The sequence below is a fragment of the Symphalangus syndactylus genome, chromosome X, assembly GCF_028878055.3.
Source record: "Symphalangus syndactylus isolate Jambi chromosome X, NHGRI_mSymSyn1-v2.1_pri, whole genome shotgun sequence".
NCBI lineage: Eukaryota > Metazoa > Chordata > Mammalia > Primates > Hylobatidae > Symphalangus > Symphalangus syndactylus.
In genome coordinates, this window is record NC_072447.2 from 63353198 (window position 1) to 63641555 (window position 288358).

The 288358-nt window shown below is 40.1% G+C and overlaps 2 protein-coding genes and 1 non-coding gene across 6 annotated transcripts; 2 read left to right on the forward strand and 1 right to left on the reverse strand.

The window, feature by feature from the left end:
- Positions 1-8403: 8403 nt before the first annotated feature.
- USP27X (ubiquitin specific peptidase 27 X-linked) lies at positions 8404-12031 on the forward strand. Its single transcript, XM_055267426.2, has 2 exons — positions 8404-8412; positions 8730-12031. Exons 1-2 carry the CDS (start codon positions 8404-8406, stop codon positions 11064-11066), a joined length of 2346 nt encoding a protein of 781 aa, XP_055123401.1. The 3' UTR covers positions 11067-12031.
- A 40855-nt stretch (positions 12032-52886) lies between these two features.
- Positions 52887-215140, forward strand: CLCN5 (chloride voltage-gated channel 5). Of its 4 annotated transcripts, XR_010119611.1 has the most exons (16): positions 52887-53104; positions 53718-53793; positions 55493-55636; positions 164610-164768; positions 185762-185913; positions 188377-188476; positions 191753-191940; positions 196541-196663; positions 197581-197787; positions 201914-201994; positions 202262-202804; positions 204630-204816; positions 206075-206473; positions 206629-206845; positions 208085-208241; positions 213592-215140. XR_010119611.1 is itself a non-coding variant. In XM_063634724.1 (15 exons), exons 3-15 carry the CDS (start codon positions 55621-55623, stop codon positions 208173-208175), a joined length of 2463 nt encoding a protein of 820 aa, XP_063490794.1. In that variant the 5' UTR covers positions 52887-53104; positions 53718-53793; positions 55493-55620; the 3' UTR covers positions 208176-215140. The 4 variants fall into 4 exon arrangements, 3 of the variants coding, with proteins under 3 accessions (XP_063490794.1, XP_055124016.1, XP_055124017.1); XM_063634724.1 differs by having other exon boundaries at positions 208085-215140; XM_055268041.2 differs by having other exon boundaries at positions 164610-164756; positions 208085-215140.
- LOC129476534 (U6 spliceosomal RNA) lies at positions 77109-77216 on the reverse strand. Its single transcript, XR_008654971.1, has one exon. It is a non-coding gene; the product is annotated as a U6 spliceosomal RNA (small nuclear RNA).
- Positions 215141-288358: the final 73218 nt, after the last annotated feature.

The window sequence follows — 288358 nt, forward strand, 5'->3', positions numbered from 1 at the left end:
CATTTGCTTTCTAGCAAAGCAAGATGTTCCAGATTCATTTTGTATTTTTCCTGTTACAGACCTGGAAACCATCATTTCTCCAAGGAGGATTGGCTCCTTTTGGTAGGAAATGATATGTAGAGACCATTCTGCTATGTCTTTTCAGTGGACAGAACTAGAAAATATGTACTTTTTAGAAAAAGAAAAATAAATTATAAGTTCACATGGATATTTGTATTTTAAAAGTAAGACTATAGAGTTTTTTTCTTTTTAAATTTTATAACTGCATGATTTTACTTACTTTATGTTAAAAATCTTGATTCCTGACATTATCATAATTACTTATTTGTTTTATCCTGCAACATACATTTAACAGTTTCAAAATAATAATACCAATAATACTACTAGAAAAAGACTACTGAACACAGTTCCTTTTTTCTTTGGGGTATATCCCATGGGAGATGTATAGTCAGAACATTGTTTCTAAGTTACTTGAAATAAACATTTTCTCTGTGTGGTTATACTATCAATTTGCTACACAGTTAGGGTCATTTGATTCAGTTTGCTTGTAGAGATTTTTTTTCTTTTTAATTGACAGGATTCTAAAGTCAAAGCTGTAAAACAAGGGACTTTAGAAACATCTCATTTTCTTGCCTATTCCCTCCACCCTATTTCCTCCTTCCCCTATAAGTAACCATTTAAGTTAATTTACATTCCATTGTACCATTTATTTCTAAGATGTAAGTAAATGTTTCTGTAAATATTTGTATTTCCCCAACTTTCTTACACAAAAGGTAGCATACTATATACAATGATCTGTACTTGGTTTGTCCACTTAACAATATATTCCACCTATTAATCCTAATCTCACTACATAGAAATCTGTCTCATTCCATAGTACTTCATTTCATGGCTCCACTACAATTTATTCAACTACTCCCCTAGTGGTGGACATTTATTTTCCTCCAGTCTTTTGTTATTACACATAGTGCTGCAATGAATGACCTTGTGCATATATCATTTTGTATCTTTGGGTTAGATTCCTAGAAGTGGGATTACTGAGTCAAATAGTGAATATTCATGTAATTGTGGAGACATTGCTGAATTTCCTTCTATTGAGGTTATATAATTTTATTTGTATTGCTTTTTGTGGTTTTAAAAGGATTAATATTTTGAAAAAGAATTAGAAGTGTGATTAAGATTTTTATCTGCCAATTTGGGTGCAATATACCCTTCCCCACTCTTCAAGCTTGAAAGAGGCATTCAGGACAAGCACAAGAAGTCAGATTCCACACTTCGGTGAGTAAAATTGCAGAATGTGTTATTCGTGGTGCTTCTGTCTAAGCTCAGGCCCAGGGCCAGCTATATCCCACAGGGCTAACTCCAGCACTGGACACAGATTTGGAGATTCCAGGGTTTTCTTAAAAGGCAGGGGCAAGATAGATAGGCAGTTTTCCAGGTGCTGTGCCAGCATGCAGGAGGCTGATACAGAGCCCATGTAATGCAGATAGGTAGAGAATGAAAAGTATAAGTCAAATGGGACATCATTCTGAAGTGGTACAGTCAGAGGTACTGAAGACTGAGGGATGCTAAGAAACAGACTAGCTGGGGGCACCATGTGGTGAAAACTGGGGAAATAGCTGGTCACAGTATGATGCAGTATAATCTACATCATTGCTGTCATCCCTTACAACCTTGACTTTGCTGTCTCTTTGAGCTTTTCCTTTCTTTCAGCCAGAGAAGGGCTTGGGCCATTGGAATCATATGGGTGCAGGCTACCTAGGGCTAGATGTGTGCTTGAAGGAAGGCTTGGGCTCCTCCATTCCCTGCCCCTTCCACACCACTAGCCTTGCTTCTTCCTTCTGTAGGGCTGGAATCTCCTGGAAGCCTGTGGTAGATCCTGATGATCCCATTCCTCAGTTCCCTGATTGCTGGTATGGCTACAGGAGTACAGGATGCAAGGCCTAGTCCTGCTGCAATAGTAGCAGGGGTTGCTGAGCTGACTCCCTTGGTAATCATGAATGGGCCAGCAGCATGGCTATTCCTAAGCAGTTGGGCATGGTCCAAATGGATGGGAGGAGCCTACCTGATCAACTCTTAGACCTAGGGGCCCCGGTGCTAAATAGATTTGCTCTTTCCCTTTTCTTTACCCGCGTGAAGACTTGCAGGCCACTAGTGAGACATCAGTGGCCTGGAAAAAGTAGGTATCAGACATCTCATTTTTGAAATTAGGTATATTCTGAATGGGAAGAGGCATAGAAGCAAAAAGTAAGCACAGACAAATTGAAGGTACTTAAGGTTTTTGTGCCTCAGTTTCCTCATCTGTATAGTGAGAATAATATTAGTACCCACCCCATCAGAGTGTTATAAGACACTTATAAAACACTGCCTGGCATATCATAAGCAATTAATAAATGTTAGTTACCATTATTATGATTTGATTACAATTATTGTATGTAAACCATAAATCATTTCATGTCATTTCCTTGCTTAAAACCTTTCAAATGATTCTCATTGCAATTGAGACAATATTCAAATTCTATATAATTGTCTACAAAGCTCCAGGTAATCTGGTCCCTGCCTGCACCTCTATCTTCATCCTCCACTTATGCCACTCTCCTCATTCTTTGTCACTAAGCTCAAGCCCTTCTGGCCTTATTTTCGTTTGTTGAAATCATCAAGCCCCCCTTTTTTTGTCTCAGGCCCTTTTCCCTTGCTCTATACTTCTGTAATCAGGAAAAAAAAAACTTTTTCACAAATACGACACCAAAATTCAGGATCCATAAATAAAAGTTTCAGAAACTTGTTTACATAATAATCTTAAACATCATATGGTAAAAAATAAAGTAAAATACAATAGCCAATGATAAATGGGAAAAACATATATGTACACTAGACTCTGACACATAATGGGCTAGTAGTTAAGAGCCCAAACTCTTGGGTGTCTCTCAATCTCTCTGTGCCTCAGTTCCTTCACATGTAAAATGGGGATGATAACAGCACCTACTTCTTAAAATTGTGGTGAGGGTTAAATAATTTAATAGAGCAGCTTTTGGCATACTTCAAGTACCATACAAGTGTTACTTATGATAATGATTAATGAGAAGCCACAAGAAAAATAGGCAAAGGATGTCAATAGGCAGTTAGCAAAAAAGGTAATACAAAATGATCAATAAACATACGAAAATATGGTTGATTTCATGCATGATGAAAAACATACATTTGTTCATTTTACAAATATTTAAACATGTATTAAGTCCCAAGGAGGCATTGGGAATAGAAAACATTTTACTCTCATGGAGTTTATATTGATTATGTGTGTGCGTGTGTAATATATAATATATCATGTGGTGGTGATTTAACATATCACGTGGTGATGGTGTTTAAGGGAAGAGCTTTCCAAAAAAAAAAAAAAAAAAAAAAGAAGAAGAGGAAACAATAAGGGCATAGGCCTGGAAGCAGAAGCCAGCTTAGCTTATTCAAGGAACAGCAATAAATCGAGTTTGTTTGAGGCAATGCTAAGTTGATAGAAAGTGAGGTTTAAGAGTCTAAGGCCAGATTCAGTGGGGCCTTAAAGGCCAGGAAAAGAACTTGCAACTCCACCAGGAGTGAAAATAGGAAGCCCGCTATCACCTAGGAATATTCTATTCAGCTACATGTAACCAGGATCCAAATAACAAAGACTTAAATAGGGACATTTTGAGCATTACACTGATCTTAAGACACTATTGCCTGTGAGACACTCCAGAATATTATGCGCCACCAAGAAAGAAAAAAAATGCTGCCAAATATAATCATAAACTGTCATTTAAAGATTTCAGGGATGTTGAAAATCTTTAAATGATTTTCATTTAAGATGTACCTCTTAGAGTTGACAAAATATGACATTTTTTTTCTCATGTAAGAATAGGTCCAGAGGTGATCAGCTTTTTGGTCTTTCCATCATGATTGGTTGCAAAATGGCTATCAGCTATAGCCTTTAAATCCTCATTTCCAGAAAGGAGAAAGAGAAACCAGGAAGAGGGAAAATGCCTTTAAGTCTTTTATGGTAATTTAAGGATCACTTTTTAAAGTCTACCCCAAAAAACTTATTGGAAGTTTTTACTGGCATTGCATTGGGTGTGTAGATCAATTTGGAGAGAACTTCTATATATTACAGTCTAATTTATATTTCATTAAAAAAAATACAATTGGACCTCCATATCCGTGGGTTCCGAGTCGTGGGATTCAACCAACCACAGATGGAAAATATTCAGGAAAAAAAAATGGATGGTTGCATCTGTACCAAAGAGGTACAGACTTTTTTTCTTGTCACTATTCCCTAAACCAGGGTCTCCAACCCCAGGGCCACCTGTTAGGAACGGGGCCGCACAGCAGGAGGTGAGCAGCGGGCGGGCCAGCATTATGGCCTGAGCTCCGCCTCTTGTCAGATTAGCAGCGGCATTAGATTCTCATAGGAGCACGAACCCTGTTGTGAACTGCGCATTCGAGGGATCTAGGTTGCACGAGCCTTATGAGAATCTAATGCCTGGTGATCTGAGGTGGCACAGTTTCATCTGGAAACCATCTCCCCGCCCCTGGAGCCCCCCATAAGTCTTCCACAAAACGAGTCCCTGGTGGTGCCAAAAAGGTTGGGGATCGCTGCCCTAAACAATAGAGTACGGCAACTATTTACATAACATCTGCATTGTATCAGGTATGATACAAAAAGTAACCTAGACATGATTCAAAGTAACCTAGAGATGATTCAAAGTATATGAGGGGCTGTGTATAGGTTATATGCAAATACTACACAACATTTTATATCAGAGACCTGAATCTCTGTGGATTTTGGTATCCACAGGGGTCCTGGAACCAATCTCCCACGGATACCGAGGGACAACTGCATGTATAAAACATGCTTGTATCTGCACAGACAATTTCTTAAAGGCTAAATGTGAAACTGCTAACAAGTAGTTATCTCAGGGGAATAAAAATGGGTGTGATTGGCGGGGGAGGGAAGAGCTTTCACTTTTCATGTTATGCTTTCTATACCTTGTTATTTAAAAAAACATGAATATTGTATATATTACTTTTATAATAATAAATATAAACTAGCAACTTTTAAAGTGGAATGTGCATCACCCTGGAGTACAGGAATTTTAAGGGGATCAGTTTCTATATCCTCAAATTTCCTGTGTAGTCTTTTAAAATTGATCTGCCAGAGAACACACTTGTAGTGTAGGAATCAAGCTGGTTCTCTTTTTCTATCTCCCCTTTCACAATGGTCCTTTTTGCACTTTACAAAAGAAAAAGCACATCTTCTACCTATCCTGAATCTTAATCTGGGTGTACTGCCCTGTGATGTAAAATCCTTGGGGCACAGGAGAGACCATTTCAAACAATGCTGACGATGGTAAACAAACAAGTTGCTTTAACAAATGAATGCAGATCAAATCCTTTTGCAACTCAGATGGTTTCCAATTCTTTGCTTCCAGTAGAATTGAAGAAAAAACCTATGAAGTTATCAGCTGATAAATCATGAGAAATAATTTTGAGGATAAATCATCATGTAATTTCCCCCCATATATCTCCAAATGAATTCATAGACTTGCATGCATTGCTAAAGCAAAATGTCCATTCCTATTCACTTATTCATATAAATGAGGTTTCTGTGTGCTAACATTTAACCAAACAAAAAATAGGAAGAGAATTGATGGTGAAGCCTATCTCATTCTAGCAAAAAGCAATGTTTATCCATGGATACATCCATTAATTTTTTTAAAAAAGCCCTATCTACAATGAACTTTGGTTTTATGTTTAATAATTACCTATCAAAATTTGTAATATATTCACAATGTTTTGATCCATTTTATTCTAATACTAATTGTCATGATAATTCAAGCAAGAGCAATTTTTTAAACAACACTTAGAGCCTTATAATCAGAGGAACATTTAAAGAGCATTTAAATTGAAAAATATATACATATTTTTGCTGCAGAGAAATACGATAGGATAATCAAAAACACTTCAAGTGCAAAAATAGACAATCATTGAGACAAAATTCTGTTGGAAAAACAGAATGGAATTAAGAGCTGAGAAAAGGGAAAATGTACAACTTCCAAGTATCAAAGAAGAGCTCAGTTATAAATCTTTAAAACAGATGATGGTGGCTCTCAAGTCACTAAGGTATTTAGGTTTCACCGGATTCATGTGAAATAGTGACATAACAGTTTTATTTTTGAATATTAACATTTGTCACAAATTACATTATTTGTAGCCAATTGACATTTATGATGCAAAATGTCAGACATCAACCCAAAAATGTGTGAAGGAGCACACGTTTTTCTTAATATTTTTAGAGAGCATTTTACATAAACCAATAGTTTTATATAAACATACAAAACATATATGAGGAATTGTCATTTACTCTTTTGCCACCTTGTGGTCAGAGTTGGATTTATCACCCAGGTGCATCTACTGCGAAGGAGAGCTGTCTCTCCTAAGGATAGCCCCAACTGCCTGCATTCTGTCAGATCTTTGTGAGGCAGAGATGGTAACATTTGCCAGGATCTGGGTCCAGATCCACATAAGGACAAAGCATCTAAAGATTTTGGTGACACCCTCCACACTTGATTCAAAACAAAAGCATCATGTAATCAGGAAATGAAGGTAAGGAAGTACAACAAAGTTCTGATTTTTCCCACGAGGACTACTTAAAAAAAATCAAATGTCAAACTGTTTCTGGTATTTTTTCTCTTTTGATGTTTTGTTTTTGGTGCCTCTTCTCTGCTAATGACATAGACTTTCCTTAGTGTGCCTTTTGGGGAAGCCATCCCTGATTTCAGTAGCCCTGGGGTAAGTTGGAGTGCTATGTCCATAGCTCTTAGTACATCTGGCCCTCGGTCCGTGCAGAATAAACATTTGTTGAGTGAATGGTGACAGAGCCCTCCATTTTCAGAACACGCTGGCCTGGGCAGAGTCCAGGTGGACCTATGGGCTTCTGCAGGAAGCTGATCACTAAGTCAACAAGTTACCATGGCTAATCTTCAATGGTAGACAGTCCCAGGTACATACAGATCTTTAGGTCTTTTTGTTGTCAGTCTGGAGGTGGGATGAGAGTATCCTCCACCCCCTCATCCATGACCTCGGTTGTTTTTAGCAGCAGCAGGATTCCTTCAGTGAGTGTGCTAGTTGCAGTTCCTCTGGTTGCAGGCCACAAAGGGCAGGCATTTATTGAAAGGATGCTGGGGTGCTTCAAGGAATCGAAGCAAGAGCTGACTCAGGAAGGGGGGGGCCCAGGGCGACCCTCAGTTGTATGGGAACCACGCATCCTCCTTTCAAGGGCTCCTGATTCCTGAGGACCAACTCCTGCTGCTAACCCTAGGAGGCCTCCCCGTCCCCTCTCTAGAGGAAGGGGCCAGGTGGAGAGCTGATGTCCCGTGCTGAGCAAGAAGAATGTTGCTAGGGTATGTATAGTCAGGCAGCACAGCCGCACAAGCCAGACAGCGTGCACTAGGCTACAGCCAGCCACCACCAGGACTCGGGGACTGGACTCTTCCTAGAACACTGTTTCTCCTCCGACTCCTGTCCTGATGCCTGCCCTGGGCTGCACTCTCTAGGACCAGCAGCTACAGCCCGACACCCTCGAGCCATGCCCCAGGTCTGAGCCACTTGCTCTGGGCACACTCCTCGTGGGCTTTGGGGTGCTGCTGCCCAGTGCCAGCAGCCTCTTGGCACAGGGGTTCCCAGAGCCCCCTCAGCCTCATGTCCGACCCCCTCTCCCTGCTGGCAGCTCCACAGGCTTCTTTCCACTTCCACCTGCTGCCCACCCCGGGATGCTGCCAGGGCTTAAGGGTCTTGGGACTGTGTCCTGTAGTTTAGGCCCCCTCTCAGCTGTACGGAAGTGCCAGCTGTAGGGATGGCCTTGTCGTGCCTCGTCCCTCCAGCTGGCCTTGGAGAGAAGAGGTGGATTGTGCCCTCGGGCTGCTCAGCGTCTGCTGGGCCAGGAGGCCGGCTGCCAAGCCATCAACCCACCCGTGGCCTTGGGAGCCCAGGAGGACGCGAGCAGCAGGCCCAGACCCTGCAAAGCGCTGATAAGATGGGCTAGGGACGCGCCTCTCCAGGCCCAGCGGCCTTGGTAGCCCGGCCCCTCCGGAGCTGCGGTCCAGGCCTCCCCAGAACTGCAGCTGGAGCTTCATCCCTTTCGGGAAGGGCAGGACCTGGCGTGGGAGGGGAGACTGGGACGGGGCTAGAGGCAGGCTCGGCCGCCGAAATGATGGCCTGTCACGGCTTCTGCCTGCGCTCCCCAGGACCCCCCTCAGAGGGGACATTTCACAGCCTCAGAAACATTTCTGGACTTGGCACCCGCTCGGCCCCCAGCCCCGCAGTGGCCGGGGGAAGCCTGCATAGACCAGGGGAAGGACGAGGAGAGGGGAGGAGACGATGAAGGGGGTCAGAGCAGCGATTGGAGCCGAGAGCTGGAAGCGCCTTAAAGAGACTGCGCGGTCCCCGCCCCCCTTCCCGCCAGCCTCAATGAATTAGAGCTGTGTTTCCCAAACTTGCCTGATCATAAGCAGCCTCTGGGGCCCTAGTTAGAGATACAGGTTCCGGAGTACCTCCCTTCGAGATTCTGATTCAGTAGGCCTGCGGGTGGAGCCGAGGAATCTGTAATTTTAACACGCTCCCCACGTGATTCTCGTGAACAAGCAAGTTTGGAAAATACTGAATTAAAGGAAACGGGGCCTGGCTGCAGAAGCAGCCTCCACTAGGGGGCTTCGGCGGGAGGATTCCCGGGGGCGTCGCCTGCTTCCGCCGCCGCCTCCTTCAGTGAAAGTCCCTTTTGGGTCCAGCTGCCACAGCCACCGCGCTCCCTCAGGCCGGGCGGGGGACACCCCAGGTCTGCGTGGCCCCCGCGCCGCCACGCCCAGTGGCCGCCCGAGCCCTGCGAGCAGGGGGAGGAGCCGCCGCCAGTGGAGGCGGAGGAGGTAGAGGAGGCGGAGACGGCGGAGACCGCGGAGAAGGCGGAGAGGAAGGTGGAGGCGGAGGCGAAGGTGGAGGGGAAGGCGGAGGCGGCGGGGAAGGTGGAGGCGGCGGGGAAGGTGGACTCCACCGAGAAGGTGGAGACGGCGGGGAAGGTGGACTCCGCCGGGAAGGTGGAGACGGCGGAGGGTCCGGGCCGCCGGGCTGAGCTCAAGCTGGAGCCCGAACCCGAGCCGGTCCGGGAGGCGGAGCAGGAGCCGAAGCAGGAGCTGGAGGATGAGAACCCAGCGCGGAGCGGCGGTGGCGGCAACAGCGACGAGGTTCCTCCCCCCACCCTTCCCTCCGATCCACCGCGGCCCCCCGATCCCTCTCCGCGTCGCAGTCGTGCGCCGCGCCGCCGACCCCGGCCCCGGCCCCAGACCCGGCTCCGTACCCCGCCGCAGCCTAGGCCCCGGCCCCCGCCCCGGCCCCGGCCCCGGCGCGGCCCTGGGGGCGGATGCCTGGATGTGGATTTTGCCGTGGGGCCACCAGGCTGTTCCCACGTGAACAGCTTTAAGGTGGGAGAGAACTGGAGGCAGGAACTGCGGGTTATCTACCAGTGCTTCGTGTGGTGTGGAACCCCAGAGACCAGGAAAAGCAAGGCAAAGTCGTGCATCTGCCATGTGTGTGGCACCCATCTGAACAGACTCCACTCTTGCCTTTCCTGTGTCTTCTTTGGCTGCTTCACGGAGAAACACATTCACGAGCACGCAGAGACGAAACAACACAACTTAGCCGTAGACCTGTATTACGGAGGTATATACTGCTTTATGTGTAAGGACTATGTATATGACAAAGACATTGAGCAAATTGCCAAAGAAGAGCAAGGAGAAGCTTTGAAATTACAAGCCTCCACCTCAACAGAGGTTTCTCACCAGCAGTGTTCAGTGCCAGGCCTTGGTGAGAAATTCCCAACCTGGGAAACAACCAAACCAGAATTAGAACTGCTGGGGCACAACCCAAGGAGAAGAAGAATCACCTCTAGCTTTACGATCGGTTTAAGAGGACTCATCAATCTTGGCAACACGTGCTTTATGAACTGCATTGTCCAGGCCCTCACCCACACGCCGATACTGAGAGATTTCTTTCTGTCTGACAGGCACCGATGTGAGATGCCGAGTCCCGAGTTGTGTCTGGTCTGTGAGATGTCGTCGCTGTTTCGGGAGTTGTATTCTGGAAACCCGTCTCCTCATGTGCCCTATAAATTACTGCACCTGGTGTGGATACATGCCCGCCATTTAGCAGGGTACAGGCAACAGGATGCCCACGAGTTCCTCATTGCAGCGTTAGATGTCCTGCACAGGCACTGCAAAGGTGATGATGTCGGGAAGGCGGCCAACAATCCCAACCACTGTAACTGCATCATAGACCAAATCTTCACAGGTGGCCTGCAGTCTGACGTCACCTGTCAAGCCTGCCATGGCGTCTCCACCACGATAGACCCATGCTGGGACATTAGTTTGGACTTGCCTGGCTCTTGCACCTCCTTCTGGCCCATGAGCCCAGGGAGGGAGAGCAGTGTGAACGGGGAAAGCCACATACCAGGAATTACCACCCTCACGGACTGCTTGCGGAGGTTTACGAGGCCAGAGCACTTAGGAAGCAGTGCCAAAATCAAATGTGGTAGTTGCCAAAGCTACCAGGAATCTACCAAACAGCTCACAATGAATAAATTACCTGTCGTTGCCTGTTTTCATTTCAAACGGTTTGAACATTCAGCCAAACAGAGGCGCAAGATCACTACATACATTTCCTTTCCTCTGGAGCTGGATATGACACCGTTTATGGCCTCAAGTAAAGAGAGCAGAATGAATGGACAATTGCAGCTGCCAACCAATAGTGGAAACAACGAAAATAAGTATTCCTTGTTTGCTGTGGTTAATCACCAAGGAACCTTGGAGAGTGGCCACTATACCAGCTTCATCCGGCACCACAAGGACCAGTGGTTCAAGTGTGATGATGCCGTCATCACTAAGGCCAGTATTAAGGACGTACTGGACAGTGAAGGGTATTTACTGTTCTATCACAAACAGGTGCTGGAACATGAGTCAGAAAAAGTGAAAGAAATGAACACACAAGCCTACTGAAGTGACACACAGACCTACCTGCAATGGAAGATGACGACACCAATACTATGACTGGCATCGAGATCTAAAGGACCTACTTGACCATGGCCCATGGGCCTGACAGAGTAAGAATTGAACAGTACCCAGTGTCCAAAAGGTCCCGATTGGAAGAGAAATAGAAGGGGAGGGAGAAGAGGCTCTAGTCTAAGCAGCTGATGAAAGGGAAATTAAATGGTAGACACACTCTGGGTGAGGAAGGCAGGAGCAGGAAAATGCTGACACTGGTACATATCCTATATTCCTCCAAAAGATTGTGTGGGAAAGTGTGGGGGGGAGGGGGGTGGTGGGGGGTGTGCCCTTGTAACCCTAAAACATCTTTCTCCATGGGTGTTTCAGCTTCAATTGACCAATCACATAACAGTTATATGTTTGGGGGGAAAAAGAAAAGTTTCTAAAAAATGTGGCCCATTACATATATGGGTATGAAAGCAGAAAAGTGGAGGAGGCAGGGATATCATTGACAAACACCTTTGCCAGTTTCTTTGTATTCGTGATTTTTTGTGCTATTAAATGCAGTATTAAAACAAGAAAAGCCCACCTGGGCTAGTGAAAGGAGAGGAAATAAGGGGGCTTGTATAAGGGGAGCAGTTGCTCCAAAAGTAGAGAAGACAAGAAATGCTGTAAGATAAGCAACCAACGCAGACAGGCCTCAGCTAAGAGTATAGTGTGTGTGTGTTTAAAAAAAAAAAAAAGCTGTATGATATACTTGAGCAAATCAATGAACTTGCGATTGTTTTATCATCTGTAAAATGCAGATAATTCCTACCTTAAAGGGTTATTGTTGAAGATTAAATGATATAAAAATGTGTCAAAGTATAAAGTAAAAAGGCTTGGAACTTTGTAGGGATTCAGTAAACGTTTGTTGGATCCAAACCTGAAACTTCTTTGGACCAGGCCCAGAATGCATCAGAGGTGGGGGTCAGTCCCGCCTGAGACCCCTGGACAGAAGGGACACACATCATGTCACATACAGTCACACACACATTCTCCACAACTCCCTCCCCAATGCTGTCTATTTAGAGTACCAAGGCAATGAACTCCACTTTTGTCCCTTGTGTGCAGGGCATCACAGTGGGTACCACCTGGGATTGGGGGTGGAAAGGACCACAGCTGTCCCATAAGGCCATTATTCTGTCCTTTTGGAGGACGGTCATGTTGCTTTCATGATTCAGATCCCAGTGATGGGACTCTCATGGCCAGTAGGCTGCCAGGCTTGCACACGAGAGAATTTGGTGGTCTTCGTCTTCTAAAAACATTATGGGTTCAGTTGCTATGTTTACTCACAGGCACAGATCAGTAGAAAGAATGTTTTCCAAAGTTCACTGGCCCATCAGCCCAGGGATATTGATAGAGTGGCTTGTTGGCCCCTTCCCTGATACTGACAGAGGGCAGAGCAGCCTGCAGAGAGCTAAGCCGAAACAGATGGGATGAACCCAGGATGGCGTAAGCACTATGAGTCCTTCTCTCATCAGCGTCAGGTACAAAAGTAATTATTACCTAGATAATCCTGGAGGGAAATTGAACGCGTATCAGATCCATGGGGCTTGGAAAGGCTGGGCTCCCCATTGCTTCCCAAGTCTACTTCATGCTCAACTCATTTGGAAATATATGTTTATTTACGTGGCTGTGGGCGCATCACAACTAGCTCATGGGCTTTTTTAGGACAGGAGTTGTGTCTCCTCTTGTACCTTGGGATGCATTCTCATTCCCTTAGCTCCTGTCACATGGTAAGTAGGTATTCAAAACATTTACTGAATGAATGAATGGATGGATGAGTTAATGAACCAATACACCTTCCTTTCATAACCAAGATTTCATTAACACCTAGGGCTCATGATTTTCAGGAGAAAATGTAAAAAGTTGTTATTTTTGATGTCTTGTAGGATGGGGGAGATCAAGAGATGGGTGGCTTTGGATGGCACTTGGCAACTTCATGCAGGGTGTCTGACTACCTTTTGGGATGGGTCTGGTATCCCTACCTGGAAGAACACAGCCATGTCCTCATTCTTCATCTCTGCCAGGGGAAGAGTCCAGGCAGGCCTGTGCCACCAGATCCTGACTGCTTGCACAGAAACTGACCTGTAAAAATTTTAAACATTTTTATTTGGAAATCATTTCAAACTTACAGAAAAGTTATAAAAAATAGTATAAAGAGCATCTGCTCTTTACCAGATTTACCCGTTGGGAAATTTTATCTCATTTGTATTATCATTTGCACATGTGCACTCTTTTATAAATGGGGGTGTGTATTTTTGAACGATATGAAGATAAATTAATTACATATATCATGGCCCTTCATGCCTAAATACGTCAGTGTGCATTTCCTAAGAATAGGCATATTCCCCACATCACTACAGTAGAGCTTCAGAAAATTTAACATTGATACAATACGTTAATCTACCATTTGTATTCCAATTTTGTCTGTTGACCCAGTAATGTCCTTTATAGCATTTTCCCACTCGATTGCAGGATCTAGTCTAGGGTGAAGTTTTGCATTTAGTTGTCATCTCTCTTTAGCCTCCTTTAATCTGGAACATTTCCACAACCTTTCTTCATCTTGTATGGCATTCACATTTTTAATAGCACATTCCTCATTTTGGGTTTGTCTGATAGAGAAAACCCTTTTAAATACCCTGCACGCAACAATAGTTCTAAGAGGAACTCACTGAGAGCTATGAATGGCACGAGATTGCTGAACCTGACCTCCCTGTCTCGGCTGGTGGAAGGCACAGACCGCCAGGGGGAGCAGCTGTGCCGGGCACTTCCTAATTGAACCTCACGCCTCCTATATCTGGAAAACACCATTGTCCCTTAGCAACAGGGCAGCCATTCAAGGCCAGTCCTATGCCCCTACCAGTCACTAACCCCCAAATTGAGCAATGGAATGTAACAGCAGCCAGAGCCTGCCTTCAGATCATACCATCGTGGAACCCAAGGCATCATGTATTCAGCAGGTATGTGTTAACCTTGAGCTCAAACTGAGATCCAGGCATGTTTGAGAATGTCTGGCACATGGTCAGGCACCTCCACGATTAGGGCCTTTAGGGGTATCAGGAAGTAGCACCCTTGGCACCTTCACCAACATTCCCACGGTGAGCACAAATACAGCAGTGGCAGGGGTGGGGAGGGAAGGGGTAACTAGTTCTTAAACAGCTTCATGGTCAGAGTACACAAAGATAGGGGCCCAGAATAAGTAAGAAAGAACATGGGAGATGGTGAAAACGGATTGGTTTGTAACCTACTGGGGACTTGCAGACACAATTGGGTTATTTTTCATGTGGGCTGGAGTTCCTAGATGAGCAGATGGGGCAAGAACCGGTGAAATTTAAGCTAATTCTTTTTTTTTTTTTTTTGAGACAGAGTCTTGCTCTGTCGCCCAGGCTGGAGTACAGTGCAATGGCGTGATCTCGGCTCACTGCAACTTCCACCTCCTGGGTTCAAGCAATTCTCCTGCCTCAGCCTACCAAGTAGCTGGGATTACAGGCACCCACCGCCATGCCCAGCTAATTTTTTGTATTTTTAGTAGAGACAGAGTTTTGCCATGTTGGCCAGGCTGGTCTCGAACTCCTGACTTCAGGTGATCCACCCTCCTTGGCCTCCCAAAGTGCTGGGATTACAGGTGTGAGCCACTGCGCCGAGCTAAGCTAATTCTTTAGCAGAGACTTCATTTACATCCACATACTGTTAGGACTGGGAGACTTGGTTCGTATGTAGATTTGTGATCTGGACTCAGAAGGGCACAGGTGAAATATGGGTGCTCACAACTGGGGGCATTAACCACCCATAGAGTTCAGAACCATGTACCAAACAATGAGATACTGCCCTGTCACCCATTACACATTCCTTCCCACAATTTCGTGGCATAATTTGATTAGAAATCCAGGGCCCTGCCATTTACCATTTCTTGGAGTAGCCAGATGCTAAAACTGACTCTGGCCTACAGGTCACATTGGTAACGGTCTCACTTATTCACTGTCTACAGGGAATTCTGACCAGGGACGCCATCAACCAAAAGGCCTTTTTCCAATCAAGAAACAGAGTGGCCCCCATGCAACTCTTAATTTCAAAATGCAGTAGACCTGATGCCAGAAACCTGTGTTTCTTCCAAATGTATGTTTCGCACCCAGAAACGAAGGCCCAGATCCTCTGAAAGTATGTAGCCTGGCACTCACCACAGTGTGTCATTACACACTTGGTCTGCAGGTGACCCAGTGCCATTTTTAAACTCTTATATTGAAGTATATCAAATATACAGGAAAAGTGCACATATCATATATAACTTGATGAATTTCTACAAGGTAAACATATTCCTGTAAACAGCATCCAGATCAAGAAACAAAACATTTCCCAGAACTCAAAGACACCTATCCTAACTTCTTTCACTGTAGATTAGTGTTGTCTGTCTTTAGACCTTCTCTAAATGCAATTGTTCAGCATGTACTCTTTTATGTCTGGCTTCTTTTGTTCGATAGTCATTTTATGAACTTCAGACCTCGAGTCTTTAAACAATTTATTTATTTAAATTTTTTTTAAAAGTAATACCCTCTCGGAGAGGAGAGAGTGGGCTGGCCTCTGTGAAATGAGATCAGTCTTTTTGTCAAGAAAAATTAGGAGGAACTTCATTATTTCTGTCTAATGAACTAAACGTAGGAATCCCTACTCGTCCCTGTGATTTGTTTATTTATTTATTTATTTATTTTCTTTTGAGATGGGGTCTCACTCTGTCACCGAGGCTGGAGTGCAATGGTGCGATCATGGCTCACTGCAGTGTCGACCTCCTAGGCTCAAACAATCCTCCCACCTCAGCCTCCTGATGTTGAATCAATTCAGAGGGACTCAGGCCATTGCAAAGTTGTGTCTTTGCCTTGAGAATGTCTATAATCTCACTCAGGTACAAGAAAGTGTCTCAAGAGTGTCTGTAATATCACTCAGGTAAAAGAAAATGGTGGATGGAAAATAACCTTCCAAAGAAGCTTGGGTTAATTTAAGCACCCAAGAAATGTTAATCTTCGGCAACACTTCAGCCTTGTTCCAGTAGCTCCTGAATACAATATTCTGGTAATTTCTCAAACTTTAATATGCATCAGAGGTCCTCATGTACCAAGAGGGCTCATTAACACACAGATTGCTGGGTCCCACCCCCAGAGTTTCTGATTCAGTAGATCTGGGATGGGGGCTTGAGAATTTGCATTTCTAACACATCCCCAGGTGATTCCCATACTCCTGGTTCTGGGACCACAGTTTGAGAACCACTGACCTATTTGTTATCTCACCTTCCTGGAGTCCAAGGAGTCTATGAAGATGGCCCAGGGAGCACCTTGGAGAGCACTGCAGGGAGCAAGGAAAGTAAGTCGGTGAGATCAGAACTCTCAACCCCACTTCAACCAGAGAAGCTCTCCTCTTATTTGTTTGGTATTTGGGGGTTCCAGGTAGTACTTGCAGAAAGGGTTCTGCTACTAAAATATTTTAAAGTTGAAACTCACTGTGGTAAGAAATTTTAGACCCCAGGGGAATGATATACTTAAACGACATGGTGGTGTGTCTGGAAAGTAATCCAGCCTGCTACAGAGGCCTGGCCTCATGTGCACTCACAATCTAGATGGTCCTGAGGGGAGACTTAATTTCTTCAGAACTTAAAGAAGTGGATATTTATGAGGATGGAAATTATAAGGAAGAATGCTTAATTATAAAAAGGTGCCAAATTGTGTGTATAAAACATGGTTTCTTCTGGCAACACAGCACACTAAGATGATATGGCCAGTGCCTCGTTCCCACTACAAACAGATTAACACTAGATCAACTAGAACAAAACTTTACATTTCTAGCTGAACTTTAAAAAATAAAAAGCAAAATCTCTAGGGAAACAAAAGGAAAAACAAAAGGCAGTGTAGTAATTGTAAACAGACACTGCAGTGTCCTGTGTGGTATTGGTTCCAGATGATCAGGCCCTGAGGGCTAGGGACTTGCAGCTGGGAGTCCAATATCCATCCAGGTACTGACAACACAGCTTCAGGTCCACCACAGGCAGAGGAGCTATAGCTGAAACCTCTGGGTAAAGCATTTAGTAGTTTCTCTTGTCCATTAAAAGGGCATTGGAGAATAAACAATGAAAGGACTTATGTTGTCTCTGGAACCACAAGCAGAAATAAAAATCCCAGGCCTATGTTCTATGTGGATGTGGGGTCAAAATTTACTGTGTGGTATGGGAACCACATGCTGAAAAATTAAAAGTTGGGACAGAACCATTGAAACCTATAGAATCTCAGCAAAAGCAAATGCAATACATTTTTATGATCCAGGGTAATGGAACCCCACAGATAAAGAAAAGATCTGCTGAAGATGGGCTCAGAAATAAGCAACAATAAAAATTAAGTCCTTGCATATAAATGATACGCCATGAAGGAGATTCACCAGTTGCCATAAGGAGAATTAGTACCCCCAAGAAATACTGCTGAGAAGAACTGCTACTCTTTTTTTGAGAGTGAAATGAGGAAATTTTCAGGGAAAAAAACCAAAACTAAACTAAGAAAGTTTAGCAATAATAGCTTCTCACAAGAATAACTACCACAAGAGATACTTCAGGAAGGAGGAACTTGAAAGTAGAGAGAAGGGGTGAATAGGAGGCAAGGAACAGGGAACAAAAATTGTAAATGTGGGGAAATCTAAATAAGCATTAATTATATGAGGCAATAAAAATGCTAAAGAATATGGGAGTATAAAAACAAGCTGGCACTAAAAACACAGAAGTACACAAAAACATGTAGGACACACCCCATAAATATGTGCAACTATTATGTATTCATAAAAAGAAAAATAAATAAATAAACATGTAAGACAGCAGGGCACTATTCATATTTAAAGCATTCTAAGGTGGTTGTATTGTTTGGAAAGACAGTAGGGATATTGCCTGAATTTAGACCTTGTTAAGTCAAGTATGAATGTTTAACCATTTAAGACTATGGACTTCTAGGTTCTGGCAATGGCAGAATTAGTTATTTGATTTGACTTTATTATTGAATTAATGAAGAAATGCTGAATAAAATATTTCAAAACTACTTTAAAAGCACTGAAGAGCTGAGAGGACAAAGGAAAACGTCCAGGCCAACTTTTGGATGACAGCTGTAACCAAACAGGTAAACAGAATATAGAGGCATCAAAGCCAATTTGCTTTAAGGGCATTTGCCTACACTGCCCACCTGAGCTTTGATTCAATGGCCACACAGCGTTGGGGGAAAGAAGGCAAGGCTCGGGATCAACCCAAGGTAGGAGTTTAACAGGGGACCCTCTCCACATTAACCTGAGACCCCAAGGGACTATCTCTGCAGGCTGAGGGCCATCCAGAACTAAGCCTATTATAGATTTAGTTATAATAGGAGCTTCTGTTCCCGATAATCCCTGAGAACTATACAGAAGGCTGCCTTGGTGCTAAGTAGAGCTCTCTTGCTAAAAAAGAAAGGGTTAAAACGAAGGCTACAAAATCTATTCCTGAGAAGATGAGGCCACACTCCAGCCCTCAGACAAATTGACTCCCCTATTATGCATGGCCTGGGTCAGCTACAGAACTTCAAACCATGAACTTAGTTGTGGGTGGCTGCCAGACAGGTGGCACTCCAAGGTGCTCAGTAGAAACAAATACAAAATCTCTGGAGGAGAATAAATCCATCTCAGGCCTCAGGGAACCCCCACAAATAAATTGTCATGGGCAATGATCAGAAAGCAGGCTAAAATAGTTGCATAATGAAACAAGGTAACTTGACTTAGAACCAGCAGGGAAAGGAAACGACAGAAACAAACTTGCACAGGCTTCATATCATAGAGTTCTTAGACACATTTTAAAATGACCATGTGTTGTATCCTTAAAGAAACCGATTATTAATCTGAAAATATCTGCAGAGAAGAGGAAACCATAAAAAGTGACATGGCATATTGTGGGGAAAAGAGGGGCAAAAGCTTCTAAAAGTGAAGACATGAAAATATGGGATAGAGAGGAGAGATGTGGAGGATGTAATGAGGAAATCTAGCATACATTGATTACAATATGAGAGGAAGATAATATGACTATGAAATACTGTTACTATTCATAGACTTAATATTCAATAATTCAAAAGTTGACAATGTTAATATTAAATAATAATAATGGTTGAGAATTTTAATAGACCTAATGAAAGAAATCAATCCACACATTTAAGAAGCCCAACAAATCCCAAGTAGGATAAATAAAAAGAAATCTACACCCAGATACTGCAGAAAAACAAAGAGAAAGAGAAAATGGAGTCAGGGGAAATATGACAGCTCATTTCACGGGAATAGCAAACTGACAGCTGACTTCTCAACAATCAGAAAATAATGAAATGATCTTCAATTTGATTATTGTTAACTTAGCATTCTATACTCAGCAAAAATATTTATAAAGGATGAGAGTAAAATAGAGACATTTTCAGGCAAACATTAAGATAATTCTTCATCAGCAGGTCTTCACTAAGGGAAATTCAGTAAAAAGCAGAAGGAAAATTATCCCAAGTAGAAGGTCTGTGATGGGTGAAAGAATGAAAAGTAAAGATGATGGTAAACATGTGGACAAATGCAAATACACACCGAAGTATAAAACAATCACAATCATTGCTGGTGGGATTTGAAAAAGCAATGGAGACTTGAAATACAAGACAACATTAGCATACGAATTTTAAGTTATTGAATTATCTAAAAGAAGGGTAAAGGAATTTTTTTTCAAATTTTAGACTTTTGTAAGTAAATTATGCATATTGTTATTTCTGAAGTAGCCATTAAAAAATAGAAACAGAGGGCACAATGTCCTAACTTACACACTAGTAGAAGGGGGCAACGGAATGATAAAAAGAGATATATAACTTCCAAGCCACCAAAGGATAAAATCGGGGGAAACTCCATCAATCAAGTTGAAGGCAGGAAAGAAGAGGAAAAATAAAGAAGTATTGAAAAATTAGGGTAACTCAAGGGTTGAAGAAAAGTCATAATGTAAATTAGAAAATACTTAGAACTGAATGATAGTAATATAGATATAAAGGTTGTGAGATAGAACTAAAGCAGAACTTAAAGGGAGCAGTATGGCCTTGAATTTTTTTTTTTATTAAAAAGCAAGTTAAAATTTAATGATTTAAACATCTAATTAAAGAAGTTAGAAAACCAACAACAAATTAAGCCTAATGAAAGTAGGTATAATCTATATAAGATCATAAATTGATAAAATAGAAAACAGAAGGTGAGGCCCAGCACTTTGGGAGGCTGACACCTCACTCGAGGTCAGGAGTTTGAGACCAGCCTGGCCAACATGGCAAAACCCCATCTCTACTAAAAATACACATACACACACAAATTAGCCAGGTATGGTGGTGGGCACCTGAAATCCCAGCTCGGGAGGCTGAGGCAGGAGAATTGTTTGAAACTGGGAGGTGGAGGTAGCAGTGAGCCGAGATCGCACCATTGCACTCCAGCCTGGACAACAGAGGGAGACTCTGTATAATAATAAAAAAGAAAGAAAGGAAAGAAAGAAGAAAGAAAGGAAGGAAGGAAGGAAGGAAGAGAGAGAGAGAGAGAATATCAATACAACTAAAACTTGGTTTTTTGAAAACAAAATTCTGTGAGAACCGAACAAGAAAATTTTTTTAAAAGGCTCAAGTGAATAATATTAAGAATGAATAGAGGGGACCAGGCGCAGTGCCTCATGCCTGTAATCCCAGCACTGTGGGAGGCCGAGGTGGGCAGATCACTTGATGTCAGGTGTTCAAGTCCAGCCTGGCCAACATGTTGAAACCCCATCTCTACTAAAAATACAAAATTAGCTGGGCGTGGTGGTGTGCACCTGTAATCCCAGCTACTCAGGAGGCGGAGGTGGGAGAATTGCTTGAACCCGGATGGTGGAGGCTGCAGTGAGCTGACATCATGCCACTGCACTCCAGCCTGGACGACAGAGTGAGACTCCATCTCAAAAAAAAAAAAAAAATATATATATATATATATATATATTGCAAAACTTATTTAAGAAAAATTAGAAAGACTGAAAGATGTATATTTTTAAAAATTGAATCAATAGCTAAAAATCTACTCTCCCCTAGAAATTTTTAAAAAAGGTTTCTAAGGTGAGATCTACCCAAAGCTACCTGATACAAACTGTTCTAGGAAATGTAAAACGAAGAAACACTTCCACATCATTTTATGCAATTAGTATATAATCTTTACATGAAAACTGGTAAGAATAGTACAAGACAAGAATATTTTCAACCAGTCTCACAAACCTGGATACAAAAACCCTAAAAATACTTGCAAACTGAATTACCAATGTATATGAAAAAGCTATATCATGACCAAATTATATTTATCTCAGGGATACAAGGATGGCTTAATGTTAGAAAGTTTATTAAAACTTTTGGTTAAAGATGGAGGGCTGAATCCCACATTAGCTTTTCCTCTCTCTCAATACCTCACTAATTTGCTAGTAAAGGGACTTTAAAATGGAACAAATCCACAGAGACAGGAAGAATGAGTTTGTATACAGCAACAATAAAATTAGGGTGTCTAGAACCAGCTCTGGTTTCAGCTCCAACGTGTAAAAAACTTGGAAATCATCATGCCTGTCCTTACAGTAAGAAGGTAGTGTAAACTAAAAATAGATTGTTTTTCCTAGACCCATCAGAGAATTGAAGTCACAGAGCAAATTACTACCCTGAAATCTAGAGAGACAGGGAGATCCAAAGAGATTCAGCACCTGAGATGTGCTTACCTAGAATAAGAGCTGGTGACAGCCATAAGTGGTAGGACCACTTAACTTGACTAGTGATTTTGACAAGTTGCTGGAAACTGAGTGAGGACTAGCATGAGACTGAGAAATACCTGAAGGCCACACTCACAGGAGAAGTTCCACACTTTTGAGGCCTTTCCCTCCAATAACTTCACCAAGTTCTCATGATAAGGATCTGAGAAAAATCCCCCTGAGGATCTGGCTGATGTAGGGGGAAGTGTAGCTATTGTGTAACCCGTAGATACTTCTCCATAACAAAAGTCTATCCTTGGGTTCCGGGATCCTTCATCATAAGGTAGTACTGAAACTTTATCCCACCTGGAGAAGGGATTTCCACACCGCTCCAGGCTTTCCGTATCACCTAAAGGGAAAAAAAACAGTAAATAGGGAACAGGCTTAAGGCAAATAGATTGGAAATGCTGCAATCAGGAAGGGGAGTAGGGAGAGGAGTTAGGCTCCTGAAGGAAGGATAGAAACATTTGTGTAGGTTACAACCCCCGAGACCCAGGCACACTCAAAAACTGATAATTAATCAGAAGATTATAGACCGATTCCCTTCCCCCACACCCTACCCAATCTCTCATATCCTGGCACTAAGATATTAGGATTGTGGCACCATCTTGGTGGAAGACTGGGATAGGTCTGAAATACTATTACTGGTGAAATGAATTATTTCACACAGTTCGTGGACAGAGTATTTGATACAAAAAACTTTTTTTTGAGACAGGGTCTCACTTTATTACCCAGGCTGAAGTGCAGTGGTGCCATCACAGCTCACTGCAGCTTTGAATTCCTGGGTTTAAGCAATCCTCCTGCCTCAGCCTCCCAAGTAGCTAGAGCTACAGGCGTGCGCCACCATGCTTGGCTGATTTTTGTACTTTTTGTAGAGATGGGGTTTTGGCATTTTGCCCAGGCTAGTCTCAAACTCCTGGGCTCAAGCGATCTGCCCACCTTGGCCTCCCAAAGCGTTGGGATTATAGGCACGAGCCACTGCGCCCAGCCTTGATATAAGAAACTTACGTTGAGGATGTGGACCACTTTATAGTATTTTTCAACAGGTAGCCAGCCCATCAAATTATGAGTGGGAATTGGAAAAGAACCAGTTCAAGACCTACGCATAGAAACTGGGAGAAAATGAAGAAAAGAGAAAGGAACATAAGCAAAGAGCAAATGAGAAAGTTTACCCAAGGAAACCCTGGAAGTATTATAAATATCAGGATGGTGTATAGATATCATACTATCATAATGAGTCAGAGGCCATAATGAAGAAATATAAGAGCTCAAAGAACACAATTAAGATATTTTAACCAAGTTTGTAAATCTCAGAACAAAATAGAAAAGAAAAATAAATTACAAAGCCACATGAGAAGCAAACAAACAAATCTCACAGCTAAAAAAATAGATACACTGTGAAAAAGCTCAAGAAAATCACACCGAACAAAATGGAAGAGAGCAAATAGCTCCATAATTATAGAGAGAACTACAGCCTATAAGGTAGGTAAAGCTGGTGTGAGAAATCCTTCATCTCACCCCAAATAAAGAAATCCTTCATCTCACCCCAAATAAATACATTCTGTATAAAATGTAACAGAAATAAGATAGGTATAGCAACATTCTGTCAAGAAAGGAGATCATGAGTACCAGGGACAAAGAGGGAAGGCAAATTTAGATCAATGACCCTGAGCTGAAGCTGAACCATCAAAGAAGGGTATGGCACTTAGGTATATACTAGCAGTAATAATGAAAGGGAGGACTGGGGACCCCTGGGGGGAACCTTTTGGGGGTTCACAAAGTCAAAACTATTTTCACAATAATACCGAGATTTTATTTGAATTTATTGATTTCTTTATTAAGTACATAGTGCAGTTTTCCTGGGGCTATGATACTACAACAGGTTGAATATAGAAGGAGATATGAGAATCCAGCCAGATTTGTAAAAATGTAAAACAATGCAATTAAATGTTTTGCATATTTCAATATATACTTATTTTTCACTAAAAGTATGTTATTTATGTAACATGTAACATGTTTTCAGTGTTATTTTAAATGAATTAACAAATTAATATTTAAAAATTTTATCACTTTTAAGTTCTATTATGGCAAATATTGATAGATGTAACCCACCTAAACAAAAGTTCTTTAGGCTGTTCAAAATAATTTATTTTTATGTTAAAATTAACATATAGTAAAACTGAGTTTGTTGGCATGCAGTTTGATGAATTTTAGCACTTGCATAGGTTCATGTAACCACCACCACAAACAGAATAAAGAACAGTTCTATTACCCTCAAAATCCTTTATTCTGTTCCGTTGTCACACCTTACCCCAACCCTAAGCCCTGACAACTGATTTGCTCTCCATCACTACAGTTACAACTTTTTGAGAATGTCATATAAATGGAATTATATAATATGTCACCTTTTGAGACTTTCTTCTTTCCCTTAGCATAATGCCTTTGAGATCCAATCAAGTTGTAAGGTGAATCAATAGTTCCTTTTTATTGCTGAGTGCTACTACAGTTTATTTATCCATTCACCCATTGAAGGATATTTGGGTTATTTCCACTTCGGGGCTATTACAAATAAAGCTACTATGAACATTCATGTACAGGTTTCATTTGAACATTTTTCCAAGGTGAATACACAGGAGTGGGATTGCCAGATCATATGGTAAGTGTATGTTTAATTTCATAAGAAACTCCAAATTTCTTTCCAAAGTGGCTGTGCCATTTTGCGTTCTGAAGAGCATTGTAAGAGTTCCAGCTTCTCTGCATCCCTGCTAGCAATGGTTTTGTCTTTCTTTCTTTCTTTCTTTTTCTTTCTTCTTTCTTTCTTTCTTTCTTTCTTTCTTTCTTTCTTTCTTTCTTTCTTTCTTTTCTTTCTTCTTCTCTTTCTTCTTTCTTCTCTTTCTTTCTTTCTTTCTTCTCTCTCTCTCTCCTTCCTTCCTTCCTTCCTTCCTTCCTTCCTTCCTTCCTTCCTTCTTTCCTTCCTTCCTTCTTTTCTTTTCTTTTTTTTTGAGACAGAGTCTCGCTCTGTCACCCAGGCTGGAGTGTAGTGGCATGATCTTGGCTCACTGCAACCTCTGCCTCCCGGGTTCAAGTGATCCTCCTGCCTCAGCCTCCCGAGTAGCTGGGACTAGAGGCGTCTGCCACCACGCTTGGCTAATTTTTGTATTTTTGTTTGTTTGTTTGTTTGTTTGTTTTACAGAGATGGGGTTTCATAGTGTTGGCCAGGCTGATCTCAAACTCCTGGCCTCAAGTGATCCACCCACTTCAGCCTGCCAAAGTGCTGGGATTACAGGCATACCTGGCCTGGTTTTGTCAGTATTTCTAATTTAGGCATTTAAATAGGTGTGTAGTAGTATCTCATCATGGTTTTAATGTGTATTTTCTTTTCTTTTTTTTTTTTTTTTTATTTGAGACGGAGTCTTTCTCTGTCCCCCAGGCTGGAGGGCAGTGGTGCAATCTCGGCTCACTGCAAGCTCCGCCTCCCGGGTTCACACCATTCTCCTGCCTCAGCCTCCCGAGTAGCTGGGACTACAGGCGCCCGCCAACACACCCGGCTAATTTTTTGTATTTTTAGTAGAGATGGGGTTTCACCGTGTTAGCCAGGATGGTCTCGATCTCCTGACCTCGTGATCCGCCTGCCTCGGCCTCCCAAAGTGCTGGGATTACAGGCTTGAGCCACCGCGTATTTTCTTAATGGCTATTGATATTGGTAATCATTTTGTGTGCTTTTCTTTTTTTCTTCTTTTTCTTTTTTTTTTTGAGACAGGGTCTCAGTCTGTCATTCAAGCTGGAGTGCAGTGGTGCCATCTTGGCTCACTGAAATCTCTGCTTCCTGGGCTTTGGTGATTCTCCTGCCTCAGCCTTCTGAGTAGCTGGGACTACAGGCATGTGCCACCATGCCCAGCTAATTTTTGTATATTTTTATTGGAGGGACAGGGTTTCACCATGTTGCCCAGACTGGTCTCAAACTCCTGAATTCAAGTGATCCTCCTGCCTCAGCCTCCCAAAGTGTTGGGATTACAGGCATGAGCCATTGTGTCCGGCCTCATGTGCTTATTTTCATCCATATACGCTCTTTGTTGATGTGATTGTTGAAGTCTTTTGGCCATTTTTAAATGGTGCTTAAATTTTCTAACTGCTGAGTTGTAAGAGTTCTTTATACATGCTGGATAGAAGTCCTCTGTCAGATATGTGATTTGAAAGTATGTTCTCCTGATCTGTAGCTTCTCATATCCTTCTCTGAACAGTGTCTTTCACAGAACAAAAGGTTTTGGTTTTGATGAAGTCCAAATTATAATCTTTTTTCTTTTATAGATCATGCTTTTGCGTCATGTCAAAAAATTTTACCTAATTCCAGATTATAGAGATATTTCTCCTGTTTTCTGCTAAAAGTTTCACACTATTATATTTTACATTTATATATGTTGTTGATTTTGAATTAATGTTTGCATAAGGTGTAAAGTTAAGGTTGAGGTTCTTTTTTTGTATATGAAAGTGCAGTTGTTCCAATACCATTCATTCATTTGTTGAAAATATAATCCTTTCTTCGTTGAATTGCCTTTGCACTTTTATCAAAAATCAAATGGCCATACGAGTGTGGGGCTATTTCTGAACTCTCTGTTCTGCATTGATCTACGTGTGTGTCCCTTCACTAACACCACACTCTCTGGACTCTATAACTTCATAGTAAGTCTTACAGTCAGGTAGTCTGATTACTTCAGCTTTATTCTTTTAAAAATTGTTTTAGCTATTCTCATTCTTTTGTCTTTTCATATAAATTTTGGTATCACCTTGTGATATGGTTTCGGTTTGTGTCCCCACCCAAATATCATCTCAAATTTAATTCTCACATGTCGAGGGAGCAACCTGTAATACCCACGTGTCAAGGGAGGGAGGTGATTGGATCATGGGGGCGGTTTCCCCCATGCTGTTCTCATGATAGTGAGTGAGTTCTCACAAGATCTGATGGTTTTACAAGTGTCTGACAGCTCTTCCTTCACACTCTCACGCTCTATCCTACCGTCTGGTGAAGAAGGTGCTTGCTTCCCCTTCTGCCATGATTGTAAGCTTCCTGAGGCTTCCCCAGCTATGTGGAACTGTGAGTCAATTAAACCTCTTTCCTTTATAAATTACCCAGTCTAAGGGAAGTTCTTTATAGCAATGTGAAAACAGGCTAATACAGTAAATTCATATCACAGAGAGTGGGGTACTGCATAAAGATACTTTAAAATGTGGAAGCAACTTTGGAACTGGGTAACAGGCAGAGGTTGGAACAGTTTGGAGGGTTTAGAAGAGGATAGGAAGATGTGGGAAAATTTGGAACTTCCTAGAGACTTGTTGAATGGTTTTGACCAAAATGCTGATAGTGATGAAGACAATGAAGTCCAGGCTGAGGTGGTCTCAGATGGAAACGGGGAACTTATTGGGAACAGGAGTAAAGGTCACTCATGCTATGCTTTAGCAAAGAAACTGGCAGCATTTTGCCCCTGTCTTAGAGATCTGTGAAACTTTGAACTTGAGAGAGATTATTTAAGGTATCTGACAGCAGAAATTTCTAAGCAGCAGAGCATTCAAGATGTGACTTGGAGTATTCTGAAAGCATTCAGTCTTATGTGTTCACAAAGAGATAATTTGAATTGGAACTTATGTTTAAAAGGGAAGCAGAATATAAAAGTTTGGAAAATTTGCAGCCCGATGATGCAGTAGAAAAGTAAAACTCATTTTCTGGGAAGAAATTCAAGCCAGCCGCAGAAATTTGCATAAGTAATGAGGAGCCAAATGTTAATCGCCAAGACAATGGGGAAAATGTTTCCAGGGCATGTCAGAGACCTTCGTGGCAGCTCCTCCCATCACAGACCCAGAGGCCTGGGAGGGAAAAATGATTTCCTGGGCAGGGCCCAGGGCCCCTGCTGCTCTGTGCAGCCTTGGGACTTTGTGCCCTGCATCCCAGATGCTCAGCTCTAGCCATGGCTAAAAGGGGCCAAGGTACAGCTTGAGCCATTGCTTCAGAGGGTGTAAGCCCCAAGACTTGGCAGCTTCTGCCTGGGTGTCCAGGCAGAAGTCTGCTGCAGGGGTGGAGTGCTCATGGAGAACCTCTGCTAGGGCAGTGTGGAAAGGAAATATGGGGTTGGAGCCCACACACAGAGTTCCCACTGGGGCACTACCTAGTGGAGCTGTGAGAAGAGGGCCACCATCCTCCCGACCCCAGAATGGTAGATCCACCAACAGCTTGTAATGTGTGCCTGGAAAAGACACAGGCACTCAACACCAGCTGGTGAAAGGGATGCCCAAGGCCATGGGAGCCCACCCCTTGCATCAGCATGCCCTGGATGTGAGACATGGAGTCAAAGGGGATTATTCTGAAGCTTTAAGATTTAATGACTGCCCAACTGGATTTCAGACTTGCATGGGGCCCCTTTGTTTTGGCTGATTTCTCCCATTTGGAATGGGAGCATTTATCCAATGCCTGTACCCCCATTGTATCTTGGAAGTAACTATTTTGCTTTTGATTTTACAGGATCCTAGGTGGAAGGGGCTTGTCTCAGATGAGACTTTGAACTTGGACTTTTGGGTTAATGCTGGAATGAGTTAAGACTTTGGGGGACTGTTGGGAAGGCATGATTGGTTTTGAAATGTGAGGACATGAGATTTGGGAGGGGCCAGGACTGGAATGATATGGTTTGGCTCTGAGTTCCTACCAAAATCTCATCTCAAATTGTAATCCCCATGTGTGGAGGGAAGGACCTGTAATACCCATGTGTTGAGGAAGAGAAGTGATTGGATCATGAGGGCAGTTTCCCCCATGCTGTTCTCATGATAGTGAGTGAGTTCTCACAAGATCTGATGGTTTTATAAGTGTTTGACAGTTACTCCTTCACATGTTCACACTCTCTCCTGCTGCTTTTTGAAGAAGGTTCCTACTTCCCCATCTGCCATGATTGTAAGTTTCCCAAGGGCTCCCCAGCCACGTGGACCTGTATGTCATTTAAACCTCTTTTCTTGATAAATTACCCAGTCTCAGGGAAGTTCTTTATAGCAATGTGAAAACAGGCTAATATACCTTGTTAATATTGACCAAAATATTGCTTGGATTTTGACAGGAATTGCATTAAGTATATACATTAACTTGGGGGAGAATTTACATCTTTACTATGTTGAATTTTCCAATTTATGAACCTGATATGTCCCTCCATTTATTTAGGCATTCACTTATTTCTTCCATCAGCATTTTGTAGTTTTTATTATACACTTTTGGATTTGGGACTGCCATGAGTTCAAAAGAACTCTTGAAAAAATAAAGTGGTAAACTCACTGATAATTTAGAGTATTATGAAATCTAGTCTTCTCCAAATTCAGTCTTCTTTCTTTATTTTCAAAGTACTCAAATAGCTGCTCCATGTGTTCTGTCTATGTTTTATAGCTGTATTTAGTAAGGGAGACACTGTGTAGTTTGCTCACTTCATTTTACCCAGAACAAAACCCAGTAATTTTTAAGTTAGAGAATGATTACATTTTAGGGGCTGAAGTTTTAATATGCTCACAGAGACAAACAATGAGGCCATAAAGCAGGAACTGAGTTCCATCCGTTAAGTCATGAGCCACCCTTTTATACAAAGAAAACTGATAATGTTTCACCCACAGGGCCAGAAATATGGCAAGAAAGCTCACCATTTGTTTAGGACAATAAATGGAAAAATAGTCATGTCTAAAAGAAAGGGCATATAATTAATCATTTCAAAATCATTAGGGAAATAGGCAGGGATTTTTAAAATGTGATTAAACCAAGAGAGTCAAGAAAGGGTGGTGGGAGAATAAAATATGTTTAAAATAAAACAGAAGAACATTCTTTTCTGCTCATGATGAAGCAAAAGGAACTGAGTTCATCTTCTTGTCTTAAACAACTAAAAACGATGGATGAAATATATATAAAAAAATGGTTATCAGGCTTTGGACATCAGGCAGCAAAGGACACTGATCCTTGAAAGAATGGAAACAAAGTAAGCCCTATGATCATCTCAGCTCACTTTCAGGTCACAGCACAGGCATGGGGAATCTAACTAGAATCTGGCGGACTCCCTGAGTCAAGGAGACACAAGTGACCAAGTACTGGAAACTTCACTTACAGCATAGTGACAATAGTTAATAATGTTTACTTGAAATTTACTAAAAGTGGATCTCAAGTGTTCTAAACACACACACACACACACACACACACACACACGGTGAGGTGATGAATATGTTAACCGGCTTTATTATGGCAATCATTTTTTAACATACACACATATCAAAACATCATGTTGTTCCCATGGTGTGACCACTCTCCCACTCCCTCCCTGCCCGCAGCGAGGAGGTGCATGGGAGGGGGCAGGGAAAAGTTAAAAAACAAATTTAAAAAAAAGAATAATACCAACAACAAAAACCAAAACATCATGTTGTACATGCTAAATATATACAATTTTTATTTGTCAGTCATATTTCAATAAAGCTGGAGGAAAAGGAAGAAAAAAGCAAATTCAAGAAGGAGGACAAAGTGATGAGATTCACAGGATAGGATGTGGGTGGTGAAGAGAAAGAAAGGGGGTGAAGGAGAGCACTCTGGAAATATGCACAGGGTCCCCTTGAGTCTTTAACTGATTGCCAGTCAGCACATGCATGTGGGAAAATTACCCAAGGCCAGGGAACGGATCACAAAAGACGAGCATGGAGGACACGTTTTGGAGCTCGAATAGGGCTGGTTCTTTGGGTTGAGTACTCAGAGAAGTACTGCTTCAGTGGAGGGCAATATTAGCCTTAAACTGCTGCTCTAATCTGTTAGGGAAAAATTAAAAGTAAAATTTCCTGCCAACCCATGAAATTCTCTCCATGAATGGTAGAAAAGAAAGAAAACAGTTTTGCCATTGAATGAGCATTAAACCAGACTCTTTTGCATCACAGGCAATCTGCTAATGAGATTGCAAAAACAAAAATAACCCCATTCTTATGTATGCAATGTATCCATTATAAACATGTTCTTAAGATAAATGATAAATTGTTCTTATGTAAGAGAACTTGACAGCACTGTTTGCTATACATTCTTTTATAGTTCATCCTAAGTTCACCTGGTAATTGGAGTAGCCATCTGTGCTAGTTAATTGCCTTTATCTGAAGGAAATATGAAACTTCTCATATCTCTATGACAAGCAGGTGCTTACAGCTTAGAGCAAGGCACCTAGGCTAAAATCCCAGGATGACAGGGAGATATAGGGCTGCTATCTTCCTTGATGTTTACATTTCAAAGAGATGGCTTCCAGTGCCTTAAGAAAAACATTCCTGAGTTATAAGGCTGGCAAGAGACTTATTTAGTCTTTAAAGAGATTTAATACATGTCAAAGGGACAGAGGAAGGATTCACAAATGAGAAGTTTCTCAAGGAAATATTACCGAAAAGGGAGAGAGAAAAGGTCTCTTTCTCTTTTTGGCAACAGGAAAAGTTCAATTTTATTTTTGTTTACTCTTCCAGAGTTCATCTTACAAAGATCAAAAGCAAGCTTCAAAAGGATAAAATTCTTTCCAAGTAACTTAACTGCTTCTCAGAAAAAGCTAATAATTATTAAAAGAAATATAAAAAAATTAGTACCAAACAATATAAAATTCACAATGTCTACCATCCAACAAAAAATGATCAGGTATGCAAAGACACAGGAAAACGACTCATAATAAGGAAAAAAAATCAATAGCAACAGACCCTGAAATTGCACAGATGATATAATTCATAGACAAGGACATTAAAACAACTTATAAATATATTTCAGATATGTAGAGGAAAGCATAAGCATGTTAAGAAGAGAAATGAAAGATATAAAAAAGATCCACATTGAATTTGTAAAGATGAAAATACAATGTCTATGATATAAAATACACTGGATGGGATTAACAGCAGATTAGACACTGCAATAAAAAAAGATTAGTGAGCTTGAGGACATGGCAATAAAAATCATCCAAAAAAGAACATTAACAGGAAAAAGTCTGAAAATAAATGAACAGGACATTAGTGAGCTGTAAGATGACTGCAAACAGCCTTATATGTGTGTAATTTCCAGGAGAGGAGAAAGAGGAGGGCAAAGAAAAATTACTAGGATAAGTGACGGCCAAAATTTCCCCAAATATGATAAATATATAAACCCACAAATATAATAAACTCAACAGACTCTGAGCACAAGAAATATAAAGATGTGAAAATCAAGTTGCTCAAAAAATAGTAATAATGAAAAAATCCTAAAAGGTGTCAGAAAAAAATACACATTATGTACAGAGGAACAAAGACAAAAATGATAGTATATTTTTCATTAGAAACCATGTAAGCTAGAAAACAATGAAGTGGTATATTTAAAAGAGTGAAAGAAAGTACTGTCAGCCTAGAATTATCTACCTAGCCAAAATACTTTCAAAAAGAAGGAAAAATGGAGACCTTGCAGACACACAGAGGCTGAAACAATCATTACCAGTGGACCAGCACAAGAAATGCTAAAGGAAGTCTTTCAGGTAGAAGGAAAATACCAGGTCTACACAAAAAAATAGATAAATACCTACTTAAAGAAATGAATCTACATAAAGAAATAAAGGGACTGAAAAAGGTAATTACTTAGATAAATACATATTTTTTCTTATTTAAAAAATATCTTGATTTTTTTAGAACTCACATTATTTAGCTTTTTTTTTTTTCTTTTTTTTGAGATGAATCTCGCACTGTCCCCCAGGCTGGAGAGCAATGGTGCGATCTCGGCTCACTGCAACCTTAAGTGATTCTCCTGCCTCAGCCTCCCGAGTAGCTGGGATTACAGGCGCCTGCCACCATGCCCGGCTAATTTTTTGTATTTTTAGTAGAGACGGGGTTTCACTATGTTGGCCAGGCTGGTCTCAAACTCCTGACCTTGTGATCCACCTGCCTTGGCCTCCCAAAGTGCTGGGATTACAGGCATGAGCCACCGTGCCCAGTCAGCATGTTTATTAAATAATAAAAATGAGGGGGAAAGTCGTTAGTCGTTTAAACTCATGCAAAATTTAGGAGTGGAGTTTAATATGTAAAGCATAAACTCATTTCTATTTTAAAGTTTTAATTCATTAAACATAAATATTTGCCACATGCCATAATCTATGCTAGATACTAACAGTACAAATATGAAAATATATGAATCTTGACATCTATGAACTTATATTTCAGATACTACTTATCTTCAGTGAAAATAAGATTATTTCATATTTTTCCTTTATATTTTCTGTTGTATCTTAATTAAAAAAATCCTCTTGATTTTAAAATAAAGAAATCATAAAGGAGATTAGAAAGCATTTTGGGCTGAATGAAAATGAAACTATGACATATCAAAAATTGAGAGTGACAACTAAAGCAGTGCTTAGAGGAAATCTTTTTTTTTATGGTCAATAGTACTTTATTTTTAAAATTATTATTATACTTTAAGTTCTAGGGTACATGTGCACAACGTGCAGGTTTGTTACATAGATATACATGTGCCATGTTGGTTTGCTACACCAATCGACTGGTCATTTACATTAGGTATTTCTCCTAATGCTATTCCTCCCCCAACCCCCCACCCCACAACAGGCCCCAGTGTGTGATGTTCCCTGCTCTGTGTCCAAGTGTTCTCATTGTTCAATTCCCACCTAAGAGTGAGAACATGCAGTGTTTGGTTTTCTGTCCTTGTGATAGTTTGCTGAGAATGATGGTTTCCAGCTTCATCCATGTCCCTGCAAAGGACATGAACTCATCCTTTTTTATGGCTGCATAGTATTCCATGGTGTATATGTGCCACATTTTCTTTATCCAGTCTATCATTGATGGACATTTGGGTTGGTTCCAAGTCTTTGCTATTGTGAATAGTGTCACAATAAACATACGTGTGCATGTGTCTTTATAGCAGCATGATTTATAATCCTTTGGGTATATACACAGTAATGGGATCGCTGGGTCAAATGGTATTTCTAGTTCTAGATCCTTGAGGAATCGCCACACTATCTTCCACAATGGTTGAACTAATTTACACTCCCACCAACAGTGTAAAAGTGTTCCTATTTCTCCACATCCCTTAGAGGAAATCTTATAGCATTAAACTCTTACATCAGAAAAGAAGAAAAGTCTCAAATAAATGACCTAAGCTTCCATCTTAGGAAACCAGAAAAAAAGAAGCAAGTCAAACATACATTAAACGGAAGGATAGAAATAAATAGTAGGGCAGAAATCACTATAATATGAAATAGAAAAACAACAGGAAAAAATCATTGAAATCAAAAGTAGAGTCTTTGAAAAATTCAATACAATTCATATATATCTATTCAGACTAATCAGAAAAAAAGAGTAAAGTGCAATTTACTGGTATTCAGTAATGAAATAAGGGAACATCACTATAGATCCTAGAGATACTAAAAGGAAAATGAAGGCATATTATGAATAACATGATGTCAATAAATCCAGCAACATGGATAAAATGAACAAATAATCTGAAAGATCTAAACTACCAAAGCTCACTCTGAGGAAACAGATAATCTGAACAGCCCCAATACTAAAAAAGAAATTGAATTTTTATTTACAAACCTTCTCAAACTCATGTCACAGATGGCTTCACTAATAAATTCTACCAAACATTTATGAAAAAACCCCACAAATTCTACATAAATGCTTCCAGAATATAAAAGAGGATGGAATGAAGTGAGCACTTCCTAACTAATGGGATGTGGCCAGCATTACTCTAATACCCAAATGAGACAAAAAATTTAAAAAGAAAAACTATGGATCACTATCCTTCATGAACATAGATGCAAAAATTCTTAACAAAATTTGAGTAAATCACCAAATACATTATGAACAAGAGATTTAATCCAAGCATACCAGGAGGGTTTGACATTAAAAAACCAATCAACATAATTCACCATATTAAAAGATTAAAAAAAAACAAGCCATATGGCATTTCAACAGATTCAGGAAACGCATTTCACAATATCCAACATCTTTCATAATAAAAAACATCTCAGCAAACTAGGAAACAAAAACGAGAACTTCTTCAACCCATTATAGAACATCCACAAAAAATCTACATGTAGTATCATATTTATGGTGAAAGCGTATTTTTGCTCTGCTCCCAAGATCAGGAACAAAAGAAGAATATGGGCTCTCCACTTATATTCATTATTCTACCAGAGGCTGTAGCTAGTGCAATAAAGCAAGACAAAGAAATAAAAGGTATACAGAGTGGAAAGGAAGAAGTAAAACTCTCTTTATACTCACATGACATGACAGTGTATGTAGAGAATCCTAAGGAATTCACAAAAGAAGCTGCTAGGACTCTTAAAGGAGTTTAGCAATATTGCAGTATACAAGATCAATACACAAAGATCAATTGCATTTCTATATACTAGTTACGAATTATCAGATTCCATTAAAAAATCTATGCCATATACTATAGCTTAAAATATATAAAAACCTAGAGATAAAAATCTAACAAAATATGTGTAAGATCTATGCACTGAAAACTACAAAACATTGCTGAAAGAAATTACAGAAGACCTAAATAAATTGAGAGGTGTATCATGATCATGGAGCTGAAGACTCAGTATTGTTAGCATGTCAATTGTCTCCAGATGGGTCTATAGATTCAGTGCAATTCTAACAAAAATCCCATCAGATTTGTTTGTAGAAATTGGCAAGCTGATTTTAGAATCCATACACCAATTACAGGAACTTAGAATAGTCAAATATAATTTTGGAAAAGGAGAATAACATTGGAATACTTATAATTGACTTCAAGACTTGTTATAAAGCTACAGTGATCAAGACAGTGTGTTACTGGCATGAATACAGGTAAATAGATCAATGGAATAGAATAGAGTTCAAATATAGGCCCACAGAATTGATTTTTTACAAGAATGGAAAGGCAATTTATTACATAAATTATAGTGTTTTCAACAAATGGTGCTCAACTGATTAAATATCCATATGGAAAAAAATAAATTTTGATTCATGTCTTTTTCCATATTAAAAAATTAACTCAGGCCAGGCATGGTGGCTCACGCCTGTAATCCCAGCACTTTGGGAGGCTGAGGTGGGTGGATCACCTGAGGTCGGGAGTTCGAGACCAGCCTGACCAACATGGAGAAATCCCGTCCCTAGTAAAAATACAAAATTAGCTGAGGAGCATGGTGGTGCATGCCTGTAGTCCTAGCTACTGGGGAGGCTGTGGCAGGAGAATCGCTTGAACCTGGGGGGCGGAGGTTGTGGTGAGCCGAGATGGCACCATTGCACTCCAGCCTGGGCAACAAGAGTGAAATTCTGTCTCAAAAAAAATAAATAAAAAAAAAAAATAAAAATAAATAAATAAATAAATAAATAAAATTTAAAAAATAAAATAATTAACTCAAAATGGTCATATGCCTAAATGAAAAAAAAAAGCTATAAAACCGCTGGAAGAAAACATAGTAGAAATTTTTTTTTAACTTGGAGTTAGGCACGTATTTCTTATATGTAACACCAAAAGCAGAGTCCATAAAAGAATAAACTAATAAATTAGATTAAATCTTCTGTTTTTAGAAAGACACAGTAGGCCAGGTGCGGTGGCTCACGCTTGTAATCCCAGCACTTTGGGAGGCTGAGGCGGGTGGATCACGAGGTCAGGAGATTGAGACCACGATGAAACCCCGTCTCTACTAAAAATACAAAAAATTAGCCGGGAGTGGTGGCGGGCGCCTGTAGTCCCAGCTACTCGGAGAGGCTGAGGCAGGAGAATGGCGTGAACCCAGGAGGCGGAGTTTGCAGTGAGCTGAGATTGAGCCACTGCACTCCAGCCTGGGCGACAGAGCGAGACTCCGTCTCAAAAAAAAAAAAAAAAAAAAAAAAAAGAAAGACACAGTTAAGAGAATGAAAATACAAGCCACAGCCTAGTATAAACTATTTAAAAATCTATACTCAGTATAAAGGATTTGTATCCAAACTATGTAAAGAACTTTCAAATCTGAATAGACTAGTAACCATTAAATAAGTCAGATTGTTAGAAAATAAAAATCCCCTCAAAGAAGGCCGAAACGACTTCATCATAGTTTTTTTGTTTGTTTTGTTTTTTATTTATTTATTTATTTTAGTGAATCTTCAAAAAATATCTAACCTCAGCTTTCTTGGTGAATAGGAAAATGTTACATATTTTTGAGGCTAAAATGATCTTGATGCCCAAACCTGACTGAGACAGTACATGAAAATTTTATGGGCCAATCTTGATTGTAAGCATAAGTGAAAAATCCTAGCTAAAATACAAGCAGATTTATTCCCTAATGAATGTTTTTTAAAATATATAAACAAGTAAGGTTTATTTCAAGAGTGGCTTAATTAGAGAATCTGCTAATGTAATTCACCACATTAATAGATAAAAAGGAGAGAAACCATATGATTATGTTAGCTGTAGGAAAGCAACTACAATTCAACATTCATTCATAATTTAAAAACAACAAAACATAACAGACACAGAAGTGAAAAAGGATAGCTACTCCAAACCCACGGCAAACATAGTGCCATTATTTTCCAACATGATACTGAAAGTTCTAACGAATGCACTAAAATGACAAAAAGAAAACAAAAAGAAAAAGAATATAAAAATATAATTCACAAATGATATGGTTATGTATAAAATCTATGAGAATCTATAAACAAACTATTAGAATAAGAGAATTCAACAAGGTTGCTAGATACAAGAATTTCATAAAGTATCATTAGAATTCCTACATAGTAGCAATTAGCACTTAAAATGTAATTGTTAAAGAGGGATCTCATTTGCAATAGAATAAAACTCTATAAGGTATCTGGGAATAAGTCTAAAAGTAATATTTTACTTAATATATTAAAATGATCTCATCTAAAATGTATTTGATCTATTTAATTATTTATACTTTAATCTCCATTCAATCAAAATTTTGAGTTCCCACCATGTGCCAAGTACTGTTGTTAGGACATGTAGTGATGAATGAGACAAAGTTCCCACCCTCATGAAACTTATATTCTAGTGAGAGAAGGGGATAATAAATAAAATGAGTAAAATATACAGCATTGTAGAAAAATAAATCAAGTTTAAAAATGGAGGACAAAGGGGGGTGGTATTTTAGAATAAGTGGTAGAAAGAAAGGAGAAGACATATAACAGAGACCCAAGTGAAGTGGGGGAGCTTGCAAAGGTGGGGGTAAGGGGGGATAGCTTTTCAGGCAGAGAAAGCAGCAAGGGTAAAGGCCCTGAGGTGGAGAGAGCATGGCAGGTCTAAAAACAGCAGCATGAAGTCACTGTGGCTAGAGGAGTGAGTGAGGTGGAGAATGGTGGAAGATGAGGTTACAGAGTTAGGCATGGAAAAGATTATAGGGCCTTCCTTGTAAACTATCATAAGGACATGAGGAATATAGATCTTGAGTAAGATGGGAATGCCACTGGAGGGTTTTGAACAGAGGAGTAACGTAATTTGATTTGTGTTATAAAAGGATCATTTTGACTTTTGTGTTGTGAATAGAATATAGGGTGGTAAGGCTACGTAGACTGCAAGATTGTCAGTTAGGACAATATTGCAGCAACAAAGTGAGAGATCATGGTGTCTGCGAACAGTGTGGCAGTGGTAGAGAAGGTGAGAAGTGGTTCAGTTCTGAATATGTTCTGAGGAGAAAGCAAAGGAATTTGCTGATACAGTCGTCCCTCTATATCTGCTATGGGGGATTGGTTCCAGCTCTCCCCTCATCAAAATCCATGGATGCTCCAGTCTTAATGGTGTAGTATTTGTATGTAACCTACACACGTCCTCCCGTATACTTTAAATCATCTCTAGACTATAATATCTAATACTATGTAAATGCCATGTAATAGTTGTTGTACTGTGTTTTTTATTTTATTTGTATTTTAATTGTTTTCTTCCTCCTGAATATTTTCAATTTGAGGTTGGTTAATTCGCGGATAAGGGCTGACTGTAATTTCAAGGTATTCTGGCTTGAGTGATTGCAAGGATAGTTTTCCATCAACTGAGATGAAGCGTGCTAGGGGTGCAACAAGTTTTTAAGGAAAAATTAGGGATTCAGTTTTCAACATGTTAAGTTTGAGATATCTGTTAGACAGCCAAGTTGAGATGTCAAGAAAGCAGTTAGATATATGATCTAGAATTTAGGGGAGAAATTAGGTCTAAAGAGGTAAATTTAGAAGCCATCAGCTTCTTGATGGTAATTAAAACCAGGAGACTGGATAAAGTAATCTTAGGAATGAACATAGAAAAGAAAAGACAAATAAGGACTGAGCACCCTGAGTAGTTAAACAGCATGTAAACCATTTTGTTCTTGACCACTTAGTTTTTTTGGATCTAAGTGATGGATCCTGTTCTTTCTCCTCTTAAGCTTGGTATTTTCTACATTTGCCAATGTCAATGTGTTTTCCTATAGTTTATGTGGGAAACACCACTAAGTCTCTTGTTTCTGCCAACCTTAGCTTCTCACAACTAGGTCAGTTAATTTCCTCACCTGTAGTCAGTCCAGTCCCAGTTTTTAAAACAATTCATACTGGAAGCATGAAGAATTTCAGAAATATCTAGATCTTCTCAGCAGGGCTTAGGATCACATTACTGTCTTTATCGGCTAGGAATAGAGCTCTCCTCTCCAGGACTCTGCATTTCCATTAACAGAAGTGAAGAGCAAGCCTTGATCACCTACCCGTTTCCTCCCCATCGACAATCACAGAGGTGCCATGACTATCTGCCTTAAGATCATAGAACTAAGTCCTTTATACCTTTCAACTTTGCTTATGTCAGTCATGACAAGAACCCTGGAACTCCTTGGCCACTACCTGTGTGTCTCATGTTCTAATCCTCATACAACTTTGTATATTTCCCTATTCTCACCTCTTAGCCCTCTCCAGATGCTGAAATCCTTCTATTGTGTCCTCTAAAACCACAGTCCTGGTTTGCCCAGTACAATTTCAGTCTACACATGATGTACCACTGTCCTGCAGCTGTCATTCTCTAAAGTGTCCCAGATTGGATGATAAATTATACAGTCCCCTCATCTAGAACTCAAAGTCATCAGCAAAATCCCCTGTATCCATTCCCTGTTTGCTGAATGCTCCCCTCACCTTCTTGAGTTAACTGAAATCTGGATCCACCCAAGGACTTTACAGCCCTTTCAAGCAGTGTTTTTTTTTTTTTCTCCCATATCCTGAGGCACCTCATTGCTGCTTCCAGATCATTCTCCCTTTCTCCTCCCTAAAAATCCCCAGTCTTTGAATTTCCTGTCACGGAGTATATTACCCACCATCCTACCTTGCTGTTATTTATAGACCATCAGTGCCCCTCCAGTTTCTCAAAAGTTTTGGCTTCTGTGTCACTGTCACTCTCTCCAATTAATCTTGTCTTAATTCTTTATGATCCTAATATCTCAATACCTGATACTTCCAACATCCCAACCTCTCAATTCCTTGAAACTCCCCCCTTCCAGTTTCATCCTCCACCTAGTCGCAGCTCCTTGCCTCTCTCTTGTCCTTATCAATAACTCCTTCTCCTCTCCTCCAACCCCAGAGCTCAACATGGCTGGGGAAAAACACAAAATGACACTCTCACTTGAAATTCAAGCCCACAAACCTCAAGTGGGCACTTAATGTTGCCAGGAAATCACATAATATTATCCTAGTCCATTTACTCTGCTGGTTTCCTAGACAACTATTTTATACCTTCTCCTCTCCCTTCAAGCCTCTAATGCCTCAGCACACATCCTCATTCTCAGCCCATGACCTTGCTTCCGGTTTCACTGAGAAAAGAGAGGCAATCAGAAAACAAAGTTCACAAATTTCTACCACCGTATCTTTTCACCTACCTAAATCTGTGTATATACTCTACCCTTTCTCCCATTATGATGGATGAACCGTCTCTGGTCCTAGCTAGGTCAACCCCACTACTTGTTCACTAGACCCTATCCCCTTCTGGCAGTCCTCTCCTCTGTTGCTCTTGTAGTATAAATCCCACTCCCACTCCCCCAACCCTGGCCACCAACAGGTTATATCTCATCAGCTTTAACCATGCTATTATTGCTCCCATTCAAAAATTTTAAAAATCTTTTGAGCTACCATCGCTTGCTCACTATTTAGCCCACATCTCCGCTCCCCTTTACAGCAAAATTACTCGCTAGAATTTTCTATATTCAATCTCTGCCATTTCTCTTTGCCCATTTTTTGAACGTGTTATTTTAAAATAATTATAAACCACATGAAGTTGCAAAAATAGTACAGAGAGGCCCTTTGTAAACTTTACCCAGTTTTCCCCAATAGTCACATCCTACAAACTATAGTATTTCAAACCCAGGAAATTGATATTGGTACAATGTGTGTGAATAATTCTATGCCATTTTATCATATATATAGATTTGTGTAACCACCATAGCAATCAAGATACAGAACTGATCCATTACCACAAAGAACTCCTTCCTGCTACCCCTTTATAGCCACACCTACTCCCCTCTCACCCACCTTCCCTATTCCCTGGCAACCACTAATCTGCTCTCCATCTCTGTAATTTTCTCAAACAGAAAATATGATATAAATGGAATCCTATAATACATGACCTTTCGAGATTGCCTTTTTGCACTCACTGTAATATCCTTGAGATCCATTTGTTAATGTATGTGTCTATCATTTGTTTTCTTTCTCCCACTTTCCTTGTGTTTTGTACAAAAAGGGGTTGGGAAGCAGTGTACAGGGGCAGCAGCGGCATCCATGGGCTAGAAGTGGCAGTGACACTGTATGCCTCCTACAGTCATTCAGGAAAATGTTAGGCGTGGCGTGGATTTTTTCCATCAGCTAATCACACACACCCCATGGTGGTGAGGCAAAGGCAAAGATTGAGCAGTTCTTGGTTGAGGGCACTCTACTTGGTATTCTCTAGGATGCAACGGTCCATGTGCAGCACCCGGAAGGCATAGGAGGTTGAGGCCGGCAAGGTGAGGCAGCATGGTGGTTGGAGCATTCTGTAGCATCAGCAGCCCCTGGGAGGTTTTCTTCACCAGCAGCAGACGCCCAATACCACCAACCAGTGTGTTCTCCCCACCCCCACACCAACTGTTTGCTGGGCCTCTGGGGGACTACCTGGCATAGGGTCCTCCAGAATGTGTACACGCAGGTGGCTACATGGAAGTCTGCCCAGCTTAGCAGTTTCTGATGGGTACATGTACACCATAAGGTTGCAGTCTCTGCTGGACACCAGGATATTGGCTGGGCACTGCCTGCCATGAAGTCCGTGCTGTACACCTTTAGGAACTTGGCGTCCTGGGACATGTGGCTCAGTATCTTGCTCCCCTCTTGGTAGTGATATCTGCAGCCAGATGAAGTTCTTCACGCTACTCATCTGGTGGATGTATAGCTGGTGTCCACCAAGGCCATGCCTGTCAGCTCACTGGCCCTCAGGATCCACAGGAAGCTCTTCAGGCTGATGACTGACACCAGGTGGCCATTGCAGGGCACAGGACAGTCATGGGCCCCTTCAATTTCTTCCCGTACAGGATCTGGAACTTGTTCCTGACCATATAGTAAATGTATGTTTAGTTTATTAAGAAACTGCAACGCTACTTTCCATAACAGTTCAGTACCAGCCTGGCCAAAAGGTGAAACCCCATCTCTCATAAAAATACAAAAATTAGCCAGGTGTGGTGGCGCATGCCTGTAATCCCAGCTGCTCTGGAGGCTGAGGCAGGAGAATTGCCTGAACCTGGGAGGTGGAGGTTGCAGTGAGCCAAGATTGCAGCACTGTACTCCAGCCTGGGCAACAGAGTGAGACTCCAGCCTGGGCAACAGAGTGAGACTCCATCACCAAAAAAAAAAAAAAAAAAAAGAAGAAAGAAAAAAGAAAAGAAAATTCATCAGTAAACAAAAAGACAAAAGTTCAAGCCCTCACCAAGCTTACACTGGGGAAGGGTGGAAGTACAGACAGATGAGAAATAAGATAAATAAGAATATTATATGGTATATGTAGGAGGTACATGCTATGAAAAAAATAAGCTGTGAAGATGTATATAAGGAGATCTGGAGAGTTACAAATTAAAATAGTGTAGTCAGAGAAGGCCTTGAGGGAAAGTGACACTTGAAAAGGTGACCTATGAGAAAGCACTTGCAGGAAGTGAAAGTTCCTGGAGGTACCTGGAGGAAGAGGGTTCCAGGTCAAGGGAAAGCAAGTGGGAGAGCTCTTGGATGGAAGCATGCTGGCGTGACTGGAAACAGCTGGTGTGGTGGAAACAGTATGAGCGAGGAAGCTAGCAGTTGATGATGAGGTCAGAGAACTAACAGGGACCCGATCATGTACAGCCAGTGGAAGGACTTTGACTTTTGCTCCTGCCTGAGCCGTGGCTTGAGAGCCATGGGAGGGTTTCATAAAAAGGGTGGTAGAATCTGACTTCTCTTGTAAAAGGATTGCCCAGGTTACTATGTTAAGTAGGAAGGCAAAGATGGAAGGAGAAGCAGCAGTTAGGAGGTGATTTCAGCATGGTAGCTTGGACCAAGGTGATAACAATGACAGTGATCAGAAGGAGTCAGATTGTGCATTTATTTTCAAAGTAGCACATCAGTATTTGCTGATGGATTGGAAAAAGGTGTTAGAAAAGTCAAGAATGACTTCTCCTGTGGCCTTAGAAACTGGGAATAATGAAGGACAAGCGAGTCTGGGGAGGGTAGAGATCAGAAGTGTCATTTTTAACATATTAAAATTTGAAATATGTACTAGGTATACAAGTGTAGAGATATTAAATAGGCAACTAGATGTACAAGATGTAATTTAGAGAAGAGGTTTGGCCAGAGATATAAATTTGAGAGTTGATGGCAGATGGTGTTTAAAGCCATCAGATCAGATGAAATGACCAAGGGAGAGAGGAGAGATGAAGATAAGACTGATTCCTCGAGCACTCCCACCTTAGGAGATCAGGAATCCACGGAGGAACTCAAAAGAAAACTAAGAAAGTAGCCATGAGATAGGAGAAAATCCAGAACAGTGTCCTGGAAACAAGTGAAGAAAAATGTTTCAAGAAGAGAGAGATCAGCTGAGTTAAATTCTACTGATGGGTTAAATAAAATGAGAACAATATTACATTTGGCAATGTGGAAGTCACTGGTGTCTTTGACAAGATCCATTTTGGTAGAGTCATGGAAGATGAAAGCTTGATAAGAGTGCATTTAAAAGAAAATGGAAAAGAGGGAACTTCTGATTGTGCACAAGATGGAAAGAATGCACTCATCCCTATTCCTCCTGCTAAGAAAAACCCTGGACATTATATGTAAAACAAACAAGATGATTCTGAACGATGAAGAGAAGGCAGACCGACTAGGGACCTTGGAACCTGAGGAATGACACAGTGCTTGAGGGCTATCAGTGGAGGCCTAATGGAGAGGTTGGATTTTCACCCTTTCCCAATAGGAATGAGGTGCCTCTCCTGTCCCATGGTGAATACATGGTCTTCCATCTCCAACTGGAAATAACATGGTGGTCCCCTTCCTGGCAGGGTGTCTGAGAAGGCCAGTTAAAACAGAAGATTTAAATAAGATCCAGAGTCTCATTGCATAACACCTAATATGTCCAGGATACAAACAAAAATCACTTGTCATAACAAGAACCAGAAGAATCTCAAACTAAAAAAAATCAACAGACATCAAAACCTATGTGACACAGATGTTGGGATTATATTACAAGGGTTTTAAAGCATCCAACATAAAAACGCTTCAAAGAGCAATTATGACCAGACTTGAGTGAAAAAATAGAATGATGAGTGAAATAAATAGAAAAATCAGTGAAAAATAGAAAATTTCAGCAAAGAAGTGATATAAAGGAGAACCAATCAGAAAGTTTATAACCAAAAAATACAATAACTAAACTTTGAAAACTCATTGGATGGGCTCAACAGCAGAATGGACAATATGGAGGAAACAATGATAGAACTAGATGATAAGACAGTAGAAATAACCTAGTTTGAACAACAGACAGAAATAGACTGGGAAAAAAAGATGAACAGAGCCTGTGGAACTATAACAACAGATATAGCATTCATGTTACAGGAGACCCAGAAGGAGAGAAGAAAAAAAGTGTGGTACAGAAAATGTATTTGAAGAAATCATGACAAAAATTTTCCAAAATTTGAGAAAAGACAACTTACAGATTCAATAACTGACCAAACCCCAAGCAGAATAAACCCCAAGAAACCCAGGCCAAGATACAGAATTTTCTGTACCTGGAACAGTGAAGGACACATAGTAAGTGTTCAGCATATAAATAAATGCATATATCACTTAACTCAGGTTGTGGTGTCCCAGTACTATTGGCAGTGGCCGCTTAAATCTACATAGGCTTGGAGTCATAAAGATTTATTTTAAGTTGTCATTATTTTACCTGCATTATATTTTAGAGTTAACTTATCTACTCTTGTATCTATTGTTAGATTACAGAGGTTGCCATGATAACAGACCAACAAGAACAAAAAATAGAATATATTCTTGTCAAACTTTAGTTTAGTAAATCACTATTCTACATATTCTAAAGGGTATTCAAAGTGACTACAAAATAGATTAAAAAATGAGATAATCTGGTCAATAAAAAAATAAAATGGAAAAATAAAATGGAACAGTATGAGCAAGGAAGAGAGTAGTTGGTGATGAGGTCAGAGAACTAACAGGGGGCCCGATCGTGCATAGCTGTGTATGCGGAAGTCCTAGGGTAAGGACTTTGACTTTTGCTCCTGCTTGAGCCATGGCTTGGGAGCCACGGGAGGGTTTCAGATAGGAAAAATAAAATGAAACTAGAGGTGAGTTTAACATAAAACGCAATCTGTAAAATCCTGTTCACTTGCCGGGGGTGGGGAATACCAAATATTTGGCTCCAAGCTTTCTAGCAGCCAATGCAAAAAAAGAAATAAAGGGCATGATTCCTACGGAGAGCAAAGCTTCTTCCTAGAGCCATGTTCTCTGCTCTACCAGTAGATGGCGCGCATTCCATGTGATGAGGATTAAGGAGCAACCCCTTCAAGGCAGGGATTCTAAACTGAGCCTAAAATTAATATCAATCATTCTTTCTGAATTACGTGCCTGGCTATTTAATTCACCATATAGTTCTTAGTACAGCTTTGGGAGAATCTGCTATTATCCCCTTTAAAGATAAGGAGACAGGATTACAGGTAAAACTGGCTCAAGCCCAGATTTGAGTCTCTACTCTTTCTATTGTACCAGGCAGGCAACTTGCTATTATTTGGAAAACCTAAGGCAGGTTTTACTCTAATTGGTGGGACTCTTTGACTGGAAGGCTTTCTTAGTGCCACTGCCACAAGATGCAGTAAGAGTCGGAGGCGAATTTGGGGTTCTGAAATAAAGTAGCTGTTTCAGATCAGGGAAATTGTTTAATCTGCGTGACTCAACTTCCTCTTCTGTCAAATGGGAATGACAAAATCTGCTCCACTTAACTCTGGAAGTGGTGTGAGGATAGCAGAGGGAAATAGATGTGAAAACACAAAGTAGAAAACATTTTATAGGAATGCTGTATTAAACCCAAGATTTATCGAATTCCTACAATGAGCTGGGTGCTGCGGTAGTCCTGTCAGTTAGTATTATTCAAAGTGTGGTCCATGGCTCACTGCTGGTCCACAAACTGTTTGTTGTTGGTTTGAATCGAATGGGATAAAATGGAAAGAAAATGTTCCAAAACCTTAGCAATTTGTCATAGTAATTTTATGTCTGTTGAATATAATCATGAAAGAGTTGCACTTGTATTTTGTGTTTTTGTTTTTATTTCATTTTTCTAGTAATTTATTGGTATTGTATTTTATAAAAGTATTGATACACAATATATTTTGGGGAAAATGAGTTTTTCCTATGAATAGTTTGAAAAGCCATGCTGTAAGGAATATAAAGTAGAATATAGGACATGGGCCTGCCATCAAGGAGCTTGCAGGCTAGTTGGTGAACAGGTAGCAGAGTGGTTCAGAGACACCACTGCCGCTTTTCCACTGTGCTTTAACTCCTCTATGGAACAGAAGTCTATACAGAGCTGATGAACTTACAAGTGAAAGATCTTCAAATCCTCAAAAACATTCCCTAAACAAACCCTCATATCTGCTGCCATACAGTAGTAGCGACTCTAGCTAGACTTGGACTTCTCTCACATGGAGGGCAGCCTGACATGGGATTTTTTTTTTTTTTTGAGACACAGTCTCACTCTATTGCCCAGGCTAGAGTGCAGTGGTGTGATCTCGGCTCACTGCAACCTCTGACTCCCGGGTTCAAGCAGTTCTTCTGCCTCAGCCTCCCAAGTAGCTGGGACTACAGGCGTGCACCACCGTGCCTGGCTAATTTTTTGTATTTTTAGTACAGACGGGGGTTTCACCATGTTGGCCTGGCTGGTCTCAAACTCCTGACTTCAAATGATCCACCTGCCTCGGCCTCCCAAAATGCTGGGATTATAGGCATGAGCCATCGCACATGGCCTGACGTGGAATTTTTAAAAAGTAAAATTTCTCATGAAAGTCACTTGTCAAAAATTATCCTTCAGTCAAACACTATTCTTGTTTTTCTACATTACTTTTAAAGATAAATAATTGAATGGGTAATACACATCCATGGCACAAAATTGAGAAGATGCATAGCTCTACATCCACATACTGTATTGTAGAGAATTTTGCATATGAGTACATAAAAAAGCTTTCTCATTTTTTTTTTTTTTGAGATGAGGTATCACTTTGTTGCTCAGGAAGGAGTGCAGTGGTGCAATCAAGGCTCACTGCAGCTTTGGACTCCCAGATTCAAGTGATCCTCCCATCTCAGCTTCCTGAGTAACTGGGACCACAGATGTGATGCCACACCTGGCTAATTTTTGTATTATTTCTAGAGGCAAGTTCTCACTACGTTGCCCAGGCTGGTCTTGAACCCCTGGGCTCAAGCGATCCTCCCACCTTGGCCTCCCAAAGGGCTGTGAGTATTGGTGTGAGCCACCGCACCCAGCCTTTCATTCTTTTTCTTTTTTTTTTTTCCATTGGAGAGATGCACCATTATTTATTTGATCAGTCCCCTATTGAGGGACATCTGGTTGCTTCCCAGTTTTTATTATTACAAACAATGCTACAGTGAATAACCTCGTTCATATAACATTTTACACCCATGCAAACATAACTGAAGGAGATATTTCTGGAAATTAAATTTTGGGATCAAAGTCTCATATATTCTTAATTTTTATAGTTATTGCAAAATTGCCCTCAATTGACTAATTGCACTCCCACCAACAATTTATGAGACGACTTACCCTCCCACCCCTGCTTTGTCAACACAGTGTATTATTATTACTATTATTATTATTATTACTATTATTATTATTATTATTTGAAGCAGTCTCATTCTGTCACCCAGGCTGGAGTGCAGTGGTGCGATCTTGGCTCACTGCAACCTCCGCCTCCCGGATTCAGGTGATTCTCCTGCCTCAGCCACCCGAGTAGCTAGGATTACAGGCATGCACCACCACACCCACCAAATTTTTGTATTTTCAGTAGAGATAGAGTTTCTTCATGTTGGCCAGGCTGGCTTCAAACTCCTGGGCTCAAGTGATCTGCCCACCTTGGCCTCCTAAAGTGCTGGGATTACAGGCATGAGCCACCGTGCCCGGCCAACACAATCTATTATAAATATTTAAAACTTTGCCAATGGTATCTCATGGTAGCTTTCAGTAGCATTTCTCCAGTTATGAGGCTGGCTATCCATTTTTGGTATAGAAGCCATTTGGTAATTTTGATACCCTGCTCTCCAGGCACAGGGCAATTACAAATGACTTCAGATCACTTTATTCTCAGGATTTCCTAACCTACTGTTTTGATAGATCCCCTGAGCTAGAGAACTTTGTTCATTTTCTTTTATTCTGCCCCATTTTTTGTTCTAGAACTATCCCAGGCATTTCTTAGGCACGCGGGAAATTTTGCTTTAAAATCAGTATTTCTAGCGGCTAGCACAATGGCTAGCATAATAGTAAGGGCTCAAAAAATGTGAAACAAATAAATAAGAACCATACAAGAAACCTTCACTTACTACTCTACATGGCTACGTACTCATCTAACTATCTGTCTCTATTCGCAATGACAATTTTAGAATGAAAGTTAAAGCTGCATTTAGACATGATAGTTTAGGTGTCACTGTGATCTATTGTTCTAAAGCTTTTTCTTTTGCAATATTAAGTCTAAAGTGCTACCTTTTACTATACAGAGAAATTCCCTGTTTTATTTTTTTTTAAATAAGCTTTAAGATCACAATGTATTTACTCTTTGCTCTGTAAGACCTGAAATGGCTCTTGACTTGTTAACAGTTTGTTGACCATCATGGGAGGTGGGGTGGGAACATCTTTTCAATTTTGTCCAGGGTAGGGGGAGGAGAGCAGAGGACTCATTATGTTGATCTATCTTCACTCTCTTGGCCAAACCCACTCACGACCATGGGCACAAACACATGGGACACCTGGCTGGATTTCTGTAGAGAGTGGTCTGAGCCATGGGAAAGAAAACAAGTTAACAGTCAGAATCTGTACCTCTTGATTGAACTGTTAATTTTGCCACATTAGCACCACACTCTCACCACTTCACTTGGGAAGGTATTGTACAGGCATTTATACTCACCACACAAATAGCTTCTGAAAAACTTGGGGATCCAAAGGCTGAAGGAGCCTTGTTCATTATCATCATTGTCATTATCAATAGTAATACAAGCTAGCATTTATTGAGTGCTTAATCTGTTCTAACTGTTCTACATCTGTTAATACATTTACTCCTATTATCCTATTTTATAGGTAAGAAACCCGAAACAGTGAAGTTAGATAACTTGAACAAGGTGACACAGCTAGTAAGCGTCTGAGTATGGTTGGCTTTGAGCCCAGGCAGTCTGGCTCTGGAGCTCACTCTCTGTTTTGTTTTGCAATTCGCAAAAGATAAAATGTTCTTTTTTTGAAATGCACATTTTTTGGGGGGAGGGAGAGATTTCGTCCCCAGCTGGAGCCCTCCAAGCTGTCATCCGTCAGTGGCGACACCAAGTGGTAACCTGGGTGTACTGCAGCCCTCTTATAACTCCCAATTCCCCCAAATTCCTTGCTCCCTCCCACCCTCTCCTACTGGCTCCCCAGCTCTCCCAAATAAACCTGTATGTACTTTAAGTAAAGCCAATATGTTTGCTCTGCAGAGGCAGTTTCGTGACATGTCTCCTTCCAACCAGACTGCCATACTTCAAACCGTTTTTTCCTGTATCAGAGGAAGAGGTGTCCGAGATTAGTTTGTGTTTTGAATCTCATTTCTCGCCTCTCAATTATTTTACTCCATTAGTTATCCCCTCCTTTTCTTGCCTCTTTTTTGTGTGTATGTGAGACAGAGTTTCGCTCTTGTTTCCCAGGCTGGAGTGCAGTGGCGCGATCTCGACTCACTGCAACCTCTGTCTCCTGGGTTCAAGTTATTCTCCTGCCTCAGCCTCCTGAGTTGCTGGGATTACAGGCGCCGGCCACCATGCCTAGCCATGTATTTTTAGTAGAGATGGGGTTTCATCATGTTGGCCAGGCTGGTCTTGAACTCCTGACCTCAAGTGATCCACCCGCCTTGGCCTCCCAAAGTGCTGGGATTACAGGCGTGAGCCATTGCACTCGGCCTCTTGCCTCTTTATTATTGATGTCACCAGTAGTTTTTCTGCTCGACCTACATATAAGCTCCAGTTTCTTCTACTTCAATGACAGAAAAAAAAAATCAAGCAAACAATCAAACCTTTCTTTGAACAGTTACTCTAGATTCACCTTTTAAAAGATGAATTCCAAAAGAGGATTGCCTTGCTCAGAAACCTCAATTCTTTCTCAGTCACTTTTTGAATTAAGTACAAGTCTTAGTCCAATATTCAGGATCCTCCAAAATTGGGCCCCAATTTACCTTCTGGGTATTATCTTCCACAATTCCCCTGTACTTCCCTACCCTGAACTTCAACCACATAGGACTACTCACGGGTCCTCACATATAACTTCCTGCCTGCTCACCTTTGCCAATGGTGTTACCTCCACTTGGATTTACCTTTATTAGAGGCCTGTACTGATATTTTCTAGTTATTTGTGGCTATCCCATACACCATGAGTGCCTGAAGGAAGGGACTGAATGTTACCAGCTCAGAAAGCAAAAAAATTTTGGACTGAAAAAACAAAAATCCGGCCATTCATCAGGCTGGAATAACACACAGAAAAAACCAGATGCAAATTTAACAGAGAACAATATTTCTTTGGCCGACATATTGCAGCTGTAAAGTGGTAATGATGTTTTTATTTCAGTGACCACCACTTTTTTATTCACTGAGAGACTTTGTTCTCTAAAATCATAGATTATCAGAAACTTTTCTGCTTGAAATCATATCAGTAAGAATGAAACATCCCACATGCATCTGGAGGACATAAGTTTCTTTGACACAGAGAAGCAGCCTCAATTTCCAACCCAGGTGCAGAGCTTCAGATAAGGGGTATCTGGACACAACATTCCACATCTATCTTTATTTTGTGGTTCCTAAGGAAACACAACTCTGGGTTCACTTTGCAGTTCAGACCTGATGGTGATCCCAAATGACAGTGCTGCTTTACTTTGAGCTTACCAAAAACACTGCTTTGTTTAAAATTCACCTAAACTCGGTGAAACCCCGTCTCTACTAAAAATACAAAAAAATTAGCCGGGCGTGGTGGCGGGCACCTGTAGTCCCAGCTACTCGGGAGGCTGAGGCAGGAGAATGGCGTGAACCCGGGAGGCGGAGCTTGCAGTGAGCCGAGATCGCGCCACTGCACTCCAGCCTGGGTGACAGAGCAAGACTCCGTCTCAAAAAAAAAAAAAAAAAAAAAAAAAAATTCACCTAAACTCCACTCTTCTCTCCAATCCTATAATGACTCTATGTTTTTCTGTTTGATGAAATGCCCATGTGCAGTCTCTCATATTGCAATGGGTCAAAGCCTGACTAGGTCGGATTACAAATTTGTCCCTGGTAGCCTTATGCTGATTGGGCTAGGATAGGGGTTTTTAAATCCCTGACCACTTAGCTTGTCCAAAGTAGGCATTCCAAATTGTTCACTGCATTAGAATACCCGGGTTCTAGTTAGATTACTTGGATTGATTATATGGATTCCAGTCTCAGGTCTGCCAAGAACTAATTAGCTGGATCATCTTAAGTGAGTCAGTGCACCCCATTTGGCCTAAGTTTTCTCTTCTGCAAAACTGGGTGCTATTTCTTTCGAACCTAGGGTAAGGGCTTTGGAGTAAGTTAGACCTAGGTTGGATTCCCAGTTCTACCACTTACTAGTCCTGTGACTTCTGCTTTTCTGAGCCTCTGTTTTGTAATGATTAATATGGAGATAATACAGTACTAATAACTGCAGTATAGTTTTTGCAGCGTTGCTGGGAACATCAAGTTGGCTGTTAAAAGTATCACTACGTTCGATCACTATTCCTATTCCTACTATTATACGAGCTTAGACAAGTTACTTAACCTTTCTGTGCCTGTGTATTTTTATGGGTAAAAATGCAGAAATACCTCTCGGGGTTATTGTGAACACCAAATGAGACGAAAAAAGTAACGGGCTTAGGAGAGTGCCTGGCACATAAGAAGAAGCTCAAATTATGTGATCTAATGTTATTAGTATTAGATTTCTACTACTAATTACTCTGTGGGCCGAAAGCTCAGGATAGACAGTTTTATTCTAAGGACAACCCTTCTCCCCAGCAAAAAAGGCACTGCAAGCTGGAAATAGTGAAACACAATGGGGCCTTGCGTTTTCAAAGGCAACTGACACGCCCAGCACTGGGATAGGACCCGCCCGCCCAGTCCTCATTAAATATGGCAGCGAGCGGGGCCAACGTACTGCGGCTGCGCAAGTTGAAACTCCTCCTGGCAGCTCCTCCCCGGCGGGCCTCCCCTCACCTCGGCTGGGCAGAGGTGCCGGGTGTGAGCCCGCCGTGGCGCGCACGCGCAGACGCTGGCTGGGCTGAGCCGATACTCGCGAGGCGCCCTGTCACATGAGCTGCGCGCCCGCTTCGCTCCCCCTCCTCCCCGGCTGGGCTGTGTGAATGAAGCTCTGCCGGCTACGTGGGGCGCGCACTCAACTTGGTGTCCTGGACGCCAGAGCCGACCGAGCGCGCTGCCCACCGGCGGCGGACACGGGCTCCGCCACTCCTGACCTCGGCGACAGGTAAAGGCAAACGGGCTGTCCCTTCCCCAACAGGTCCTTGGCGGGCCGCTGGCCCCCGGCCCACCCTCGGAGCACCCACTAAGCGCAGCGACACAGGGGAAGCGCAACGCCGCTGGCTTGGACCCCCGGAGATGGGGCTTCCCCGCGCCCGGCGGCGGCAGCTCGGCGCTTGGAGGAGGTAGACAGGCTAGTTCCAGCCAGTGCGGAGCGGCGTCTTCCCGGGAGCCCAGCCCTGTTCTCCGAGTATGGTCCCTGGGCTGCCCGAGCGAAGTTTCCTTGCGGAGCGGCGCCAAGCCCGCCCCGCTTTTGAATCGGAGTGTTTAGCCGCCTGCGTCCCCTTTCCCGGACTGGGGTAGGGTGACTTAGGCTGGCAAAGCTCAGCCGAGGCCCGGCTCTTCTCCCTCCGGCTCTGGACTTGCCGCTGGTTTTGTATGGGTCTTAGCGAAGTGGAGAAACTCTCGGAAAAGTAGTTGCTGCGCTGTTTTCCTTTTGCCACTTAACGCGCATAGCTGGTTCTCTCCAGACTTTCGAGCCTTGCTCTTGAGCGCCTTGACCCATATAGGAAAAGCTTTACCTTTACATTGATGCACGTTTCCTTTGATTAACATTTCAGAGCAAATCAGTTGCCCGGAGTTCCAAGCGAAGTTGTACCTGTGCCCGTGCGATAACGTCAGTGGAAGCTGCCCAGAGTAAGTGAGGGAAATCTAGAAGTTTGGAGCATAAAAAACCAGCACGAATCCACTTTACATAAACTTCATACATTTATTAGCAACTGCTCGGGTTTAACTTCAGAGATGTTAAATTTCGCCTAGTCCCACGGGACGACGATCATTACTTCTTAACTGCACGCGAAATAGGAGAAGAAAAAAGGCAAATCAAAACAGACTGTCCCAGGTCTCAGATAAGTCATCGGAGCGCATTTTCCTGCTGAATTCACCCTAGGAGTTTGTGAGTTCCTAGTTTTTTTGAACTTCGCGAACTTTTCCTTGTCCAAAGCACTGTCTTTTCTCTGTTGGTGTTTTGGGACTGGTGTACACATTAACCCTTTTGTCATTAAAGAAGGACAACACGATTCTCACGTTAGTGTTAGCCTTCAGTGTTTGTGCTTTAGCGCTTTCACTTAGGAGGTGGAGGTGTTGGTTGTATAAAAGATATGGAAATAGCAATCTACTTTGATGTTCACCAGGTCAAAAAGGTGAAGACTTTTAGAAAAAACAGATTGGTTTGTATGCTAAGTAGGGAAGACCAGTTTATTAACTGAGATCTTGTTTAAATGGACAAGCAGAGTGTTAAGCCTCTAAGTCAAACTAAGTCGTCAGACCGCTCATCATTTTTTCTCCCATTCCTAGCTCCTATTTTTTTTTTTTTTTTTTTGGTTTGAGCCGGCTCTCGTTCTGTCACCCAGGCTGGAGGGCAGTGGCACAATCTTGGCTCACTGCAACTTCCGCCTCTCTCCTGGGTTCAAGAGATTCTCCTGCCTCAGCCTCCCGAGTAGCTGGGATTACAGGCGTCACTTGTAATTATAGTGTACCACCATGCCTAGCTAATTTTTGTATTTTTAGTAGAGACGGGGTTTCACCATGTTGGCCAGACTGGTCTCGAACTCCTGATCTCAGGTGATCCGCCCGCTTTGGCCTCCCAAAGTGCTGGGATTACACCGCACCCGGCCCGTAACTCCTTTAATATCTTTGCAAATAGTATTGTCCTAGGACTGGATTTGAAGTTTTAACAACAGGAATTAGCTGAATTAATTTGGTTTTCTTTAAACTGGTATTCCATTTTTACATGTTTCTTCTTCTTTGGTTCATTTTCCCCCTGATTATAAAAGCAATATATGCTCACTATAGGAAATTTGCAAAGGGTGGGAAAGTATAATGACACAAGGAGAGAGAACTACTACTCAAAGGGTATCATCACTCTTCACTTTTTATTCCGCTTCCTTTTTTTTACCCTATACAAGATCTGTTTCCAAACTTTATTCATAAACTTTCCTCTCCTTCTACTGGTTTTTAAATGTGAAGTTGGGTATTTTGGGGGTTGGTTAGGGCACTGGATATTAATGTTGCTCTTCAGTCTCCAAAGCATGAAACTTCAAGGTAGGAAAGGTGCTTAACGGTGATTTCGTCCAGCAACTCCTCAACTGAGACTCAGAACTCATTTACTGAAGCTCTAGTGATTCATGCAGAACTGTATAGCACTGAGTGGCAACATTAACTCACTCCAGATCTCTCTCTCTCCAGAGATACCTTGCTGCTTAGAGGGAAACTTGACACTACCCATGCCTGCATATCTTTGAAAGAGAGGTTCAGAGAGGAGCAGGAGATAATTTTCAAGCATTTGAAGTGTATAGTTTCTTTTAGGTATTCATTTTTCTGTTCACATTTTCAGGTTTGGGGCTTTAGTCCCTTGCAGAAAACAGGGCCACATAGCTGCCTTTCTATCAAGTCTCCCTACAAAACTGAGAGGCTCTGGGAAACTCAGCCTGTGACCCCAGCGTGGGTGAAGATAGGATCGAGATGGCCATGTGGCAGGGTAAGAAATTAGCGCTTATTCTTCTAACTGGTTTTTCCTCCTACTCTATTCTCTACCCTCACCCAACCGTTCCCCACCCAGCCAATGGCAGGCAGCCAGCTCTTCTTTAATTTAACCCTTTGTCTTTGCAAGGACAAAACACATTAGTTTAAAAAGAAGCTGCTGCTAGCTATAAGTTTAAATTATTTAAAAGTGGGGTTGGAGGAGAAGTAGGAAAATGGCATGCCAGCAGCATTTAAAAGAACTCTCTTCATTTAAACAAGTGATCGTTGGGGGTTATATGCCAGGAGACAGGATATTTTTTTCCTATTTGTGTTTTTCATTTGTTTCTGGCAAATTTCTATCATAAGATTCCCCACCATAACGTTGGGGAGACAGATGTCACTGCCTCTCCAGCTTCATCTTCCCAATAAAAACTTTGTGATGTATGCAGTTTGAAAGAGCATATTTAATGTTACAGTGTTTATATTTGATGCAATATAAACATTAAGAAGGAAAACGCCTATTTTAATGATATGAGCTACCTGAGAGCAAAGCTCAGTAGTATCTTAGCTGATGTATTACATCTCTCATGAACTTGTGAATTCCTACCCCATACAAAGTTATGTTTTATTTTTAGTGGGGTTGAGGTTTGTGCCCTTTGGAGGGTTTAAGAATCTCCAGGGGTATGTGGGATTTTTATTGTTATCAAAAGTGAGTGTGGATTTAAGAAATGATAGACAAACACTACCAAAATTGGCCTGTGACCCACAAAAAGTTAAAGACCACTTAAATGGAGTAGAATGAAATAGCTTGAATATCTAGAAATATTCAGCAGGTTGGTTAGTTGGTGGTCTAATGTATCTTTTAAAAATGTTTCATTGTGTTGGTTGTGACTTTATGTAGGCACACAAATGTAATAAGTAGTTTCCATGTATAAAGATTATCAATGTGAAGACATTTATGGAAACGGGATTTGGCCTGTATGCTTCCTTTGACTCACACAATGGGCATTTATCAAGAGCAGTTTGGATATTCTTGCTTAAATCCTGAGACATTATTTCATTCAACAAACGAAATACAGAGATGAATAAGTTGCAGGATGCTAGAAGATTCCTTGTCATCTAAAGACAGACATATAAACAAATAATTTTGCCATGTTGAATAAGTGTTAGAATAGAGAGGTACAAAAAGCAAGGGAAGCCCCGAGAAAAGCTTGATGAAGTCTGAGTTTTGAGCTGGTCTAAAAAAATGAGTAGGAGTTTGCCAGATGGGCAAATGAGAGAATTGCATTCTGGGCAGACAGAGCAGCACTGTTTGGGAAGTTCCAAGTTGCTCTGTTTGCCTCATGTGAGATGTGTAGGGGCACGACCTCAGACGAAGCAGGGAAGGTAGTTGGAGGCCAGATAATAAAGAGCCTTGTATGTTCTAGGAAGGATTTTACACTTTATCCTGAAGACAAAGATTCTAAACAGGGAAGTAACATAATCAGATTTTGTTTTAGAAAGATTACTTTGGCAGCAGTGCCGAGCTGGAAATGATGAAAACTGGGAGTCAGTCAGGAGGTTTCTGGAATAGTTGAGGGGAGAGATGGTAAGGGTCTGAGCAGAAGCAGGGGCAGTAAGGTTAGAGAGAATGGAATTCTAGAATGTTCTGTGACTGGATGTGGCAAGAAATGGGCCTGGATTAACTACCAGCTTGGGTGCCTGGGGGCCACTGGTGCCATTCTCTGGGATAGGGAGCATGAGAGGCAGCTGATGGGCATGGGGGTGGTGCACTGGATTTGGATGGCCTGTTTGGGTTGAGACACCTATGGGCTGTCAGGTCAGTGTTTCAAAGACAGTTTTGAAAGTACAGAACTGAGACTGGCACAGATGGCGATCTAAAGTTTTGTTCCTAATGATGCATAAAGAGCCTGTGTTTTTTTTCTGTAGTTAATGGAAATGTCATTACTAGTTAATGATTTATTTTATAATAAAAACATTTTAATGTTTGACAACTCTTAATCAAAATGTCATATTTTCGTAGTAAATAATGTATTTTGCAAGCCCAGGCCCTGAAATCAGATGTGCTTAAAATTACATTGAAGTGAAACCTCATTTTTCCAGCGTTAGTGAAGAGGGGAGTGTTCCATATAAGTAAGCTCTTTGGATAACTGCAGCTTATCCTTTGTTTTGGCTAACCTCTGAAGTAACCAGCAAAGTACAATGATAGTTTGGAAGCAGTGTGGTACGATAGTTAAATGTGTGGGCCTGAGTTCCACTCCATTGGTTCTGTTACTTGGTAGCTACGAGGCCTTGGGCAAGTCACTTAATCTCTCTGTGTGCAAGTTTTCTCCTTTACAAAATGGAGATAGTAATATAACTCATCCCATTGCTGAGTATATAGCCAAAAGAAAGGAAATCAGTATTGAAGAGAGAGCTGCACTCCCATGTTTATTGCAGCACTACTCACAATAGCCAAGATAGGAAATCAACCTAAGTGTCCATCACTGGATGAATGGATAAAAAACATGTGTTACATATATTCAACAAAATATTATTCAGCCATAAAAAGAATGAAATCCTGTCATTTGCAGCAACATGGATGGAACTGGAAGTCATTATGTTAAGTAAAATAAGCCAGGCACAGAAGGATAAATACTACATATTCTCACTCATATGTGGGAGCTAAAAAATGTGGATCTCATGAAGGTAGAAAGTCGAATGGTGGTTTCCAGAGGCTGGGAAGGGAAGGAGGTTGGGGAATGAAGAGAAGTGGGTTAATGGGTATAAACATACAGCTAGAGAGAAGGAAAAAGTTTTAGTATTCAATAGTACAGTAGGGAGACTACAGTTAACAATAATTTATTATATATTTCAAATGGCTTGAAGAAAATATTGCAATGTTTCTAACACAAAGAAAAGGTAAATGTTAGAGGTGATGAATATCCCAGTTACCCTGATTTGATCATTACACATTGTATACGTGTATCAAAATATCGTATATACCCCCCAAATATGTACAGCTATTATATATCAATTTTTGAAAAGGGGGAAAAGTAGAACACCTAATAGACTTGGTGTGAAGAGAAATTAAGCTAATATATGCAGAGCACTTGGAACATAGTAAATGCCATATAAGTGTGTGCCATTATTATAATAGTAAGACATTTAGAATATTGTGTAGCATATAATAAGTGCTCAGTAAAATTTAGCAATAGCCGTTATTACCACTATCACTATTATTTTCTTATAACCTGGGGTGGGACTGGGACCTTGTTCTGTGGAGGTAATTTTAGGAAGCCCTGTCCTGTGGTTGTCTGTTTCGGTCTTTAAGTAGAAGTTTAGACTTGAAAAGATCCTTAGAAAACATCTAGCAGCCGGGCACGGTGGCTCACGCCTGTAATCCCAGCACTTTGGGAGGCCGAGGCGGGCGGATCACGAGGTCAGGAGATTGAGACCATCCTGGCTAACACGGTGAAACCCCGCCTCTACTAAATATACAAAAAGTTAGCTGGGTGTGGTGGCGGGCGCCTGTAGTCCCAGCTACTCGGGAGGCTGAGGCAGGAGAATGGCGTGAACCCAGGAGGCGGAGCTTGCAGTGAGTCAAGATCGCGCCACTGCACTCCAGCCTGGGCGACAGAGCAAGACTCCATCTCAAAAAACAACAAAACAACAGCAACAACAACAACAAAAAACATCTAGCTCAATCCCTAGAGGTTAAGTGATATGCCCAACGTCAAACAGGTAGTAGTTGATCCTAGAGCTAGTATTAAAATCCAGGTCACCTAATTCCCTATTCCAGTATTCTTTCCGTGGGCTCATGGAAGAGGGAATGTGTGAGTCTGTTCTCAGCTCAAGGAAGCTTCTGAGTCAGTCTCTAGAGCTTGTTGAGGAACCCTAAGGGCTACAGGAACCCAAATCTCCTTAGGTTCTTGGCTCATTGCTGTCTGCTTCCTCCATGGGGAATTTGATCTGAATTCCCATACCTCTTAAATGGGGCCAACATTATTTTGACTTCACTTAATGGAGCCCTCTAATATATTTTCTGGCCACTTTAAACAGTGTACTGAGCATAATTTAATATTTTTGATAACTCAGGGCTATCATTAATAACCTCCAGCCAGTTTGAGGGTGGAGACTTGTGTTGTCAGGTGTTATTTATTTATTCCGTTAACATTTATTGAACACTACTTGTGCAGCAGGCACTCTGCTGGGCCCTAGAGACACAATGGTCAGTGGAAACAGATATGGTCTCTACTGTCATGGAACTTATCAACCAGGATAAAGGTAGCACTTCAAATTAATGAAATGATTTATTTAACACATGTGCTGAAGTAATTTGGAAAAAATGACGGCATAAATTTAGAAGGGTTAATATAATGTTTCTTAATAAAGGAGGGGGCATCAGAATTAACTGTAGTGCTTTAAAAAATATTCCTACTCAGGTCCCCATTCCCCCAAATTGTGATTCAGTCTTAAGACCTGAGTATTGCAATCCTGTTTTAGAACTGCTGCAGTAAATATAGTTTTTGTTTTGTTTTGTTTTTTTTTTTTTTTTTTTAGAGAAGGCAATGATAAAGGAACTCAAAAAATATGGAAGACTATGTATATAATCTTGGGGATAGGGAAGATATTTGTGTGCATAATATCAAAGGTAGAATAATAAGGAAAAAGATTAATATAATCAATTATATGAAAATTTAAAATTTCTGCACAAACCATAAATAAAGTTAATGAGAAAACTAGAAACAATTGCAGCAAGATTCATTATCTGTAATACACAGACTTAACAGGGCGATAAGAAAAAAACAAGTATTTTACTAGGAAAATGTACAAAGGACGAGGGAAAATGTGCAAAGGAAAATACATCAAAGAAGAAATGCAAATGGCCAGTAAACATGTATCTCAGTAGTAGTCAAATAAAGGGGAATTAGAATGGCATACCATTTTCTCCAGTATAATTTGCAAAGATTAAAAAGGAATGACAGAACTCACTGTTGGCAAGGACGCAAGGAAGCAGATGTTCTCATACACTTGTGGTGGGAATGTCAGTTTGGCAATATTTATTAAAAGCTTTAAAAAGTATGTTTACCTTCTGACCCAGCAATTCATTTTCTTGGAATTTATCCTAAGGAAGTAATTAAGGATGTGCACAAAGATGTATCAATAAGGATATTAATTGCAGCATTTTCCTTAATGGGAAAAATAGAAAACACTTGCATTTTGATGCATCTGTACAATGGAATATGGTAATTACCAAAAATAATAATGTAGAGTTCTATTTAGTAACATAGAAATGGGTTCATGACATAATGTTAAACCCAGGGGTCAGGGAGTGGGGGAGCAGGGAAAAGCAGATTCCAAACTGTTGATACAGTCATCCCTCCATGTACTCAGGGGATTTGAAGACCCCAAGTATACTAAAATCCTAGCACACTCAAGTCCTGCAGTTGGCCTTACAGAACCTGCATACAGGAAAATTTGGCCTTCCATATTCATGGGTTTCGTATTCTGAGATTACCGTATTTTCCATCTGTGCATTTGGTTGAAAAACATCTGCGTGTAAGTGAACCTGTGCAGTTCAAACCCGTATTGTTCAAGGGTCAACTGTCATTAAAAGTGTGGACTCTGGGCTTAAATCTGAATTCAAATCCCAGCTACACCTTTATCAGCTGTGTGCTGTTGGGTATATTACTTGTCTTAGTGTTCCTTGATTTCCCCATCAGTAAAATAGGGATAAAATAGTAGCTAACCTAATAGTTCCTATCTAGTGTGCCCAAAGATCACCTGGTGATCTTTCCAAACTTCCCAAGCATAGGCCTCACTCAGCCCAATTAAATCTGAATCTCTGGGGATGGGACAGAGCACAGTATTGTTGAAGTTCCCCAGGTGATTCTAATGTGCAAACAAGTTTGAGAAAGCCGAGCAGTTGTTGAGGTGATTGTTGAAGGGATTAAGTGAGAAAATCACAGTGCCTGTCATGTGGTAAGTACTCAATACATGGTAACTATTATTATTATTGTTGCAATTTAAAAATTATTAATAGTATGATCCCATTTTAATTTATGTGTTTATGTCCATGTATGGATAGTATAAAAAAAAGTCTGAGAGGATATATGCAAAAGTATTTTAAAAAAGAAATTATAGTTGGCTTTATTTTTGCTTACGTGTATCTTTCCATTTTTTTGTAAATAACATGGATTGTTAATTTTAAAAAGTATAATTCCTGAAGGAAATATCAGATATATGTACCCAGCTTTATATGCTAAGGTATTTATAGTGAAAAAACTGAAGACATAGTTTTCATACTAGGGGAATGTAAGTATATTATGATAGTTCCAAACAGTACAATATCTGGCTATTAAAAATAAAGACTAGCTGGGTGTGGTGGCTTACACCTGTAATCCCAGAACTTTCGGAGGCCAAGGCAGGAGGATTGCTTGAGTTCAGGAGTTCAAGACTAGCCTGGGCATCATAGACTCCATCTCTACTAAAAGAAAACTTTTTTTTTTTTTTTGAGACAAGAGTTTTGCTAACTAGCCGGGCATGGTGGTGCACACCTGTCGTCCCAGCTACTCGGGTGGCTGACATGGGATCACTGGACCCCAGGAGACTGAGGCTGTAGTGAGCTATGATCTCGCCACTGCACCCCAGCCTGGGCAACAGATTGAGACCCTGTCTCAAAAAAAAAAAAAAAAAAAAAAGACTGATTCTGTGGGGACTCCCTCTGTCACCCAGCCTGGAGTGCAGTGGTAGGATCTTGGCTCACTGTAACCTCAAACTCCCAGGCTCAAGCAGTCCTCCCACCTCAGCCTCCTGAGTAGCCGGGTCTACAGGCACGCACCACTATATACTTGGCTAATTTTTGTAGTGTTTGTAGAGACAAGGTTTTGCCTTGTTGCCCAGGCTGGTCTCGAACTCCTAAGCTCAAACAATCCACCTGCCTTGGCCTCCCAAAGTGCAGGGATTACAGGCGTGAGCCATCAGGCCTGGACCCATCTCTCTCTTTTTAACTCAAGTGTGGGTTTATGTATCTCTCTGTGTTTACATGTTACATGTACACCTATGAAGTGAAGATAAGTACAGAAAGAAAGGAAATGATCCAAAGTTGTTGCACTAGCTGTCTCCAGGTGATAGGATACAGTTACTTTTATCTTCCTTTTTTTATACTTTTATTTACTTTCAATTTTTATACAATAATGTGTATAAGTTTTATAACCAGAAAACAAGTGATTTGAAAATGAGATATAAGAGTCAGTAGACTCTCAACAAGTACCTGGCAGCAAGGAGCGCAGCATGTGTGGCCCCCTGGACAACTGCCTAGCCACTCTGTGTCTCCTTCTACGTTCCAACAAAAGAGCAAAAGAGAAGAAACCAGGCCCCTGAGGGTTTGGTTAGAACAGGTTTTTTGCTATTAATACTTCCTCAAGTACTCTTGTAATTTTTGGCTGTCTCTCCCATTGATTACAAAAAACTCTTGGAAGATGTGCAAAAGATGAGAAATTACACTGTATCTAATGTAGAGGTTGCAGAATAAGGTGAGGTGGCAAAATATACGTCAGGCTAAGTGTGAAAATAAGGCAGAGGAAAATCATAATAAAATAGTTGCAGTGAGAAACTGTTCTTCAAATTGAAAGGAAGTATATGTTTTGACTGTGCAGATTTTTTTTTTGGCACATTGCAGTGTATTTGTAAACACTCTGGTGATTTAGCCAACACATGGGGGGCGGGGAGCAAGAGGGAGCCTCACAAAGCAGTCAGTGAATTGACGAGAAAGCTTTAGCGTAAAATCTGGGTAGCCATGTGGCTTGCTAATTGGACCACTATCACCTAAGAGAAGCCATCTGGTCCTGCCTGTTGACCGAAACAAAAGTAGGTAACTCTTGAAAGAAAGTCAGGTTGTTAGAGCAGGAATAAAGAAGCAGGCAGCCCCCACTCCCACCCCCTTTTCCTCTATCTGGCACAGTGCCTCACCTACAGCAGGTACTCAAGAAATGAGTTCTTTGTCAATTAAAATAATAAAGAAATAAAAAAAATTTAAAAAGAAATGAGTTCCTTGTCTCTCTTCGCCTTCTGCCTTTCCGTAACTCTTCAGTGGGGAGAAATTGGTGGGGAATGGATTCTGATGGAAGGCATTGCATAGAGGGTAAACGAAAACAACCTTTCAAAAAATTATTCTCTAAGAGTCAGTTATTCTTTCCCAAGCACGTAGTTGTGGAGGGAGCACAGGTCTTGGAGTGCGATAATCTGAATCTGAACCCAGGTCTGCCATTTGGTAGCCAAAGTTATTTAAACTCCAGAAGCCTCAATTGTCACATCCGGGGTCAAGTGTCATGTCTGGAGACAGACTCCCTGGATTTGTATCCTGACTCTATCACTACTAGCCATGTGACTTTGGGCAGGTTATTTAATCTCTTTGTGCCTTACCTTCCTCATCTGTAAAATGGGGTTAATACTAATACCTACTCAGGATTATTGGGAGGATGTAGTGAGTGAATAAAAATGCAGCAAAGCACTTGCACATGCTGGCCTTTACTATTATAATATGTGAAAGGTTATGATAATATTTACTGCACGTGCTTCTAGATGAGAGTCAGTCATCAAAATGCCTGGTCCATTACAGCTGTTCTGATTGGATTATAAGTTTTGGCATGAAAAATAAAATTAGGTGTATTATTAAAGAGATTTTTTAAACTGGAAGGGGTCTTCAGAGGTGATCTGTTTCAGATGTATAATCTTGCAAAGGAAGAAACTGAGGCCCAGTGAGACTTATTTTCGGCCACACAGCTGTCACATCATACCCAAAGCCAGGACTAGACCCTGGGGCTCCTGATAATCAGTGCCGCCCAGCCCGCTCTTTCTCTGTCGGTCTGTCTACCTATTTGGTCCTACTGCATTACACTGCCTTCCCCAGGCTTGGGTATCTTACAGTTTTCTGTTGAATCTTAGTCTTTTCCTACTATGCTTTACTGCTACCGTGAAACATTTAGTTTTTTTTTCTCCCCTCAAAAATAGGTTTTCCATTGAGGCTTCCGGGATGTTTTTTTCCCCTTCTTCTCACTGTGTTAGCTTATGAAATAAACTATAAATTCTTATTATTTAACCAGAATTATGATTCAGCTTCCTGTTTCATGTAATGCTGTTCTGTGTGTCAAGGGTTGGGGGAGGCGGGACTAGAAAGTTTCACTATTGGTGGCTACGAATGCCAGATTCTTCTTCTCCTTCCTACCTTCTGTTAACTACCCAGTATTTATAGACCCATGGTCAGGCCAAAGAAGCTCTTGAGGAGTTAATAGTATGAAGTATCTCCCTTAGTAATGGCATATTTTGATGATTTTCAACCCAATGCCATTCTGGCATTAGGTGGCAATTTATTATATTTATTTAGGATTTCTGCCCTGACTACATCCAGGAGGAACATAGAACAACACAGAAATTAAAACATAGAGCAATTAGAAATAAATGCAGGACACGGACCATCCAGTGGAAATGAAATCGATATTACTAGGCATGTGAGATACTAGACACTGAAGTTTTCTCTTTCTTTTCTTCTGTGTCCCTCCTTCCCAAAGATAAGCACAGTAAGTTACATCGTCGACATCTTCTGGCCAAAAAACGTGTTCAGATGCAAAAGAAAACCCTGGCTCTGTCTATGCTAAATCTTCTGGTCCTTCCACTGCCCTCCCTTTGGTCTGGCCTTACCTGTGGCCACCTGTGACTCAGCACTGAATATTCCCAGGTTGAAATCATGATCTTTAATGTTTAGCTTTGAGAATGGTGAGAGACAGGTAGGCAAGAGAGTTCCTGCCATCTAAATTCTCAACTCTGTCAAGCTATTCTTTTCCTTGGGTCCTGTACCCCAGTAATACGTAATAATAACAGAGTTTCCTTATCTTACATTTCTCTGTATTGGATAATTGTACCACCATGGACCCAGATGTCAAAGCCCAAATTCTAAGAGACACCATACATTTCTTGCTCCCCCTTACCTGCAGTCTACCCCTGCTGGCCTAGATCATTTCAGTAGGTAACATTCCTAGCAACCACCTGCTTATCTTTCAGCCATGAGCTTTTCCTGAAGCCTCCCTGATCCTCTGGTAAAATTGGCCTCTGGCTCTATTGTATGGTCCTTGAGGGCATTGACTGCACTTGTTCAATATTTTTGTTCTCACATCTGCTGTGCGCCAGGCAGGCACTGTGTTGGGTGGATGCTGGGGTCATAGCAGTGAATACAAAAGTCATGATCCCTGCCCTCTTAAGCCTTGCAGTCTCATGGGGGAGTTGGAGTGCAAATAAATACACAGATATTTTCTTATAAAGTGTTGTGAGTGCTAGAAAAGTCAAGTCCTATGAAAAAGAATTGTAGAGACTGAATTTATAGAGAGAAGAAGGGAATGGGAGGAAGTGACAAGTTCATCTGAGACCTGAAAGGTGAGGAGGAGTTATCCAGGCAAAGAGTTGGGGGAACAGCATCCCAGGCAGAGGAGACAAGGTGGAAATCCCTGAGGTGGGAAGAATCCCTGGGTCCTTTCCCAGCATGGTCCATTGCAGCTGGACCATAGTGAATGAGGCATAAAGGGACACACAATAAAATTGGAAAGGTGGGCAGGGGACAGGTCACACAGGGTTTTGTAGGCCATGTTACCAAGTACCCTAACTTGGTAACATGAAGGCCTTGGAGATAGATTGGATATGGCAGAGTGACCAGTGAATGAGTAGGGAGTGTCTCATTCATCTTCTCATACCAAATACCTGGCAGAGAGTGCCCAGCACATAGTATGTGCTCATTGAATCTTTGTTTAATGAGTAATAACTGCCTTGCCTACTTATCAGGATTGCCATGGAGATTAAATGAGATAAGGTATGCTAAGGTGGTTTGCAAAATAATGCACTAGATTCTATGTAATGATGCTTATAGATCTTCACTGTCACTAGGAACCACATCCCCCCAACCCCATTCTCTGTTAAACTAGCAAAATCTTTCAATTAGTTCATCCCATGCCAAGAACATGCTGATGTACTGTGTTCTTATGTATTCAATGTGTCTCTTTTATCAATGCCTTTAACTAATTATGGGTGAGTGGAAACTACCTTATATCACACCATTGTGTGGCACTCCTGGTGTTAGAGATAATTATGGGTAGTGGTGCCAGGAGCAGTATAGCTTTCTCTTCTATGCTAAATCTACTTCTAAATCTCTCAACCTATATAATTCATTATTTAGGAGCTGGATTAATACTGAGGAATAGCATCCTTTGAATTTGCATTTGGATGGGGCAAGGCTGATCATATCAGGATGTTGTTGCTACCAATTATGGCACTTGGTTTTCTAGACTGTTAAAAGACATAACAAAATGATCAGTGTTTTGCTATTTTTATGTTAAATATCTGTTCCCTATTGAAACTGCAGGAACTTCAGATGATTGACTGAAAAGCCCAGCTCTGTGCACTGTTGGTAGGCATATAAGTTGGTAGAATCCATTAGAGCACACTTTGAAAGACTTTTTCAAAATGTAACTTGTACACCTTTTGTCCCAATGAATCTATTCTCAAAAGGAACTGCATAAAGGTCACTTGTTACAAGGATCTTGGTTGCCTTCTTGTTGCCATCTTTTTACTGTCAACAGCCTTATTAATGTACAGCATGAGAGACCAGTAATGTTAATTATGGTATTTACATACTATGGAATGCTGTTCATTTCATTTAAAAGAGTAAAGTAGCCTGGATGTGGTGGTTCACGCCTGTAATCCCAGCAATTTAGGAGGCTCAGGTGGAAAGATCACTTGGGATCAGGAGTTTGAGGCTGCAGTGATTGTGCCACTGCACTCCAAGCTGGGTGAAAGAGTAAGACAGTAAAGTAGATGTACCTATAGTGACAGGGAATGGTGTTCAAGATAAATTTTTAAGTGAAAAAAGGGGTGCAGAATGGTATATATTATAGGATCCCACTTGTTCAACACAAAGAAGGGAGGTATTATATAAGAATTCGTGTATATGTGTTCTTGCATATGCTTCGAAAATTTCTAGGATGATGCACAAGAAACAGTTGTCAGTTAACTTGGAGATTAGAGGTGGCAAGGCTAGGGATTTTAGTTTTCACTTCACACCTTTCTGTACACTGCTTGACTTGTTTATGACAACCTGTAAAACCTTTAAATGCTTAAATTTAAATAAAAACTGTACCTCACTAGATTATTTCCTCGACAATTTATACTAAGAAATAAAAGGAATATTAGTGGCTGAGGTGAGAGATCAAGTCTGAAGCAAAGGAGGCTGACTCTGGTAAAACCAAGGGCCTCTAAAAGCTACTTCTGTGGCCAGAGGACTTAGGAGAAATGTTGCTTTGTTAAAGCTTAATGCTAAGAAAACAAGTAAGATTAAATTGGGTAAAAATTACTTTATTAGTTTTTTGATGAAACAGTTGTAATCATGTCATTAGTTTTGATGTCTGGGTATATTAATACCTAAACAGCATAGTAATTGTATTCCAGACTACCATTTAAAAATTAAATGTTTCAATGTGTAGAATAATAGCTGTTTTTCTTGTTCGATTTGTTTAAATGTTGCAAGTGAATGCTAAGCTACAATTTCTTGAGCTATTTACTTAAGGACCTGAGGAAAAATGCAAGTATAATCTTATGCTTGAAGTAGAGAAGATATAAATTACCTAATATTTACCTGATAATGTTTGGATTAAGTTAAATCTTCAAAGTCTTAAGGCCCCTTCTAGCTCAGTCTCCCCCCAAAAAGAGGGCTTTTGTCTGAGATACAAGAAGTCAAAGGGTTGTCTGTCAGAATGTCCTCTTGGTTTGGCATAATGAAGAAAGTTCCTTCACCCAGTGGTGGATGTTCAGAGACAAGAGTCACTATCCTGTGTTAAATGACCCTGCTTCTCTAATATTTGGGGTTTTAGCCAGGAGATAGGTGGTAGAACACAAGACAGGTTTTACTTTAAGATATTGACTGAGTATCGTGAAAATGGCCATACTGCCCAAGGTAATTTATAGATTCAATGCCATCCCCATCAAGCTACCAATGACTTTCTTCACAGAATTGGAAAAACCACTTTAAAGTTCATATGCAACCAAAATAGAGCCTGCATTGCCAAGTCAATCCTAAGCCAAAAGAACAAAGCTGGAGGCATCACGCTACCTGACTTCAAACTATACTACAAGGCTACAGTAACCAAAACAGCATGGTAATGGTACCAAAACACAGATATAGACCAATGGAACAGAACAGAGTCCTCAGAAATAATGCTGCATATCTACAACTATCTGATCTTTGACAAACCTGACAAAAACAAGCAATGGGGAAGGGATTCCCTATTTAATAAATGGTGCTGGGAAAACTGGCTAGCCATATGTAGAAAGCTGAAACTGGATCCCTTCCTTGCACCTTATACAAAAATTAATTCAAGATGGATTAAAGACTTACATGTTAGACCTAAAACCATAAAAACCCTAGAAGAAAACCTAGGCAGTACCATTCAGGACATAGGCATGGGCAAGGACTTCATGTCTAAAACACCAAAAGCCAAAATTGACAAATGGGATCTAATTAAACTAAAGAGCTTCTGCACAGCAAAAGAAACCACCATCAGAGTGAACAGGCAACCTACAAAATGGGAGAAAATTTTTGCAACCTACTCTTCTGACAAAGGGCTAATATCCAGAATCTACAATGAACTCAAACAAATTTACAAGAAAACAAACAACCCCATCAAAAAGTGGGCGAAGGATATGAACAGACACTTCTCAAAAGAAAACATTTATGTAGCCAAAAAACACTTGAAAAAATGCTCATCATCACTGGCCATCAGAGAAATGCAAATCAAAACCACAATGAGATACCATCTCACACCAGTTAGAATGGCCATCATTAAAAAGTCAGGAAACAACAGGTGCTGGAGAGGATGTGGAGAAATAGGAACACTTTTACACTGTTGATGGGACTGGAAACTAGTTCAACCATTGTGGAAGTCAGTGTGGCGATTCCTCAGGGATCTAGAACTAGAAATCCCATTTGACCCAGCCATCCCATTACTGGGTATATACCCAAAGGATTAAAAGTCATGCTGCTATAAAGACACATGCACACGTATGTTGATTGCGGCACTATTCACAATAGCAAAGACTTGGAACCAACCCAAATGTCCAACAATGATAGACTGGATTAAGAAAACGTGGCACATATGCACCATGGAATACTATGCAGCCATAAAAAGGATGAGTTTGTGTCCTTTGTAGGGACATGGATGAAGCTGGAAACCATCATTCTCAGTAAACTATCGCAAGGACAAAAAACCAAACACCGCATGTTCTCACTCATAGGTGGGAATTGAACAATGAGAACACATGGCCACAGGAAGGGGAACATCACACACTGGGGCCTATTGTGGGGTGGGGGTAGGGGGGAGGGACAGCATTAGGAGATATACCTAATGCTAAATGACAAGTTAATGGGTGCAGCACACCAACATGGCACATGTATACCTATGTAACAAACCTGCACGTTGTGCACATGTACCCTAAAACTTAAAGTAATAAAAAAAAACATTTGCCTAGATAAGACCATCAAGGGAAAACATAGGAAGTCAGGACAAGCCTTTATTAGCTGGAATTAGTATTAAGTGGATATCAATTGATGTGGGGAAGATTCTATACTCATTGCCCTACAGTATCCATCAAAATTTCTTTGCTTTACTTTCTGGAGTACTAGATATGAATTTGAAAGGACATTTTAATTCAAACAAGTATTCCAGATAAATCAGAATGAATTCGAGTGGCATTCTTGTTGAATTAAACATTAATCAAGAATATAAAAAAAAGAATAAATGTTGTTCAATTTATTGAGTTCAAAACTGGAGTGGGGGATACAGAGGCAGAGAGACTCCAGAAATGCCCTGACTACTGTGCCACCTTGAGTGCCCAGAGAAGTGCAGGTGGCAGTGGTTGTGGAATGTGTGTATTGGGTGGGGCAGGGAAACACACAGCCCCATTCTCCTGCAAAAAAAAAAAGATATTGATTGAGAAAGACATAATCAGGCAGGTGGTAGAGACTGGAGTAATGGGAACAAATGTGAGAAAGGAAAAGGCTATGTAATTTCAGGCTGTAGAAAGACGGGAATCAGGGGTAGAAAGACTGGAATCATAAATAATGCAACTTTTGAGATATTTTTTCTGGTTGTGGGAACCAGAATATGAGGAGCTGCCTGGAGTTTGGTTTGCAGTTGAACCTGGACCTGGAGGTTATGCCTAGAGAATGAGGCAGAAAGATTCTTATCTTTGCTGGAGATCACAGAAGCTGTTAGAACTGGCCCCAGCTTGGACTGGGCATGAAGGAGGGAAGAATTGGGAGAAGAAACCAGACATCCTAGAAAGACAGACAGAGAAGCTGCTGAGCTCTGAGTGGGCTGGACTTTGTATGTGCTTGAAGTCTGTACTTGACTGCCCTGCATGGAGGATGTTGCTTACATTTCTCATTCCATAATAAAGTATTCTGAGTTGACTGCGGTCAAGAAAGAGAAAAGAACCAGTAATAGTAGCTATCATTTATGAGTACTCACCATGTGCTTTTTTTTTGAGACAGAGTCTTGCTCTGTCACCTAGGCTGGAGTGCAGTGGCATGATCTGGGCTCACTGCAACATCTGCCTCCTGGGTTCAAGCAATTCTCGTGCCTCAGCTTCCCACGTAGCTCGGATTACAGGCATGCACCACCACGCCTGGCTAGTTTTTGTATTTTTATAGAGATGGAGTTTCACCCTGTTGGCCAGTCTGGTCTCAAACTGGTCTCAAGTGATCGCCCGCCTTGGCCTCCCAAAGTGCTGGGATTACAGGCATGAGCCACCACACCAGCCTACCATGTGCTTTTAAAAGTGCTTTACATGGATTATCTCATTTAATCTTTCCAGTAACAGTATAGCAGATAGGAACTGAGGCATAAAGTGGTTGGATAGTATTCTGAAATTGTAACTGGTAGATCCTGAGTCTGAGGCAGTCTGGCTCTAGAACCTGTGCTTTTAGTTATTCTCTATTTCTAGGACCATGGCTCCCAGAATCCCTTCTTCATTGCCACCCCCAATCAATCAAGGTAATGGCCAGCTGTGAAAGAAAGAAATTTCCTATTAGAGTACTCTTGCTGTGGCCCTAATGAGCAAGTAAAATCATTTCAAGGGAGTGAGAAGGCAGAGGCTTGAATAAAGCCTGTGGGTAAGTGAAATACAATTCTGTAGCCAAAATTCTGTGTTCTTTCTAAATTTAAATAAGTGATTTTGTATCTTCTGTATGGAAGACATTATTAGGTATTATATGTGGGACTAAGAAGATTCAGAAGCAGATACTGTCCTTCCAAAAGCTAGTCTCTGAGGAAGTTAAAACATGTGCACTAATAACCATAACCCAAACTTATGTTAGAGACATGGTTAGAGAGTTGTGGACTACCACAGAAGTTAGACAAAGGTGAGGAGGTGGCATCTGAGGAAGACCATGCAGTATGGGTAGGTTCTTCTGTAGCTGGAGATGTCAGAGATATGAGTTCAGCCAGCAAAGTACCAGGTACATTTGAGGGAACATGAAAGTGTCTTGCCAGACCTGTTATATTTATATACATTGTCTCATTAACTCTTCGTAACAACCCTTTATTGACCAAATGATTTAATTGTCAAAACCAGGACACTTTTGAGAGTGGAGTACTAATCAAATGGAATAGGAATAAACAGGGGCCCAGGAAAACCAGGACCAATGAGGCAGTTGTTATTATTCCCATTTAACACGTTAGAAAATGAGGCCTCACATCACATAGCTAGGAGTTGGTGGAGCTAGGATTTGAATCCAATTCTGGCTTTAAAACTAAAAGATTCATACTTCATTCCATATACAGTGGGATGCAATTGAAGGGCTTTGGGCAGAGAACTGTCATGGTCAGAACTATGCAGGACAGATGGAAAAGAGAGACTGGAATTGGAGTGATGAGTTAAGAGATTGCTGAATAAGATTCATGTAGAACATTCTAAGTACCTGTATATAAGATGTTAACTTTGGAATTTAAAGGAAGTGATAAATGTAAGAGATATCACAAAGCACAAAGGAATAAATGACAAAGTTAGACTACTGGGCAACTTTTTTTTAAATTTAAGTTTTAGGGTACATGTGCACAACGTGCAGGTTTATTACATATGTATACATGTGCCATGTTGCTGTGCTGCAGCCATTAACTCATCATTTACATTAGGTATACCTCCTAATGCTATCCCTCCCCGCTACTGCCTACCCCATGACAGGCCCCAGTGTGTGATGTTCCCCTTCCTGTGCCCAAGTGTTCTCATTGTTCAATTCCCACCTATGACTGAGAACATGTGGTGTTTGGTTTTTTGTCCTTGCGATAGTTTGCTGAGAATGATGGTTTCCAGCTTCATCCATGTCCCTACAAAGGACATGAACTCATCCTTTTTTATGGCTGCATAATATTCCATGGTGTATATGTGCCACATTTTCTTAATCCAGTCTATCATTGTTGGACATTTGGGTTGGTTCCAAGTCTTTGCTATTGTGAATAGTGCCACAATAAACATATGTGTGCATATGTCTTTATGGCAGCATGTTTTATAATCCTTTGGGTATATACCCAGTAATGGGATGGCTGGGTCAAATGGTATTTTTAGTTCTAGATCCCTGAGGAATCGCCACACTCACTTCCACAATGGTTGAACTAGTTTCCAGTCCCACCAACAGTGTAAAAGTGTTCCTATTTCTCCACATCCTCTCCAGCACCTGTTGTTTCCTGACTTTTTAATGATGGCCATTCTAACTGGTGTAAGATGGTATCTCATTGTGGTTTTGATTTGCATTTCTCTGATGGCCAGTGATGATGAGCATTTTTTCAAGTGTTTTTTGGCTGCATAAATATCTTCTTTGGAGAAGTGTCTGTTCATACCCTTCACCCACTTTTTGATGGGGTTGTTTTTTTCTTGTAAATTTGCTTGAGTTCTTTGTAGATTCTGGATATTAGCTCTTCGTCAGATGAGTAGGTTGCAAAAATTTTCTCCCATTCTGTAGTTTGCCTGTTCACTCTGATGGTAGTTTCTTTTTTTTATTATTATTATTATACTTTAGGTTTTAGGGTACATGTGCACAATGTGCAGGTTTGTTACATATGTATCCATGTGACATGTTGTTTTGCTGCACCCATTAACTCGCCATTTAGCATTAGGTATATCTCCTAATCATGTCCCTCCCCCCTCCCCCCACCCCACAACAGTCCCCGGAGTGTGATGTTCCCCTTCCTGTGTCCATGAGTTCTCATTGTTCAATTTCCACCTATGAGTGAGAACGTGCGGTGTTTGGTTTTTTGTCCTTGCGATAGTTTACTGAGAATGATGTTTTCCAGTTTCATCCATGTCCCTACAAAGGACATGAACTCATCATTTTTTATGGCTGCATAGTATTCCATGGTGCATATGTGCCACATTTTCTTAATCCAGTCTATCGTTGTTGGACATTTGGGTTGGTTCCTAGTCTTTGCTATTGTGAATAGTGCCACAATAAACATACGTGTGCATGTGTCTTTATAGCAGCATGATTTACAGTCCTTTGGGTATATACCCAGTAATGGGATGGCTGGGTCAAATGGTATTTCTGGTTCTAGATCCCTGGGGAATCGCCACACTGACTTCCACAATGGTTGAACTAGTTTCCAGTCCCACCAACAGTGTAAAAGTGTTCCTATTTCTCCACATCCTCTCCAGCACCTGTTGTTTCCTGACTTTTTAATGATGGCCATTCTAACTTGTGTGAGATGGTATCTCCTTGTGGTTTTGATTTGCATTTCTCTGATGGCCAGTGATGATGAGCATTTTTTCATGTGTTTTTTGGCTGCATAAATGTCTTCTTTTGAGAAGTGTCTGTTCATGTCCTTCGCCCACTTTTTGATGGGGTTGTTTGTTTTTTTCTTGTAAATTTGTTTGAGTTCCTTGTAGATTCTGGATATTAGCCCTTTGTCAGATGAGTAGGTTGCAAAAATTTTCTCCCATTCTGTAGGTTGCCTGTTCACTCTGATGGTAGTTTCTTTTGCTGTGCAGAAGCTCTTTAGTTTAATTAGATCCCATTTGTCAATTTTGGCTTTTGTTGCCATTGCTTTTGGTGTTTTAGACATGAAGTCCTTGCCCACGCCTATGTCCTGAATGGTATTGCCTAGGTTTTCTTCTAGGGTTTTAATGGTTTTAGGTCTAACATGTAAGTCTTTAATCCATCTTGAATTAATTGTGTATAAGGTGTAAGGAAGGGAGTCAATCCTAAGCCAAAATAACAAAGCTGGAGGCATCACGCTACCTGACTTCAAACTATACTACAAGGCTACAGTAACCAAAACAGCATGGTACTGGTACCACAACAGAGACGTAGATCAATGGAACAGAACAGAGCCCTCAGAAATAATGCCGCATATCTACAACTATCTGATCTTTGACATACCTGACAAAAACAAGCAATAGGTAAAGGATTCCCTATTTAATAAATGGTGCTGGGAAAACTGGCTAGCCATATGTAGAAATCTGATGGTAGTTTCTTTTGCTGTGCAGAAGCTCTTTAGTTTAATCAGATCCCATTTGTCAATTTTGGCTTTTGTTGGACATGAAGTCCTTGCCCATGCCTATGTCCTGAATGGTATTGCCTAGGTTTTCTTCTAGAGTTTTTGTGGTTTTAGGTCTAACATGTAAGTCTTTAATCCATCTTGAATTAATTTTTGTATAAGGTGTAAGGAAGGTATCCAGTTTCAGCTCTCTACATATGGCTAGCCAGTTTTCCCAGCACCATTTATTAAATAGGGAATCCTTTCCCCATTGCTTGTTTTTGTCAGGTTTGTCAAAGATCAGATAGTTGTAGATGTGTGGCATTATTTCTGAGGGCTCTGTTCTGTTCCATTGGTCTATATCTCTGTTTTGGTACCAGTATGATGCTGTTTGGTTACTGTAGCCTTGTAGTATAGTTTGAAGTCAGGTAGCGTGATGCCTCCAGCTTTGTTCTTTTGGCTTAGGATTGACTTGGCAGTGCGGGCTCTTTTTTGGTTGCATGTGAACTTTAAAGTAGTTTTTTCCAATTCTGTGAAGAAAGTCATTGGTAGCTTGATGGGGATGGCATTGAATCTATAAATTACCTTGGGCAGTATGGCCATTTTCATGATATTGATTCTTCCTATCCATGAGCATGGAATGTTCTTCCATTTGTTTGTATCCTCTTCTATTTCATTGAGTAGTGGTTTGTAGTTCTCCTTGAAGAAGTCCTTCACATCCCTTGTAAGTTGGATTCCTAGGTATTTTATTCTCTTTGTGGCAATCGTGAATGGGAGTTCACTCATGATTTGGCTCTCTGTTTGTCTGTTATTGGTGTATAAGAATGCTTGTGATTTTTGCACATTGATTTTGTATCCTGAGACTTTGCTGAGGTTGCCTATCAGCTTAAGGAGATTTTGGGCTGAGACGATGGGGTTTTCTAAATATGCAGTCATGTCATCTGCAAACAGGGACAATTTGACTTCCTCTTTTCCTAATTGAATACCCTTTATTTCCTTCTCCTGCCTGATTGCTCTGGCCAGAACTTCCAACACTATGTTGAATAGGAGTGGTGAGAGAGGGCATCCCTGTCTTGTGCCAGTTTTCAAAGGGAATGCTTCCAGTTTTTGCCCATTCAGTATGATATTGGCTGTGGGTTTCTCATAAATAGCTCTTATTATTTTGAGATATGTCCTATCAATACCAAATTTATTGAGAGTTTTTAGCATGAAGGGCTGTTGAATTTTGTCAAAGGCCTTTTCTGTATCTATTGAGATAATCATGTGGTTTTTGTCTTTGGTTTTGTTTATATGCTGGATTACATTTATTGATTTGCCTATGTTGAACCAGCCTTGCATCCCAGGGATGAAGCCAGCTTGATTGTGGTGGATAAGCTTTTTGATGTGCTGCTGGATTCGGTTTGCCAGTATTTTACTGAGGAGTTTTGCATTGATGTTCATCAGAGATATTGGTCTAAAATACACCCACTTTTATATCATATTGCAAAGCAGTCATAATATTTATCATGTGATATGTTATCACCCTCTTCTGAACTCCTGCTTCTGTTATTACCTTTAACTAGTTGCTAGATAAATTGTAATGCCAGCTTTATAACATCTTTTCTGCCATTGTCTTTAACTGTTATTTAACTTCTTTATTATGGTTTAACTTACTTATATGTTTATCTTAGCTCCCCAGTAGAGTGGAAGATACTTTAGGGATAGGAACATAGTTTATACATGCCTCTGTTCCTCCTAATTCCTTAAGTAGAGTCACCCAGGAAGCATTTATTGATCTGATTTAACCAGTTCATGTGGCATAATAAGACCTTTTGTTTTATACATTATACCCTGTTAATATGATCTCAAATAGTATTGGGTTTTGGATAATTATTTCTTACTATGAACTCATAATGAGCCCAGAACCCACTTTTCCCTCCAAGTTTCTATCTGTCTGTCCCTTTCTCTTCTAATTTTTTCAAAAATGTGCATGTCATCCCTGTGCAGGGACCATGCTAATCTTCTCTGTATCATTCTAATTTTAGTATATGTGCGCTGAAATAAGTGCCCTTTCGATTTTTTTTTTTAAGATGGAGTCTTGCTCTGTCACCAGGCTGGAGTGCAGTTGCATGATCTAAGCTCACTGCAACCTCCGACTCCCTGGTTCAAGTGATTCTCCTGCCTCTCCAGTAGCTGCGTTTATGGCGCGTGCCACCACGCCCAGCTAATTTTTTTTTTTTTTGTATTTTTAGTAGAGACGAGGTTTCACCATGTTGGCCAGGATGATCTTGATCTCCTGACCTCATGATCCGCCTGCTTTGGCCTCCCAAGGTGCTGGGATTACAGGCATGAGCCACTGTGCCCGGCCACCCTTTCAATTTTTTTTTTTTGAGACAGAGTCTTTCTCTGTCTCCCAGGCTGGAGTGCAGTGGCACGATCTCCACTTAGGCAACCTCTGCCTTCTGGGTTCAAGCAATTCTCCTGCCTCAGCCTCCTGCGTAGCTGGGACTACAGGCACACGCTGCCATGCCTGGCTAATTTTTTTGTATTTTAGTAGAGACGGGGTTTCACTGTGTTGCCCAGGCTGGTCTTGAACTCCTGAGCTCGGGTCAATCCGCCCACCTCGGCCTCCCAAAGTGCTAGGACTACAGGCATGAGCCACTGCGCCCAGCCTAGTTTTTTAAACAAGAACCTTTCTTTGCCTTTACTTAAATATTAATGTAATTAAATTTTTATTTATTGTTCCTTTTGTTAGTTTTAGCTTTATTATCACATATATTTCATAAATATCTTTATCCAAGTAATTAATAAAACATCGTTTGCTATATTTGTTTTCTGTTGCTGCATAATGAATTACCACAAACTTAATTGCTCAGAACAACAACCATTTATTATCTTGCAGTTTCCATGGGTCAGGAGATGGTCATGGCTCAATTTGGTCCTCTGCTCATGGTCTCACAGGCTGCAATCAAGGTGTTGGCAGAGTCGGTGGTCTCATCTCAGGCTCAGGGTTCTCTTCCAAGCTCATGTGATTGTTGGCAGAATTTAGTTCTTTGTGGTTGTGGGATTGAGGCCCTCAGATCCTAGCGGCTGCCTGCAATTCCCTGTCACATGGTCTTTCCATAGGCAGTTCATATAACAGCACCTTGCTTTTTCAAGGCCAGCGAGGGATAAAGTCTCAGTTTGTCTCTCACAATGGCAAGAAGGAATCAATAATATACACATATATACCTAGTCATGGGAGTGGCTTCTCATTACCCTTGCCATATTCTATTGGTTAGAACCTACTCACATGTCCCACCCATACTCAGGGAAAGGGGATTAAACAAGGACATGAATACCAGGAGGTGGGCATCATTGGGGGTCACCTTATGGTCTGTCTGCTATATTTGGCATAGCTCTGAATCAGGCTAATTGAAGACTTTCTTTTTTTTATTTTTATTTTTTGAGATGGAGTTTCACTCTTGTTACCCAGGCTGGAGTGCAATGGCATGATCTCGGCTCACCACAACCTCCGCTTCCTGGGTTCAAGCGATTCTCCTGCCTCAGCCTCCCGAGTAGCTGGGATTACAGTCATGCGCCACCATGCCTGGCTAATTTTGTATTTTTAGTAGAGATGGGGTTTCTCCATGTTGGTCAGACTGGTCTTGAACTCCCCATCTCAGGTGATCTGCCCATCTTGGCCTCCCAAAGTGCTGGGATTAGAGGCATGAGCCACTGAGCCTGGCCGAGACTTTTTAACTTACTGTTATCCATCAACAAACACTCACTGGGTAAGGCTGCTCTAACATCTGTGACTCTAACTTTACTGTCATCCACCAAATGTTTTTTCATCTACTTACAAAGATAAAATGAGAGATGATATTCAGTAGTTTGCCTGAAGTCATTCATTGTGTGGGGCCTTCCACTGAGACAGAGTGCTGGAGTGGGAGCAAAGTTGAGATGATTTGAATTTGGGTGCCTATCAGATATCCACATAGAGATGTTCATTTCCCCACAGCCTGGGGTATAGAGAGGGTCTGGACTCGAGTAGAGATTTGGGGATCCTTCATGTATAGATGATATATGAAGCCTAGGATATGAGTATACTTTGAGAGGGAAAAGGTGCCAAGGGTAGAATTCTGGGGGAAATCTAGGTACTCAGTTTGAGGGATTTCCTTCACCTTCTTATATAGCAACCCAAACAAAAAGGAAACAAGTTAGCCAGCCTCAGAGGAAAAGCTGTATTATTTTGTCTACTTCTGCTTCAGTCCCTTCTCTGTTTATTGTAGATACTACTTATTCAATTATACCTCTTTTCTTCTGGTTTCTTCTTCTTTTCCTTTCCTCTGGACCCATTCGCTATCATCCATAAACATGTTCTGGTCTTCCTTTGCTGTATCTTCTAGCTACCAATACCTATCTAGTCAGCCACTTAATCTTTCTGGGCCTCAATTTCCTCAGAGATTGAGGGACGTGATGTAGGGAGGAGGTTATGATTTTTAAGAAGCCTTTTTCTGACCTAAATTCTGTTCTGCCATCTTATTTCTCTACCTTTTCCCGTTTTGGGTTGTGTTGACTGTTCAGTTCCTTTTTGAAACTTCCCTCCCTTGGCCACAGAGTTGTACTCCTCTAGTTCCCTTTCTGCCTGCCTCTGTCACTGCTTCTCCATTACTTTTGTTTCCTCCTGCCTCCTAATTATGTCCGTATTCAGGGGTATAAAGTTCTTTGTCTTTTCTCTCTTTATACTCACTGCCTCAGAGGTTTCATCTACACTTCTGGCTTTACCTTTTTTTTTTTTTTTTTTGGTTTTTAATTATAGAAGTAACACACAATTACATGTTCCTATTAAAAAATAATATAGATGCATCTAGAGTAAAAAGTGAAAATGCCCCTTCAACCTCATCCTCAGATGTAACCACCATTATTGGATTGGTGTTCTTTCTCCAGGTGTCGAGTCCCAAATCTATAAAGGTAGCTCCAAACTCTAGATAGCTGCAATCAGGATACCCTTACTTGGATGCTCCACTATCAGCATATAAAATCAGCTAGCTGAATGACTTTGGGCATATGGTTGATGTCTTTTTTTTTTTAATTCTGTGGTTCTTTCATGTCTTATATTTATTTCTTTTTGTGTCTCCATAGCATTAAACAGTAGATATTCCTTACATGTTTGGTTGATTCTGTTATTTTGCAGCTGATAACCTCTCATTAGTACTCCCTCCCAATTTGCTTATATGCGTAGACCCAAGGAAATAGAATAACCCTCTGTCAGTACTTTAGATGAAAAAGTGGGTGGCTGAGTATAGGGCTTAATCATTGGGAACCAGAACACATGAGCAGTTCAGTGGGTAACAGTAAGTATGGGGGCTTAAGGAGAATGGGGTGGTAGATGGGTAGTACATTGAAAACTGGTCAGTAAATTAAAGCCAGGGTGCTAACATTAAATATATCATGGGTTGTAAAATATAAATATCTTAATCTAAAATATTAGCTACCAAAATCACTGTTCATATGAGAACATTGTTTTGGCTCTGAAAAAGATACATGGATAATCTCTGCAGTGTAATGGGTCATTTTGCAAAAGTATATTCTACTATATGTGTATTAAATGCAAATTAATTGGAAAGATTGCCAATGAGAGTGTATCATTGCATGTTGTATTAATGAGGCTGTGTCGCATAAGCAGTTACACACTGAAAATTGCCAGTCTCTGTAAAAGCTTAATTCCAAAGAAATTTAGGATAATCATGGACAGGATCCATAGTAGTGGTTCTCAACTAGGGGCAATTTTACTCCCTGGGGACATTTAGCAATATCTGGAGACATTTTTCTTTGTCACAATTGTGGGGAGGCGTTACTGGCATCTAGTGGGAACAGGCCAGGTAAGCTGATAAACATCCTACAATGCACAGGCCAACTCCCTACCATGAAGAATTATCTGACCCAAGATATCAGTAATGCTGAAGTTGAGGAACCTTGATGAAGGGAATTTTGGGTAGGGCAGGAGATCCATGGCGGTGACCATTGATGCCCCTTTGTATTAATGCTGATGTCCTATAATTCTTAACCTTGCTACCTAGTTGAAAGCTAGAAGATATGACAATTGTTTGGCTTTTAATAACAGCATACATATCAGATAGATGGACCATTTATTTTCTTGTCTAGGTGTTCTGGTTATTTGACTATTAAAGTGAATTATCCCGACTTTTTCAATGCTGATTTTTTTTCAAGGGGAACTTACCGCCAGAACACTTAAAGAGCGACAGACAAAAATGTTGAGACTTGATAAAATTTTATGTTGAGTTATTGCATATTAATACTTAGTCCTAAATACTGTATGTGAATGTATCTTAAACTGCGATATAGCTCAGGGGTGTAAATGGGTTGCCTTAGGTAATGTAGTGATTTATTCATAGACCGAAGGCCGGAAATCAGATTCCTTGATTCCCAGACCATTATTACTTCGATTTGGCTATGGCTTCTATATAACATCTTTTCTGCTTTGAGTCTCCTGAAGAGCACAATCAAGTATGTCAAAGATTGAATGATCTTAGGTGCTGGATGTTTCGCACATTTTTACAAGAATATTCAATATTACCAGTCATCTTAAAAAAGCAACAAAATAACCCAAAATAATGCTGAGTAAAACACAAGAAGTTATGTTACTTTTTCACTTAGTAACATGGATGAAATATTACAGCAAATGGGGACAGAGCTTAAAGGAAGTGGTAGGGTGAAAGGACCATTATTAGTATAACACAGCTGGATGGCATTTCTCTAAGCTACCATTTTGAAGAATGTTGCTCTTTGGACTGACTCCCAAACTCCATCTGGCTAGCACTTTGGAATTTTAAATGGGTAAAAAATATGATTTTCCATTGCTCCCAGCTGCCCTGCATGGTTTAATAGACAACTATGTAAAAGACAGGGAGTAGAACCAGCATTTGATTTGCTTTATGAAATTGGGAAATACACTTGGTTTTTTAAGCTCAAGTTTTTTCATAAGTAGATGATATGGTGGAGGATTATGGTAGTTAATATCTATTGAATCCTTACAATTTATCAGGTACTAAGCCCTTCCACATATTATATTATTAAACCTCAATATAGTTCTATAAGGTAAATACCATTATTACCCCCCTTTTAAAGTTGAGGAACTGAGGCAAAGAGAAATTAAGTAACTAGCTTTCACAGCTAATAAGTAGTTCCTGGTATGAATTGAGATATACTGTAAGTGTAAAATACACACCAGATTTCAAAGACAGCATGATAAAAAAATGTAAAATATCTCAACAATGTTCTGTATTGACTACATGTTAAAATGATAGTATTTTGCTTTTTTTTAATTCTTAGTTTTTGTGGGTATATAGTAAGTGTATATATTTATGGGGTACATGAAATATTTTGATACAGGCATATAATGCATAGTAATCACATCATGGAGAATGGGGTATCTGTCCCTTCAAGCATTTATCCTTTGTGTTACAAACAATCCAATTATACTCTTTTAGTTCTTTAAAAATGTATAGTTAAATTATTATTGACTATAGTCACCCTGCTGTGGTATCAAATAGTAGGCCTTATTCATTCTAGCTATTTTTGGTACCCATTAACCATCCCTACCTTTCCCATAGTCCCCCACTACCCTTCCCATTCTCTGGTAACCACCCTTTTACTCTCTGTGTCCATTGAAGTAATATTTTGGATATATTAGGTCAAATAAATTAGAGCGGTAAAGTTAATTTGACCCATTTCTTTGCGCTTTTCTTAAGGTGGCATCCAGAAAATTTCAAATTACATATGTGGCTCACATTTTTGTATTTCTGTTAGACAGCACTGTTCTAGAGAGTTTCATCTAGCTCCTGGAGGTGGGTGATATCTCATTCTTATATCATGTACATGAGACTAAAGGCTGAGGAAGCCAAAAAATTAAATACATTGGATTAAAGTTTGCTGTTGTAGCCATTAAGTCTCTAAGGTGACATTAGGCCTGTTCTCTAATGTTTGCATTATTAAGGGGTAAGGAACAAGGAAGCTTTTAAACTTAGGTACATTCTAGAGTTTTAGTCCCATACACATCTACTGAATAACTGTGTAAGGCATTGTGTTGATACTATGGCTCATATAAAAATCAGTGACTTAGACTTTGCTATCAAGGAGCTTATAATGTGGTAAAAGAACATGTACACACGCAACTGTACATAAAATCATATATAATGGAGTGGTAGAAACAAAGGACTTAGAATCTTAAGAGTACAAGAGGTTATTTGCAGCTAGCATGAGGGTGGAAGGTTTAGGAAGGAGGTGACATTTGAACTGGTTGGAGAAAGATGGATAGGATTTCAGTAGAGGTCACCTCTATACTCAAAGGAACATGCAGAACTAGGTGACAGGTCACTGAGCTGACATGCTTTTCTCTTTACCAAACGGAAACTCTGTGTGGCACAAAATGGAGAGAGGTCAGATACCTTGACATGTGGGTTTTTTAAGGGCCTATTTATGTTGCTATGCCTTCCTCATCAGACCCCCGTCTTGCATATACATAGAAATTTCCAATCATAGAATACACTGCTTATCTAAGTCTTTTGGTTTCTGACATCCTGGATCAGCCAGGCAGCAAGTGATGAAACACATAGCTCATGCCTGTGCATATGTTTCTAGTTATGCATAGATGAATGGGCAGGCAGATACATTGTTTTTAAACTGTAGTTAAAATGGCCCCATCTTGAAATTTAGATTTAACTTGAATTTCTCTTGTTGAATCTCTTGGGCAAATAATTGTAGCTCCTACCATGGGGAAGAATAAAGAAAGGGGCAGAAAGAGGCTGGGAATGTTACTCTAACAGAAGTATCTCTACCTTGAAGTGGGAAAAGTGGGAAAAAAATACTCTCCTCACTCCACCAATACTACTATGTTCAAGTCTGGCCTTTACTTCCAGCTACCAATTGTTTATCAAATGGATTGGTTTGGTTTTGTATGGAGGTCATTTGGCATTACAAAAAAAAAAAAGGGAAATAAAAGACTATTATTTTCAAGATAAAACCTGGAAAGAAAAGAACCTATACCCTTAAGTAGGAAGGACTCTCCAGTCTATATTTGCAGACGGGCTGACTTTGTCTTCCAGGTGGGGTTTTTTTTTTCGGTTGTTTGTTTTACGCTAATAGAGTTTTGCCCCATTAACATAGAATATGATTCAGTGACTCCTTCCTGCTCTCCAGAGGACACCCGTACAGTTAATTGGCTTTTCCTTTTATAGAATTCTAAAATGTTAAAGCTACAAATGAATACTCTTATAGACTGTTACAGTAGCTGAATCCCTTAGTTAAAAATGGTAATGTACCTCTTCTCCTTAAAAAATTAAAAATAAATGTAATATGTTATTGTAATATGTATTTAACCAGTTTTAAAAATTAGAAAATATAAATAAGAAACAAAAAATTTTAACATCCCAGATTTAAAAAGAGAGAGAACCATTGTTAACACCCATGCATATAGACTTCTAGATGTGTGTGTGTAACTTTTTTTTTGTTTTTTGAGACGGAGTTTCACTCTTGCCCAGGCTGGAGTGCAATGGCACGATCTCGGCTCACCGCAACCTCCGCCTCCTGGGTTCAAGCGATTCTCCTGCCTCAGCCTCTCGAGTAGCTGGGATTACAGGCATGCACCACCACGCCCAGCTAATTTCGTGTTTGTAGTAGAGACAGGGTTTCTCCATGTTGGTCAGGCTGGTCTTGAACTCCCAGATCACAGGTGATCAGCCTGCCTCGGCCTCCCAAAGTGCTGGGATTACAGGCGTGAGCCACCGTGCCCGGCCGTGTGTTTGTAACTTTAATAAAAAATGGATCACATCATTTTGTAAAGTATCTTTTTCATCTTTACATTGTAGATATGTTTCTGTATCGACACCTCTTCATCTACAATAACTTTTTTGTGTTTTTGTTTTGTTTTGTTTGAGACAAGGTCTCACTCTGTCGCCCAAGCTGGAGTGTAGTGGCACAATCACAACTCATTGCAGTCTTGACCACCTGGGCTTAGGCCATCCTCTTATCTCAGACTCCCAAATAGCTGAGACCATAGGTGCAGGCCACCATGGTCAGCTAATTTTTTAATTATTTGTAGATATGGTTTCTCACTATGTTGCCCAGGCTGGTCTTGAACTCCTGAGCTTAAGCCATCTTCCTGCCTCGGCCTCTCAAAGCATTGGGGTTATAGGTGTGAGCCACCGCACCCAGCCTACAATAACACTTGACTACTCCATTTTATTGATGTACCACGAGTTATTTAATTAATCCACTGTTATTGGATATTTAAGTTGTTTCCAGTGTTCCCTATCATTACATGTGCTACAGTGAATGTCCTCATACTTAAATCTTTCTGTATATACTTAATGTTTCTTTAGTATAAATTCTAAAAAGTAGAATTGGGTAGGTAGGAGGGTAAAGATTGATCAATGTATACTATCCCCAGTAGTCAACTGAACTCTTGCCAATCCTGTGTTTTCTCGTTCAGAAAATGCTTGTCAATTTGGTAAGTCAAAAAGGGCTTTTTGTTGTAGTGTATTCCTTTAATTATGACGATGTTGGACTTTCTTCATATGCTTATATTATTGACAGTTCTTTATTGGGCACTTTTAAATTTATTTATAAGTTATTTTTAAGGATAGTGACTCTCATAATGTTGCACAGGTTTCTTCTCAGTTTTGATATTTGCTTTGTAATAGATTTATTTTTAATGTCCATGAGTTTTCCACTTTTATACAGTCAAATGTATCAGTCTTTTCCTCTATGGTTTGTACTTTACACATATCTCACCACAGAGCAAGGAATTCTAAGGGCCAAGGAGATGTGCCTACCCATAACTCCTGCCTGTTTCTTCTAGACCAAGCTTGTGCAACCCGCGGCCTGTGGGCCACATGCAGCCCAGTACAGCTTTGAATGTGGCCCAACACAAATTCATAAACTTTCTTGAAACATTATGAGATTTTAAGATTTTTTTTTTTTTTGGTCATCAGCTATCGCTAGTGTATTTTATGTCTGTCCCAAGATAATTCTTTTTCCAGTGTGGCCCAGGGAAGCCAAAAGATTGGACACCCCTGTTCTAGACCATACTCTAGGTACTTGGAAGCTGAGGAATCTCTGTTCAATGTGCTTCCAGGGCTTGTGAGGGCCTCTGCCCTGGATCTGTCCTCTCAAGGAGACACTGTGCCATATGTGTGAGCTCTTCTAGGTCTAAGGGGTCTAAGGAGGTGCTTGTTTGGTGGGAGGAGTGTATGGATGGAGCTTGGCTGTGTGGACTGAGTGGTCTACACACAGGCGGCCAAGGCTCCTAGCTGTGTAGGAAGGAGTGGGGTAGTGGAGAGAAGGAAGGAGAATTAAGAGCCTATACTTGTATTCTTGCCCCTGGCCTTGTAAATTTAGGGATGGACCTACTTCTCGTAGTAATAGTTATAATTTTAGTTACAGTTAAAGATTGAATCTTTGTGGCATTTCCTTTGGGATAAGATGAGATCAAAAAACTAACTTTTACCCCAAATAATTGTAGCTCCCCAATTTTGTAGATGGGGAAACTGAGCCTTAGGCTGTAATTGGTCCAGAGTCACTGGGCTGGTTAGTGGCAGAGCTGTTTCTTATGACTGATAGACTAGTGCTCATTTTTTTTTAGACAGATAGACCTGGGTTTAACTCTGGGATCTGTTACTAACTTGCCTTTCATGTGTTATGCAGAACAGGTCACTTAACCGCTCAGAGTCTCTAATTAAGTAAATAAGAGAATCCTACCCACCGCCCATCCCTGTGCCACCACCATTCCACCCAACTAGCTGCATTTTCCAGGTTATGCCCCTTGTAGGCAGTGTCAACCTCAGCCTCTTGCCTCGTCTTGTGGACTGACTGTTGCCTCTGTTTCTAAAACAGTCAAAGCTCTGTGGCCCTTAGTTGAAACCTGTACCCTTTAAGCTCCAACCAGAACCCTGAGGATAGGAATACACATATCTGTAGACACCCAACAAAGTATTTGTGTTTTACAGAGTCGGCGTGTTTTTTTTTTTTTTTTTTTTTTTTTACAGCTTCCGATTGTCCCCCATGAGTACCCCAGGAGGTACCGTAAGCATAGCCACTGTTAAAAGTCTCAGATAATTTGACTGCTTTTGAATACTCCTTGTTTATTATGACTTTCGTGTGCTTTCCACTGTTCAATTTATTTTTCAGACATTCATCTAGATTTGACTCAGTATCTTACATTCTGTCTTTACTTTTAATGACGTACTTACTGTGTACTCCAAAGACAGTTCAACCTAGCAACTATTAAACTGACTTTCAACATGGCAGGTTTCTTTCTTTTTTTAATATTTAATGAAGGAAAACCCTACTGCTCTATTTCCCCAGAGGTAGAAATCTCAATTTATGTTGTTTGAGCTAGGAGAACTTGTTAATTAAAACTGTCAAACCGTAGTGAATTTTGCTATTTTAATATATGTTTCATCAGTTGATGGGGGCAGGGGTTGGAATAGTAAATAGTACACAGATACTTTTGTGATTTGGTTATGATGAGACTGATCTTCTGATGGATCTTCAAATTGACAAATTCTGGGAAAGCCAAAAACCAATCCCAATCTGTATAGAACAGTACCACTATTCCAAGGGTCTGTCTTAATTCTGGGAGCCTGATTCTCTTGCCTTCACTCTGCTTTAGGACCAATCTGCTTTAGGACATTAGAGCTAATATTAGCCTTAGACTGGAGCCATGCCACTTCCAGAAGGGTTTTGAATCCAAACAGGCCTAATCTTCCAAGATTCTTAAAATCCTATTGTCTTACCTTTGATCTAGTCCAGCCTCTGACTAAGGCTGGCATGCCACTCACCCTGCAGTGGCCTTAGCAGGTGATTGTTCCAGCTACCCCACAAGCAGTGACTCTGGAGTGGGTCTGCCTGGATTTGAATTCCAGCTCTGACACTTGACTACTGTGGTTATAGCCACATTTTACTCCTCTGTGCTTTAGTTTTCTCATCTGTAAGATGGGGATAATAGTATCTGCCTCACAGGAGTGTTGGGATCATTAAATTAGCTAATAAATGTATAGTACTAATGTCTACTAGCCTATTGTTGTTGCTTTTGCTGTTGTTATTCCGTTGTCATGGAGATTGAAATGCTTGAAAATCCTTCCTTATATTGAGCTGAAACCTGTCTCTGTTATCTCTAACCAATGTGGCTGCACAGAGGAAAGTATAACCCTTTCCCCACTTGCTAGCCTTTCAGATACGGGACAGGTAAGGACACATGTATGAAAGCACGTTGTAAGCTGTAAAGTGATATGTTACCTACAACAAGGTATTTAATATTATCATTATATTTTAGCCTACATTATAATTATTATCTAACTTGTCCTTTCTATCTGCCACATCTTATCTTTTAAAAACTGCATACTTTGTATTCCTTCTAGTGTTCTTTATATGACACGATTTCTAGATATTTAACCATCTTAGTTGCCTTATTTAGGATATACTCAGGTTCATTCATGTTTCCATTAAAATTTGGCCCTCAGGAATTGACTTGGTCCTATATAGGCAATTGAGCTAGTACGGAGTACAACAATAATATAATATTTACCTCTCCCCTCTCTTAAAAAATACATACCTTGTGGCCAGGTGTGGTGGCTCATGCCTGTAATCCCAGCACTTTGGGAGGCTGAGGCGGGTGGATCACTTGAGGTCAGGAGTTCGAGACTAGCTTGGCTAACATGGGGAAACCCCATCTCTACTAAAAATACAAAAAATTAGCCGGGCGTGGTGGCATGCACCTGTAATCCCAGCTACTCGGGAGGCTGAGGTATAAGAATTGCTTGAACTCCGGAGGTGGAGGCTGCGGTGAGCCAAGATCGCGCCACTGCACTCCAGCCTGGGCGACAGAGTGAGACTCTGTCTCTATAAAAGAAAAAAAAAAGAAAAAAAATACGTACCTTGTTAATGAAGTGGAATATTCTGCCAGTTTGAGGGAATATTACCATTCTGTTGACTGAAGAGCTTTTTAGATGAAGTCCCATTAAACTGTTTTAACCATTTTAAAACTTGCATCCACTTATTTTTCCACTAGATAATTTTTGAGTCTTCTTTGTGCCAGGCACTGTGTTGCATTCTGGGGATACAATGGTGAATTCTACCTTTATTTCCATTACCTTTCAGTTCCTAGCCTCGCCTGTTGGTATTTTTGGATTCTAGTTCTATTTGAAACAGATTGGCTGTGTCTCCATGTTTTATATCATTCATGAATTTTATGATCACGCTTCCACTGTCTTTTCTAACTTGGTGGTATTTCAGTAGTGCCAAGTACAGAGTCCTGAAGCATGCAAGTTGATCTTCTGTGAGGTTGACATTGATCCATTAATTGGTATTCTTTAAAAACTTTTTATTTTAAAAACAATTATTGATTCAGATAATTATGGTTACTGCAAACAAATGTACAGGGAAGTCTCATGTACTCTTCCTCCAGATTCCTCCAGGGATAGCATGTTACAAACTATAGTGCAATATCGAAACCAAGAAACTGACATTGATACAATCCACAGGGCTTATTGACAGAGAGGTGGAGAGGGAGAGAGAAAGGGAATGGGGGGAGGGAGGGAGAGAGAAAGAAATGAGAGAGGCTCCATGCAACTTTATCACATGCAGCTTTGTGGAACCATCCCCACTATGATCAAGAGACTTTACTATCACTACAAGACTTCCTTTTGCTGTCCCTTTATATAGCCACATCCCTTCCTCCTCCTCATTTCTAATCCTTGGCAAACACTAATCTGTTCTCCATCTCTATAATGATATTATTTCACAAATGTCACATAAATGGAATTGTGCAGTATATATCCTTTTGAGATTAGTTTTTTTTTCACTCAGCATAATTTATTTGAGATTCATCCCAGTTGTTGCATTTAGCAGTAGTTTGTTCCAGTGGCATTCTTGTTGAGTAAGGTTATTTGATCAATCATAAATCATCCTACTTGTTCAGGACATACCTGTCTCATATGAACATATTCTATAGGGAAAAAATGTCTTCAGTGACTTACTGAAACTCAAAAACACTTCATTCCATTACCTCAGTCTATGATTCTCATGACCTGATCATTATTCATAACCATCTGTTTACTAGTTCATTATAAACTGATTTTTTCCCATCAAGATTAGCAGTCTTTGTTTTCAGAGCCATTTCAGAAATACCCTAGCTTTTTAGTTTTACAAGTAACAGCCAAATTTTTCTAGTCTGCTATGATTTTTTTCAGAGATTTCCAGCAGTGGCCTCTCAATCAGGAAAGTAGGTTATCTCAATACTATAAGATATACTTTATCTGGGCCCACAGGTCCAAGTTCATTTGAAACTGCTTGCTACTCTCACTATCTCTGCATCAGTTGGGCTGTGATGAACTCTTATTCACATTTGTGCTACTGTTTCCAGTTTGAAAAATTATTCTTAATCATTTAAGATGAAATAGAAATAGGAACTGAGTCATTCTACTTGCTTGCTCGCTTGCTCTCTCTGTCACCTGTTCACATATATCTTCTACTTAGGGTAGATGATCTTACTTTGAAAAATCTGCACCTGCTATAGCTACATTAGTTCCTGTAGCCTAAAAGCATGTTTTCTGTGTAGCTTATGTTGTGTTCTTTAGTCACTTCTCCTTTTTTTTTTCTTCAAGATCATGGGGGATTGATAATATTTTGAGACCTATCCTCCCAAATATTTTATTCCTCTTACACATTAGTCCACTTAAGGGTCACTGTGGTCTCTTGTAGAAATTCTCATTCTCAGTATCTGGGGAATACCTTCATTCCCTATTGTTTTTGCTTGTTTGTTTGTGGTTATTACCCAACAATACTTAAAATGACATGGCCATATTTCCTAAAGTTTCTTTCACTTCTACTTTTACCAATCAGTTCTTCTTTCTTGGTCAAACTTAGTTACAAAGTTTGTAGTTCCTCTCATTGCTTTCTCGGCATCCTAAAGGATGAAATTTTCCTTTTATAAGTGCAACACAGACCTTCCCCTTTCATAAGCATTGTTATTTCCTGGCTGACATTCCCTTCTCAGATCTCCTGTGCCCTCCCAGAACTCTTGTTCCTTGGTCAAGCATGTCCATATATTCGCAGCCATTTTTTTTCCAGAACTCTTTCCCTTGATGACACTGTTTTCTCCACAGCCATCTTAAATGGAGCCTGCTCATTTGCCGATAATTCCTCAATCTTAAGCTAGCTTCTGGTGCCGGAATGTTGTTCAACAACTTTCCTTTTCCCTTATTCTTTGACGTGCATGCTATCAGTTATTATGCCTATTCTTTTCATTGGCACAGACCTATCTTTAGGTTACTTGCTCTCATTCTATGAGGCCTCTGGAATCTAGCTTAGTCTTCTATGCTCCTCTGACTCCTTGCATCATCCCAGACCATGCCAGTAGCCTCCCTGATGCATCATCAGATGTCCCAGCATATTTCCTTGACCCACGATAATATGACCTCCATTTTCACTCTGCTTCAGCAACCTCTTCATATGGGGGACACACTTATTAATCATGTCACCATCTGGAACTGTTCTACTTCTGATACTTAAACTCTGAAATTCAGTTTTTTGACTAAAACCTCCAGCCTTTCACATCTCCTGTTCCCTGACTCTCACAGATCCTCTTTGACATCATCAACACTTCTAATTCCTTCCCGTTTCTCCCAGGAAGTCTTCCAGCCTTCTCCTGCTTCTATGTTCTTTCCCACCCAGCAAGCATTTCCCACCCCCACTTGACCCTGCCAACCATTTGATATTAATTCCCACAGTATCCTCAACTCCCTCATGTCCCTCTTGTTCCACTGCACCTGCCCTGCCAATCTACAAACCTAGATGGACTTCAGCATCTGTTTTTTTCTGTTCTGTTCCCAGGCTGCTGAGTAAGTACTGGGGAAAATTGTCTCACCATGCTGATTATATCCATGACCAAACTGTGATTTCTAACCACAGCTGGATCCTCAACGGCTGTTCACTAATCCTCTTTTACACATTCCTGGTTAGTTTATTTTCCGATTTCCCACAGCAACTGTTCCATTTTCTTACCACACCCCTCAGGCCTCCTAACTTCGTCCTCTCTATCCCCAGCTTCCCCTCAGCAGGTAATCCAGTTATATAGATTACCTGCTGAGGGGCGCTGGAGAAAAGAGAGAGCCCATTGGTCACAAACTTTCTCTTTCCCATCCAAACATTTATTTCCATGGGTACTTTCATCTTCATTCTTTTAATATCATCTTTTCCAAGGCTAACCTCATTTTCCTTTTTACCTATCCCCAATGCATCTTTTAAGATATTCTGTTCCATTAATCATCTCCCTTCTCTCTCTTGTATCTTCAGTGTTTTTCTTAAAGAGCTTTTTATTCTGCCTGCAGACATATCCAAGAATCCCCCCTTTTATTTCCTCCCCCAAAATCTTCTTTTTAATCATACTATCCCCATAGGCTAATGGCATATCTTTTTCTCATGCTTTATTTCAAAGTATGTTAAAAGAGAAATCTGTACTTCCTTATCTTTCAGTCTTCAGCTCATGAAATCTGGCTTCTGTACCCTTCCCTCTACTAAAAACTGACCTCTCACAGGTCAGCATGACTTCCAAATTCAGATTAGGTGGGATTACAAGACAGAGGAGGGAAGACGTGTGTGTCCACGCACACCAGGTTGCCCATGCCTGTTTAGATGAGAAAAGAAGTATGAAGCAGGAGGAACAGAGTTCGATACTACATCTTTCTTCTATTCCAGGGTAGTTCATAGTGTGATCCAGTAACACATTACTTCTTTCTCTGCTTTTATTATTGACAAATGTTTTTACCTTCTGGTTTGTTAAATTCCGTAAGGAAGTGCTACCTTTTTATTACAGATGATGATGATGATGATGATGATGATGATGATGATGATGATGATGATAGTGGCTACCTACTGTGTGACATACACTGTGATAGATATTTAAATGCATTCTAAACTTTAATCTTCATTAACAGCTTAGTGAAGTAAGTATTCTAATACCCAATTGATCCATGGGCCACTTAAGGTTCAGAGAGGGCAAATGTCTTGACCAAGATCACATGACAAGTAAGAGGCAACACAGAGAGTTGAACCATGGTCAGCCTGGCTTGAAAGCACCTTCCTTAACTATTACACTATTGCCTTCTATAATCAAGTGCCAGATGCCATCTCACCAGCTCTTGATGATCATAACTGTGAGGTTATTTTTGCTTTTTGCTGTTTCAAGCATCCTGATAACTTTGTTACCAGTCCTATTAAATCGGTATGTAGACTCCTCTAGCCCTAGGTATGATTTCTGGCTTTTTTTGCCTTGTTTTCTCTTGAGAAGCAGTGAATATCCCTTTCAGTATGGTTTTTCTTTGTCACAGTTGGTGGTATTTTTTCCTTCTCTTAACATTTCCCTTTCAGTCCATATTTATCATGTTAGTGAATCTCCAGCGAAATCATTTCTTCCTGCTCTTTGTGAAATTTCCTCCATCCCTAGCCAGAAGTCCATCATTCTGAGATCTTAAGTGATTCTCCAGAAAAACTACATCCTATTATTTGACATCATCTAAGTAGCAAGATATTCATTTCTCATATCTTCTCTCCTAGTGAAAAGTCATGACCTTCAACAGGAAGAAGCAGTGAAAAGCTTTCCTGACCTTCAGCAGGAAGAAGCAGTGAAAAGCTTCCATGTGCCCTTTAAGTCTTCAGTTTTCTACCTAAGCTTTCAAACTCAGTAGAGATACAGTACAGGTCCTTCTTGGTTATATAATTTGTTCCCAGATCTAAACATTTGCATGAATAAAAATAAACTAAAATGCATAACATCCATGTCTATTTTATTGAAAGAGTCAAAAAGGTACGTGACATAAGGATCCAACTGGGACTGATAAATAAAAAGGCAGCTTCTGCTGTTAATGGGGCTGAGACAATTGCAAGGTTTACAGGAAACACTGCTTCTCCCAACGTCACGCAGCAGCTGGAAAATGCCATGAAGACACCCTCTTTCAATGGCTACTGCTTTCTTATCAATGATGCTTCAAGACCCACTTGGCTCTTCCCATGTATTACTGGAGATTCCCAATTGCTGAGCTGCAATTGCCCATAACAGCAGCGAATCCCTAATTTATTCCTGCTTCTCCCGTTCCTGCCTCATAAATCATAACCAGTCCAGAACTGATCCCTGCTTTTCTTAGGCCTTCCTCAGAATCCTTCACCAGGAACCCACAAGAAGCTTTTTCCTCCTTCTTGTTGAGCGCATTCCATGAATCCTCTGGAGTGTTGTCCTTATGAAAGAGTGAACAGATCGGACTCTGTCAGACTACAGGCTTGTCCTTGGTGGTCTTTAGTTGATTAGGCTTTAAATGTCATTCTCACCTTGAGCTTCCCTCAAATGAAAATTTGACCTATTTAATTTCAAGCCTGGCCCAGTCCCGTATTTTCTGCCATGAAAATGAAAGCCCCCACACTCTTCTTGGCTCAGTCCAGGTATAATGCTAATAACAGACTGATCTGGTGCCATCTTAAGCCTAGGGGCCGTAGCATGAGCTAACAATCCAGTATTAGAATGATAATAGGGAATTGACATACCTGGGTCAGTCCTATACCTGGTGGTAAAAGGGGTACAGACTTAATGAGCAGCCAGTGACTCCAGAAGGAGCTGAGAAGTGAAAGAAGTGAGAGACATAAATTGGTTTGAAACATATTTTTAAGGAAGTGTTTGAATTGAGATAGGGTAGAGATGTAAGAACAAGCGACTCTGGGCAGATTAGGATGACTTGTGTAAAAGGATGGGTGCGAGAACGAACAAGTCATGTTGAAAGAAGAGCCCTTCCTTTGAGACTGGAGAGGCGAAGAGCAAGAAATTTTATGTTTGTTCTCTCTTTTTTTGGGAAGTATGTGGTTTAATGGCCAGGGAGAAGCTGATTAGGATTTCAGAAGATACTATTAAAACAGGTGGCCATCATAGTAATGGAAAACTAGTCTAGAAAAGAGGAGGAACAGATATATCTAGCAGTATCCAGGACAGGGTGGTAACCATATATAACTTATAGCATGCTCTGTGCTGAAAAACCCCAATCCATATATGTGTACATATGTGTACATAAACCAGGCAGCTTCTTTTGAAGGTACTTTACTTGTTATCTGGAGAGAAGATGTTTTTAAATTCTGCTCACCTTGACCACTCAGAGCAAGAAGATATTTCCTCCTTCTTAATTCTGGCCTTACATTTGGAAAAAGGGAATTTGATTTCCATCCTTAGAAGGCCATCTCAGGGCAAATATTACAAATCAGCATTCCCTGCAAAAGAGGGACAACCAGTGAATTCCATGTCAGAGTTATTCTGAAGACCTGTGCTGTTTTCTAGTGAGGCCATTTAGGATATAGTAAGTTTATGTTCTTCCTGTTTGTGGACCAGGTTTAAGTTTGTCTTTTTTTCTTGTTATCACTAAGAAGAGCTAAGGAATGCCTGCATTGCATCATCATTTTGACAGAACCCAAAACTTTAATTCTGCTGCTTTTGAAGTAAACTAGCACCTTTCTTATCTTGGGCAAATTCATTGAAGCTTGTTAACCAGTTAGGTGGTAACTCTACCTCTTTATTCCCTATTTGGATGTGATGCATGTTGCATTTTTAACTCTGACTATATAAATAACAATATTAAGTATGGTACAGTTGCTTTGGCCTGGAAGGATATTTGTCCAGCAACCATTTATTGAGCACCAACAATGTGCCAGAAAATGTCAAACGATGTTGAGAAAAATTGAGCTGCTTTTGTTCAAATCGAAGCAGTAAACTACTTCTAAGATATGTTCTTCAGAAATAATTGTCACAGGAGGAGTAGGTAAGAGATTACTTTTTGTAAAGAAACTTCATGAATTCTATCCAATTGTAAGTAAAGTCACTGCATGTTAGTGAAAAGTGTAGCTTGAAATAGATTTTACAGCTGTAATGAACAAGTAGCAATTTAATTATTTATATTTTACTTAAATAGGATGAACTGTGTGCCAGGCTTTATTCTACGCACCTTACAAATATTAACTCGTAAATCCTCACAACCACCTTATGAGGTGGATACTGTTTTCACCCCATTGTATAGATGAAGAAACTGAGTCACACAGAGATTTAGTATCTTGCCCAGGATTATGTGGCTATTAAGCTGTGATGTTAGGATTTGAATGGAGTCTATTTCCACCATCTGTGGGATCTATACTAAGCTGCAAATAGGTTCTTACTGAGTGGCCCATAAAGTTAATTAAGTGGATTTATCATGCCCTCTGAAGTCTTGTTTATGCTATTAATCTGTTTATCAAACTCATTTATCCCTATATAAAGATCTTTTTCTACCCAGCTATAATCAAGATTATGACAAATTCTGAATTCTGTTTATTTTTTTTTTATATTATTTTAAGCTAATTTTTCAGAGCACTTACTATATACCAGGCACTTGTCTCCAAGGCTCATTCTTTCAGCCATCACACTGTTCAGTTCCACAAGCCCTCTCTTTTCCATTGCTCCTTCAACAGCAGACTCCTACAGACCGCACATAGGATACCTTTATTCTGCCTCAATTTGTTAGTGACCAAGTCTCCAAAGTTCAGGGGAAAACCTTCCTTGCACTATATCAATATGTACAATGACTGAAAATTGTGTCATGTACAACAAAATATATGTACTCTCTAGGGCACCCAGCAGGATTGAAATAAGTCAGTCAACAGTTTTGTATAGCTCATTCCATTTGGAAGGTGAACAGATGGTGTCACTTCAGCTTACTCCTCCTCAGCTTAAAATCAGGAGCATCAGAGTAACAAAGGGGCTGAAGGTAGGTCTGATGATTTGTGAGATTCTGTTCCACCTTGAGAACATGTGATTTTTATCAAATTTTTCAGCTTTATTGAGATATAATGATATACAATATACCAAGATATCTTTATGTAGGTTGTATTCCATTTATCTCAGCAGTATTTTGTAGTTTTCAGTATACATACAGGTCTTGCATATCTTCTGTGAGATTTATCCCTAAGTATTTCATGGTTTTGATGCTATTTAAAATGGTATTTTTTATTTCAATTTTTGATTGTTTCTAGTATATAGAAATAGAATTCATTTTTTACATTAACCTTATATTTTGCAATGTGCTAAACTCACTTATCAATTTTAGTAATGGTTTTTGCAGGTTTAATACATAGATGAGCATGTCTCCTGCTAATATGAGTTTTAGGTGCTCCTTTCCAATCTGGATGCTTTTATTTCTTTGTCTTGCCTAATTGCACTGGCTAGAACCTCCGATACAATGTTGAAAAGAAGTCGTGAGCACCTTGCCTTGTTCCTGATTTTAGAGGGAAGGCATCCAGTCTTTCATCTTCAAGAATGATATTTGCTGAAGGTTTTTTTTGTAGTTGCCCTTTATCCGCTGGAGGAAGTTCCCTTCAATTCCTAGTTTACTGAGAGGTATTTTAAAATTAGAAACAAATGTTAGATTTTCTCAAAGGGTTTTTCTGTATCTATTGTGGTGATCATATGGTTTAATAGTCTTTTAATATGGCTAATTACATTGGTTTTCAAATGTTAAATCAACCTTGCCTTCCTGAGATGAACCCTACTGAGTCTTGATTATCAGCTTTATATATTGTTGGATTTGCTAAAATTCTGTTAAAAATGTTTACATGTATGTTTATTAGTGATATTGGACTTCAGTTTTCTTTTCTCAAGACATCTTTGCCTGGTTTTGGTATCAGAGTAATATTGGTCTCATAGAATGGGTGGAGAACAACTCTGTCACTAAAACTAGTATTATTTCTTCCTTCAATGTTTGGTAGAATTCTAGTGAAGCCATCTGGACTTGGAGTTTTATTTAGGGGAATGTTTTTAACTACAAATTCAATTTTTTAATAGATGTAGTATATTCAAGATATCTACTTCTTTTCTTCAGTCTACTTTGGTAATTTGTGTGTTTCACATAATTTGTCCATTTCAGCTATGTTTTAAAATTTGTGATAAAATTCTTCATGGTATTTTCTTACATGTTTAAAATTTGTAGAATCTGTAGAGATGTCCCCTCTCATTCCTGATAGTTATAACTTGTGTTGTGTCTCTTTTTAGTCTGTTCTGTCTAGTTAGGGGTGGATAAATTTTATGTATCTTCTCAAAGAACTAGCTAAGCATTTCCTTGATCTTTCTCTTATTTTTATGTTTCCTTTTTAAATGTTTTCTATCTCATTGATTTTTATATCTCTGATCTTTAATATTTTTTTTTTCTTACTTTGGGTTTCTTTTGCTTTTCGTCTCAAGTTTCTTCAGGTGCAAGCTGAGGCATTGATTTGAAACCTTTCTTTCTTTCTTTTTTTTTTTTTTTGAGACAGAGTCTTGCTCTGTTGCCCAGGTTGGAGTGCAGTGGCATGATCTCAGCTCACTGCAACCTCCGCCTCCCAGGTTCAAGCGATTCTCGTGCTTCAGCCTCCCAAGTAGCTGGGATTACAGGCGCATGCCACCACATCCAACTAATTTTTGTACTTTTAGTAGAGACGGGGTTTTGTCATGTTGGCCAGGCTGGTCTCGAACTCCTGACCACAGGTGATCCACCTGCCTCAGCCTCCCAAAGTGCTAGGATTATAGGCGTGAGCCCCTGCACCTGGCCTGAGACCTTTCTTCTTTTCAATAATGGTGTAAATTTCCCTTCAAGTCTTGCTTAAGCAGCATCCCTGTTTTTGATATGGTATGTTTTCATTTTCTTTCAATGCAAAATAGTTTCTAATTTTCCTTTTGATTACTTCTTTGATTCGTGGGTTATTAAGAAGCATGTTAATAGTTTCCAAATATTTAGTGGCTTTTGCAGCTATCTTTCTGTTACTGATTTATTTAATTTCATTGTCACCTGAGAATAGACTATGTATAGTTTGGGTTCTTTTAAATTCGTTCAGACTTGTTTTATGGCCCAGAATATGGTATATCTTAGTAAATTGTTCTGTGTGCACTTGAAAGTAATGTGGCTTCTGCTGTTGTTGGGTGGTGTGTTCTAGAAATGTCAGTAGGGTCAAGTTGTTTGCCAGTATTTTTTAAAGTCTTCTATATCCTGATTTTCTTCTATCAATTATGGAGAGAGTGGTGTTGAAATCTGTCTGTGATTATGGATTTATCTATTTCTGCTTGTAGTTCTGTTTTTGCTTCATATATTTGAAGCTTGGTTGTTAGGTGCATGCATGTTTAGGATTACTATGTACTTTTGATGAATTGCTCCTTCTAATATCATGAAATGACCTTTTTTATTCATGGTAACAGTCTTTGGTCTAAAATCTTCTTTCTCTGATGTTATAAAGACATTTCAGCTTTCTTTTGATTGGTGTTAGTGTGCTATGTCCTTTCCTAGCTTTTTACTTTTAACCTATTTATATCATTATATTTAAATCAGGTGTTTTGTAGGCAACATGTGGTTAGTAGGTTCTTGCTTTCTAAATCTAGTCTACAAATTTCTGCCATTAATTTTTTTTACACCATTTATACTTCAAAACAGCTTTTGTTTAGATATAATTTGCATACCATACAATTCACCCATTTAAAGTGTACAATTTAATGATTTTTATTATATTTAGAGTTGTGCAACCATCACCACAATCTAATTTTAAAACATTTCTATCACCTCGAAACACTATACCCATTAGTAGTCAATCCCTACTCCCCCTACCCGCACCTGAGCACTCTACCACCACTAATCTACTTCTTATCTCTGTGGATTTGCCTGTTCTAGAAATTTCTTATAAATGAAATCATACAGTATGTGGTCTCTGCATTATTTTTTTCAAAGTTCATCTATGTTGTAGCAGGTAGCAAACAGTACTTCATTACTTCATTTGTTTTATAGCTGAATAATATTCCTCTGTGTGGATATATGCTACATTTTAAAAAATCCATTCATCAGTTGATGGATATCTGGGTTGTTTCTACTTTTTGGCTATTACAAATAATGCTACTATGAACATTCACACATATGTTTTTGGGTGGACATATATTTTCATTTCTCTTGGCTGTGTACCTAGGACTGGAATTTCTGGGTCATATGATAACTCTGTGTTTAGTATTTTGAGAAACTGCCAAACTGCTTTCTAAAGCAGCTGCAGCATTTTACATTTCCACCAGCAATGCGTGAAGGTTCCAATTTCTCTGTGTCCTTGCCAACACTTGTTATTGTCTGTCATGAGATATCTTTCCATTGATTTAGGTCTTTAATTTCTTTTAACAGTGTTCTGGAGTTTTTGCAGTACAAATTTTGTACTTCTGTTAAATTTATTCCTAAGTATGATACTATTTTGGTGGTATTATTTATAAATGCAATTGTTTTCTTAACATCATTTTATTCATTCCTAGTATATAAAAATGCATGGATTTTTTGGTATGCTGACCTTGTATCCTCCAACCTTGCTGAACTTATTTATTAGTTCTGGTAGTTTTTTGGTGACTGCCTTAGGAATATATATATATATATATATATATATATATATATATATATATATATATAAATAATCATGTTATATGTATTTAGAAATAGTTTTACTTACTTTCCAATCTGGATGCCTTTTCTTTCTTTTTCCTGCCTAATTGCCCTGGCTAGAACAATATTGAATAGAAGGTGTGAGATTGTACACTTGGTCTTGTTCCTGATTTTAGGTGGAAAGCATTCAGTTTTTCACCATTAATTATTATGTTAGCTCTGGGTTTTTCAGAGACGGTCTTTAATCAGTTTGAAGAAGTTCTCTTCTATTCCTACTTTATTGAATGATTTTATCATGAAAGGATATTGCAGCCTCTTCCCTGGGAGTGAACTGGGATGAGGGTGATCAGGACCTGGTGTCCTTGGCCTGCTGCACCTGGAGTGGAGATTGGGGGGAGGAGCTCTCATTTTCTTGGCTACCCATGGAGGAGCCTCTGTAACCCAGAGCTGGGGAAAGTGGTAAGGAAGTAGTTCAATGCTCAGATACCACCTGCTCTACTGTTCTTGCTAAGATTTAGTAGATTTTGTTGAATGTATGTTTGCTGTATGCCCTTAGGATAATTTCCAGAAACTTTAAATGATTGCTTTAACACATATTTTTTGCCAGTTAAATTGTTGCTTTACCAGGGAGAGAATCTGCCAAGTTCCTTACTGTTCCATTCTGGAACTCTCAGTCAATTATTAGGACTAATTTTTAAAAATGTATTTGGCAATAATTTCAAACTTATAAAAAATTTGCCCAAAAAAGTACAAAGAACACTCTTACACCCTTTACTCAGATTGCAGATTTACCTGTTGTTAGCATTTTACCCTATTTGCTTTATCATATGCATTCTCTGGTGTGTGTGTGTGTGTGTGTGTGTGTGTGTGTACATATTTCTGAGACACTTGGGGATAAAGGTACATACTTCATGGCCCTTTACCCCCAAATAATTGAGTATGTATTTATTAGGAATAGAGACATTCTCTTACACAACTATAGTACAGTTATCAATTTCACTAAATTTAACATTGATTATTTATCTCCTCTACCATAGAAATTCTAATCTTCAAATTAATTTTATCCTTCCTCCCTCTGTTTTTGTGTGAGTTTTATATTGTACGTAATATTAGTACAATGGTACATACATGGGAGTAAATGTTGAAATGTTTTTCTACTGACAGACATGTGCAATAAAAAGTTATGAAGCAACCAGTCCAGAGGTTGACAAAATGCTTTCACTGTATCAGCTCAGCTGATCCTGCCATCACCTCATGACACAGGCAAGAGTTATTTTCCCTACTCATATCACATGAAGACACACTAAGGAATTTACTAAAGATATAAAGCTTTGATTAACAAGTGTTAGATATGGGCCTCAACCCCAGGATTTTTGACCCCAGAGTCTGTACTCTTTCCATACCAAATTACCTTGCTGAGTAAGCTCTCAGCTGTCTACATGTGACTTTTCTACTTCATGAGTTTTAAGGCAATTTAAGATCATATAATTCTAAAAACTGTGCCAGATGCTTCCAACGTACAGAATTGAAGACATCGTGGTTCACTGAGGTTAAGTGATCATCATTCTTAAACCCTCCCTTAAGCAAAGTAGGAAAAAGGAAACCTTACTGTCATTTCTCTTCCTTCACTCAAAATCATACACCCCATACATCCTCAGAAATGTTTGACTTGTCTGCTTAGCAACCTTTATATGGTGCTTTACTGATTACAGTGCATTGTAATTCATTCTTTCATTTTAGAGCTACAATAATCTGGTGAAAACAAGACCCCAAGGTAATGAATATGCACTAAAGTTGGAGAAGCACCCCTCTAGAGCACCTACTCTTCACTTCTGCACAAACCTGGCTCTCATTGTCCCCTCACCCATCTCTCTGGCAATGCTCATGAATTCTTGTCATGGCTAGTGTCAGAGAGACTTTATAGCCAGATGATTCCTCTGTGGTTGAAATCAGCAGTCTTCAGGGTGGAATATACAAGATAATGGAATATAGGAAGAAAATAATTAGTACTTTTTTGCCATTTCTCTGTTTTTGTTCGCTGTATCTTTCTTAACAGCTTTATTGAGATATAATTCACGTATTATACAACCCACACACTTAAAGTGTACAATTCAATGATCTTAAGTATACAGATGGTCCCTGACCTATGATGGCTCAACTTACTGTTTTTTTTTTTTTTTTTGACTTTATGATGGTGTGAAAGCAATAGCAATCAGTAGAAACAGTACTCTTCTTGCAGTGCCGGCTGGTGGCAGGCAGGCACAGCTCCTAGTCAGCCATGCATTTTTAACTTACTATATTGTCAGCTTACTATGGGTTTGTTGGGATGTAACCCCATCATAAGTTGAGGAGCATCTGATTCACACTAATTTCAGAACATTTGTATCTTACCAAAAATAAACTCCCTTCCCATCAGTAGTCTCCCCCCAGCCCTGCCAACCATCAGTTTACTTTCTCTTTCTATAGATTTGACTATTTTGGATATTTCATATAAATGGAATCATAAACCATGTGTTCTTTTGTGTCTCACTTCTTTCACTGAGCATAGCATCTTCATGGTTCATCTATGTCATAGCATGTATCAGTACTTCATTCCTTTTTATTGCCTAATAATATTCCATTGTATGGATAGACAGCATTTTGTTTATCCATTCACCAGTTGATGGACACTTGTGTTTTCACTTTTTTGCTATTATTTGGTATGAACATTTGTGTACGAGTCTTTTGGTGGACATATGCTTTCATTTCTCTTGGGTAGAACTATGTTCCTAGATTAGTATAAATAACGTGTTAAATTTCGAGAGAAAAACAATAGAAAAGTAAGTGTGGCTCTTGGAGGGGATGGAATTCTTCACCTTCCATGTTATTCCTCTCACTCTGCTCCATTTTATTGACCTTCCTATTTAACTCTTTACTGGCCTTTTTTGCCTATTTTCCTGTCCACTTCTTACTCCTGCCAGGGATGCTCTGGGGAAAGGAAACATTTATTGACTAATATTGAAGTGCACATTTAGCTCTGTAACAACCTTATGAGGTTGGTGCTATGAAACCCATTTAAAGATGAGGAAAATAAGGCTCTGAGAGTGTAACTAACTTATTCAAAGTCACCCAGCCCTTAAGAGGCAGAAGTGTGATAAGCCCATCGCTACCTAATTCCAAAGCTCTTTCCATAGGCTGTCTCCCAGATGAAGTGCTTATTGAAGTTCAGAGGACATATCTTGCTTCTCATTTGAGACATCAAAGATGGATGTGTGAAGGGAGAAAACGAAGTGAAAGATGATGCCAAGATTTTGATGAGCCTGTGGGAATGGGTTGTGCAAGAGGTGGAAGGATGGTAGGTACCATAACTGAGATATTGAATACAAAGTTAGAACCTGGTTTGGGGAAGGAAGGAGTTGGTGAGTGTTCAGTTTTGGACAAATAGAATTTGAGGACATAATTCATTCAGCTGATATTTCATTGGCTTCTTTATGCAAGGCACAGTACAGGATGCTGGAGATACACTGAAGAACAAGATAGCCATGGTCACTACCCTAATGGAACCTGTGATCTTAGTAAGGCAGAGAAACAAAAACAATGGTAATCAAGTGTAATGGGTGCCATGATAGGAGAGGAGGAGGATTTAACCCATTACCAGAGTTTGCAATTTTTAAAATTTTTGCATGGGTGAAAAATCAGACCTTGGCAATGACCTTGAGCAGTAGGATATAAATAACTCCTACATCCTTAGCGTTCCAATAATGGAACACTAGGCATAAATGGGTTAATTGAAGCATCTAGTGAAAGTGATTCTTTAAGGGTCTGAAGCTAGTAGAAAGAAAATCAAAGTAGCCATAGCTTACAGTACAAATGGGGACATAGAATTACCAGAGATGGATATAGGAGATAAAAAGATTTAAAAGTCATTCATAGGAAAGTAAAGAGTTGATAATATTTTTTTCCTCCATTTACCCTCTTCCTATAAGGGAAGAAAATAGGATTGCCTGCAGCCACATGGAACAGCTGGCAGTTTTCTGACTCTCATCCTCTTATCATATTTGCATATGCCCTGCCCTCTTCCTGGAGTTCTGGTCTCCCATCCCTTTTGTCTAGCCAACTCCTTCATATCTTTATTATCATTTTTCAGAAAGCTTACCATGACCCCCTGTTCCATGTCCCCATAGTCTCTTGGGCCTACTTGATCACACTGTCTCATTTATTAATTGTGAGTATTCTAAGAGTTGGGACGTGTTCATCAATCCAAGTATCCCCACAGTGCCTGACACATAGCGAGATGGATGTATGAATGATTAAACAAAAAGGACCAAATAATGAGAAAGACCTGCATCCTTCGAACAAGCGGAAGAGGCTTCATAGCTTCATGGAAAGAGAGCGTGGTCATTAGTCTAACTTGGTGGTCCTTAACCAGTGGTGATTTTGCTTCTCCAGAGAACACTTGATAATGTCTGGAGATGTTTTTCATTGTCAAAATTGGCTGGGGTATCTACTGGCATCTAGTGGGTGGAGGCCCAAGGATGACACTAACCATCATACAGTGCACAGGACAGCCCTCCACAACAAAGTTAGTAGTGTCAAGGTCCTAGAAATCCTGGCCTAATCTTGTTTAGCTCTCTCTTACCTAAAGCAGTTATTCTCAAAGTGTGGCCCCCAGCCGTGGCAGCATTACCTGGGAATTGTTAGGAAAATTCTAGGGTCCTACCCCCAAATCCCTGAAGGAGAAACTCTGGGAATGGGGCCCAACACTTTAACAAACCCTCCGGGGTATTATGATGCAGGCTGAAGTTTGAGAACTGCTCCTAAAGTGAAAAATCTGGTTGGTAACAAGGCCAGCACCAGAACTCTGAGAGGAGCCAGCACAGAAATAGTTGAGGGATAATGTCAGAAAAATCCACAGGAGGTGATAGTTTCCAGGGTGAAGTGATCATTGGTATCAAATACTGCTAGATATGAGAACAGGCAAAGATGGGGGAGACTGCCACTAATAGTTAAGACTCCTGAAATGGAAGGAGGTAAGGATGATGTTGTTACAAAGTGATGGGTTTGTGCAAGGAGAGGGTGCTGAAAGCTTTTAATTTGTACTCATCTATGCAAAAGAACTGCTTTTAAAATTTTTATTTAACGTCAGGCATGTGGGAATAGCATGCCAGGACTACCAGCCCTCTAAAACAGCAGCTCTCATTATTTTTGTGTTTTCTTCCAGGCTTTGTCTATGTACATAACTATTTTTACAGTGGAGTGTTCTGCTGTCACAGTAAATACCAAGGCGTTTTCAAAGGTTACCACAGCAGGAGACAGCATTTTGATATGGCAGCAAAGATAAACTTGATCCCATTGTAAGTTTGTTTTGCTTGAGGGGAGGGTTGTTTGGTGGAATTTCTAGGAAAAGCAAGGCAGATGCACTTAGGCTAATTTTGGTTACTTGAGAAGAAAACAATAAAAACCCCTCCAGCACAGAAATGTTTTTTAAGCCTCATTAAGGAAGCAAGGACACAGATAAGACAATGTGGAAGAAAAGGTCTCTTTTAGCGGAATAAGCTTGCATCATAAATAGTAGATATCCAAAGTGGTATCTCAGAGCCACCCTGTGGTTCCCTAGATTTTATTCAGATTGTTCCTTTGGATTGGATTATTTGCTAAAGAAGCTGTTTATTGAGTGGAGTTGAAGAGCAGGGAGGGATTTTAGAGTATATCTATTTTGAGGGAGGGGGAATTGAAACAGGTGCTGAGGTTAGGGATTTGTTTCCCTTATAAAATGAATATATTAGGGCAATGCTCCCTAACATTGAATATACCCTTTAAAAAAGTTATTGTGCATAGGGGACTTTTTCTCAGTCTTTTCAAAACTTTGTGAATATATATGTGTCAAGCACAGTGCAGTGAATATAGTGCACACTTCACAATCCAGGGAAATCGATGGTATATATGCAATTTATAAATGAGGAAATTGAGGCTCAAAGAAGTGAAACAATGTGGCCAAAGTCTGACATCAAATAAGTGTCTGGGCGGGAATTCTAAACCCTGGTATGTTTCCCTCCAAATCTAGTGTAATTTCCACAGTGACGCAATTGCCATATGTTGTCACATTCTTAGAGGTATCTGAGACTCCTTCATTTCTCTTATCAGACTAATATGTAGTTATTACCCAAGGTTGTATATGAGGACCATAAGGGGACTTTTTCGAAGTATCTGTGTCCAGACTCCTCCATAGAGGACCTCTGGATTGAGAAAAAAAATAAAAGAACACTCACCCTCTCATCTCCTAGTGTCTTTTCTTTCCCTCCTCCAGAAGCCCAGGCTGTACACAGGCCGATTTTAGAGTTGTAGAGCAGGTGGCGGGCAGGGCTGGGCCAGCCAATAGCAGCAAGCCGATTCAGCTGTGATGGTGACAGCTGCTCCTCCCCAGCTGCCCATAACTAGCTGATCTCAATCACCTGGGAGAGAGACAGGGCGCAAAAGGGTCTTTTGTGGCCACAGGCAAACTGGAGTCAAGCTGCCTGCGTTCAGATTTTATCTCTGTTGCAAACCAACGGTATGACCTTGGGTAAGCGGATCCCTTAAATTCCCCAGGAGGCAGAATAAAGTAGTGAGTACAGGTAAGGACTCTGAGATCTGAGGGAAGTAGGTTTAAGCTCCAGCTCTACCACATTTACTAATGATATACCCAGGATGGACTTCATGGGCATGCAACCTGTGCAGTCTCACAGGGCCGGGCACTTGGAAGGGCCTGTGTGTGCAGGGTTTAATCCTCTGCTGTCGCTGTCTTGAAATTCTTAATAGTTTTTGAGTAAGGGACCTTACAGTTTCATTTTGCACTGGGCCCCACAGATTATATAGCTTGTTCCATACTGCCTTTGGGAAATTACTTAACTGCTCTGAGTCAGTTTCCTCAACCATTGAATGGCGATTGTCCTGAGACTTATAAGAGAGGATGCATGTAAAGCACTTGCTTGGCACAGAGCACGGGCTCAGTAGCCAGCATTAACACAGCTCTGGGCATCAGTGTCTTCATCTATAAAAATAAAAGTGTTATATTAGAGCATGTCTAAGATTTCTTCTACAAATACAATGTACCTACAAGATTTCCTTGACCCTAATCAATAGGAAAACACTTTGGAAAACATAATGTAAGGCTTCATTTCCTTTCTTATACAGTTTTGATTTTTTTAAAAAACATGTCCACGTTAATTGTCTCTCCTTGTAGCTGCTGCCTGCTAGTCTTAAAATATCTTTTTAAAAATTCTTACAGAATGATTTTAACCTCTATTTAACCTATTTTAAGTGTGCCTTTTATTTAGTGAATGTAATGTTGTGAGAGGGTAGGTTTGGCCTATAGACTCTCCCAAGAGGGTGGACTTTTTAAAAACCAATGTGGAAGATAAAGGTAGGAACAAAGTATGTGTGGAAGGGTGGGGGATTGCCAGAGGGGATAGCATGATTAAAGGAGTGTTGTGGTCTTGTTTTAAATACATCACTGGAGATGTAGAGGTCTGGTGGGGACAGTTGAAGCACAACCTCCACAAAGATGAGGAAGAAGATAACCAAAACACAGGATGGGGGCCAACTTTGGAGAGGATAAGGGGAATGTCATCCTCTGAAATAAGCAAAAATTGCTTGAAGATACCATGATTTTTTAACCGTATGCTGAAATACCTTAAAAGAAAGAAGGGAATACCTTCCCTACAAAGTACCTACTATTTATGCAACTCTCTAATCTCTTTGTATCCTTGTTGTTTTTACCAAAAAAGATGTTTCTTTTCTCCCTTTATTTTAGTAAAGTCTTGCTTACAGCCCACCTCTCCCACACTCTCCACCATATGCCACACATTGATCATTTTTCACTTTTGGTGGCCAGAGTTTAGTCCTTCACAAATACACCAGAGTTTATTTAATCACTGATCAATTAGAAAACATTTGAGAAGAAGATGATTTGTTTGAAAGAATGAACTTGTCTATAAGTCTCATATATTGCTCATTTCTGTGTATCACAGGGTAGTTCTGAAGCTTTTTACCTGCTTTGAATAATTTCTGTCCATTCTTCCTACTTAACAAAATATAATTCATTTTCTGACAGCCAACTCAATTTGTTTGTCAGTGTCTTCCTGGAATTTAAAATTTTCCTCCAATATTAGGGAAACTTTCAGGTGATTCATTTTAAATGAGAAATAAAAATTATATATATATTTATCATGTATTACATGATGCTTTGAAAGGTGTACATTATGGAATGGCTAAATCAAGCTAACTAACGTGTCACTTCACATACGCTTTTTTGTGATGAGAACATTCACCATTGTTGTACAATAGATTCTTGAACCTGTTTCCCCTATCTAATTGAAATTTTGTATCCTTTGACCAACATGATTTAAAAAAAAAATTCTGCTGCCTTGCTGGCTTTACCTTAAGCTCTGCTTTCTCTACCTATTTTTTCTATAATTCTTGCATATTGAAGCAACTTTACTTTTATAAATACTAACTAGTCATATTAAAAGTCTAGTACTGTCTAATGTATTTAGGGTTAAAGATATAAATATACCTATGATTATTGGAATGCTGAATTAATTATATGTCTATATATGTCTCCCTTAATTTTACACTACAGTGTTAAAATAGTATCTAAAGTCTAATGCTACTTTTAGGAATACCTAACAAAAAATTCAGCCATTCCCTCAACTCTGTTGAAAGCTGTTTCTCACTAAAGCCTATATTGGCTTTAGTGAAGCAAAATAATTTAAAACAGCCCAAAATGCTTTTTTAAAAGTATGTTTTAAATACTGTAAAATAACAAGAAAGTATACAAAAACTATTTATGGATAAATGGACTTGTGATTGGAAACATTAATATCAGCTGAATTTCCAAAAGCAGTTTCACTTAATGGCTGAAATAAAATGGAGAAAAATGTATGAAAGATTGCCTAACAAATAGATTAGGCATAAATGACTAAAAATGAATCTGAAATTTTTAAAAAATCTGAAAGAAACTGAACTGCTGAAAACATACATTGAAAGTTCCAAAGCAGTCCTAGTGGTGCATGGAAATGACCAGTATATAAAATGCCAATGACTGAAAATACAGAGTTTTCTCTCCAGTATTTGTTTCTTTGACCAATTCATCTACAGCCAGTAGAGTACTGTATCCTTAATAACTGGTATTGCTTTTCAGGAAAATAAAATATACCATTTAGTTTTTTTAAGAAGCTAATAGGTATACAGGGCTTTCATTGCTGATAAGGCTGAACATTTTCTAGTGTTCCTTTCTTGTTGGTGTAATGTTTTTATATCTTTAACCACTTATCTAGGGGAAAATAGTATTAACCATAAGGGTGTATCAGAACTTTATTTTTTTCTATATTAAGTTATTTCTCCATCAAAATCATGGCTACTTCTATCTATATTGCTTTCCTTTTAAACTTTTTAATTTTTAAATGTACTTTTTTGTACTGCCTCTATAATTGCAAAATGTACTTTATGTAGTCATATTCATCACGCATAGGTGACCATTTCATTTTTTGCTTTGGTATTAATGATTTTCTCTCACACATTGAGTGTAAATGCAACATTGCATTTTCTTACAGTTTTTCATAATTAAAAAAAGCTTGAATCCTTGACTCATCTGGAATGAATTTTAATTGTTTCCCCAATAACATTTATTAAAAGTTTTTTTCCCCAATGAGCCATCATTTCTCTGCACTATAATCCAAAAAGGTTATGTGAATTCTTTTTCCAACGTCCATTCTCCCACACAGCTGAAATTGCTTGAATTTTACTCTAATTTCTGATTTCATGGTTAATGCATTCCCCTGTCTCTGAGCCTTACACATCTTTCTTTACTTTTTAATCTGGAAACCCAACTCTTATGCTACACCCCAACCACAAAATGATGATCAAACAAACAAAACTACATGTTGAAATTGCATCAGAAAATACTATGGATATTTTCTTTCATTTTTCCATGCCTCAGCTTTAGCATCTCAGTCTTAGTAGGTTTTTAATTATATTTATTTACTTATTTTTAAGTGAAGTTTTAAAGTATTAAAGTCAAGTCTTTCAAGATTCAGCCTTTAAATCTAAATATTACTAAATTTATTCCTTTCTATTACCAGCAGCCAGATTCAGCAGCCGTTGAACTTTTTTTTTTTTTTTTTGAGAGAAAAGCAAAAGAACTCAGAGAATAATGTATTTGGACTACAATTAATTGTGTATAAGCTAAATATGAAGCTGAAACCAATATAATAAAGGTTCTCAAGATTCAATTCATTAGACTCTTGGTGGCATCTTTAAGGACATCAGTTTAAGTCTTCCCACCCAGTGTACTTTTGTCTCTGAGTCTTAGGACTTTGTAATGCCTCTAACTAGAGCCAGTCAGTCTGTGTTGGAGGGGATCTGGGGGCGATTATCCTGGCTTTAGTGGCAGTTACTCTTTTCCCTTTTACTGCCGTTATCAACCCTGCTCATTTCGTTCTCTGTTTTGCCCTGCTAATTTTGTGCTGCTTTGCAAAGCAGCAACAGAGACAAAACATTGCTTTTAATGCAGGTGGCATTTAGGGGGAAAAAAAAACAGCTGGAAGTTTTAAGAATAAACATTATAAAATCCCTTTGAATGACTTGAAGGGCCCAGGGTAGCATAAATGTAGAGGAGCCTTCTGCCCCTGATGGGAGACTTGTAATGTCTTCTTTCAGGATTTCTTTTTATATTCCAACAAATAGCATCATATAAAACCACACTGAAGAACTCTTTTTTTTTTTTTTTAATTCAATCAAGGGCCACTGACCCGCTGAAAAAATTCAATTAAGGGTGGTGAGGGGGAAAAAAGCAACTGTTACAAAGTAAAGAAATAGAACTTGTTCAATTCATCTGGTTTTAAAATTAGGAAAAGAGAACATAAACCCCCCTTTTCAGTAAATGCAGCAAGTAATTTACAAGAAGTACTTCAGTTTTATGTTATTGGCAATTAAAAGAGAAACACAGGAGAGAGAAAAAGAGGAGTATACTGAGTTACATACACATAAAGGCTAGCCCCCTCTTAAGAGGTACAGCTCTAGAATAGAGGCAGCTAAATAATGCCAAACGTTGCTATTGAAAGCATTTTAAAAGACGCAGTGCAAGCTTGTGTGCATGTATAGGAAACTATTTTACATGTTTAAAATGGCAACTATATATATTATTGTCCATCTCTTACAAATTGTTGTCTTTCTCCTTTGTTTCTGTTTGTGTGTGTGTGTAGAGAGAGAAAATCTTTTCACATTGCTTTTATCACTGGGATACAGTTTTTTGTTATTATAGACTTTTCCAACTAATGTTATTTTGTACATTCATTTCCATGTATTAGTGTGCTACAAATACTTATTTTAATAGCTAAATTAAATAGTATCACATAGATTCCTTGAGATCAGAGACTGGATGTTTTTCCCCCAGCTTTATTGTGGTATAACTGGTATACAAAAAACTGCACGTAATTAACATTACAATTTGGTGCAGAGACTGCATGTTTTGTTCACATGCATATCACTCAAATGATCAATGAGTGAGGAGAATAAATGCTATGTCAGAGTTGGTTCAATCACATCTCTGGGATTTTAAAAATAAATCATGAATACAGCTGTGAGGAACATCTTTTGTACAAGATGGAAGATGAGAGGTCTATTTGGGGGGACAACTGTTCTCTGAACTGGGAGTATTGGCTCAGAACCATACAGTTGGTATATGCTGTAGTATAAACAGTTTGAGTGTCTTCATTATCCACATAGCCCCACAGTTATTTGGTTTTTCTCTTTATATTTTTACTAACACAGTGGATGAATATGGTACTTCATACTCATTTACTTGTGTTTCATTTTATTCATTCCTTTTATACAAACCATCTGCTTCTAACCTCTTGTTCTGAGGAACTGGCATTAACTTTGTATTTAGATGGGAAGCTTTTTGTGTGTCATACTGTCATATTACAGAGGTAACATTGATAGGATTTGGCAAGTGTCCAGGTGGAAAGGAAGGCCTAACCTGTTGTCCTCTTTGCCATGCTTAGTCTCCACAGTGTATATGTATACAGGGTAAAATATATATGAGATATATTAAAATATATTAATATATGTAATGTATTATAAAATAATATAAAATATATTAATATACATAATATATATTAAAAATATAAAACTTTGGTGGTTGTTGCTGTGGTAAAAGGGATTTCTGCCCTTCTAATTGTATTCAGTAGATATTTATTGTTGGAGTGGGAATGCAGTAGATTTTTGTGGTTTTATAATTTGCGCCTTTGTTGAACTCATTATTTTTAACTTTGTTTATCAAACATCTTGGCCTTTTAGGTTATGTAATTACTTATATATTGTGCAAATGGTGTTGTTTTTATTTTGTCTTCTTACATTACTCATTTATTTTTCCTACTTGATTACAATGGTCAGCACTTTCTAACAGTTAATTAGTAATGATGATTGGATATCTTTGTGGGGTTTTTCCTTCTTTATTTTAGATGACTACTTCTAACGTGTCTCTCTTAAGAATAACATTGACTTCTTTCAGACATATCATATTTGTGATAATAAAAAATCCTTCTACTTTTAAAATTAGAAACAAATGTTGAATTTTTAGATTTTTTTACCCTATTTATTCACTTAATTGTGTTTTTACTATTTTTCTTATGAATTGTTGTCTTTATTTAAAATCAGCCATGCAACCTCAGACTAAAATCCAACTGATCATGACAATTCTTTTAAAGTGTTGATGTATAGCTTGTTAATATTGTATTTAGAATTTTGCATCAATGTCCAGAAATAGGAACAATCTATAATTTTCCTTGTGAGATTTTAGCCATAGATCAGGTTTAGTAATCTAGCTGACCTTAGTCTCATGAAAATAAGTTTGATAGAGCGCTTTTAGGAACCATTTGTACTATAAGATTATTATTTATTTAATATTTGAACTGCTTGTGTCTTTTTTGTTTCTTTTGAAGTTTGTTGATAATATTGCTTATTTCTTTTCTTTCTTTCTCTCTCTTTCTCTTTCGTTCCTTCTCTTCTTTTTTGTTTTTTTCTTTTATTTCTACAGGGTCTCACTCTGTTGACCAGACTGGAGTGCAGTGGGCAGTGACATAATCATAACTCGCTGTAGTCTCAAATGTTGGGGCTCAAGTGATCCTCCCACCTCAGCCTCCTTAGTAGCTAGGACAATAGGCATGCACCACCACACTCAACTATTTAAAAAAATTTTTTTTGTAGAGACGGGATCTCACTATGTTGCCCAGGCTGGTTTCGAACTCCTGGGCTCCAATATCCTCACACCTTGGCTTCCCAAAGTGCTGGGATTACAGGTGTGAGCCACCGTGCCTGGCAATATTGCTTATTTCTTTGGTATATTTAGATTCTTTCTCTCATTTTGGGTACTTGGGCTGTTTTGTTTGCTGTTGTTGTTTGAGAAACTTACTCCTTTTTGTGATTTGTAGCATATTTACATATGGAATTCCCTAATGATTTAAATAGTTTTTTAGTAAGTATAACTAAAATATATCTTTAAAGTGAATAATTTGTCTACTTTTCTCCTTTGTTTAGTTGTACTAGCAGTTTATCAATTTTATTCATTTTTTCAAATTTCTTAATGTAGGCTTGTAGAGCTATGGATACATTTTGATTCCTTGATTGTATTTTAATTAGTTCTTTATTCAGTTGCCATTTAAGAAAGATATTTTTATGATTTCTATGTGGTTGGATTGTGTTCTTATATCCCATTTCCTTTCTTATTGCCTTGTGCTGTGTAGAAATCTTGCCATTTCATATTGAGAATGTCTTTGTGTTTGAGTATATGACAAATTATTGTGAAAAAGAACATTTTCCCAAATATTTTTACATGAATCAAATCATATAAACCTGATGATTGTATTGTATTGTCTGGTTTAGATATACTGAATTCTTTCATTGTTGTTTTTGTTGCTAATTTGATTCCTTATTCAGCTAATGGAATAATTCTCTAACTAGGATGGTGTTTGTCTCTGTCGTGTTGAATTGATCAGTTTTTTGTTTTACAAAAAATCATTAGATTTTTAAAAATTTACTGGGTATTTAAAAAATCATTTCCTGTTTCCTTTATCATTTTATAGTGTCCTTGTGCTTTGTTTTAAGATGTACTTTTTTTCAGATTCTGTGACTAATATCTTGCTCTTTTTATTTGCATTAGCAAACTTAAAGGGAGTAACCATTTAATTAATTAATTTGTTTACTTTTCAAATACCTAGAGTTCAAGGAGAGAGTAACCATTTTTAAACATGTATTTTTATAACTAGAGTCAGATTTTATTAATCCAATTTGTAATTATTTTAATATTTAATACATAAAATTTATCATTATAATTATCTTACATTTTTAACTTAGCAGTGAACTTTTCTTTTTAAATTCATACTCTAGTAAATTTGAGGGATGATTTAATGATATGAAAAGATAGCCTTAATTTCTTAATTTATCATGTGGCTTTGATTCCTTTTAGTGCCGTGTGCAACACTTTCTTTTTTTTTTTATTTTTTATTTATTTTTATTTTTTATTTTTTATTTTTTTATTATACTTTAGGTTTTAGGGTACATGTGCACAATGTGCAGGTTTGTTACATATGTATCCATGTGCCACGTTGATTTCCTGCACCCATTAATTCGTCATTTAGCATTAGGTATATCTCCTAATGCTGTCCCTCCCCCCTCCCCCAACCCCACAACAGTCCCTGGAGTGTGATGTTCCCCTTCCTGTGTCCATGAGTTCTCATTGTTCAATTCCCACCTATGAGTGAGAACACGCGGTGTTTGGTTTTTTGTCCTTGCGATAGTTTACTGAGAATGATGTTTTCCAGTTTCATCCATGTCCCTACAAAGGACACGAACTCATCATTTTTTATGGCTGCATAGTATTCCATGGTGTATATGTGCCACATTTTCTTAATCCAGTCTATCGTTGTTGGACATTTGGGTTGGTTCCAACTCTTTGCTATTGTGAATAGTGCCGCAATAAACATACGTGTGCATGTGTCTTTATAGCAGCATGATTTATAGTCCTTTGGGTATATACCCAGTAATGGGATGGCTGGGTCAAATGGTATTTCTAGTTCTAGATCCCTGAGTAATCGCCACACTGACTTCCACAATGGTTGAACTAGTTTACAGTCCCACCAACAGTGTAAAAGTGTTCCTATTTCTCCACATCCTCTCCAGCACCTGTTGTTTCCTGCTTTTTTAATGATGGCCATTCTAACTGGTGTGAGATGGTATCTCACTGTGGTTTTGATTTGCATTTCTCTGATGGCCAGTGATGATGAGCATTTCTTCATGTGTTTTTTGGCTGCATAAATGTCTTCTTTTGAGAAGTGTCTGTTCATGTCCTTTGCCCACTTTTTGATGGGGTTGTTTGTTTTTTTCTTGTAAATATGTTTGAGTTCATTGTAGATTCTGGATATTAGCCCTTTGTCAGATGAGTAGGTTGCAAAAATTTTCTCCCATTCTGTAGGTTGCCTGTTCACTCTGATGGTAGTTTCTTTTGCTGTGCAGAAGCTCTTTAGTTTAATTAGATCCCATTTGTCAATTTTGGCTTTTGTTGCCATTGCTTTTGGTGTTTTAGACATGAAGTCCTTGCCCACGCCTATGTCCTGAATGGTATTGCCTAGGTTTTCTTGTAGGATTTTAATGGTTTTAGGTCTAACATTTAAGTCTTTAATCCATCTTGAATTAATTTTTGTATAAGGTGTAAGGAAGGGATCCAGTTTCAGCTTTCTACATATGGCTAGCCAGTTTTCCCAGCACCATTTATTAAATAGGGAATCCTTTCCCCATTTCTTGTTTTTGTCAGGTTTGTCAAAGATCAGATAGTTGTAGGTATGCGGCATCATTTCTGAGGGCTCTGTTCTGTTCCATTGATCTATGTCTCTGTTGTGGTACCAGTACCATGCTGTTTTGGTTACTGTAGCCTTGTAGTATAGTTTGAAGTCAGGTAGGGTGATGCCTCCAGCTTTGTTCTTTTGGGTTAGGATTGACTTGGCGATGCGGGCTCTTTTTTGGTTCCATATGAACTTTAAAGTAGTTTTTTCCAATTTCTTTTATTTGTAATGATGTATTGGTTATTTGCCATAGAACTGTAGTCTTTCTTAGGTAGTTGTTAGGCCATCCATCTTATTCTATTTGTTTTTCTTGTGGTTTTTCCTATGTTATCTGAATTGATGCACTCTTCACCCTATCATGGTGACTTTGCTTATTTACTTCTAGTATTGTAAAGCTTTTAAAATTGGACCTGGCTTACTTCTTAAACAATTATAGTAATTAAGTCCTATCGTGATTATTTTTTATTAATAATCCTTGTTATTCTTCCAGATTTTAAAAAATGGTGTATTTAATTTGAAAGGCGCTATTGGTTTGCCATCTGCCCAGATGTCTGGCTTCTTGTACTACTTTTTTTAGTCATTTTCTTTATTTAGTAACAATTAACATGTTTTAAAAATGCCTACATGAAATTTTCTTTCAGTGACATGAAAATAAATTGTTTTTTCCTTAGCTGAACATATATAAAGATTTATTTGTCTAAGTTTCTAAAATCTTTTGGGTCTTTCAATCTTTACATTAGCAGATATGATATTTAGCACATTCATATGTTGTAAAACTTTCAGATGATTAAGAGTTTCCTTTGTATGTATGGCTTAATTTTCCATCATTTCTCATTTTTAATTTACAAAAAATGTCAGTTATTGAAGAAAATGCTTAGGAATCTACCTTCCTGTTTCCACTAGCAGATTATTTCCAAAATGATGAGTTAAATGAAAAATTTAATGTTTCTTTACTGTGGGACTTCTCATGGCTTTTAATCCATTTGTATGTTTCCCCAATTTTCTCTTGACCATGGGACAATCATATTTCATTTTTTAAGGAACACATAGGAACCTCTCATAGAACGAAGTGTTACATAATTCACAGTTTAGAAAATGCTGGTGTAAGGTATATATACTTGCTTTTATTTAGAAGAGGCTGCTGAACTTGATAATCTTCAAAAACAGAAGATTATGTAATAAGGAAAAATGCATGGCATGTTCAGGAACAGTTAACACAGGTGTAGAATAAGCCAAAAGCCCAAAGCATCAGAATGCTGATGAGGGAATTAGCTTATATTGCCCAGCACATTTTTTGAAATGACATATTCTTATTCTCATAGGTACTCCCATCCCATCTTATATTCCTAAAATATTTCATTGGCCAAAGTCCATTGATATCACCTGTTTATTGAAATTTCTAGAAGTATGACCTCTTTTTAGGAGACTGCAGCCACATAGTTTTTTGCTATCTTCTAAACTTGTCCAAAGTTGTTGGTAGTCCCCCCACCTTTAAGTCAAGATAACCCCTTTGGAGAGTAAACAGTACATTTCTCATACAAGGTGAATGGTATCTTATCCAGTAAGACCGTCTCTCAATCAGATTTGGGGAGAAGTTTATCTGTATGTTCTTTTAGAAAATTACTAACAGCAGCACACTTGTATAAAAAGTCTATTAAATACTGCTTATTAAATCCCTAAGAATCAACCTCTGACAGGTACAAGTATGGCAAGGGGGAAAAACCATATTCCTTCCTATAAGATACCCTTGGAAGTACTTATGTGCCACAAACTGAATGTTCACAGACCACTGGTGTTGTAATTGTAAACGTTATATGATGGTGTTTTCAAGGCATAATAAAACATTCTTCCTGGAAGTCCCCTAAACAGAGGGGGCATCTTAATTAGCTCTATTAAATCTTGGGTAACATTTCTGTTGCCTGCGCCTGTGAAAGGGAAGCCCAGGGAAGCATTGCTGTTTAGACCTTTACAGAATGGCCCTCCCCTCAACCATGGTCCTGTGCAAGTGGCTATTTTAATATGCTCACTACAGTGCACAGGGATCCCAGGGTAGAAATGTGATAGATTCATTTGCAGATTATACAGACTTGAGTTTTGGCATTTAAAGTGATACTTTTACACCCTTTCCTGCTTTCTGTGGTTATACCCCTAGGCCCCCTGCCACTGCAGAAAAACTCCTCCATCCTCCAAATAATTCAGTGTTTTGAGTCCCCTGCATTCCTCTGTAGTCTGTCTTTTCTTGTCATTCTCTGTCAAGGCTTAAGTTTCTCTTTTAGAGAAGCAAGGCCTTTTTATGTCTGGCCTCCAGCAAGAAACCTCGGAGTCCTGTTTTTCCTTTTTTACCCCCAGAAAGTCAGCGTATCTAAGCTTTGCCCCTTGTTTTCCAGTGCTATATTGTCCATCACCCAGGCCAGGGGTGATTCCGGTTCAGCCTCCTCACCACTATTTCCGAGTTACTCTAATCCCTTTAGTTCCTGAGAGATTGTTCTCCCTTCCAATCAAACCCAAGAAACTGCTGCCAGACTCTGCCCTATAAAATAACTGCATTCTTTATGTGACTTCCTTATTTATGAACCTAGGGTGACTTTCCAGTGCTTATTGGCTCCAGTATAAATTCTTCTGTGTGCTTGGATTTCAAGTCCTTGGTAATCTTGCCTCACCTCATTTATCCATCCTTACCTCCCCCGGCTCTCTATACACACCCTAGCCCCTCGAATGACAGATAGCATCACCACTCTTTCTCAAGGCAGCTGTGCTGAAAGACCTGCTCTTTTAATTTTTTTTAACTTGTAAACTGTCATAGACAGATACTTTTGCAAAATACAATAAAAATCATTAGAAGAAGAAAATTATAAAGCCATATAAAATATAAGCTTCATTTTTATTAGATTAGTGAACATAAAATTACTCTGTCAAATTGGTATAAAAGTCCCTAAATGCTTATTAATTTCCATTCTTATCTCTGTAAACACTGATAATACGGAATGTGGGGGCTGGCACCTGTCCTTGTGCCATACTAGGAGTAGCACTGCTTTGCCTCCTGTTCGTTCACACTGCGTTGCCTTTTGCTTGGACTCTCCCTGTCCTAGCTTGGAATGCCCTGTCTTTTTCAGCAACCTCACCTGCCCATGCTAGAGAGCCCCAGGTGGGTTCACGCTGCAACTGTACAAGGCTATACTTAATAGACCCCTTCCTTGAACTCCTGCTGCTCTACTTACACTTAATATCATACCTCTTAGTGTCTGATTATACACCATATATATATGTATATATATATACATATATATACATATATATATAAAAATATATTTTGAGACAGGTTCTCTCTCTGTCGCCCAGGCTGGAGTGCAGTGGTGTGATCATGGCTCACTGCAGCCTGGAACTCCTGGGCTCAAGCAGTCCTCCTGCCTTGGCCTCCTGAGAAGCTGGGACCACAGGCGTGCACCACCACATGTGGCTAATTTTTTAAAAAACATGTTCGTAGGGATGGGGCCTCCCTATGTTGCCCAGGCTCACATTTTTATTTTTCTATAATTGTTCCATCTCTGTTAGTCCCACCCACTCAATGCCTTTGCAAGTAGCCTGAGATACTAAAGGGTATAAAGTGTGTGTCCTTCCCCCAAAAAATGTATTATATCCTAGCACCTAGCCTTATAAGTCCCTTGATACATATTGGTTAAATGAATAAACGAATATTCTATCCAAATAAAAATATTTTTTTCTCCTCCAAAAGATGTGTCTTCTATAATACATAGTAGGCACTTCATTAAAACATTTATTTAAAAAGTATATTAAGTTGATTGGTTATAGTCTGGGAACATACAGAGCACCTACTTTCCAACATTGCCCTGTGACATAACCTTTTGGCTACTGTATAGTGCTGACTATGGCACAGGTTTTGGTTTAGTGCCTTTCATAGTCATTTTTCTGCTTATTCAGACCAGTTATTGCCGGATCTGATTTTATGGTTCCATGGAGTGTCACATGTTGAGAATGTGAAGCTTTAAAAATTGTTTTCTGTTTACCCAATTTTTATTAACATTCATATTCACATGCCATGCAATGTTTTTTTCTCTTTAGAGGTTAGAGGAACCTTTAAGAGAGTATTACAGTTGCCCAAAATTTGGAAATTGCTGAATTAACCTGTTTCAGGTTAAGTGGTCCAGTCTGCACACTCCTTGATCAATGAATCATTTCTCCATTATGTACTTAGTTTCAGGGTTGGTAGTTAATAAGCAGTGGCATTTCCATCTCAATCAGTGAGTTTATTCCAAATTCCTGGAATAAGCATTTGTATGGCAAGGTGGGTATTTTCCCCTTTCATTTATTTATTTATTTATAATTGTTTTTCAATAGTTTTGGGGGAACAGGTGGCATTTGGTAATACGGATAATTTTTTTTTTTAAAGGAGTCTTGCTCTGTCGCCCAGGCTGGAGTGCAGTGGCACGATCTTGGCTTACTGCAACCTCTGCCTCCCGGGTCCAAGCAATTCTCCTGGTTTAGCCTCCCAAGTAGCTGGGCTTGATAAGTTCTTTAATGGTGATTTCTGAGATTTTGGTATACCCGTCACCTGAGCAGTGTACACTGTACACTACAGTCTTCTATCCCTCACTCCCCTCCCACTCTTCCCCACAAGTCACCAAGGTCCATTGTATCCTTCTTCTTCGTCTTCATCTTCGTATTGGCTCTGTCACCCAGGTTAGAGTGCAGTGATGTATTCTTGGCTCACTGCAACCTTCACCTCCCAGGTTCAAGCAATTTTCCTGGCTTAGCCTCCCAAGTAGCTGGGCTTACAGGCACCCGCCACCACACACAGCTAATTTTTGTATTTTTAGTAGACATGAGATTTCACCATTTTGGCCAGGCTGGTCTCAAACTCCTGACCTCAAGTGTGCTGCCTGCCTTGGCCTCCCAAAATGCTGGGATTACAGGCATGAGCCGCCGCACCCAGCCATTATATCATTCTTATGCCTTTGCATCCTCATTGCTTAGCTCTCATTTATAAGTGAGACTATATGATGTTTGGCTTTCCATTCCTGAGTAACTTTACTTAGAATAATGGTCTCCAACTCCATCCAAGTTGCTGCAAATGCCATTATTTCGTTCCTTTTTATGGCTGAGTAGTATTCCATGGTATATATGTATATACCACATTTTCTTTATCCACTTGTTGATGGATGGGCATTTGGGCTGGTTCCATATTTTTGCAATTGCAAATTGTGCTGCTATAAACATGCGTGTGCAAGTGTCTTTTTCATGTAATGACTTCTTTTCCTCTGGGTAGATACTCAGTAGTGGGATTGCTGGATCAAACGGTAGATCTACTTTTAGTTCTTTAAGGAATCTCCATACTGTTTTCCATAGTGGTTGTACTAATCTACATTCCCACCAGCAGTGTAGAAGTGTTCCCTTGTCACCATATCCACACCAACATCTATTATTTTTTTATTTTTTAATTATGGCCATTCTTGCTGAGGTAAGATGTATCACACTGTGGTTTTGATTTGCATTTTCCTGATAATTAGTGGTGAGCATTTTTTCATATGTTTGTTGGCCATTTGTATATCTTCTTTTGAGAATTGTCTATTCATGTCCTTAGCCCACTTTTTGAGGGGATTATTATTTTTTCTTGATTTGTTCGAGTTCTGTGCAGATTTTGTATATTAGTTCTTTGTCAGATGCATAGTTAGTGAAAATTTTCTCCCACTCTGTGGGTTGTCTGTTTACTCGGCTGATTATTTCTTTTGCTGTGCAGAAGCTTTTTAGTTTAATTAAGTCCCATCTATTTATCTTTGTTCTTGTTGCATTTGCTTTTGGGTTCTTGGTCATGAATTCTTTGCCTAAGTCAATGTCTAGAAGAGTTTTTCTGGCAAGGTGTTTAATAATGCTACAAGTTTAGCCAAAGGATGTCAGGGGGTTTTAAAACTTTCCTATTAACATACAACACACCTACAAAACAGTGTGCAAATCCAGTTACAGCTCCATGATTTACCAGAAAGTGAAGACACTCGTGTAACCAAGGGTGGTGAGAATTTCACTGGGAACTTTCTTTCTTTCACAGCCCCAGTGATGGCTTCTTAAACATATGGCGTTAGTGGGAGTGTATGTTATAAAGTGTAAATAGTGATCCATGTGCAGAGGTGCTGCTCAGTTGAATGAATTAAGCCTTTGACTTGTCTCATTGTCCTGAGAGCATTGACGCCATCTGTCTGGCAGCACAAATTCTGACAACTGCCCAAATCTATAGGGTCTTTCAGTTCATTTATTTTTTTAAAAAGCTTTCCAGGTGTTTTGAATTATATTTAGTTGTGGTTAGTGGTAAATTTATGAGCTGGCTGGCTACATCTTCTTGAGTTGTGCCATAGAATCTGCAAAACGGTCCGGGGGTCTCTCTCTTGGGGTCGCTCTCTCTCTTTTTTTCTTTTTTCTTTTTTTTGCCTTCCAAATTTCAGCTTGGAAAATTAACAAAAATGTTTCCAACTCCCCATTTTCCCACCATTACTGCTTTCTTTCAGCTTTCAAGGGATGAATTCTGGCGTGCAGTTTCGTGTCCTACCCTAGGATTATACACAACTCTCATAAAGTACCCGTGGCTAGAAAATCTGCCTGTTTTTTCCTTAAAAGCCCTATGTGGTTTGTAGGGCTGACATTTTAATCATTACCCCCGTTAAAATTCCCAGTGACTGTCCAGGTGCATCACTGGCAGAATCTCCAAACCAAAGTTTAGCAGTAAAAAGGAAGAAGAGAAGAAATACTTAAATATTGTACTTACAGTTTGTGTTGAGGAGAAAAATGCTTACACTGCTAAAGTCTATTGCAGCTTAACTAACACTTCGCTAGGACAATATGCTGAGTGTTCTGCATGTTGTTTTCTTTATTTTTCCCCCTAGCAATAATTTCTTAACTCAGTGTTTCATTAACCTTGAGGCAAGCCAACAACTTTTTTAGGATGCTTTTAATGCAAGTAATTTACTTACCCATATGATTAATTAAGGGATATACTGCCATTATAAAGGTTTGCATATATGTAGAGCTGTAATTTTTCCTTGGTTTATAAAGTAGTTTATAAAGTTCTGCTGACCCACAAAAATTTAACTGTTGCAGTTACTGTTAGGCAGAGTACAGTAGGGTGTGTAACTGGTATGCTGTCATTTCCTTGAGATAACTAGGGAGAACTTGTTATTTGGTGGCTGGGTGATGGGTTAAGCAATACAATAGTTTAAGCAGATTTAAGAATCCAGCAGGACAAGTTAGGAAGTGAGACTCCTGTGAACTTCTGGCATTAGAGAGAGATGTGCTGGCCCCAGTGGATTTGGGTCTCTTCCTTCCTTGGCTTGAGCTGTGGATTCTAGGCATTTAAGGTTTCCTCCCCACACCCACCTTCTCCACCACCAAGGTCAACCTCAGAGCAGCATCTCCTAAGAGACCTGGAGAGGAAGGGTTTCCGGTTGTCCTTGCTTTTTAATTTAAGGGTTTTGTTTAAACCTGAATTCAAGGGGGAAAAAGCAGTTTTTCCACATATAAGGGAAGTATCTAGCTGGATTTTGTGGTCCTTTGTTACTAAAGTTCTAAAATTGTGGACTTTTAGTATCCTCTGATATGTGTTTTTCATGTGCTAAATTCCAAAGCTGGGACAGGAGTGGGGAGGGGGTCCAGAGTGTCCTTTCGTCGGCTCTTCCAGATTCAATATGTAATCACTAGGGAGAGAAATAAGAGCAGAGGTTTTACAATAAATAATATAGTTTGAATGGTAATCATCATATAATCCAAAAGCATTTCTTGAGCAACTATTGTGTATCTAGTATTGTGAAGGAGGATCTGAGTAATAAATTTGCCTGAATCCTGGTTCCCTTGTGCTTATTATTCAATGAGAACACAATAAAGTAGTGAGTGGCATTGTCCTAAGGGAGTTTAGGAAAGGGAAAATATCATGAAAGAAGTGAGACTTGAGCTAGCCTTTAAAGACAGTTAATAATGGCCATTCTGACTGGTGTGAGATTGTGCACATGTACCCTAAAACCTAAAGCATAATAATAAAATAAAAAAAATAAAGACAGTTAATATTTGGGCCAGTCTGGTCCAGTAACACAAGTCTGGTTAGAGGTGGGTGTGGGGGCTGACCATGAGGAAATTGGCTTGACTTGAGAAGAGATCTGTGGGGCAGCTGGGAAGCAGGGCAGGGGAGTTAGAGATGGAATGTGGCCAACAACAGGGAATGGCCTTGGAGAGTGATAACCTAAGGAAAAGGCCAGGACATCAGTGAGAAAAATAGGGATAGAAAGTAAAAGAATAAATACAACATACTGCAAACAAGAAAGTTTGGACTTGGTACCAAATTAAATACAGGGGTTAAAAGAGGAGGGAGCAAAAGAGAATCAACATTCTAAGTAGGTGACATCAAAATAGCAGTTGTGATTGCAGAGAATTTGGGGAGAAAGAAATATGCTTTGGGGAGCAGTAATGAGTTTAGCTTTAGGTATGTTTTTCAAGTGTCAAACTTTTTATTTGATGGTAATTATTTAAAATATGCCGTGGCTTGAATGGGAGAGCAGGAGTAGATTTTTAGAATTTGGAAGTTATTTGAGAATAATGATGGCTGTAACCCATAATAGAATTCAGAGAAAGGTGATTAGACAGATGTATGGTGGGGCAAGGTGGAGTGGTGGTGGGGGGCTAGCCACGGTAGGAACCTTGAGGAAGGAAGAAGTGGCAACAAATATTGAAGGAAGGATCAGAGAGGTAGTAGGAGAACCAGAATACTGTACCATATAATAGAAGCTAAAATGAGGGCATTTCAGAAATTAGGGAGTCATCTTATGTCAGATGCCAAAAGAAGAAATTGAGGAGAGTAGGAAGTTAAAAATCCTTTTAGCTGTATTAGAGTCTAGTATATATTAAGCCCCTTTGCCATGCAAAGTTAGAATCTCATTATTAACACAACCTGCAATAGTACAGAATTTGATACACTCCTATTCAGTTTTGTGCTCTATTCCAAGAGGACAGATATTCCTGGAAGCATCTTATCCATAACTCTTCTGCTGCATAAACCCTAGGGACAGCATAAGATAGAAGTTTATGCATATTCTCTTAACAGATATACAGCAGGTCACAGCAGTTAAACACGATTGGGTGAATTATTCCACCAAGTTTCAGCAGGCTTTTTACCCCTCCAAATAAATATTTGTTCATATCAACTTTGGTATGATGCAGCTAAGATGCAGAAACATTGGCCTCTCACTCTTGAGGCTCAACTCAAGTCAGTGAAATGGGGTTGGAATTATAATCCAGTTCCTCAGATTGTCTAATTTGTTTTTTTCTTCTCTAACCCATTGAGAAAATAAAGATTAACCTTCAACTCAATGTATCTTGCCTCCTGGACCTAAATTCAGATCAAGACGTATTCCTAAGCTTACATTTTAGAATTACAGAGTAAGGTGTAGGTGGCATTTGTCATTCTAGTAGTCACCACACCTTGGGTGGGTGGTTGGGCAGAACAGTGACTGAAGGATGGAGTGTGTGTCCCTAAACCCGACACACCCTGAAATCTTCCTGAATTAGTAAGTCAGTTTATCCATATATTCTTGCACAATAATGGCAAAGGGGAAGCAATTTGGATAGCTACTGATAAGACATTTTTGGGTCCGTGAAATGGCAATACTTCAAACAGAATGGGAGTAGCTGTACTAAACCAAGCAAACAGAATTCTTTCGAAAATAGTTATGGAGTTTCTACCTTGTAGCTGAGGCTTCTGAGCAAGGATAAAGTCAGTCCCTTCCCTCGGGGAGAGATAAAGCACAGTGCAAGTAACTGGAATGCAAGGCAGGATGTGTCTAAGTGCTATGTGAGCGAGTCATAGCAGAGACATTCTTAGAGTGGGTTCTTGGAGGAAATGTAGAGTGTAAAGGCTTGACAGCTCCTAAGAAAAGCATCAATGAAGAGATAATGAACCTATTCATTCTGCCAATCTACCAAATGGTAAGACGTAATAAGTTTATGTACCAAATGAATAGTGTAACTGTGTCTATTTTTACAGGGGACTTGAGCTCATGAGTAAAGTCCTTCCAAGTTGTCATTTTTGTTTAAATTTCCCTTGAGCAATAAAGTAAAATTCACTCAACTGCCAGTTTTATCATGTGTTATGTACTGGCTTTAGAGCTGGAGGGGTTGGGAAATATGAGTGTTTCATATTAGGAGCACCAGCACAGGATAGGTAGCTTGCCCAGGATGAAGAGTAGCAAAATAAATGCCTTCTTATCCACGTGGCATATGGCATTCTGTTGTTTAGTGCTTTGCAATACAGTGTGGCCATTTCAGTGAAGGGTACTAAGACTCCAGATACCTAAGTCTTGGCCTAAGCCATTATCTGTCTCTGTGTTAATGCTGGAATCCTTGGCATTTTCTGACATAATCATGCCCAAGCTTGATTACCCAAGTTCTGTAGATTGTTCAAAGTGTCCTTGGGCTTATCTCATTTATCGGCTCAGCTGTCATACTCATTCAACCCTTGTGCCGAAGACTGTGTAAGATTCATCTTCATAAAACACCACATAGGATGAATTACCAGTTTCTGCTCTTGAAATCTATTGAATCACTCCTCACTCCACACCCCATCACTTCCTTTCTGTTCTCACCTCTACTCAGCCTAGTTCAGGCCCTCCTGAACTCTCTCATCTGTCAGTTGTGGGAGCTGAGCTTTTAAATTGATTTCCCTGGTGCAAATCCATATTTCCACTTGCTGCTAGACTAAACTTTCTGAAGAAGCATTTTACTCTCCAACTTATAAAACTTTGGTAACTGCCCATTGCCTGTAGCTCTGTTTTGTAGCATCGAACCCCATGATATGCATTACTGTCTTCACAGTCTTCATGTCCATCTGGACTTGTTATCTTCTTTTAAATCAGCTCATTTTAAATATTAAAACATGTATTTTAAAACATGTAGCCTCACTGCAAGCAATAAACTGCATGCAAACATGAGTCAGGGTTAGTTTTAATTTATTCCTCTTCACAGTCAAATGGACACATTAAGTAAGAGGAACACCATTGGTGAGCCACCTAAAATTCCCTCTCCTAAGAGGTTGCTCACCACACTGATAGTCCACCTCATTATTATTATTGCAGCATTTAAGGACCACAGCATGGCCTTGACCTTATTCACCCTCTTCTCTCTGTCAGAACTCTCCACTCCAGCCAAACTGGTTTCTTTGTGGCCTCCTTAGGTAGTAACTTTACATATTCTCCTTAGCTTCTGAAATACCTTTCTCTACCTCCTCCTCCTCCTGATCTGTGTTTGTCTTTTCCATCCCCTTTGGTCACTCTTCACTCCAACCCATCTTATCTATAGCAGTGCCTCCCCCTCTCTAAATTCTTGCATTTTGCATCACTGCCTTGTATCAGTAGTTCAGCATTTTCATTTTATCTGGCTTAATTCTGTCCTCATTGTATCATACGGTGTTAGAGTTAAGATGTATCTCAGAGAACTTTTCATAGGACTCTTACTTGATGTAGACCCTTGAAGCTCCTTGAGGACAGTAATCACATTATTCCTATCAAGCCTCAAATGTGTGTCTCTCTTTTAGGGTTTTCCTGACTCCAGAAGTCAATGAATACACCATTATTTCAGGATTTTTCAGGAGTTATTTATCTAGCTCATTCTGCTGATCAATAATGTTTCCACCAGAGATGTCAAAGTCATACCTTTATTATCTTGCCCCCCGCTTGTCCCTGTTGTAAGTTCCCACCCTTCACACCTTACCTTAATACCTCCTCACCTCCTGACCTCATACATTCAGCCTTCCCAGTTTTCAATCCATTTTGTTACCTTCTCCTTTACTTCCAAATAATAATAAACTATTATTTTTTTGAGACAAGGTCTCACTCCATTGCCCAGGCTGGAGTGCAGTGGTGCAGTCATAGCTCACTGCCATCTTAATTTCCTGGGCCCAAGCAATCCTCCTACCTCAGCCTCCTGAGTAGCTGACACTACAGATGTGTGCTACCATGCCCAGCTTTTTTTTTTTTTTTTGTAGAGATGGGGTCTCACTATGTTACCCAGACTGCGCTCAAACTCCTGGCTCAAGTGATCATCTTGCCTCAGCCTCCCAAAGTGCTGGGATTACAGGCATGAGCCACCATGCCTGGCCAATAATAAACATTTTTTTGTTGAAGATCCCATCTGTGTCTATCTCCCTAGTTCTCTCTTTCTTTTACCCTTAGCCCCAAGTTGTTGAACATAAAGTCTGGAACTCACTACTCTTTAGCAGTTCCTTTCTGGCACCAGACAAGGGAGAAGCTAAACAGTTGGGGTCAGGGGCATTCATGAGGATCTTTGAGTGATATTTCCCTAGAGAGGCCCATTTTGCTGTTGCTGATGCTAACAACGATAGTTAACATTTGGCACTCGCAGTGTCCAGACACTGAGCTCAGCACTGGTCATAGTGTCCTGGTTAATCCTTGCAACAACCCTAAGAATCAGGGGCTCCCGTCCTCCCCATTTTACAGATGATGAAATGCAGGCATAGGGAGATTAGGCATAGCTGTTAATGGCAGAACCAGGCATTCCAAAGCTGAGACTATATGGTACTGCTCAAACAACACAGGTGTAGAAGGTGTATGGGAGCCCCATTTCCTGTTTGCATATTCCTGCTCATACATGCACAGGAATATATACTTAATAGGGTACGGTCACTGGACCCTTCTCACTTACTCTCTCACCACCCCCTCTGCTCCTGCCATTTTTTGGGCACCCACATAGACGTAGTGCTGCAGAGTGAGCCTCCTTTTGAGCAGATCCACACAAAATGTGCAGATAAACAAGCCTTCTACCTCAGGCCTGCAGCATGCCTGCTTTCTGACCTGCTTGGTACGTTTCAGGCCCAAAGTGTCAGAGTGTGGATTTTCACAATCCCCCTCCCACGTTTTAAGTTTGCAGGCAAATGAACCTTAATGTGCCTTCTCTACTTGCCTCCCTCCCTCCTTCTCTCTCACACTCAGAGTGCCAGAAAGAAGAACCTGCTGACTCCACCACCTGTTTATATGTCTTGACTGTAGGAGAGAGAGCTTTCCTGATCTGTGGGGTCTGCGGGAGAGCAAGCCGTCTTGCCTTCTTATTATTTCTCTCCTTCACACATGCATGACACTGCAAAGGGTTTGCTGGCTTGAAACACACACACACACACACACACACACACACACACACAGTCTGAGACATCTGATGTGTTCACTCTCCCATTTGCCTTGAATGGTAGTGTGTGAGTTTTTTAATTCCACTCTCATATACACAGCTTACAGGAGAGTGAACTTTCTGGCACCACCCCCCCCATAGGCTATGTGCCCCCTTGTTTTTTTTTCACCCAGCATCCAGAGTTGAGATTGTTTAGTGCCTTTCCTACAGGCCTTGTTGGCAAGAGTGAGCTTTATTATGGTACACCCTCCCCACCCCCGACACAGATGATGCACACAGGAGTACAAGAGGATGAGGCTCCTGATCACCCCACGCCTCCTTAGACCTGTGTCTGTGTACATCCTCTGTGAGGTAGAGAGGAGGTGACTCCTTACCTGTTTGTCTCACATGCCTCACACATTGGGGTGTGAGCTGTCTTAGTTCCCTCCCACACATGAGGTTTACAGATGTGCAAGCTTTCTGAGCTGTGCCCTGCCTCTTAAACCCAGCATGACTTCTTAGTGCTCTTCCCACAAGCATGCATTATTGGAGAGTGGACTTTGTTTTTTTTTTTTTTTAACTTGCTGAGTTGAAGGATTTGAAGGATAGTGGGCCTAAAAAAACTGGCTCTGGCCACAAGCACATGTGCCTTCACATGTGTACACACACATGTACACCACGAGGGAGATGAATCCTTCGGCCTGTTAGTGTTTGCTTTGTATGGTAGATGTGTTGAGAAAAAAAAAAAAAATCTGTCCCTTTTAGCTTAGGGGAAAAATAAGTTCAGAAATGGCAGTTGATCCATTAAGGATGGTGGGCAGTTTCTAAGCTATACTCTGTTGGCCAGCAAGTTTAAAGACTAAAGAAAAAGTGTCAAGGTGAACACATATTTGGCTCTTTTCACTATAGTTAGTGTTGTCAAGCGGCTGATACCTGTGGAATAGAATATGAGAATTGTGCTACAACGAATACATTTGCTTTCTTAGTCTGTACATTAAAAGCCCCCTTTTTTTAGTTGTTTTAAAGGTTGTGGAGCATTGTTTGAATGATAATTATTTACATTGTAAAAATAGTATGAAATTTATGATATTTTAAAAATTTGCTAGGATTCATCAGTGAGCATTCTTCCTATATCTGCCCTGTCTCTGCTCTCCACTCCCCCAGCTCTCCTGCCCCATGCAGGGGTGCAAGCCTCTCAAGCTATCCCATCCCACCTTGACCACACAGGACTACAGTGAGCTTTTTATTTTAAATATGCTTCCCCAAACCTGTTGGACTGTGGGTTTCCCCATCCTCCTCCTGCTTGCAGCCTCTCTCTCTAATCCTGCTTTTCTCTTTCTTTCTCTCATGTGCACACACTCATGGTATGCATGTAAGGGAGACACCTGAGTTGCCCCATAGCATCCAGCATCGCAGGACTGTGAGCCTTCTATTGCTGCCACTCTCCTACCCCATGCATGGCTTAACCTAAAATAAAACTGAGGTTATTACAACCTCCCAATGCACACACTTGCTGGGCCACAGTGGCGTGTGAACCACTGTGTTAGCCACCTTTTCTGTGCATGCCCCCACACACATTTATGATAGGAGCTTAAGCCTCCTTATTCTCCGTCCTTGCTCTTTCTCTCTTCCTTTTCCTCCCTTATCTCACATGTATGTGCCCAGGATGTGCCAGAAAGTGGGTCCTTATCATTTTCAGTTCTCATACACTTGTGAGTACACACAGCTTTAGGGTTCAGTGGTTAGGCCCACTGTCTTGGCATTCAGATTACCTGTGGTAGAAGCCTGGCTTGATCTGTAATAAGCTTTGTGATCCTAGACAAGTGACTTATCTTGTGTCTCAATTTCTACAATATGAAAATGGGATAACTAATTGTGCCAACCATATAGATTTGTAATAAGCACTGAAGGAGGCGATGCATGTATTGAGATTAACATGTGATAAACTTCCTTAATCCACATGCTTTGCCTGGAGCAACTGATTCTCGATAGAAGAAAACTCACACCTAAGCTGCTTGGTCCCATTATTTGAAAATGTTTGGGAAGTACTGCCTTGGATGACTGTTTCATAATCCTTTCCTTTCCTCAAATCTGCAGTGTCACCTCCCTTCCTTCCTCCTCACTCTCAGCTGCTGACTTTGCTTTCTTCTTCCTGAGAAAATGGAAGCCGTCAGAAGGGACCCTCTGAAGTTCCCCTGACCTCTCCTCCATTACCTGCACATGTCCCTAAGTGTCAGCTCCTCCCCATTATGGTAGATGAATTACTGGCACATGTAGCCAGGACCAGTTCTTCCACTTGTATACTAGATTTCAACCCCTGTCACCTATTCAGTGACACTCCTCCTGCAATTGATCCCCCTCTCCTTACTGCATCATCAACTGTTCTCTGTATACTGGAGTGTTTGTACCAATATCTAGATGTGCTGCCACATATTGTGTCTAAAAATAATTTTAAAAATTAAAAAGTACTACCTTCTCTACCCAAAAAGCTCCTCCAGTTTCTACTAATTTCTCTGTTCCTCTTTACAGAAAAAAAAAAAAAAATTTTTGAAGGAGCTGATTGTACTCCATCTCTACTTCTACTTCTCCCATTTACTCTTTTTTTAAAATATATACTTTAAGTTCTAGGGTACATGTGCATAACATGCAGGTTTGTTACATATGCATACATGTGCCATGTTGGTGTGCTGTACCCGTTAACTCGTCATTTACATTAGGTATATCTCCTAATGCTATCCCTCCCCCCTCCCCCCTCCCCACGACAGGCCCCAGTGTGTGATGTTCCCCTTCCTGTGTCTAGGTGTTCTCATTGTTCAATTCTCACCTATGAGTGAGAACATGCGGTGTTTGGTTTTCTGTCCTTGGATCCCTTCCTTACACTTTATACAAAAATTAATTCAAGATGGATTAAAGACTTAAATGTTAGTCCCATTTACTCTTCAACACCCTCCATGTAAAACTGTAACCTGCAGCACTTAAATGACCCTGGTCAAGGTCCCCAGTGTCCTTCACATTTCCCAATTTACTGGGCAATGTTGTCATCTTACTTGACAGATCAACACACAGTTGATCACTCCCTCTGCCTTGAGACTCTACCTGCTTTCCAGGATTCCACACTCATGAGGTTGTCTTCTTACCTCACAAGCCTCTCTTTCTCAGTCTCTTGATGGTTTCTCCTCCTCTTCCTGAATTCTAAGTATTAAAGAGATATAGGGCTTAGTCTTCAGACTTCTTTTTTTTTTAACTTCTCATTAGTCCTCAGCTATTCTCATCTTGTTTTGCAACTCTAAGTACCATTTTATGTGGATGATTTCTGTGTTTATATTTCCAGCCTGGACTTCTCTCCTGAATTCCAGATGCCTATGTCCAACTATGTACTGGACATCTGCCCCTGGATGTCTAATAAGTATCTCAAAACTTTAACACATCCAAAGCTGAGGTCCTGGTTTTCCTCCCCCTCTCTCAAAAAGCCCTACTCCTCCCTCCGTGTTCTCCAACTCAGCAAACAGCATTTCCCAGCTGCATATGCCAAGGATATGGAGAATTTTAATAGGCTAAAGGTTTTGGATTCATCTTTGACACTTTTTCCCCTCCATTCTCCAAATACAAACTGCTATCAAATCTTGTTGGCTCTACTTTCAAAATACATGTCTAGTCTGACCACACAGCCACTTCTCATACTTCTCACTTCTTCTATTATTTCCACACTAATCCAGCTTTTCCCTTGGGCTGACAAGTGCAAGTTCTCTTGCGTCTGTCTGTCTGTCTGTCTGTCTCTGTGTGTGTGTGTGTGTGTGTGTGTGTGTGTGTGTGTGTGTGTGTGTGAACACATAGTGGTTGGTGGCTGAGGGCTTGAGCCTTCTTTTTTGAGTCCTCTTTCTAATGACCTGCATGCCAGATTCTAAGCTTTCTTACCATCTGTTCTTGTATGTGTGTTATTTCATCTGTAAAATAGGGATAACGATCGCCTCATGGATATTTTATGAGAATAAATGAGCTATGTGTGAAAAGCACTTAGAACAGTGCTCTGCAAATGTAAATACTATACTGGTGTTAGGAATAAAAATAAAGGAAAAGAAAAGGAAGGAAAACAAATATGTTGTAGATAGTGAACATTTCTGAAGGCACATATGTGAATGTACACAAACACACCTTCTCATTACAGCATGCCTGGGGCACAGTCATAGAAGTCCAAGGCATCTGGGACATGCATGCACACAGTATACAGGAGAGCAGACCTCCCGACTTGCTTTCTCTCCTCCATGCCTTGAGTGTAGGACCGTTGGCATCTTAATTACCCTCCCACACCCAAGGCTTGCAGAAGAGCGAGCCTTCTCTTCCCTCTCCAGTGCATAGGCATGAGCACATGGACAGGTACACCAAAGGGAGGTAGACCCTCTCTTACGTGCTCTGTGTGTGGGGTACACTGTTACCAACCATCCCATCTGGATGACCATCCTGCTTCCATGGCCACCCCTCCTAGTTTACCCATCAGCACTCCTGTGGCTATCTTGCTGCCCACTTGCAACCCCCAGGCCAGTGCCCTTTGCCTCCTAGAGCATACCCATACGTCGTGCCAAGAGAGCAAGCCCTTCCCTGCTCCCTCTCTCACATCCCTTGCATGGTGGAGGGTGAGCTTTCTGAAAACCCCTCCCACATGCAGGGTTTGCAGGATGGCGAGCCTCAGCTTTCCTTGCTCTCTTGTGCATGTGCACATACACATACGCACTCCTTCACCAAAAGAGAAACATACACCCGGGTGATGGGAAGGAGAATGACTCTCAGCCGTGTCCTTTCTCCCATCTCAGTCTTACATGGATCCTGCAGGAGAGGGAGACTTCTCTTAGCTTTCTCTTGTACATGGTGCAGCCCCTCATACTCAGGGATAGGCACAGCCTAGAAGGAAGGTCTTTTGACCTGGTTCTGTCTTGCCAGCACCTAGAGGAGGAGAGAGAACCTTCTCAGGACTCCTATACATGGGGCATGATGAAAAGGGAGTCTTCTAGCTAATTCTCACAAACCCAGTTTGTGAGGAAAATTGTGTCTATATCATAACCATATGCAAGGATGCAATATGCATACACATTTTGCGTTCAGAAAGTAGAATCCACTCACTATGCCATGCCTTTCCATATGCACACTTGTTTGCTCAAGAGGGTGTGTGAAGATCTGTCTTCTTAGACACTCATGTAGATATGAGTCAGAGTGTGAGTTTTCTCTGTTATCTCCCCAGACCCAGGATTTGCAGCCGATTCATTTGGTGAGCCACTAATTCATTCAGCAAATATTTATTGAGCAGCTACTGTGTGTTGGGTACTCCCCTATGCACCAGGGATACACCAGTGATCAAAAGACAAGAATCCCTGCCCTAGTGAGGGGAGGCAGTTAGTGAACAAAATAAGTAAGTAAAATACATTGTGTGCCAATTGGTGATAAGTGCTCTGGAGAATAATAAGGCAGGAAAAGGGGACAAGGAGTGGGTGGGGGCAGTTACAGCATAGATGGTGGTGGAGAAGTTTCGATATCAAATAGGTAGTCAGGAAAGGCCTACTGTGTTCTAGGAACAACGAAGAGCCATTGTGGCGGAAGCATAGGGCTGGGAAGTAGTAAGTTACAATGGAAAAAGGGGAAAGCTGATAATTACTATGTATCTCTAAAATCTGAGGTCTCTTTTAAAAAAAACATACCATTATCACACTTAAAAATAATTACCAGCCAGGCACAGGGGCTCATGCTTGTAATCTCAGCACTTTGTGGGAGGCTAAGGTAGGCAGATCACCTGAGGTTAGGAATTCAAGACCAGCCTGGCCAACATGGTGAAACCCTGTCTCTACTAAAAATACAAAAACTAGTCAGGCCTGGTGGCAGGTGCCTGTAATCCCAGCTACTCGGGAGGCTGAGGCAGGAGAATCGCTTGAACTGGGGAGGCAGAGGTTGCAGTGAGCCAAGATCGCACCACTGCACTCCAGCCTGGGTGACAAGAGCGAGGCTTCATCTCAAAAAGAAAAAAAAATTGCCAACAATTTTTTAATATCATCACATATCTGTTGTTCCCATTTCCACTTGTCTCAGAAATATCGTAAATTAGGATCCAGATAAGGTCCATGCATTGCATTTGGTTGATATGTATCTTAAGTCCCTTTGAATTATATCTTTCCCTTCCATCTATATTTTTTATTTCCTTATAATTTATTTGTTGGAAGAAAGTGGGCCATTCATCCTATACAGTTTTGCATAGTCTGGATTTTTGTGATCACATCCCTGTGATGTAGTTTACATGTTCCTTTTCCTTGTTTGTATTTCCTGTAAACTGATAGTTGCATCTGGAAGCCTGATCAAATTCAGGCTTAATTTTGAGGAAGGGGGAGCAGAACTACTTCCATTAAGAGGCACAAAATGACTGATGGTCATCTCTCTGTGATGTTAGTTGCCACAGATGCTCAATTCATAGAGTCATTATTTCATTAGGGGTTGCAAAATGATAATATTCTAATCCCATTATTCTCTTGATTTATTAGCTGGAATACTTCTATAAAGAAAAACTTCCCTTCATCTGCTATTTGATCACCCAGTCAACGTTGCCGTCTTTATAGGCAAGATAGGATAAATGTTTGATTCTCTTTATTTATCAGTACTCAGAATAATGAGTTGGTTCATTAGCTTACTCTAAAGAGGATTTTAAAAAAAAAAACTATTATAATAAACTCATAGATTTAAATATATTTGGACTTTTAATCCATTGCAGTTCTTGCCTTCAGTGAAGCTCCAGTGCCCCATCTTTAGCCAATAGGAGCTTCTTCAAATTGGTTCCTCAGTCCTTTTGACATGGCCTCCGTAGTTATCTGATAGCTTCTCTGCTTTCAGAGATGAAAAAATGTACAAAGCTCATCGCAGATACCTTCCCCAGGCCTGGAATCTGCCATGTCTTCAAGAAGGCCTGGTTTCTTTTAGTCAGACATAATATTTAAAGACCATATTTGCCTCTGGATTGGTCATTGTATTTAGGCTTCTACAATGATCAGAACAGAAAAACGTTTTGTTTTTGTGTTTTCTTGTTTCTAGATAAATACATGATTCCATTATACTTCTGATTCAAAATCAGGATTACAGTTTTCTGTGTCTTTGCTTCACAAGTATGGTTCTGACTGTTGTATGGCAAATAGGAGGAGAAAGTGCAGAAACTGGGAGACCAATTACGAGGCCATTGAAATAATTCAATTGAGAGATGGATGGAGGCCTGCATCAGGGTGATCGTGGTGAAGGTAGTAAAAAGTGGTTAGATATGGATATATTTTAAAGTTACAGCCAGTTGAGTTTACTGATACATTGCATGTGAAGTGTGAGAGAAAGAGGAGTGGAAGACTGAGCCCTCTCTTCCCTCTTTGTCACATACATATGAGTTGGACACATAGGCTGACACTGCCTCTTTAATCTGTAGTATCTGCATGCAAGTGCTGTCCCAGTGCAGTACACCTGGGCTAGGATTCACAGATGGTATGTTATGCACAGAGCAGAGAGTGCCTGTCACCTCTCCTAGTTCCTTTCAGAGAGCTTTTTGAATGCCTCTTGGATTTGGGGATCCAATAGTGGCAAGAGCATCAGGGACCCTGGTTTTACTGTGGGGTGAGCTTGTGCCAGAGAACACAGTTCATCATTCCCATTCAGCCTGCCTTCATTTGTTCAAGGGGCTGGAAAAGGGGAGCTTTTTCTTTCCTTCTGCCCGTGCTATCCTTGGGGTGCAGGTGCCTGAGCCTTCTCATTTGCTCCTTCTCTTTAATCCTTGATACTGGTGCTAGTGCTCTCCACATGCAATGCACCTTGGCAAGGATTCAGATGGGGTGAGCCTTAGCTGCAGATGGCAGGACAGAGCCCTGTACATCGCCTCCCTCTCCTGCTGCCTGCCAGTATTATTTACTTCCTGTAGGGAGCCAGAAGAGAACAGGACAGCCACAGTTCCCTGAGTGTACTGCCTAGCTAGCACATATAGGAGGATAAAACTCATTTGTACTCACTGTGCAGGTGTGCACACATGCTGGGGATACTGGAGAATAAATTTACTTTAGTTCCCACCCCCCAAACACCCCACGTTGTCCCCCAGGATGGTCAGGCATCTAGGGATGTAGACCTGTATACACGGAGTCCCACTGATCAGGTAAGCAGTGGGTGGTTCCTTCCTGCCCTAACTCTACTCTCTTTTCGCTTCCAGAAAGGGCAGTGAGCTGTCTCGGCATTCTTCCCTTAGGTAGCTGTTGAATGAAGATGCACTTCCTTGTTAATATTCTCTCTCACAATCACAGATACACAAATACTCGTATATGCACATGTGCACAAGCAAGGCATACAGGAGAATGAGCATGGAAGGGAGGCCTACATGTGGCTGAGTGCCGTGCATGTGCAGACATGTGAGCATACAGGGACAGGAGAGACAGGAGCCTTTTTGATTTATACTCATAGGGCCAGATGCCCCCATCTTTACTCATTTTCTGTCTCTCTCTCTCTCTCTCTCTCTCACACACACACACACACACACACACACACACACACACACACACACAGAGTGAAACTTCTGATGTTTTCCTTCATATCCCTTATGTGAAGGGGCATGAACTTTGTTGACCTAGGGAGATTGAAGGAGAACCTCACCAACTCACATGTGAGGAATTTAAGAGGATGAATCTGTGTATCCCCTTGTGCAGGCACTCACACTCACAGATATTCGGACCTCTTCTCTCTCACATGTCCCTTGCATGCAGGAGTTTCACCATCCCCCTTAAAAATGCACATTCATTCAAACACATATATACATAAAAATAGAGAGTAAGAGGTAAAAATATTGACGGCTGTGTGCCAGGTACTATACTTTATTTCATTTTCTTGACACCATTTAAGAGGTGGGCTTTAAATTGTCCTCATTCTTCAAAAGTGTTTAACTTGACCTTGGGAAAATCAGGTCGATTCTCTAAGCTAATATGTGGTAGAGCGTGCGTTTGAACCAAGGTTCGTAGATACCAAAGTGCATGGTTTTTCCACTACGTTAGTGATTCTCCCAGTGTAGACCCTGGGCCAGTAGCATCAGCATCACCTGAGAACTTGTTAGAAATGCAAATTCTTGGGTCTCACCCCAGGCTCACCAAGTCAGAAACCTCTGTAACCTGTATATTACCCAGGTCTTCAGATGATTCTGGTGCATGTTAGAGAACAACTGTGCTAAACTGTACTGCCTTCTTGTTGCATAGCCACACAAAGCATTTGCAGGATCATGAGCTTTGGTGTTATATTCATTCTCTCTTCCCTCCCTTTCACACTCCTCTCTCCTCCCAGTCTCTTTGTCTTTGTAGGTTTATACTTTTTTGTTGTTATTATCTGAGAGAACAGACAAAATGTGTGTTCAACTAGACATCTTTAATGCAAAGCTCAAGAACCGTTCTCTTTACTTCTGTATCATCACAAGTAAGTACCTTGTGTGAAGAAGAATGAGCCCTCTCACTGAACACTCACAGGGCTTTGTGCTCTGCTCCCCCTCTCTAATCCTTGCTACCTGGGTGAGAGTGCTGTCTGAATGCAATGCACCTGGGCAAGGATTCTGAGAGCGAGAGCTTCATCTTCGTGTAGGACAGAGCGTCTTTCTATCCTCCTATCATCCATTCCACAAGTATTTATTGACTACCTTTTCTGTATATGATACTAAGTTGGGTAATGAGCATACAGTTACTAACAAGACATGCTTGGTCCCTACCCTCATGGAGCTACAGTTGAGGAAGAAGAATGGAATTCCTCATCAGCCATTACACCTACATGCCCTGAGAGTGGGTGGGCCACAGAGTGGACTTCTCATTACCACTGTCACCCACAAACATACACAAAAGCATGAATCTTCTCTGATCTCACATGGAACTCTGCAGGAGAAAAGATTCTCTGCCTTTCTGTAAAGTCCCTAGTAAATGACACTGTATATACATGAGAGTGAGACTTGGTTATAGCTACACATGCACACATACAAACACACAAAAAGGGCAGGTGCCAGAGCCTTCTTGTCTGCTCCCCCTCTCGAATCCTTGGAACCTAGGTGTGAGTGCTATTTCAGTGCAACACACCTATTCAAGGATTCAAAGAGGCTGAGCCTTGTCTGCATGTAGAAGGACCAACAACCTGTCCTCTTCTTTCACATGTTTGTGTTTGCTATGTGGTGCCAGATCCTGCACTGGGTGGCGGAGATACAATGGTAAATAAGACAGCTAAGGTCTCTGGGCTCTGTAGAGGGCACCTGTGGGAGAATGAACTTCATCATTGCCCTGGACAAGCTTACACCTCTTTGAGAGCATAAGCTTTCTGTTTACTCCCAGCTTACTATGTGTCAGATACTGTAATGGGGAAACATACATTGGGTGATGAGACTTGCACAGCCAGTCTTTGCTCTCAACAAGCTTATAGTTTACCAGAGAAACAGAAGGTAATAAAGTATCCCAATTTTCTGTACCATCTTCCAACATGTGCATGTATATGTGTGCCCACATACACAGTTTGTCCCAACCTCCTTGCTAGGCCCCAAATACATCCAGCACCTGCAGACCCTCAAGTGTGATCTGAAAAAGATGCCACTCATATCTTTCATTCTAGTCTAAGGTTTTGTCTGAGAGGGCATGTCCATGTGGCCTTGTGCATGGGGATGAATACATATGCTATCCCTGGGGAGAGGCGTCTGTCTTAGCAAATGCACACAGAGATACTTTACAGGGATGGGACCATGAAAGTCAAATATACATGGAGATATACATGCAGGGTGCAGGTGCCTGAGTCTTCTGCTCTGCTCTTCCTCTCTAATCCTTTGTCCCTGGGTGAGAGTGCTTTCTGAATGCAATGCACCCGGGCAAGGATTCCGAGAGGGTGAGCCCCCTCTGCGTGGAGAACAGAAGATCTGTATGTCACCTCTCAGCTGCTTGCTGCTTGCCTGCCTGCTCTCTGACCCTCATTCATTCTTTCCTTCCACAAATAATATGTATTGGGCACCATGATGGGCATTGGACACAGAGAAATGAACAAGGCAGACTTGGCCCCTGCCTTCCTGGATATTATAGCCTGAGAGGAGAATGGACTTTGTCACCACTCATTGCCCTTGCATATACTGAGGGTGAGTGGGCCACATAGGGAACTTCTTATCTACCGTCTTCCCACCTTAACCCACCCATAAGTGTGAGTCTTCTCATTCCTGCTGTCACATTGATACTTGTTTCTTGTTTTTTCCTTCTTTCCTTCTTTCCTTCCTTCCTTCCTTTTCTTTTTCTTTCTTTTTCTTTTCTTTCTTTCCTTCCTTTCCTTCCTTTCCTTTCTTTTCTTCTCTCTTTTCTTTCTTTTTTGATGGAGTATTGCTCTGTTGCTCAGGCTGGAGTGCACTGGCACCATCACAGTTCACTGCAGCCTTAACCACCTGGGCTCAAGTGATCCTCCCACCTCAGCCTCTCAAGTAGCTGGGACCACAGGCTTGTGCCACCATGCCCGGCTAATTTGTGTTTGTTTTTTGTAGAGATGGGGTCTCACTATGTTGCCCAAGCTGGTCTCAAACTCGTAGGCTCAAGCAATCCACCAGCCTTAGCCTCCCAAAGTGTTGGGATTATAGGTGTGAGCCACTGCACCCAGCCTGATACTTGTCGAAGCAACTTCTCTCTACTTTAGTTCAATCCAAGGTTAATGCACTAGGCAAGAACAGCAAGCCCTCTTGTTAGATGCACATGTGAGGTGTACGGGTACTGGAATCTTCTGTCCTGGTTCCCCCACTCTAATCCTTGCTACCTGGGTGAGAGTGCTTTCTGAATGCAGTGCACCCAGGCAAGGATTCTGCAAGGGGGAGTGACATCTTCACATAGGACAGACTTCTACCTCCTCCTTCCATCCTTTCTATGACTATTTGTTGAGTACCTACCTACTCTATTGCAGGTGCTGTCCTGGGCAGTTGGCCCACAAGAGAATGAGCCACATCTGGTTCCCTACCTTCATGGAGTGTACAGTTCAGGGAGGAGAATGGACTCCTTCTCATTCATTATACCTGCATGTCCTGAGGGTGGGTGGAGTACAGATTGGGACTTGATGAGCATCCCCCAACATACACACACACACACACACTCACTCTTCCTGGTGTCACACAGGTACGTGTTGGAGAATCTACTAAACCTCAGTACAATCACACATAAATACGCTGTGTGCAAGAGAGCAAGAGAAAGGGCCTGACTTGGTTACATACACAGAGACATGTCCTCACAGAGTGGTCCCTCTGACCTGGTGCATCACTACATTCTTTCAGCCTGTGTGCCAGTACTGCCTTGACTCACTGTCCCTTTTCAAGAACTCCAAGGGAAGAAGCCTTGTCTACACTTAAAAGGACAGAGCTTTTGCACATCAACTCTCCCTCCTCTTCCTTCCACAGATATTCAAGTGTCTATTAGACAGCAGGTATTATGTTCATCACCAAGGATATAGCAGGGATCAAAATGGACAGGTTGCTACCCTACATTCTGGTAGGGACTCATAAACACACTATACATAAATGTTGTGGATGAATAGGCCACTGTTCAAAAGAATGAAGTAGATCTATATGTTCCTTGTTACCCGGTCTGCATGCACGAACATGTGCAGGTTTTGCTCAAGTGAAATTTTCAAATGTCCCCCATCCTTGTACACCAGATACACTCAGAGACATGGCCCTGCATGCAGAGAACCCCACCTACTGAAAGGGTAGGAGATGGAGCCTGTTGTGCTCCCCTCTCTCCCATTCTCAGCATGCAAGCCAGTGAGCTTCCTTAACTCCCTTATAGCTAGGGATTAAATGAGGGAAGTCTTCTTACTGCTACTTTCCTTCTTGCTGCTCTGTATAGAAGAGATCCTTTCCATTACTTTTCTGTACAGTCACAGATGAACACACTATATGCGGTGAGCCTTCCCTGTAAACCCATGTGAGCACATGCGCACACACACACACGTGCACACACGCACATGTGCACACACGCACACGTGCACACACACATACTCTGTGTGGCTGCTTGGGCCTTCAGTCCTGTTCCCCCTCTTGAATCCTGGTACCTGGATGCAAGTGCTGTGTCAATGCGGTGCACCCAGGCAAGCATTCCAAGGCTGAGCCTTTTCTGCATAGAGTGAAGAACACCTGTTTATAATCCCCATCCTTCATTCATTCCTGCCTTTAACAAGCAGAGGTGGAGCTCCTGTCATGCACCAGACATGGAGAGACAGAGTGGTCAAGAAAGACACAGAACCCCTACTCACATGCCTAGTGAGTATGTTTAAGAGAAGGAACTTCCGTGCCCACATTGTTCATGCATACGTATGTGGTAGAGAGTGAGTCTTCCCATCGTCCCCTCTCCAACCCCCCAACAGTGCTCAGCTAGAGAACTACAAAAGGTGTGTCTCCCCTGTACACAGAGCTGCAGCCACAGTGTGCATAGGATAATGAGTGTCATTAGCAGCATCTTCTCATGTCTGGTGTGCAAGGCAGTAGGCTTTCTACTTGCTGCTTATGCCGCCAGAGCTTGAGGAAAGTGGCCCTACTTGTCACTCATCTCACACATGCATATGAAGAAAAGACAGTTCACCTTTGTATGGTCATAGGAAAATCACCTGTGAGCCAGAGAGTGCTGTTTCTTTTGTACATACACACAAACACAATAGATTTGAAGATGCTCGAGCCTTCTATTCAGGTTGTCCCTCTCTTTCATTCTTGGTAGTTGGGTACAAATGCTATTCCAGTCCATTGCCTTGTACAAAAATTCAGAGAGGGAATCTCATCCATGTTTAAAAGCATAGAGTCTTTATATCACACCTCTGTATCCCATTATTTCATTTCTTTAAGTTATGTGTAGAGCAGTGTTTCTCAGTGTGGTCCCTGGACCAGCAGCATCTGTATGACTTAGGAACTTGTTCAAAATGCCAATTCTTGGGCTCATCCCTGACCTACTGCATCATAAACCATGGAAATCTGTACTTTACCAAGGCTCTCAACTGATTCTGATGCTCACTTAAGTTTGAGAATCACTGATTTAGTGTAAGTGCTAGCTAGGGACAGTGATAAGCTAGTCAGGTGAAGGGTGGAAGAGAATGAGCTCCTGCATTGCTCATGTACATTCCCAATGCCGAGTCCATGCAGACTGTGGCAGGGAAGCCATCATTTCATTACTGTCTCCACCTCCTCCATAACCACACATGCAGTGAGCACATGAGGCTAAGTGAACACACAACAAGTACTTTATTAGGGAATAGCCTTGGCACTGCTTCTCCAGGCATGCACCTGACACTTTAATCTCAATCTCTCTCTCTCTCAATCAATCAATCTCTCTCTCTCTCTTTCTGTCTTTCTTTCTTTCTCTCTCCTCCCCCACCCCCCTCCCATGTGCAGAAGAATGAACTGCTCCTTCTCCCATACCCATTGCATATCGGAGTTGTGAATTCTCAAAACACCTCCTGTGTGCATGGATTACAGGAGAGTGAGCCTTGTCATCGTGAATCTTCTGCTGAACAATTCAAGCAGCCCGTGTTTATTGTGCACTTTTGATGTGCCATGAGCTGTGCTGGGAGTACCCTGCTAAATAATGGACAGTGTCTCTCTCCGGGACTTCCTATCTAGTGGAGGTATTAGGTGCCTAGACTTCCCCAGGCCTAGGCAACAGACACACAGCTGTGTCAGTAATTGAGCCTTCTCATTCTCTTATGAATACACATGCTCACACTCTGCGTGCATGTGCACACACACATGTGTAAGTGTAGAAACATTTCTGTACAAAGCTGAAAGGAAGGAGCCTTATTATCTAAACTTGCCTGCAAGAGTGTGAACTTCCTTGCCACGCACACTCAGGTGCATGCCTGTTGTGCAGGTGCCTGGACTTTGATTTTTGCCTGCCCTCTCCTAGCCTTGCAGCCTAGGCACAAGTGCTGTCTTAGCAGTGCAATGGGCTTGTGCAAGGATACCAGCTCGTGAGCCTTGCCTATGTGTAGGACAGAGCCTGTCCATCCCTTCTCTTTCCTTTACTCATTCTTTCAGTCAGTCATTTGTGTGTGCATGTTTTTGGTCCATTCATTTATTCATCCTGTTAACAAATTTACTGAGTTCCTGCTGTTTGGGAATGCCACAGTAAACTAACCTGACAGAGATGCCGACCTTACTGTCTAGCAGGCCCATGGAGAATAAGCATCCTCATGTCATCCAACTTCCTGTGGATACATGGGCTCAGGGTGCCAGAAATCAGGCTTTTCTTTATTCCCTCCCACAGACATGGGTGCCTGTGCAAATGCATGTGGTGTGCACATCCTGAGCCTGCTGCTCTGCTTCCCCTTGTATCCTTGCCACCTAAATGTGCATGCTGTCTCAGTGAAGCACCTATTCCAGGACTCTCAGAGGGGCCCTTTTCTGCCTATAGACAGACAAAATGCCTGTGAGTAACACTTCCTCTTCCCTCTCGTTCCCCTCTACCTCCCTTTCACAAGTATTGAACACCTAGTACATGCTAACACTGTGCTGCCAGGGCAGTGGGCATATGGTATCACACAAGATGGACTTGGTTCTTGCCTCAATATGTGTAGGAGACTTGACTTTTTGTCACCTAATATTCCTGCATGTGCTGAGTTAGTGTGGGCCACAAAATGGGACTTCTTATTGACACCCTCTCCCAACATATACACAATGCAAGACTCTCATTCCTGTTCTCACACAGACCTGTGTAACAGAGAACCTTCTCTGTTTTGAGCACGGCAGGTGCCCAAGCCTTCTGCCCTGCTCCCCCTCTCTAATCCTTGCTATCTGGGTGCTAGTGCTGTCTCAATGCAATGCACCTGGGCAAGGATTCAGAGAGGGGGAGCTCAACTATACCAAGAAGGACAGAGAGCCTAGACATCACCCCTCCCACCCTCCCCTGTCATAGTTTCTGAGTGATGGGTGTGTGTTGGGGAAGCACAGAACAGAATAGTGAGGGACTTCAGGTGCTCTGGTGGGCTTGTCTGTGTGTTAGAATAAGTGTCCTTATTAAATAATGTCCATGTGTGCAGGTATCCAGAGTGAGAGAGTGAGCTTTCTCTGTGTTCCCCACCTGCTGTCCACACACAGTGTGGTGGGCGGGAACCAGAGCCGTCTGATTTGCTCCCTCACTTCCTTCCAACCTAGATGTGAGTGCTGTCTCAAGTATTAAGCCAAGGATTCAATGAGATGGAGCCTTGCCTACCTATATGTATATATATGGACTGAGTGCATATATGTCTCTTTTCTTGCTTTCCTGAGTTATGTCTTGAGTTTCTAGAGTGTGACAGGTACTTTTTAGTGTTAAGGATGCAGTGACAAACAAGAGAGTCAAAATCACTGGATGTGCTCTCTGATGGGCAGCTTTAGAAGAATGAACTTCAGACAGGTGGGCACAAATGATGGGGGCCAAAGAGACAGTCTTCCTATTCCCCCCACTCTGTCCCCTCTGAGGACAGGGAGATGCACACATTCATGAAGCTTTACACTTACAGAACGTATAGGAGTTTGAGCATATAAGCTGCCCTTTATCTTCCAGGACATCCTGAGCAGAACTATGAGCTGCCTTTAGATGTCTACTACAGACTCTTCTTGAATTAGAGGGGGTGAAGAGCAAAGGACCCTTCTTATTGCTGATCTTGTATGCACACCACACAATATGGAAATGAGAACAGCCTATATCTTTATATTACCTTACTTTAGTCAAATAGAGATGGACAATATATGTCTCTGTTTCAGTCTATCCCTCTCTCTGTCAGTCTCTCTGTCTCTCTTGCTCACCTAGGGAGTACAGGTGCCCATGATCTGATTCACTCCCCTCCTCCCATCCTTAGCGCCTGAGCCTGAGTGCTTTCTACTGTGACCTCAGCAGTATTCTTCAGTTGTTACTCTCTACTTAGCTAAGCTGATCTATTCATTCCTACCCTTCTTATCATTTTTGCTCATTGCCCATTGCAAATTTGTAATGTTCAGGTCAGCGTAGCAATACAGTATTATAAATAGTAGTGACAGAGACAGAAAGAGACAGACACTCCATTTCAGTCCTCAAGTTCTTAAACATTTGGGACTTACAGATTCTGATCCTTGGTCCTTCTTCTCTCCCAGATTCTCCCAATCTAATCTGCAGTAAATATTCAGGTTATTTAATATGTGCTCCTTATCTTTTGTATACTCTAAAATCTCATTTTGGTTACTGCTCAGCCTTAGTCTTATTTTATCAGACTTCACATCTCTCTTGATGCCCAAGACTAGCAGTATCAGCATCCTCCAGGAACTTGTTAGAGATAAACTCTCAGGCCTCACCTCAGACCTAGGTAATCAGAAAGTCAGGGGTGGGGCCCAGGAATCTGTGTTTTAACAAGCCCTCCAGGTGATTCTGATGCACACTGAAGTTTGAGAACCATTGGTTTAAATGACTTAAAATTTCTATTCTGTCATTACTAGGGGAATTTCTGTGTTACACAGGGTGATTTTTAGCATCAAAATTTCCTTCTGTGTAAACTGCTCTTTTAGTTTCTTTTCATATTTTAAAAATTCATAGACCTTTTTGAGCAGTTTTAGGTTTACAAAAAGATTGAATGGAAAGTATAGAGTTGTCATATATCCTCAAGACCCCAGTTTCCGCCATTAACATCTTGCATGAGTGTTGTACATTTGTTAAAATTGATGGGCTAATGTTGAGACATTATTATTAAATAAAGTCCATAGTTTACGTTAGAGTTCCCTCTTTGTGTTATATACTCCATGGGTTTTGACAAGTGTATAATGATGTGCATGACCATTATAGTATCATACAGAATAGTTTCACTGCCCTAAAATTCCTCTGAGTTCTGCCTATTTATCCCTCCTCCCCCACCCTAAACCCCTGGCAACTGCTGATCATTTAACTGTCTCCATAGTTTTGCCTTTTCCAGAATGTCATATAGTTAGAATCATACATTATGCAGCCTTTTCAGAATGGCTTATTTTACTTAGCACTATGCATTTAAGGCTCCCCATATCTTTTCATGACTTGATAGCTCATTTCTTTTCTTTCATTTTTTCTCCCATTTATCCCATATAGTAACCAGCTTATTTGTTTTTATCACTGCATGGTATTCCATTGTCTGGAGGCACCAAAGTTTATCCTTTCACCCACCGAAGGGCAGCTTGGTTCCTTCTACATTTTGGCAATTATGAATAAAGCTGCTATAAACGTTTGTGTGCAGGATCTTGTATGGACATAAGTTCTCAACTCACTTGAGTAAAATACCAGGAAGTGTTGCTGGATCGTATGGTAAGACTATGTTTAATTTTGCAAGAAACCACCAAACTGTCCTCCAAAGTGGCTGTACCATTTTACATTTCCATCAGCAGTGAACAAGAGTTCCTGTTACTCCATATCCTCATCAACATTTGGTTTTGTTAGTGTTTTGGATTTTAGGCATTCTAATAGGTACGTTTTCTTATCCTTGAGCTTAAAGAGTTTCTTACTTATTTTAGCTACAATCCCTTTCTAAGATATGTCTTTTGAAAATATTTTTCCCATGTGTGATTTGCTTTTTCATTCAATTAACAGTGGCTTTTGCAGAGCAGAAGTTTTTAATTATAATGAAGTGCAGTCTATCAATTTTTTCTTTCATGGATCATGCTTTTGGTGTTGTATCTAAAAAGTCACCACCAAACCTAAGATCACTTAGATTTTAGCCTACATTATTTTCTAGGAGTTTTATAGTTCTATGTTTTACATTTAGGTCAGTGATCTATTTTGAGTTAATTTTTGTGAAAGTTGAAGACCTACCTCTAGATTCATTTTTTTTTGCATGTGGCATGCCCAGTTGTTTCAGTACCATTTATTGAAAAGAATATATTTGTGTCATTGTATTGCCTTTGCTCATTTGTCAAAGATCCATTGACTATATTTTTGTGGGTATATTTCTGGATTTGTTCTGTTCTATTGATCTATATTCTTAGGCCATTATCATACTGTCTTGATTATTGTAGCTTTATAGTAAGCCTTGAAGTTGGATAGTGTCAGTCTTCCAGCTTTGTTCTTCTCTTTCAAAATTGTGTTGGCTATTCTGGGTCATTTGTCTCTCCGGATAAACTTTAGAATCAGTTTGTTGATACCCACAAAATAACTTGTTGGAATTTTGATTGGAACTGCACTGAACCTGTAGATCAAGTTGGGAAAAACTTACTTCTTGACAATATTGAGTCTTCCTATCCAAGTTCATGGACTGTCTATTTATTTAGATCTTTGATTTGTTTCATCTGAGTTTTGTAGTTTTCCTCGTGTAGGTCTTGTACATATTTCGGTTAGTTTTATACTTATTTAATTTTTAGAACTAATGTAAATAGCATTGTGTTCTAATTTTTCAGATTCCAGTTTGTCATTGCTAGTGTATGAGAAAGCAGTTGATTTTTGTATATTAACCTTATATTCTGCAATCTTGCTATAGTTACTCATTTGTTTCAGGAGTTTTTTGTTGACTCTGGATTTTCTACATCAACAATCATGTCATCAGTGAACAAAAAGTTTTATTTCTTTCTCCCACTCTGTATATCTTTTACTTCCCTTCCTTGTCTTTTTGCATTAGCTAGGTCTTTCAGTATGATGTTGAAATGGGTTGGTGAGAAGCGATATCCTTGCTTTTTTCCTAATGTTGCTGGAAAAGCCTTGAGTCTTGTACAATTAAATGTTAGCTGTAGGTTTTTGTAGATGTTCTTTATCAAGTTGAAGAAGTTCCCTTCTATTCCTAGGTTAATTAGAGTTTTTATCATGAATGGGTGTTGGGTATTGTCAAATGTATTTTCTATGTCGATTTATATGATTATGTGATTTTTCTTCTTAAGTCTGTTAATATGCTAGGTTACACTAATTTATTTTTGAATGTTGAACTAGCCTTCCATAACTGGGATAAATCCCACTTGGTCATGATGTACATATAATTCTTTTTATATATTGTTGTGCTCAATTTGCTAATATGTTCAGGATTTTTGCATCTATGTTCATGGGAGATATTGGTCTGTAGTTTAGCTTTCTTGTAATCTCTCCATTCAGTTTTGGTATTAGGGTAATGAATTAAGAAGCGTTCCCTTTGCTTCTATCTTCTGAAAGAGATTGTAGAGAACTGGTACAATTTCTTCTTTAAATGTTTGGTAGAATACACTAGTGAATCCATCTGGGTCTAGGGCTTTCTGTCTTGGAAGTTTATTTATTAGTAGTTTAGTTTATTTAATAGATACATGTCTTTTCACATGATCTGTTTCTCCTTGCATGAGTTTTGGTAGATTGTGTATTTCAAGGAGAATTGATCCATTTCATCTGAATTATCAAATTTGTGAGCATCAAATTGTTAATATTCCTTTATTATCTTTTTAATGTCCATGTTGATCGATAGTGATGGTCTCTATTTTATTTTTTCCTTAATTATTTTTAAATTGACATGTAATTTTACATATTTGTGGGGTACACAGTGACATTTTAATACATACAATGTATCGCAATCAGATCAGGGTATTATTTTGTAATACCAAAATACAAAAAGTAATTTGTGCCTTCTGTCTTTCATGCTTAGTTAACTGGGCTAGAGGTTTATCAATTTTATTGATCTTTTCAAAGAACTAGCTTTTGGTTTTGTTGACTTTCTCTATTGATGTCCTGTTTTCAGTTTCATTGATTTCTGCCCTAAGTTTTATTACTTCTTCTCTTCTGCTTACTTTGGATTCAATTCTTTTAAATTTTAGTTACCTAAGGTGGAGGCTTAGATTATTGATTATAGATCTTTCTTCTTTTTTAATATATGCATTCAATGTTATAAATATCCCTCTAAGCACTGGTTTCACTGCATCCCACAAATTTTGATAAGTGGCTTCTTCATTTTCACTTAGTTCAAAATGTTTTTTAATTTTTCTTTAGGCTTTAACCCATGTGATATTTAGAAATGTGTTTAATCTCCAAGTATTTGAGTTTTCAAGCTTTGTCTTACTGATTTCTGGTCTAATTCCATTGTCCTCTGGGAGCATACTTTGCATGATTTCTGTTCTTTTAAATTTGTTAAAATATGTTTTATGGCCCAAATGTTTTCTGTCTTAGTGAATGTTCTGTGTGAGCTTGAGAAGAATATGTATTCTGCTGTTGTTAAACGAAGTGTTTTATAGACATCAACTTGATCTAGTTGATGGATGGTGCTGTTCAGTTTAACTATGTCTTTACTAATCTTCTGCCTGCTGTATCTGTCAATTACTAATAGAGGGGTGGTGAAGTCTCCAACTATAATAGTACATTCATCTATTTCTCCTTGTATCTCTATCAGTTTTTGCCTCATATGTTGACACTGTTGTTAGGTGCTTATTTATTAGAGATTATTATGTGTTTTTAGAGTATTGACCCCTTTATCATTATGCAGTACCCCTCTTTATCGCTGATAATTTTCCTTGCTGTGAAGTCTGCTGTCTGAAATTAATATACCTACTCCACATTTGTTTTGACTAGTAGTAGCATGTTATATCTTTCTCTGTATCCTTGAAGAGATTTCTGAAGATGTGTGCTGTAATTCTGTCCTTGCTCCTCCGTAGGTTAAAGGTAAGGTATTTGTTTTACCCTGGCAACTTTCAAGATTTTTTTTCCTTCGATTTTCTGCAGTTTGGATATGATATGCATAGGTATACATTTTTTTGTATTCATCCTCCTTAGTGTTCTCTGAGCTTCCTGCCTGGACCTGTGGTTTGGTATCTGTCATTAATTTGGAGAAATTCTTAGTTATTATTACTTTATGTATTTCTTCTATTTTTTTCTTTCTTTTTTTGAGACGAAGTCTTGGCCTGTTGCCCAGGCTGGAGTACAGTGGTGTACATTGGCTTAATCTCGGCTCACTGCAACCTCTGCCTCCTGGGTTCAAGTGATTCTTCTGCCTCAGCCTCCTGAGTAGCTGGGAGTACAGGTGCGTGCCACCATGCCTGGCTAATTTTTTGTATCTTTAGGAGAGACGGGATTTCACCATGTTGGCCAGGCTGGTCTCGAACTCCTGACCTCGTGATCCGCCCACCTAGGCCTCCGAAAGTGCTAGGATTACAGGGGTGAGCAACCACGCCTGGCCTCTTGTATTCCTTTCTTCTCCTTCTGTTATTCCCGTTATATGTCTTTTGTAATTGTTCCACAGTCCTTGGACATTCTGTTCCTTTTCCATTTTCTTTCTCTTTGAATTTCAGTTTCAGAAGTTTCTGTTGCTATTTCTTCCAGCTTGCTCATTCTTTCTCTGCTGTGTCCAATTTATTGATGAGTCAATGAAAGGCATTCTTTATTTCTGTTATGGTGTTTTTGATTTCTAGCATTTCCTTTTGATTCTTTCTTAGGATTTCCATCTCTCTGCTTACATTACTCATCTGCTCTTGTGTGTTGTCCACTTTTTCCATTAGGGCCTTTAGCATATTAAACATATTTTAAATTGCTGTTATAATAATTCCAACATTCCTTCCCTGTCTGACTGTTTATCTTCATGCAGTGTTTTTTTTTTTCTTTTTTGTCCTTTAGTATACCTTGTATTTTTTTGTTGAAAGCTAGACATGATCTACTGGGTAAAAGTGACTGAGGTAAATAGACCTTTAGTATAAGGTTTATGTTTATCTGGATAGGAGTTAGGCTGTGTTTACATTTGCTGTAACTAAATGTGTCAGAGGCTAAGATTTCCACTAGTGTCTGTTTTTGACTCTTGTGTATTTGGGTTTCCATTTCCCTAGAGACTTCTTAACTAGGTTTAAAATGTACAATTCTTTCAGTCATATTCCCCTATTATTATACAGGATCTCTGTAGAAGTAGTGATAAAATGTTGAGAGAATGGAAGCATTCTGTAGTCATATGATTAGGTTTCAGTTTTTTAGTGAGCCTGTGCCCTCAGTTATGACTTTGAACAGTGCTTCTCCCTTTCGTTTTGTTTTTTCCCCACTTAGGTGAGATAGAAAGGCTGGTGGGAGACAGAATTAAATATTGACTTTCTCCCAAGTTGATTAGGCCCTGATAAAATAGTTTTTCATGAAGGTATGCCTTATAAGAAAAACCAAATGCTCTGGTTGTAATTGTAAAATGACTGTTTCCCCTCCCCCTGCTGGAGGCAGAAAGAGATTTTTCTCTGATCTTCACTGTAAGAACAAGAATGTTTTAGGACTCCTGGAGGTAAAACTCTTCAAAGTGTGAGGTCCCCCTAAGACTGGGCTCCCTGGAGTTTTTAAACTTTTGAGCTTATCCACACTCAGCCTCCAACTATTCTTCAGTTATAGTTTAGGTTTTCTTACCCCAGGGAACCTAAACTGTAAGTTTCTGTTCGTGTTCCTATGGAGGTTTCTGTTCATGTAAGCTATGATTCTCTGTATCCGTCTGTCTGTTTCTCTAATTTTGGGGGCAGCAGTTTGCCCTGTGATCTCAGTTCTCTGATGGAGCTGAGAAGAGTTGCTGATTTCCAGTTTGTATTGTGGGGATGGGAGTGATGACTTCCAAGCTTCTTATACACTGGACTTGAAACTGGAAGTCATCCTTTGATTTTTACTTGGATATTTGCATCCACCTTTTCTTTAGCCTTTATCAATGATGATGCAGATATGTCCTTTTTCTGTTCCTTTCACTTCATTTTATTGCATACATTCCCTGACGCAAGAAGTTATTTCTTTATTTTAGTATGTATAAATTAATCAATTTTATATCTTTCTAGATCAGAACTAATTTTGTCTATTCACATCTGGGACAAATATACTATTCTATGTTTTTTTAAAAATCAACTTTTAAAAATCCCATCTGGAATGTTCGCACTGTGGTACATGTTGTAATTCTATGTTCCTCATTTCGATACTGAGCGATTCCTCAACTATTTACTAAAAAGTGATTCTTTCCTTATATTTGTGTTGCTTCTGATTTAGCAACTATTAAGTTCAAATAGTTTGGATCCATTGCTAAACTTTCTATTCTTTTTTTTTTTAAGTTTTAGGGTACATGTGCACAACGTTTAGGTTAGTTACATATGTATACATGTGCCATGTCGGTGTGCTGTACCCATTAACTCGTCATTTAGCATTAGGTATATCTCCTAATGCTATCCCTCCCCCCTCCCCCCACCCCACAACAGGCCCCAGTGTGTGATGTTCCCCTTCCTGTGTCCATGTGTTCTCTTTGTTCAATTCCCACCTATGAGTGAGAATATGCGATGTTTGGTTTTTTGTCCTTGCGATAGTTTGCTGAGAATGATGGTTTCCAGCTTCATCCATGTCCCTACAAAAGACATGAACTCATCATTTTTTATGGCTGCATAGTATTCCATGGTGTATATGTGCCATATTTTCTTAATCCAGTCTGTCATTGTTGGACATCTGGGTTGGTTCCAATGAACAGACACTTCTCAAAAGAAGACATTTATGCAGCCAAAAAACACATGAAAAAATGCTCACCATCACTGGCCATCAGAGAAATGCAAATCAAAACCACAGTGAGATACCATCTCACACCAGTTAGAATGGCGATCATTCAAAAGTCAGGAAACAACAGGTGCTGGAGAGGATGTGGAGAAATAGGAACACTTTTACACTGTTGGTGGGACTGTAAACTAGTTCAACCATTGTGGAAGTTGGTGTGGCGATTCCTCAGGGATCTAGAACTAGAAATACCATTTGACCCAGCCATCCCATTACTGGGTATATACCCAAAGGATTATAAATCATGCTGCTATAAAGACACATGCACACATATGTTTATTGCAGCACTATTCACAAAAACTTTCTATTCTTAACCCAGTGCCATAAGGTTTTGATGATTGCTTCTTTGTAGAAGACGAAAATCTACAGATAAATTTGCCATATTTACATTTAAGGAAATACATATACTAGTATCTGTGTCTACTTATTCTTCTAGATGAATATCACTACCAGTCTGTCAAGTTATATAAAGGATGCCATGGGGACTTTAGATTAATATATAGATGTAACATAATTCAAATTAGAGTCTATTTCATTCTTGGTATATTTAGACTTTCCAGTCAAGAGCATAATACATCTCTGTTGATTTATATGTTCCTTTTTTCATTCCTATTTGGCTTTTTATAAATTTTAAAGTAATATTGTGTTTCAGGTTTATGTCTCTATTATGTCTCTATCATATATGAATTCTTTTATCATTATATTTTCTAGTTCTATGGTTATATGTAGGAATGCAGTTTTTAGTAGATTTACCTTCTAATTTATGAGTTCATATATTACTTTCGGCTATTTTTAGTTGGTAATTTTGGAGTTGTATAGGTATGCATTCATGTAATCCAAACTGGAATACCATATATCTTCCTTTTCTATATGCATTCCTCATTTTTGTCCTTTTAAAGCTTTTCTTGTACTGTATTAAATAAAATTGGCAACAAGAAGTATCATGCCTTCCTGTATTAAGGGGAATGGTATTTGCTTCTTGGTTTTTTAATTAGATATTCTACATCATGTCAAGAAAGTAATCCTCTACATGGAACATTTTAAACTTTTAAATACAGAATGACTGTAAATTTAAAAATCAATTCCTGACATCTGTTGAGATAAGATAATTATGGATTTAAAATTTTAATCTGTTAATCTGATCACTTATGTTGTTAGTTTCCCATGTGATACCGGTCTTGCATTCCTGGAATAATTCCTTCTTATATATAGCAGGCAAATCTTTCAAGGTGATGCTATATTTAGTTTGTTAAAGTTTTATTTAGGAGTTTTACATGTATGTTCCAAAGTGAAAGTGATCTTTACATTTCTAGTGTCTTCGTCAGGCCTGGTAGACCCTCGTCCTTGATCCTCCAGGGTGCTTCTCTACACTTCCCATTTATGACACTCTTGAAAGCCTGTATAACAGGATATTTGTTATCATATCTAAAGAATCTCTGAGATAACACCAAAGAAAAGCTGATTAGCTAAGGGAACATAGCATATTATTGTTTTAATTTTAATTTACCTGAATTTTTAAAGCCATTAAAAAACAAATTGTCTACCAATGTATTTTGCCTATTCATCTATTAGAATCCAATTTTAATGATTTAAACAATCTCTCTCTATAGGCTGTTACTCCTTTGGGAGAATTTACAGAAAATATTAGTTTGTTATTTGCTTCACTTTCCCAGCTGTCCACATGGTCTCTTCTGACTGGTTTGTCCTCTTCCTCTTTCTCATCACCTGTGGGTGTTGCCTAAGTACAATTTGTCCATGCTTAGTTATTTCTTTACTTCAGACATTCTCACAGTATAGTCTGTGAGTTATTGAGACCCTTTTAGGGGGTCTTTAAGGTCAAAACTATTTTCATATTAAGATATTATTTGCCTTTTTTACTCATTTTCTCATGAATATACAGTGGAATTTTCTGGAGACTGTAGTATGGGTGAAGATGTCATTCCTCTGAGAACTAGTAGAATATGTTAAGCAGAATCCAGTAATCCTCTATTAACACAGACATTTGAGTGTTGTGACATTTAAATAAATCATTACATCTTTTAAACATTTTTCCATTTTAATTTCAAATACAATATGTATCTATAGATGTTATCCATATAAATAAAAGCTCTTTAAGGGTCCTCAGTAATTTTGATGACTAAAGGGATCCTGAGAGCAAAAAGTTTGAGAACTGCTGCTCTGGTATTGCCTGTTCAGAGTCCTCACCTTTTTCTCATAACCCCTACTCATCTGTAAGGATAACTCCCAGATGAAGACTACTCTGTAAGTAGAAGCACTACTATTTCCTCCTGGAATTCTAGCCTGAAATATCTGAAATTCTAACGGGTGGAGAAAGTGCTATAGGTTAAGAATTAGTCCAAGCCTCTGAAGTAAGCACGTTCTGTGGCACTCAGAGATTAACATGCAAGATTTGCATTTCATTTCCATTTCTCAAAATAAAGTAACTAAAACTGGAAATGGAGTATAAGCTGGATTATTTTCTGAGCCCTCTTTTTGTGTCAGGCACTTGGGAGCACAGATTTAAGTAACTCTGTCCTTGAGTAGCTCAAAGTATAGTGGGTACACAGAAGGTGATTTTATGTGTGTGTCAGCTCCTATTGCTTTCACTGCTTTACTTCAGATTGTCTTAATGTTTTATTTTAAATGATATGACAATACTTGTATGTTCGTTAATTGTATAATGCATCTCTAATCCCCTTCTTCCTCTTGCATTCTCTGTTTTCTGTGTTTGCAGTATCCGGCATATATTACTTACCCAGAATGCCATGTATAGGTCAACAGATACTTTTATGGAGCAAAAATAAGAAAGAAATAGAAAAGTTTATTGATTCTCTGTGCTTGCTAGCAGTGAAATATGTGACATGCTTTATATTTTCATTTGTGGGGTCACGTGTGTCAGCCCACCTGTTGTTTTATACATTTGTTTTTGCCAAATGGGTTAGTTGAGATGTTATTAATTTATTTGAACCAACACATGTCAATGTCACTAGTAAAACAGGATGCCAGTAAGCCATACCACAAACTAGCACCATCCCGTCCACCCCCATCAAGGGCCCTTGCCTTGATCTTAGTACAATTATTGGGAATGTGTACTCTTCCTTCCCTTTTCCTTCTTTCTCCTCCAACCAAAATCACCTACATTGAAATTGGAAATGGCAAACTGCCTTACCAGCCCTTTCCTCCTCTTCTCTTCCAGACTACTGCTGCCACACTTACCTCCTAAAATGATGTTTTTATCATGTTGCTCCTCAAAAACCTCAGTGACTCCATTGACTTCCCAGGTCCTTCATGACCTGTCTCTATCCATTTGTTCATAGACACCTTCCTTGTCTTCTAGCCAAGCACGAATGCCACCTTCAGTCTCATCTTCAAGTCTTTGGCCATTTTGTTTCCTGGTCCTGGAATACCCTCTCTCCTCCCTGAAGTCTCTAGCTTACAATCTCCCGTTCCATTTTCTGAATGCCAGTTGTAACAATTTAACACCTAGCTGCTGTGTAATTGCATGGTGTGAAGGTTTTCTTCCCAACTAGATCATAAATTCCTTGAGAGTAATGATGAAGTAATAAACTCTTTTTATATCCCTAATTCCCTTCCCTCATAGGGCAAGGTAAAGATTTATTGAGTGTCAGCCATATAAATATGTTGATTACCTCTTAACCTTTCCTCCCCAACTGGAATACTCCTCAGTAAGCATTTATTGAACACCTACTCTGAGACAACACTGGAGTTGCTAGAACAATGAAGTGAGAAGGACATGGTGTAGTCACAAGACTCAAGTAGAAGAGATTATGCAGTCAACATAGTTACGTGAACAAAGGGAATGTTGAGAGGAAAGCCTATTTGAGCTGGCCCTAGGTATGTTGAATGGGGTTTTACCATACTGAAAAAAGAATGGAGGTGGGGGTGGGTGGGATTCCACATAGGGCAGCTTGCCTGAGCACAGGCATAGAGGCCTGAAAGTACATGGCCTAGGTAGGGTATAACAAATTTGTGGCAGGAGATAAGTCTGTTGGTGTAGATGGGATCCATATTTGATAGGGCACTGAATGCCATGCAAAGAAGTTTTAAACTTCATGGGGAACCAGCTTATAATTTTAAGCAAGAAAGTGACAAAGGGCATACAAGCTTTGTAACACAAATATCAGCCAAACAATTTCCCCTGTTTGCTCTCCTCCTTAGCTCTCAATTTCATGGCAAGTCCTATCTGTAATCCTCTAGTTGGGAAAATAAATCAAATCCTATTACATTTGTTCCTGGCCTACCCCAAATTCTGGCTGACCTCAGGCTTGTGGCCATCTAGAAGTTTAATTTCTTCCAGATGTGCCATTCTCTGGACTGACATGTCATAGTGAAGCCCCAGTGTGTTATGGAAAGAGCACTGGGCTTGGAGTTCAACTAGACTCTAAGGAACATTGAATTGGTTTCTCATTACTCTGCAGCTTTAATTTTTTCTCTTGAACATTCTAAAGACTATATCAAAATGGACAATATCACTTGCACCGTGGGTAAATACCACTTTCACTTTTACTGATTGTATTCATAACATCTGTTTTGCTTGATTTACTTGCTTCTTCTAATTTTCTTTTGTTGACCCTTTCTTTCTATGCATTTACTAAAGGGACACTTTATAACCCAAACAGTGAACCAGATAGCTGCTGCAGGAAATGTTTGAAATGAGGCAGCTCAATTTAGCTGGATTGTTCTGTCAGTGGGTTACAGGAAGAAGTTCATAAGGTGCCTACGAGGAAACTAAAAAGTTTTCCAGCTTCTCCTTTGTTGGGTCTTCATCTTATAGTGTCATTATTTTGTTTTAATGAATTCCCAGAACAATAGGTACACCCATCTGAAACTATGACTACAGGACACATTCCAAAGCCAGAGATAAGTTATTTTTGGACTCCCTATACCTTTACTTCCTATGATTTGTTTGGCTAATGTAGAGTTGCTGGAACCATGTATTTTAAATCACTTCCTGAGTGAAATATAACCAGTGAGGGGAGAGAGAGGGAAGGGAATTCTGCATTACTTTGCAAATTTTCTTGCTTTTTCTTTCTGTGCTAGTCACCGTATAGAACTCATGGGCGTTTAATAAATTTACACTAAAAGAAAACTTATTGAATTGTGCTACTCTCTTAGGCTCAGTTATTCTCGTCAGCTAAAATGGTTCTTGTTTTTAGCTAAGATTTCTAGAAACCTTGAGTGCCTGCATGTGAGGTTGAGTGCTTTTTGTAGGTTTGTCAAATGTAAATCTCAGAGTTAGACAAACATTAACCATAAATATTGACTCTGATGCTGCCTACATTTATAAAGGAAAGTTGATTTGTCTTGTTTGGATTTTATCATTTGTGTTTAGGTTAATATTATTTTCACTATTTTTTCCCTTGTCCTGCTATTAAGGTTAAAGTAGCAATAAAAGTGTCTGTTGGAGTTCTTGGTAATTCAGGACTGTAGCTTGAGGGAGAAATGAGAGCTAGAAATAGTAAGTTTCCTTAATAAGTCAGATTAAATCTGGGAAATATCTGTTATCTGAGTTACGTAGGAGCTAAGATCCAGAGCAAAGTGGAGGGGCTATTTGTTTTCTTTTTTCTTTGTATTTATTTTGTTTGTTTAAAGAGGACATCTGTGCATGTAGGTGGCCTTGCTTAGGGAGTCAGAGCCCAAGTGATATGAGAAGGGCACCCACTCAGGTGGTTGGCTTGAATACTAGAACTTAAACACATTGAAGATGACGTCTGGACTTCCACATGGATATATGGCTTGCTGTGGGTGTCAGAGGCTGAGCAGGGTAAAGAAGGAATCTACATGGAGTAGTAGTTCAGTTGTGTGAGTCAACCTGACAGGTATGAGGAGAGCATCTGTGCAGAGAAGAGTTGAGGAAAAGATAGGAGACTGGTTATATACAGGGGGATTGTTCAAGAAAGTAAAAAGATTAAAAGATTTTTCATTGTTAATGAAGGGGAAGGTACATATATAGGAAGAGAAAAGACTAGATTGAGCCTTGTTATGTTGGATTGGAATCAGATATAAGTGAAAACTTACGTTTTTTATATGTGTAAATATTCATATATGTAAAACGTATGTTGTCAATATATAGGTGGATGTGAAAATATGTGTGAAAGTGTGTGTGTGTTCCCTACCTATGTCCATTGGGGAGCAGCAACCCCAATAACAATAAGCACCCAGATCATGTCTTTTAAATACCACCCCCAACTAAAAGGACTCAGAGTTCCTGGAAGAAATGGCTGATTTTGGAGATGGAGCATGAAAATACAAGATGAGTCTGGAATGTCTTTTGTGACAGAAATTAAGTTAATTCTCAAAGCATGATGGGGATATGTCAAAAGAACATAGAAGCCAGCTTGAAAAGGTTCCCACTGGACAAGTTTGGAAAATTTGAGTATGAAAACAATAGCAATAGATTATAACCCATTGAAAAAATTAGGATTTATTTATATATAAATAAATGATTGAATGAAAATGTTTTTATAAGAAATGTTTTTTACTTAGTGTCAAAGTACCTCATCATAAAATAATCACTATTACAAAGAGACAAATGATATATTAACAATGTAAACACCTGGAAGATATCATTTTTATCAAGTGATCAAATAAGTATCATCATTAGTGGGGCAAATAAAAAGTATATGCCCTCTAACAGGATGCAAATAGAAGAACACAATGTCACTTCTCTGATATTATTGCCAAAGATGTATAACCTGAGTCTATTTGTGAGGAAACATCAAACAAACCAAAATTGAAATATTGTCTACAAAATAATTGGCCTGTAATCTTCAAGAGTATCAAGATCATGAACCCCATAATCCTGGAACAGGATCTGTTCCAAGTAGCAATTACATATGGGTATTCCTTCCAGCACTTTTCAGGAAGTTTATGTTTTTCCAAATTTTGATTCTCCTCAAAAGTCAGTTGAGAAATTTGGAAAGTGGGAGCAAATTAGCAATCAACATAGAAATGTTACTGGTTTGAAGGAATCTGCTTATGTTACGTTCAAAGCAAGAACAGAAAACATTGACGCATAGAGTCAAAGGTTGAGGTCAACATTTCCAGGAAGAGGTCCAGGGGCTTATAAGAGAGAAAGTCATGATTTAACTAGTTAACCTTGATTATAGCTGTTACATGTTGTATGTTTATGTCCATGGTCTTGTCTGCTGCTAACAGTGAGTCATTCTACCAATGAGATAAATAGTAGGCAGGGTGCTGTGGCTTACGCCTGTAATCCCAACACTTTGGGAGGCTGAGGTGGGAGGATTGCTTGAGCCCAGGAGTTCAAGACCAGCCTGGCCAAAATAGTGAGACCCTATCTCTACAAAAAGCAAAACAAACAAACAAAAAACATTAAGTGGGGCACAGTGACACACGCCTGTAGTCCCGGCTACTTGGGATGCTGAGGTGGCAGGATTGCTTGAGCCTGGGAGGCCAAGGCTGCAGTGAGCAGTAGTGGCACCACCACACTCCAGCCTGGGTGACAGAGCAAGACCCTGTCTCAAAAACAAACCAAAAAAAAAAAAAAACCCACAAGAGATAAATAGTAATACGTTTATATGCATGGTATATATACATCCTGAGTGGTGTTCCAAGAAATAACAAGCCTCAGAAGTGAAATAAGGCCTTATATTGGCAGTTTTGTCATGTGATTCTGTGTGGTGTTGTTTAACCGTGCTTAGGAGATCCAAATGTTTAAATATTACCCAACAATGTTTCCTGATCTTATACATGTTGTGTGTTACAATGTTCACTATAAGGTACAGTTATTTGTAAAGCAGACAAAATAGTTTCATCATTAAAAAACAAAATGAACTTATATGAGCCAGCATGTGCCCAAAAGCCCAAGTAAAGATGCTTTGGATGCACTCTTAACCTGACCAACATCAACACAGAATGAATTTTTTTTTCTTTTTTTTGAGATGGAGTCTTGCTCTGTCACCCAGGCTGCAGTACAGTGGCACAATCTCGGCTCACTGCAACCTCTGCCTCCCAGGTTCTCCTGCCTCAGCCTCCTGAGTAGCTGGGATTACAGGCACACACCACCATGCCTGGCCAATTTTTGTATTTTTGGTAGAGGCGAGATTTCACCATGTTAGTCAAGCTGGTCTTGAACTCCTGACCTCAGGTGATCCACCCACCTCGGCCTCCCAAAGTGCTGGGATTACAGGTGTGAGCCACCATGCCCGGCTGATTTTCTTTTTTCTTAAATAAAAAGTAAAGGCACTTCTTCCTGAATGACAGGAGGGAAGACAGAGTCAGTTTCTTGTGTGTTGTTGGTAATAGGAAAAACCTGCTAACAATCCTGTATTAGGCCTGGTTCCCTAGAAGCAGAAGCAGAGACAGGATTTTGTGTGAGTCCTTTACTGAGAGAGTCCTCTCCGGAGAAAGGGATTGAAGAAAGCAGGATAATGAAGGGCAGAAAAGTCCAGCGAGGTCGGATTGGTGAGCAGCAAGGGAGCTTGGCTGAGGCTATAAAACATGGCTTCTTAGTATCCCAGCACCCATTTGATCCACACATCAAGGTTAACTTTTGTAGCTGAGGAAGTTGTTTTATGGTAAATAATTTTGTACGTTATTAGTACCTTGGGGTAACTTTGTATCCTTCCCTACCTGACCATATATCATCATGTATGCATGGTAGTGTTCCAGAATAACCTATTATTTAGTTCACATTTGCACAGATTTCAAGTTACGTGTGCATGCTAAAGAAGAACATTGAGATTGCATTTCTTTTTAAATTTTATTTTAAATTGACATATAATTATACATATTTATGGGGTACAGTGTGATGTTTCAACACATGTATACTTTGTGTAATGATCAAATCAAAGTAATTAGCATATCCATCACCTCAAACATTTATACAGGAAATTTCCCTTGGGGTATCTGTTCTCTTAGTTTCAATCATCACCTTGATGTCGTTAACTCACAAGTCTTTGCCAATCAATCTTCATCTCATCTGGCCTATCCAGCATCATTTTTGTATCTGGCCCACTGTCCCACAGTGATTCATACATAGTAGGTGTTCATAAATGTCACTCACACTTCGGTCAAGCTGGTCTCTTTATCACAAATGAGGTATTGTGAAATCGAACACATGATTTGGACCTTAACTTTAAAAACAACAACAACAACAACACTAACTGGGCAAGTTAGCCTTTTGCAGCTTTCAGTTTCCTTATCTGCACTAGGAGTGATAATGCCATAGCATAGGAATGTAGGAAAAATTAAAGGAAATAATTCATTTTAAGCACATAGCCCAGTGCCTAGAAATTGACAAGTACCTGGTAAATGTTGGTTCTTTCTCCTTTTTGCTGAATATTTAAGGCCTACTTTTTAGGCCTCTTACTTGATTTATCCTATTTGTTTTTTTACCACATTCATCACTCTTAGTTCTGACAACCTAGGACAAGAAGTTTCTTAAAAGAGTTGGAAAGTTTAAAACAAATAATATTTGTGTAATTCAGTAGAACTTTTCTGGCTATGATTTTTCACTAAGATTTTCTTTAAAGAATAGGGAGGGTGGGCCTACGTAAAGTTGGCCATAATGCTTTTAAAAACCAAATAAATCAGTATACTAATATTTTTAAGTAAAATTTATAATCTGAAAAAATACACTTGGGATGAAGAACATTTTTCATCTTTAATATTAAATTCTTAAGAACAGCACTGAATGGCACACTATGTTTCTTTTCCCCATGTCAGTCATCTAGTATTTTTTGTGCATGTACACTGTATTAAGACATCTGGGAGAGGCAGAGGAATAAGATAATTTTTTTTTCCCATTCCCAAATGGCCAGCACATTTCTCAGTACTGATGTCTAGTTTTTATTTCAGTTGATTACTTGTGAACTACTGTTATGTTTGTACACATGCCCTCATTTGGTTTTATACTCATTTGAATGGTTCTCAAATACTGCCATCAACTACATGGTAATGCTAGAGGTACATTATATCTAGAGGGTAACTGAATATATTTAGTTTGCATGAATATATTCATGCAAGAACATGAAAGAAGACATAAGACTAAGTGCCAACCCAAAAGGTGAAGATTACCCAGATGTCCATCAGCTGATGAATAGATAAACAAAATGTGGTCTATCCATACAGTGAAATAATATTCAGCCATAAAAATTAATGAAGTGCTGATACATGCTGTAACATGGATGGATCTTGAAAATATGCTAAGTGAAAGAAACCAGACACAAAGTGTGATTTCATTTATATGAAATATACAGAATCAGCAAATCAATAGAAACAAAAACTATAATAGAGGTTACCAGGGCCTGGGGGATGGGGAATTACTGTTTGTTGGGTACAGAGTTTCTGTTTGGGATGATGAAATAGTTCTGGAAATGGATAGTCGTGATAGTTGCACACAGTAAGTGTACTCAATGCTACTGAATTGTATACTTCAAAATGGTTCAAATGGCAAACGTTACGGGTAAGGGACTTGAGGATCATTGTTATAAGCCTCCTATTTTTCTTTCTGCACAGGTGCCATGGATAACAGAGGCTTTCAGCAGGGGAGTTTTAGTAGCTTCCAGAACAGCTCCAGTGATGAAGACTTGATGGACATTCCAGCGACCACTATGGATTTCTCCATGAGAGATGATGTTCCTCCCTTAGACCGAGAAGTAGGAGGTATCATTATTGGTGATGATAATTTATCTTAATTTTTTAAAGTTTATGTACAATAAAATTTTATTTTTTTATTTTCTAGCACGCAGTCCTGTGAGTTTTTAACAAATGGCTAGATTCTTTTAACTACCACCACTGACAGGATACAGAACAGTTCAACTCCCCAGAGAATTCCCTCTTGCCACTCATTTGTAGTCAGACCTCCTTCCTCCCTAACCCCTGGTACCAGTGATCTTTTCTCTGTCCTTATAGTTTTTTTCTTTTCAATGATGTCATGTACATGGAATCACATAGTATGTCATTCCTTGAGACTGCTTTCACTCAGATTAATGCCTTGGAGATTTATCTAAGTTGTTCATTTCTTCTTCTTGCTGAGTAGTATACCCAGGAGTAGGATCACTTAGTCATATGGTAAATATGTTTAACCTTATAAGAAACTGACAAACCATTTTCCAGAGTGCTGGTACCATTTTGCATCTGAACTAGCTATGTATGAGAGTTCTACTTGCTCTGCACCCTTAACAGCCCTTGGTATTTTGGCCATCCTATTATAATACGTATGTAGTGTTATCTCATCATTGTCTCAATTTAATTTCCTTAATGGCTAATGACGTTGAATAGCATTTCATGTGCATATCTGCCCACCTTATATACTGTTTGATGAAGTGTATGTTGAAATCCTTTCCTCTTTCTATAATTGGATTTTTTATTAACTGGAATGCATTTGTCAAATTAAAATCCCCCTCCTTGGTTATCTGGTTACCTAGCTACATATTCTTTTCAATGGCTGCATACAATTTCATGGTATGTTTGTGCCATGGTTTATTTAACCAAGCTTCTATTGATGCATATTTCAGTTGTTTCTGATCTTTTGCTGTTACAAACAATGCTGCAACAAACAACCTCGTATCTGTGTCTTCTAAGCATATGAGAGTATTTTTGTCACATGAGTGTATAAGAGTGCCTATTTCCCCACAATCTTACCAGTGCTGACATTACCATTCTTTTTTCATCTTTACAATATGATAGGATAAATAAATCTCATTATTTTAATTTTCATTTTTTAAATTAATGAGGTTGAGAATATTTTTATATGTTTACAAACCATTTCAATTTCTTTCTCTGGAAGTTTCCTGTTCATGTGATGTTCCTATTTTTCTAATGGGCTGATTATTTATTCTTATTTCTTTACCAGAGCCCTTCATATACTATTATTACTCTTTTGTCTGATGTAGGTTTAATGTATTTTATCCACTTCTAGTTAGTCTCTTTTAACTTTAATTTACAGATATTTAAAATGTTTATATAGCCATGTATATTGCCCCTTTCCTTTATGACTTCTGAATTCCTTATTGTACTTAGAAAGGACAGTATCACTTTAAGATTACATTTGTATAATTACTTTAAAATTCTGGTTCTTTAACTGGGATTGCCATTGTCAAAGTAGACAGAGGACAAGGAACTGCTGTCAAATTCATTATGTAGCAAATTCATATTAAGTACATATGGCATTGTAGACACTTTGCTGAGCTCTGGGAATTAGCAAGTCTTGAAGATACCATCCCTGCCTTCATGAAGTTGATTATGGCTAGCTAAATAGCCACATAAATGCTTATGATAGTTCCTACCCCTTAGAGTTATTTTCAGGATTAAATGAGATAATACATATATAGTGCTTATAACTATACCTGGCATACAGTTAAGTGCTCAATAACATGTTCGGTATCATTATTTTATTATTATTATTGCTACAACCCTGTATTATAAGTTCTATAGCTTTTATAGGAATTTAGCAGAATAAGCATTTCACGTGTGTGTGTGTGTCTGCGAAGGACTGGAGATTTCATAGAAAAGGTGTTTTGGAGCGAGGTCTTGAAAGATTAGTTATTTGGTAGGAAGAACACTTGAAGCAGAAAGTATGCTTTTACAGAGATATCAACAGGCAGAATATATGGAGGTATAAAAAGGCATAATGTAAGTCCAGATAGCTTAGTTGGTGTTATGTGCGTCCGTATAAGAGACCACCTGAGCAGGCATAGTGTGAGCAACAAGGCTGTTTATTCACTTGGGTGCAAGTGGGCTGAGTCCAAGAAAGGAGTCAGTGAAGGGTGGTGGGATTATCATTGGTTCTTATAGGTTTGGGATAGGCGGTGGAGTCAGGAGCAATTTTTGCAGGCAGGGGATGGATGTTACAAAGTATATTCTCAAGAGCGGGGAGGATGTTACAACGTACATTCACAAGGATGGGGAATATCACAAAGTACATTATCACAAGGGTAGGGGAATGTCACAATGGCTTGGCCGTGGTGCAGCCAGCTCAAAGGATCTTACAGTCGGGCCTTGAATGTCACGCTAGTAAGTTTGAATTAACCTTATTGTCACTGTAAGGATGAAACTCCTTCATCAATTTGTTAAACAAATAGTTTTAGAGCGCCTGCTGTGAACCAGGCACTATTGTAGGCACTGGGGATACAGTGGTGGGATTAAGACAAATATTGACCTAGAACTTAGAGCTAGTTGGGGAGGGCAGTAAATGAGTAAAAAGGTTACTTAGTTAATTACCCATCATGATAAGTACTAGGATGGAAATAAACTGAATGACAATAGATTATAACCGGGGAATAACACTTAGGAAGGTCAGGGAAGGTTTCTCTGAGGAGGTGACTAATTTGGGGTGAACATACCAGTATAAAAGCCACAGGTTAAAAAATATAACAAGGAATTTGCCTTGGGAAGATATGTCAGGAAAGCGACAGTAGGAGAGGGCCCCTGAATTTAAAGTTCATAAAGGAAGGGTACTCATGGTATAGTATTTAGTGGTCATCTGCCTACTTCTACAAAAGAGAACTGTGTTATCATATTGCTTCTGCTTATGTGTAGTTATAACCATACTGAGTCAGTTATACCAGTCACTGACTTTAGTGAAGTGGTCAGTTAGGGGGATTCATAAGCTTACATTGGCTACCTCTACTTAAAGCCTTCTGGTTAAACCAGAGTGGTTAATCATTGTTACCTCTAATAGAAAATGGTATCCGTCATCTATAACTGCAAAGTACTTTGTGTGTTCATGTTGCTCTCAGTAGATGATTGGGGCAAGTGACTATGTATTATTCTCATTTCATAGACTAGAAAACTGAAGCAGAATGAGATTTTGACATTACCTATGACTGTAGAGTGTGTTTTCACATGAATAGTCCTTCATCACTTTTCATTAGCCTTTACAGGAGAACTACTGCTTCTAGTTTACAAGGTCTAACCATAAAATAATGAGGCTGCTTTTCATGAGACACACACCAAAATCAGCCCACTTATAGCCCACTCTGTAGTGATATAACTTTCTTGCTTGCTTTCTAATTGCTCTTACTTTATTTAATGTTTTCACGTGGGATTTCCTAATAAAGACAACGACAACAAAAAGGTCACAATGTCCTTGATATTCAGAGGTGAAACTGCATAAAATACTACATTTTGTACCAGGCACAATAGCACGTACTAAAAAGATTAGTGAGAAGGGTCTTGAAAGGCAATAAAAGTGGTTCTTGTTTTCCAGATGGCTAGAGGGCTTGATTTATGAGGAATGAATGAATAAATTATGCATGGCATGGTTAAATGCATCTGAGGTAGTGTTACAGTAGTTTGTAAATTAGAAGAAACATAAACATGGAGATGTGAAAGAAGGTGGAGGGAATAGAAGAAGAGTTTGAGTAACAGAAAAACACGGAGGACTGTTCTCATAGTCCATCTGTTCTCACTTGCCTGCCTCTGCAGCATGCACCTTATGGTCAGCAGTGCATTCATTCATTCATTCACTTATTCATTTGATACTTATGGAACACTCAGATATGAGCCTAGCACTGTGCTGTTTTAGTAATGCTCGTCGATTCCCTTTTTTTCCTCACCTCCCTGTCTTTCTGCCTAGTGTGCCTTGCTACTCCCTAACTGTTGAATGAGGAGACATTCCTGGCAGGGACAGCAACACAGGTAAAGGTCCAGCAGCATGAGAGAGCCTTTTATATTCAAGAAACGGAGTCTGCAGATTTGAGGTCTGAGGCCCCTGGGGTGGGAAGGGTGGTGGCAGTTGGAGCAAGAAGGAAGACTGCAGGGGCTAGGGTAGGAGGAGATCTAGTTAGAAATCTAGGTGGGGTCCAGATTGTGTACACTTTTCGACCTCATTTGTAACCAAAGCACCATCAAATGACCTAAAAGCAGAGGAATGATATGATCACATTTGAGTTTTAGAGAATTTTTGGCAGTGTGGAGGGTGGCTTGAGTAGTGTAGGTTGGAGACGAGAAGACCAGTGAGTGAAACTTGTTTTTTTATAATCTAGGCAAAAGATCAAAAGGCCTGAATGAAGACAGCAGGAATGTAGAGGAAGAAATAAGTTCTGGACAAATTTCAGAGGGGGAACTGATAGGACCAATTAGATATGGAAATAAAATAGAAAAGAGTCAGGGATGACTTCAAAGCCTAAGCATATTATTGGGTAGGCTGTGTTCCCCAATACTGCCTGCTGAGTTTCAACATAACCTACCAAAATCCAGCAGAAGAGAAAAAATCTTAATACTCAAATGTGATAGAATAAAAAACCTGAGGGTACTTGAAATTTACCAAGTAAATTGCGAAACATTTCTATTTGTTTTGCCACACTGTAAAAATATGTCATAGTTTTCCTCCAGAGAGAAACTGGAAACAAAGTAAAATATCTTGGGTTCCAGCTCATGGAGAAATCTACTATCATCGCTTCAGTTAGGCTTCCCTCAAGCTATCTGACTAGAGCAACTGTGTGGATTGTGTGGGAACGAAAAGAAAAGGTATTTTGAAATTAATCATTCTTATAACACTTGAACTTCCCTAAACACTTAGCCTGGAAGAATGGCAAACATTACTGCTGCCTTTTGAACTTAAAAAAAAGTGGCCCATATGGAAAGCTCTGCAGGGCTATAAACCACATCAGTTTAATATGGTGAATCTTTAAAATGAAACCTGTGATGATGTCCACAGGCTTTAAAGGGTTCATTTGGGTTACTTAATTAGGAAAACGGCCAAATTTTAGAATTGATGTCATCTAATTTTTCCCCCACTTACTTTTTTTTTTTATTAGCTAAAGTACATAATTTCTTCAGATTTACTTAGTTTTTACCTAAATGTCTCATCCAGGATACTATATTACATATTCTTCATGTCTCCAAGGAGCTAAGGGCTCCTCTTGGCTGTGGCAGTTTCTCAGACTTTCCTTGTTTTTGATGACCTTAACAGTTTTGAAGAGTACTGGTCAGGTATTTTGTAGAATGTCTCTCAATTGGGATTTGTCTGATGTTTTTCTCATTATTACAACGGAATTTTGGAGATGAAGACCACAGAGGTGAAGTGTCTTTCTCATTATGTCTTATTAAGGAGCACATACCATCAATATGACTTATCACTGTTGATGTTGACCTTGATCACCTGGCTGAGGTGTAATGTTTGCCAGGTTTATCCACTGTAAAACTATTTTTTCCTCTTTCCATACTGTACTCTTCGGAAGGAAGTCACTGCGTAGACCAGCGGTCCCCAACATTTTTGGCACCAGGGACAGGGACCGGTTTCGTGGAAGACAATTTCATCTTCAACAAAACCGGCGGTGGGGGGTGAGGATGGTTTTGAGATGAAACTGTTCCACCTCAGATCATCAGGCATTAGTTAGATTCTCATAAGGAGTGTGCAGCCTAGATCCCTCGCATGCGCAGTTCACAAATAGGGTTCGTGCTCCTCTGAGAATCTAATGCCGCCACTGATCTGACAGCAGGTGGAGCTCAGGCTGTAATGCTTGCTCACCGTCTGCTCACCTCCTGCTACGCGGACTGGTTCCTAACAGGCCACAGACTGGTATCAGTCCATGGCCCCGTGGATGGGGACCCCCTGGTTTAGTTCACACGTAGGACTAGGAAGTTAGGTTTCACCTCCATGAGGGTGAAATATCTACAGAAATTATTTGGAATTGTTTTACATGGGAGATTTGTCTTTTTCTGTCCCATTTATTTATCTATTAAATCATTTGTATCAGTATGGACTCATTTATTTTGTGCTTTGAGTTATAAACCATTACTACATTTTGTTGCTCAAATGGTTCCAGCTTTGGCTATTGGGAACTCTTTCAATTGGCTCCATTTCCCTTTGACAAACTCCTATCATTGTGGGGTCTTTTTTGAGCATATCCTTATTTTTTGGCACTACAATATGCTCTAGGCTCATATTATATATTTCCTGCCCCAGTGCTAGAATCAACCATTTCTCCAAGGAACCCTGGTTCCTTTTATTGGAAAATGGTATTAGAAGCCATGATATGGATACTAGGTATGCTCCTTTCTACTGAGGCATTTGTTGCTTCTAGGCCCTGTTAGCCAATGCAGTAAGGAAATATGTGTATTCTGACCCATACATATATACACACATACACACATATCTATGAATATATGTATATATAACCACCTGTATCTACAGTAAGCTAAATATGAGATCATACTCATGTCTCTAATTCTAATCTATTACCACATGGATCATTCTAGCCTCCTCCCTTTGCTTGTCTATAACCTCCTACTCCAACAGTGAGAAACCTGGTTCCTACCACTCATCATCTGTTACTTAACTGTTTACTTCTGCTATATAGTCATATGCTACATAATGACATTTTGGTCAACTACAGACTGCATATATGATACCACATTTTAATAGTTTGTGGTATAAATAGTACCAAATTTTTACTGTACTTTTCTGTGTTTAGACACATACTTACCATTATGTTACAGTTGACTACAGTATTCAGTAGAGTAACATGCTATACAGGTTTGTAGCCTGAGAGCGATAGGCTATACCATACAGTCTAGGTGTGTAGTAGGCTAGACCATCTAGGTTTATGTAAATACACTCTATGATGTTTGCATGTTGATGAAGTTACCTAACAACACATTTCTCAGAATGTCATTAAGTAAAGCATGACTCTACATGTATAGTGGTTTCAGAATTGTTAACCCATACCCTCCATAAGAGACAACTTTATCAAGAGTGCAGTGTTTATGCATCATTCCTTTTGCTTTAATCTTACAAATTTTATTCATTTTCACAGTTACCTGGGTCAGCACTTTTCCCCTTTATCCCTTTCATTGAGGCTGTTTTATAAATTTGTGATGCAGTTAGATTCTTTTTTCACATGCTGCATTCTATCCTGGGATCTTCAATCTCCTAAATGATTTTTTTAATTTGCATTCACTATGTTCATTCTTTGTGCTGTGAAGTTCTGTAAGTTTTGACAAATATATAGTGTATCCACTATTACAGTATCATGTAGAATAGTTTCACTGCCTTAACAAGTCCCCTGTGCATTACTTATTCAGTCCCTTCTTCTCTTGAGTCTGTGGCAACCACTGACCTGTTTATTGTCTCCATAAATTTGCCTTTCCCATAATATCATGTAAAAGGAATCATACAGAATATAACCTTTTTAGACTAGCTTCTTTCACTTACCAATATGCATTTAAGATTCATCCATGTCTTTGTGTGGATTTATTGCTCATTCCTTCTTATTACTGAATAGTATTCCATTGTCTGTATATACTACTGTTTGTTTATCCATTCACCTACTGAAGGACATTTTGGTTGCTTACTGTTGGGGGCAATTATGAATGAAGTTGCTACAAACATCTGTGTGCAGGTTTTTATGTGGATATAAATTTTCAAATCAAGTAAGTAAGTATTCAGGGGTGCGATTGTTGGATCATATGGTAAGACTATGTTTTGTTTTGTTTTGTTTTGTTTCATAAAAAAAAGTGCCACCAAACTGTCTGCCAAAGTGCCAAAGTGGCTATACCATTTTGCATTCCTACTACCTATGAATGAGAGTTCCTTTTAGTTTGCATCCTTGGTATTGTCAGTGTTTTGGATTTTAGCCATTCTAATAGGTATGTAGTGGTATCTCATTGTTTTAATTTGCATTTCTCTAATGACAAATAATGTTGAGTATCTTTTCACATGCTATTTGCCATATGTACATCTTTCTTTGGTGAGGTTCAGGTTTTTTGCCCATTTTTAAATTGGGATTTTTTTTATTATTGAGTTTTAGTTCTTTGTATTTTGGATACCAGTCCTTTATCAGATATATGTTTTGTAAATGTCTTATCCTAGTCTGTGGCTTGTCTTCTTGGCTTTTTTTTTTTTTTTTTTTGAGACGGAGTCTTGCTCTGTCGCCTAGACTGGAGTGCAGTGGCACGATCTCGCTTGGCTCACTGCAAGCTCCGCCTCCTGGGTTCACGCCATTCTCCTGCCTCAGCCTCCCGAGTAGCTGGGACTACAGGTGCCCACCACCACGCCTGGCTAATTTTTTGTATTTTAGTAGAGACGAGGTTTCACCATGTTAGCCAGGATGGTCTCGATCTCCTGACCTCGTGATCCCCCTGCCTCGGCCTCCCAAAGTGCTGGGATTACAGGCATGAGCCAGTGCGCCTGGCCGTGGCTTGTCTTTTTATTCTCTTTGCAGTAGCTTTTGCAAACCAGAAATTTTTAATTTTAATGAAGTCTAACTTATTATTTTTTTTCTTTCCTGGATCATGCTATTTGTATTGTATATAAAAAGTCATCACTGAATCCAAAATCTTGTAGATTTTCTCCTATGATATATCTTCCAGAAGTTTTATAGTTTTGCATTTTACATTTAGGTCAATGGTACATTTTGTGTTAATTTTTATAAAAGGAGGAAAGTCTTTGTTTAGATTATCTTTTTAACGTACTTATGCCTAGTCATTGCAGCACTGGTTGTTAAAAACACTGTCCTTTCTCCACTGATTTGCCTTTGCGCCTTCTTTAAAGATTAATTGACTGTATTTGTGTGGGTCTATTTTGGGGCTCTCTATTCTGTTCTCTTCGTCTATGCATCTTTTCTTTTGACAATACCATGCTGTCCTGATTACTATGGCTTTATGGTAAATCTTGAAATGAGGTAGTGTGAGCCTTCCAACTGTTCAGCTTCAACATTGTGTTGGATATTCTAGATGTTTTGCTTTTCCACAGAAGCTTTAGAATCAGTTTATTGTAGCTGCAAAATGAGTTGCTTGGGTTTCTATTGGGATTGTGTTGAATCTATAGATCAAGCTGGGAAGAATTGAAATCTCCATAATACTGAGTTTTACATCCCATGAACATTGACTATTTATTCAGATCTTTAATTTCTTTAATCAGTATTTTGTAGTTTTCTGCATATAGATCTTGTATATATTTTCTTAGATTTCGACCTCTAAGTATTTAATTTGGAGTGGGGTGGGGTGGCTATTGTAAATAGTATTGCTTTTTAAATTTTGCAATTCTAGTTCATTACTGGTATAAGGAAAGCAATTGACTTTTGTATATTGACTTTATATCCTGCAGTCTTACTATGTTGTCTTTATTAGTTCTAAGAGGTTGGGTTTTTTCCCCTTCAGGATTCCTTTAGGATTCTTTGGGATTTTCTACATAGACAGTTATGTCATCTCCAACTAAAGACAGTTTTATTTCTCTCTTTCCAACCTGTATACTTTTTATTACCTTTTGTTGTCTTACTTTACTAGCTAAGATGTTGAATAGATGAATGGTAAGAGAAGACATCCTTGCCTTGTTCCTGCTCTTAGGGGAAAAGAGTCTAGTTTCTCACTATGAAGTGTGATATTAGCTGTAGGGCTTTTTTTGGTAGATGTTCTTTATTAAGTTGAGGAAATTATACTTTATTCTTACTTTGCTGAGAGTTAATCATGAATGGATGTTAAATTATGAATTATGTCAAATGCTTTTTTGTTGTCGATTGATATCATATGACTTTTCTTCTGTAGCCTATTGTTATGGTAGATTACATTGATTTTTGAAATGTTGCTCCAGCTTTGCATACCTGGAATAAATTCCACTTGGTTGGGATTCCACTTGGTTGGAGATAATTGATATTATGCAATGTTGAATTCAATTTTCTAATATTTTAAAAGGATTTTTACATCTATGTTCATGGAAGGTATTAATCTGTAGTTTTCCTTTCTTGTAATGTCTCTATTTGGTTTTCATATAGTTTAATGTTGGCCTCATAGCGTAACTTAGGAAGTGTTCTCTCTGCTACAATTTTCTGGAAGAGATTGGGGAAAATTGGTATCATTTTATCCTTAAATGTTTGGTAGAACTTACCAGTGAAGCCATGTGGGCCTGGTGCTTTCTTTTTGGCAAGGTTATTAATTTTTGATTCAATAATAATAATAGTGAATACATTTAAGTTCTGCAGGTCTATTTTACAACACAATAATGATAGTTAATAATAAGGTATTATATGCCTGAAAATTGCTAAGTGAATATATTTTAAATGTTCTCACCACAAAAAATAAGCATGTGAGATAATGAATGTATTTAGTTTGATTTAATAATTTACAATGTATACATATATAAAAACATGTACACCTTATTTGTCAGTTGTACCTTCATAGAGGTGGAGAAAATATAGAAGTGGGTTGTTTAAGCTTCGTGTATTTTGGGATTTCTAGCTCTCTTTGTTATTTATCTCTAGTTTAATTCCAGTTTGGTAAGAGAGCAAACTTTGTATGATTTCTAATCTTTTTAAAGTGTGTTTTGTGGCCCAGGATGTGATGTATCTTAGAAAATATGTGTAAACTTGAGAAGACTGTGTATTCTGCTGTTGTTGGAGGAAGAAGTTGATAAATGTCAATTATATTCAGTTAATCAGTGAAAAAAAAAATAATAGATATGGGGCTCTTCAGATTTTTCTGTTTCTCCTGTGTAAGTTTTGGTAGTTTGTGTCTTTCAAGTAGTTGGTCCATTTCACCTGTTAGTAAATTTGTGTTCATAGTATTTCTTTATTATCCTTTTAATGTCTGAGACATCGGGAGTCATGACCTCTTCTTCATTTCTGATATGGTAATTTGTGTCTCTGCTCTTTTTTCTCTTGGTTAGCTTGGATAGCAGTCTATCAATTTTGTTGATCCTTCCAAAGAACCTGCTTTTGTTGATTTTTCTCTATTTTTTTCAGTTTTATTGATTTCTGTTCTAAATTTCTTATTGTCTTTGGTTTGCTTTAGGCTTATATTGTTCTCTTCTCCTAGTTCCCTGAGATGGAAGCTTAGGTTATTGGTTTTAGATCTTCTTTTCTAATATATACATTGAATCCTATAAATTTCCCTCTAAGCACTGCTTTTGCTGCATCCCTCAATGTTACTTCTCACATATATTATATTTTCATTTATTTCAAAATATTTTAAAATTTGTCTTGAGACATTTTGATGTACAAGTTATTTGGAAATGTGTTGTTTAATTTCCAGGTATTTGAGGATTTTCCAGCTATTTTTCTGTTATTGGCTTCTATTAATAGTTCAATTCCATTGTGTTAGGATTTACAGCAAACTGGCTAGGACTTGGGCTGTATTTCATGTTTGGCGCCAGAGGCTTCAAATTCCTCTAGTGTCCTTGTTTTTGTCTCTCCTCTTGATTGTGAGTTTCCCTGAGGACAACTCCTCTAGAGAGTCTGTGTCTTGCAGCTCTTTCAACTGTGATTCACTATTATACTGGAGCCCTGTTGAGGTGGTGGTGAAGTATGGGGGAGGTGGTAATTTTATAATCCTCTGATTAAATATCACTGTTTGATGGAACTGTGTTTTATGGCTGTGACCTTCATACATTTTTCTCCAGTAGTATAGCTTTTTGTCCTCCCTGCCCTCTACTCTCTTCTTTGACTGCAGCATTCCCAATGTGTTTACTTGAAGCCCTGCACCCTGTTGAGTATGTTCCCCTGCTTTAGGTGAGATAAGAAGGCTAGATGGGGTGGGAGTGGGAGGAATGTCCTTCTCCCAACTGAGATAAGGCTCAGGCACAGTATTTTCCCCTGAGGCCTTCGTTATGGAGAAATCTCTGGCAAGTTTCACAATGATTTCTCTTTCCCTCCCCTTGTCAGAGCCAGGAGGGATTCTTAGATCTTCACTGTGAGAACTTGGTGGGATTCCTGGAGGTAGAGCTTTGGTGTGGGAGCTCCCCTAAGACCGTGGTCCCCAGGAGTTTCTTGTACTCACGCTAGTCCACACTCAGCCTTCAGCAGCTTGTTCAAGTTGCCATTTGTGTTTCTACCAGCTCCAGCCATTTCTACTCCAGGTAAGCAGATCTCAGCTGTGTGTCTCTTTGAATAAGCTTGTCTCTTCAGATTTTGGGGTGGCAGTTTCCTCTGCAACCTCAGTTCTCCAATGAGTCCAAGAAAGATCATTGATTTTTTTTGGTTTATCCAACCTTTTCTTGTAAGGATGAGAGCAATAACTTCTAAGTTCTTTGCTTACAGGAGCTGAATCCAGAGGTTCCCCATTTTCATTTAATAATACCACTTTGGTCCTTTCTTGAAGGAAATATATTTTCGGCTCCACTTTGTTCCAATTCATGACATGTGGTAGAGGAAGCAGTTGCTGTAATGCTTCAGGGGGTATGCGCCATATGTTTCTAAGATCTGGGGCTAACAGGTAATTCAGAGATACTGTAGCCATATGGGTATAGCTCTGTGTAGTTAACCACATGCCAGAAATGTTGGGTCTCAGTGAGATACTAGATTGTCCTGTACCTCACTGATGAGCTGAGTCTTACCTTTCTTTTCTAAGGATTGGTAGCACCATTTTATGATCTTGCCAGTAGAGCATTCTCAGTTAGCTATACAATCAAAATATCATTTGGAATTCCTCACAGATAAGGGCCTCTCAGAAGTCATTCAATCCAATATATGAGTGACCAAACAAAAAATCATCGCTAAAATGAGAGTATGAATTTGGAAGGGACCTTAACATTATACTTGCTAATAGCCCTTCATGTTACAGATGGCAAACCTGTAAACCCACAGAGATTAAGGCAGTTGCCCAAGGTGACACAACTAGTGAGTTATGGAGCTAGGATTGGAATCCACATCTTCTCACTGCAGGATAATAGGTCTGATCACACTTTGTTCGTATTTAAAAACTGAATAAGCGTTCTTCCTCTCAGGGCTATCCCTCTTGGTGTTGACCAGAAACTATCACCTGCTTTGTCCACAAGTATCCCAGTAATCTGCCTCCCAGAACATAAGTCTGCTCCTTGCAGTGTCCTGTCTCTATTCTTCCAGTTGCATTGCTAGTATTTTTTCTTTTCAAAGTCACTTATATAACACATAAATATGTCTCACTATAAAAGATTCAAACAATACACAGGTTTTTAAAATGTGAAAGTCTCCCCTGTTCTTCCCACTCCAGAGACAACCACCAAAAAGAATTCAGTATGATCCTTCCAGTTCTGTCTCTATCCAGTCACATATACAGACACACATTTAAAAAAAGACATATTCTGCTTATTTTGTGACTTGCTTTTTTCATATAATATGTCTGGAATACATTTCTATTTCAGTACATATCAGTCTACTTCTTTCCTTGCACTATTTCCCTATTACTAGATACTTTTATTGTTTCTGGGTTTTTGCTACTACAAACAGTGCTGCAATGAATAACACACATACACTGGTGTGCACAGGTGCAACTGTGTCTTTAAGTAATTCCCACATGAGATATATATATATATATGCTTTTTTGAAACTTATTTTTCTGTCCATGACATCACACAATTCCCATGAATTCAAGGAGAATCTCACAATTGGTATTTTCTATCTTGAAATTTTCCCCCCGCTAAAGAATAATTGCTAGTCTTGTGTACCCAGTTTCCTTTTGGAAATTAATAGAAACCAATGTAGACTTAGGACAAAAGAACTGGAGAATTGCTGCTTCTAAAACAATAATTAGAAGTTATTAGGCAGGATCATGCTACCCAGAGGATTTCCCAACACTGTGGTATGTAATAGGCATTTTAGGGCAGTGTCTCCCTACCCATCACATTCCCCATTCTCTTGTCAGTCCCATAAATGTGTACAATTGAGAAGGAAGGAATGAAGAACAAGTAAGGGAGTGGGGCGCTGTTTACTTTTTGTGGGGAGCCCTCTCAGCAACTTTGTCAAATCTAGCCCCTTTACTTCATTGCTACATTGCTTTCTGTGGCATCTTAGTCCAGTGGGAGCCCGCAGATACCAAGCCAAAGTCCTCATGCTGTTTTGGTTACTTTGATAACTCTGTCAGTTAGCACCCTGGTTCCACTGGTCATGAAAGTGAGTTGAGTCAGGAACTTCCAGATTTGAGCAGATGCTGGGAATAAGAGGACTACAAGAGATACACCCCAAGAAAATATCTACAACCCGGTAAAGATGGAGTTGTATCCACTGGGAATAAAGAGTCAGAAGGAGGTGTTAGAATCTGAATTCATGCTTGTCTCCACAGCTTTCCCTATGCCTTTCTGCCATGCCCAACCTTCCTGTATTTTTCTCATAACTCTCAAACTTCATTTCAATATCATAGATTTGTTGGGGTTCTTGCAGTTCCATTTCCCACATCCTTCACCACCCCTTTTATTGTCTAGCTCTCAGCAGAGTCAGGATAGAGTTTCTTCTTTGTTGTCCTTCCTACATGTTAGACACCTTCAAGTTTTAACCTGCTGTGAACAGGAACCAAAGCAGTGGATTGCTAAATGAAATGAGTGCAGGGATGAGATTCAAAACAACGCAGGCACTGCCCAGTGAGATTGGCTGTCAGACATAGCACTGGGGCAATGTCCTGGAGTCTCCTGGTATTCCAGCCGCTGGATCATGGGTAAGTTCAGGAGTTTCTAGGGTAGGATGAGGTGGGGGAGGAGAGTCCTGAGGAAAAAGTGGTTATTTATCTGTAGCTACTGAAGTATTTCAGTATTTAGCAAACTGGTATGGCATACAGATGCATACCAACAGAATAGCTGCCCTGAATAAGTGTCCCAGGGGTCAAACTAAGAGTATACTAAAGCATAATGTGGTCCTGGATAGGTACTATCCAGGACTTAGATGGGAGGGCTACTCCAACAACATTTGCTTTTTGGCCACTGGACTTAGTTAAGTGGGAAAACAAAATAGAATCAAAATGAAGGCACAAGTTGCTAGATAGAAAGTTCCTACAAATGTTGGTTGATTATCAGGGCTTCCGCTATAATGTACTATCAGACAAATAGGTGAAATGGGATGTGAAAGAGTTTATGTAACTTAATGGCAGATCTAGAATGGATGAACCAGTACAAGAAGGGAAGCAGGGTGCGGGTATGGAAGTAAGAAGTGGCATATAATAGGCTCTTAGTATTTGCTGTTGAATGCAAGTAAAGTTTAAATGACCACAGGATGAATATCTGCTGATGTGTGTTAGGCATAATGTTGAATTTTTTTGTACATGTGGTTCCAGCCTTGCAAAAATACAATATATCCCTGTAAAACTGAAATACACTTTTTGAAGGGACTATTTTCAAGTCCTGTGATATATACCAATAGCCCTGCCCCATTTCTTTGAATGCTTATTTATATCTTTAGGTTGTTGCCAATTAGTGAGCCCTCATGCAGCTGTGATATTACTAAAGCAGTACTTCAAGGTCTGTGCATGAGGCATGAGATTTCTTCCTGTTCTTTTTCCCCTTGTGTTTTTGTTAGTGTTTAACTAGTTCACTTAATCAGTTACTGTTCAGCCCCCTAGGTAAATTTCTAATGGCATATTGGTTAGGGATTTAAATAAACATTATTCTCAACAGATTTTTTTTCTTGTATTTTAAGGGGTTTTCCAGTTTAAAGCATCATGTGATTTTTAGAAAAAAAATTAGCCAGTGATTTCCATAATGGGAACTGAGTTAAATACATTCATTTATATGCCTCCTCATTCAAGCAGTGTGTTTCTAAAGACCTGTTGTTAAGTCTTTAGACCCAAGTATAACCCTACGGGAAAGCTGTTTCAGTGTTGACTTTTTTCTCTGACTGGTTTACTGTATGTTTTTCCTGGACTCAGGCAATGCAGATTAGCCTTTTGGGGGCTTTTCGTTGTATCATTCAAGTTGAGATCTAATTGTACTTTAACTTGAATAATTTTTGTTAGAACATTAAGTTATTTTATATATAACATTCACTATGCCTTCAAAATTTGAGATAAGTTTTACTTTTTTTTTTCTTATAGAGACAAAAATCTAGACTCACCTAAGTACCCCAACCTGATATGTAGGCTCATTGTTTAATTTTACTCTGCCTTCCTTGGCAGCATATTTACATGCCAGAAGCTTAGCTCTTAATGCATTGTTTTTTTTGAAAAGCCTTTTGCATTTTGTTACTTTGTGCATCATTAGTTAATGGGTAGATCATTTCTGCTGCCATTCTTGACAGTTAATTTTTAAAAATTTATTTTCTTTCTACTAAGTTTTAAAAATGCTAAGAAAAGAAACCAGCTAGATGTGGAATATGACCAATGACTTAAGCTGTTTGTCATCAAGTCAGCTATAGATATCTTGATGAAAGTGTGTGAACAAATTAAACCTTTTCACTGATGAAACCTAAAATAGTAGCAATGGCTGTCATCATCATCATTATTATACATCTTAAAATATATTGTTTTTCCTGTTCTAAAAATATGATGAGTATTTTTAAATTCACAGTACGTGCTTGTGTCAATTAACCATTTAGAGGTCTTCATGTGCTAAAAGTTTTCAAAATATTGCTGTAGGGGCCACTGGCATTGTAAAAATTGGGAAATGATCTGGTCAGATCAGTGTTTCAGAATGAATTCTGCTTATCTCAAAATAGTCTATTATTGTGTTTTTATCATAGGATGCATTAAAAGTTGGTAAGAATTTCTTTATCTTATTTTCACAATAATATCAATTGACCTACACTGGGCAGTCTGTATAATGAACACACACTAAAGATGGCAAGTTTGCCAGAGAAAGAATGGAGAGTAGAAAAGAATAAAAGAAATAAAGCATGTCAAACTCTGATACTGGTGCCTCATTTCTTAATCTAAATTGTAATTAAATCTTGTTTTAGTATGAGGACTGAATCATAGCCACCAGCCCTCTAGTTCTCAAAGGAAGTAACTGTACATGGAATGAAAAAAAAAAGTCCCTCTCTTGGAAGTGCTGATAAAGCATTTGAAAAACACATGAACTTTCATTAAAAGTTAATAACATGGCACCAGCTATGCAATCCATAGAACTATACATTTTTATGTACCAAAAAAGATAGTATCTTTGCTAAATCGACTGCTAAATACTATAGCTGCTAAAGTGTGAAATAATCTTATAGATAATGTAAATCGTACTAGATAATATAAGTGAATTCTTTAGTGGTCTTCAGATACTGTTACAGGTAAAATTGTGTTTACTAACGAACAACTTGGAAGGAGGCTTTAGAGGTTGGGCACATTACCCTCTTTGAATGAGATAGACGTACTTTTCTAAAAGTTTAATCGAATAAGGCAGTCACAGTTGGGCCACAAATGGTTTTTGCTTTTTACAGCAATGTAGCTCATGGCCACTTAATACAGTCAGTTGACACTTCATTTTCAATCCTCCTCCTTAATGCTAGATTAGTTCATCAAGTGAGTGAGATAATATAACAATGATGAACTGAAAGCATTCAGGTCCCATGCAGTGCCTCACATTTCACAAGGTTTTGTTGTATTAACATTTCAGGGTGTATTGAACCTTAAGAATTGATGCGAGTAATACCATTTCAAAGCTCTACACATAGGGTCCAATTATTATAGCACACTGTGACTGGGTTAATGTTTAACAGTGGCTGTCCTTTGGGTTCCCTTAGGGAATCCTCCCAATTTAGGGAGTTGGGAGATAGCAATTTTATTTTTCTTTACCAGACTGACCTTATTGCAAAATTAATTAAGACCTGCTTTAAAATAGCCTTCACAACCCTTTAAAACCATGGAAACATCATAGTGAATTTGTTGTCAGGCTAAAATAGCTACTTTCATCCAGATTGGATTAATGAGTATCAGAGTTGTTGTTGCTTTCTGCGTAGAGCATTACTACCCAGAAACAACTCATTTTCTTGACTATACTCTGGGTTTTCAAAGTGATGAGGTGCTGTTAAAGAACTGACCTTGTATAGTAAGTTCATAAGAAGTTTAGTTTTTCACATTTTTCTTTAATTATTATTTGTACATAAAGAAGCATAAAACGTGTACAGTTTAAAGAATAATTATTAAGTGAACACTCAGGTAAACCACCTCCCAGATCAAGAAAAATGACCAGCATTCCAGAAGCCCTGCCCTTGCCATGTGCCCCTCCCACATGGCAGCCCTCTACTTTGCGTAGCTTCTGTCTTTACTTTTGCCATTTCCTTGCTTCTCTTTGAAATGTAATCACTTACATTTGTATTCTAAAATGATATAACTTGCTTGCCTGTTTTTGAACTTAGAGGCATAGAATCGTAATGAATGTTATGTGCATTTTTGTGTCTGGTATCTTTCACTCAGCATTAGGTTTGTGAGACTTTACCCACGTTGTTGCTATCCAGTGTATTTTTTAAAATGCCTTTTTTTATATTTGCCTTTTTCCCTTTTATACTTAGGACCCCTGTAACTCTAAATTCTTTTGGATATTTCTACTTTGCCTTCTTGGACTTTCTGTTAAATGAAGACTAAGACTTGTCTGGACCCAGGTTTCCTGAGCTGACCCGACTGCTACCAGTTTGATGGCATTTGTTTAGATGAGACTACATCTTTAAGGCTTCTGTGCCCGGTTAAAAATCTTCCTTTCTCCCAGGCTGGTCCAAAGGTCTGGTCACGTGACTCCAACAGTGACATCACATTCTGACCGCCAGGGAACACTGGTAGTTCTTTAGGTGGCGTTTGTTGCTGTGAAAGGCAGAGAATGCAGCAAGTGCCCTTCTAAAGCACTTCAGACTGGAGCTTCTTTTGTAAAAGCTCCCCAACCTAAATGACCAAATGCGGGCTGCCAAGGTTATTTCTTCCTTGAGGCAGAAAAAAAGAAAACTGTGATTGAAGGTAAGCAGACTTGAGCCCGACCAAGGACTGAAGCATGCCCCCCGGGAGCAGGGGGTCTGGAGAATTGCAAGCAGTCTGTTTAGGATTCTAATCACTGCCAGCTCTTTGAGAGGGGCCTGACAATTGCGTTTCTAAGGAAACCAGACTACAAAGGAGGATGATGCGGTGCTCATGTTACCTAGTGATGTAATAGGATTCTTTCTTTCCTGCTAGAAGCTGTTGCAGATCTTCATTTTGCCTTAATATCCTTAAAGGTGGGGGCCTCATTTGATATATAGTGTATCATTAGATAGCTATCAGACGATTTTTAAAATCAGTTTCACAAAATCCTGTTTTTCCCCTTCTGAAAGGAGAACTCTTAAACCAGAGCAAATTCAACTGGAGCATTAACCTGCCTTAAAAAGTAAATATCTGGTTGTTTGGTGTCATGTGTTCATGTCAGCATTGGACTTGAGAATTGAAACAGCTTGCCCTCCCCCACCTCCACACACACATACTTTATCCTCTTTCTGCCCTCATTTCCTAGCTGGCTTCTTCCCTCTAAGCTCTCAAGAAACACACCAGCTTTCATCTTTATCGATATGACACTGACATGATAGGAAATGCTGGGCTGGTGATTCAGCAGCCATCCATTTTACAGTCAGGTACGAATGAAGATACGGAAAGGACTTTGGTTGGGGTTTTAAGATTAACTTGTTCACCTTTTCCACTCCACCCCCACCCCGCCCCCACCCTACAGATGATTTGGACTCTGCAGAGCTTTTTCTTTCAAATGTGCACCTTGCCTGTGAAAGGCATGCTGACTTAGGTATTCAGAAGACTTATAATTGGTAAACCAATTTTAAGTACAGCTTGGGGTGTTCCTTCAAACTTTCCCCATGAGAGTGCTAAAGTTGTCTGTTTGGAGTTTACAGTGAAGATGGGGATGCAGATGGGAGGAGAGGGAGTCAGCTCAGGCCCACTTGGGCCTCCTCTGCAGAGGGATTCATTACCAAACAGTCTGGAGGAAGCCTTGTCCCTGCCAAGGTTGGTGCTGCAAATGTGAGCTTTGGCTGGGTGAATTAAATGATGGCATTACTCTGCACTTTTCCCCAGTGTGCATTTGCATAGATTCCTCAGTACTGTTTTGTATTTTGTGTTTAATAGCAAAATCTTATTCCATCAGATGATGTTGCTGAAATATTTTGATCAAGTTTAAGCCTTGTGTGAGTATAGCTTGTGAGTTTAAAACTTTCTCCCCCATTCCCACCGTTCATCAAACAAATTTTGGTTCAGCTGATATTTACTGATTCTTGGATATGTGCTAGACACTGTAGAGAAGGGAATGATGAATCAGATATCAGGCTACCAGCAAAGAGCTTGTAGTCTAGAAAGGAAGATAAAGCATGCACAAAAGTAATTGTAATAGAAGTACCCAAAGCAAAGTAGATAAGGGACTGTGATGGGTGGGCAGGTGGATATGTTTATTCCAGTTGAAGGATCAGGGAGGGACATTTCATCACTGAATCATACTCTGTTCTTTGAATCTCTGCTGGTAAATTTTAGACTGTGCTGACATACTTAGAGTTCCTACAAGCCTGTTACATCAGAGATCAAGTCTTATACCTATTGAAGGGAAATTTGTACATTCCAGCCAACTTAACTCGTGAAGAGGCCCACGTGCTTTATTTGGAGTCCCCAGTCAGGCAAAAACCACTTCATAGGATTGAATTATTGCCTTATAAATGTAAAATGGTTCTTGATGTGTTATGGCTGCAAGTGCCTTTGACCCTTTTGTCTCCCTTCCATAAACTGAAATACCTAAGCTGCTCCTACCTCGTTTTTGTCTTTTGTTTCATAAATCCTTTCCCATTGCACATCAACTCTTGTCTCTCTTTGTACTGTCACTCTCATCTGTTGCTTTCCATTCACACTGCCTTTAGCCACTCATCATTTTGTGCCTACACCACAGAAACCTCTGAATGTAATGGATGTTCCTACCAGGTGACTGTATTTCTTTATCAACCCCAACTGTAGTCATCCGATAGTTTAAGGGCCCGCCTTTTGGAACCAAAAGGAACGTATTAAAAATGTTAAGAGTTTCTGAAGTACTAATGTCTGTTTCTTGTTCAATACAGAGGACAAGTCGTACAATGGTGGAGGAATAGGTTCTTCAAATAGGATCATGGACTTCTTGGAGGAGCCAATCCCTGGTGTAGGGACCTATGATGATTTCAATACAATTGATTGGGTGAGAGAGAAGTCTCGAGACCGGGATAGGCACCGAGAGGTAAGACAAAAGATGGCACATGGGTGAGTATTAGGAAATACAGGGGAAGAAATTGAAGATACATATTCTTTCTATTCTTTCCTTTCTTTAGCCCTGGATGTGACTGAATCTGGTTTCTTTTGGCAATATAGGGTTTCATTTTTAAATTTATTTTTAAAGACATCTTGCACATAATTTTTTTATTATACTTTAACTTCTAGGGTACATGTGCACAATGTGCAGGTTTGTTACATATGTATACATGTGCCATGTTGGTGCTTGCACATAATTTTTATCCTAAATTTTAAAAATTGTATTTAATGATTTATCTTACTATAGTAAATAGTCAAAAAGGATCCTCACAGCAAAAAGGGATATAAATGCCTCTGAAGAGAGGTGAAAACAAACTTGGAGGAAGGTGGCAAAATAAATGTCAAAGATCTTCCTTTCCCATATCATCTCTCTTTTATGGTTTTTTCCTTAATGCAGGATATTCATAACTAAGAAAAGTAAATGGTTTTCTGTTAAAGGAATAAAAGAAAAAACTCTCAGAGCCCTAGTGTTTACTGAAGCATACAAAGTAAACTCCTTGTGATTATTGCTCTTGTACAACCATAAAACCAAAGTAAACTTATGCTTTCAACTCCAACAAAACCACAAGACCAGTTAAATTCAAACTGGGGACATTAACTTAATGTGATAGGTAATACATGGTACTTATGGCTATGGCACAGGTTCTTTTGAATTTAGCAAGAGAATTTCCCCACTTTTCTCTTTTTGAAATACTGTGAAAATTTATCAGAGAGACTTGCCAAGGTCATTTGCCTTTAACTTGTTGCTGTGTATCATTTAAATTAGGGAATCACAATTTCTGGTTTGTATAAGGGCCACGTGGAGAGCTTATTTAAAAAATAGGTGTCCAACCCCAGAGATTCTCAGTAGGTGGTCTTCTGGTGAGTCACTTCTTCAACCCACAATAGGTATAATTTTTTTTTTCTTTCTTACTATTTCTGCTTGGACTCCAGATTTGAAATGGGATTTTTTAAGCTGTCCCATTCTCTCCCAAGTTCATGATTTCCTCCTCTTAGAACCAAGCAAATCTCTTGAGTAGTGAGGTGAAGATTGCCTTTCATTCTTAAGCCTTTCCAGCTCCTGACTGGTTTTCTCACGACCACCTGAACCCAGGAGTCAGGTTGCCCCAAGTACAGGTTTTGAGAAATTCCTTCTTAATCCTTGGATATTTGGTGATTCCACCGAGTTTTCTTGTCACAACTCGACAAGTTGATCACTATAAAGCATTTCATGTTTTTCATAAGATTTCTGCCATTTGGGAACATATACACATATTCTTTCTATCGTATGTATCAATTCATCAGGTGGGCTTTAGAATTTCTGCCATCTGTAATTTACCAGTTTGTCATCAGTTGCATATTCAACATGTTATCCGGATTATGAGAGTCACCTGTGATATGACAAGTGCACACTTCCTTTTATATTAGTGGTTGTATCTGAGGCAAATTATGCCAATTAGTAATCCAAAACCAGTTAAAGTGTGTTTATCAAATAGCCCAAGGGGGCTTTTTGTTTTATAGCATTAACTGTTCATTATCAGAAGGGAAACACTGTCACAGGGAAAAATGTAACTTTGTTCCTTTTCAGCACTGAAATTGGAAACTTAGAGTCATAGGTCAAAACTATTTTAAAAAATGCTTTTGAAATTTTCAGAATAATTTATTGTTTGTGACGTTACTGTAGATAAGGTGGGGTAACTAAGTTGCCATTTCAAAGATAAGAAATAGAGGTACAGAGAAAGGGGAGGTACCAGTGACAAAACTGTCAGAATGTTGATTTTTAAAATGTAGGCCCTGAAGGGTTAAATTGTCAAGTCTAGGACTTAAAAGATAAAACTTTCTGCACCTCCTGATAGCCTTGATGTTACCAGCAGGTTGTTGAAAATGAAAAGAGATACATCGTTGCTATCACTTAGTATCGGTGACCACTGTACAATTAGGGGTTTGTGGGATGAAGTCTGGGAATTTGCCTGACCTGAACCACAGCCCCCTGGTAGGTAGTAAGCCTCAATTTGTACTTTTATCACTCAAATAAGCCTGTGTTTATTTATTCTTTGAAAAACATTGAAACTATTTGCTGTGAGTCAAGAGATTACCCTTGGAATATCTGATGTCCAGGACAGAAAGATACCACTGCAATAAGCAAAACAAGTTGATGCTATAAGAAATGAGTGGCTTGGGAGGAAGCTCTGAATAAGGGACTTGTGGGCATTACAATGCTGTAGATGAAGGTGGGGTTTCAGTAAACCTCAAAGTTGTTAGTGAAACTGGTTCAGCTAAAGATTATGTGAAAAGTAGCTCTAAATTGGTCTCTATTCTCCAGTGATTTGTCTTTGTATTTCTTTGTTGAACAGTTTTTAAGTGAAAAAAGGGTGTGTGTAGAGTGTACCAATGTTTTCTCGTTTTCCCCTAGATTACCAATAAAAGCAAAGAGTCAACATGGGCCTTAATTCACAGTGTGAGTGATGCTTTTTCCGGCTGGTTGTTGATGCTCCTTATTGGGCTTTTATCAGGTATGGTAAACTGTTAGTTTTCAAAACAAATCTCCTAAAATTGTGGTATGTCTCTCCCGTAAGTCCTGAGCTGAGTCAGGTGCTGTGTTTTCCTATTTTTCTACCTTAAATGAATTGCTGGTGAATCTTGTAGAAGCTCGATGTCCCCATCTGTAAAGGGTACTAATACCTGCAATTCTTACCTTGAATAAATGAGGAAATGCATTTAAATGCATTTTGTACACTATAAAATAATGTATCCATTTTAAGGTGATGTTAGCCCTTTGGTGCTTATTTTGAGGAAAAGCCCTTCTGTTGGAGACAGTTTTTGTTTTTTTTTTAATACATACTGCATGGGTTTTAGGAGATAAGATGTGGAAGAGGACTTCCTGAGACATTTTGTGGGTGTTTCTTAAACAACTACTCTCTCATTTGGTGATGCAGAAAAGCATGTAAGATATGGCTCATACTCCCAAGAAGCTTATGATCTCATTCTTTCATAGTGGCTGGGGGTGGAATGGTGCCACCTTGCCCTATAAACTCCGTCAACCTCCCTGCCACTCCATATAATATACAGTCTCACTAAAAATGGTATACTTACTGTACAAATACAGCTTTCAGCCAAGTTCCCAAGAAGGTTTCTCACCAGGTGGGTGGAGGAGAGGGCCAAGGACACTAGGTAGAGATGGTAAGAGGTGTGTCCTTATGGCATTAAAGGATAGGGCCTAGGCAAATCTGTAATCTTGAGCTGAAAGAGAAGTTAGGTGGAAACCTGGAGGTGGAAGGTGTACAGTGATAGTTAACAGCAAGTAGAGGCTCTAGTTTTAGGCTGCCTGGATTTGAATCCAAGCCCCACCACTTGCTAGTTTTGTGGCTTTGAGCAAGTTTCTTAACCCCTGGAAGCCTTAGTTTACTGATCTGTAAAATGGTGATAATCAAAGTCCCTATGTTAGAAGTTTGCTGTAAGGATTAAATGAGATATAGCACATAATAGCACTTATTAAGCACAGCAGACAGTTGTTAATGCTGCTGCTGCTGCCGTTACCTAGAGAGAATAATTCATGAGCCATGGAGTAGAATGTGACTGTAGCAAATGAGGAATGGCTTATCTATAGCTGGGTTTTAAAAAATTGTCTAGGGCAGGGATTGGCAAACTTCTGCTGTAAAGGAGCCAGATAGTAAATATTTTAGGATTTGTGGGCCAAGTGTTCTCTCTAGCACCCACTCCATTCTGCTGATGTGGCACGAAAGCAGCCATAGACAATAGGTAAACAAACGAGCCTAGCTAGGACCAGAAAAACTTTATTTGCAAAAATAGGAGACAGGCAGGATTTGGTCTTTGGGCTATAGTTTGCCAACCCATGGCCTAGGGTGTTAACTCTGCCCCTTCTGGCTCTTACAGGAGAGAGAACATGGTCTGGCTGTTTGGAGCTGCCTAATAATAGAGCGGGTGGTCTGTAATGCTAAGTATTGCAGAGAGGCTGAGGAGAAGGAAGATGGCTGAGAAAAGATTATATGACCTAGCAGTTAGGAACACAGCAATTACCTTGAAAAGCCATCTCAGAAAAATATTAGGAGATAAATCTATTTGGTTTGTGCAAAAGTAATTGCATTACTTTTAATGGCGAAAACCGCAATTGCTTTTGCACCAACCTAATAGATTTCAAGAGAAGGCAACCACTGTAGAAGTTTTGGTATCAAAACAGGAGAGAGAGGAAGGGTAAAGGCTTGAAATGATAACAAGGACGAGGGACAGCATTTTATTATTTTATTCTTCAGGGTAGGGGAAACCTAATAAAATTTGTAACCAGAGAAGAAAGAACTGACTCTGGGGAGGAGGAGAGGTAGAAGGAGGAGACAGGATTGAGGGTACCAGTGTTAGGTGAAATAAGACATGCACACGTGAGACAACCAGAGAATAAGCCAAACTGTATAACATCATGGTAATTTTTCTGAATCCAGGCAGTAAGAGTTAGAAGGCAGAGAATATTGTGGACCGGAGTGACCAAGAGTAGGTGTCAAACAATGTGTTAGATTTGACTAGATTCTTCAAGTATGTAAGTAACCTGTGTTAACACTTTTAGCACCTACCAAAACATACACATGACATGGCCTCCCACCTGTTGGAATGTAGGCATAATATCCTCAACTTTTTAATGTATTTCTTGTCACTAGGTGGTCAGTGAATATTTTCCTTTCCCTTGTACACACAGGGTATTTTGTTTTTAAGCACTGGAGAGCAACAATAGAAGCAGTGTGTCTGAATGCTGGAACAGTCTGGATATTCAGGGGCTGTGAATTTTGTGATGGCTTTACTATTTCCCTAAAGCATGATTCTGGGCCATTTGATTTCTTTATGCCAGAGTTTCTTCATCTGGATGACAGAAATGATGAGAAGGCCAGAATCTAAATTACTATAACTGTCTTAACCCTATCAGTCTATTAGCCACAGTGCGTAAGTCCCCAGTTCACGATTCCATTTCCCCATCATTTTCTTTGGTGAATGTTCTGTGTATAATACTGTTTGCTCTTTCTCAGTAAGAAAACTTCAGGATGTTCATGTCCTAGGTTCAGGAGGCTTCAACATGTCTATAGCTTCATCTCACCTTCGATGCACATCACAGTTTGTGCTTTGATAAATTCAGCTCCTTTAGCCTAGAATGCCTTCCTGCCATTGCTCAAATTCCCTTCTCCATGGAGCACAATCCTGCCCTTCTCCCCATAATCTTCATCAACTCTCCTCTCTAAGCAATCTCAAATAAACATCATAGAATATTCCTCAATGTTGGGCAATTCACATATTCTGAATCTTGTGTGTGTATATATATATATGTATATATACGTATATATATATGTATATATACATATATATATACGTATATACATATATATATACGTATATACATATATATGTGAGGATAAAAGAATCTTTAATAAACTTGACTCTTTATGGATCAGTATTCATAAAGTTGAACTCAAAATAGTGTTTTTGCCCTGTTAGTTCAGCTTAAAGACAGGCCCACTAGACCCTTGCTCCCACTTAACCATTTTGCTTTCCCTAAGTCCCTTCTATATAGAAATTCCACAGATGGCAGTGTTTAGTGCAGAGATAATAAATGAAAATCAAGCAAACACACAATGAGAAAGAGGTTACAGGTGGAATGCGGAAGTATGTGTTCATCTGTTACTTTGATTCCTTTCCCCTCATTCTCTCTGACAAAGCTTATTCTGATGACCAAAGAACAGTTTCCGAGATTCAGTTTAACTTTGGCGTTTCCCTCCCTCCCCACAATTCAGGTTCGTTAGCTGGTTTGATAGACATCTCTGCTCACTGGATGACAGACTTAAAAGAAGGTATATGCACAGGGGGATTCTGGTTTAACCATGAACATTGTTGCTGGAACTCTGAGCATGTCACCTTTGAAGAGAGAGACGAATGTCCAGAGTGGAATAGTTGGTCCCAGCTTATCATCAGCACAGATGAGGTAACATGTAGTGATGTTTTATGAGCTATTGACTTTTATTCTTACATTTATTTTATTTCTTATACTGTGCTCACAGCAATTGCGGAATCTTCCTTTATTTTCCTTTCCACAGAAAAGGGAACCAGTACCAGCTGACTTTCTCTGTGGTTTAAGCGCAGCTCTATTTCCATCTCTGCTGATGTGTGGAGTCATTTGACGCATGTGTTTAAAATGGTTTTTTGTTTGCTTTAATAAGCCTGGTGTTTCTTCTTAGGTACTAGTACATAGTGTGACTGAATTTCTCTTTTTCTAATAATTTCAAGAGAAGTGTCAGAGGCAGCCAACAGGTGAGCTATAATTTCTAATGAAGGACGGAGTAGGTTAAAAATGTGTTTATGCATATAGATTCGAAAAGTGATTTTCCCTGAGCACTGCATTAGAACATTGAAAAAAGTACAATGCATTCCATGTCAAAGTAACAGAAACCCAGGAATAAAATTGCCTATCATCCCATTTTGTAATCAAATCAATATTTTCATTTGTCCTTGTCTTCTAGCATATTTTTTTTTTTTTTCTTGAGACAGGGTCTTTCCCTGTCACCCAGGCTGGAGTACAGTGACATGACCATAGCTCACCACTGCAGCCTCAACCTCCTAGTCTCAAGCAATCCTCCCACCAGTCCTCCTCAGGAGTAGCTGGGACTAAAGGAGTGCACCACCACACCTAGATAATTTATTTATTTATTTATTTATTTTGTAAAAATGAAGTCTTACTATGTTGCCTAGGCTGGTCTCGAACTCTTTGGCTCAAGTGACCCTCCTGCCTTGGCCTTCCAAAATGCTGAGATTACAGGCACGAGCCACTGTGCTTGGCCTAGCATATGTTTTTTGATGCCAAGGTAACTTTGCTTATTTTTCAGTTCCTTACCTTTCTTTTACCACTCAGTTATATGTTTGATCTCTCCCACTGAAAACAAAAGCACACAAAGCAAAAAACTCCCAACTCCCAATTCCACCCTGACTTCTGCCAACAAAGACAGGTACCATCTTGGTTCACTACTCATCTATTTTGTTAGTGAGGGAAACAAGACTAGGATGTATGTTTGTACTTTTAAACATTTATATTACCCTCCTTGGTCTACAAACAATTTGAGGTGGCATGTGCACACACATACACAAATACAAACAGTCCAGGGAAAAGGAGGATAGGAAAAGAATAAAGATAGAAATAGGAGTGTTTATATACATATATGACTATGCATATTGGCTTAGGTAAAGGGTTCAATAAAAGGGATAGATACATGCTGTATGTTTGAGAGAGTTTAGGTCTATGCTTCTCAAACTAGTGTAAGGTCAGCGTGCCAGAGGGTAGGTGAAACTATAGGACAAACATTATTTGCCTTCCCAGAGCATTACTTTTTCCTGAATATTTGGAATTTTTTTCAAAACTTATGTGTAAATAATCATTTAAAAATGGAATGTAAAATTTCATACTTGTTAAGAAAAAAAAAAAAATCTTTCAGCTCTGCTCCCGGGTACCCTGTCCCACACTCTGATGCCTTTGTTTACTCTCTCCTAGATTAGGAGAACTTAGGTAGAAAAGTTTGAGAAGTCCTACAACTTAGGGTGGGTGAGAGAGAGAGAGAGAGAGAGAGAGTGTGTGTGTGTGTGTGTGTGTGTGTGTTTGTGTATTTCCCTTGCTTTTGGGGGGATTCTTTTATTTTAAACATAATCGGCCAGGTGTGGTGGCCTGTAATCCCAGCACTTTGGGAGGCCGAGGTGGGTGGATCACCTGAGGTCAAGGGTTTGAGACCAGCCTGGCCAACATGGTGAAACCTTGTCTCTACTAAAAAAAAAACAAAAAAACAAACAGAAAACCCCATATATATAAATAAATTAGCCAGGTGTGGTGGTGAGTGCCTGTAATCCCAGCTACTCGGGAGGCTGAGGCAGGAGAATCACTTGAACCTGGGAGGCGGAGGTTGCAGTGAGCCGTGATCGCACCACTGCACTCCAGCCTGGGTGACAGAGAAAGACTCTATCTCAAAAAAAAAACAAAAAAAACAAATCCTCTCCTCGAAGGACTGAGTGAAGTGTGCCTCATGCCTGTAATCCCAGCACTTTGGGAGGCTGAGGAGGGAGGATCCCTCAGGGCCAGGAGTTTGAGGCCAGCCTGGGCAATATAGCGAGACCCCTGTGTCTAAAAATAAAAAAACTGGGCGTGGTAGCAACCACCTATAGTCCCAGCTACTCAGAAGGTGAGGTGGGAGGATTCCCTGAACCCAGGAGATCCAGGCTGTAGTGAGCAATGATAGTGCCACTGCACTCCAACCTGGGCAATGGAGTGAGATCCTGTCACACACACACACACAAAAAAGTAATTACAGATTCATAGGAAGTTGCAAAACAATGTACAAGGAGGTCCTCAGTACCCTTCCCCCAGCCTTCCCTCCCTCAATGGCAACAGCTTGCATAACTGTAGTACCATAGCAAAACCAGGAAATTGACATAGGTACAATCCACAGGCTTTAGTTCACCAGTTTTACACACATTGATTTATGTATGTATTTGTGTGTGTGTGTATGTGTGCATGCATGTAGTTCATTGCCATTTTATCCCATGTGGACATTTGTTTAAGCACCACCACAGTCAAGATTTAGAACTGTTCTATCACTGCAGGGCTGCCTCATGCTGCCCCTTTATAGCTGTATGTGTGTAAGCATTCCAACAGTTACTTTCAAACTGGAGCTTGAGATTTGCTGTAGTGACAAATTTCTCTGGCTCTTCTTTTTATGAACGAAATCCTTCCCTGGGGAAAGAGTCCTCTAGGTTTTGGTTTTTGTTTGTTTGTTTGTTTTTTGAGACGGAGTCTCACTCTGTCACCCAGGCTGGAGTGCAGTGGTGCGATCTCAGCTCACTGCAAGCTCCGCCTCCCGGGTTCATGCCATTCCCCTGCCTCAGCCTCCCAAGTAGCTGGGACTACAGGCACCCGCTACCACGCCCGGCTAATTTTTTTGTATTTTTAGTAGAGACAGGGTTTCACCATGTTAGCCAGGATGGTCTTGATCTCTTGACCTCGTGATCCGCCCGCCTCGGCCTCCTCTAGGTTTTAAGAAGCCTTCTCCAAATGCCAGTAAATTGGCCTCCTGGTCTCTGCCTCTGGCCAGTTTGAGTTACTTTTCCTTTCAGTCCCTTACCCTCTTTGTTTCCTATCTCTGCAGTCTTCTTCCTCCTTAGCTACATTGGAAAGGCAAAGAAATAGCAATCATGTGTTCCTCTGAGGGCCTAAGATAATGGAAAACCTGTGTCAAATTTACAACTCAGAAAAAACCTGAGCATTCTGGTTCTCTTTGTCTAGGTCAGTGAGTTACTTTAATAGTGTTTTGTGTTTTGAAGAGTCAAAAGTCCATTGGGTTTTGTATTTTATGTAAGTTGAGTGAGTTGCAATTCCTAATATTTCTACCAGCAAGCATAACTTCCTAATCAAAATTGCTTTTTTTGTAAGACATGACTATTTGCAGGCCCTTTAATATGGATGAATCTTTCCTGCTGGTCAAAGCTAGATTTCTTTTGTGGCATGCTTCATTTATCACAGGGGAATAGTCTCAAAAAGTATATTCTTTCCATTTTAAAAAATAGTTGTTTCCATTTTATTTATTTATATCTGGTACCACCAGGATCCGAAACTTTCTACTTATATGGTTGTTCCTGAGTCTGTGGTACCAAAATTTTCTTGAAGATGTAGTTATATATGGACTCTAAAAAAGAAAGTTGAGTAAACAGAACCAGAGAGCAGAATGGTGGTTACCTGGGGCATGGAGGAGGAGGAAATGGGGAGAAGTGGACCAAAGGGTACACATTTGCAGTGAGGTAGGGTGAATAAGTCTAGAGAGCTAATGTACAGTAGGGTTAATAATGCTATATACTAAAAATTTGCTAAGAGTAGATTTTAGATGCTCTTACCACACATACAAAGAAAGGTAACTATGGAAGGTGATATGCATGTAAGTTTATTTCAATGTAGTAACAATTTCACTATGTGTATATATATAAAAAACATCATGTTGTACACCTTAAATACATATAATAAAAAAATTTTAAAAAGCAAAGAAAAAAGCCAAACACCCAAAATTTTGTTACTATAAACTATGAGAATTTGACACCAAGGTAGGTAGCCAAAGGTGAATTTAGTGGAACTTTAGATCTGCTCTTCACTTCAGATATGAAGCCAAAGTTCAGCCATTCCAAAAAAGCTGGGGGGGTGCTCTTAAGACTCTTGGTAAAATGACATGGAATCATATATATTTGACTACAAAACCCATCAAAGCAGTCATATAGAAAGAGAATTTTGTTTCAAGGTTTTCAGTTTGCTCTTTTCCTTGTTCATCCTTAGAATCCATGGTAAATTTCCTTTGGGTGTAGCAAAGCATCTCATTTTCAGTACTAAGTGGCCTGACAGTGTTTCAGTAGTTGACAATTCAGAAAGAAAAGTATTGAACAATTTAATCTTGGTGTGTTTTTTTTTTTGGACTTTTTTTCCTGAAAAAACATTACTCAGAAGAGCTGCATGTCTCACTGAAGCTGTCTAGGCTAAAACAAGCTTCTTTTTCCCCCTGTTCCAGGGAGCCTTTGCCTACATAGTCAATTATTTCATATACGTCCTCTGGGCTCTCCTATTTGCCTTCCTTGCCGTATCTCTTGTCAAGGTGTTTGCGCCTTATGCCTGTGGCTCTGGAATCCCTGAGGTGAGTCTCTTAAAATGGTTTATAAATGGTTACAGTACGAATACTTTTTGGTTAAAATCTCTTAATATGTATTCCAGCACATACCACAATTTGATGAATGTTAAACAGGATCAGATCCTGAGGCCATCTAAGACCTAGGTCTTTCCACAAGTCCCTCTCAGCCTCGGCTACCTGGAAATTAAAGGGAGTTGATTCTTACCCTCCTGAGGGTTCCTGTTGAGCCAGGCTCTGGAAAACTTCCCCTGTTCCCTATCCAAAAAGCTTCCAGAGTATATCCCAAGATTCTGACCTGAAAAAGCAGTGTTATTGTCAGCTTTTTCAGGGCAAAAGAAAGAAAATCATTTGGCACCTTTCCCACAATATGATTTAGGCTACATGGGGTGGTTAAAACCCTGTTTCTAACTACTTTTGGCTTAGATTGTTTGACAGTGACTGAAGATACTGAGACTTAGGTTACCAGGATGACTTTGCCCTTCCCTGTTTCCTGACCAGGTAATAAGTCACAATTCTTTTTTAAGCCAGGGAATCAAGACTATACCTAACCTTTAAGGTTGTTTCAGGGACATTAGCCTTGTCCTCTCAAAACATGCCTCTTGGGCTACCACGTTGTAACACGAGGAAAACACCTATCCCTCCCTCTCCAGCTCCTCCTTCATATATGCACACTCTCATACTTACAATACATCCTTGCCCAGCTATCACTCCCCTCCCCCTAAAAAGAGGGAGAACATGAAAGCAGAACAGTTCTTGCTTTCTTGGGCTCCTGGGCTCCCTTCCAAACAGGGATCACTGTAGGTCAAGCATTTATATGTCACTTATTCAAAAGGTGCAGTTTCTATAATGAGGTCCAGATTTTTGCTTCTTAGCCTTGTTGACTTCCTTAGTCTATATTCAATCTTTCTGTGTTTAACCTGCAGATAAAAACTATCTTGAGTGGTTTCATTATTAGGGGCTATTTGGGTAAGTGGACTCTGGTTATCAAAACCATCACCTTGGTGCTGGCAGTGTCGTCTGGCTTGAGCCTGGGCAAAGAGGGCCCTCTAGTGCACGTGGCTTGCTGCTGTGGGAACATCCTGTGCCACTGCTTCAACAAATACAGGAAGAATGAAGCCAAGCGCAGAGAGGTAATAATGAATGGCCTTAATAGTCTCTCTTTGGTTGTGAGCATAAATGATACAATCTTAGGGGGTGAGAATTTGAGGGTTCTACCAATGTTAATGCAAACACCTTTTGACCTAGCAATTCCACTTGTAGGAATTTATCCTACAGACATCCTAGCATGTGTGTGCACAAAGGTGTGTAAGGATAGTGCAGCATCTGTCAACATAGTAAAAAACTGAAGCAACAAAAATGTCCATCAATAGGGAACTGATCTAATAAATACTATTCTGTTCATACTGTAGAATACTTTGCAACCATTAAATGAGACAACCTTATATATATTGACTTGGAATTCTGGCTATGAAACACCATTAGATTTTAAAAGCCAGTTTCTGAATAATGTATGTAATATAATTCATATTTTTTAAAAGTGTACATGCACTTATTGATAGAAAATGTCTGGAAAGTGTTTTTACCCCAAACTGGTTTTACCTTTTTTTTTTGAGACAGGGTCTCACTCTGTCACCCAGACTGCAGTGCAGTGGCATGATCACGGCTCACTGCAGCCTCGACCTCCCTAGCTCAGATGATCCTCCCACCTCAGTCTCCAGAGTAGCTGAAACTACAGGCATGCACCACCAAACCCAGCTAATTTTTGTATTTTTTGTAGAGACGGGGTTTCACTATGTTGCCCAGGCTGGTCTCGAGCTCCTGCGCTCAAGCAATCCTCCTGCCTCAGTCTCCCAAAGTGCTGGGATTACAGGCATGAGACACCATGCCTGGCCTACTCCAAACTGTTAAAAATATTTTATCTATGGTGAGTGGGAGAGTGAGGGGTAGTGAAGGAGAAGTAAGGATTTTAACTTTTTATTGTATGTAATCTATTCAAGTATATATTGCTTCTCTTACAAAATAAGTTACAGAAAGAATAGATTTTAAAATAAGTTGTTTATTGCTATGGAGTAGTACATATAAGTGCAGTGTATGTTTCAGATGTCGGTTTTTTCACCTTCTATTTCTATCTAACACTACACTTGAATTAGTTTCTCTCTGTATTGGACCTCTCTCTACCTTTCGTTTCAGCCCAGCTAAATTAGTCCCGCCACAGCAGCTCTGTAGTGGCTGTCATGTTTATGCAGTTGTTAATGTATGCTGTTTTGAGGAGGAAGGACTTTTTTTAAAAAAAGTTCCAAGTCATTGGTTTACTTTTTTCTTGCTATAATTAAGGGCCTAAGAAAATAATGGCTCTTGCTTTATTTTCTTTGAATTACAAAGAAGTCACATATGGAATGGGTCAAGACCAAGATCATTTCATTTAAAAGGATTTTTCACAAAACAGGAACCTGATGATTTCTTATGAAAACCAAAAAAGAAAAAAAAATTAACCACAAGACCCAGAAGGAAACTCAAAGATATTGAGATTTCAAATATAGAATAAATTTTGTTGGTTCAAGGGAGAAAGGTCCTGGCACCATTAGAAAGGAGAGGAAAGCTAGCAGGAGAGAAGATGGGGAAATATAAGTAGATTGTTTAACTACCTGTCACGCGGTAGAGGGACTTAAAGGCAGTGTTAAATTGGTGAGGTTGTTAAATGGGAATGACATTCAACAGAAGGGAAGAGTTGAGAAAACATTTTTTTTCTAGAAGGGCTTTATTAGAACAGTTATGAAATTTGAATGAGATTTATAGATCAAATAACAGTTATTAGTGTAAATTTCCTATTTTGATCATTGAGCTGTGATTATGGAAGAGACTGTCTTTGCTTTTAGGACATAAAAACATTTATATCCTACATGCACTGAAGCATTTCAGGGTACATGAGCCTTATATGTGCAACTGACTTTTCTGAGTGAAATTCCAATTCTTCAGAAAAAAATAGAATCATAAAACAAATGCAATAATGGTAGCAATTACAGAATCTACATGAAGATATATAGGAATTCTTTGTGCTATTCTTTCACCTTTTCTGTGTTTGAAATTTTAAAAATATATATTATAATGGTTAAGAGTGAAGTGGTGATTATTGCTGGTTTTGCATGGATGAAGGTGAATTTGAAACTACAGATTGCTGGGGACTTTCATTCTAAAAATTGGCATTTTTGTTCAAATAGTTTCTAATAAAATAAGAGGGGAATTCGATTTGGCTGTTTCTCTGTACAGATGCCATATATTTCTCCAGCTAGACTCGTATGAATACAGTCATGTCTCAGTGACAGGGATACGTTATGAGAAATTGCATTGTTAGGAGATTTCGTCACTGTGCAAGCATTATATATTGAACTTACACAAACTTAGATGGTCTAGCGTACTACACACCTAGGCTTTATTATATAGCCTATGGCTCCTAGGCTACAAACATGTACAGCATGTGACTATACTGAATACTGTGAACAATTATAACACAATGGTAAATATTTGTGCATCTAAACATAGAAAAAGTACAGTAAAAATATAATATAATTTTATGGGGCCACCATGTTGTATGTGGTCCATCATTGACTGAAACATTGTTATGTGGTGCATGACAGTATTTGAATCTTTTTTTTTTTTTTTTTTATTTGAGACAGGGTGTCAGTCTTTTGGCCAAGCTAGAATGCAGTAGTGTGATCTCAGTTCACTGCAACCTCCATCACCTGGGCTTCAGCAATTCTCCTCAGCCTCTCGAGTAGCTAAGACTACAGGCACATGCCATTATACTCAGCTGATTTTGTGAATTTTTTTGTGGAGACTGGGTTTTGCCATGTTGCCCAGGCTAGTGTTGAATTCCTGGGCTCAAGTGATCCTCCTGCCTCAGCCTCCCAAAGTGCTGGGATTACAGGCATGAGCCACCACAACCGGCTAGTATTTGAATCTTAAATTTACTTTCTAGCACTTATTTAGACTTTCCAGTTATTTTTTCCTGTTGCTTTCATCATTTGCGGCAACCTTTTTTGTCTTATGGCCTTGTCAAAGTAGGCAGATGGTTGAGAGTAAAACAGACTTGAGAAAGAAGGGCGTAGACCGACTCCACTCTACAATATAAAATTAAAACAAACTAGCCACCCCGATTCTTTCTGTCTCTTAATTCGTCCTAAACATAGTCACTGAAATCCCCTTTCTCAAGTTGCATGTTGGCTGTCCTCATCTTTCTTAAATGAAAGCCATTGTAGCTAGGAATTTCAAAGCCCTTACAGCTAGTGCCAGAGACTCCACTCTTTCCTCCCCATCATTTTCCTGAGCCATCCTACTCTCCCAGATAATCCTATATGCTTATTTTGCCAAGGACCTTTTTATTCTTCAAAACTCATAATTTTGTTCAACTTTCTCTAAAATATTTCTTTACTTCTTCAAATCATCTCTCTCCATAGCAACCAGAATCCAATGAAAGGACTTGGTCCATCTGTTAATTTTGGTTTGTTTGCCATTGTTAGTGTCTGTCATGTACATTTTACATGTGTATACACACCTACACAGAGGTGGAGGTCTCTAAGTATCACTATTCTCTTTCTCTCTTTCTCTCTTTATCACTTTTTCCCTTTGGCTCCTTCTTCCTCTCCCACTCTCTCCCACTCTCTCCTAGTCCCTTTCCTTGCGATATCTTAAGTCTTCTCTTAAAAATCTAGTCACCTCCCTATTTCTGTGTCCATAGGTTATTGGGCATGGAGTAGGACACATGGTACAGGAGACTGTAAATACCTATTGCATGAATACTTGCAGCTGCTGAATAACTGTGAACCAATTGTGACTTCAGTTTTATGTCATTAGAGCCTTCTTGAACATCTCATTTAAAAAGCATTCCTTTACAAAGTGCTATATAAATAAATACATCACTGTAGGTACGTCATTTAGATGGTGAACAAATAGGCCTAGAAATTCAAATGCAGTTACTGAATTGGGAGTATGGGAGATGGGGGGGGGTCATAATTTAGAATAAAGCACATGGCTAAATGAATTACAAAGGAAAGGTCCTCTTAACCTGGTCAAGCATGTGAGCTATGCATGTGTATTCAAAATTCAGCATACAGTGTTTGAATTTTGTTTTTGATGATATGGAGCATATAAAGGTATTTTTAAATGTTCAGTAACTACTAACATTTCTTCTAAAAATGTGATTGAGTGATTGAGGAAAGCAGCATTATTCTGTCACTAATTCTGAGTTTCGGATTGTAGGTCTTGTCGGCTGCAGCAGCAGCTGGTGTATCTGTAGCCTTTGGAGCACCTATAGGTGGAGTATTATTCAGCCTTGAAGAGGTAACAACTTTTCATTGTACAGCATGTGCATGCTTTTATATCAGGAATTTTGTACATTGCAGAGCAGTAATTTTGTATATAATGTATGATATCTGTGTATATCCCAGTCCCTGAGTGCTCTCCCCAGCTTGGTGCTTTACCATGTGACTAGAAATCCAGTGGGCAGTTTTCATCCATTAGTTGACTCTCATGCCTACAGCACAACATTTCACCTGAAATAGTTTCTGCGTATTGACTGAGTTTGCTTTCTCACCTTCTTTCTTCTAGGTCAGCTACTATTTTCCCCTCAAAACATTGTGGCGTTCATTCTTTGCTGCCTTGGTGGCAGCATTCACTCTACGCTCCATCAATCCATTTGGGAACAGCCGCCTGGTACTATTTTATGTGGAGTTTCACACCCCATGGCATCTCTTTGAGCTCGTGCCATTCATTTTGCTGGGCATATTTGGTGGTCTGTGGGGAGCGCTGTTTATCCGCACAAACATTGCCTGGTGTCGGAAGCGAAAGACCACCCAGTTGGGCAAGTATCCTGTCATAGAGGTACTCGTCGTGACAGCCATCACTGCCATCCTGGCTTTCCCCAATGAATACACTCGGATGAGCACAAGTGAGCTCATTTCTGAGCTGTTTAATGACTGTGGCCTTCTGGACTCCTCCAAGCTCTGTGATTATGAGAACCGTTTCAACACAAGCAAGGGGGGTGAACTGCCTGACAGACCGGCTGGCGTGGGAGTCTACAGTGCAATGTGGCAGCTGGCTTTAACACTCATACTGAAAATTGTCATTACTGTATTCACCTTTGGCATGAAGGTGAGGAATTCTTTTGGGACTCAGTGGCTGCATGCGTAGCTGTGGGTTTTGGAGGGCAGAGCCCAGGTATCATACAATCCTGATACCTCATATGGTGCTTTCAAATCCCCCTCACATTATTCTCCCACCCCCAAAGCCTCTTTTACCGCACACGTTCTCATAATTTGCTAGACAATTGTACCTGTATCTCAAATTGTCAAAGCCTTGAGTTGTCCAAATGCCAGCCTCAGTGATGAAATTTTAGGAAGAATGTTTGCTCCTTTTCTGTGGAAAACATATTTTGCCCCTCAAAAACGATGGTGAGGTATTTATTCCAGTACATTTCATATTAAAATGATATCTGACCGGCACAGTGTTACTCCTTATAGGGTGGCTTTAGAGTTTACCAATAAAGCACAATATTGATTGAACCAAAGAAGTTGCTGGGATTCGGCCATTTTGACTGCTAAAATGGCAATTTCCTGTGGTTCAACCCAATATATAGCTAAATATAGTTTTTACAGTGGTATCAATGTTCAATTGTCAAGAAGTGGGATCCACTTCACAGGTGATCCTTAGTTAATATTTAAGCTATCAAAAGTGGACATCAGGCTGGCACGTTTTACTTTCGGTACCTGTTACCATTTCCATGTTTCAGAAGAAGCCAGAAAAGAAAATTTGTTAAGGTATTTTCCTCCTCCTTTCTAGGTTTTCGTTTGTTTCTTTCTTTTCTTTAGCACCCTAACTACCAAGTTATTTTCCTCTATTCTCTAGATAAATGGAGATTCAAGCCAGAAGAGATAGCAACTCAGTTTAGGCATTACTGTATTCTCTAAGATGACGCCATCCATCCCCTCAATACAGGGAAGGGATGGAGACCCTGAGAAGTTTTGCAGTGCTTCTTGAGTTAATTTTCATCTCATGCCTGCATTCTTTCACTTAAAGGGAATTTGTAAACCATCAGAACACCAGATTCAAATGCATTCCAAAATCAAACATAGGCTATTTTAAAAGAATCTGCTGTTTTGGTTATCCTTATCATCATTTCCCTCTCTCAGTACAGAATATTAAGAATTTACAATATTATCCTAGGAGTCAAGAAAAAGAGTGGGGAGATAGATGAGCTTTCCATTTTTGGTTAATCATGTAACCATAGTCATGATCTCATTAAAAATTTTTAATTGTTTAATCTTTCTTTTTACTGTTACAAAATAGACTGAAACCTCATGTGCTATATCCTTTTTGTGTGAGCAATGGGCTAAGATTCAATAATGAGCATGGTTATGAGCATTCCATTTAAATCCCAGCACCAGTCTTTACTAAATCTTGACCTTGGGTGGGTTACTTAACCTCTCTGAACGTTAGGTTCTTTGGCATTTGGGAATAATAATGCCTGCCTCCTGGGGTTATAAAGAACCCATGAATCTTGCATGTAGAGCGTCCAGCATAGAACATGGTAGGTACTCAATAAAGGGTAGTCATTGTTGATAAGAATTCAAAATTGGTGGAAATGTCTGCATATATGAGAAACTCCATCTATTTTCCTTTTTCTTTGGGAAAGGCCTAATTTCTGCCTCCAGTTCTGTGTTGGTCTGGAGAGTTCAGGCTCTTGCCTGATGGACCCCGAATCAGGGTAAGCTTCTTTGCAGTCGTCCTTGCCTGCACGTCCCAGAGAACCTCTAGTCCTTGTAGTGTTACACAAATCTTTACAGCCACTTGCTAGCATAGTGCATAGTTAAATTGTCATTGGCCTGTTTGCTTTGCAGAGGGTCAGTCCTCCAGCCCTTACCATGTGCCAAGTAATCACATCATTTCTCACTAACCATCTATTGCTTTCTCTTTGCAGATCCCTTCTGGCCTCTTTATCCCTAGCATGGCTGTTGGTGCTATAGCAGGTCGACTTCTAGGAGTAGGAATGGAACAACTGGCTTATTACCACCAGGAATGGACCGTCTTCAATAGCTGGTGTAGTCAGGGAGCTGATTGCATCACTCCCGGCCTTTATGCAATGGTTGGGGCTGCAGCCTGCTTAGGTGAGCAGTGTTTGCATTAATTTCAAGTTGCTACACAGGTGACATACAACAGAAGAGTTTATTAAACACAATTGACTGTAGGAGAATTTAAATGCCCATCCCTTTCCAGTTAGGTTTGCCATTTTCCAAGCACATTAAGAAAGCATCTGGTATACAGATGAGGAAACTAAAAAAAATAAAAATGAAAATCATAATAAAAAAGAAAAGGAATTCTACTCTCTCATACCGGGGAAATAATCAGAAATTTGGACAAAGATATCTGCACAAGAATACGTGTCATAGTATAAGAGCAAAAAATTAGAATCAACCTAAATTTGCACTTGAGGGACTGGTTAAATGAATTATGGTACATCCATATGATGTTATACAATGCAGCCTTTAAATGTGATGTTAATATGTTTAACATCTTAAAATATAATGTTAATATGTTTAACATCTTAAAATATGATGTTATATAAATTTGTAATAATATGCAAAATGTTCCCAACATAAAGTAGAGGGGGAAACATGGCAGAAAATTAAACATATAATGTGAGCTCACTCATTAAAAAACATATGTTTTTGCATAGAAAAAAACTTGAAAAAGTCATTCAAAATTTTTACTCTGCTTATTTATCGGCAGTGAGCTAATAGATAATGACTTTCTTTTATATTTTCTGGATTTTCCACAATGGGCATGTATTTTCTAATTATGGAAAAGAAGCAACAGAAAAATGAAAGAACAAAGAAACAAGAAGGCATCTTGGACTGGACATGGTAGCTCACACCTGTAATCCTAGCTACTTAGGAGGCAGAAGTGGGAGGATCACTTGAGGTTAGGAGTTTAAGACCAGCCTGGGCAACATAGTGAAACCCCAGCTCGACAAAAAATAAAAAGTTAGTTAGGTGTGGTGGCACGTGCCTGTAGTCTCAGCTACTCAGGAGGTTGAGGTGGGAGGATCACTTAAGCCTGGGAGATGGAGGTTGCAGTTAGTAGTGATAATGCCAGTGCACTCTAGCCTGGGTGACAGAGCACAAAACCCGTCTCAAAAAAAGAAAGAGAAAAAAGAAAAGAAAAACAGAAGCCTTCTTGTAGATGTTATTTTGAGAACTCTGAATCGTGTCCATTGTAACCTTGCTTTCTTGCAATCTCTGGGGTCTGCACAGTTGTAGGTGAGACCTCATTGTTTCTGGTAGGTCAGCTTTTCCTGGAAAGGCCCATAATTGTAAGAATCCTGTATTTTGCCTACCTGAGTAGACTGTGTCTATTTCTTTGCAGGTGGAGTGACTCGGATGACTGTTTCTCTTGTTGTCATAATGTTTGAACTGACTGGTGGCTTAGAATACATCGTGCCTCTGATGGCTGCAGCCATGACAAGCAAGTGGGTGGCAGATGCTCTTGGGCGGGAGGGCATCTATGATGCCCACATCCGTCTCAATGGATACCCCTTTCTTGAAGCCAAAGAAGAGTTTGCTCATAAGACCCTGGCAATGGATGTGATGAAACCCCGGAGAAATGATCCTTTGTTGACTGTCCTTACTCAGGACAGTATGACTGTGGAAGATGTAGAGACCATAATCAGTGAAACCACTTACAGTGGCTTCCCAGTGGTGGTATCCCGGGAGTCCCAAAGACTTGTGGGCTTTGTCCTCCGAAGAGATCTCATTATTTCAATTGGTAAGGATTTCAGAAAGGGGATAGTGGAAACCGCTGTGGAACTCAATAAATATGCATGAAATGGGGCAAGACAGGGAAGGGGGGACTGGTTAGGAGCTAGAAGGATAGAACTAGCACGTCCGTCTTTAATTTGTTTTTTCCTTCTGTTTGAATAGAAAATGCTCGAAAGAAACAGGATGGGGTTGTTAGCACTTCCATCATTTATTTCACGGAGCATTCTCCTCCATTGCCACCATACACTCCACCCACTCTAAAGCTTCGGAACATCCTCGATCTCAGCCCCTTCACTGTGACTGACCTTACACCCATGGAGATCGTAGTGGATATTTTCCGAAAGCTGGGACTGCGGCAGTGCCTGGTTACACACAACGGGTAAGAAGTCTTGAGTGAAGTCAAATTGGATTGTAGGAGAAAAGAGAATGCAGAGAGAGAAGAAGTAGAAAGAAGTAGAACCCAGTTTAAATGAACATTAGTAGCACTTTTAGGACTTTTTGAAGCTCTGAGATGAAAGTGGATAGGCTTTTTAAATCATAATTAATGTAAAGGGAGTTTGGGAAAGAACATGTGTTTGAGAGATGTGAACTGCTGGTTGCATATTATAAATAACTCAGTTCCTCCCTGACAAAGGAAACAGCTGTGTTTTGTGCATAAGCAGCACTGAAATTACAGTAGCATCAGGTAATAGTGTATTTGCTGGGTGTTTGTTCCCTACAATCTCCTTATTATTACTTGAGGATGAGAAAACCAAGTTTCAGTGAGGTGAGATTTATACAAAGTTCCCCAGCTAATAAATAGTAGAGAAAGGCTTTAAACACAAGTCTTCGACTCCCAGGCCCATGGCTCTTTCCTTCCTGGATAGTTCTTATCCAGTAAAGGGAACCCTTCTATTTTTATTGGAAAAGAAAGGAGGTTGAGGAGAGGGGTGGATTTTTTTCCCAAACATGCTACGTTAATCCAGCAATTATATAAGAATTTCACCTCTGAAATTTCTAAATGGTGTAACAGATGCCTTACAGGATTTAAATCAGTAAGGAGAGTTCCGTAACTGGTTCATTCAACATCTACTGAATCCCTGCTCCATATAAGAAGGTACTCCACTAGATTCCAGGGAGACACAAAAATGAATAAGACGTTTCTGTGCCCTCAAGGAGCATGCAGTGTTTTAAGGAAGGCAAGAACCTAGCAGTGGTTATAGTACAATAGCAAAGAGGACAAGTGCCACTGAGGAGGCTTGCAAAGAATGTGTATGCTGTTGCTGTGAGGAGGGCAGAGTTCCTGCTGGCTCATAGAATCAGGGAAGGTGCTCTGGAATAGGGGCGTTTGAACTGGGCTGCAGTAGATAAGATTCAGATATGTAGCGAAGAGTATTTAAACCAGAGGAAATCGCAGGGTCTGCGACCTAGAGGTAGAAACACTTGCATACATTTAGGAACCCACACATCATCCTATTGGCCTGGGGCACATGTCCTACTCCTGTGATCTCATACTGAAAGGGCAGCTAGTGATCAAAGACAAAGTTGAAAAGGACTGAGGAGGACAAGTATCACCTTTGGGAATGCTATTTTAACTACAGATTTATTTTTGTTTTGTTGTACCGTGTTTGTCTTTTAGGCGATTGCTTGGAATCATTACCAAAAAGGATGTGTTAAAGCATATAGCACAGATGGCGAACCAAGATCCTGATTCCATTCTCTTCAACTAGAATCATAGAGTTCTGGATGTAAAGCGGGAAGGACATTACAGACCATGGATATGTTTTATTAACTGGGTACCCAAAACACATTTTCCATATTTGGATGGTGAAGTCACATTAGTGTGTTGTCTCTTTCCTACAAGTTAACCAGTTGCACTACATAATCTCTGGAAATTAATTTTCTCTTTAGGAGAAATTACAGTTAGGCTTCCGTGATGTTACATTAGGAAGATTTCATGAAAGAATAAATAAGATTGCTATGGTTTAATTATATTTGTTTTTTAAAAGATTTTTTTAACTTAAAAAGTAGTTAGCCAATATGCAATCACTGAAAACTATGCAAGAAAAATTCCAACCGTCCTGACCTATAACCTGTAGGAAACTGACAAAAAAGTCACTCTTTTGGTATCGAACTGTTGTTACTGGAAGACGAAGTGTAAACTAAGGGGCTTTGCTTTTCACACCAGAGAAAGGAAAGCCAGAAGGAAAAGAGTAATGGTATTTGCTAGACTGTGAAGATTCAGTTCAAATGTTATCCTTGTTCCTGTTACAATATTTAGCATTATTAGTTTGTTATGTGTGTATGTTTATGTTAATTTTAATTTCTGATTATAAGACAATGCTGCTTTGGTTAATCTCTTCTAAATGAATTTAGAGAGATTGACTTTTATAGCTTGCTTGTTCCTGGTACTCTTTTGAAGTGCACAAAGATAAGTTATAGAGCTTTCTCCTTGTCTGCAAAAAGGGTAATTTTCCAGGTGGCATTTGTTAGCTGGTAGACAAGGACTTTGCCATGAATTTGTTAATAGCAAGGAATGATTTCTTCCAGCTTCCTTGAAATGAATAATTAGTAAACTTCTAAGCAAAGTCAATGACTAGGAGTTTCACATGTTTGTGAGGTCCTAACTAATTCTCTTACCCAGATGCCACCTCCATGAATGATGGTGCTTTAGGCTTCTGGAATATGTAAAAGCAGCAAAGGGAACCAAGTCTAGACTGCATACTGGTAAACCAGGGAAGACTCAGAACTACATATGCATCCTCATGCATTCCTTTGTAAAGACCACCAGTACTAGAATAACTGGACACTCATTGCACCTCCCAGCGATAAGTATGTGTAACAGGCCAGTGTGTTGTCCCCATGAGCATGAATTAGGCTTGGGATACTTCCAAATATATTCAAGGTGTTGGAACAGGATAGGCAGCTGTGACTCCCTCAAGAGTCCTTAGAATTCTAAATAAAATGCAGAGCCATCCTAAGACCCAGGGGTATGGACAAGGCCTGGTGACACCAAAGGTGCTTGTATCCAATTGAAAAGGTGCCTGTCTCAATTTCATACCACCTTTATTACAGTTAAAAAAAAAATCACACTCTGGGGACACTTGGTGGAATTACAGAGCCACCATCATCATTCCAACCACTATTTCGTTTTCTGTAGTTTTACCTATGTGCAATTACTCCCCCTCCATTCTGTTCCACTTCTTACTCCTTAGTACCAAATCCTCTGTTTGGGATTGAGCGCTGCTCCTGGTTAATCATTCCTACTACAAAAAAAAATAACTCCCAGGGCTAGTTAAATTGTAAACCAAGGCTCAGCAGTCTCACAACACATGGACCAGAGGTGACACACAGCCATTTTCTTTGCCATGTGGCCCAGTTGCTGCTGCCATGCCTCCATTTCCACACTAGATGCCTATGGCAGTGAGATTTCACTGCCGGGGTAAGAGCACTTCTCATCATCCTACCAGCCCAGAATCAGCGGTCATTCTGCATATTCCCACCAACCCTCTACCCCCAAACACTTCAGTGTACCTCATTTTCAGAGTTGCTGATCCCTGATTCTAGGATGTTTTTACCCCTAGTTCTTATCTTTCCAAAATCTGAAATTCTTTTTTTTGTTCAGAACTGGGTAGCCAAGGGTTATTTTATTTTCATCTTTGAAATAATCAAGGCAGTCGCTAGAGTTTTTCCTTGTGAATAGATCACTCTAGCATTTTGATGAAAAAGAAAAAAATCTCTCTGGGGTATGTTGTATCATAGTAATGGCTCAGTAACCACATATTTTGTCCTTTCCATGCCACTGATTCCTTCATATGAGACTATTTGGCTGACTACCCTGTATATTGTGCAGAAATCAAAGTTCTTATCTGTACATTTCTGGTCCAATACCTGTCTTATTAGTTGTCCTTCCCCACTAAAGTATGCAAAACAGAAAATGTTACTATTTCTGGTATTGAATGACAATGAAAGGTTTGGTCATATTTCATAGTGCAGTAGCGATAAGGAGGGTGTCTCAAGTTTGCTTTTGTGTTTCTTCTAGGCTTTGTTCTTGATTTTAGACAGATGAGCCAGTGTTAAGGTGCTACTTCAGAGAATAAATTCGAGAAATCAGATAACACTGTGCCAAGGTATACTTTGTAGATGCTAAGCACCGATTGGCCCTCCAGAGAATGACAATATCCCTTTGATACCTCACTCCTGATCGGTCTCATTCATTAACCTCAGCTTCTCAGGAATCCTTGTAGCTTGTATGCTAGAAGTAGCTATGGTATATATGGTATCCACTATATGTCCAATCCTATGGTTTGGCTCAAAGGTTGGCTAATTGCGGCTAGAGCTTTCAACTGCTAGCTCAGCACCTTGACATTTGAAGTTTCTTGTCTTGAGGAGAAGGAAAATGTTCTTTCTGCCATTGCCACTTTAACAGTTGGACATGCTTAAGCAACAAATACAGCCAGTATAGGGAGGACTGTCAGTGGCATCAAATGGCCACATACCTCAATGGCAAAAGACTAGATGGTTTGTGATTTAAAGATTAATGAGTCGAGATGAGACTATTTTGGTATTAAATGAGAAAATTGCCTAACACAAGGGAAGAGTTTACAAAAGAATGGGAATTAGTGTTTCAACGGAGTTAGGATTTTCCAAGTAAGTAGCTGGTAGCCATCCAGCCATAAAAGGAATGAGAGTCTATAGATTTGTAAAAGTGAAACTGCTATATTTTCTATCTTCAAATCTTCAATTTAAAGAATTTAAAGAACCTGAAATAGTTAATGCATGATTTGTTATATTGGAGGGAAAAAGCAGGGGACTGATAATACAAAATAATGGCAACTTTAAAGATCATTTCTACTTGGAGGTTTGGTTAGAAACATATTCCAATGCTCTCCTCTTTCTCTGGCCACAGCATCCTGGCTCAGCCCAGCTGTGGAGTAGAGGTGGTAAGATCCACAGAACAGATATCCTCTGGTAGATAAGCTGACATTGATGATACTTTGAATTTGCCAGCTGGTGAAGCAGACGATTAATTTGTGATTGAACTGAAAAGCAGTTGAATTGTTTTGACACCAAAGGCTGAATCTAAACCCTTTACAGGAAGAGCAGAGCATACTATACATTTCTTAGCAGATCTTCAATTCTGTTTGAACATGATGAAGTAACCAGGGCTTAGTGAGATCTAAGGCCGTGAAGTAATTCACAACCAAGATGTTATGAACACATTCAGGTGTGAGGGGGTCAAATATGTTTTCAAAAACTTAGTGTGCAATAGAGTCCATTATAGAAATTAACCACTGCTGTATGTTTTAAGTAGTTCAATCACCTGTTGTGGTTCAGTCTTGATTTTCACTTGTTTTGTTAGGTGATGAGTAGGAAGATGCACTTGTTATCCCACACTATCTCTTGTTTTTTTTTTTTTTTTTTTTTTTTTTTTTAAATGAACAGTGCAATCTTTGAACTTGAGTTTTTAATAATGATAGCGAAGACAATGGTGAGAACTTGAAACAGCCAGCATATTTTATATTGCCAAAGTACTTACTGATGACTGACCACACTGTCTTGTGAGGAACTGGGTCCCCTGCACTGGATCAGAGCCAAATGCAAGCCACCCATCAGTTCAGAGGAAGCAGGAGAACATCTTTTGGGTGGTGCATAGAACATTGAGCTCTTAAAAATCCTGAGAAAAATTAGGAATTTAGAAAGTAAGTGGGAGGTAGAATACTGAGTCCTTTAAAAAAAAAATGGAGGTCTAAATATGTGGTCTGAACTTAAGTGTCCTAAAACCTTGATTTTTTTTTTTTTTTTTCGAGGAGTCATCTTGCTCTGTCACCAGGCGGGAGTGCAGTGGCGCAATCTCGGCTCACTGTAACCTCTGCCTCTCAGGTCCAAGCAATTCCCCCGCCTCAGCCTCCCAAGTAGGTGGGACTACAGGCACACGCCACCATGCCCAGCTAATTTTTGTATTTTTAGTAGAGACGGGGTTTCACCATGTTGGCCAGGATGGTCTCGATCTCTTGACCTCGTGATCCACCCATCTCAGCCTCCCAAAGTGCTGGGATTATAGGTGTGAGCCACTGCACCCAGCCAAACCTTGATTTTTTTAGCCACCTCTGGGATTGCCTGAGTTCCCTTTGGAGAAGAAACTAAAAGTTATGACCGTGGAAAAAGCCCTGGTAAGAAAATATTTGAATGGTGTAAGATAGTGGAAGGAAAGCCATCCCACACCCCTACAACATACGTTCTGGCATTTATAAACTGCTTGATTGTGTGCCTTAAGGGGAGAAAAAGTCAAGCAATGCTTCAAAGGCCAGGCTTTCTAAGCAAATGAGTGGTTCAAAGCAGTGTTTGGCTCAAGGGCAGTCTGGTTTTATGGATAGGGCCAACCCAAGACATCTGCTCATGAAGAAATGTGGCATCTGTTGCCATTTCCTAAACTATAAGGTTTAGATAGATTGTCTTGAATTTTGATAGCAAATTTTTTTAAATTTATATTTTTGCCTCCTTGTACATCCTTATATATGGAAAAAAAAGTGAGAGTTCCTCAGATCAGAGCTCAGGAGCTGGGTCAATTTGAAGTTCAATCAGTGTAGTTGTCCTGGGGTGATCGCTGACTCTGCTCTGTTTCATATTTCAGTTGCTTGCTCCAAGGAGAGAAGTTCTGAGAACAATGGGTGTTAGCAACTTTAAGTTACTCCCCAAACGTTTGCTGGCCACATTCTCATTTCTAAACATCTGGATCTGGGTAAAGGTTTGAATAGATGTAGGGAACAAAATTGGTTTTTCCATGGCGTAGTCTAATTTTGCCAAATCACCCAAGAAAGAAAGTATATGACGTGTGGAGTTTGCATTTCTTGGATGGGACCTATTAGGTCACCCAGCCCAATCTTACAGTCATAAATTCCTACCTCTTAGTTCCTGCCAAAGGGCCTTCAGCCTCTGTGTGCACACTCATTGAATGAATGCTTTGCCTAAAGTTTGGCCTTTTGAAGAAAAACAGCATGTGATAATATAAAAATATGAGAGTTTAAAAAAAAAAAAGATCTCTGCCTCTCCTCTCTCTGCCTCGTCCCACCTTGCTGTCTGTCTCGTTCTCTTTCTCTCCCCCCACCATGCCCTGAATTCAGATTTCTCTTTCTTTTATTACAGGCATGTTGTTTTGAATGTGGACTTTGTGGGAGGGAGAGGATTGTTCTGAGAACAGAAACTGGAAGATACGTCTGAGTTGATGGGACCAACGGGGCTTTGTTCCTCTGTGAGGGCCAAGCCATTAATACTTGTCGGGGGTGATGAGGGCTTCAGCATCTCAAGGCAGACATATGAAGTATTTACTGCTAAGCTGCATTACTTACTAGTCCAAATCTGTTGGAATTCAGAGGCAGTCTAAGATTTGGTGAGTGAAATGCCATCTGGCAAAATTGAGAAGAGGGTGTGGCCTGAGAGGGGAATGTTCAGCCTCACTATCACATTAAGGGTACCTCAAAATAAATGGTCCTTCCAGCGTGTTCCTTTTCCTTCCTGCATTTCACTTTGTCCCCTCTTCTTCCCTTCTCTCCCATTGTCCTGGCTTTTTAGCACTCAGCTTTTTTTTATAAGTATGTATTTACTTTTTATTATATATTTTGTCCCTTGGGACTTTGTGATGATTAAGAATTTATTCCATTCGAGATTTTAAAATGATGTGTTTAATATTTTGTTCTCTTAAACTGTCTTTTGAAGCTATGCTGCTAACCAGGTATAGGCCAGAAAGGAGGTGGCCCTGTCAGTACCTTGGTCACGTCAGCTAAGGGGGACAGTGATGTTATGTGGGTGACTCTTCTTCATTTTACCAAGGCCAGCCTCCTGCTCTTACCTCTGCCCATTCATTTCTGGCTATGGGAAAACTACCACCTGTTGAGTGAGCCAACGAGGCCAGGAAGATCAGAGGGGCCGGGTTCCGGCCCATGGGCCACTATTTGAATTTCTCTGTAGTAAGCTCTTTGTAGGGCTGCTCCAACTGCAGTAGCCAAAGATGTCTGACTCGACATTTTAATGCCTGAGAATTGGTGAAAGTTCAGCTGAAGCTAATGTCTAGACATCAGCAGTAACTAGGCATCCAGAAAGTAGCTTCAACCAAAGCTAATAGAGCCCAAGTTTCCGCAGGCAGTTTGGTGCTGAGCTGTCCAGAGCAGTTGTTTATCTGAGTGTTGCTAGCCCTTAGCAATGCTTTCTTAGCTTTATTCTCGCCTGTTCCTAGGCATAGCCTGAACCAGAGCTATGGCTCACTGCTCGCTTTATTCTGCTCCCTAGTCATGCGGAGCAACATAGTCTAAAAAGGAAGATGTGGACTGGGGAGTTAGGAGACCTGATTTCTATTCCCTATGCTTCTACTAACTAGCCTCGAGATCTTAACCGCTCTGTGCCTCAGTGTTCCCATCTGCAAAATGGGGATAGTGTTAATTGCCCTACCTACCTCACAGGGTTGTTGTGAGGATAAACTGAGACAATGAATTCAAAGTAAGTTGACAAGTAAGTGCTATGCAAATTGTAAGAAATGGAAACAATCATGTTAAAGGCAATGGAATGGACATTGGCAGAAGGGTTAATGGATTGTCCAGCCCTTTCTCTGTGTGGCTTAAACCCAGGTCGCCATTGCTTTATACATTTTCACTTAGCACAGATTTGTAATTATGCATGTAATAAAGCACAGCCTTATCCATCCTGGTGTCTGGTGTGTTTCTAAAGACCCTAAACTTGGTAGCTATTGACTTCTGATCAGAAAACTACAGGGGCAGAGTGGAAGGCTCAGGGGAGGGTAGCAGAAAACACAACTGCAAACCCCTACTGGCAGGCCCACTGCTTAAAAAGATTTATTAAATACTTATTTTCACATTTACAGACTCAGTAATACTCTTTACCATAAGGAGGCAAATGAGAGGCAGCTTGCGTTTTTGGAGATGTTCCAGATACCCGGATACCTCATTCATTATGGCTACTTAAATGTTCCTACCTAATACATTGGTGATACTTTCCTGATGATGTGAGAATTGGCTGGGAGCTGTGTTTTTCTCTCTCTTTCAGCTCTTAATGATGTAAGGTCATGGGCTTTGACAGACCTCTTGCCTACGGCTACTTTGTACAAGGAGGAGGATGGGTGATCAAAACGGTCCTCCCATGAATACTAGGATTCTTAGTACCCTCTTTATGGTATATTGGGATTAAAATGTCTTCTGTACGAAATCCTCTGAAGTTACCCTGTAGATTAAAGTGGGGTGAGGTATTGGGAGGTTGCTGTATCTGCGGACATTTTCATGCCTTGCTGGAACATGGAAAGCTACCCCTTGAAGTACAGCTTTCCTACTTTCTCACTCTATTTTTCCTGTGTCTCACTCCCCCACTTCCTCCTGCTCTCTGTTAGCCAGACAGTACTAGGAAGACAGTGTACCATGTGTCCAAGTTTTACTTTAAGAATTTCCCTAGTTGACATTTGATCACACCTGCACTGGTGTTGACTTGATTTCTTGTTGCTACTGAGAACTTTAATGCCTTTGGCCTAGTTGGTATCATTTCAGGAAGGACACCTCTGTGTGAAAATGACTCCCTCATAAGCCTAAAATCCCACAAAATTTCAGTTATTCATGTTATTTATCATTTTACCGTACCCCTTCCACACTACCGTCATTCCTGCCTCTAATCTCTATACCTTTTAAGAAATAGCATTACATCTGTTACCAGCTATCAACAACTTGCTATGAATCAGAGTGTCATGTCTAGTCACTGTAGAGCTCAGATAAAAGTTGCTTTGATGGAATATGAGGTACAGACCTATCCATTATCTCTTACAGGAGCAGCCCAGAGAAAAAGCTGGAAATAACCACCAGATGTCAGTGCAATCATTAAAATACTGATGTGGCTGAGGTCTGGCCCGGAGGGGAACTGTGAGGGGTAGGCAGGGCAGGAAGCATTAATTCATACATGTAGCTAGGTGCTGGGAATGCAAAATTCAATCACATGGGTGTTTCTTCCTTTATCAGACATTCTCTTAATGTACATAATACACTTTATGCTTTTCTTATTGTTTTTAAAGAAATCAATCACAAGGCAGTCCCTGCCTGTAAGGAGCTTACTGTCCTGGTATCTGAAAGTTGTAGTTTCTTTCTCAAAGCAATGTCCCAGGTGAAAACAATGAGGAAAGAAGGGCTCTAATTCCTCCCTCAGTAGGAGAGGCCATATCATTTGCTGTATGAGTAGGGCACTTTTGACAGTGGGAGGGACAACAGGCATAAGCTAGGACTCTCCCAGGGCAACCAAGAAGCGCAGTGGTTCTGTTCCTCAGGGATCTTCAGCTCCTGTCCTTTGGACTCTAGCTCCAGGCCTCCCAAGCTCCTTTCCTAGCATCTCAGGCTCTGCCCTCCCCTTGAGCTCCCAAGGCCCCTCCCCTGGACTCTCTTTCCTCTCTCATAATAAGCACTCTCAACTGCCACTAGGATGTGGGATAAGAGAAATGCTCAAACCTCAAGTAAAAAATTCATATATCAAAAACAAAAATAGAGCTCTGAGAAGAGAGCAACATTCAGGGTAAGAGGTTCACTGGGGCCTCCTCAAGCTGCCAGGTTGAGGATTTTCTATACCTATATGTTGCCCACTGCTGGTGTCTCTAAATCGACCATTTGAGCATCTTCGCTCCAGAGGTTGCAGGTAGAAGAGAAGGTAGAGAAGAGGGAGAAAGCATAGGATTTGATGCCAGAGGACCTGGACTCAAGGTTTACTACCTTGAGGAATTGGCTACCTTTCTTTTATTATTTTTTTAAAGACAGAGTCTCACTATGTTGCCCGGATTGGTCTATAAAGTCCTGGGCTCAAGCGATCCTCCCACCTCAGCCTCCCAAAGTGCTGGGATTACAGGCATGAACCACTGTGACCAGCTACTTTCCTTGATGAAACAAAACTCAGGATCTCTACGTTTGGCCTTGGATGAACAGTCTCCTCTTGAAAAGGAGCTTCTGCATCTCACAGTATGGCTTTGTGTTCCACAAGATTGTTCTTGCCTTGGAGGCAGTTTTCCTAGTTACCTCACTGGCCTAGGGGTGTGTGGTGGAGATCATCCCCTTTTTAATATTCTGGCCCAAGTGTGCCTCCAGAGCCCAGCTGAGCTGAAAGTAGAACTTTTCTTCTAAAAGTTTGGGAAAAATGAGAGAGAGCCATCGTGATGTGCCATGAAATCAGCCCAGTTCACCCATATTGGTGGCTCCCAAATCTAGCTGTGCATCAGAATCATCTGGGTATTAAAAAAGAGATTCCTGGACAGTTTGGCTCCAGACCTTGAGCTAGTATTTGGAAAACCCTGGAAGAGCATTCCAGGCTTCATCTCACCCTAAAGTCTTATCAGCCTCCTGTGTGTGGGCACCATCTTAACACCTGCCACCACCTGAGAGAACTCACTGTCCTTCTGCTTGTTCACTGTTGTATCCCAAGCATCAAGTGTAGTGCCTAGCACAGAGCAGGACCTCAGAATACAGTGCTTGCTGAACACTGGCTGGTGGCGCAAAGCTGGACTGCCTAGTTCCTGTTCCCTGCCTGGAGATACGTCTCTTACCTGGTTGTATACCACCTTCTGGGCACACTACACTTACCCAGCCACAGGGGGTTCTGGTTCTTATATTACAAGTCACAACCTGATCATCACCATTGAAGTACAACCCTGTGTGGGTGATGGAGGGCATGCTTATTTCAGGCTCTTTTACTTCTTCACCAGGTGATTTTAGGCACATGACTTGACCTTGCTGGACCTCAGTAACCTCATCTGCAAATTAAGAATGATGATAAAACCTGCCTCATTGGACCATCAAGATGATAAATTGAAAGTAGGTACTCACTGGGCTTTACAAATTAGCTATATGAACATCGTTGTTATTCATTTGGTCCTGTGAGCTAAAAGAGCTAATGTATGAGGAATAGTCACTTCATTCAACCAATATTTAATGAGCTCCTACTTGGTGCCATGGACTATACTAAGTACTAGGGATACAATAAAAGGAAAAAACAGATCCGTTCCCTGGATGACAATCCAAAATAGTCCATTGTGAATGGCATGAACCAGCAGTCTTTTTGTTGTTGAGACAGGGTCTTGCTCTGTTGCCCAGGCTGGAGTGCAGTGGCTGATCATAGCTTGCTGAAACCTCAACCTCCTGGGCTCAAGCAATCCTCCCACCTTAGCCTCCTGAGTAGCTGGCACTACAGGCATGCCCCACCACACCCAGCTAAGTTTTGTATTTTTTGTAGAGATGGGGTTTCACCATGTTGCCCAGGCTGGTCTCAGACTTCTGAGCTCAAGAGCTCCACCTGCCTCAGTCTCCCAAAGTGAGGGCCAGCAGTCTTTTCTAGCGATAAGATACTTTTACCCCTTCAAGTCCAATGTTTGCGGGCTTGGCAGCCTCTCCTTTATATTAACAGAATCTTGGAACCTCTCCCACCACAATGTTTCCTGACCGTTTTTCCCTTTGAGACTCTGAATATGTCACTAAATCAGGGCATCCCAGGTACACTCAAACCAGTCTTGTCATTTATGGTTTTCAAGAGGGGCACACTCACCTTATTCCTCCCTGTTCCAGCTCCCATTTGGCCACATCTGAGCCTGCAAAGACACTCAGAAAACCCTTGCCCCAGAGATCAGCCAGCCCGACAAAGTTCCTTGTACCCCATCCACCCTCACCTTGTCCTCAAGCATGATGCCTCTTTCTAGTTCTAGTTACAAAATAAAAACTCCCTTGTCTATAAGTGGATACCAACAGATATGGCTGTGTGTATGTGGAAAGGAGGGTTGTCTTCGTTAGCAATAATACCAGAAGTACTTTATTACACAAACATTCTTGAACTTTCCTACAGCTCTGTGATATAGGCAAAATATGAAGAACCCGAGACTTGGTTGTGATTTGCTCAGTAACTCAGAGGCAGGAAGTGATGTAACAGAAACTGGAACTCAATGTCTTTGACCCCAAGCCCAATGATCTACTACTAATTTTGTGGCTCAGTGCTCCTGTTCATCCTGAACATTTTCAGGCCAATTTATGGGAAGAAGGTAACAGAAGCTTGCCTGGTGAAGTTGGGCAGTTGGCCTGGTGTTAAAAATTTACTGTGGGTAAGAATCTATATAGAGACATATAGATGATTAGAAACAATTCTAGGAAGGGGTCTCCAAAGAGATTTCTTTTAAAATGTGAATGTGAAGAAATTGAGAAGCGGAAATGGGTGGGGGTTGAGGAGCAGTGTCTGGAGTCCTGTGTTTATTAATTTGCCTCCCTTAGTATTATTTGGAGTTTTACCAAGAGCTTGTATTACTTTTATTATTTTTTTAGAAGTAAAGATCCAGGAAAGAAAATAATATTTTTATATGTGATTATAAGGATGTGTTCATCTCATCAATTGGAAGCTAAATTTGTTTTTCCTATGAACTAATGATGAACAATGAAAACTAAAGCCTCAGGTCCAGTAAGTGGATGTTATGACGAGAGTTTCCATCCCTAGCAGGGCGGCCATATGACTCATGCAGGCATCGGGGGCTGTTTTCTCTCATAATCTAACACAGCAGCCAGAATTATCCTTTTAAAACATTAATCAGATCATGTCACTTGCTGGATTTGAAACCTTTTGGTGGCTTCCCATTATATCCAAGGCAAATCCAACCCCTTCCCCTGGTCTCTCAGGTTTTCCACGTCCTTCATGTGGTATGGCTTGCTAACCTGATGTGTTGAAGTGTGTCTTCCAAAAATTCATGTTGAAGTCCTCATTATCTCTAAATGTGACCTTATTTGGAAACAGGGTTGTTGCAGATGTAATTAAGTTAGAATGAGGTCATACTGGCGTAGGGTGGGCTACTAATTCAATATGACTGTTGTCCTGATAAGAAGGGGAAATTTGGGTGCACGGAGAACATCATGTGAAGATGAAGGCAGAGATGGGGTGATGCTTCTACAAGCCAAAGAACAGCAAAGATCACCAAAAATCCACCAGATGCTGGGGGAGAGGCGTGAGACAGATTCTCCCTCCTAGCCCCCAGAAGGAACCGACTCTGCTGACACCTTGATTTTGGACTTGTAGCCTCCAGAACTGTGAGACGGTACATTTCTCTTGTGGAAGCCCCCAGTTTATGGTACTTTGTTGTAGCAGCCCCAGCAAACTAACACGCCTCCTCTGTTACCACTCACCCTCTTCTCTCACTTGCCCCCAGCACAGTATCTTTTTTTTCAGTTACACACACACACCAAGTTTATTCCACCCCAGGATTTTTGCACTGTATGTTTTAGCTTTCTCAAATGTACTTCCCCCAGACCTTCACATGACTGGCTTCTTCTTGTCAATCAATTCAAATGTCTTTTCTTACAGAGGGCTTCCCTGACCGCCCCCCAGCCATTTTTAATTGCATCATGCTCATTTTTTTCTTTAGAGAAGTCATCATTATCTGATATTTTCTTGTTTGTTTATAGTATATCTTCCCCCAGTTACAATGTAAGTTCCACAGGCTTTTTGTTTGTTTGTTTTAGAAATGGGGTCTTACTGTGTCACCAAGCTGGAGTGCAGTGGTGTCATAGCTCACTGCAGCCTCCAACTCCTAGGCTTAAGCGATCCTCCCACCTCAACCTCCAAGTAGCTGGGACTGGACTATAGGAGTGAGCCACCACACCCTGCTAGTTCCATAGGTTTTTTTCACCTTTGTATCCCCAGATTCTACTTAGACTTACCAGACACACTATAAACATTATAAATATGTATTGAGTGAATGGGAAGAATTCTTCACTGACAGGCTCATTCATTGAACATTTATTGAGTCTCTGCTATTTGACAGCTACTGTGATGGAAATTGACGCACAAAATCTAATAAGATAGGCTTCCTGCCCTTTGACTTCCTAAAAGGCTGTGGCTCCTGCTAGGTTCAAATCCTGGTGTAGTAGAAAGAGCATAGGCTTTGGAGTCTGACAGACCTAAGTTCATATCCTAGCTCTGCCACTTACTTGCTGTGTGGTCTGGGCAAAGCACCTAACCTCTCTGTCTCTCAATTATCTCTTCTGCCAAATGGAGGTACTAATACCTAACCCAGAGAACTGTGGTAAGAAATAAGACACGTAATGTGTGTGAAAAGCTTAGCAGTGCCTGGTTGGTACCCAGTAGGTTCTCAAAAAAGGGAATTTCCCTTTCTACTTCACTCTAGTGAGATAACCAGAGCCCCTCTTCTCACAGCTGACTGCCTCTCTTTGGGGGAAATTAGCAGTTCTTCAGGACAGCAGTAGAAATAATTTGGCCTGAGGGGAGCCCCCGGCTTACTCCAGTGCTCTTATCAAGGATTGCTGAGGAGCCATTCAGATGGAGGTGCCCCTTGTTGGAAATAAACACCCAGTGTACTTCTCTTCATGCTCCATATATAAGGTAGCTATTCATTCATTCATTTGTTCATTTATTCAGCAGCTATTTATTGAACGTATATTATGTTCTAGGCACTGTGCTGAGTGCTGGGAATATATAGCAGCAAATAACACAGACACGGGCCTTGTCTTCACAGTACTTGCGGTCTAGTGAAGTTTTTGTTGATTTGTTTTCCCTGTATGCCTCCAGCAAATATTTATTGGGCCTGGCAGTTCTAGGCTTTCTCTAGCTTGAGAAAATGGTGACTATGGCAACCAGACTTTTATCATACCACTACCAGCCGTTGCCGCAGATGACCGAGTGGCCCTGGATCTGGCGCAGGCAGAGAGAACCATGTTTGTCCTTGGAGTTTTACAGGCTTAGGAACTCTCTGCAAGTTATTCTTAAAAGTTCTGCATATTGGGTGCTCTGTTTCAAGCACTAGACTTCATGCTTCACTTCCATGGTTTGGCTTAATCCCCCACAACAACCTTGAGAAGTAGATACTGTTATTAAACCCGTTTATGTCAGATAAAGAAAGGGAAGTGTATGCCAGTGGGTAGGTGCAGTGACTTGCTCTGGGTCACACAGATAGTAAGTGGTGAGATGGCATTCAAGTCCAGAGCTGTATGACTCCTGAGTTGTTTTCTACAATACCACAGTGTTTCAAATATTGCCACAGGATATTTCTGCAAAAGAAGCATTACACAGGGCTGACTTGCTGGAACCTAGGAGAGCCCTTGAAAGAAAAAGCAAAGGCCAATCACACTCAGTTTATAGACAGGAATCCTCAAGTTTCCATATCTTCTTGTATTAGTTATTTGTTACTGGGTAACACTATTACCAGAAACTTAGCAGCTTTAAACAACACACAATTATTACAGTTTCTGTGGGTCAGGAGTCTTGGCATAGCTTAGCTGTGTCCTCCATAAGGCTGCAGTCAAGGTGTTGGTCAGGGCTGGTCTCTCATCTGAGGCTCAACTGGGCAAGAATCCACTTCTAAGCTCATATGATTGTTGGTGGCATTAAATTCTTTGTGGGCTATCAGACCAAAGGCCTCAGTTCCTAGCTTGCTGTTCACCTGTTGCCACTCAGTTTCTTGCTGTATTAGTCGGAGTTTTCCAGAGAAAAAGAACCCCTAGGATGTGTGTGTGTGTGTGTGTGTGTGTGTGTGTGTGTGTGCATATGCATGTGTATATTGAAAGATTTATTTTAAGGAATTGGCTCATGTAATTATGGAAGTTGGCAAGTTCAAAATCTTCATGGTGGTCTGGCAGTCTGAAGACCCAGAGAAGAACTGGTGTTGCAGTTCAAGTTCAAAGGCCATGCACTGGCAGAATTCACTCTTGCTCTGGGGAAGTCAGGATTTTGTTCTACTCAGGCTTTCAACTGTTTGGAGGAGGTCCACCCTCATTAAGAAATCTGCTTTACTCAAAGCACATTGATTTAAATGTTAGTCTCATTTAAAACCACCCTCACAGAAACATCCAGAATAAACTTTGATCAAATATCTGGGTACCAAAACATAGCCACATTGACATAAAATTAACCATCATTACATCAGTGTAATGTGGGAAACTAAAAAAAAAAAAAAAAATTTACCATCATGCTTGTCATAGTGGAGCTCCCCAACATGACCACTTGCTTCATCAAAGGAAGATGAAGCAAGGAAGTGAGTCTCCTAACAAGAGACACCTTGCAAGATTATGTAACATAATCACAGCATCTTGCCCACACTCAAGGGGAGGAGGATCACACAAGAGCATGAATTCCAGGAGGCAGAGATCACACAGGCCATGTTAGAGTCTTTCTGCCACAGTCTACTCCTTGACTTCCAATGATTCATGTCTCTCTCACACGCAAAATACATTCATTTCTTTCTCAATATTCCTCAATTTCTCATCCCATTGTAGCTTCTGCTTAAAGTCTAGAATCTCATGATCTAAGTCAGGTCCAGGTGTAGATGCAGTTTTTTAGGCAAAATTCTTCTCAATTTGTTGATCTGTAAAATGAAAGAGACATGTAATCTACCTCCCATAAAACCAACATAAAATGTTGGGAAGGCTTAAGGTAACTGCTATAGACATTTCCATTTGAAAAGGAGGGGGGAAATGGGAGGCATGCAAGAGTCACTGGTCCGTGACAATTCTGAAATCCAGCTGGGCAAATGTTGGATGTTCCTTCATTAGTTCTTAAGTCCTGTTTGGTCTCTTAGTTCTGCCTTCTGAATTGTCCTTCCTTTTCCATGAAAGGTAGCACATGTGTGCAGCTAAGTAGTTTATCAGACTGCTCCCTGCCAGTAGAATTTTAGGGGTCCAGCAGCTATCTTTAATTTTGTATGCTCTCTGTCTCCATCCAAGCTAACAGTGTTTCTGCTTAAATAACTTCCTCCAAAACTTTCGAATCTTCAGTGGATTTAACTGGAGTTTGCTCCATTAGAAAAAGACATACCCACAGATCTGTTTGAGATAAGCCGTTCTTTACCTTGGACTCCTTCTGTGATGGCTTAGGTACACAACTCTTATGTTTCCTAAGAGGCCCTATTGTTTGAGAGGTTCTTGGAGCCACACCTTTAACCTCTTGAAAGGACCCTTTGTGCGACGAATACCACTCTGATCCTTTGATCTTTCTGAGATTTTAACAAAAGGTTGTCCAGTTGCTGTTGGCTTTTTCTCTATGCCATGCTTTCCTAACAGTGCTTGGAAGCCATTTCTTAATTTTAGCATCTTTTGCCATCTGGAGAGACTGAGAATCGAGTACTGATTTCTTTTGGGTTTAAAAGTGCTTCCCTCAATTTATGTGTCTCCTCTCACATTTTACTATAAGCATCAAGAAAAAACCAGCCCACAGCTTCAACACTTTGCTTGGAAATCTTGTTAACTAAATAACCACATTCATCACCTACAGTCTACTTTCCACATAATCGCAGGCAACAGTTTCAGTAAGTGTTTTTCCACTACTTAACAAGGATCGCCCATAGCCCTGTGCCTGCCACATGGTACGTGCTTAATAAATTTTACTATTGCTATTACAACATACACAATGGGAAACAGTAACACCTGTCTTATGAGATGGCTGTGAGAATTTCATGAGATTATGTGTGAAGCTGCCTGAAATATAATAGGTACCGTAAACCAAAAATAAAATTCTAAGTCCCGCAACCATTTGAATGGACCCCTCCTCTCAGCCAAGGGCATTCCAAAATTAACCTGAAAAACTAGTTCAGGCCATGATGGGAAGGGGAAGTTGGATATGCCTTATTATTCCCTCCTTCCTTTTGGAATTCAGGCACAGCTGACCAGCACTAACATCAACACAGAGACCTTAAGTCTGATAGAACAGACTCTTTAAGTCTGATAAGAAACATTTACAATCTATTCTCTCTGAAGCCTGCTACCTGGAAGCTTCATCTGCAAGACAAAACCTTGATCTCTTCAACCCCCTATCATAACTTAGACATTCCTTTCTATTGATTCCAGGTCTTTAGATAATGACCAATTACCAATCAGAAAACCTTTGAATTCACCTATGACCTGGAAGCCCCTGCTTCCAGTTGTCCTACCTTTCTGGACTGAACCAATGTACATCTTACATGTATTGATTGATGTCTTATGTCTCCATAAATATATAGAACCAAGTTGTAGCCCTACCACCTTGAGCACATGTTGTCACGATCTCCTGAGGGTGTGTCATGGATACGTCCTTAACTTTGGCAAAATAAACTTCTAAGTTGATTGAGACTTGTCTCAGGTGTACACTTTTTGGTTTACAGTATGCATATCCCTTCCCTTTCCTTCTGTCATGAGCTGAATGTTTGTGCCTCACCAAAATTTATATGAGGAAGCCCTAACCTCCAGTGTGGCTGTATTTGGAGTAAAGAAAGAACTAAGGTTAAATGGGATCATAGGATGGGGTCCTTGATGTAATAGGATTACTGTTCCTATAAGAAGAGACATCAAAGTACATGCTCACTCCTCACTCTTGTGTTCCCTCTCTCTCTCTCCCTCCCCCCTCCCCACCCCCATGGAGGCACTGAGAAAGGTCACATGAGGACGTAGTGCAACTGCCCAGTGGGTTCTTCTTGCCTGCTACTCAGATAGAGTCAATTTATCGAGACAGGGGAATTACAATAGAGAAAGCATTTAATACAAGTAGAGCCACCTAAATGGAAGACCAGAGTTTTATTATTACTCAAATAAGCCTCCTCAAAAATTTGAAGGCTAGGGTTTTTCAAAGGCAGTTTGGAGGGCAGGGGTGTGAAAAATGGTCCTTGTGTGCAGAGTCTGCTTCTGGGTGAGGGCCACAAGACCGATTGAGGGTCAGGGTGGAGCCATCCAGTTATCAGAAATGCAAAAGCCTGAAGAGACATTTCAAAAGGCCAGTTTTAGGTTCTACAATAGTAATGTTAATTACAGGAGTAATTGAGGAAGTTGCAAATCTTGTGACCTCCAGAAATCTGGTTGTCTTTCATTTGTTTTACAAAAGTAGTTTAGTTTGTGGGAAGGGCTGTTATCATTTAAACTATAAATTTCTCCCAAAGTTAGATTGGCCCATGCCTAGGAATAACCAAGGGCAGTTTGGAGGTTAGAGGCAAGATGGAGTTGGTTAGATCGGATCTCTTTCACTGTTATAATTTTCTTACTGTTATAATTTTTGCAAAAGTGGTTTCTATAGTGAGAAGATAGCCATCTGTAAGCCAAGAAGAGAGCCCTCATCAGAAATAAACTTTGCTGGCACCTTGGTCTCAGACTTCAAGCCTCCAGGACTCTAAGAAAATAAATTCCAGTGATTTAGGTCACCTAGCCTATGATACTTGGTTTTGGCAGCATGAGCAGACTAAGACACCTTCGTTGGGTGAAGCCATTATAATCTGCAGATCAAAACCCACTCTTCTCAGTTTGCAGCTGCTCAACAGATGACATTGGGACACGTGGAAAGAACCCGCATTTAAAAACAATTGTGTTCATTTTTCTCTGATTATAAAATAAACATATTGGGCCAGGCATGGTGGCTCATGCCTATAATCCCAGCACTTTTTTTACGGGTGGAGGGTGTCCATGTTCTTGGCGTCTTGAGCAAAGAATTGGAAAAAACGCACAAACAAAGCAAGGAAAAAATGAAGCAACAAAAGCAGAGATTTATCAAAAGTACATTCCATAGGGTGGGAGCGGGTCTGAGCATAGAGACTCAAGAGCCCCAGTACAGAATTTTCTGGGGTTTAGATACCCTTTAGAGGTTTCCATTGGTTACTTGGTGTACGCCCTGTGTAAATGAAGAGGATATTTCCTGTCATAGGTAAAGTGTTTGCATTTGATTTAGTTCTAGGAAGTCCATAGGTTCCTTACCTCCAGGCCCTGTTCTCCTGCCTCTCTTTGGGAGACCAAAGTGGAAGGACTTCTTGAGCTCAGGAGTTTGAGACCAGGCTGGGTAACACAGGGAGACCTTGTCTCTACTAAAAATTAAAAAAATTAGCCGGGTGTGGTGGCGCACACTGGTAGTCCCAGCTACTCAGAAGGCTGAGGCAGGAGGATCACTTGAGCCTGGGAGGTCAAGGCTGCAGGGAGCCATGATCACGCCACAGCACTCCAGCCTGGGCAACAAAGTGAGACCCCATCTCAAAAAAAATAAAAATAAAAAGTAGGTTTATTGTAAGAAAAAATTAGAAATTTTTAAAGAAAAGTTCTAAAAGGTTTCAAAATCATAATGAAGAAAGTAAAATTACCTGCAGTTCCTTCACTCAGAGATACCATGGTTAATATTTGGGTAAATTTATTTTATTATTTTTCTATATATGACAGTGTATATACACACACAAATAGAATTGGAATAATGCTGAACCATAGTGCTTTATATTCTTTTTTCCTCTGATTTAACATTTCTTGGAGCGAATTGCTTTCCACAGATGTCTTTTCCTTCAGAACGATTTCTCCCCTGGGCTTTTGACTTCCTGATCTCCAGCCTATTTTGAGCCAGCTCCAGCCTGTTTCAGGGCCTGGCTCTAAGCCCAAAGGAGCTTTGTCCTTGTAGACGTTCCCCAGGCCATGTGACTTTCTCAGCAACTCTGTTTTCACCTGCAAACTCCCTCGGGAAGGTAAGAGGAAATGATGGCTCTGGGGAGCAGGTAGAAGAAGTGAACTAGAACCTGTGACTCCCACAAATCACAGAGTCAAGTTCTCTTTTACTAAAGCACAGCAATAGAAGCCAAACCATAGGCTATATGATTTGCATGGAAGGAGCAAGGGAATGCAAATGGACTCTGGGATGATGACAAAAGTCTGAGATTAATAATGATCCAATGAGAAATGCCAAAAGTGAGGCACCAAATTATACCCTAGCTGTGATTTCAACTTCAGCAAAAATATGCGTGGGTTACAAAAAAGTGGGACTGTAGTGCTCCAAACTTCTTGAGGAATGGTTACATTAACATTCCATTGTGTTTTCCATCTCATTAAATATTCTTTGAAAGAATGACTTTTTTAAAAACAGAATAGCTTTTAAAAGACAGCCTGCTTTTCACATTAAGAATGACAGAAAATATATAGAACATCTCAAAGAAATAATGCAATTGGAGCTTCAAGTGGTGGAGGGTGTATTTTAAGCCTGAGCTACATGAAGGGACCTGAGGGTGAGGGCACTTTAAAACACCAATGGCAGGGGAGCGGGGCAGGAATTGTAAGGGCATGTAAAGAGGGTGTTTGATTTGACTTTACCAAACTCTCTGAAGATCAGTGAGATCTCAGCTGGCCATACAACATAGTGATTATAGCCTGTGGCCTCTGAAGTCAGATATACTGCATTGACAACATGGCTCCAATAGTTAATAGCTTTGTGAACTTGGGCAAGTCAATTAAGCATCCTTGCCTCAGTTTCCTCATCTATTAATTGGGGATGCTAATAGTACCTGCTTTATAGGCTTGTTGTTAGGCTATAGATATTTCTGAAGGTTGCATGAAATAATATCCGGAAAAGAATTAGTATAGTACCTGAGACAAAGTTAAGTGCTCAATCAATGTTAGTGTTAACTATCATCATCACTACCTGTGTTACAAAAGTAATAGATTTTTTTTTTTTTTGAGACAGGGTGTTGTTGTGTCACCCAGGCTGGAGTGCAGTGGCATGATCATGGCTCACGGTGGCCTCGACCTCCCAGGCTCAAGTGATCCTCCCATCTCAGCCTCCCAAGTAGCTGGGAACATGGGCATGTACCACCACACCTGGCTAATTTTTTATTTTATTTTTTGTAGAGACAGGGTGGTCTCAAACTTACAGACACAAGTGGTCCTCCTGCCATGGCCTCCCAAAGTGCAGTGATTACAGGTGTGAGACACCATCCCAGCCTAAAAGTAATAGATTTATTGAATTGATTTATTGAATATATAACTACCATGTTTTCTCAATTCTATGATTTACTATTTTTCTAATTTCTGAAACTGGGACTCATCATACCATCATTTTACATTTACATTTAAAGTTGTTTTTCTTCTTCACAAAAAAAAAAAAATTAAAAACTATTTCAAAACCATGCTCTAGGTTGGTATTTCTAGACTTTAATGTGGGGATTTGTTAAAATGCGGATTCTGATTCAGTGGGTCTAGGGTAAAGCCTAAGATTCTGCAGTTTTAATGAGCTCCCATGTAATGCCAGTGCTGCTGGTCCTTGGACCACACTCTGGGCAGCAAGGGTCTAGCTCTCTGAACTGTAACTAGTCTGAGGCCAGAGGCCAGAGGCCATAGGTTCGAATAGTAGCCATATTGGAGTCAGGCCCATGAAGCAGCCTTCTTGATGTAGCAAGCTCCCGTTCCAATAGGCATGGGACTGAGGATTTAGAACAGTGCTGAATCTGTAGGTTAAAAAAAAAACATTGTCTGTTTAGGTAAAAAAAAAAAGTGTTGATGAAAAGAGTCAAACTCTGTAAAATATTTGAAAAGATTTATTCTGAGACAAATATGAGTGACCATGGCCCGTGACACAGACCTCAGGAGATCCAGAGAACATGTGCCCAAGGTGGTTGGGGTGCAGTTTAGTTTTACACATTTTAGGGAGACATGAGACTTCAATCAAATACATTTAAGAAATACATTGGTTTGGTCCAGAAAGGCGGGACAACTCAAAGCTGGGGTGGGGGAGGTGTGCTTCTAGGTAGATTTAAAAATTTTCTGGTTGACAATTGGCTGAGTTTATCTAAAGACCTGGGATCAATAGAAAGGAATGTCGGAGTTAAGATAAGAAGTTGTAGAGACCAAAGTTTAATCATGTAAATGAAGTCTCCAGGTGGCCGGCTTCAGAGAGAATAGATTGTAAATGCTTCTTATCAGACTTAAAGGTCGGTGTTAATGTTAAGGCTGGAGAGGTATAATAAGGCATGTCCAACCCCCTCACTTTCTGTCATGGGCTGAACCAGTCTCTCAGGTTAAATTTTAAAAGAGCGCCCTAGCTGAGGAGAAAGTCCATTCAGACGGTTGGGGGACCTTAGAATTTTATTTGTGGTTTACTGGGAGGTAGTGAGTGTTCCCAAATTAGCATCTGTGATTACTTCATAATAAAAGAGAGTTTAATGGGACGTCTCACGTAACAGCCATGTCAGCCATTCTGAATTGGAGCTGTTTTGACTCCAGGAGTTCTGAAAAGGAGATCCAGAGACCTTGGCCTTGTTGGTTTACCTCTAGTCAAGGCTTACTAATTGGAGTCTTCTGCAGTTACCCCACACATACTCAATGTGTAGGGGGGAGACTTCCAGTTGAGGCAGGAGAATAGGGCCTGGAAGCAGGGAACCTAAGGCCAATTAACGCTGACTTCCTAGAACTAAGTCAAAAGGAAAACTCCAACTTTCGACACCTAAGTAACAAAAGGATGTGAGGCTACTCCTTTTGCAACCTCCCCCTACTCCACGCACCGCTCCACCCCATCCCCCTCTCCGAGTATTCTGCCTGACAGATGGAAAATTGAAAATTGAAAATTGAAAGTGAGGAGGTTGGACATGCCTTATTATACCTCTCCTTTGCATAGGAGCGTAACTTTGTAACTTCATTTCAGCCTCTGATAGTTGCTTTCCACAACCAATCAGACTGATCGTGGGCCACTACTTCATTTACATAGGGTGTATATCAAGCAACCAATGGGAAAACTCTAGAGAGTATTTAAATCCCAGAAAATTCTGTAATGGGGCTCTTGAGCCCCTATGCTCGGCCCTTCCCACCCTGTGTAGTGTGCTTTTGTTTTCAGTAAATCTCTGCTTTTGTTGCTTCATTCTTTCCTTGCTTTGTTTGTGCATTTTGTCCAATTCTTTGTTCAAAACACCAAGAACCTGGACACCCTCCACGGGTAACACAGTCTCAGATTTCCACCTAGAGTAAGAGTAAAACCAGCCCCTCCAACTAACTGTATCCATTCAACAAACAAATAGAGGTTTTTCTACTTCCTTCTGTTCTCCTACTTCATACAAACAGGCATCAAGGCCTGGGGACTGTTAATTCATAACGTTTTTGTGATCTGGTTCCTCCTTTGTTAGTATAGCCTCTAGCTCTCTCCTGTACCGTAACAGCCTCCTACTGCCCCCCAACCCCAACAATTTCCCCACCCTACACTGTTCTGCCCAATGTTCACATTAATTTTTGCCTAAAAAATCTCCATTTCCCATACTGCTTTAGTATCTTTCCACAATCATTGCATTCCCCATTTACTGCATGAATGAATCTTCCACTTCTAGTCCCATCTTACCGTTGCCCTTCAAGGTACACCATCCTCATTCTGAAGCTACCCTTGCAGAAACTGTAAGTGAGAAAATGATGACAGTGACAGAGATCTGACCTAACTGACTCCATCTTGCCCGGGCTGGAGTTTAGTGGTGTAATCTTGGCTCACTGCAACCTCCGCCTCCTGGGTTCAAGCAATTCTCATGCCCCAGCCTCCCAAGTAGCTGGGATTACAGGCATATGCCACTACGCCTGGCTAATTTTTGTATTTTTAGTAGAGATTTATTTATTATAGAGATTTATTTATTATTAGTTGAGGTTTATTTATTATTACTTTCACCATGTTGGCCAGGCTGGTCTGGAACTCTTGACCTCAAGTGATCCACCCGCCAGCCTCCCAAAGTGCTGGTATTACAGGCATGAGCCACTGTGTCTTGCCTAATTTATAGTTTAACTTTGAAACAAAGACAATAACAACCCCTCCCTGAAACAAACCCCTTTCCTGCCTGGGGACCAGACTGCTTTTGTAGGACTAACAAATTAGCCACAATATTTGCAACTTCCCCAATTACTCTTGCAGATTACATCACTATTGTAGAATCTAAGATTGGCCTTTTGAGATGTCTTTTCAGGTTTTTGCATTTCTGACAGCTGACCGCTCCACCTGGTTTTGCCAGCTGGTCCTGTGGCCCCACTCAGGAAACAACTCAGTGCAAGAGGACAACTTCAACTCCCTGTGATTTCATCTTTGACCTGACCAAGCAGCACTCCCCACTCCCTAGCCCCCTGCCTTTGTCCTTGAAAAACCCTAGTCTCCAAATTTTTGATTTGAGTAATAATAAAACTCTAGTCTTCCATTCAGTCAGCTCTGTGTGAATTAAACTCTTTCTCTATTGCAATTCTCCTGTCTTGATAAATCGGCTGTATCTGGGCAGCAGGCAAAATAAACTCATTGGGCCGTTACAATCCACAATTGACACTTTGATTCATTCTGAGCTTCCCACCCACAGTATCTTCTCTCATCCAGGAAAGAGTTTTAACAATAGCTAAGAGTAATTACTATTTATTGAGTACTTATTCTATGCCTAGCTCTGTGTTAAGCACTTACATAGATAATTATTTATTACAGTAGCCCTATAAGCTAGATATCTGATAATTATTCCCATTGATGTGAGGAAACTAAGGCTCAAATAATTTATCCCAGTATGTTTCTAGATATGTGGACTCTGCCCTTGTCTTTTATTACTGATTCCTTCTCCTTCTCCCTATTTAAATACCATCTTACTCCTTTCAAAGCATATAGGAAATACATTAACTAAGCTTTGATTCTTTGAAGTGTTTCTGGATTCTGATTTCATAAACACATTATTTATAGTTTGCGTGTTGATTGTAGGGAAATGGTACCTTTAAAGCTTTTGAAGGACTTTTAAGCCATTTTGTTCATATAAATTGTTTAGTCATTTTCTTTGCAGTCTTCTTCTTCAATTATTATTTTAGATTTAAAGGTTACATGTGCAGGTTTGTTACATGGGTATATTGCATGATGCTGAGGTTTGGGGCACAATGATCCCATCGCCCAGGTAGTGAACATAGTACCCAATAGATAGTTTCAACCCTTACCCCCTCCCTCTCTCTTACCTCTAACAATCTTCAGTGTCTATTGTTGCCATCTTTATGTCCACGTGTACCCAGTGTTTAGCTCCCACTTACAAGTGAGAACATGCAATATTTGGTTTCCTGTTCCTGCATTAATTTGCTTAGGATTATGGCCTCCAGCTGCATCCATGTTGCTGCAAAGGACATGATTTCATTTTTTTATGGCTGCAGAGTATTCCATGGTGTGTAGGTACCAGATTTCCTTTATCCATTCCACTGTTGATGGGCACCTAGGTTGATTCCATGTCTTTACTATTGCAAATAGGTCTTTGCAGTCTTTATTACTGCTGATTTGCTCGGCAAACCCTTCCTTCCTGGATATTGTAAAAGCTGAACCTTAGCCACGCCCCTGTCACAAGCATCCCGATCATGACTCAGAGGAAGCAGAATGAGTGCCTGGTGCTTGTGTTTCTAGCAGAGTGGCACTCGGGCACACAGCAGTGTCTCTGCAGCTCTAAGGAGGGAAGTGAGACTGTAGGGTTGGGGAGAGAAAGGGCTTTCCCTTTTTGACTCTTTATACTTCGATATCACTTTTCTTTTTACAATGAATGTTATTTGTTACTTGTGTAAGAAGAAGCAATACAATTATTTATTTTAAAATAAAAGACAACAAATAGGAAAGATTAGAGAGGAGCTACAGAAGAACCATAATCATGCAAAGCTAGTTATCTCCAGCAATAAGCAAGGAGATGCCATTTGTTACCTACCAGAATGGTAAAAAACAAAAAAGTTGGATAATGCTCATGTTTGACAAAGCATGAGGAGGAATAGATGCTATCCTCTACTGTTGGAAGAAGCTCATCTTGGTATAGGTTCTTTGGGGACAATTTTGCAGTGTGCATCAGAACTTACCGTGTATTTATCTTTGACTCAACAATACTACTGCTAGGAATTTACTGTATGGATATATGCTCAAAAGCATGTCATGATGTAAGCATGTGAGGATGTTTACTGCAGAATTTTTTCATAATGGCAAAAACTAAATGTCCATCATTAAAGTTTGGTTAAGCCAAGCTTGATGGCTCATGCCTGTAATCCCAGCACTTTGGGAGGCTGAGGTGGGAGGATCGCCTGAGCCCAGGAGTCTGAGACCAGCCTGGCCAACATGGTGGGACCCTGTCTTTACAAAATATTTTAAAAAATTAGTCCAGTATTATGGTGCACGCCTGTAGTCCTAGCTACTTGAGAGGCTGAGGTAGGAGGATCACTTGAGCCTGAGAGATCGAGGCTGCAGTGAGCCATGATTGTGCCACTGCACTCCAGCCTGGGCAACAGAGAAACACCCTGTCTCAAAAAAAATTAAAATGTTTGGTTAAATAAAACACAGTTCATCCATTAATATTAAGAACATTAAGGACTATTTAAAAGCAAGAGACAGAGTGTAGTGCTGAAGTAGAATGATCTCAGTGATGCACTGTTAAGTGTAACTGCAAGAAACTGAATATAACATACTACCATTTGTGTCTTTTTTTTTTTTCCTGGAAGAATACACAGAAACTGTCAAAAGTAAAATTATATTTGAGTAGAAGGATTAGAGTTCTGGGACCAGGGAGCTTTTAATTTTAAATTTTAACTTCCAGTACTTTGCAAATATTTTATCATGTGCCTGAATAACTTTTAAATAAACACCAAAACACTGTTCTAAAACATCAAATGGGTTATTGACAGACTTGAAAAGCCTGGTTTATGGACTAAATGTTCAGAACCCTTATCTTAGGGGGAAGAACCTGCTTAAATATTCAATATTCCATTTCTTCAGTCTGGTAGTGCCTCAAGATCAAAGGCTGTCTAGGGACACTGAGACACTGGTGGAAGGTTAATGCCCTTGAATGCCACCCTTGGGCTAATACTCTTTGGGAAACAAGGGCCAAGTGAGTATTAGAACACTAGGGGATAGCTTTAACTAGCCAACAGTAGATTTCTTCTCTTTTTTTAACATTTTTTCCTGCTTTACTGAGGAATGAATGACAAATAAAAATTGTATATATTTAGAGTGTAAAACATGACATTTTGATATATGTATACATTGTGAAATGATTACTACAATCAAGCTAATTGATATATCCATCACCTCGCAGAGTTACTTTTTCTTTTTGTGTGGTGAGAACACTTGAGATCTACTCCCTTTGTAACTTTCAAGTATACAGTACATTATTATTAGCTATAGTCAACATGCTGTACATTAATTAAGTCTCTAGTACATATTAATCTTGCACCCTTTGACCAGTCTCTGCACCTTCACCCACTTTGAAATCCCTGGTAATCATCATTCTACTCTCTGTTACTATGAGTTTGACTTTTTTTTAGATTCCACATATGAATGAGATCATAACAGCATTTGTCTTTCTGTGTTTGGCTTATTTCACTTAGCATAATGTCCTCAAAGTTCATATATGTTGTCTCAAATGGCAGGATTTCCTTCTTTTTTAAGGCTGAATAATACTCTTGTGTAGATATACACACCGCATTATCTTTATCCACTCATCTGTTAATGGACACTTAGGTTGTTTCCATATGTTGGCTGTTATGGATAATGCTGCATGGGAGTGCAGATACCTCTTTGACATATTGATTTCACTTCCTTTGGATATATACCCAGAAGTGGGGTTGCTGGATCACACAGTAATTCTATTTTTAATTTTTTGAGGAACTTCCATACTGTTTTCCATAAAGATTGTACTAATTTACATTCCCACTAACAGTGTACAAAGGTTCTCTGTACTCTATCGTTGCTAACACTTACCTTTTTTTTTTTTTTGATAATAGCCATCTGAACAGGTGTCAGGTGATATCTCATTGCAATCCCTATCAAAAATTTAATGGCATTTTTCACAGAAATAGGAAAAACAATTCTAAAATTTGTATGAAACCACAAAGATCCTGAATAGCTAAAGCAGTCTTGAGCAAGAACAAAGCTGGAAGCATCACACTTCTTGATTTCAAACTATATTACAATGCTATAGTAATCAAAACAGCATGGTACTGGCATAAAAACAGACACATAGACCAAGGGAATAGAACAAAGAGCCCAGAAATAAACCCACATATATATAGTTAGCTAATTTTAGACAAAGGCACCAAGAATACACAATGGGGAAAGGACAGTCTCTTTAATAAATGATGTTGGGAAAACTGGATATCCACATGCAATAAAAATGAAATTGGATCTTACTCTTACACCATACTCAACTCAAAATGCATTAGATACTTAAATATAAGACCTGAAACTGTAAAACTCTTAGAAGAAAACTTATGGAAATAGCTCCTTAACATTGGTCTTGGCAATGACTTTTTGGATTTGACACCAAAAGCACAGGCAACAAAAGTAAAAATAAACAAGTGGGAATACATCAAACTAAAAAGCTTCTGCATAGCAAAGAAAAAAAGCAACAAAATAAAAGGCAACCTACAGTACAGGAGAAAATATTTGTAAGCCATATATCCAATAAGGGGTTAATATGCAAAATATATAAGGAACTCATACAACTCAGTAGGAAATACAAAGCTAACAAACAAACAAAAACTAGGCAAAGGATCTGAATGGACATTTTCCCAAAGATGAAATATGAATGGCCAATAGGTATATGAAAAGACGCTCAGCATCACTAATCATCAGAAAAATGTAAATCAAAAACCACAATGAGATAACTTTTTATTTCTTAATTATTATAGACTCATAAGAAATTGCAGAATTAGCACAGAGCTGTGCCCCCTTACCCAGTTTCCCCAATGGGGATATATATACTTTTTGAGACAGGCTCTTGCTCTGTCACCCAGGCTGGAGTGCAGTGGCACAATGACAGCTCACTGCAATCTCAACCTCCCAGGCTCAAGCGATCCTCCCACCTCAGCCTCCTTAGTAGTTGAGACCAGAGGCATGTGCCACCATACCTAGATAATTTTTTTTTAATTTTTTATAGGGACAGGGTTTTTCCACGATGCCTAGGCTGATCTTGAACTCCTGGGCTCAAGAGATCCCCCTTCGCTGGCCTCCCAAAGTGCTGGGATTATAGGCATGAGCCACCACACCTTGCCCTAGCGGTGATATCTTACGTAATTAAAGTGCATTTCAAAACTAGGAAATGAAGTGACAATACAAATATGTACCACAGCCCTTACTCAGATTTTACATTTTTTTGCATGCATTCATTTTTATGTGTCTTTGTGTATAACTGCATTACATTTTATGACATGTACAGATGGCTCTAGCTCCCATCACAATCAAGACACAGAAGTGTTTTGTCACCACAAAGGAACTCCCTGTGCTGTTTATACACATACTCCTGCTCCTTCTCTATTTTTAGATGTTCTCCATCTCTTTAATATTGTCATTTTGAGAATGTTATATGAATGAATCACAGAGTATGTAATCTTTTCAGATTATTGTTCTTTCACTCAGCGTAATTCTGTGGAGATTCACCCAAGTTGTTGCCTGCATCAAGAGTTTGGTCCTTTTTATTGCCACGTTGTAATTCATTGTATGGATGTACAGTTTGTTTAACCTGTTTAACCATCCACCCGCTGAAGGACATTGCATTGTTTCTAGCTTTTTGGCTATTACACATAAAGCTGCTATGAGTATTTGTGTACAGGTTTTTTGTGGATGAATATAAGTTTGCATTTCTCTAGGATAAATTTTTCTAGGAGCATAATTGCTGGGTCATACGGTAAGAAATCATCAGACTGTTTTCTACAGTAGCGTTCTCGTTTTTCATTTCCAATGGAAATGTATGAGAATTCCAGTTACTCCATATCCTGGTCAGCACTTAGTATTGTCAGCATATTTCATATTAGCCATTCTAATAAGTATGTAGTTATATCTCATTGTAGTTTTAATTTGCATTTCACTAATGACTAGTCATGCTGAACATCTTTTCATGTGTTTTTCGAACCTTATCATCTTGTTTGGTGAAATGTCTGTTCAAGCCTTCTGCCAATCTTCTAATTGCATCCTTTGTTTTCTTGTTGAATTTAAAGAGTTCTTTATATATTCTGTAATATGAATTATTTGTCAGATCTGGGATTTGCAAATATTTTCTCCTAGTCGATGGTTTGTTTGTCATCCACTTAAGATTCTTCACAGAGCAAAAGTTTTTAATTTTAAAAATGTTTAGTTGATTCATTTTTTCTTTATGGATTGTGCTTTTGATGTCATGAATAAGAACTCTTCCCCTTGGAGAGAATGTAGAGAATTAATGCACTTCTTCTGTAAATGATTGGTTGGAGTCTCTGGAAAAACCATGTGGGCCTGAATCTTTCTTTTTCTGAAGATTTAAAAATTACTGATTCAATTTCTTTAATAGTTATAGAACTATTAAGATTGTCTGTTTTGTCTCAGGTGAGTTTTGGTAGTTTGTGTTTTTCAAGGGACTTGTCCATTATGAAATCTATGTTATCTGACATTTAGTATAGCAATGCCAGCTTTCTTTTGATTGGTGAATCTTTTTCCATACATTTATTTTTAACCTACTCCTATGATTAGATTTGGAATGACTTTTTTTGTAGGCAGAAAATAGTATCTTTTTTGTGACACAGGATCTTGCTCTGTCACCCAGGCTGGAGTGCAGTGGTATGATCAGGGCTCACTGCAACCTCTGCCTCCTGGGCTTGAGTGATCCTCCCATCTCAGCCTCCCAAGTAGCTGGGACTTCAGGCACATGCCACTACACCTGGCTAATTTTTGTGTTTTTTGTATAGATGAGGTTTCACCATGCTGCCCAGGCTGGTGTGAAACTCCTGACCTCAAGCAATCCACCTGCCTCAGTCTCCCAAAGTGCCAGGTCTACAGGCATGAGCCACTGTGTCCAGCCAGCAAATAGTCTTAAAACAAATGACAAAATAGAAAGTCTCAAGCAAAGAAACACGAGATATAAAGAACAAAATGGAAATATTGGAACTGAAAAATACGATAACCAAAATATTTAAAACTCACTGTAATGACTGAATAGCAGAATGGTGACAGTAAAGGCAAGAGTCAATATCCTAGATCAACTGAAATCAGCCAGTGAAACTAACAGACAGAAGACAGATTTTTTAAAAAATGAACAGAGCCTGGAGAACTGTGGAACAATAATAGAAGTTTTTTTTTTTTTTTTTTTTTTTTTTTTTTTTTTTTTACCTTTCATTGCCATTCTTTTTTATTATTATACTTTAGGTTTTAGGGTACATGTGCACAATGTGCAGGTTTATTACATATGTATCCATGTGCCATGTTGTTTTGCTGCACCCATTAACTCGTCATTTAGCATTAGGTGTATCTCCTAATGCTGTCCCTCCCCCCTCCCCCCAATAATAAAAGATTTAACGTTCACATCATTGGAGTCCCAAAGGAAAAGCTAAAAATGGGGCTGAAAAATATTCAAAGAATGATGGCTGAAATTTTTACAATTTTGGCAAAATTGTAAAGAAGATTCAAGAAGAAGAGAAGATTCAAGAAGCCAAGAGAAAATCAAACAGGTTAAACTCAAATCAATTCCAGACACATCATACTAAAACTTATAAAAAGTAAAGACAAAAGAAATCTTAAAAAACAGCCCTACATAAGAACACAGATTCAAATGACAGTGGAGTTCTTATCAGAAACCATGGAAACCAGAAGGATGTGACGCAAAACTTTTCAAGTGCTGTAAGCAAAGAACTGTCAACCAGAATTCTTTTTTTAAAAAAATTTCAACTTTTATTTTAGGTTCAGGGGGTAAAACGTGCAGGTTTGTAACAAGGGTATATTGCATGATGCTGAGGTTTGGGGCATGAATGATCCTGTCACCCAGGTAGTGAGCGCAGTACTCAATAGGTCGTTTTTCAACCCATGCCCCTGTCTAGTAGTCCCCAGTGTCTATTGTTCCCATTTTTACATCCATAAGTACCCAATGTTTAGCTCCCACTTATAAGTGAGAACCTGCAGTATTTGGTTTTCTGTTCCTGCGTTGATTTGCTTAGGATGATGGCCTCCAGCTGGCTAAAATTCTTTATCTATCAAAAGTTTTCTTCAGGAATGAAAGTGAAATAAAGACATTCTCAGATAAAGGAAAATCAGCAGAATTTTTCACCAGCAGAACTGCCTTAAAAGAATGACCAAAAGAAGTCCTTCATATAGAAAGGATATGACAATGAAAGAAAGCTTGAAACATTGAGAATGAAGAAAGATCAACAGAATGAGCAAAAATACATGTAAATACCATAGACTAGCCATCTCCTCTTGAGCTTTAAAGATTATGTTAGATTATTGAAAGCAAAATTAGGTTGTCTGATGTGGTTCACAATGTAGGTAAAGGAAATATTTAGGATAAGTAAATGATAAAGTAGGAGCAGAAAAGAACCTAAATGGACATATATTTCACTCGAAGAGGTAAAATATCAATACTAGGAGGATGTAACAAATTACGTATATACTGTGATCCCTAGAGCAATAAGTTAAAACAAACAAAAACAAAACAGTTCAAAACCAAAAACTATACAAAGATACTGTATAGGGGAGGGGGGGAAGATACCATCTACACCACCTGGTATTACAACTTTCCTTCTGATTTCAGATGACCTTTTTTCTTTTTCCATTTCACAACTCACAAACTGCACCCCTTCAACATCTGCTTCCACAAGCAAACTTTCGAGGCTACTAGCAATACTTCCTTATTTCTCAAGTATTTAACCTATGTGAAACTGGGCTACCATTTTTATTAGGTTCTTATCTTTTTGTGCATATCATGGATGAAGGTTTTGAGCGCTGTACCCCTAACCCTATTTTCCCCATAAGCTCTGTGGTTTGTATTGCACAAATCTGCACAGCATTATTATTTTGAGGACTGTGTATGTCCCATTATAGTGGGACTCGCTGTATCTAAGAGACCTCTTCAGAACTGAGCAACCACTTTCAGAACTATCCCATTATAACTCAAAGATCTCCTTCATTTCATCAGTGCCTTTATATTTAATTTAGAGTGGCTGACCGGGCATGGTGTAATCCCAACACTTTGGGAGGCTGAGGTGGGCGGATCGCTTGAGCCCAGGAGTTTGAGACCAGCTTGGGCAACATAGGGAGACCTCGTCTCTAATAATAAAAAATAATAATAATGATTAATAGAGTGGCCAAGACTGCCCTTTAAGTGCTTGTAAAGTAGATTTGTTCCTTATGTACAATAAAAAAGTAAAGCTCAAATGTAAAAAAGTCAGGACAAGTTTAAAAAACCAGTATCATTGATATTTATTGAGTGCCCACTGTGTGTCATGTGTTGGGCGTACATTACCTCTAGTGCACACCCACAGCAATCCTTTAAGGGAGGGATTTTCAACTTCATTTCACTTATAAGGAAAACTTGGGCTCACCAAAGGGGCAGGTTCTTGCCAACATCATTCATTGATACAGGTGCATTCTATACTCCTTTTCCTCCGCCACACTGGCTCACAATGTGTGAGTAACTGAACGGACCCTATAAGTGCAGGTACTAGAATGCTTGTAATTCCCTAGCACCCTGCATGATGTTTCATGCTTCCATGCTTTTGCCTATGTTTTTCCTTTGCCTGGAACATCTTTACAGCCCTTTATTGCCTGCGAAATTCTTGGTCACCCTTCAAGAATTTTGTATTCCTAGTGTTTAAGTATCCAGCCTGGCATAGAGTAGGCACTCAGAAAATATTTGTTGACCTGAAATGAATCAGAATACAGTGTTGTTCATAGGTAGCCCTCATTATTCAGGTGCTTAAGAGGCAGGCATTTCCCAGTACAGATCATGTTATTGTTTTTCAAGGGGGAGGATGGCCACTTAATCTGGGACACCCAAGGGCAGCACCCCAATTTTGTTATCAACCAAGGGTCTTGTCTTTTATCTCTCATCACTCCTCCACCCCTAAATACATTTTCAGTACATTCACAGATTCTTATACTTTTGGTGATGGCTTCTGTTAACACTAGACAGGTTATTTAAACCTGAATACCCGCTTACTACTCCACAGTTGTGAAGATCCCCTTGTAGTTACCACAGTGTCTGTGGCCCTAGCCAGGGCCGTTCCCCAAACTGGAATCAAGCTACTTGGGAAGTAAAATCAGAAGTTTGCTTGGTGGATGTGGAGTCAAAACAAGAGAAAAGGAGTCATTTGGAGAGGCTCTGTCACTCAGGCTCTTGAGAAACCAGCACACTGATTGAAACATTTATCTCCTATATCCAGCATCTCTTTTTCCTAGGATATAGTACTGGATAAACACCCAATCTAATTTTATCTTTTGGAACCCTCATTTTTCTATGCTGGCCCCTCATCTTCTGTTGACACATCCTTTCCTTAGAGTGCTAAAATCATTTGTTAATTTAGTTGTCGTTCCCAGTGGTCTATAGGGATAGTCTGCCTCGTCCTATTATATATGACCAACAGCTCCACACTGTTTCGAATCTAGCGATCAACTAGATTCCCTTTACTGAAAACTCAATAAAAATAATAACTAATATCTATTAAGTACTTACTCATTATCATGTACTGTGCAAAGCACTTTACATGCATTATCTCATTTATTTTTAACAAGAGACACTACTAGTATCCCCATTTTACAGAAATTGAGGCAAAGTATAGTTAAGTTACTTGCCTATGGTTAAGTAGGCAATTTTTGCTCTTAATAAGTGGCGAAGTCAGGACTTCATCCCATGTAACAAAAGATTGGTAACATTTACTAACCAGTAAATTAGTAAAAGAAACTGGATCCTAGAGGCTGTCTTGATCTAACCAGGAGTATGTTTGTGCATTTGTTTACAAAATCTTAAATTATCTCACTGTTTGGCACATCTCATGTGCATGAAATTCTGTACCAATATAGTTACTCCTCACCTATCCAAGGGTGAGAGGAAACATAGGTCTACTCTGGAAGATAATCCTTACTAAAATCCAACCAAACTTTGCTAAGTGGACTGTGACAAGATTATAAATGATATGAAGAAAAAACATTTGGTCATCAATTTAAGGAAATAATTTGCCTACACAGATTTTTGTCATTTCAAAAATGTAATATATTCCACTCTCATATGGTCCTTAGAATTAAAGCATAACAAATAGAAAAGGAGAGGAAAAGAATATAATAGAGTGCTAAGGCAGAATATCTTGCCAGATGTAATGAAGATAGATTATACACTAAATATGTGCATAGAGTTTCATAGAGTTAACCAGATAACCGCTTGTATTTTTCGCTTACACAGACACAATAGATTTTGCAGTTACCAGTTGTATTAAATGCATCACATAAATCTCCTAAAATTGATACTATAAAGTGCCACCTTAAGTTATCTGGGATGCAGCTGCGTATAATTTTAAAATGGCTTTCACAAATTTATTTATTTATTTGAAACAAGGTCTTGCTCTGTCACCCAGGCTGGAGTGCAGTGCTGCGATCATGGCTCACTGCCACCTTGAACTTCTAGGCTAAAGTGATCCTGGCCATTCAGCCTTCCAAAGTGCTGGGACCACAGGATGAGCCACAGATTTATTTATTTAAACATAACATGAGGAAGGTATTAAAACCTTTCAGATTTTGGGAGGTGTGAAGAAGGTGATGCTTAGAACCCTTCACAAGGATTCCACTAGAAGTGGATTAAGTGCTGTGCTTTGTGGATGTGACAATTAGTCAATGCCACCAGCTTGATGGATCTTTCTTTCTGTACCAAATCCCAAAAAATTCCATGCTTTCAGTGATCATTAAAAACTGAGCTCCATCTTCAGCTAGGTGGGTTAAGAATTCAATGCTCTCATTCAATCCCAGAGTAGTCCAGTGACTGCTACAACACCTGACCCATAGGTGATGCTTATTAAATATTGGTTGAATGAATGGATGAATGAATGAGAAAAGAGATCTGGGAGCCTGACTTGCACCGGGTAAAATCCCAACAGACTGCCAAACAGAGCAAGGTGCAATATTGGGGAACACACCTGCGAAGTCAATGGAACATACGGATTGACTGTTCGGTGTATTCTCTCCTCAAAAAGAAAGATTACTTCAGAAATCGCAAATGCTGCTTCTGTTCCACAGTAGTAAACAAAGGGAGCTGTGTAACAAGATCTGAGATTATTATCAAGTTCTACTATCCTGATGCAGCCATTTCCACTCTAAGGGTGTTTCGTCCCACAATTTATACGTGTCAGCTTTCACCGTTCTCATTGACTAGAATGAAGGTAAGTGGTGAGCCAATCTGACCATGAAGATGAGAGTAATGTCAGAGAGTGGATGGAGCAAGAAGACAGAAGCAGGTTGGATCCCTGACAATTTTAAAGAGTAGAGCCACCGTAATGGCTTAGACCTTTATGTGCGGGAAAAATAAACTCCCATCTTATTGAAGCCACCATTATTTTGGATCTTTCCATTGTAGAAGCTACTAACTAACATTGTACCACTTTCTGACAAAGAGTTTATTTCTGCAGATTACTGATCTCGTGCATTTTGTTTGATTCTTCCAATTCTTACTCATGCAGGGTAACTTTACATTTGAATGAAAGATTAAGTCAACAAATATTTGTTGAGAACTCACCTGTGCCAGGCATCGTGCTAGGAGAACTGTGTTGTACTCCCTGTGCACTATGAACATCTACCGCACAGACCTGTTGCAAAGATTAAAGGTGTGTGATTAAAGCTAATGTGTGTGAAAATGTCTAGAGCAAATGATACGCGCAGAACAAGTACGTATGTGTTTTATTCGGAAACCCACATTGACTTTTGCTGCTTTTGGTTCTCAAAGATAAGCAGGTACCTCTGAAAAGATTGTTAGTTTATTTCTGAATCCAGTATCAGTGTCAGTGGGGGAGAATACCTGTAGGTCTGAAAAACAAAATCTCTGGTGAGAGAGGCACTTGTAGTAGAATAAATAAGCATCAGAGCTAATGCTAATTCTAGGCACAATAGATCCCTTTCTTTTATTTCTTTCTTTCTTCCCTCCCTCTCTCCCTCCCTCCCTCCCATCCTCCCTCCTTTCTTTCTTTCTTTCTTTCCTTCTTTCTTTCTTTCTTTCTTTCTTTCTTTCTTTCTTTCTTTCTTTTCTTTCTTCTTTCTTTCTTTCTCTCTTTTTTTCTTTCTTCTTTCTTTTCTTCTTTCTCTCTTTCTTTCTCTTTCTTTCTTTTTTTTCTCTTTCTCTTTCTTTCTTTCTCTCTCTTTCTTTTTTTCTATTCTTTTCTTTCTTCTCTTTTGACAGAGTTTCCCTCTGTTGCCCAGGCTGGAGTGCAATGGTGTGATCTTAGCTCACTGCAACCTCCATCACCTGGGCTCAAGTGATTATTGTGCCTCAGCCTCCCAAGTGGATGGGGCTACAGATACGTGCCACCACACCCGACTACTTTTTGTATATATGTATTTTTTGTAGATGGGGTTTCGCTATTTTGCCCAGGCTGGTCTCGAACTCCTGGCCTCAAATGATCTACCCGCCTAGGCCTCCCAAAGTACTGGGATTACAGGCGTGAGCCACTGCGCCTGGCCAGAAAAGGAGACTATTTTTTATAAGGGATTACAGCCTGCAAAGTGGTCATTACACAGGCTGGGAAACATAGCCTGTGGAAAAGACCAGAGGCAGGCACTTCAAAGGAGACGGGTTTGTACAGGAATTTAAGGTGAACAAGTTGGCCAAGTATACATATTTAACAGGTTACATGAAGAGCTATGAATATTCATGAAGGTGGTCCTGATGCATGTGTATTGAACAAATCATGTATATAACATACAATCCATGGTCACTTTGGAGTGGAGACTTAACATTTAAATATATTATAATTAGTCCCCATACTTGAAAAGGTGAACCAGGGACATGGAGGTGCTCAAGTGTGCAGCCTCTGTAAACCAGCCAGAACCAGTCTATGACTAATGGGCTCTTATCAGGAGAAAGTTACTGAAATCAGTCTGTTGTTCAGTAAGCTGTAGTTATGGTTTGTGGAAGAAGGGGTCAGTCAGTGTCTGGTGGTGGATTAGCTATAATTGTTTTAATATTGCTTATTTTGAAGCCAGTGCTTGTTTAGTTGCTAGAGAAAAAGAAAACCCTTGCGGCAGTGAGAACAGAGTTTATTCTTTAAGTGTGAGGAGTGCATAACTTCACCCTTGCCTGGCATGGCCTTAGATCCTGTTTATAATTTGGTATCTTATTGTCACAAAGAGCCTGTCCTGTCAGTCTTATGATCTCTATTTTAACATTAATGCTGGTCAGCTGTTGTGTCTAAACCATAAAAGGGAGGGGGTATAATGAGGCAAGTCTGACCTCCCATCCTACCATGGCCAGGAACTCAGTTTTTGTTTTTTTCTGGGGCTCCCTTGGCCAAGGGGAGGTCTGTTCAGTCAGTTGAGGGGCTTAAGATATTACTTTTAGTTTACAACAGCACATAACAGAGGGTTCCAAATTGAGGAGTTCAAGGCAATTCATTGAATTGTAGTGAGTAAATATTAGAATTTGTTTAATATTCAGTTTTAGCTTGAATCTATAAAGTATAAGAAATAAATAATAAAGTACAAGAAACTATCCAGTTAGAATGGCGATCATTAAAAAGTCAGGAAACAACAGGTGCTGGAGAGGATGTGGAGAAATAGGAACACTTTTACACTGTTGGTGGCCTGTAAACTAGTTCAACCATTGTGGAAGTCAGTGTGGCAATTACTCAGGGATCTAGAACAAGAAATACCATTTGACCCAGCCATCCCATTACTGGGTATATACCCAAAGTATTATAAATCATGCTGCTATAAAGACACACCCACATGTATATTTATTGAGTCACTATTCACAATAGCAAAGAGTTGGAACCAACCCAAATGTCCAACAATGATAGACTGAATTAAGAAAATGTGGCACATATACACCATGGAATACTGTGCAGCCATAAAAAATGATGAGTTCATGTCCTTTGTAGGGACATGGATGAAGCTGGAAACCATCATTCTCAGCAAACTATCTCAAGGACAAAAAGCAAACACCGCATGTTCTCAGTCATAGGTGAGAATTGAACAATGAGAACACATGGACACAGGAAGGGGAACATCACACACCGGGGCCTGTTGTGGGGTGGGGGGGGGGGAGGGATAGCATTAGGAGATATACCTAATGTTAAATGATGAGTTAATGGATGCAGCACACCAACATGGCACATGTATACATATGTAACTAACCTGCACGTTGTGCACATGTACCCTAAAACTTAAAATAAAATAAAAAAATAAAAAAGAAACTATACGTTATTAATATTTAATATAAGGATTGATAGTAGCACTTTTACTCAGCCCTTATACAGGATGGTGACCTGTTATGTACTATAGGTGAGATGTCTTCAGAAAAGAGTGAGAGTTCCAACGGGGGTAGGGATTAAGAGTGCCATACTCTCTCTGAGTTTTTGGCAACTTTTTTCTATTCACATGAGCTCAGGTAAGTGGAATTATGGATTTATTTATTTACTTTGATTTTTTAAAACTAATGCTCACAAAATGGACAAATTGCTTCAAAAGAGACCTGCAAAGAAACTACGGATTAAAGATAAAATAATGTGGCCGGGCGTGGTGGCTCATGCCTATAATCACAGCACTTTGGGAGGCCAAGGCAGGCGAATCACCTGAGGTCGGGAGTTCGTGACCAGCCTGACCAACATGGAGAAACCGCATCTCTACTAAAAATACAAAAATTAGCCCGGCGTGATGGCGCATGCCCATAATTCCAGCTACTTGGGAGGCTGAGGCAGGAAAATCGCTTGAACCCGGGAGGCGGAAGTTTCAGTGAGCCGAGATCGCGCCATTGCACTCCAGTCTGGGCAACAAGAGTGAAACTCTATCTCAAAATAATAATAATAATGATAATAATGTAAACTCATGCAAGACGAAAGAAAACAAAGAAAACCCAAAACAACCAATCATGGCAAAGAGCTGGCACTTAAACTCCTAGTAAGAGAACTTTATCAGTCACACTACAAGTTAAGGGCATTGATAATCTAATGAGATCTGACAAGACATTGACCCCAACATTCAGCCTTTTTTTTTTTTTGGCATTATGAAATCTTGGCATACATTCAGCACTTCTAAGATGTTTTGAAATCTGGATATACACTCATGATCACTAGAAAGAAATCTTGCCCTAAGTGCTTGGATTTTGTAACTCGAGATTGTCAGTTACCGATAGTAAGAAGCTATCATGATAGTTAAGACCTCTAAAAATAATATTTATTTCATTTTTATCGTATTTTAGAATTTCAAATTGAGATATTCTCAATTTGTTTCTCAATATTTTTTAACTGATTGTGCTTGGAGGTCACTGGTATTGAGAGAAGAGCATGGATATTGAAGTCTGAATTCAACTTCTGTCCCCTACTCTCGATATCCACAGCCAAACAAGGCAAGATCATCTCCTTCCTGGACTAACACAATGACCTCTTAATTGTCTTTCTTGACTTCCCTCTAATTCTCTTACACCAAGACTATGATCTTACTAGGGGGTACCATTCACATAGAATAGAATGTGTGCTGTCCCGGGAACCCTGAGGCCAGAATCACTTTCCTAAAACAAACCCACTCTTGCCACTCTCTTTTAGAAGCTTTTATTGAATTCCTATAACTGTGAACCAAGGGTTCCCAAAATAGGATCCAAGAGTCCTTGAGAGTCCTTGAGATTCATTAAGCAGGTCCATGAGGTCCTCCTTTTTCTAACCACCTATCTGTGCGAAGCCAGATTCTTTTTCATATACTTTAACCAAAACAACATAATGCAACAGATTGAATTTATTTATTTATTTTTCTTTCTCTCTTTTTTTTTTTTTTTTTTGAGATGGAGTCTTGCTCTATCGCCTAGGCTGGAGTGCAGTGGCACAATCTCAGCTCACTGCAACCTCCGCCTCCCAGATTCAAGCGATTTTCCTGCTTCAGCTTTCCCAGTAGCTTGGATTACAGGCATGTACTACCACACCCAGCTAATTTTTGTATTTTTAGTAGAGACAGGGTTTCACCATGTTGGCCAGGCTGGTGTTGAACTCCTGAACTCAAGTGATCCACCCGTCTCAGTCTCAGCCTCCCAAAGTGCTGAGATTACAGGCATAAGCTACCACACCCGGCCTGAATTTAGAAGCAGATATAGGAATCCAACTGTCTTCTATTAAAGAGATCTGGAAATATGTAAAACAATACCACTTTTCTCACTTACTTTTCAGTTTTGGAAAACAGAAAATATTGTTATTTTTCACAAAATGCTGTTCATGCTAAAATATAGCTAATATATAGTTTATTGTTGTTATTTTATTTTTGAGATAGTGTCTCACTCTGTTGCCCAGGCTGGAGTGCAGCAGCACAATCTAGGCTCACTGCAACCTCCACCTCCTGAGTTCAAGCAATTCTCCTGTCTCAGCCTCCCAAGTAGCTGGGATTACAGGGGCATGCCACCACACCCAGCTAATTTTTGTATTTTTAGTACAGATGGGGTTTTACCATGTTGGCCAGGATGGTCTCGAACTCCTAACCTCAAGTGATCTGCCCGCCTCGGCCTCCCAAAGTGCTGGGATTACAGGTGTGAGCCACCATGCCTGGCCCATTGTTGTTACTTTAAAATGAATAAGTAAATACTTAAAATTTTTTTCAGTTTAATTTCTAATGTAAAAATCACTAGATACAGCCCATATAAACAAAAGCTTCTGGGGGTCCTCAATAATTTTTAGGCATCTACTGTGAAAGGATCCTAAAGCCAAAACGTTTGAAAACTGCTGTTCTGAAAAATAAACTCCAAAATCCTTAAGCACCAAGGCTTACCAAGGTTTTTCTGATCTGATGCCTGCCTACTCATTGGCCCTACCACTGCCCTCTGGAAGTTTCCAGTCTAGTTATACAGAACTGCTTACAGTTTCCCTAACTAGTACAATTGTCTCTACCTCTTGGGCCAGACACTGAGGACTTGTAGGGTTATTTATTTATTTATTTATTTATGTAGAGATGGGGTCTTGCTATTTTGCCCAGGCTGGTCTCAAACTCCTGGGCTCAAGCAATCCTCTTGCCTCAGCCTCCCAAACTGCTGGGATTACAGATGTGAGCCACCATGCCCGGCCTTGTAGGGTCATTTCTGAAGAGAGAGGGCCTAGGAAAAAATCTTAGTGCTAGTAGGAGTCTCAAAGACTCTATTGGTCAGGGTTCTTGGTGACAAACAAACAATAGAACTCACTCTAGCTAGTTTTAGTAGAAAAATAAGAATTTAAGTATATTAAGTAACTCAGAAAATTTGAATTGTCCACAGAACCAAATAAATTTTGTCTCCAAAAACAATAGCCTAATTGAGCTTCTCTGGGAGAGGCACTATTGCTCTCTGTAGGTAGGCTTGGTGTAGCTTCAACACCAATGCTGGCCTGATGCATCACTGCAAGGCAATTTAGCACCACTGCCTGTGAAAGCTGGCTGTCTCTCCTCCACATCCTCCACAGTAGACTCTGAGCAGTTCCTCTTTCATGGCATGCTCTTCCAAATCGAATTCTCTTCCAAATCTCTATTGGGTTCAGTAGGCTCTAAGTCATATGCTTGTAACCTGTTGGCAAGGGAAGCAGGAATGCAGATGTCTGGTTCCTGCTTTGGGAAAATGTGGGCTCATAAAGTAGCAGAGGGCTCAGACAAAGGAAGAGGGCTCAAAGATGTCACAAAATGATAAATTTCCACTCCAGAGATCATAAAATCCAACCCCCTGGTTTTGCAGATGGGGACTGACTTTCCCAATGTCATACAGCTCTCTCATTTGTGACAGAACTGACCCTGGAAGCCATGTGCCCCTTCGATGCTCTTTCTACCAACAAGCATTGTTTCCCAAGTGTCCAAATGTGTCATGTGCAATATTCAGACAGGACGTAGTCAGGAAGGAAACCAAACAAAAGCTGATATTTGTTCTTTTATTCATTCAACATAAATTTCTTGAGCACCTGATGTGTGCCAGGAACAGCTACACAATGACCTCCAGAAATCACTGTCTGGGTGGTGAAATGGACAAGTAAACAGGCAAATTCTATACAATGTTAGAAGTGCTAAAATAGAGAAGTATATGTGGCCATGGAAATGCAGAGAACGATCCAATGGCGTCAAACTCTTGTTATGGGAGGTTTTCCATCAGAAAAAAACCGGAATAGCATATTCCTGGGATTTTACATGGGTCTTTAATTTCAGGTGCTTAAGCAATATAAAGATATTACTCACAGGCATTTTCAGACATAGGTAAGATGAGGTTCTGGAAGGTGCCCAATGTTGCACAGCCTCCATGAGGCATACCTCATTGGAAACCATATTCTGCTGTATGTCTGACTTCTGGGGGTCCTCAGTTTCTTCATCTGTAAAATGAGGATGATGACTACTTTGATTTCATTTGATCTGACAACCAAACAGTATAGTATCTTCATCAAGGCTCTTCTGGTTGCTAGTAACAGAAACCTACTTGAGCTGGCTTAGTTAATAGGAAAGCTTGTTACAGGATATGAGGAGTTTTATGGAACACAAGGTCAGTAAGTGTAGCCATGTTTCAGGAGGGACTAAAGCCATGAACTGGAAACTCACCAGGAATCAAGGCAGTTCTGTCCCTCTCAGTCTGTGTGTTCTTTTGTCTATCCATATCCACTCCAGTCTCTTCATGATCCTGATTTCTCTGCTTTTCCATGACCTTGACTAAATATAGCTTCTCCACAGCGATTGGGTTTATAAGTCCTGGGTTTAAGTGACCAAAAGTGGCTGACTGGCATCTCTGAATCCAATTCTAAATTTTCAGGGTGGAATCTGCTTGTCCCAGTTTAGATCAGGGATACCGTGTGGTTCAGTCAGTTCCACCCAGGAGTCAGGGTTGTGACACAGCTTCCAGGAACCCACCCCTGTGGCTGGTGGCTGGGAGAGATCTGGTTCTTAGAGAAGGGGGATTAGGGGCTTGGCAGACCCCCCAAAGCAGATAATGTATGAGAAGGCGTGACAACAGAAATAGTGGAGGATCCCAATAATGGCCATCTATTTTGTCTGCCTGCCTGCTTCCTGTTCTTTTTTTCTGGTAATAGTTTTTATTCTTTGGGCTCTGAGTGATGGACACATGATCCAAATTGGATTGATCATAGTACCTCATACCCTGGCCAAGCTCACTATGCTCGTTCCATTTAGCATCATTTTGGAATCCTTCTCCCTCTGCATAATCTGGCCGTTTAACTCCTCCCACCCTTTTAGGCTTTACCTCAGGTTCAGTAGTGTTTATAGTCTGTCTCACACAGTTGCAAGGATTTTATGTTCTCTGCTGACTTTGAGCCTCATGTCCCTAATGAGATACATAGGAAAGTCTTCTAGGAGTCAACTGGGTCACCAGGTGGGGACATAAACCTTTCCCAGAAGTTCCGTAGCTGACCTCCTTTTATACTTCGCTGGCCAGAACTGAGACCAATCACTGGTGAGGGGGAAGAGCACTGCTGTAACTGTTGTAAACTGATCATGGCTCATCTAGTGCTGACTCACCTCCTGAGATCAAGAGATCTCTGTCAAACACTTGATCAATGTTGGGCTTCTATTAGCAAGAAGATAGAAGAATAAAATTGGCCAGGCATGGTGGCTCACACCTGTAATCCCAGCACTTTGGGAGGCTGAGGTGGGCAGATCACTTGAGGTCAGGAGTTTGAAACCAGCCTCGCCAACATGGTGAAACCTCATCTCTACTAAAAATACAAAAATTAGCCAGACTTGCTTGCTTGAACCCATGAGGCAAAGATTGCAGTGAACCAAGATTGTGGCACTACACTCCAGCCTGTGCAACAGAGCAAGACTCTCTCTCAAAAAAAAAAAGAAAAAAAGAGAGAGAAGAATGCTTGCCAAAAGTGTCTATTCCAGACTGTGACCTCTAGGAAGATATGGGCTACTTGTGGTTTACTCTGTCTGCTATCAGTTTCCTTCAACTTGCAGGCCTTCTCATGCAGCCCCTAATTTCCTTCCTCTGTCCTTCTCCCATTGCATGCTTCAGGGCAATTCATGGCTTCTAGCCTATTCTCTCGAAGGGGAACATGTTTGAGACCCTGCGGCTCTGGTGAAAAGGAATGGGTGTAGCAAAGAAGGGTAAATGAATACTTTCAAGTCTCTTTTTTGCATGACCTTCTTACCTTATTGCAAGAAGAACTAGATAGTATCTGTCTGACACACATGGCCACATAGCATAGCGTAGGAGCAGGGCTCCAGGGGCAGATCTCCTGCATTCCGACTCTAGTGTCAATAGTTGCGGTAACTTAGGTCAAGTAACTTAAACTCTCTATGCCTCAATTCATCAGTTTTTTTTTTTTTTTTTTTTTTTTTGAGACAGGGTCTCACTTTGTCACCCAGGCTGGAATGCAGTGTTAAGATCCTGCTTCACTGCAGCATCGACTTCCTGGGCTCAAGCAATCTTCCCACCTCAGTTCCTCAAGTAGCTGGGACTACAACTGTGTGCCACCAAGGCATGCTATTTTTTTTTTTTTTTTTTGTGGAGACAGGGTTTCACCATGTAACCCAGGCTGGTCTCAAACTCCTGAGATCAAGCAATCCTCCCGCCTTGGCCTCCCAAAGTGCTGGGATTACAGGCGTGAGCCACCGCACCTGGCCTAATTCATCAGTTTTAGCAAGGATAATACTATGTATGTGCCTCATAGGGTTTTTGTAAAGATTAAAATGAGATAATAAATGCAAAACCCTTAGTATAATGCTTGCATGTAGTAAGTACTCACTAAATATCACTACTTATTACAGTAACTATTATTCATGCTACTGGAAAAGTCTGGAAAGAAACAATACTTGTGTCCAAATGGTGGATGCTGGGGGATTTAAAAAATTTTCTTCCTTATACTGTTCTGTATGCAAATGTCCTACAATGAGCATGTATTGCTTGAAACAATCAGAATGTAACACAAGATATCTCATTAAAAATCAATATTCAAGGCCGGGCGCGGTGGCTCACGCTTGTAATCCCAGCACTTTGGGAGGCCGAGGCGGGCGGATCACGAGGTCAGGAGATCGAGACCACGGTGAAACCCCGTCTCTACTAAAAATACAAAAAAATTAGCTGGGCGTGGTGGCGGGCGCCTGTAGTCCCAGCTACTCGGAGAGGCTGAGGCAGGAGAATGGCATGAACCCGGGAGGCGGAGCTTGCAGTGAGCCGAGAGTGCGCCACTGCACTCCAGCCTGGGCCACAGAGTGAGACTCTGTTTCAAAAAAAAAAAAAAAAAAAAAATCAATATTCAAGCCCTCACATAAGCATGAAACTCAAGAAAGGTCTTAAGTTGGGACATTTGAAACTATCAGAAAGAATGTACCTGCTACTGCCTGTCAGCACAACTACAGTGTTGACTAGTCACTATACCTCTTTAGACTATACTCAAGCAGGGGAAAGCCTCAGCTGGTATTTCACAGCATTCCTAGGAAAAAGTGATGAAATGATGGATGGGAAAATATTTTGCAAAACTGAAAGCATATAGGAATAGAGAATATAATGATAATTAGGTTCAGATTCTTTGAATTTAGCTAAGCCAAAGAGGGCTGAGGATGCTAACCACTGAACTTTTTGAATGGGTAGGACTGGGTCAAGAGTTACCAGACTGCAGGCTGGGCCAGGTGGCTCATGCCTGTAATCCCACAACTTTGGGAGGTCAAGGCAGGCAGATCACTTGAAGTCAGGAGTTTGAGACCAGCCTGGCCAACATGGCGAAACCCTGTCTCTACTAAAACCATAAAAATTAGCCGGGTGTGGTTGTATGCCTGTAGTCCCAGCTACTCTGGAGGCTGAGGCAGGAGAATTGCTTGAACCCGGGAGGCAGAGGTTGCAGTGAGCTGAGATCGCACCACTGCACTCTAGCCTCTAGCCTGTGCAATAGAGCAAGACTCCCTCTCAGAAAAAAAAAAAAAAAAGAGTTATTAGGCTACAAGCTGGTTGGGCATTTTGAGACACAGTGTCCTACTGTGCAGAGCAAGGCTGAAGCTAGGATAGATGGTGGAAATAGTAGATGTGACCTGAAGGCATAGCGAAGATAGGAGGAAGGAAGCTAGCATTTGTTAGGCACCTGCGACTGTCAGTTACTTCACATAAAATCTCAGGGAACTTAATCCTCACCTCCATAACAAATGTCAGAGGGACTTTCTATCACTGGAGTATGGCCTTAAGACTTTGTGCCCAAGTCATGAACCATCTTTTCAGTCTTATTCTCTCAGATGCCCCTTATCATGGTTTTCTTGCATGGAAATCCCATTAAACAACTATCCTGATATTCATTCCATCTCCTTTTTTTTTTTTTTTTTTTTTTGAGACGGAGTCTCGCTCTGTCACCAGGCTGGAGTGCTGTGGCGTGACCTTGGCTCACGGCAACCTCCAGCTCCCTGGTTCAAGCAATTCTGCTGCCTCAGCCTCCTGAGTAGCTGGGATTACAGGCATGTGCCACCACGCCTGGCTAATTTCTGTATTTTTAGTAGAGATGGAGTTTCACCATGTTGGCCAGGATGGTCTCGATCTCCCGACCTTGTGATCCGCCCGCCTCAGCCTCCCAAAGTGCTGGGATTACAGGTGTGAGCCACAGTGCCTGGCCTCATTCCATCTCCTTTCTAAGGTAAGTAGGTGCTAGACTTGGGGTTTTTAATGATTGGCCCACTGACAGGAGTGCCCTGGAAAAATGGCAGCAGGATTCTCCCCACTTGGGAAGAATTTGGTGAGAGCCAGGCAGAGGATTGGGGATCAACTCAGGGACCGGATTAAAGTTGCAAGAGGGTCCCAGTTCCAGCATGTTGCTCAAGTATTGAGTGAAAAAACCAAGGCAAAAGACTGGGCCTTTGTAGCAAGCTGATACCTGGGGTCTGAAGAGAATTACAGAAGAAATGAAGGCAATGGGAATGCTTACAATCTGGAGGCCAGTGTCAATTTTACTAGGAAATACTGAAGTAAGAAGAAGGAGTCAAGGAATAACAGTCTTTTTAGGCAGGGTGCAGTGGCTCACGCCTGTAATCCCAGTACTTTGGAGGCCGAGGCGGGCAGATCATTTGAGCTCACAAGTTCGAGAACAACCTGGGCAACATGGAAAACCCAGTCTCTACAAAAAATACAAAAATTAGCCAGACATGGTGGTGTGCACCTCTAATCTCAGCTACTTGAGAGGCTGAGGTGGAAGGATGGCTTGAGCCCAGGAGGCATAGGTTGTAGTGAGCCGAGATCCTGCCACTGCACTCCTGTCGGGGCAACAGAGCCAGGACTTGTCTCAAACAAACAAACAAACAAGACCACCACCAACAAAAGTCTTTTCAGTAGCCTTACATATTGATTTAATGTAAATTATCAAGAGTAACAGATACAAACACAAGGGGCTGCACAAGTCGCAAGCTGAGAGCCAGCAAGAACCTACTTGTCCTGTTCCCTCAGCAACAGCATCTACCTGTTCTACAGAATCTACGTGCTACTGCCTGCTATGAAGTAGCAATTTTGCCCTTCACTTTGCCTATTCCATGCCCTTCGTACCCTGGAGAAAAGGACAGGGTACGTAGGCTTGTCACGACATGGGCCAACAGGAGGTACCCAGTGAGGTCTCAGTCTTATAGGCCACTCCCAGAGAATGTAGCTCTCAGCTCCCAGCTGTGCTCTGTTGCCCTAGGAGTGGGGATGCAGGTGAGAACTGCTGTCTTCCTCTGGGACAGGCCTCCTGCCTCTCTTCATCCTCATCTCTCTCCTCAGCCTGGCTCCCTCTGGACTTGAGGCTCTGCATAGGCAGACTGGACAATGCTGGGCTTTCAGGACCTCATAGATTGGATTCCTGAGGGAGAGGTCTTGAGAAGGGGATCCACAGGCCAGCCCCAGTTGGTGGGCCTGGATGCTGGCATCTGAGCATCTGGACATCTTTTAGTTCTCATGCTGGGGGCTCACCGTGCAGGAAGGGTGTGTGATCCAGTCTTGCTACTCCCCGCCTCCAGGCCATGAGCTTGGTCACATGGCCAGATGGAAAGCCCCCAAATGATTGAGTGTCCTGTGCGGGAACTCTAAAGAGGGAGATGAGAAAGACACAAAGAACTCCCCCTAGTCCTGAGCTCAAAGATATCCGACTGTACTACAGCATGTAGGCCAATCTTGAGTGACCAACACTTTGTGGCCATACCCTTGAGAGGTAGAATGGGATGGAGGTAATCAGTGCAGTGATTGATGCATTGTATCAGCTGCTGGTCCATCAGGAAGGGCTCCTTGTCCTCATCCCTGCTACTGAAGTAAAGTGGACCTAGGAATACACATAGTACTTGCCACCCTGGCTGGGCAGAAATGCCTTTCCCTGGTAGGTGAGGTTGTGCAGGTGAGACAGCAGGTCTCAGGGCTCCCAGTTGTGCAGGAATAATGCCAGGACTGGGGTAGCTCCTCAGGATGGACCAGAGTTTCTGGAGGGGAAGGAAGAGAAGCAGGTGGCTGTTAACGATGAGGGAGATCATCAACCTACAGTCCCATTGAATCTTTAGATTCAATTCGAGTTTTTGCCTCAGGTTTCCAAAGTCTCAAAGGTTCTTAACCAGGAGAGTGACTCGTTTAAATTGTGACAAGAACCAGATAGCCTAGGTTCAAGTCTGGGCTGTACCACTCACTAGCTAGGTAACGTTGAGCAAGGAATTTTAACTTCCCTGGGCCTCAGTTTCCTTAAAATGAAAAAACTGGGAAAATAATCTCTACCTTAACATGGAGATTACATGAGAAAGTGCAGGAAAAGTGCCCAGACAGAGATGGGCACATCGGAGACATTCAACAAGCAGATTACTACTGTTATTACTGAAAGGAAGGCCGAATACCTTAGCCAAGCTTTCAGGTCCCTCCATTACATGGCCGTCCCCTCTGTTTCAGCCTTATCTCCCACTTCTTTGTTGGGGCTTTCAGCTCCAATCCTGTGGGACTGTTTCCTCTCCCAGCCCATTCACAGTTCCACTTCTGTGCCTTTGATCATGTTCTTCCCCAGTTTAAATAGCTATTTCTCCTCTTTACCTAAGCAAATCCATCCCATCCTTCACATTCCCTCCCACCCAGAGGCAGAGCTGCAGGGCACCAGAGGGAGGTGAGCAGGGAGGAGTGAAGAATGGCAGCCAGCTGCCCCTCGGATGCATTGCAGAGTTCATCCTGGCTCTTGCAAAGGAAGTGGAAAAACAAGCCCTGATGGAGATGGGCATGGAGCAGAGGTGGGATAGTGGTGCAGAAAAACATCACTGGGAATTTTTTCTGAGAACTCTTGGACCTTAGACTAACACAAAGTGGGAAGGGATTGCAGGCTTGTTCAGTTAACGGGCCCATACCCTCCCAACAAGAATGTAAGTTCTCAGAGCCAAACTTGTGACAGCATCAAGGTCCATAGAAATGGAGAGCTTCCGCACCTTAGAGGTGAGGCCAAATGGAGTTAAATTTTACAGAAGCTTGCTTTTAAATACTTCAAGAAAGAGAATTTAATGGGATGCACACACAGACACACACGTTCTGTCTTATATGTATAAATAAACATACCTTTACATTATATATTAAGATTATATTATATCGTATTTAATATATTAAGATGATAATATATATTATATAATATATAATGTAATATATAAATATTATGATATAATGTATTATATGTGATATGTAATTATAATAGAAAATTGTATATAAATATTATAACATATTACATTACATTAATATAGTCTAGTATATGATAGCTTATTATATTATTTATAATATATAATATATAAATATTACAATATATTGATTGTATATCAATTACATAATATAGAATGTCTATAATCTATTATAGATAATAGGACATAATATTATACAGAATATATACTATATATACACTAACCAGTTATATTTACATCCTTGTTATACCTAAGCCTTGTTATCCAAGGCTTCTAGGATGTTAATACTACCCAGATATATGGTTAACATCCAAAATATCTTAATTAGGAATACACACTCCATGTGTTGTTTCTTTGAAGGAGCACATACTTCAGTGGGCTGCCACAAATACTTAAGATATTTCCAATTGACACCAAAGGCTGTAAAATAGCATAAGGAAAATCGCAAGTGATTTTTCCTTGGTGAAATGAATGGTGTTCAGCTGATGATGTTCAAGACATGTGGATTGGCTAGAAATATTATACAGGCACTACACATGTATATGCATAGACTACAAGAATTTAACCAGCCTACTGGACGGATTTCTCTTAGCTTAAGTTTCCCAAGCAGTCCAGTGTTCAGAGGCTACTGCATGATGGTTGCCTTAATCCTACCACTAAAATATGTCACATGCATAGTGCTGTCAGGGCACCTAAAAGGACAGAGATCTGGGATTTCATGAACTTATAGAAGAGGCCATATATTTGTAAGTGCTTGCTCTCTCCTTCACACTCTGTATCTGGTCTGTCAGTAAGTCCTAATGTTCTACCTTCGAAATATTTATCCCGAATCAATCCACTTTGACCATGCCCATGGCCATTGCTCTGCTGCAAGCCACCATGAATCACCTTTAACTGGATGATTGCAAGAGCCTGCCAACTGCACTCCTTGTTCCACTCGACTCCTTTTAGCATTTCTCTTCATAGAGCAGCCAGAATGTTCCTTTTAAAGCATGTGTCACATAAGTTGACAAGTCACATCACTCCTCTACTCAGAACCCTCTGATGGCTTCCTGTTTCATTTATTAGAAAACTGAAGTGCTAACTCTGGCTCCCAAGATCCTCACTGATCTGGTGACCCTCACTGATCTGGTGCTCCCCCACCTGCTGATCCCCATTGTTAGCCTTGTTTTTTCCATTACTGTTCTTTCCCTCATTCACTTCCCTCCGGCCACACTGGCCTCCTCACTGTCCCTCAAGCATTCATCTTTTCAAATTTTTATGTGGATAGGTAGGTTATTTATCCACAAATTTCACTTCAGGATAACAAAAGGGTGTTACAAATTATTTACTATAAAAACATTGAGTTTGGTGGATCACTATCCATCAAAAGTTGGATAGTGCTTAAGGATCACTATGTTAGAGTTTCCTTCCTTTACAAGCCTCCCTTCTTCATGAGGCTATGTCCTGGCCTCTATTTCTCTGCATTTCACTGCCGACACTCTCTATTTTATGGCTTACATTTCCCTAAAATTTTTTATTTTATTTTATTATTATACTTTAGGTTTTAGGGTACATGTGCACAATGTGCAGGTTTGTTACATGTGTATCCATGTGCCATGTTGGTTCGCTGCACCCATTAACTCGTCATTTAGCATTAGGTATATCTCCTGATGCTGTCCCTCCCCCCTCCCCCCACCCCACATCATGCTGCTATAAAGACACATGCACACGTATGTTTATTGCAGCACTATTCACAATATCAAAGACTTGGAACCAACCCAAATGTCCAACAATGATAGACTGGATTAAGAAAATGTGGCACATATACACCATGGAATACTATGCAGCCATAAAAAATGATGAGTTCATGTCCTTTGTAGGGACATGGATGAAACTGGAAACCATCATTCTCAGTAAACTATCGCAAGGACAAAAAACCAAACACCGCATGTTCTCACTCATAGGTGGGAATTGAACAATGAGAACTCATGGACACAGGAAGGGGAACATCACACTCCGGGGACTGTTGTGGGGTTTTATGGATAGTCTGTGGTAGCCAGTTGTATTAGTTTGTTCTCACATTGCTATAAAGAAGCACCTCAGACTGCATAACTTATAAAGAAGAGAGGTTTAGTTGACTCACAGTTCTGCTGGCTGTTCAGGAAACACGGCTAGGGAGGCCTCAGGAAACATGCAATCATAGAAAGTGAAGGAGAAGCAGGCACATCTTACATGAGACAGAGGAAGAGAGAGTGAAGGGGGAGGTGCTACACACTTTTAAACAACCAGATCTAATGAGAACTCACTATCACAAGAACGGCAAGGAGGAAATCCACCCTCATGATCCAATCACCTCCCACCAGCCCCCTCCTTCAATACTGGGGATTGCTATTCAATATGAGATTTGGGTGGGGACACAAATCCAAACCATGTCACTAGCCTCCAGGATGGCCCCCAATAATTCCTGCCTCCTGGTATTCATACTATTGTGTAGCCCCATTCCACACTGTATAGGATTGACCTGTGTAACCAATAGTATATTGTGGAAGTGATGGAGTGTGACTTCTAAGGCTAGATCATAAAAGACATTATGGCTTCTGTCTTTCCCTCTCCGACTACTCTTTCTGTGGAAAGCCTGCTGCTATGTGATGGGGACGCTTAAGCAACCCTGTGGAGAGGTCCATGTTATGAGGAACTGAGGCCTCCTGCCAACGTACAGCACCAATTTGCCAGCTATATGAGGGAGCTACCTTGGTAATATATCCTTCAGCTCCAGACATGCCTTCAGAGGATGGCAAATGCCATTGACATCTTGACTACAATCTCATAAGAAATGGAGCCAGAATCACCTAGTTAAGCTTTCCCCAGATTTCTGACCAGCATAAATTGTGTATGATAATAAATATATATATTTTTTGTGACAGGGTCTTGCTCTGTTGCCTGGGCTGGAGTGCAGTGGCATGATCACTGCTTCTTGCAGTCTCAAACCCCCAGGCTTAAGTGATCCTCCCACCTCAGTTGGTGTGCGCCACCATGCACAGGTTCGTTTTGTGGGTTTTTCTTTCTTTCTTTTTTTTTTTTTTTAGAGATGGGGTCTCACTTTGTTGCCCAGGCTGCTCTTGAACTCCTGGTCTCAAGCAATCCTCCTGCCTCCGCCTCCCAAAGTGTTGGGATTATAGACGTGAACCATAGTTCCCAGCCAATAATAAATCTTTGTTGCTATTTTAAGCCACTAAGTTTTGGAATATTTTGCCAAAGGTGATTGACCTTTTTATACCTTTCCTAGATTGTCAGTTTCTCCTGAATAGAATATAAGCTTTAGAGGGTGGAAAGCTTGTCTGTTTTGTATCCCCAGAATGTAGAACAATGCCTGGCACATAGCAGCTACCCAATAAATATCAAATGAATGAGTAAATTACCTTTGGCCAAAGAGATATCAATATTAAAAAGAAAAATATGAAATCATCATTATTTGTTAAAAATATCATTATTTACATTAAAAATTCAAGGCAATTAACGTAGAAGCCATTAGAACCAATAAATATAATTCAACAAAGTGGCAAAATACAAGAGCAACATACAAAGAAATGTTTTTATACATCAGCAATAATATATCAGAAAAATGTAATAGATGAAAATCTCAGCCACAATAACTTCCAGAACTCTAAAATGCTTAGGGAAAGAATCTAGTAGTAAATGTACAAAATCTAGATGAAGAAAAACATAAAACTTTACTGAAGGTCACAAAAATAATATCTGAATGAAGTGATAGCTATGTTATAATTCAACACGGTAACACTCACTTTTGTAAAAATGTCAACTACCTTAAAAATCTGTAAATTTAATCCCAGTAAAAATTCTAATTATTTTTTAAATAGAACCCAACAGAGTAATTCTAAAAACCACCTGGAAGAGAAAGTATTCAAAAATAGCTGAGATGATTTTGAGAAAAGAACAGTGGGAGGAAACTTACCCTACCAGATTTCAAAACCTAGAATAGAAGGGTAGTAATTAGAATGAGGCTGGGTGTGGTGGCTCACCCCTGTAATCCAGCACTTTGGGAGGCCAAGGTGGGAGGGTCACCTGAGGTCAGGAGTTCAAGACCAGCCTGACCAACATGGTGAAATCCCGTCTCTACTAAAAATACAAAAAAAAAAAAAAAAAATTAGCCGGGCGTTGTGGCATGCACCTGTAATCTCAGCTACTCAGGAGGCTGAGGCAGGAGAATCGCTTGAACCCAGGAGGCAGAGGTTGCAGTGAGCCGAGATCATGCCATTGCACTCCAGCTTGCGCAACAAGAGTGAAACTCCATCTCAAAAAAAAAAAGTGTAGTAATTAAAATGATGTGATAATGGAACAAGCTTTACAAATAAATAAGTGGATCAGAATAGAGTCCAAAATAGATCCAAATATGTACAGGAATCCAGTTTTTGATAAAGGAAAAAGGATGAAGTATTCAATAAATGGTATTAGGAAAACTGGTTATCCGTTTAGGAAAAGTAAAGTTAGATCTTCATCTCACAATTTTCATAAAAGTAAATTTTAGATAGATTAAAGGCCTGAACATATAACATGAAATTGTATAAGTGAAAAAGAAAATACAAGAGAGGGCTGTAAGCCTTGAGGTAGGGTAAGCATAAAACATACAGATACAGGTAAATAATATTGACTGCATCAAAAAAACAAGGCATCTGTAAGACAAAAACATGAAAACAAAAGTATCTCATGGTGGCCAAGAACCTTCAAATTACCTAATGTTTGTTTTTGTTTTTGTTTTTTGAGACAGGGTTTCACTCTGTTGCCCAGGATGGAGTGCTAAATAATTTTGACTGCATCAAAAAATCAAGACAGCTAGGCACGGTGGCTCATGCCTGTAATCCTAGCGCTTTGGGAAGCCAAGGCAGGTGGATCAACTGAAGTCAAGAGTTTGAGACCTGCCTGGCCGACATGGTGAAACCTTGTCTCTACTAAAAATACAAAAAATTAGCCAAGTGTGGTGGCAGGCACGTGTAATCCCAGCTACTCGGGAGGCTGAGGCGGAGGAATCGCTTGAACCCTGGAGGCAGGGGTTGCAATGAGCTGAGATCGTGCCATTGTACTCCAGCCTGGGTAACAGAGCAAAAACTCCGTCTCAAAAAAACAAAAAACAAACAACAACAACAAAAGGCATCTATAAGACCAAAACATGAAAACAAAGGTATCTCACAGTGGCCAAGAACCATCAGATTACCTAATTTGTTTTTGTTTTTGCTTTTGCTTTTGTTTTTTGAGACAGGGTTTCACTCTGTTGACCTGGCTAGAGTGCAGTGGCACGATCTCGGCTCACTGCAACCTCTGCCTCCTGTGCTTAAGAGATCCTCCCACCTCAGCCTCCCAGGTAACTGGGACTACAGGCATGCGCCACCACACCCAGTGAATTTTTGCATTTTTTTGTAGAGATGGGGTTTTGCCATGTTGCCCCGGCTGGTCTTGAACTCCTGTGCACAAGCAACTGCCTACCTTGGCCTCCCAAAGTGCTGCAATTACAGGCGTGAGCCACCGTGCCTGTCCTCCTAATATTTGTCTTTTATAAGTTGAATATTAAAGAATGATTTTGACAGACTTTTTTTTTGTTTTGTGCTTTTAAGAAATGAAGAAACAACCTTTACCTTATTTTTTTTTTAGCAGACTTTAATTTTTAGAGCAGTTTTAGGTTCACAGCAAAATTGAGTGGGAAGTACAGAAATTTCTCATATTGCCTTATGATTTTAGATAGTAATGCCTCTATTTTTTGGGGCTACTTGAAAATTTCAATATCTGTGTTCATGAAGACAGAATCTCGAACAACAATTGATAAATAATTGTGGGGATTTTCAGAATGGCTTACTAAGGAGCTTGGAAAATATTTTCCCTCCAAAAAACAACAGTAAAACCAGGGAACATGATCAGGCACAACATTAGAAATGTTACCAAATGCATACAACAAATTGAGAAGCAGTTATTCAAGAAAAACCATGAAGTCTTGATTAGAACAGTGGGAGTCTGGCAAACATCACAGCTGATCTGAGGTTTCTCTACAGGTTGGGGAAAGCAACAGACTAGCAGACTATTCAGAAATTTAACAAGGAGATCTGGGGAACAAGACAGGCATAGTGGGCTTTCACATATCCCTGGTGGTCTGTAAATCTGTGTGCTTGCACAAGGTAGCACGCTTGCTTAGGGAGACACAGAGGGCTCTAGCATCTACTGATTCCATGCTGAACATGAGGTCTTACACAAAGAAAACAAAAGCTTGGGCAGTTTTGTAAACTGCCTGAACTTTGAACACATTTACCGAACCACACACAAAGTAATTGGCAAATGGTGGAAGTCTTAGAGGCTAAAAATGCTTAAGCACAACTTCTGATTAATCACAGGCTGACCATTAAGCTATGCTGACTCAGTGGTAACCTCTAGAAAGCCAGGCTTAAGAATACAATTTTTTAAAAAAAATGAGCAGACATCAGTAGCTACATACTGTAGACAAGATAGACTCTACAAAATCAGTCTAAGCAAGCCACTAAATGAGCAAACAGAAATGATAACCACTGGGGACAGAAATCAGAATCCAGAGTTTGTACAATATATTATCTAAAATATCCAATTTTCAACCAAATGTGAGATTTACAAAGAAATAGGAAAGTGCAGCCAGGTGCGGTGGCTCACGCCTGTAATCCCAGCACTTTGGGGGGCTGAGGTGGGCGGATCACCTGGGGTCAGGAGTTTGAGACCAGCCTGGCCAACATGGTGAAACCCCCTCTCTACTAAAAATACAAACATTAGCTGAGTGTGGTGGCGGGTGCCTGTAGTCCCAGCTACTCAGGAGGCTGAGGCAGGAGAATCGCTTGAACCCAGGAGGCAGAGGTTGCAGTGAGCTGAGATCGCGCCATTGCACTCCAGTCTGGGTGACAAGAGCGAGACTCTATCTCAAAAAAAAAAAAAAGAAAAGAAAGAAATAATAAAGTGCTAACTGTACACAAGGGAAAAAGCAATAATAGAATCTTTCTTGGGAGGACCCAGATGTTGACTTAGGAGACAGATTTCAAAGCAGCTTTTTAAAATATGTTTGAAAAACTAGTAGAAACTATGTTTAAAGAGTTAAAGTATGATGACAATGTTTCATCAAATAGAGAATATCAATAAAGAAGTAGAAATTATAAGGAAATAGAAATTTTATATATATTATTATATAATTGAACAATGAGAACACTTGGACAGAGGAAGGGGAACATCACACACCGAGGCCTGTCGTGAGGTGGGGGGAGGGGGGAGGGGGGAGGGATAGCATTAGGAGATATACTTAATGTAAATGACGAGTTAATGGGTGCAGCACACCAACAAGGCACATGTATACATATGTAACAAACCCGCACGTTGTGCACATGTACCCTAGAACTTAAAGTATAAAAAAAAGAAGTAGAAATTATAAGGAAATAGAAGTTGTATATATATTATTATATATAAATATATGTATAATTTATTTAGACATAAAATTTCTACTTCTTTATAATTTCTTAAGATATTATAGAAATTATATGTAATTGTAAAGAAATTATAAAGTGAAGAAGAAATTAAAAAGGAAATTTTATATATAAAATGTCTACTTTTTCATAATTTATATATATAATTATATTTTATATATAAAATTTCTACTTTTTTATAATGTATAATTATGTTTTTTATATATATAAAATTTCTACTTCTTAATAAACATTGTGGGGATTTTCAGAATGGCTGAGTGAGCATGGAAAATATTAACCTACCCAAAAACAATATTAAAGAATTAAAGAAAAATATGATGACATAGTGTATAGTTAGCACTCTCCTATTTCTTTGTAAATCTCATATTTTGGTTGAAAATTGGATATTTTAGATAATATATTGTACAAACTCTAGATTCTGATTTCTGTCCCCAGTGGTTGTTATCATTTCTGTTTGTCCTTTTAGTGGCTATGATGGTTAATACTGAGTGTCAACTTGATTGGATTGAAGGATGCAAAGTATTGATCCTGGGCATGTCTGTGAGGGTGTTGCCAAAGGAGATAAACATTTGAGTCAGTGGGCTGGGGAAGGCAGACCCACCCTTAATCTGGTGGGCACACTCTAATCAGCTGTCAGTGAATATAAACCAGGTCGAAAAACGTGAAAGGTGAGACTGGCCTAGCCTCCCAGCCTACATCTTTCTCCCGTGCTGGATGCTTCCTGCCCTCGAACATCAGACTCCAATTTCTTCAGTTTTGTGACTCAGACTGCCTCTCCTTGCTCCTCAAGCTTGCAGAAAGCCTATTGTGGGACCTTGTGATTGTGTAAATGAATACTTAATAAACTCCCCCCATATATAATAATCTGTATAATTTTATATATATATTAGTTCTGTCCATCTAGAGAACCCTGACTAATATAGTGGCTTACTTGGAGTCATTTTGCAGAGTCTACATATATGTCATAATACTTTAATTCTTTAAACATAGTTTCTACTATTTTAAACGTATTTGAACCCTAGAAATTTAAACATTTTTAAATTGAAGCCAAGATTTCTAGGGGTTACCACTGAGTCAGCATAGCTTAATGGTCAGCCTATGATTAATTGGAAGTTGTGTATATATATAACGAGCAGGTGTTGAAAAGTATAATACTTGGAATGAAATTTCACCAGAGGGGCTCAAGAATAAATTTGAGCTGGCAGGAGAAGGAATCAGTGAACTTAAAGATAGATCGTTAAAGAGTATGCAACTTGGGTGGGCATGGTGGCTCACGCCTGTAATCCTAGCACTTTGGGAGGCCGAGGTGGGAGGATCACCTGAGGTCAGGAGTTTGAGACCAGCCTGGCCAATATGGTGAAAGCCCATCTTTACTAAAAATACAAAAATTAGCTGGGCATAGTGGTGGGCGCCTATAATCCCAGCTACTTGAGAGGAATAGCAAAACTGCAGATGTAAATGCATCCATAGCAATAATTACATAAATTAATGAAATCAAATGACAGAGCTAGGTCTCTGTGGTTCTCAGAATCCTAAGATGGCCCCCAATATTCCTGTTCCTGGTATACACTTCTTGTATAGTTTCCTCCTCTTGACTGTAGGCAGAACCTGTGAACATGATGGGAAATTACTCCCATAATTAGGTTACTCTGTATGGCAAAGGTAAAGGAATTCTGACACAATAATTAAGATTTCTAATCAGTTGACTTTGGGCTAATAAAAGGGAAGATTATCCTGGCCCAGTCAGGTGAGTCCTTAAAAAAGAGAGTCTCGTGTTGAAGAAGCAAGCTACCGTTTGTGAGAGGGCCTATGGAGGGAGCCACATGGCTGGAGCCCCTGTTGGGGATGGCCTCTAAGAGCTGAGGGCAGTCCCTGGTAGACAGCTAGTAAGAAAACAGGGCCATCAGTCCTACAGCTGCCAGAAAGTAAATTGTGCCAACAACTGGTGAGCACGGAAGAAGATTTCAAGCCTCAGCTGAGATCACAGCCCCAGCCAATGCTTTGACTTGGTGAGACCCTGAGCAGAGACCCAGGTTGATGGACTGGATGTTGTGTTTGTGTCCCCCTGGAAATTAATATGTTGAAACCATAATCCCAATGTGATGGTATAAGAAGATGGGACTGTTGGAAGGTAATTGGTCTTGAGGGTAGAGCCATCATGAATGGGATTTGTGCCCTTATAAAAGAAACCCCAGAAAACTCTCTTATCCTCTTTCTGCCATGTGAGAATATACTGAGAAGGCAGAAAGTCTGTAACCCGGAACAGGGTCCTCCCCACAGGCTGACCATGCTGGCACCCTGTGGTCAGGCTTCCCAGCCTCCAGAACTGTGAGCAGGAAATTTCTGTTGCTTAAGGCCTCAAATCTGTGGTAATTTGTTATGGCAACCTGATCTGACTGGGATACTCAGCTAACCTATACCCAGAGTCTTGACCACAGAAACTGTGAGATAATAAATGGGTGTTTTTATTATTATTATTATTATGCTTTAAGTTTTAGGGTACATGTGCAAAACATGCAGGTTTGTTACATATATATACATGTGCCATATTGGTGTGCTGCACCCATTAACTCATCATTTAGCATTAGGTATATCTGGAATTGAACAAAGAGAACACATGGACACAGGAATGGGTGTTGTTTTGACCTGCTGAGTTTGTGGTCATTTGTTATGCAGCAATAGAAAACAATATAGCCTTGAACTCAGGTCTTTCTTGTAGTTAATTCATACTCTGAACTACTCTGCTCTATACCGCCATTCAGAAATTGGTTGTGCATGTACCACAAAGGCCTAGTTGACATTTTTTGTTTAGCCTGGAAAGTATATTAAAACATTTTTAAAAAATTAGCTGTCTCGGGAGGCCAAGGTGGGAGGATTGCATGAGCTTAGGAGTTCAAGACCAGCATGGGCAATATAGTGAGAACCAGTTCATACAAAAAACCAAAAAAATTAAACAAAAAATAACTGCCTATATCTAAATATCAGATGATTTCACATGCAAGTCGAAATTCATGGCTTCCCTTGAAAAACTGGCAGACATGGCATCATTGGCCCATATTACCACCTAGGAAGAACTGGCTGGAGGTGAAAAGTCCCTGCCTTGTTGAGACAGAGCCTGAGCCCTGTAGTTCAGTACAAGCCAGCTTCACCCTATAAGCTTCATTTATTTAGGTGACCCGCATGGCTGCAGTTAGACATTTGAGTATGTAAGTCCTGATATCTAACTTCAAAGTTGATCATTGCTTGCCTCAGTTTTGTTTCTAGTTCAGTCACTGTTTCCTTTCGCTCTCTTCCTGAAACAATGCTACAAGAATTTAGATCATAAATCCTTTGGGAATGAGTGCCCAGATCAGAGTTGGATATTAATTTGAGAAGAGAAAATGAACTTTGGTACTATGGATTCAATTAACTTGAGTCTGGGAAACTCTTCCTTTCACTGAATTTCTTATTACTGTAGGATTTCAGTTTGGCAGAAATCCTGCATTCTTTTGTCCTTTGAGGAATAGATGGTGAAACGAGCAGCGTGTTTTGTTTTGTTTTTCTTTTCTACCATGGAACATGAGGGGAAAATGCCATGAAGCCTCAAAAGGAAGGCTCCATTGAGGTTGTGTAGTACAAAGAATGAATGGTTAAGTTTTTTAAATTGATGCAAATTAACATAAAATATAAAACAATTTTTGGAAAACGATATAAATGATGCCAATTGCGTCCACTCATGTAAAAGAAAAAAATTTTCTTTTACTCACAACACTTCTGACACTGAATATGTGGGAATTTTCCCCACACCAACCAATTCTTCAACTTTCTGCACACCAACTGGGTATCATACAATTCATTTCTGACACTAATTACCCCGTGTGAGCTCAGACTGCACAGGTTAAGGACTCAATCCCACAAGACTGCCCTCACATTAGGTGCCAGTTACAAGTTCCAGGTTGTCACCTGTACTTTTGACCTATAAATCAGGGGTTTCCACAAGCCACTCCTCATGTTTGATAATTTGCTAGAATGGCTCACAAAATTCAGGGAAGCATTTACTTACATTTATCAGTTTATCCTAGGATATTACAAAGGATACAGATAGTAGCCAGATGAAGAGGTACAGAGGAAAAGGTCCAGAAGGATGCTTAGTGCAGAAGCTTCTGTCTCCACGCAGTTAAGAGTCCACCATTCTTCTGGCACGTGGATGTGTTCATCAACTCAGAACCTGTCTGAACCTCATTGTTTAAAGTTTTTATGGAGGCTTCATTACCATGTAGTCATGATTAATTAAATCATTGGCCACTGGCAATTAAGTCAATCCCCATTCCCTCTTCCCTCCCCAGAGGTTGGGGATGGGACTGAAAGTTCCCACCCTCTAATCATATGATTGGTTCCTGTGGCATCCAGCCTCCATCCTCCAAGAGTCACCTCACTAACATAAACTCAGGTATGGCTGAAACGGGCTTATTGTGAATAATAAAAAAAAGATGCTCTTCTCACTCCAATCACTCAGGAAATTCCAAGGGTTTTAGGAACTCTGTGCCAAGAACCAAGGATAAAGAACCAATATATATTTACAATTATATCACAATGTCAGAGGCCACTCCCCTGGTCTTTGAATGTGGATCCCTTACAGGAAAACAATTGTATCTCTCAGAGAATTTGTAACCTCCTAAAGGGTTATCCTTGCCCACTGCCCAGATAGAGCCAATTTATCAAGAGGGGGAATTGCAATACAGAAAGAACTTAATTTATACAGAACTTGTTAAACAGGAGACCAGAGATATATTACTCAAATCAGTCTCTGAAAATCTGGGGACTAGGGTTTTTCAAGGGTAGTTTGTGGGAAGGAGGAGTGGCTTGGGAATAAGTGCTGCTGATTGGTTGTGGATGTAATCATGAGGATGAGGAAAATGGTTCTCAAGTGCACACTAAGTCTATTGCTGGGTGTGGCCACAGGACCAGTTGGCGGTTCAGGGTGGAGACATCTGCAGTCGGAAATGCAAAAACCTGAAAAGACATCTCAAAAGGCCAATCTTGGGTTCTACAATAGTGGTGTTGTCTACAGGAGTAATTGGAGAAGTTGAAAATCTTGTGGCTAATTTATTAGTCCTATAATACCAGGCTTGTCACCAGCAAAGAAGGAGGTTTGCTTCAGCAAAGGACTGTTATCATCCTTGTTTCAAAGTTAAACTGTAAACTAAGTTTCTCCCACAGTTAGTTCAGCCTATGCCCAGGACTGAACAAGGGCAGCTTGTTTAGAAGCAGGATGGAGTCAAAGTCCGATCTCTGTCACAGTCATACTTTTCCTGCTGTTATAATTTTTGCAAAGACAGTTTCACATTTACATTGGGGGTAGCATTTACAGAACAGATATAGCACTAGTATGAACACCCATATGACTAGCCCTTGAGGAAGCCAGTTAGTGTGGGGTAGGGATAGATAGAAAGAAATCATTTGCCCTGCTTTTTGTTGTTGTTTTGTTTTCCTTTTTTCCTATGCGACACGAGGGAGGAAAACCTTGTGGGCCAGTAGAAAGGAAGGCTCCAATGAGGTTGTGCAGTATGGACAGTGAATGGCTGTTAAGTTTTTAAAATTGGGGCAAATTAACATGAAATATAAAGCATATTTTGGAATATGGTATAAGTAATGCCAATTGTAGCAACTCATGTTTTGTTTTTACTTCTCAAAGATTTCTATGCAATAATAGAAATCACTTGTATGAATTTAGTTTACCCATGATCTCTGGACCTCGCTGTAAGGAAGTCTTTCAGAAAATCAAAAATGTGAGCCTATATGAAATATTTGTGTGTACATGCACATGGCATACCTGACTTAGAATAGAATTCTATATGTATTCAGTTTTAGAACTTGTCTTTAGTTTTAGAGTCTGTAAAAGGTTGGAAGTGTTTCACTGTCCATATTAAATGTTTTACTATGCTAAAAAGAACATCTAAAAATCAATAAGGAAAAGACCAATAACCTGTTTTTTGAAAGAGCTGTATTTGCAAAGCAGTCCCCAAATGCAGAAGGAGCTGAGAAACCAAAGGAGGCAGACAAGTCCAGCTCGTCATCACAGGGTGATTTTATTGGGGAATATAGTGACAGAAGCGTGGTCTTGGGTGGCCAGAATACAGGTAGATCTTTGTGCCATTACTCCCCAGACCCAGAGATTATATACCATAGGGAAGGGTATATGTGCTTCAGAGGGAATGGGTTGGAGTTTGGTCTAAGGGCAGGATTGACAGTAAGTATGAATTCGTCAAGGTTGATTTGGTCTAAAGGCAGGATTTTTCGTAAGGATGTGCTCTTTCATACACAAGGAATAATAGATAAACTGGAAATCTCAGAGGCATTCCTGGAACTGGGGCTAATCAAAAGTCAGCATGGCAGATTGGCATCTAAGATGGAGTTACTTTAGCCTCTACACATCCTAATCAAAAAATGAACAAAACATATGAATAGAAAACTCATAAAATAGAAAATAAAAATGATCACAAGGAATATGAAAAGTTGTTGAATCTCAGTACTAATCAGTGAAAGTCAAATCAAAATAACTAGATTTTCAATACGTTTGCTAATATCAAGTATTGGTGAGGGTAAAGGATACTCTCATACACTGATGGGGAGTATGTACATTTGAGCCACTCTGAAGATCAACTTCGCAGGAACTATTAAATTTTATAAGAATGTATTTATGCAGAGGAGGCGTCAGGTTGACCTGCGACAGTACAGCCCTTGGGGGTTCCCTCGCCTTCCACCTCCTGCTCATCTGCTTCACTAGCTATCCCTATGGTGTCGATGTGCAGGCCGTGGCCTGCTGTGGCCATAGTGCTTCTGGCTCTGCTGGTCTGACTGGGGGCGCTGGTCAACACCTACCCCGTCAAACCCGAGGCTCCTGGTGAAGACGAGTCCCTGGAGGAGCTGAGCCACTATTATGCTTCCCTGTGCCACTACCTCAACGTGGTGACCAGACAGTGGTGGGAGGGTGCAGACATGTGGTGAGGACCCCTGAGGCCTCCTTGGGGATCTGCTAACCACACCCACCTGATTTGCATATCCACCTCCTACCCGGGGAAACACGGATTCCCTTCCTGGCCATCAGGGTCTGGGCAGGATTCGGGTGGGGCCCTCCACCCGCATCTTGGTACCCACTCCCCCTGGGCTGGAGGGCTGTGTATGGTCCTTCCCTGGTCCCAAAATAAAGAACAAATTCCACAGGAAAAGAAAATAATGCATTTATGCGTTACATGTAGGAACAATAATTTTTAAAATAACGAGCCCATTCTTCTTGCTTCCTTCAAACATTCCTTCTGGCCACAGTGATAAGTTCAGGAATATGATCTCAGCCCTGGCCTAAGTCATTCAGCAACTAAAAGTCACTTGGCCACAGTGATTGATTCAGGAGTGGACGTATGACATAAACTGGTCCAATTTTAGCACTTTTATTGGAAATGCTGGGTGGGACACAGACTCTCTCTTCTGGCCATGGAGAAGGAAACATGTACTTGGGATCTGCTAACAACTATTTTAGGACCACGAGGGGATAACCTGCCTGAGAATGGGGCCAACACTAAGGAAACACTGACTTACCAAGCCTTGTCTGAAGCCAGCCCTGCCTCTGGTCTTGTCAGTCACATGAGCAGTTCAAGTTCCTATTTTCTTTAAACCAGTTTGAGTTTTTCTGTTACTTGCAATTGGAAGTATGTTGACTGACACAATAATCCTTCACCAGTCTCAGTTATCAGGACCTGTGACAGATCCTGTGGACTGACTCACTCAATACCCTTTCCAATCCCCTTGTTGCATGCCTTCTTGTATTTCAGAGTCTGGAAAGCTGAAACCTCTATTTCTCACAATTCCTTGCAGCTGGGGTTCTGGATGTGACTTAAGTTCTACTAATCAGAACTAGCTCAAGACTTGAATTTGGATGTGAGTTAAGCAGAGAGAAACAATACTCAAGGCCAAACATTTACTGGTACAGATCATAGCAAAGATTGTGTAGTCTGGGAATCAGCTGCTATTGATGGTGGCTTTCCAGCTTCCTGATCATAGCAGGAGTAGCAGCTACCTAAGGTAGCTCAGTTCTGTGGTATGGATTTGGAAGCACTCCTGGAAGCTCTACCTAGATCCTTTTTCTTCATCCCTACCCACGATTCTGTAAGCCAGTTAAATACCATAAATTACTTTCTGGTGACATTAGCTAGAAAAGATTCTGTTCTTTGAAAATAAACTCAGATCATACGGGATTCTTTGAGCCTTTGACACTACACTCAGGGCTGTGGGAGCCAGTCTAAATTTTTTCTCTTTTTAAAGACAGGGTCTCACTCTGTTGCCCAGGTTGGAGTGCAGTGGTGTGATCACAGCTCACTGCAGCCTGGACCTGCCAGGCTCAATTGATCCTCCTGCCTCAGCCTCTCAAGTAGCTGGGACTACAGGCATGCACCACGACACCCGGCTATTTTGGTATTTTTTGTAGAGATAGGGTTTCACTGTGTTGCCCAGACTGGTCTTGAAGCAATCCTCCTGCCTTGGCCTCTCAAAGTGCTGGGATTACAGGCGTGACTCACTGTGCTTGGCCAAGAGCCAGTCTATGTAGCAGAAATAAACCAGAGCTAAATAAAAGCATACTCGTTTCTAGACATTTGCAATTATCTCTATCCTCACCACTTAAAACTAGGATTTTTAAAAATGTCCTGTCTATACAAGTCCTAAGCTGGTCTGGTGACCCAAGAATAGCCTCTGTACAGTTCTAGTGTCACCCTGCTTTTGCTTGTACTTTTCCCTGAACCTCTACCTTCAATGGTATAACAGGCTTCTCTGTGGAAGGTCATCCATTATTATTACCAGCAAAGAGAATTATGGTGGTAAGAGGACCCATAAGATGCCTCTGGAATGTGAATGTTCCCAGGCATTGTCCAGACTCTCAAATTTCAGCTATGTTTAACTAGAAAAGATGATGCCAAACAACAATTTTCAGGAACAATCAAATGCAGACAGTTTAGTAAATAACTCGCCTAGACCAATTTTCCCTGCCAGAAATTCAGCATTTGATTATGCTTTCAATTTAGATTTTGCCTCTTGTACTCCAGCGATAGGTCAGGGCATGCAGTGGACTGTCAATAAATACATCCTAAAGAAATGAATTTTGTACCAGCTCTACATTCTAGGATAACAGGTCTGCTCAGAAAACAAATGGTGTCAGTTGGACCCATTCTGTTGGGCTACCATAACAGAATACCACAGACTGGGTGGCTTAAACAACAGAAATTTATTTTCTCAGGATTTAGCCAACATAACCAGGCTTAAAATGCAGTTGTAAGAAGGAGGTCGTGAGGAAGTGATGACTTTGATAGATAGCCCCAATAAAAGCCCATCATTCATTCAACAAATGTTTACCAAGTCCCAACCACAAAGTGCCGATGGTGTAGAAAGGAACAAGGTACAATTTTTCTCACAAAAAGTTGTCTGATGTTGGGAGACACACAATAAACATCTAATTCCAATTCATTGTGTTCAGCACTAGGTCACAGTTCAGTGGCAAGGAACCACTAACTCTACCTGGAAGAATCATAAAAAGGAAGAGGACACATGGGCCTGGCGCCAGAAGGACTGCCAATGTTGCATCTGGTAACTCGATGTGTCATTTACCTAGGGCAGTACTGGGTTGCCTAAATAGTCAGATGCCTATAGGGCATTAGCAAAGCAGGGGTAAAACAAAAATGTAAATCAACTTTACATTATATATAAAACAAGAGAAAATAAGAAGTTGGTTAGATTATGTTCCATCTATTTTATGGTGCAGTGTCATTTTATTCTGAATTACATATGGGGTAGGAAGTGGTAGGCATAACTTCTTCTAAAGTATATGTATTCTGGCCAGGTGTGGTGGCTCATGTCTATAATTCCAGCCCTTTGGGAGGCTGAGGCAGGAGGATCACTTGAACCCAAGAGTTTAAGACTAGCCTGGGAGACATGGTGAGACCCCATTTCTACAGAAGATTTTTAAAAAATGTTTAAAAAGTATCCATATTCTGAAAAAAAATACACATACACAAAATTGCATAAAGTACAAATGTACAACTAAAAGCTGTTATAAAGTAAACACTATGTAACCATCACCCAGGCAAGAAATAGAACGTTGTCTGCAGCATCCCAGGAGCACCACCTCAGATGGCCAGGTGTCTTGGTTTGCCTTGGACTGTTCCACTTTTAGCACAGAAAGGCTCAAATCCCAAGGAAACTCCTCCCTGGGATGTGAAAAGTCTCAGTTTTCTGCGATGGGTACAGAAGATTGGGGGAAAAGTACAAAACCCATATGGTGACCTGCCCCCCCGCCCAGATAGGGAGTGAAAACAGCAGTTTGTAATGTGAAATGGATATGGCATAGATTCTCTGCCTTCTGTAGTTGCTGTGGCCATTTTTTCCCCCAACTGCTGATATTGGCAACCATGATTTGCACCTCACAATAATGATCATCCACTGTTGCATCACGGTGACTGATACCACTTTAGCATGCAACTTAAGTGCATCGAAATTGTGAGCATTAACAAGTTCGCCTTTGTATTTGCCTATGGATCAACTGTTGTGATTTGTATCAAGGTCGTTTAACCTTTCACATCATGAATATTGTGACCATGTGCATTAGTTTGCTAGGGCTACCATAACAGAATACCACAGACTAGGTGGCTTAGACAACAGAAATGTATTTTCTCACAGTTCTGGAAGCTGACAATCCAAGATCAAGGTGCCAGCAGGTTTGGTTTTTTTCTGAGGCTTCTCTCCTTGGCTTGCAGATGGCAGCCTTCCTTCTGTGTCCTCGCAGGTCTTTCCTTTGTGCTTGTGAATCCCTGGTGTCTCTGTGTGTGTAGAAATTTCCCCTTCGTATAAGGACACTGGACAGGTTAAATTAGGGCCCACCCTAATAGCCACATTTTAATGTAATCACCTCTTCAAAGGCCCTATTTCCAAATACGGTCACATTCTGAGATACCTGGGGCTAAGGTTTCAGCGTATGACTTTTTGGGGGACACAATTCAACCGTAACACCATGTTTTGTAAGAATGCGGATAACAGGTGGGAGAATTGCTTGAGCCCAGGAGTTCGAGACCGAGAGTTCGAGTTCGAGACCAGTGTACGCAACATAGTGAGACACTGTCTCAACAAAAAATAGAAAAATAAACCAGGCGTGATGGCGCATGCCTGTAGTCCCAGCTACAGAGGTGAAAGGGGAAGGATCAATTGAGCCTGGAAGGTAGAAGCTGCAGTGAGCCGAGAATGCTCCACTGCACTCGCAGCCTGGGTGACAGGGTGAGACTCTATCTCAAAAAAAAAAAAAAAAAAAAAAAAAAGAAGTTTCATATTATCTTCTTGATTTCAATGAAAATATTAATAAAACCACAGAAAATATGAAAAAATACAAATGAGACTTTTCTCATTTATCTGCATGCTTAGCAGACAGCATAAATGTCAATTGTGTGAAATTCCATTCAATCTATAAACTTTTTATTAAAAAAAAGAAAAGACCTTACCTGCTAAATGTCATGCACACCTTGTACACAATCCTGCTAAACACAGATACATTCTGCTTATCTATAAAATTAAAGGTTTTATAATGAAAGTTTTTGATGACTTTTTAATTTCTTCAAAATATGCAGATGTATGTAGTGAGTTTTTTTTACTTTATAGAAATGGGAGGACATAGCCTCCTTAGCAGGTGCCTACAATATCTATCATTGTTGCCAGCCACAGGAAAAAAAATGTTAAAATGTCAGCCTGCCATAAAACCATAATTTCAAAGTGTGGTATGAGAAGAATGTTTTTCTGTAATTTGGAAATACATTGAGAATAAAAATGGAGAAAAGAATGACAATAAAACAGAAATTTATCAGCTGTTCCCCTAAAACTGTTTGAAGACCATTGAAGAGGTCATATGGAGCCTCGGAAAGAATGGACTCATTACAGCTGAGCTGTTCCATGTTATAAGCAGATCTCAACAAAAAACCACATGGCAAAAAATGACTCATTCATGCAGACATCATAAGACTGCTTCAGAACAACAACAAAAAAGGTTACCAGGAAAAGGCAACAACATGAAATAAGACTTCATCAATTTCTCTAATAAAACTGTAACTTATCTGGAATCCAACTGGATTCCTATAGCAATCAAAAAGTTCAAATTACCTCTGCCCCTTGGGACCATTTTCCCTTTGAAGGAGAGGTTTAGCTTGTGGTAACATCTATTTATTGGGAGTTATGTAAGGAAAAACTCTCCAAAAACTGTTCTTCCTCTACTCTCACCACCACCAAAATCATCAACACAGAAAACTTCTGTGACCAAATGTAGGGGGATGTTTCCCCACATACCAACAGTGGACACCAGCTGGGTATCCTCTGATTCTCCAAGAAGATAGTGTCAGATCCTACAGGTCGGGCAATCAGTCCCCAAGACTGCCCTCCCCACACCAGTTGCAAGTCTGGGCCTCTGGAACTTCCGGCCTACCTACCGGCTTCAAGTTGGGGTTCCCATGATCCCCTCTTTCAGTTTGATTAATTTGCTGTAGTGGCTCATAGAACTTAGGGAAACACATTTACCAGTTTATTATAAAGGATATTGCAAAGGATACAGATGAAGAGATGTACAGGGTGAGCTATGGGGGAAAGGGTGTGGAGCTTCCCTCCCCTCCCTGGATGTGCCACCCTCCAGGAACCTCCACATGTTCAGGCCTCTGGAAGCTCACTGAACACCGTCCTCTTGGGTTTTTATGGAAACTTCATGACATTAGCATTTCTTCTCCCAAGGTATAGGGTGGGACATTCTCATGGGAGGTCTTAAGACCCACAGTCAGAAAGGTGGGGGAACGTTAGAGTAAAAAGAGGACAGGAGGTCAGAGGCCTGTTACTGAAGCCTAACACACCCAATATTTTCACAAAAGACTGTAACAAGGGCTATGGGAGTTACGAGCCAGGAACCGTGGACAAAAACCAATATATATCATAACACCACAAAAGCATTTAAAAATGATAAGCATATTAAAACATGGATAGCCTCATGGATATGATGTATTTATAGATGTAACAGGCCTGACTGACAAACAGCTGACCTACCAAAACAATCCTGTAGACAGAAAGTGGTGGGACATTTCTATAAATCTAAAAACCTGCTGTTGCTAGTAAGTAAAATTCTAAGTATTCAATGCTCACATTTTTTTTTTTGTTGTTGTTCAAAGGCCATGCAGCCTGGCAAATACCAAAAATCGGTGCAGAACTGCAGGTCAAAATGACTTTTATATTTGATTGTATGAAATTTTACTACTATATGAAAGAAAAAAATTTTTTAAATGTCCTAATGGTCACAGGCGTTCTGAATTATTATCAGAAAAAAAAAACAGAAAGAATAAATATATCCTACTATATCACAGACCAAAAGAAACATGTCATTACTATTTTGAAAAATCAAATATAGGCAATATCTGTTCAATTAGTCCTCTTGTATTTATATTTTCCTTTTTATTAAGTCTTATATTTATGTACCTGACGAATACAGAATATTATAGCCTACAAAATTTAAATATCTAGTAAGAAGCTAAAAAAAGAGTTAAGTAGCTGTATTGGACAGAAACATTATAAAAACATTGGTATATTTTTGTTCCCCATATTATTGGTTTAATTAGTCTTACTGTTAATTACTACTAATTGCCACACAGAAAAGAAAATAATAAATAATGTATAATTCTAAATAAACACCTATTTTAATATTTTTACGTTAAGGTTATAACACATGTATAATTATTTATTACGTATTATATCATTATGGTTTTCTTTTGTCTGATGTGACTGTGTCCTAGTTTGCTTTGTAAAAAGTTGGTCATCCAAACCACACCACAACCACCACTAACCACCCCCACTATAATATTAATATATAGTCTTAACCCATTTATGCCTTAGGTTACAATTTTTTGAATTTTTGTAATTGGACCTTGGTGATGACATTGATATAAATAACTCCCCATGCTTAGCGTTCCAATAATGGAACACTCGGCATAAATAGGCTTAATTTAGCTTTGGCTTAGGGTGTGAGAGTGAAGGGTGAAATGCACATTGAAATTTGTCTGGCTTGTCATCTCAGGAGGCATGTCTATTCCTCTCTCTAGGGAATGTCCTAATTGTGAGGGAAAAACCAAAAGCTGGGAATCAATACATGTAGCCTTGAGTTCCGCTATTCTCCATTTGAGCTATCTCTGAAGTTTTGTGGGCCCCATTCCTGTACTAGTCGAAGGCAGATTCCTACTTCCCTCTGACAGTGGTAAGGGCTCAGAAATGTTTGGGAATATAGGGATGGGGCCACTACCCCTTGCTGTTTATCTCTTTCTCCTCAAATAATATTTCTTCTGCTTTGAGGATCACTAGAATTTTTTATACAACAAGTCTGGAGTGCGGTGAGAGATTTTTACTCCTTGGAAATCGAAGTTCTCATTGTGTAAAGGGCCATATGTTTGTGTAGGTTTGCCTGCAAAGGGCAGTAGGGACAAGGGAGCTGGAGTAGGTGATTAACGAGGTTCTAGCTGCTTCCTGCAGAGGACTCAGGTTAGCTAACAAGAGAGTAGCTTCGTTTCCTGGATTCTGTCTATGGGAAGGAAATACACTCCAACTTCAGAGGAAATTCATAACCCTTTAGAAACAGGAGCCAAAACACAGCTGTGCATCTAACCAGGAAGCCCTTCCCTGCTGCCAGTGCTTCCCTCCTTGATGTTGTACTTTGACTCCATAGAAAGGTGAAAATGGATACCTTGGATGCCCTCCTGCCCAAGTATTGTTCTTCCCTCAGCCCTCTGTGGCAGACTGTGAAGTGGAAAGGGCACTAGCAGGGAAGCCAGGAGGCTGAGCTTTTCCTTCCAACACTCCCCACTTACTGCTGCCCTACCTTTCTGCCTGCTTTGCTAAGAGGTAGATCTGCAAAATGGGGCGATGATGCAGACCTCACCAGGATGTTGAGAGGATTCCCTGCTAGTGTATGAAGTATCCACACACCAGATGCTCAATGCCTGTCAGCTGTATGGGACTCAACCATTGCCAGGACCAGGCCTTTGAATGCCAAGACCTTTGCCCTCCTTTCCATCCACGATGAAAATACCAGTTGACACGTACCACTTTATATATATTAACACATTTTAACCTTCTCAATAGTCTTATGAATTGGGAAATATTGTCCCCATTTACAGGGCAGCCATTTCTACACTAGTCAAAGGCAGATTCTCACTTCCCTATGAAAGTGGTAAGGGCTCAGAAATGTTTGGGAATATAAGGATGGGGCCACTCTCCTTTGCTCTTGATCTCTTCCTCCTCAAATAATATTTCTTCTGCTTTGCGAATCACTAGATTTTTATTCAACAAGTCAGAAGTGGAGTGAGAGATTTTTACTCCTTGGAAATCAAAGTTGAGACAGAGGGTTGAAGTAACCTTCCTACAGTCAAACAGCTAGTAAGTGATGGAGTTGCTATGTGAACCCAGGTGGTCTCATGATAAGTCTTTGCTATGTGAACCCAGGTGGTCTCATGATAAGTCTTTGCTATGGGACCCGTAATACCACTGACGGCTTGGCCTGAGCTGAGGATTGGGGTGGGGGTAGGAGTGAGGGGTGAGAGAATGAACGGAGTTCCGGGGCCCTCCTCAAAACCCTCAAATCGAACACTGGTTTAGCAGTTGTTTGTCCTCTCTCTTGGCTTACACACTCTTCTACCCACACGGAAGTTGGCATGGAAAATTAGTCTAGGAGAAGATAAATCTGGCGGGTGGAGGAGGGAGGGCATTGGCACGATTGTTCCAAGATGAGGAGCTGAGACTACTGAGCACTACCAAGAGTGAGGTTTTCCTCATCCAGAGCACCACTTAATAAAGTCTGGACATGGCTAAATGATTTTTTTTTTTTTTTTTTAGATGGAGTCTCGCTCTGTCATCAGGCTGGAGTGCAGTGGCATGATCTACGCTCACTGCAACCTCTGACTGCCTGGTTCAAGCAATTCTCCTGCCTCAGCCTCCTGAGTAGCTGGGACTACAGGCGCATGGCACCACGCCCAGCTAATTTTTGTATTTTTAGTAGAGACGGGGTTTCACCATGTTGGTCAGGATGGTCTCGATCTCCTGACCTCGTGATCTGCCCGCCCCAGTCTCCCGAAGTGCTGGGATTACAGGCGTGAGCCACCGCGCCCGGCAGGTCAAATGATTTTTAACTACGTACAGTAGCATTGCTAGCCAGCTAGTTAGATATAGCCTCCCCTTGGCCTGGGAACCCCTTCATGGGCTGCCAGACTTCTTAAAAATCCTTTCTCCACATCTCCTGCTCTCTGTGTTTGAGGCTGTTTCCTCTCTGCACTATCATCTTGAAAGCAAGGTAGGTTTTGTAAGGTTTACTACCAGACATGGATGTCAGCCAAGTGATGGAAAAAAGAATAAGGGACTTGTGCCTAGAATACACAAGGGGCTCTTACAACTCAATAATAAAATAACAAATAACCCTATTCAAAAACAGGCAAAGAATCTGAATGGACAGTTCTCCAAATGAGATGCAAGAATGGTGAATAAGCACATGAAAACATGCTCAGACATCATGAGTCATCAAGGTTGCTGCAAATCAAAATCACAACGACGTACCACTGCATACCACCTGGGATGGCTAGAATCAAGGCAGATAGCAAGTATTGGTGAACATGTGGAGAAATGGAAGCCCTCATAACCTGTTGATGGGAACACAAAATGGTCCAGCTTCTTTAGAAAACAGTCTGGTGGTTCCCCCAAAATTAAATATACGGTTACCGTATGACTCAGCAATTCTACTCCTAAATATATACCCAAGAATATTGAAAACATAAGCCTGTGCAGACATTTGTTCATGAATATATATAGCAGCATTAGTCACAATAGTGAAAAGGTGGAAATGAACCAAATGTACATCAACAGAAGAATGGATAAACAAAATGTGATATACCCATACAATGGAATATTATCCAGCTATCAAAGGAATAAAGCACTTATACATATGCTCTCAAATGGATGAACCTTGAACACATACTAAGTGAAAAAAGCCTGTCACAAAAGACCACACACTGTATGGTTCTATTCACATGAAAGCCTAGAATAGGGAAATGTATAGAGACAGAGAGTAGATTAGTGATTACTTAGGGCTTGGGGAAGGGGGTGGATGGGTAGGGAAATGACAGCTAAATGGTTTCTTTTTGAGGTGATGAAAATGTTCTAAAATTGACTGTGGCAATTGTTATGCACATATGTGAATATACCAAAACCACTGAACTGTACACTTTTAACGGGCAAATTGTATGCTGTGGGAATTATGTCTCAATAAAGCTATACTTAATTTAAAAATCAAGCATAAAAGGATGGAGAAATACTTAATTTATTCCAAGTGTATATGAGCAACAGAAAGCCTTTTGTCACCTCCTACACACTTCCTAAACACACACACACACACACACACACACACACACACACGCACACTGTCCTTCCAACTCACCCATGGCAACAGCATATATAGTGGGTGCTTAAGAAATATTTGTTACCTTGGTGAATATGTTTTATATCTAAGAATGGATATACAGGGGGTGGGCCAACAGAGTAATAAAATAACTGAAAGTTGTCTGCTGAGGGGAACAGTGGACAGCTAGATGGGCATGGGCTGTGGTGGGGGGTGGTCACTACAGGTCCTCTCTCTGCATGCATTTTGTCAGCCTGGCAGAGAACTGCTTCCCTGAAATCCTGGGAAACACACCAGTTTTCAGTTGTACCGCTCTAAATTCAGTTGCTGCTTCCTCTCTAGTCAAATACCTTTTCTTGCCAGCTGCTCCATCACAGACTGCTCCCCCAAGGCCACCATCTCCCTTTCCCTCTCCCAATCCTACTACCTGGATGCCCGCAGTTCCACTAGGAATCAAGCAGACCCTACAGCAAAAAAGCTGCCTTGTGAGCTAATCAGCTTCATGTCACCAGAGGTGTGAAGGAGGACGATGGAAGTCTACTTATTGAGAATTTTGGAGAGACGATTCCTGTATAAGATTCCATCACATCTTGCATAAGCATGCTTGACTCATTTAACATTACCAATTTCAACTTCCTTATCTGTAAAGTGGGTGCACGCATGCACATCCTCCCCAAACTGTCTACCAGAAGGTAATTCAGATAGTTTCTGTTTAAACAAACCCACAAATAAGGAATTGCGGATTTGCAAGTCGATAACCTTTCAAAAGCTCAGAAAGGACAAAAAGGAAGAAATAACATATTATTGGATTATAACCCAAAGTATGAAATACAGAAATACATGAGTCCATGATGATATAAATAAATGATTGAACAAATAAATAAATGGGGGAGAAAGGGCAAATTTTCCTTATAGAATGATTCCAAATAATATATGTAGATAATCCCTTCCTCCAAGAGGTGGAGCTTGATATCCTCCCACTTGAGTGTGGGCTGCACTTAATAACTCACTTCAAACTAATGCATCCAAAAAGTAGAAATATGTATAGAAATGGAAACATAGTAACTTTATGGTAGAGAAACCCTACAAACACTACCTTGGCCAGGGGATCAAGGTTAACTTACTAGTGATAAGTCATGTGGATATTATGTACCCACTGACACGATTCGATGAGAAGGGCATTTCACCTCTGTGGTATTCTGCCCTCAAACCCGTAACTCCAGTCTAATTATGAGGAAAACATCGGACAAACCAAAATTGAGGGACATTCCCCAAAATACCTGGCCAATACGTTTAAAAACTGTGAAGATCGTTAGTACCAAGGAAAAACTGACTAACTAACAGACCAGAGGAGAGTAAGAAGACACAGTGACTAAATGAAATGTGGTATCCTGGATTGAATCCTGGAGTAGAAAAAGGCCATTAGTGGCAAAACAGGTAAAATATGAATAAAGTCTGTAGTTAGTTAAAGTAATCCGCCAATGTTGATCTCTAAATTTTGACGAAAGGACCATGGTTATGTAACAGGTTAAGAAAGCAGAAACTGGGTGATGGGTATACATGAATACTCAGTACTATCTTTGCAACTTCTATGTAAATCTAAAATTATTTCAAAATAAGAAGTTTATTTAAAGAAACGAACATTGGTCAGTAAGTGGATGAAAAAGAAGAAGAAGAAGGAAGACAGAAAAAGAAAAGGAATAGTCTCAAGATTCCTTTAACAGGATTTAAAGACCTTAATACAACCATTCATCAAAGGTATTTGTAGAGACAGGCACTATGGTATAACAGTTAAGAATTGACTGAATCTCAGCTCTACCGCTTGCTACCTGTGTGACCACAAGTAAGTAACTTAACCCCCCATGCCTCAGTTTAGCCATCTCTAAAATGAGGATAATAATATCAACTACCTCATGGCCCAATACAAGGTTCAATTTTTTTTTTTTTTTTTTTTTGGCTAGTCAAGTGAAGCAGTGGGAGTAAAGAAGCAACAAAGAAATCTATCACTGGTTGTGGTCATTAGTTGTAAACACCACTGCACTTGGAGCAGTCTGATTTATTTTCTATTTTTTATTTTTTATTTTTTTTGAGGCAAGGTCTTGCTTTGTCATCCAGGCTGGAGTACAATGGCATGACCACAGCTCACTGTAGCCTGGAACTCCTGGGCTCAAGCAATCCTCCCACTTCAGCCTCCTAAGTAACTGGGACCACAGGCAGCTGCCACTATGCCTGGCTAATTTGTTTTATTTGTTGTAGAGATGAAGTCTCACAATATTACCCAGGTTGGTCTGAAAGTCTTGGCCTCAAGTGATCCAACCACCTCAGCCTCCCAAGTAGCTGGACATACAGGTGTGCACCACCACACCTGTCTAATTTTTGTATTTTCTGCAGAGAAGAGGCCTCACTATGTTGCCCAGGCTGGTCTCAAACTCCTGGCCTCAAGTGATCCTCCCACCTCAGCCTCTGAAAGTACGGGGATTACAGGCATGAGCCACTACGCTTGGCCAAGATTGATATTTGTTAATGAGTTAATATAATACAGTACTTAGAACAATGCCTAGCACTAGTAAATGCCATGTGTTTGTATTTTTGTGTTATAGATAAATATATAATTGTTTGTTAAATAAAATATCAAGTCATACTGCTACAAACACTCCTGGATAGGCACTGCCTGTGCAGCAGCCCATCTTATATCTCAGTACACATTCACTGGACTCATACAACAGATCCAGAATACAATTTAGGGCTACTTATGAAGCTAGCGACCTGTGAGCTAGCCTGTAGAATCCCCAAGTGGTGATAAGAGGAGCTACTTTTGAATAACAGGCTGCCTTGGGGACCCCAGGCATAGATCAGCAGTTAATGGTAGATGATGATATATCAGAGAGAAACCTACCAGACACCATTGTGTCCAAGGAAGTATTTCTATTCCTTCCTCCACATATTTGCTTGGGTTGCTTTTGTCCTCTAATACTCTCCTTATTTACCTGATGATTAATTAAGATCTTCCCTTCCTTTAACACCCAACTTAGATCCCACCTCAGCTCTGAGGCCTCCTGAGCCTATCCCAGTCTTTCCTCTGAACTCCAACAGTACTTGGTCCCTTCATGTGGCCCTTAGAATATACTGCCTTGTGCATTTCTCTTCTCTCCTCAATTAATCATAAGTACCTCAGGGGCAGGCACTGCTCTTGTGTTCCTCGCAGGAATGAGCCCACCTTCCCCTGCCCCTGTGAGAGGGGAACCAACTAAGAGTATGCAAGGGAAAACAGAAAGTCCACTCTTCCAATCATTCATCAAATACTGACTGAGCCCTGTGCTTGGGCTGTGGGATGTGGAGGGTGAAAGAGTTGAGTCCTTTTCCTCGGGAAGCCCACAATCTTGAATCAAATCGTTACATCCCAAATGCATAATAATATTTGCCTCTGGTGGGGGTAGGGAAAATGGGACAGGGGAAAGAAGCAAATGAGGCTGTGTTCGTTTTAACATAATTATCTAGAGAAAAAAAAAGACTCTCCAGAGGCTGTAAAACTAAAGGTGGGGGTCGGGGCAATTCTGATGAGAGAGAGAGAGAGAAGAATTTGGAGCTTGGGGCGGCCAGAGCATATAGCTCAGGAGAGAAACAGTAAGGGAGAGAGGAGAAAGTATGACCCTTCCTTCAGTCTCTCCATCTTCAATAAATTCTACTCCCCACCACCAATTATTATTATTATCATTATTTTGAGACAGGACCCCAATCTGTCTCCCACACTAGAGTGCAGTGACAGGATCATGGCTCACTGCAGCCTTGACCTCCTAGGCTCAAGAGATCCTCCCACCTCAGCCTCCCAAATAGCTGGGACCACAGCTGCGTACCACCATGCCTGGCTAATTTTTAAAACAAATTTTTGTAGAGACAGCATCACCGTATGTTGCCCAGGCTGGTGTTGAACTGCCGGCCTTAAGCAATCTCCCACCTTGGCCTCTCAATGTGCAGGGTTTACGTGAGTGAGCCACTGTGCCTGGCCCAGCTACTTTAAAAAGCAACAACAACAACAACAACAAAACAACCTTTGATGCCATTTGATTGTGGTCCTAATTGCTAGGAAGAAAACACAGAGAGAAAGTAACAGGGTAGAGGGTATACTTTAGACTTGGCACGCAGAGAAGGCCTCTTTGGGGAGGGGATATTTAAATTGAGACCTAAAGACAAAGTTGCTAGAAGTGCAAAGACTGGGAATAGGAGTTGGGGTGAGTGTTCCAGATGAGGGGAACAATGAAATAGAGAAATATTGTTTTCAAGGAAAGAAGAAAGCGTGAGTGGAAATAAGCAGTAGGAGATATTACGTCCACTGAGATTTGGGTTAAGTGACTTGCTCCAGATTACGCAGCTAGTCAGTGACAAATGAGAGAATTCGTGAGCTCTGTTTTGAGAAGTAGAATTGAACAGAAGGCTCCTGGAGCTTCAAGGTAGCATCTAGCAAGAGCAGCACGGACAAAACAATAGGGACAGAGACTCAGGGAGCTTTCTTTTAAAAAAACATGTGTCTATTTTCCCCTTTTGTTTGCATCCAAACATCCATTATCTGTGTCTATTTTTATTGAATATATTTAAGGTGTACAATGTGATGTTGAGACTTTCCATTATTCTGGAAATTTTGTCAAAATTCCAGTGCTATCGATTTTTGTGAATCCTTCTGTGTTTTCCTGAAGGGGCTGACAGGAAA

What these genes read in the sequence shown, in the direction of transcription:
- CLCN5 (XM_063634724.1), top strand. An exon ending in TATTATTCAGCCTTGAAGAG is followed by an intron (nt 201,995 to 202,261) that starts GTAACAACTTTT and finishes TCTTTCTTCTAG; the next exon opens with GTCAGCTACTATTTTCCCCT. An exon ending in AGATCTCATTATTTCAATTG is followed by an intron (nt 206,474 to 206,628) that starts GTAAGGATTTCA and finishes CTGTTTGAATAG; the next exon opens with AAAATGCTCGAAAGAAACAG.